This window comes from Pezoporus occidentalis, unplaced genomic scaffold (assembly GCF_034315485.1).
Source record: "Pezoporus occidentalis ecotype Australia unplaced genomic scaffold, CSIRO_AGI_Poc_V1 ctg48, whole genome shotgun sequence".
Lineage (NCBI taxonomy): Eukaryota > Metazoa > Chordata > Aves > Psittaciformes > Psittacidae > Pezoporus > Pezoporus occidentalis.
Window position 1 is genome coordinate 602213 of NW_026915813.1, and position 225092 is coordinate 827304.

Consider the following 225092-nt stretch of genomic DNA (forward strand, 5'->3'; position numbering starts at 1 on the left):
AGCAAATGAAGCATGTTCTTACAAGATTCATGGCTGCCACCTACTGCAAATATACCTGTTTCAGTGGTGTTCTACAACTGGTATGAGAACCTGGTATTACACGTTACCAGTAGAAACTTGTCATTAAGATTTCTGTGTTGATGATGTCTCTCTGGGAAACTGTAAGAGAAATGGGTGGCCCAGCAAAAGATCTGGAAATAACCAAGCTGAATGTGCTTCTGTTGCATATGGTGGGAGAGGGGGGGCTGTGGGATTGTTGTGGGTCAACCTGGCTGTTGCATATTTACCACTGGAAGTTCCAGTTGTAACTGAATGTATGATGGTGCTAAGGCACATAGTGAAGTACATTAGGTGTAAAGTATTTTTTTGTGGTTGCAACTGCCTGTTATCATTGGTAATTTTCCAATAATGCTCACTTCTTTAACTAACCTTGGTGAAATATGCACATGATAGCAATTGTCTCTGTCTTTTAATTGACAAGATAATCCTTCTGGAATTTGCCTTCACATTGTACTCAGTTGCACTATTGTTTGGAGATGTTTCTCAAAACCAATATGCCCACTATTCAGAAGGTACCACTCTGCCATCGTATTTGGACATGTCATGCTGTTATGGTCTCTACAGTGTGAGGCTAACTCATTTGATTTAGCCTTTAAATCCATTATGAATGTCTTAATGGAAGAGATTTAAATAACACTAACTTCCTGTCCTCACTTTACCTTAGCATGAGAAAAGAGCCTGTATTTAACAAATGCTGATAGTTTTTCAAGGCTACTAAAAGCCCTGGGGTATATAAATGAGATGGTACCTGTACAGGAAAATAGAGTCAGCAAAAACAAACAGGGTCCTGTGGAAGACGCTTTGAATACAAGGGTGTTTTCATTGTTTCTTGTTTTAATTGGAATAGAACCACTCTTTAATTAGGACTAGCAGTGGGTGAACACTATGATGAAAAAATAAATATTCCAGTTGGAGTATTAGTGTGTGTTCTCAGCAATCTGTGATCAGACTTTGAGGTTTCCTAGTTTGTCATTTTAAATTGTTGGACTGCTTCATATCAGTGTGTTTCACCCTAAGCTTCTTGGCAAGCTGCCTTGCTTTAGCTGCGTTTTCAAGATTTTGGGTTAGCAATTGATCTCGTAAGCGTGCATGCTCCTTCTGCCTGCTTGCAAAGCTGTGGAATATTTGATGAGCGGGAGGTTAGACATCGGGATTCTTCTTTAAGCATTTGCATCTCAAAGCTGCAATGATTGCAAGGCAATTCTAGAAGACTTTTTGAAAACAAATATATTATTCCTACATAAATTGATAGGCCATTAATGGAAGAAATTAACCTCCAGAATGGTGCTCAGCACAGTAGTGAATTCAATTTTCCATTCACTCTGTCAGATTCACATTTGCAGCTCCTGTTTGCTGTGGCTCCCCAACCCTACTTGCAACTCTTAAACTGTTCTTCTCCAAACAGTGTGAAAAGGAACGTGTGTGTGACATTTTTCTGAAGAGTTCCACGACAGTGAATAGCAGTGCTGCTCATGTGTTGTATATTGGCCACATTCAGCTGTTCAGGAAACTAATGTATTTTGCATAGAATATGATTAAGACAAACCTCATTCAGTGCTGCATGAATTCATTGTACCAGAGTTACACCGTTTCATAAGAAAGACACTGGCATAAAGGCAAAGCGACAATGTTGAATCAGTTCTATAACTGTAACAATATATAGTATTTAATACCTTTATTAAACACAAAAGTATAGAATAATATTACTTAATTTTATAATATAATATAATTTATTTGTGGTTTTCAACATCCATGGGTGGTTAGGTTTTTTGGCTTTTTTTCCCTGGGTTGCAATTGGTGTAGTTTTTCCTTTCCTATGGGATATATCCAAGCTCTTTTGTCCTTTGTTTATAAGTGGGATCAATATGTCTTCATTCAGAGTTTAATGAGATTCACACCTCCAGTGTGAATCCATCAATTAGAAATGAACTGTATAAGCAGCAATTTGTGAATGAGAAGACTACATTGGATACTATTTGATTTTCTTTTTTTTCAAGCACAGCAGTCAAGTGTTTTTACAGAGGTCAGTATGCTCTTTGTCATACAGCATTTATTTACCAAACAGCTGAGGAATCCCATGTATATTATGTCAAAATGCGGCTTTGCAACATATCCTTTCCTGTAATCACTTTTCTTTCTTTGCCAGTTTTTCAGTTTGCAGGTAACCACAACTTTTCTAAATAAAGATGTTCATATTTTAAAATAAGCTATTCTAAAACACACACAAATAATTGATGGTAGATAATTTTCCATTAAAGTGTGTTGTGCGCTACAGACACATTGATTTTCTGCAATGAATAGAAATTATAAAATGACTGACTGCTCATGATTCTATTAGTTAGACCAAGTAAAGTATCTGCAACTTCATTTTCAAATATTAAGGAACAATACAAGCCTCCATGCCTGGCATTTTTGTCATTTGTGCTACCGTAGCTCCAGAATAGTGGTAAAAGCCAGTGGCACTTCAACAAAACTAAAGATAATATGTAACCCTTGCTAAGGGCAGATGACAGAAGTCATCTTTTATATTTTACAACAGAAACTCTTTCCAGGTGTTGCATTGTACTTTCTTCAAATATTTGTTCACAATAGCAAAAATATGGGTTTCCTTGCCTGGCATAAATAAATTTTATGAATTTCTTGAATTTTGAACTTTCTTCATTTTGAATACCTCTACTGATACAAAGCAATGGAAATATGGTGTTGTCCTGGGTTCAGCAGTAGCAGTCATGTTTTTTTTTCCTTTGTGGTAGCTGGTGCAGTGCTGTGTTTTGACTTCCAGCCTGAGAACAGTGTTGGTGAAGTCGATGTTTTCAGTTGTTGCTAAGTGATGTTTACCCTGACCAAGGACTCTGTGATGCTCATGCTCTGCCAGGGAGGAGGGGAAGCTGTGAGGAAGCAGAGACGGGGCGCCTGACCCGGGCTAGCCAGGGAGGTATTCCATACCACAGCACGTCATGCCTGGGGTGGGGGGTGACTGGGAGTTACCCGGAAGGACACGGGCTTCGGGGTGTAACTCGTTCTCTTGGCCGGTGGTATCGTATTCTCTTCCCTTGTTATTTTCTCTTATCATTGTTGTAGTTGATAGTAGCGGTGGTGATCTGTGTTGTACATTGGTTGCTGGACTGTTCTTGTCTCAACCCGTGGGAGTTGCACTTTTTCGATCCTCCTCCCCGTTCCTCCGGGAGTGGGGGAGAACCCCGGTGGGGGGGGACACGGACCTCGATTGTTGTCAGCTCGGCACCACTCACTGGGAGTGAGTGAACAAGTTACCTGACTGGGTTTAAACCACGACAGGTGTACCCACTCTGCATATCAGTGCTGAGGTAGAGAGCACCCACCGTGCACTGGTGACTTCAGATCTTTGATGCTATGTGTTAGATATTGAGGAAACGTTCCCAGTATGCATTGACTGGTATTATTCAGAAGCCAAACTGAAGCAGCTTGAATGGGATGATAGTCCACTACCTACACCTACCTCAAACACTTAGAAAGTTAGCAGTTATTATTTTGATATGGATTTACAGTGGTATCACCATATTTCATGTCTTCTTTCAGGTGATAAGAATAAAATAGCATCATGCTTTTTCTATCTTCTCAACAGAAAGAACTATTTAACTTAAAACCTTGTGCACGCATTCATTATGGTTGGACTCAATGATCTAAAAGGTCTTTTCCAATCTATATAATGCTATGACTAACTAAAACAGAGAACAGGGACTCTCTGAAGATGACATAGAGATTTTAGGAATGTCTGTACAGTCCTGCAGCTGTAGGAAGAGGTGTGGCTGGTCAGCACTAGTTCTGTTCCACTGGTAAGAGCTGAGGTAATGAGCTTGTGCAGAGCAGTCAGCACTATTTTGATCATAGTACTCTTTATATTTACTGTCTTTGAACAAGCCGAACTGGCCAGGGAACAGCAATACCCTTGGCTGGCAGCATTGATGATCTCTGAGCTTCCTTAAAAATGTTAGTTTAGATACCTGAAGGAGTAGACCACTTGCTCTGTGAGGGGAGGCCAAGGGATCAAGGCTGGTTCACCCTGGAGAAGAGCCAGTTTTGGAGGGACCTCACAACAGCCTTCCTGAGCAAGTAATTGAGAAGATGGATCAGGGCTCTTTACAGTGGTGCGTGATGAGAAGATGAGGGCATGAGCTGAAATGAGAGGTTCAGACTGGACACAGGAAAAGCATTTCTCTCATGAGGACAGCCCAACAGTGGGACAGGCTGCCCAGGGAAGTTATCCAAAACTCCATCCTGGGAGTTTTTCAAGCTTTCACTAAGTAAGCCCTGAGCAAAATGGTCTGTCTGACTTCTGCTTTGAGTATGTTGATCTAAATGATATTCTGAGGTCCCTTCCTATGATCTTATGGTTTCCTGACAGTTGCCACATGATGAATAAGGGTAGATGAGGATGACTGGGAGCAGCTAGAACAAATAAATGCTAGCAGCTCACAGAGGTGGTAAAAAATTGGAGAACCTCAAATGAGTACATGAAAATGGATTGTTGATCTTTCTTATGCTGAGAATAATTCAGTCCTGGCTTAGAGAGCAGTGCGCAGTCTCATCACTTCTATGTTGCAAGGTTCCCTTTACGGCTCCAGTGTCATGAAGAAATCAGGTTTTTTTATGACCTTATGCATTTGCAGGTCTTTGTGTTGGTGACTGAAATTGATCTTGCTCGTGATGTGAAGAAACATGAGTTCAGCCTCTGCATCATTGCTCAAGCATGTGCTTTAGCCCTAACAAAGAACAGGAGGCCAGCAAATTTCTGAGCACCAGAAATACCCATCCTGAAACACTTAGGTCCATTATTAATAACAACTCAGCTGGTTTTTAACCACTGTGATGCACAGTTGGAAACTGCATCTTTGTGCTTAAGCAGTAGAAATGCCTGGTTGACAATTTTCTTGGGTAAAGTGACATTATGAAGACCTTTTTCTATTTCCTCAAGCATTTCACCACACAGACTTCCTCCCTGACTGAGTAATTACAAAGCAATTCAGTAGTGGTTTATGTTGCCATAATGCTTAGTTAGATAAGTGGCATGAAGAAAAAGAATAAGAGAAAGGTGAAGGACAAATAGGGAAATAAGACTGGAAGGAGCACAAGGACTTGAAAGGACTTGGAGTGGAGAATAAAAGCGGGAGATAAGTAATGTCACATAGGAAGGAGCAAGGACAAAGGAGGGTGAAAGGAAAGAGGAAGTGAAAAGTCTGACAAAAATAAGAAAATAATTATAATTGGGAGCTAACATTTCAAGAAAAAAAGTAATAAAAATGAAAGTAAATATTATGCAAATAATGACTGTTACATTTGTAAATGCTCCCTAGTCTAGCAGTGTGTATTTGGCAAATATTCTTTATCCCTAAGTTTAGAAAACTGGAGAACTTGGTTTAAATTTAAATTGGTGGATAACAAAAGGTGTGATCGTTTAATTGCTAAAAATATGGTCACTGAATGACTGAGGTTTGAATCAGATTTCCACTATCCTGGCCACACCAGTTTTCACACCTGATAGTTTAGGGACATTTTTCCCTTTGAACAAGTCAGTAAACTGACAACTGGCAACAATGAGTAGCTCCTGTGAAAATTGCAACCTCTCTGTCTTTTAAAATAAGGCTGTTTTAGGAGGACCTAGGGACTCATCCTTCTGATCCTCCTCACCCATTATGTACAGTGATGGGATCACAGAGGAGAGACTTTGTATATGAGTAGAAGGGGAGAGACAGGGATGTATTTCAGACCACCCCAGAATACAAGATCAGCTCTGCTGTTACTAAGTCGTTATTTCTCTCTGTAATATCAATTACAAAGTGCCCACAGTCCCAAAAAATCTTTGGAAGCTGTAGATAGCAAAGACCATGTATTCTGTTGGGTCTTATTTGAATTGCAGTTAGACCACAAAGACATTAATCAAAAAAGAAGATGATCCATGGAGACTCTAGTAGGGTTCCCTTTGTTTGCCTGGAGACATGAGTGGACTGCAATAGACTTTGTGTGTTCGCAGTACAGACTGGAGTTGTGCAGTACAGCCTGGAGCTGTGCAGTACACCTGTGTGTTGGAGTACAGCTCTATTGGACCATGGAAAGAGAAGAAATTCCAAAAATGGTTTTGTTTGGATCTACCTACAGCAGAATCAGAGATAATGTACAAGTTCTTAAGAAGGCTACAGAAAGCTTCTGGTGCTTTTTTGAACCAGAAGCAAGTCTGAACATTTGCCACCTTCTGATCCAAGATGGAAATCTGAAGTAGGAAGTACGCAAGAGCTCTAAATTCCTCTCATCAGCAGGGCTCCTAGATGTGCTCCTGCTGAAGTGGCCTCTCGTGACTCACTTACTGACTTTTGCATACCTCACTGGTTTTGTGTCCTACAATACCCTATTTAGCTACTACAAAAATAATGGCCTCCCCTTTATTACTCTGCTTAAGTTCAGGATGTTTTTTCAGTTCTGTTCTTCCTGCTTGGAAAAACCTTTCCATCCCTTCAGAACAAACCATAAAGACTCTATTATTTCCAGTTTTTGATTTTTTTGGAGGGGGCATGTCAGTGGCTGGGACATGTTTTAGTAATGACAATTCATTACTATCACCAGACCATTATTACTATAATAATTACAATTTTTTTAATTATGTATGTTATTATCATTTCCTATACTCCGGATGTACCAAGATGTAAGCTCCTCCAGCAGACACCAAGTTTTAGCAATCATTAAGTATGCAAGTAGTGTGTCACTGGTGATATTCAACAGTAATAATGACAGCCTCAATGGAAATGGAAAAGCCAGATATAGTATTTTGCAGGCTTTGAAATTTAATATCTGAGGAAGAATTCAAATGGTGAATATTGCTCTCAGAAGAGGCATAGAAGTAGCACTTACTTGGAAGATTGGATTTGTGATGGCTGTTATCCCTGGGATGAAATTTATCCATGAGACTACTTCTGCAGATCCCTGCCAAGGGGATGATGAAATAGTGTTGGGAAGATGGAAGACTGTGTCTATTCCCATATTGATAAATGGATGGCAGTAAATTGTTTACAAGAAGGAGTAAGGTAGTTTCCAAAAGGGAAAAGTGTGGGCTGTGCTTTTAATCTTAAAATCTGTAAATCATGGGAGAATGTCTCCATGTGTTTTGAGTAGTTCAGTTTCTACAATGTGCCCTATTAACACTGTCATTAAGTTGGGTTGGTATGGTAGCAGCTAGGCAGACTGCTTCCCAAATGCTTTATTTTGGCCTTGAATGAATAACAAACAATTCCCTAAATTGTGAAAATCCAAATACTTATGCTTTTGTCTTTTTTATTTTTCTTCCATGTTCCACACCTCCCCCCCCCTTCCTCTTATCCAGGGAAGAATGTATCAGTCACACAGAAGAAGCAGTACTGCTCTGAAGAAATGATGAAAGGTGCTTGGACCTGCTGGTGACTGCAGCTGCTTCATTATGGGAAAAACTGGGAAGTTGCCTTGAGTTACCATCTGTCACATTTTAGCCACCTCCTGTAGTAGAAGCTGGCCATGTGGGCCAACCCAGTGTGTGGTTTGAGTTTTCATTCTGTTTTCTTTTCTTGGGATCTCAGCATTTCAAAGAAATTATCCAGTTAAGCACAGATCTCAGTCTTTATAGGTTTAGATGTGTGGGCATGTAATATCTTCCGCCTCATATGGCTTTGAGCATTCCTGAAAGAGTCTTTGATCTGAGTTAGGATGTTTAGTATTTCTGTGGACGTGGTACTTGAGGGTACAAACTGTTTAGGAAATGAGACAACTGCAATTTTACAAGGGTAAGTAGGAATTAGGAATGCACTTCATGCGCACTGAGAGGCACTTAGAACATCAAAGCGCTGTGTCCCAATAGTCTAGATTGATTGTTTCAATTGCATGAATAGGCCACATTTAATTTAACTTTCAGATTAAGGCATTCATATGCATACACACTTTTCCTGAAATAGGTGGGTTTGTGCACACTGGTTGATAATGGTACACGTGATGCAAACACATTTTGCATCCACACCACACAATATGGATTTATGCACCCCTAAGCCCCACTGTTCATGTCTGAGTACCCATCTGTGAAGGCAGGGAGATGTAAGTGCAGGCACAAGACTTGTGCATAAGGGATCATATGGTACATCCATTCCTTCTTTAACTAAAGTCACATAGTACTGTTGAAGTCAGTGGCAATACTTGTGTTGAACCTGAGCAGGAGCAGCTGTGCGTACTTCTCTCTCAAAATGTCCCTTAGAGTGTAATGCACTTTCAGGTTTTATAATTGTTTTATGACTTGTATTTCCTCTTTTCTTTTTTTTTTCTTTTTTTTAATGTTGACCTAACTGCTAGAATGCACTGTCTTTATGGTCCTTAGTCACCCAGTAATTTCAGATAGCCTTTGAAAGGAGGCAGAAGGATAATAAACTGTGGAATCCCAGATCAGATTAATGTAATGTGCATTTCTAGATTATGATTAGTAACAAGATGACACGTTGGCATGGTAACACTTGAAGCTTAACTACAAGTTCTTAAAATAAAGCAATGACATATGTGTAGGTTTCTATGCATTTGCATACTATCCACCTGAAAATATACATCATTTCCACAACACTCAGGCAATTAAACCCTACTTCTTACGTTTGAATTAAGTGTCAAAATAAAACATCATGCCTCTTTCTTAGTATTTATATATAATCTCCGGCCACAAATTATAAACGTTGATAATGAACCTGTCCATTTTGTAACGTCATAGGCATTCCTCCTTTTGGTTTCATTTTAAAATGATTAGCATAAGGAACGTACAACACGCTTCACTCTTTGTGGTTTGAAGCATATTGATCTCCTTTAAATTCTAGCCTCTCCTAATATGAAAATTGTCTCCCCAATATTGGAAAAGTCTGTTTATTAATTGGTAAGCCAGTGGGTGCATTTCATGTGGCTGAGGATCAAGAATTAAAATCCCAACTTTATCTCAAATCATTATAAGAAAGCAGAAAAATTTTAATGTGAGATTACTAGCTAAGAGAGAGAGCCTAGCTATTATTTTCTAGTTGCCTTATGAAAAGTATTTTCTAAAAGTTGTGTTAACAGAAATTGACTTGTTTAATGTGCTATCTATGATAAACGTGCCAGGGGATGCTTCACGTGTATAGTTGTTCCATGTTAAACTTTCTCAGAACGCGAATTTGGGCACTTTGTTCTGGTTGCTTTATATGCACAATACTGCTTTGACCAAATTCCTTCCAGTCAGAATTAAGAAGCTGTTAAGTCTACATAAGTAAATACAATCTTCTTCTGTCACCCTAAATAGACAAAATGGACAGTGTCACGTGGAAAATATGATTTCTTGACAGTTCCCTTATTTATGTATACTCTATAGAGCATTGCAGGATATGGAGAATATGGTTTACAGTATTCCCACAGTTCCATATGCAACCTTTAAATCCTGAATTCTATTCTTCACACCACTATGGATGGCAGATGCTTGAAGTACAATGATTGACTCTAGTATGATAATCATGTTACATTCAGAATAATACAATTGCTAGGAAGTATTTCACATACACAGCAGAATTCCCAGCATAAACCTCCTGCTAAGGCATGGATGAGGTTTGTCCTTGTGGCCTTTTGTGTTTCATAAATCTACCTGTATTAGCCACTTGCAGATGAAGGATTTTAGGATTTGAATTTCCTGTGGTTGTGGGGTGGAGGGAGGGACATGTGCATGCTGGGTTTTGCCAGTAATCCTTTGGAAATCCTTTAGTGCCTTAAGGAGGCAGAGTGGGAACAGACCTTAGGATTATAGAAACTTGTTCAAACCTCTTTCTTGCTTTAGCAAAATTCCTTTAAAACATATTGTGCCTTTGGCTCGAAACATATTTGCATTAGAAATCAGTAGCCACGGGATTATGGTTAGGAATTTTTGTCCCTGCAATGTTAGGAAAGAGAGTATACTTGTTTCTTGTGTAGGATGTGAACTAAAAACATAGCTAACTTCAGTTCTACCACTGGGATCAGTGCATACAAGGAAAGCTGCAAGTTGTAGGTCAAGCTGAACAAAATTAAAAAGAGAGAAAATTTAAATGTACTGGATGAAATGTTTCTACCACTGAAGTGACTGGCAAATTTCCACTGACATCCCTGGGACCGAGATTTCATGCTTGCTGCAACTTGGCTTGAATGCTCAGTTCTGACAGATGCTTAAGCATCATGCTCTCTTTAATGTTGTCTATGCACATAGGAGAGAAAAAGAGAGATTAGTAGTTGTGGAGACCTGTCTTGATTTGGAGTTGTTGGGATCTTCAGAGGTTTATACCAATCTCTGTTCACTGTTGTTTCTCTGTGTAACATAGGCTCTTGCTATGGGAATATGAATATGCAAATGTAAATTCCAATGTGAGAGGTTACTGTGCAGTGTGCACTAACTGATGCCATTCTCTCATGCATTTCTCTACTCCCTGAATTGTGGTCTTTTTTAAAAAAAGAGGGAAAATGTAGTTCAGAGTTGAAAACAACTCCTGTGGAAAAAATCCTGTATGAGGTAATTCATGTACTCGCTGATGGTCTTAAGCAGATCTTAGAAAAAGTTGAATAAGCTTTTAACTCATGAGTTAATTCTGTCATTTAGGAATTAAGAGCAAATTGTTAGTACAGCTAAAAAAAAAAGAGGGGGGGGAGGAATATTAAGGCCTGGAAATCAAAGCGGTGATGGTGGTCTTCTATTTTGATCCCTGTGATGATAAACAGGTTTTAAAGAATATGTAAATAGTTAAAAGAAAGTCATCACATAGCTCGCAGTATGTAAGACAAAACCCAGCATGGAACAGACTTTTATAGCTTGTTTATAAATTACACTCTTGTCTTTTGTTTGGAACTTGGAAAAAGAAACCATGTAAATTAAATAAGGAGTAAAGACTTGCTGCATACATTTGTCTGACTGAAACAAAGGTATTTCCCCACCCCCTAAGGTATTAATGAGTAATCTGGACTGAATAACATACAGAGATCTTGCCTTCTGAGCTCTGGTGCCGTGCAGTATTTAACTCTTCTGCACAGGCAACAATGGGATGGTAACCCGAAGTCATAAAAAGCAGTTGTTAGGGCCATAGATTGGGATCCATCTAAAGAGGTGCCAAAGAACTCACAAAAAGCCTTGGGGTTATGGTGTGATGTACCAGCTAGACTGCGGAGAGAGGGGTGTTTGTAAATAAATGCAAGAAGTTTAAACTCAACCCATCACCACCCTGTAACCAGGTGTCAAACCGGTCTCAGCTAAGTGAGAAGCTTCAGTTGTATGAGAGAGGCCACTCTTCTTTGAATCTGTTCCATTAAACCCTGCTGGATAACTTTTCAGCAAAGATTTCCACTCTAAAATTTTTGACATAAATATCAACTGTACATATGTATTAATTTTCAGTGTAACTAGGGAGGATACAGAATTGTAATGAAGTCACAAAGTCTACTTGATGATTATCACAGATTTGTAACTCTCACTTAAATGATGTAAGATATGTTGACATTTTATCTTGTTAACAAGATGTATTTTTCTATGTTAGTTAAATGTATAATTTGTATAATTTTGTATATTAAATGTATGCATATTTTAAATTAAAAACTTTATAATTTTAATTATTTTTACCCTCAAATGGTGGAAGAGATTCTGAAATATAGCTGTAAATACAACTGTATCCATGAACAGCAACCCAGGAAGTCTCCATTCTGAGGAAGGGACCATCTGTCTTCTGAAAGGGTAAGGAAACTGTTAAGTCTGAGCTCTTGTTTCTCTTGGTGGAGGAGCTGCCATTCAATTTTGCTGATTTAGCAGAATTATTATGAATTAGCAGAATACTATGGGCTGGATCACTGATGAGGAAGGGGGAAACCTGAGCCTTCCCCGGCTTGTACAGCTTTGGATCCACTGTTCCTGCAGGTAGGGAGAAAGTCCGAATCACTGATCCATGGGATGGGGTTTTGTGGGGGAAGGAGGACACTGCAGCCAGGGTACAACAGACACGTAGAGCAGAGAGAGGGAGACTGACCCAGTGACTTAGTAACTCAAGTCATTCCTTTGAGACAAGAGAAAGGAAGGGAGGGAGGAAGGGAGGGAGAGAAGGAGGGAGGAAGGAAAAGAAACTTGTTTCTCTATCACACACACTACTTCTGGGGTGTTCATGCCTTTTTTTTTTTTGTCTGATTATTCTGCTGTAAAATGCACAACAGCAAAAATAGGTGCAAAATGAATGTTGCATATTCTCTGAGCCCCTGTACCACGGGAGTCCTATTATAGCTCATGATCTTGCTGATGCAAGAAGAGTTCCAGCTACAACTGGAGCCAAGCCAGTGATAGCTTTCTTGTTAGACTTTCGTTCAAGGTTTTTATTGTGTGAAGCAAGCATGTCTTTAGGTTTTCTGCTCTCTCTTATCTAGTATATTTGGAATAAACAGGAAGAGGGTGCACTTTTAATCAAGTTCTGTCCTCTTTTCATGAAGCTGTGTCAAGGCAGGATGAGATCAGTGTCTGCAAGAGAATATACCAAAGCAATACATTTCTCCAAAGTTGCATAAATGTTTTTAGGTAAACTTGAAGGGTAACCAGGGTATCAGGCTGTAACTGGGTCTGCTTCTGCAACTAAAAATTGCAATTTTCTTTCTTAGTGAACAGAAGAACAGTATGCATCTGTTGACTTAAAACACAGTTTTTAATACATTAAGGGCTACACTGTGAAAGGAATCCATTTACAAGCAAAGAAAGAATCTGATACGATTTTATGCTTATTTCTAACTTGAAAGTTTAATGATGTTTTCTAAAGCATTGATTTGACATATTCTCTACGTCTCGTGGTCTCCTTATGTGTTAGCATAAAGATGAATGTCCTGGCTTAATACTGAAAAAAAAATGAATTATTCTTTGCTATTTTTAAAAACTGAGCAGATCTGAAAACCTGAACAGTGTTATGTAACTAGGTCCCAAGTGTAAACAGTGTCCATCTTTCTTAGCTTTATGGATGTTAAATAAAAGATACTCTTCATTTACCTGATGAATGCATTATGTACAACATACTGGGCCTACTATGGCACCATCAGAAGGTTTTTTTTTCTGGAGATTCAAATTAATCTCTTGATTGGAAAGAAATATCTCATAAAATGAATAATTTTTCCAATACTTATGAGGACAGGCAGGTCACACATCACACACCATGAGCCACCTGCGTATTTCACTGTCAGGGTTTGATGCAGAGGAACAAACTGAGGTGGATTTTTTTTCCCCAGCATGATCAATAAATCTTAATGTTACTATCAGGAACAAAAAATAAAAATCAATATTAGCCCACATATACAAGAGAAGAATTTAAAGAAGCAACAAAGCAATGTCCTACAAGTTACACTTATTTTTTCACTCCCCATTGAAACCTCCATATGATATTATGGTGTTGATATAGTAGCACGGTTTGTTAAGTGAACTATGGAATCCTGGACAATGTGTGTTCAGAAATGTCAGTCTTGATGCTGCAACTGCTAAAATTAACGTGTTAGTAACCAATGATCAGGAAACTTTTGACTTAGTTCCTAACTCCCCTCATGCAAACAACACACAGAGTGTTGAATGTGCACACGGGGCATTCAGGAAAACAGGTACCACTGTGTTATGACAAATGCAGAAAAGACTGCTATTTTCTTTTGATGTCCTTTGGCAATGCTCAGGTATGTTACATCACTGCTTTTTCACATGGTTTTGGTCCATGGTTAGCTGCTAATGAGAAAGATGGTTATCTGGACTTGCTTCTGATGAAGTCCCAAGGACCTCTGTTTTTAGCATCCCACTTATCCTGATTCATTCTTAACTTGTGATTTTTCTCATGGTGGGCCACAGACAATAGTGCTCTGTTGCTGGGCTTGTACTCAAATGGCATAACCATGTTGTACATGAGCAGTAAACAGGTCTTGGGACTGATTCGTTGTTTCAAATTTGCTTAGTCATTTAATCAATCTCAGACCAGTTTGTTCCAATGAATTAGTTCAGAGCAACAGAAAATGTCCCTTATGTAACTGCTGGTGTATTCAAAGCCTGGCAGAATTGTCTGAGATTGGATGCGTGTATGGGAGAGGAGGGTCCAAGTTTTGTGGTTTCAGTGGATGATCTCTGCAGGATTAGAAAACAGGTAGAGGTGTAAAGACAGACTTCCTGAAGTGTGCTGTGCAGAGCTGAGGGGAGCACATTCTCCACTCCTCCTGCTTTAAAAAAAAGCCCTTATTGATCGTTGATTTGGGGCACTGGCACCCCTCACAGAGAAAGGAAGCCTCTGCCCCAGGCTCCCTGCGTCGCCTTTCCTTCCCCGACGCGAAACCTCGGCGAGAGCCGCCCGGAGTGCTGAAGGGACAGCTCCGCGGGGCCATGCCGCGGGGGTTCCGCGAGGGCGCGCAGGCTTCCGCGGGGGCCTCGGCGGACCAGGCGCTCCGGGCTGCGGGGGAGACACCGAGGTCCGCGGAGCCGCCGCCCCCCGGCGCCTCATCCCCGCTGGCGGGGCCGGCGGCGCAGGCGATCACTTCCGTGTCAGGGCCGGCTGCTGCCGCCGTGCTGCTGCGGGAGCGGGCGCCCTCCCAGCGCCGCCGCGGCGGGGGGGCGGAGCGGGGCCGCCGCCACCACCACCCCCCTCCCCGGCACCAGCTGCTGCGGCAGGGAGAGCTCTGCGCAGCGCCCCTGCTCCGGGGGCCTGGTCGTGCTTCTTCCCCCCTTCCCTTTCCACCGCTCACCCTGCGGCCAACGACCGGCGACGAGCAGCCCCCACCGGGGCAGCGCCGCAGACCCCTCCTGCTTAGGGAGGCGGAGGGAATGTGAGTGTGCAAAGTGGAGGAAACTCCCCCACCCCCTCCCCCGGGGAGGCTGCGGAGATTTGGGGCTTTTATTTTTTATCTATCTCGTTTTCCATTTTCCCATCCACCCCGAAGCCACGCAGCAGCAGGTGACCGGCGCACCCCTTCCCGCCCGCCGGGAAGGACCCCGTTGGCACCGGCTGTGTGTGCATGTAGAGGGCTCCCTCCGCCCCCTGCCTCCCGCCCCCCCGGATCATTCTTTATACCGGGGGAGCGTGTGCACTGCGGTCCTTGCTCTGGGAATTGCTGCTGCTCTTCCTATTCGTCGGGGGCTTTCCAATCACCTGCCTCTGCTACCCTCTCCTCTCCGCTCTTTGTACTTTTATTTTCACGTGCTCTTTACTAACACGGCTATTTTTAAAACCCGCTTGGATTTATTTCGTTCTCTCTCTTTCGCTCTTTTTTCTTTCTTTTTTTTTTCCTCTTTTTTTTTTTTTTTTTTTTTTTCCCGGGGGGTGGGTGGGGGGAGGGAGGTTAACGTTTGCATCTCCCTAAGGGAAAGATCCCACCAGCCAACCCAGCTCCGCCACTGCTGCATCCATCCATTCATTTTTATGGTCAACAGCAGCCTATCCCGGTAGTGGAAGGTGCAGAGAAGTGGGAGGCAGAGAGAGAGAGAGAGAGAAGGAGGGACGGAGGGAGGGAGAGATCCGGACAGCGAGAATGGCCGAGAGAAAGAGGAACTGGAATAAAGAAGATGACCTGCCCGTGTATCTAGCGAGGCCGGGTACGACCGCCCAGACACCGCGGCAGAAGTACGGGGGGATGTTCGCTTCCGTGGAGGGGGCCTACGAGAACAAAACCATCGACTTCGACGCCTATAGCGTGGGGAAGAAGGGGTCCCGGACCCCGCGGAGCGGCAGCCGGCACGACATGCTGGACGGAGGAGACAACTACAGCGAGACCGCCAGCGACATCAGCGAGGTCTCCGGTTCCGTCATCAGCTCCCCGGGCGACCGGGAGGACAAGACCCCGGGCGTGGAGATCAAATTCCCCATGGGGAAGGAGCTGCTGCAGGGCCAGGACAATGGGCAGGTGAGCAGGGACCGAGCGGGAAGGGGGGGGGGGGGGAGGGCGAGAGCCCTCTCTCTGCGAGCCGTGCCGAGCCGTGCTGTACCGTGCCGAGCCGTGCTGTACCGTGCCGTACCGTGCCGAGCCGTGCCGTACCGTGCCGAGCCGTGCTGTACCGTGCCGAGCCGTGCTGTACCGTGCCGAGCCGTGCTGTACCGTGCCGTACCGTGCCGTACCGTGCCGAGCCGTGCCATACTGTACTGAGCCATGCCGCAGAGCCCTGCTCTCCAGCGCAGGGGTACGGGGGCCGCCTTCACGGAAGGTCGGGGAGGCGGGGACCCTCATCCCCGGCACGGTGATGCTACAGGAGGCGCCCGGCTGGCCCCTAAACTATCTCACTTGCCTGAGCTTGGTAGGGGGTGGGGGGGATGACCTCAGAAATCGTTTTCCTTTGTAAGTGATGGCGATGAGTTTTCTTCGTTTCTCTCCCTGCCGTTAAAACGCCGCCCATGCCGGAGAGCCTGGAGGGCAGCCCGGGCCCCCTTGGTGCCTTCCCGGAACAAAGCAGCCCCCGCTGCACTTCTGGGCTGGCAGGGAAAACTCCGGCCTGTCCCAGGCACAGACCAGGCTCTGTCCCGGCCCCGGCTCCCCCCGCTCTTTTATTGTCTCCCGCAGGGCGGGAGGAGCAGCCGAAACCTTGGCGCGGGGGCTCCCCACCTCTGGGGCTGCAACCTGGTCTCCTATTGCAGACTTCAGGAAGAAGGGAGGCCGGTGGGGCTGGCCAGCCCGGGCCAGCTGTGCTTCTCCATCTTAGTCCTGCCGGTGGCACCCAGGCTGGAGGCAGACCCCGGGGGCTGGCTCTCTGGGGAGCTAGGGACTGTTACAGATTGTCCTTAGGAAGAAATGTGGCCTTGCAGTAGCGGCCTTGGTTAGATGCACCCTTAGCACCCAGCCTGGAGGCTGTATGGCCTGCTCACGGTCTGTTTTGCCATAGGCTAAACGGGGAGTTTCAACTCTTTTCTCTCCCTCCTCAATTTGAGCATGAATGGGGTCCTCTCTGGGCTGGTGGTTGGGTGCAAGGGCCACACAGCCTCCCATGCAGCCTGGTGAGTGCCCCACTGTGGTGGGACACCGGAGTGAGCCCGCAGGGCTTGGTGGGACACTGTGCCTGTGACGGTGCCACTTCACTGCAGCAACCTTCAGAGGCTGCCAGCTGCAGTGCAGTCTTCCCTTTCCCAGCTCACCTGAACCCGTGTCTTTTCTATCAGGACCTTGGGCAGTGGGAGGGCATGATGAACCCTGAAGTCCCCTATCTGCTGGGACATCCCTGATGCCTCCTCTCTGTCTTCCCTGCTGCCTGGTTCAGCCTGGGACTCACGGGTAGTGAGCCCATTGTACGCTACCTCTGGATCTCACTGTGATTCCTGAGCTGTCTGGCTCTGGATTGAAATGGGAAGAGGTGGGGGTGGAGGGGAGTGCGGAGGAGGTTTGGGGTAAACTTGTCAAGATCTGGTCACTGGCTTAGGAAGTTGTGCTGTGAGCAGGAGTCACGTGCCTGACCCCTGCACAGTGGTGGCTGCAGCTTTTTGCAACCTCTGAACAGTGATTTCAGGGGAGATGTGTCGGGGATGTAGCTGGATGGGAAATACCTTCCATCCGTGTGTGTCATAGGGGTGGGTGTGCTGCTTGTCATGGAGGGATTAACCTGGGCGCAGCTTTGCAGTGCCTCTTACCCTTCCTGCAGTTGTTCATGGAGCCTCCACCATGGGTGGAGGGAGGCACTCTGTGAGTCAGAAGAGACAGAAGGGTTTCAACTCACCACTTTTCCTTTCCAGCTGCCACTGGCACAGCATCTATCTGGGCTCGCCAGGCTGCATTGGCCTATGCCATCACCCCCAGCCTCCCTGGGTGCAGGGCAGGGCAGGGAGTGGCACTGGGACAGTAACAAGGGAGAGCAGAGCAGGGCAGTGCTGCTGTGGTCAGAGCCATTGGTGTGGACAGAGCAGGCACTGCCATCTGGGGACAAAACAGCGCAGTGCCATGGGGTCAGAGCAGGCACTGCGATGGGGACAGAACCTGGCAGTGCCGTCAGGGTCAGAGGCACAGGGACAGAGCAGGCAGTGCCGTTACCATGTACTGCGCAGTAGGACCCACAGCCGAGGGTTACTCCCCCGATTCTCACCCGCGGGACCCCGCCGGTGACCTGAGCGTGCGGCGGGGCGGTGGCGGAGCTGGGGGGGCGGTGTTTCCCAGCGCCGGTGCGGGAGGGAGGGAGGCTCCGGCTGGATTGATGGGCTGGGAAGGGGGGCCGAGGCGGTAGGGGTGGGGGACAGGAGGGAAGGAAGTTCTTCCTGGGTTGAGCTGAGCGAATCCTGCTCCGACCTGCAGCCGGGAGGGCGCTGCTGCCGCCGGGGGAGGCAGCGCTCGCCGACTGCCCGCGGGAGCCGCGTCGCTGTTTCATTGCAGCCGGAAAAAAAGGTGCTGGGTTTGCCTGGCTCCCCTTGCTCTGGGCGAGGAAACTTTGCCTCCATTACCCAGCACTGCCGGGTCTCCCCCGCCCCGCCCCATCACCCCATCAGGCTCTCAATTATTATTCCTCTCATTACCTCCGATATTTTCCCGTCGGGCTCGGCTCGCTCCTCGGGGTGTGTGGCGTGCGCCCGGCGCTAGCGAGAGCCGACATGTCTTACCAGGGCAAGAAGAGCATCCCCCACATAACGGTAAGCGGGCCCGGCACGTAGCTGCCGCTGCCCTCGCTCCTTTGTTCGCGGGCAAGGAAGGGCGTGAGGCGGGAGCGCCGCGGCCGCGCAGTGCCCCGCGGGTGGTGGCGGGGACCGGGATGCGGGGCTGGGGCTCCACGGTGTGGACGGGTGCGGGCAACGGTGCCCTCTCCTCCTCCTGCTGGAGCTCCGGGATGGGAGTGATTTTGTGTTTTATTTATATACATATATGTATATATAATTTTATTTTTCTATTTTATTTATCTTTCCCTTCCCTCGCCCTCCGCACAGCCGGGGCTCAGCGCCGTGTGCTGGGGACAGAACCTGGGTCGGGGCTGGGGTCGGGGCCGGGACGGGAAGCAGAGGGGGGAGGCCCGGCCGCGCTGGCGGGGCCAGGGGTGCCGTCCTTCCCCCGAGGAGCAGGGCCCGGGGCGGCTCGGCCGCCGGGCGAGGCAGAACAAAAGAGGGAGGGGACGAGCCGCAGCACAACGTGCCCCCCGCCGCCCCCCGGCAGCCGGGGCGGGCTGGGGATGCGGAGAAATAGGAGGGGGGAAACGGGAGGGGTAGGAGCGTGGAAAATCAAAGAGCGCCATGATGCCAGCACCAACACCTCTGCGCGCTGTTAATACATCAGCCATGGTAGGGATCAGGAGGCAAAGAGTTAAGCATAACCATCCTCTTCCTAGCTGTGCCTGCCTCCCGCTAGATGCTTTTATCCCCGAGCAGTACTACAATAGAGTGTGCTTTCTGTGCCAGGAAGAGAGGATGTGGGTCCTTTGATTCAGTATGATGTTTCCCCTAGATACACGGGTTCCGCAGGGCTGGATAACGATCAGGCAGAACTGGAGAGGAGCGGGGCTTCAGGAAAACCTCCCCTAGAGTTTGGTCACCCAGAGGTTTTCCCTGACACTGGTGGTGGTCTCCAGGCTGGTGCCTACTGTCCTCTTGAGGGGCTGGATCGGTGGATGATGGGGTCACTGCTGCTGTGTGGGCAGAGATGAGTGAGGAAGCGGAGTGAGCCCAGGGAGGCTTGGGTTCAGAGAGGCTTGGGTTACGGAGCTTGCCCAGGAAAAGCTGGCACTGTCAGGTGCCTGGCACAGGGCAAGTTTCAGTAGCTGGAGTGAGGTGATGGGTGGGTGTGGCAGCTTCCGGAGCAAACCTGATGGTTAAAGGCATTATTTGAGCCAGCAGTACAAGGCTTGTACCTTGTTAATCCTCAAGGAAACCTTGAGGTTTCCTCGATATTAAAATCCCAGTCTGTTAGCCAGCATACTTGGTTAGGAGGAAAACTCCTTCCACAAGCAGTTTTATGATACCAAAGTGCTGCATTTATGCAGTTTTCCGCTATCAACAGGCAGCAGTATGTGGTGGTGAGGCTGAGCCTGGGTGATGCAGTGGCTCTTTGGGCGATGTCTCCTCTCGCCTTCATCCTCAGTGCATCGCGTGACTCAAGGTACCCCTGGATGGGGGCAGGCTCTTGCTGCCCTCTGGGTGTCAGGTGCTTTGTGCACAGCTCAGCCTTCATTTGGAGCTGGTGTGTAGCGGGTTCCCACCCATAGCTAGTTGTTTGTTCTCCAATTTGGAGTAAAAGAAGAAACTGGAAGAATTACAAGTGTTTCATTGGAATCAACAGTTCGTTTTAATTTCTTCACTTCTCACAATTTTCCTTCTCTGTGGTGGTGAGAGGGTTGCTGGGAAAAAGAAAGCCCAAACCTCAGCCTGTTCTCTTTGAAAAGGGATGTGTTGAAGCCTCTATAAATGAATATTCATTAACGCTAGTGTTGAGTTTTGTGACCAAATCAAAGGCATAAATTAACATTACTGAAGTTGGCAGGCATCAGGTCTTGGCTGCCTTTTATATTTTAATGTTTTACACTTCTGGCCCTTCTTTCCACCCAGCAAAAGCAAATCAGACACCTTGTGCTATACCTTGTACACACTGCCCATCCCACAAGAGCCCACCAGGTCTCTCTGCATGTATCTTCTGAAGCCCTGTTCCAGTATAATAAATTAGATGTTGCATCCTGTCACTAAAGAAATATATTGGAGCTTCAAGCCTTCTGGGTTCTAAGGAAATGTGATAGCTCTGTAAAGTTATGCAACAACAGCAGTGATGATATCATATACAAATGTCATTTGTTACTGTGTTTAACATACACACTCCTGCTATTTTGAGATACACCAGCTCCTGGATTCATTGAAATAGTGAGAAACTCATTTTGTCAGTGTCCTGTGTGTGGTTACTTTGCTGTGGATTTTCCCATCCCAAGCCTGTGTTCCTCGCGTGGGGCCAGAAGCTATCCTGAGCACACAAGGAGAACAGCACCCAGCATCCTGCCACAGCATCCAGCCCCAGGCACTACCTGCAGTCAGTGCCTGGCCAGAATCACCCTCCAGGGTCAGGTCTGCAGCATCATGAATTTCACGAAGAAAGCGGCAGAGGCTGGTTTCAGCTCTTACTGGTGTAGGAGCTGATACCGCTTTTGGGAAGACAACCCTGTGGTGTCCTTTCTGGGTTACTCCCCATGGTGCACGTGGGGATAACTGCATCCTTGTGCTTTGTCTGACCGTGCCTTGCCTTCTGGCTCCTTCGGACTATTAGCAGTGCCTGACTGATACCCTCTTCACTCTTTTCCTCTGAAGCAGCTTTATTCCTCCCTTCCTTTCTCCCCTTTCTCCTCGAAGTATCTAGGACAGTAGAGACACTGCTGCCGACAGGCCCCCTGAAAATTCATGCTTCTTGCATGATTTATTCTGTTTGTGACTTTCCTGCTTTCCTGCTGCCCTTTGCAGCATCCTATGCATCCTATGCAGCATTCAGGCTTGCTGTTGGTAGCTGAGCACTAACACTGCTCCATTGTAAGGTGCCATTCAGTTGTGAGTTGGATTGGGAAAACTGAGCTCCTTTTGCTGTAACTACTGCACGAAAGACCTCTGTGTTTGAAGCACCAGACCAGTCTTTGAGTAATGTAAAATAGAGGTGCACTGAACCAGTAAGTCTAAGCACTTCAGTCGCATCCTCTGCACTGTGCTGAAGTTCTTGGGGATTCTTACTCCCCTGGTTCAGGATGGAACAGGATTTGCATAATGTAAGGATGGCCAAGAATGCATCTGCAGAAGCACGTTTCTCTGCCTATGTAGTACAGTCAGCCACTACCATCCATTGCTGAGGTGTCTTTCTGCATGAGGTGGCAATCTTTCATGCTTCAGTTGTGTAGGCATGCTCTCACGCAGACCAGATTTTCCAGGTGCATCTCCCACCCATTGCTTTTAACGTGGCTATTCCACTCGTGTGCAGTATGTTACAGGGAATCAATGGAGATGATGACCCTGAAATATCTGTTGCAAATTTTTTTGGCTTCTGTGTTTTGGTAGGGCTCGGCACTTTCCAAGCAAGGCCCGCATGCAGATGAACTCAACATTGCAGTATATACAGAACACAGTTTAAAAAAGGCATGTGGTGTGTGAAATGTCTGGTACAAGATTTGTTTGTTCCAGTAGCGATTGCAACCATTAAAACATGATCAGTGGGAGCTCAGTGAAGGGGAGGTGTGAAGACAACTCTACTGAGCAAAAGGAGAGTAGCTAGTCACCAAAGCAAACGAAGAGAGGAACATGGAAGAGGCATATGGTGTCCAAATCTCTTAGAAAATGGAATAATATTCCTGGGAATGGTCCAAGGGTTGGTGTCTGAATGGGGGAAGGAGCTGCTGGTCCTGAGCTGGCAGACTGTAAGGCAAGGGGAGAAAGAGAGCTTAAGAATGTGGTGTTACAGAGGAAGGATCTCACTACTGAGTTAGCAAGTAAAGAGAAGATCTGGCATGAGATGAGCAAAAGAAACAGATGCAGAGAAATGAAGAGAGGCTGAAGAAATTCAGAGGAGTGGGCACAGAGAATAATTTTAGTTGTAGCCTTTTGAATTGATTGATGTGAAGAGAGCTGAGAAATAAATAGGCTGCGGTTGAAGATGGCAGAATACTTAGAGAAAAAATGCATTTGTCTGGACTTCTGTGCAAGACACTGGTCTTAAGGTAACTATTGAGAGTCAAGACAGAAACTTTCTCTTTGCCCTGGGCAAGTGGGGTAATGTGAGGTGTTCTGGTGTGAGACAGTGGCAGTGCAAGAGCTGCCAGCTAGTTCACTTCGGACACCAGGGGGGCCATGTGCTACAGATGCAAGAACAGGGAACCAAAGTCCTCGTCTAGGTTTGGATCTGTTGCATACCTCCCCTCACCATGTTTTTTTTTCTGCACACCTTTATTTAACAATGTGAAGCTATGCACAGATCGGTGCGTGACTTGCCAGAAGTTTTTCAACATCCTACTGAATGCTGGGCATGGGAACAATGACCCATGTTGTTACTCTGCAACTGGCACAAGATTTGCACTGGTTTGGACAGTACTTTTTGTCCTACTTTAAAACACGAAGGCCTGGGGCTTCTGCATCCCTTTTCTTACTCTTGAGTATTTGCTTAATACTCAGGGTTACATTTTCCCATCTGTAGCTGTGTAATAGGCTTGCCCTCCATCAGTTTATGTGCTTGTCAATGAACATTTGTGAATTCACATTGCATAGTGGACTGGACTTGAACCTGGTAGCTTCTGCATCCCTTTTCTTACTCTTTGAGTATTTGCTTAATAATCAAAGTTACATTTTCCCATCTGTAGCTGTGTAATAGGCTTGCCCCCCCCCCCCCCCCCCTCAGTTTACTTGTTTGTCAATGAACATTTGTGAGTTCATATTGCATAGTGGATTGGACTTGAACCTGACAGCTCCAGATTGCTTTAGCTGCTTCAGTAGAAGTTGCTGGACTTCCAACCACCATTTCTGTGATTCTGTGGTACGTCTTTTCCTTTCCTTTTTGTACAGAGAAAAATTGGTCACTTCCATCTGATGTCTGAAATTGCATTGAGAATAGGGCCTTCTGGGGACATTTCTATGGAGACTGGAACCTTTGGCAGCAGGCCAGAAAGAAGGTTTTGAGGCAGTGATTTCTTTAACTGCCACACCAAGTTCACCAGTCAGTGCCCTCAGCAGCAAGACATCAGAGTGTTCAGTGCCAGAGCTGGTGCCACGATGTGGAGCTGAGCTGTATTTTGCTGGAAGCTGGGCAGGTTTGGAAAGGGGACAGTGTCTGTCTGGGAAGACAGCTGATGTGGTGAGGTGGTTGTCTGAATCTCCTTCTTAAAAGTGCTGAGAGCAACCACTGCCAATGAGCCACTTTCTTGGCAAGATGTCAGGGTCTGTTTTCTGCTTTGCTGCCATTTCTCTTTTAAACAGGCTTATATATGTGGTGAAAGGGAGAATCTTCATTTTTGTTTGCAGGATCCAGGAGGCCCTGCTGGCTTGTGAAGCACTTGGGCACTGTAACAGTTAGTTGGGATAAATTTCCTGCTGCTTTTATACTCACGAGAGAGGTGGAACAGAAGTAGCAGCAGAATGATTTGCAGGTTTCTAATCTTGCTACATGTAAAGATGATGGCATCATCCCTGGGACAGCGATACTCTGGGACTACTTTTGCTTGTTGCTTGATGCACTTGTCACAAGATAAAAGTGTCAATCTGTAGTGCATGTCCTGACGAACTTTAAGGCCTCAGCTCTTGCCCATCTTGCACGTGGCTGGCTGAAAGAGTACACCATGATGAGAGCTAAGAAACTGTGGAAGAGTCACTCACGAGCCAGTCCTGATACCATGTGAGGTGAAGCAGCAAGCATCACAACTAGATATGACTTGCAGGAGAAGTAGGTAAATGAGGCAACATGAGTGCATCTGTATCTACCGCATGTATTTGATCATGAAGTACCATTGCTGGCATCGTATTAAAGGGCATTTTCTACCATTCTGTTTCCCTTGCATCCCTCTCCTCTGTCAGAGAAGGGATTCCATATGGGCTTAGCTGGATTTGACTGTGACTGGTGCCAAGGCTGATGTGTCCCAGTAACCTGATGTGGGTTTCTGACTAGAACTTAAACATATCTTCAGTTCACTGGCACACAGCAGCAGCCATGCTGTCAATTGCTGCTGTTTTTTTCCCAAGTTTAACCTCTCCAATGAATGTCTTGCTGGGATTTTGAGATCAGCTCTAATTGACGTAACCTGTGTGTAACCCAAGAGATGGCTATAACAACATACAATGCAATGGGATCATCCCTCCAGCCCATACTTAGGTGAAACCCCTGCTGATGCCAATGAGCGTTGTCATCAGTAAGATGTTTGTTGTGCTTCCCTTCTAAAAGCAAAGCAAAGATGACATTTACAGTGAGGAAATCCCCATGGAGTTAGTAGCTGTAGGGGTAGCCCTTTTAGACTGTGTGATTAAGGAATGAAATTGCTAGCTGAATAGAAAGTCAGGTCTCCAAAGAGGAAACAAAAGAAGATCAGATCTTTTAAATGAATAAAGATGAATGAATACATTGGCTACAGACCAAGATACAATATTACTGCAATCAACATAATCCTTCCTAAATGAATTGCCATATACTGGAGTGTATTTGTTAAGAAAACGACCATAAAAGCAGGATTCTCCATTAGTGGCATATCGGAAATGATGCCTCAAGGATTGAGTGTTTCCCCTAGCTGATTGAGGGATCACCCTAGCTAAAAATTACTTCATGTGGAGGGTAACCCAGGGATGAAATTCAAAAGGAAGGAATGTGCTGATTAAATCCTGATTTTTTATAAGCAGACAGTACTTCATGAAATACCATTTTCAGCTCTTTGATCCTTATGAAAGGATTTTAAGCAAGCATTCCTCTTGGGAATGATGCCTTTCTTCTTTTGCCATTACGTTTAAAAATGTTTCTTATTTGTAAGTACTTTGCTAAAAGCAAGGTAATTTAACTGTACTGTATCATAACTGGTTCTGAGTCTGACCAGCTCTGACAAGAGACAACCAAATATATATATATAAAATAAATCTCTTGTATATTGTGGGAAATAACTCTGCAGTAAGGAATGCGTGGAAGCACAGAGGAGCTCCAAGTGTCTCCCTCCATTGTTTGCCAGGGGGACTTTTGCCTCTGAGAAACTGCTTCCTTGCAAATAGTCTACTTGTGAAGATTTGGATAATCAAGGAAAGCACAGATATCAGCCTATGTCTTTTGAACCTTCCATCTAAATTGGGGATGCTGTGTCTTTTCTAACTCTCACTGGACATCGTAAAGCCTTAGCAACAAAGGATCCTGCCTCTCAAAAAAGTAAAGATGAATATTTTAGCTGCAAGTATGATAATGTAGTCTTAATGCCTTCTTACGTCTGTTGCGTTTAATCTGATGTCTTTTAAACCAGTGAACTGGAAATATAGGTGGATTTGGAACTTAAACTGTTTTCAAATGGCTATTTTGTATTAAATCCTTAGTGATATTCAGAGGCATTGACAAATCTGGATTTTAAAGAATACAGCCATTGTTGCTCTGGAGATGTAAGGACAATGGTATATTCTAGTAAGTCCTTAGAATTATGCAAAGGGTGAAATCACTGCTGAGTGTTTCCTCCTCCTGTAGGCCTGGAAAATCTGGGTCTAAGAGTGTTGCAAAGACTTTTTCAGTTGGCGACAGCTGCAATGCAGCACTTATAAAAGGCGAAATCTAAGAATGAAGCAGTGCTTAGACCCACATGCTGGTTATGTTATATGAAGTTAATTGCAGATAAATTGTAAAGCAAACTGTTAACAGTTAAAAAGATATGATTTAGCTGATTTGGAGATGAAGATGTAATAGGTAGACATTGCATTTGTGGAAGAAAAATAAGAATGTAATAGCATGTACTGGAATTGCAGTCTGGACAGCTGTTGTTATTTGATGAAAACCCTGCTATTGAAATATCTTTGAATGTTTTTGTATGGTTAGAATACATGATGGCATAATTCTTCTTTTTGTGTTTGTTTTTTTTTTTTCCTAAACTCCATTTTGTATGATAAAGGTGTGGTTTTCTCTGAAAGGTGCCTGCAAGTGCAGTACCATGGGTATAGATACTGTAGAGAAGTGTGTGGTTTGCTATAACTTGTGCTGCGTTGTATTTTGATATGCCGCACCAATTTGAGATAATACTTTCCTGGTAAATCTTATGTCAGAAGATGGCAGTTTTATTTCTTCTGCTACTGTGATTTTTAGTAGTTCCAGAAGCAGACTGAGAACTGCATGTATAAAAGATGTATGTGAATTTTGTAGTGTTTTTAGGTATCTCTAGCTGTGAGTGGAGTAGGTGAATGAGAAAAGGCAAGTTTTACATTTCTTTGCAATTGTTCCTGCTCTCACATTTGGATCATATTCTCGAATAACCCAGAGCAGAGTGAATTACTGTCCAAGAGAATTTGACTTTACTTGTCGTTGGGCAGAGCCCGCTGTAGAACTGAGGACCTCAGCAGGCATAAGGCTTGTTATCCGGCAGGTTGATGCAGACACTGCTTGTCTGTGTTGGCCTCTTACCACTGGGCGTGTGTGAAAATATGGACATGCTTCAAAAGAGCTGAGCCAAGCTCATTTAAAAAAAAAAGCAAAACAGGCAATTTGAACAAATTGTCCCATTCACCAGCTTACAGATGTTCCGTGTTGCTTGTACTGCAACGCAAACAATAGTTGTAAGGGAGCAAAGCCACCGCCTCGTGTCTGAGCAGCCGGCCCCTCCTCCTGCAGCAAATGATACTGAGTTTGTGGCATCTCCTCCTGCTGCCATGAAAATTGCTGTCATGTCACAGACTAAGCTCTGTGGCTTTGCTTCCAGATTAAGCAGGAGAAGCTAGAGTGTGATTAGCAAAAAACCACCAGGAAAGCAGTGCAGAGGGTTTGAAGGTGAAGAGCTGTGGATAATAGGAATAGCTGTATCATACTCAGCAGTGAGCTGAGCTAGGAGGTGCCACAGGGATGATAAAATGGAGCTGCAGGGAGACAGAAGATAAGCATCGTTGATGTACTGATTCTGTGTCACAGCCCGGCACAAAACCTGGAAGCAAACACATTGCACTGAAGCGGTTGCATCATTGCAGCAGTGATGGGTGGAGGAGAATCACCTCGTCTCCCACCCCCCGCCGTGAATGCTGAGCAGTGCTGTGGATCTACAGTGCCTTTCTGCACCTCCCACTTCAATGAGAGCAGTTTTGTCTTTTTTTCTTCCCCTTGAATCTTGGCACTTAATGAATTGCTCAATTTATATGTTCAATATAATACCCCCTCTCTGTTTTGCCATGTTCCTGCTGTCTGTCCTTGGCAGCCTAGAGGGAAGAGTTGGGCTGGCAGATTCTTGTGCCAGGCAATGCGCTGAAAACTTGGTATGGAGCCCTTAAGGCTCAGCAGGCAGGGCACCCGTGCCTGAGACATCTGTTAGCTGGGTAGCAAGGTGGCAGCCATCCTGTAAAGGCTTACACTGTTGTCACCTCCTGAGTAATGAGCACATTGTTTGCATTGTGAGAGCAAATGAAGGTCACCCCAAGTGGCTGAGGATACAGTTGAGAGCTAGGCAAAGAAAGCGTCTTGCCTGGAGGGGTTTGCAGCTGGGAAGGGGAAATATAGGCCAGCACTGTGTGATTAATTCATCAGCTTCAGGCCACTTTTCTCTCCATCCCCCCTATTTTCCCCAGGGTACTACAGAGCATGGCTGTTCCTCAGCCTGGAACATTGTCCAGGTAGAAGAGGACTTTGTTGCCTAGTTTTCCTGGACAATTGGCACTTGGTAAGAAAAACTGCAAGCAACCTGCCTGACATCAGGCCCCTTAAATGGCCCCTGACCATGTTACAGCTGGACTGCATGCGTGGGGAGGCTAACCTACTTCACAGACCCTGTGTGTGCCCGGTTTTCTGTCCTGGATTTCACTGCAGCAGGTACCAGTGACCTAAATCAGTGCAGCAGCACCCAGGCATCCATGGGTGGCAGTGGTGCAGGGTGGTGGCCCCTGTCCCTTTGCCTTCAGGCCAGAGCTGTGCCTGTCCTTGAAGCTTATGCTAAGGCTGTGTCAGGGAATGAATACTCACATGCTGACCAAGGGTTTGTGTGAAAGTTTATTTCATGAAGAATATAGGAAATATCTTGTCAACCTTAACCCACAGCTCCCTGCTCAGCTGTGCTTGTGCAGTTCTTCCAGTGTGTTCATGGAAATGCCTCTGTGTGTTTAGGTGCACACAGGTGTGTGTTATAGTGCTTTGGCTGAGGACAGGCCACTCCTGGTCCAGAGCAGGGTGCAGGAGGTACTGCCTGTGTGCTTGGGCACAGCGTGCTGCTCGGGTGCCCACATGGCTCTGGAACCCTGCGAGGGTTGCCTGTGCCCCTCAGCATCACCTGTGTAAAGGCACTGTGCTTTGTGCTCCTGGCTTGCAGCGATCTGTGATGCATCCTACAGACACACTGGCAGCTTGAGCTGGCTGGGACAAGTTCCAGCAAAACCCTTTTACTTCTGAATTTGCTGATTTCCTGGGATGGAAATGTGTGTCAGAGATGTTTCCACATCTATCAGGTGCTGATGAAAGCTGGGCAAGGCTCCATGTCACCCTCCCTAATGGCTTGGCAGGCTACCCGGGGAGAATGAAAACTGTGGTTTTTTGGTCAGCTTGCCTCCCATGGCTCCCCATTTCTGGCTGGGGGCAGCCTTAGCCACAGGCCAGTTCAAGTGCAGGACATGCTCCCTTTTGCGGCAGTTTTGAATGGGAAGGTCTCAAAAATCAGGTCATTTAAAGTATCCATAAAGCGCAGTTTCTTTCTTCACCAGAATTTCTTAAGACACTGAAATTCTGAAGAAGACAAGAATTTAGCTAAGCATTTATAAGTACTTTATGAAGTGCAACTATGTCTTCATTTAATGGGTGACTCATATATAAGACTGCTTTCTTGAAACTATTTGTATCCTTTTTAGTTTCAGATTATACTACTACTCATTTTGCCACTTACATATGTACAAGTATATAAAAAAAAAATAAAATCCTTATGTCTGCAGTTATTTTTCTGGGGTTGTACTACTGCTTTATTTATTCTCTATGTCTTATTTTCCCAGCCTGTTACTTTTGCTTCTATTTCATGCGTCTTCTGCTGTTTTGAAAGAAATAAAATGTAAAGCATCTTGATGAACGTGCAGATTTTTTGACTCATTAGCAATGACAGATGCAACATTCTGGTGATGTTCCCTGCTTATATCAATAGGCTCTTGCCTATTTAATGTTAATGTTTAGGAAGGCAAATGAACAAGCTCAAAAAGAGCTCACAAGATGGTGGTCTCTGAGGTCAGCTGTGTAGTAAATCAACATGCTGAGGAGATTCAACTGCCAGCATCTGTCAGAATAGCTTATTACTATTGAGGCTGCTGATTCACAAGTCCTGCAATTATAAGTGATAGCAGAGAGGCTGGGGAGAAAGCAGGGAGTCTGCTCTGGCAAATTCCAGACTGAGGGACTGGATGCAAGATAGACTTGCATTCATCTGCATTCTTTAATGAGAGGGTACCAACACCTGAGGCAGGTCATGGGAACATACTTCATTGTGGTTCTGTGTCTTTGGTCCTCTACAGGGTCATCTCCCTGCTGCACCACACGGAGAAAAGCCTTCTGTGCGCATACTCTTTTTTTCAAGCACTATATTTAAGATGTTTTTTACCCCTTCTTTCTCCACTTAAAATCTCTGTTCCTTCCTTTTTGCCTTTCTGGAATGACAGAGGCTTTGAACCTGAAAATCTTTTCAAGGACAAGCTAAAAAGTAAATATGCATCATGGTACTGAGAAGTTACATTGACGGAAGGTTGTTGTAACACCCCTAGCTCTGCCTTAGCACTTTTTAACCAGTACAGTTTTAGAAGGTCTGTATCATTGTCCTGCTTTTGTAGGTGAAGAAGCATACCAACTTGTTTAATTGTTCTCTAAACTGGGAACTTGAGACATGCGTGTGAATCATCCTGTGATTAAATCAGGAACTGAGTCTAGAGTGAGGAGTATAAACATGGACACAGTGGAGATTCTGAGTTATTGTGTGGTGAACCAAGGAAATAATTTACAATAAATGTTTTTTTATGTATATATCTGAATGGGAAAAGAAAGATCTGGTTGTTTTAGGGTTTACCAGCATTCAGAGTCACTTGGCAAAAGTCTTTCCAAAAGTGTTACATACTTCTCACAGTTTAACCCCAGTTGGCAACTACCCTACTTGTTCACTCACCCCTGTGAGGTGGGAGAAGAGATTTGGAAGGGTAAAAGTGAGAAAACTGGGGGGTTGAGATAAAGTTTAACAATTGAAATTTTACAATAGTGATAATGATGATGATAATGTTGTAATTAATAGACAAATAACAGAGAGAGAAATAAAACCAGGAAAGGCAAGTGATGCAAATGAAAACAATTGCTCACCACCAAACAACTGATACCCAGCCAGTCACCCAGCTCCCTCCAACCAGCCCCTTAATTTTATATGCTGAGCATGACACCATATGGTACGGGACATCCCTTGAGTCAGTTGGGATCAGCTGTCCTGGTTGTGTCCCCTCCCAACTCCTTGTGCACCCTCAGCGTGCTCACCGGTAGGGTGGTGTGAGGAGCAGTAAAGGCCTTGGCCCTAAATAATCCCTGAATTATCAACACTGTTTCCAACACAAATCCAAACCAGCCCATGTTAGCTACTATGAAGAAAATAAACTGTATCCCAGGCAAAACCAACCCGGTGGTGAACTTACAGAATTTCCCTGTCTCTAGGTAGGTGGTAGGGTGTTGGCATTTCCAGTATGACTTCTTCAATGAAAGAATTCAAATAGTGGTTCTCAGGAATAAATATATGGTGATAACATTTGCTTTCTATAAAATGTATATTTTGGAAGCAGTGTAACCACTTGAGTAGAGACCAATGAAAACGTGTGGTTGTGTGAACAGTGGCCCAGCGGTCTTGATATTTGAACAGTTCTTCGTGGGAAAAAGTTTGTTTTCTGGCACTTCAGAGGCAGCAGCTGTCTCTGCTCTTTGCATGATATTTCAGGTAATTTTTGAGTCTGCATTCCTGTCCTCCTGACCTGCAGAATCACAGTCAGACAATTCATTCTTCATGCCCACTGCAAACTAGATTCTGTGCTGTTGGTCTGTAGCACAATACAGGAGACACAACCTGTGGGCCATGCCTCTTGGCCACCCCAGTGGAGTGACCAAGTTGAACCTGCTGAGCTGATGTTGCTTAAAAGAGCTTCCCTGGGCAGGAATTTCTGCAGTGCAGGGCTCAGCATCCTCTCCAGACCTTGTTCCTTTCCACTTCAAGCTCAGTTATCTCTCTCAGGGGTACTGAGAGTCCCAGGTGAGCTCAGCATGGCCATTGCAGTGTCGGGCAGTTTATTCTGGGGGCTTCTATTCTCTTTTTGGACTTTATATAATAAGGTGTCAGTAAAAAGGGGATGTAGAGGGATCTCAAGTCTTTTCATGTGCAGCAAGTTCTGCTTTGAGGAAGAAGACTAGGATGATCATGGAGCCTCATGTTCCAAAAGCCAGAAATAAATGCTCAGTGAAACTAAGGTTTTCATCTCCACTGTCCGTGTAGCCACCTGAATCTATGACATAGACCTTTATATAGGGTAAATGCTCTGATTATAATGGCTTTCTGTATAATATAGACCTATTTGATATCACCAATGCATTATTATGTTTATTTATTTCAACAAACCCATTTCTTCTTTTTTTTTCTCCCAGAGTGACCGACTACTCATTAAAGGTGGAAGAATTATCAATGATGACCACTCCTTCTATGCAGACTTATACCTTGAAGATGGACTTATAAAGTTGGTTTTTCAAAATACTGAACCTTTTTTGCATGCCTGTTAGTATAGACTGCTGTGATTTCTTGATGGTGCTGACCTGAAACTTGCAGCCAGCATCTGGGTTAGCTCTAGATGCGGGGCCATAATGGGGGAATGTTTAATTATGAAGTTCTGTCATTTTATCTTCACTAAGATTAGATAAATAGAAAATGTCTTTACTGTAAGAAGGTATTTACTTTGCAAACAGGTTCAATCCTAGTTTCTTCCAAACAGTCAACGCAAGTAAGCTGTCTCAGCATGAGAAGGAATGGTAAGGTCAATAGGTATTTTCTGAGTTCATGTATGACAGAAGGCTCATTAGAGCTTTTTTTCCCCACACCTAATTAAGGCAAATGCAGCCATGCTCTAAAGGATTCTATGGCACAGAAATATGCCTCATGTTACACAGTGCTGATGAGGACCTACTCTTGGTTAATACTAAACCATAGCAAATTCTGTTCCTACAACATTGTTATGCATTGCTTGTATGTCACTTTTCATGCCTAGAAGAAAATATAATCTTAAATATTAACACAATTAGAAAGAAAATCCTAATGATTTATCAGGATATAAAACATGGGAACTGGGAAAGTATTCCTTAAGTGAAAAACATGAAGTGATGTTTTACTGATAGCGTGGGAAATACTAACAGAGATGTCCAGGTACTCTACTGGTCCTGCCTTAGCTTAGTGGAGATGAGAGTGTCTAGGTTTATGAAGTAATGTAGTGTGTACAAGCACTCTGATGCCCATAAGGATGAAAGTCATTTTCTTGATTGCTGAACACTTTCACTAGTGACATAACAAGTTTGGTCTCCAGAGGCTACAATTTAATGCACAGAAACCCAATTATGGTTATCTGGTAAATAATTAAATATCGACTTGTTTTCAGAGCTCCTTTTCTTAAGAACATCTAATCAGGTTAAAAGTCCAATTCTTCATATATATCTGTGGCTACTTACATTATTTATGATTTATTAGAACAGGAAAAATTCTGAACCCTTTTATCTATGTGCCATTTTTGTTTTAATACTTGTCTTTCAAGTTGTAATGTTATTTGCATTGCAGAAGTGGCAAAAGGAGTATACTGTTTTAAGTGCAGAAGGCACATTTTGAACGTGTATCTTTTTTAATGGCAGTAATAAACCAAGTTGTGCTCCCTTTGATACGTATTTTAGTTGAGTTTTCCTGTGCTTTTGTTTGTTCAGATGCAAATTTCCTAGTAACACTTCCAAGCATCAGGACTGATTTAAGTAGGTGCATAAGATGCAGAGAGTCTGAAACTGCTGTGAATTTTTGGTTTTGATTCCAGAAATGCAGTGGTACTGTTGGGCAGGTTAGCAATGCCAGCCTTTCAGCTGCCCTTGTTAAGTGCCTAGGCTCTCTCTGGAGTCCATGTGTGGATCCATACCTCCAAGAAAGTATCTCAGCTGCCCAAGATACCTAGTGTTAATAATGAATACAGAGGCAAGATCTTAATGTTTAAAATGCCTTTATCTTTGCCCAAGGAAGCATATTTCTATTCAATACTCTGAGTAGTGCCTGCTTTCCTGGATTTAGGTGACCCAAGATCTTTCTTTGTAAACTGTGTAAGAAGTCTTGCTCTGAAAAAACATCTCATTTATGAGGGCAGCCTGGTATGGGCTTGGGTCCTACTTGTGTTCAAATGATAAATTCTGCAGTGTAGGATAGTGCTATATTTTCTGGGATTGGTCTCTTTTAGTTTCTTCGGCTGGAACTGCCCATTGTGTCTGAATATATAAAATTGTTATACGTTGCTCAAGATCCTTTGGAGCAGGACCTCAAACCTCCATGTTTCAGCTGATGCCCTAACTCTCCACTGCAGATCTTGCCAATAATATGAATTCTTTCCACAGAATGGAGCAAATACCAAACTACTCAGCCCAGAATAGGCAATAGTGTCCTGGTTTTGCTAGCACATAAAAGATCTGGGTTATTTTCTTACTCTGCAGTGGAAACTGATTGGAAAATAGGGGGTTGGATTTCTCTTGCAGACTAATGAACAAGGCCTTTTAATGCTTATATCCCTGAAGATTGTCCTGCAGAGATGAATGTAGATATAACCTTGAATGTATTTGAAGATTAGCAATAGTTTGGAGGATGGTAGATGCTAATCAATGTTCAAACTGGCTCCCTAGGTACAAGGAACAGTGGTGCATGTGGATTTTTCCTAGCTGAAACTTAAGCCCTGCAGCTGAGAGACAGTTCTCTGGTATCTAAATAGCAATTTAGATATTTAGTAATTTAAATTGCCATTGGCGTGTAAATAATATATTTTGCCTACATCTATCCTTTCTCTGTTATCCACATGAGGAAATGAGCTCTGGTCTCCATAACAAGGGGCAGGTCATGGTCGGGTGCTTGCTGTACTCTGCTCTGTCCCTACCAAGAGGAAATGGGTGCAGGATGGGTGACTGGGGACCTGGTCTCCAGAGTGGGGCAGGCAATGAGCCATTAAAGGGAGCCTCAGGTGCCTAAAAGAGATCTGGGCTTGATAATGACAGAAATAACTCCACAGAGTTCTGTGGGGGGTTTTCAGCTTTCTCAAGTTAAGCTTATGAAGGTTTGAAGCCTGCTGATCCCATTGTGCTCTAACCAGCTCCTGTATGACAGAATTTATCATCTTGTTCCACTGAAGACAGCATACAGCATCAACTTTCTGTGACTCTGAGTTTTTTAGTTGCTGGTGCATCAGAAAGCCAACTCAATCATTTATACAGTGTCTAGAATACGGTTATCTGCGCTATTGTATTTTGTCACCCACAAGTAACTGAACCCCATTCTTATTATCATACACTTTGCATTAACAAGGGAGCAATTCAGGAATCCTGTCACATTACCTCTTACTCTGTGTTCTGGTAAGTCAGAATAAAAATAACCTTCAATGCCAGTGAAGATCAGCCTTCTCCCAGCCTTAATCTTGATGCCAGGGCAAAAGATGAGACAGGCTCCTGACAGGTAATAGTACAGTATCAGCCACAAAGGCCACTTCAGCATGAATGATTTCAGCCACTGCCAAATAAGCTGTTACTACTCACCTGTACAATGAAAATAATAAGCCGTCATTCATAAGAAAACCTAAGTACATACTTGGGACTTTTAAACTTCTTTAGGGAATGTGTCCTCTTGAGTAGGAAACTGGTAGATTCTGATTGTGGAAGAAAATAAAAATGAATTGCTTTTCTGGTTTTGTGGGGGTTTTCTTTAACGTTACCATCAGAAGGTGTGGTTGTCCTTGGAGTGCAATTGCACCTTAGACGTATTTAAAGGAGATTGGTCATAAAAAATATTTTTTCCCCAGTTCAGTTTTTGGCCCCACGGACACTCTACAAAGTGTTTGTACAGTGAAGATTGTTCTGATTAAGATCTTGGGAGTGGATTCAGGTAATGAGGATTAGTGCAACACCATTACTATATGCGGGGCTACCTAACTTTATACAAGTGTTCAGTCTGCTCCTGGGTTGGAGTGCCTTGTGGTATGCCTTTATTAGTCAGATTTTAACAGCAGAGGAGCTGCTTGCAACTTGTTTGCGCAGTTGGATGTGCTGGGCTGCTGCTGGCTTTTGCACTCACATTAATTCCCTGTTTGTCATGGTATCATTAGTGCTCCTCACAGCTGTAAACAGGCTATGACATGCTCCCAGTGCTATATGTGTTGATGACTCTTAGATGCCAGACATGGAGTTGTATAGCTTCAAGCCGCGGTATTATCAGCGCTCATGAGTAAGCCCTTTTGGATTTGAGTGGCTGAGACCCCAGCTCGGGATGCTGGCAGGGGTTTGCTAACCAAATGGCTGTGCTTCCTTCCAGCCAAAACCCAGAGCACTGGGGAGCCCAAGCTGCTGGAGGTGACATTTTTGCATAGCATGTGAAACAAATTCTTGACCTCGTGGGGCTATTTATTAACTCTGGTGGTTTGGCCAAATTCCAATGTGAATAATTATCCCTGATTTTTTCACTGGTTTTAATTAACAGTTATATTCATTTTTGGTTCTAGCTTGCTGCGATCGGCTGTTAATCACTCACTGTGTGTTTTGCTCTGTAGGTGGGAGTTGCATTTTAATGTGGGAGAAACAGATTCAGCAGCTCACATGTCTGGGATATTTGTTTAGCTGCGGATAAATGTTATTTTATCCCAGACAAAAGGAAATTAAGGCAAAGACTGTATGTCTGTAATATGAGATAAACTAAGTGAACTTAAACTACTTTATAGTTATCCCTAAGCCCAAATATATTCTGGTGTAGCAGTGCAGGGACGTAGCTTCCACATGGACCCATAACTTTTCCTGTTTGGCACCATGCAAATTAGGCAATAAAAATGTCATGTGGCTTTAGAAGTTAAAGGTTAATTTACTCATTGTTGTGTTCATGAGCACTAAAAGTATTATGATTGGAAGTATCTGGAATTTGCTTGCTATCAGCGTGGGAGACAGGTTAATATTTTCAATAGTAAAGAAACCCATCCTGTTTTGATGAACTGAAGGGAAAAAGATGGCAACAGTTAATGAACATTTTCCACACAGCTACACAGAATGTTCCACTAAGTTTTAACTTTAAGAGAAGGATGAATATGTGACGTGGTAGATTAAAGGTGTTTGGATCACTTAAGTATGTATTTCTGTATCTTGGGATATTTAGATTTCTTTTTAAAGAGAAATTTGTATTGCTTGGTTACAAAGTCATTATAACTCCTTTCTGATGTGCTTGTGCTTCTGCCATGTATTTACAATTGCAGCTTGCTGTCATATTTGATCGATGTTTTTCAGTTTTCATTTAAGAACTTAATATAGAAACCCAGAGTTCCCAAGAGGGCATTCACTGTACATATTTGTACTTGTTTAAAGCTAGGAATCATTAAAAAATAATCACTTTTTAATGCTGGTGCATTATGGCTTTTTTATTGGCCACTAAAACAAAGCAACCTGAGCAGACAGCCCAGCTAGGCAGGCTTGTAGATGCTTTGTTCTGCCAGTACTATGCAGGGCAGCCAGAGCGGGTATTTGAGCTTCACCTTTCCTTTGGGGTCCCATTTCTTTCTCTGTGTCCCCTAGGTTCCTCTCCCCTACATGCCTCAAATAGCTTCTGTCCCCTGTGATTCTTTAAGTAAAATAATACTGGGTTTCCTTGCTGCCTAGGCAAATAGGAGAGAATCTGATTGTTCCTGGAGGAGTCAAGACCATAGAGGCTAATGGGCGCATGGTTATTCCTGGGGGAATAGATGTCAACACTTACCTACAAAAGCCTTGCCATGGGATGACTGCAGTTGATGACTTCTATCAAGGCACAAAAGCGGCACTAGCAGGGGGCACCACCATGATCAGTGAGTACTAGTAATACTAACTCTTCCTACTCCAGGCTGAAGCTTGTGTAGCACATGTGGGAACAGGTTCAGGATGCTCCACACCATTTTTATGAGGTCTTCTGCAGTGCATCTTCAAATTTCCGGGCTCCGTGTTGGAGATCTGTTCATCATTGTCACCCAGGGTTGGCCTGAAAATGAATCTATACCCTCAGAAAGAAAGAGTGGCATGGGGAATTAGCCCTTGGATTTTCCTCTGAAACACAGAACAAGACTGAGGGATAATACACCTACTCTTGGGACTTTTGCAAAACAATGTAATTAGTGCTGTAAGTATATGGCACAGAAAATCTGACAAAGATCTGCTGTTCTCACCTAGTGAGATTTCAGGGGCTTTAAAAATAACAAGATGCTTACTCATGAACTTGGATTTGGCACCAGGAGTTGAGGGAGTCCTTGCCAGAGATGCTCTGGAACATCTTTCTTAGTGAAAAGGAGAAGTGTTTCTAGTTGTTAAAGATCATTCTTCTGTCTACCAGATGGCAGGACAAGGTTTATCTCTTTCCTACAAGCATTGGCTTGTCCCTTGGTTGTTCAGGTGACATCAGTTGTCTTAGCTTTCTTGTGCAGAGGAGCTTCCCAGTGGGGTTTTACTCCCACCGAATTGGGATATGTCTTTTTTTGCTGAGTAATGTTATCTGTTACCTATGTTCTGCAACAAGTATCAGATGAAAGGATCTCTGGCAATAAGCACAAAATTCATTGCTGTTCATAATTTTTTCAGTGTATGTTCTTCTGTTGAGGTTTCCTGTGCAGCCTTAGGTTTGCAAATGCCACTGGTAAGCCCAACTTGCTTTGTTTGCATACTTAACTTTTGACGAAGCTCTGCAAAGATAAGTATACATGCATAAATAGCCATGTCTTTATGTCAGTAAGTGCTGTGGCATCATCAGATGCAGAAGGGTTTGAGTCAGTGAAGATGCATGGTTGCAGGGCACTCAGTCTGCCACATAGTGTGGCTGAGTGTTTGTGCTCTGCATCATCTCTGTTCAGACTTCTGGCTGTATTCCCAGTATTGCTGATTCAACGTCTGCATTGATGTATTAGTTGGGCAGAGTTGGTCAATTCAGTGACTACAAGGCACTGCTTAATAACAATGCTTTGAGATAACAATACCTTTCTATTAATTTATATTGTTAATAACAATGCATTGAAATGGACACATCAGGCAATAAATACAGGTAAGTCCAGAACTTGTGGGCTTACAAAACAGTAAAGGGAAAAATAAATGTTTCCTAAACTCTGAGATGTTTGGCTCTCCCACTGTGTGTTCACTGATGCTGCACCAAGCAGGTTGCAGACTCAGCTATAGTGTAAGCTGTCCACAAAGTCTGCTGTACGTGAGGCAGCAGGACCTGGCTGATGTCCCAGAGTTACAGTCTGCACACAAACTTCCTCCAAGGCTGCTGTTTTGGCCAAATGCTGAGAAGCTACTTACAGGCACTGAGGAATTCTAACAGTGTGCATGCTGTCCAGGTGATGGACACTGAATCTCTTTTTCAGTTGACCACGTGCTTCCAGAACCTGGATCAAGTTTACTGACCTCCTTTGAGAAGTGGCACGAGGCAGCTGACACCAAATCCTGTTGTGATTACTCTCTCCATGTGGACATCAGCAGCTGGTATGATGGCATTCGAGAAGAGCTGGAAATACTGGTGCAAGACAAAGGTTAGTGAGTGAAAATCAGTAGTATTTTTTGCTTTATTGAAATATCATGTAGTATTTTAATGAATGCATTGTCTGGAACAGAGATGCACAAGTGCTGGTAATGCTGCCCAAGGTTCTGCACTTCCTTGCACTTTGTATTCACTTCTTGGTGTGTAAAATGGACCTAAAACTTTGTGCACTGGTGCTATTCAGCAGCAAGGCCAATGGAGGAAGTAGGTTTACCTCAGTACAGGCATGGAAAATTAAGATGTGTGTGCTGTCAGATACAAATACTTTATTGTTGCTAATATACATGTGGAAATAGGCTCAGACACTGCATACTTAGGTTTTGTTTTAAGGTAAAACTCAGAGATCAGCATTTAGGGTAATCAGGCCAACCGTCTTAGATCCTCTATTTCATGAATGGAGGGGATGAGACATTTAAAGGTAGTGGTTCAGATTTGAACTAGACTTGAATCAACCCGTTTAGCTGCCTTAAATTAAGCCAAATATATAAGGCAGATATATCTGAGAAACTGTCATCACAGGCTGGATCTCATTTCTCAGCAATGGCTTAGGGTAACTGACTTGCCAAGGCTAGATTTTTTCATAGAACATGCCTATATTTTTAAAATAGGTTCATGTTATTAGAAAGAAAGTGATGCTAAAGTTAGGTGCATGGAAAAAATGTCCTGATTTTCTCAAGTGCTGTGTCTCCTGTGGCTTTCCCCGGTGTTACTAGAAGACACTTTATTTCAGGACTTATTAAAAAACAGGCCACTTATATAGGGATCTATTTAAGGCACTTATAGGCTTGATTCAGATAAATTAATAGGTCTGCTATCGTGAGGTACTGTAGGTTACCCTAGCTGGACTCCAGCTACCACTCCAGAATAACACAGATAAAGTGTCTCATAACTCCTTGTTATACATGCCAGCTCAGCATGGCAATCTCATGTATGGAAGGCATCTTGCTGGCACCAGATACCTATGTGTGGACAACTGAATCTAGCCTTCAGAAAATCCTAGTTTGGATCTAGTTCCTTAAAATTTAGCCTAATGGCATGCACTTTCTTTCCAGAAACATATTTTTTCAAGTATTTTTCACTTGATGCTTTCCTTGAAAACATATATTGATAAGTAAGATATTAATTAGGAAATACTTTCTGAAATGGTATTTAGTTGCCATGGGTAAATCAGAATGGCCCTTATTGTTGGAAAGTCTAAGTAATATGTATATGCAGCATCCTTTGTAAGGTGTTGTGCTAGTGATGACTTAGATTTGAAAGTTTCCCTGTATAGAGAAATGTACTAAGTAGAAAAAGAAAGCAAAATCCTATTTTTGAGTGAGCAGTTGTTCACTGAGATACTATGGCGATGCAGTCTCCTAGGGGAGTTTTCCCTGTATTGCAGCATGCTAACAGTGCACGTGCTATATAATTAGATTTCAGGCAACAAAATACTTCAATCAGCAAGATTACACATAATTTAGAGAAACTGCAGCTGGTCTGTATAATGTAGGTGATTTTTACAAGGTAATGACACCTGTCAGCACTGATGGTGACAAATCTGGGCTGTTTCCCTGTTATCAGTGTTAACATGGAGATGCTGCTGTGCATTAGCTGACTTTACTGTCCTACAAGTATGCTGTGCCTTGCTTCAATGGTTAAATACTGTTTTCCAGAGCTCCTGGATCACAGATAGCTCAGTACTCCCAGATTTGCCTGAGGGCTTACATTAAAAGCCTGGTACAGACAGTTAGGTTAATAGTTTTCTTCAACTATGAAAATGTGAGTTTTCAATATAAATCTGACCTGCCTTTCAGTCTTCAGAGGAAGCAGGGCTCTGTCCATTGGTTCCTGAACCAGGATGTGTGATGGGGCCTGTGATGGCCTCCTTGGTGGCAATAGCATTAGGAGGTCACCTTTGTTCTCACAGTGCTGCAGTCAGTGTGAATTACTCTCATGTGTTAGGAGGCACAAGGTACAGGCAAGTATGAAAGCACAATAGGAAATATTTCAGCATGGCAAGGGCTTTCAAATTAATGGATAATATCTACTGATAATTGGAAACATTTGAGCCAGCTGATGCAAATAAAAATGATGTCAATGGAGTGACACTGGTTTTCATCAGCTGGGAATCTGGGTTGAATTTGTTCTTGGCTGATTGTCTGGTGGATGAGTTAGCCGAGTAACAGGGCTCAGCTAATCGCATTTCGGTGCTGCACATGCCTAATACAGTCTAGGCATGAATAACGGGGATTCTCGGAGCTGCTGTTGGGATGCCTTGTCATGAGTTATAATTGAATAATTAATCAGTTTTAAATCAATACAAAGCTAATCTAAGGAGACACAGGCTTTGGAAGGGCCTGGAGATTTTGTAGAACCAAACATTGATCATAAAGACTCAGGCTTGTAGTATTTCAGCAGCTAATTTGGGGCTGGGCTTCTCAGTATATGCAAAGGAACAACAGCCTGAAATGTGCTCACAGATGCCTCACTTGTTCCTTTGTCACAGTTCAAAAAACCCTGTAACACTGTCTGAACTTTGGAAAGGATCATGTCGAGTGCTTCTGGTGCAAGAGCAAGCAGGACATTGACAAGCATGTAGTATGTACAAATGTTAAGCAAAAAGGTCAATAGGCCATGGATCTCATCTTTTGAAAAGCCACATATTTCCAATGAGTAGATCAAGACACCAGACCAAGGCATTAGGCAAAGAGTCTCATCTTGGATACTGTATATGTAAATTGGTGTAATTTTGTCTTGGTATCTCATAACAGTACTGTCTTTGTAAGGCAGGATGGTTCAAACGGTCTCTCCTGTTAGCTGTAAAGGCAGCCTGTGAGATGCCCTTTCACTTCCTACCATCTGATGTGTTAGCTGAGGGCATGGATGGGCATTTAGATGGGAGAACTCCTGCACTGTGGGAACTGTCGGGAAGGGATAGGCTCAAGATCTCCCAGTGGGATCCCTGCTGGATTCCTTCTACTCTCACTGACTTCAGGGAAAACGTTGCCATGAGTGGGAGCAAAACTCAGTCATTTTACCAAGGTCAGAATAGGGTCTAAGAAGATACAAAGGCAATAAAAGAAAAAGGAAGATAATACCTATTGCTTGGTGACCCAAGTATCTCTTCCAGCCACAGTACCCAGAGAAACCTGCCTTATCCTCTGTGGGATTTTGATTAAATCTTTGGCTAGATCCCAGTGGATAAGGGAGAGCAAAATGTAACCCAGCTCTGTTCTTACAGAGAGATAAGTACAAGAGGATTCAGTCCTTTACCATCACTGAGGCTAGGTGAGCATGGGTTGAACCAGCCTTGACACGTCTCTCATTGCTTCACGTGTGCATGGTCACCCATGCAGAAGGGTGGCTCCTGGATGCAGCTGGCATCTGAGACACTGAGTAGGTTTGTGAAGAGAAAACAGAGCTTTCTTCCAAGGCAGGTTGGGCAGATGTGCTGGATGCTGCTGTGAACAGTCAGGCAGGAGACAGAGCTGCAGGCATGAGGCTGTAAGCATTGGCTACAAGGACGATGTAGTCAAAGATTTTAAAACAGGGACATGCTGAGTACTTTGAAACTGTGTAATGAGGGATAGACTGAGGGAATGCAGTTAGTAAAGGCCATGACTGTTTTCTGTGAACTCGAGAAATAAGAAAATAGGAAGAAAGGATGGGCATACAGGCTGACAGGGCTCCATGGTCCAGGCTGGATTTGCTCATCATGGAAGTCAGCAGTGAGCGTCCAGCTCCTGCTTGTCTTTCTTCCTGAGCTGCCTGGACTTTGCAGGAAGACATAATACTGGGGATCATTTCAAGGTTTTATCTGCATGTATCCTGGGGTATTTTAGCCTTGTAATTGTGAATAAACAAATTCTCTGTGTGCATGTGAACAGCCATACTCTCTGCTTGAGGATGCATTTGGTCATTCTAGACTCATGGAGGAGTTATATCTTCATCAGAGAGCCATGTTCATTTTGTATAGATGACATGAATAACATGAACAGATCTCTTTCCTCTTGCCTCAGGAAGCACAGTTTTCATGACAGCTATTTTGAAATGCAGCATACGCAGCTTAGACAGCTCAGAATTTACTTTTCTTTTAAGCTAAAATACTCTGAGATCAGTCCCTGTACCAGACTGGGGATGTTGTCAGTATACTAAAGAGTAAGGCAAATTTATAAACTGATCTGTATTCATATGTACAGAGTATATGAATAGAAGTTGTTTGGAATTTTCATTCTTAGAATAAGAAGCTGTGTAAATAATCAAATCTTTGAAATAAATAGCAAAACTTGTAGGGGTTTAAATACAGTTGGTTCTTGGCAAACAACACTCAACACTGGCATTTCTTACTGCTTTCTGTAACTCGGAGCTGTCATCTTTCATGGTGTTGTATGACTGCCAGTGTAAATCCTTCCATCTTTGGAAGGTGAAAGGAGAGGTGTGGTGAGCTGCCCCTGTAACTGGTTTCAGGCTTTGCTTCCACTCCTTCCCAGTGCCTGCCATCAGCTAAGCTGGGTGCTTTGGGCAGCAGGGTCAAGAAAAAGCAAGTCTGTATGGAAATCCAGATACACAGTTCCGACGGCTTCTCAGCACTTTGGGGAAACTTAACTAGAAGTTTATCTATTAAAAAGCGCAGTTTCAGGTCAAGCTGAAATGTTTTCCTCATTAGCTGAAGAAAGCTAAAAACAAACCCAGTGATTCACAGAACATTATGCAAGTTTTGTTAAACTTTACAAACTTGGCATGCTTGCTTTAGCCACCATTGCTTGGCTGTGATTTAGCTACAAGCAATCTCATTTGTGGTGGTGGCTGGGCTGCCCCAGGGCTGGACACAGGCAATCCAACAAATTCCCCCAGAGAAGAGGGGAGTCGCAGCCATAATGCAGCTGTGGAGCCGTGCTTTATTTCTGGCCATCACTGGTGAAAAGCCTGGTCCATACACATTCCGCGACTTATTTTGCCTGCAGTTTTTGTTCATATACAATGTAAGAACCCACTTACATGGCAACACCTTTGCATTTTGTCTTGGAACAGGTGTGAACTCTTTTCAAGTCTACATGGCCTACAAAGATCTCTACCAAATGTCCGACAGCCAGGTATTGCTCTGGATGCTTTTCACTGCTGTGGTCTGTCCTCTCCGCTGTGACCTCCCAGCGCTTGAGGATTTGCTAAGGTTGAATCCCAGAGGAACGTTCCCACTGGCCTGAGTGGCACTGGGGGAAATGTGCAGTGGGGGATTTCTCCCTGGAGGGTCAGTGGTGAGCAGTGGGGAACATCTTCATGTGTTCCTTCAAGTGTATGACATACACCCTCTGCACAGATTTTCTGGTGTCTCCCAACATTGCAACCGTTCAGCACTGCTCAGGATCTCACCCTCACTGTTTTTCAGTGTTACCTTTCAAGAACTTTGGCCAGAGAGAGAAGAAAAGATTAAACACTCGAGGCAGGGGCAGTTTTGAGGTTTCAAGAGTTTCTCGGTTATAGCAGTCAGCTAAATGGAGTTGCTCTTTGGGGGACATGGCCTTTTCTCATTAGGGCTGGAGATAACAATGAGCTTGTTTGTCCAGAGCTCATTACAGATTCCAGACTCTTCAGCTTTCCTATTCATAAGGATCAGGTCATTGTAAATTGACAATGACATCTGTTAGTAATAATAATGTTTGCTTGTTCAGTTGAGAAAATGTTTCTTTCTTATTCCTAGAGCTATAGCTCTCAGTCTCTTAAATAACTGTTGTTACACCTCTAATACATGTGGTTTTAATTGGAATTTTAGACGTAAGAATATATAAATATTCTCTGAGAGGCAGTGCCTGTTAAATTCAACTCCCTGCTGGAACTGTCAAGAGAAATACATGTGTAATGTGTGGCTAGACTAATGCCTGTTACCTTGTTTAAATGCACATGTTCCAAGCTGTCTATTCAGCTAGCTATTCAATGGTATCTGAAGTGCCTCGTGCAGAAGTAGACACTGAAGAAACCATGTCTTCAGTATTAGATCTGTGTTTGAAAACTGTGCTCCCACTTTACTGAAGCCTGATTTGAACTGGGAACCCATTAGCTGAATACCTTTTGGAAAGGGAACTGAATGTTAGTAGATCTGTGCTCAGAAATTCTCAGTAAAAGCAATAGCATCAACTGTTTCCCTTCTGATTGGCTGGGGTTACATCTTAGAAAGCAATAATTAAAAAAAAAGGATGCTCTAGGGAAAAATACTGGAACGTTTAATTGCAAAATTAAAGATGCTTGTGAAAGCTTGACACTGTCTGCTCTAAGAAGATGTTGCAAAATACCTGCGCTTCAGAAAAGAGGTGTTCTGGCTGTACTCAAAATGTCTGTAGTTCATGGGAATAATTCCATTTTACATTTGCTAAAGTAATGTAAATGAGAGCGTACTCGCTAAACTTAGGCCTGTGTTGAAGGGTGTGAAGAGGTAGCCCTGCAGTACAGGGGGCTGGGGTAGGCACTGTGTCTGGGGGAGATGCAACTCTGCTTGGGATTTTCCACCCTGTGTTGGTGCAGAAGGGCAGAAGTGTGTAAGGGGATGGTGTGTAAGGGGGTGGGTAAGTCAAAACCAAGCAGTGAAGCTCACTGTGTAGAAAGTGGAGAGTGGAAAAGGGAGATGATTTGATATTCACCTACATAATTACCAGCATAGAAGGTGCAAAGCTGCGGTGAGTCTGAGTGCTAAATAATGTGTTTTCCTTATTCAGCAGTGTTTCCTTCTTTGTACTACCTGCAGCTTTATGAAGCCTTTACCTTTCTAAAAAGTCTTGGGGCTGTTATCCTGGTCCATGCTGAGAATGGAGACTTGATAGCTCAGGTGAGTGAACTGTCGTATTTGCTTTGCTTTGTGAGGAGATAGACACAAGAGAAGAGAAGTAAAACTCTCCAGTCAGAGTATGGGTAGAAAGAAAGGAACGACCTGTTAAGAGCCTTAATTGAGCCTGGTTCCCTACGCTGCTGGTGTACAGCCTGGAATGAGAAGGATTGAGGCACTTTTGCATGCTTTGGCAGAGCATCCATGAGGTAGAGCAGTGATCCAGACAGCAGTCTCTTCTGACAAGTGAGCCAGAACAATGTAGATCCTTGCTCAGGGATTTTGGGGCAAAAAGTGTGGCTCAGAAGCTTTATGCTAATGTCTCTTGTTGCAGCTATCAGCATAAGCAGCACAGTGAGGTTAGAGGTGGTAAACCTCTTAGGCCTATTTATTTTTGAGAATATTCTTATAAATCTCTGAAGTTTGAGAATAAGAAACTACCATGATCATCTAAACATTTAAAAAATGTGTGTTATAGTGAGGATGTCTCTTAGAACCAGGAAACTGGGCTCAAATTCAGTATGTTCCATTAAAATGTCCCGGATGCCCAGTGCAGGCTTTGCAGGTCAGGTACCTCACGTAGGTACTGTCCTCACACTGGAGTGTGTCATACCTCTGATCCGTGCTTGGGAAGAGGTGTCCCGAGGACAGCAGTCGATAGTAAAGCTCCCACTGGTCTTTCAGAGGCCAGGATTCCCCTATAAAACAGAATGGGTGGGTTTGGGTGGGTGTGATTATGACTTTATTCATCTTTGGCAGATGAATGTTTTAAGGCTGTTGCAGAGGTGTCTCCCTCCTCTGATTCCTTGTACATACATCAAGCCCCTCTGAGGGCCCTGAGGTGCTGAGTGTTTTATCTGCTGAGCTCTTTATCTGCTGCTGATCTGCTAAGGACTTGGCTGCAGGGCTGACAGGGAAATTACAATAGCTAAAACCAAGCTGTCTTTGAGATCAGGACTTGGGAAACCACCTTATGGTTAAGGGAGAACCTCAAGTGAGTGCTTGAGTGGTTGGCAGTGTTTTAAGGGCTCTTGCCAACATTGGCTTATTTTGTTGTTTGTTGCTCTGTGGGTTTCTGTCCTTTAACTGCCTGATAAGAATTTACCCCTTTTGAGAGCCATCTTTCCCTTTTCCCTTGGAGCTTGGCCAAAATAGCCACTGGGCTCAAAAGTTGCTAGTGAGGAGTCAGCAGACATATACAATGCAGTTGTGTCCTTCCCCCACTGAAATCGGGTGAAAACCCCTCATTTGGATTCAAGAGGGGAAAAAAAGCTGATGTGCCATGAAGTTTAGCATGATTTAAAACTACCAAAATACATAATTTGTAGTTTTAATGCAACATAAAATATCCAGTAGAATGCAAATGAATTCTAGGAAACATAGTAAGTCAATATTACTGTAGGAATGGCAAAATAAATCAAATGGCAACTGTGATGTTTTGATACATTTCCCACTGAAATCAAGGAGCACTCATGGAACTGCTTTTATGATAGAAATCGGTTTAGTTACATTTTTCTTTGATCAGCTTTAACATACAACCATGGAATATGAACATAAAAGAAAAGTTATTAGGAAAGGAGGAGGTAGTAAAGAAATGTAAATTATACTGGTTATACATCAGCATATTTCTTTACCGTTGCCATGCTTCATAAAATCAGTCTTTCCTTATGCTTCTATTTAGAAGGATTGTTTGGATAGTGAAAAGAAAGCTGGCTGCAGGGAGGATTTTCAGGACTATCCTGTGTGAAGATACAGATTTGATCTTATCAAGCAATATTCTAGCTTATTAGCACTATCAGATTCTCTTACAGTGAGTAATTTTATCATATGATCTGATTTTATGACTTCAAGGTGCAAATCTACCCTGCTTTGTGTAGCCATTCTTTGCCCTCTTGCAATTTTTACTTTAATATAGTTGTAACTTCATTTTTTTGTTTTATTTTAATGATCTGAAGAGTTTAATTGTCACTGTTCAGAGCTGTTGCAGCAATGATTTAGAACAGCTATTTTTAAGAATACCTGTGAGACGTTGCGTTTTTCTAACCAAAATATTCTTAATTACGCAGTCAGATTAATACTTTCCTATTAATACCTCTTCAGCCTTGATTGATTGCAACCAAGGCAAAAGTATACGTGGTCAGGGTTTGCCGGAGCGTGTTAATGTGTGAGCTTTTCACCCTCAGGGACTTGGGATCAAATATTTATTAGATGACACAGTAAAGTATGTTCAGTAACTTCATCCTGGTCTCTAGGGGACATTTGTCTGTATCAGAGAGTCATTACATTTGTTGAACTCGGCTCATTAGAGACCTCTTGGGTAGGGCAGGCCAGGGTCAGAGGTACATCAACAGCTCTGGTCCCACTTCTGCTCTGTGGGCAGACCTGGACCAACCTGAGATCAGAAGTGGTTGACCACCATTTTCTGCAAAAAGGGAAAATTATTCTAATACCACTGCTTGACCTTAAATTAAAACATAGCTGAGGATTTTTATCTATTTAGAAAAATAATATCTTGCTGCTGTGAAGCTGGATAGCAGAGATTTTTTTCTGACAGTCCCTTATTGGTCCTGAAATGGTTTTTTTTCTGTGGCCACGATGCCCTCACAACTGGAGGGCACTGTTTTGCTTTCTTGAAAACAATTTTAGTGATTCACTTTATAGGAAAAAGGTGTTACAGAAAACTGGATGCCGAAGGCAAGACTTTATTTGACAAAGTGTCAGCAATGATGAAAGTTTAAGGAAGGTAATGGTGCTTCAGGGATTGCAGCCAGAGAAGAACTTGTGCAAATAAAGAAAGAATCACAGACTGGAAATATCCCTGATTACTGTTTAGTGTATTGATTGATTGAAGTCTGTTCCCTGGGGTGGTGTCTTGGTGTCAAGATTTTCTGGAGGGCAGAGGAGATTTCTGATGGTGCATCCCAGTGGCAGCTTGAGGCACAGATACACCCTATGACACTGCAGAGACAAACCTGCCCCTGAAATCTGTGCTGGCTGTGCAGAGCAGACACCAGGGTGGCACGAGACAAGTTTAGAGCCAGTGTTGTCAGTTCTGCTCCCCCAGCAGCAAGATTATGCAGCTGCATTTACCCAGACAAAAAAAGGGGCAGTCAGACACCGTGGCTGTTAATCGTCAGAGGATTCCTGGTGCAAGAGTCTCATTCTGGAGCAATTGTCAGCATTTATCTCTTATGTTGCAGGAACAAAAGCGTATCCTGGAGATGGGAATCACTGGACCTGAGGGACATGCCCTGAGCAGGCCTGAAGAGGTAAGAGGCTTCACTCATTTTGTCATTCGTGGAAATATTTTGTCAAGCATGTAGTATCAGAGCTTGGCTTCTGTGTGTGTAGATGATAGATGAGTGCTTGGGGGAAGGCAACAGCCTGCTTCTCCCACAGCCTCTTCCAGTATTACTCAAAGCCTTGAAAATTCCAGGTCCCCTTCGGCTTGTTTGTTTGCCCAAAATGCCCTTTCACTGTTGCAGAGAGTGCATTCCTTCAGTCCAGGAATGAGCATGTCCTTGTACCCTCAGGAGTCACAGCTCCTGCTGCCCCAAAGGGGCTTATCAGGGTAAAAAGCAGTGCAGCTTGTGGGTTAGGCGTTGGGATAACTGCATTCATTATAACGCTTTGGCTGAAAACCTACAAGGTGCAAGCGTACACCTATACCATGCATGTAAATGTACCCACATACAAATACGCTTATGCTGGCAGATATATTAGTAGTAGAAGTGCAGGATGTTGAAATGCATATATGTGAGAATGGAAAGATGCTGCGAGGCAGCTTGATTTATGCAACTCTCTTGTAATAAAACCCAGGCTCTGGCATGGATCATCTCAGGCATCTGGAAAGGGTTTCTTTAATGAGAAGGAAAAGGTGGAGCCATGTGGATGTCCCTTAATATACACAGTTCAGACTGTTTATGGGATGGCGGAAAGCAAGTAGTGGGAAGCGACTGCTTTCCCTGGAGACTAAAGAGAAAAGGTCCTGGGGATTTGAGGCTAAACTTGAAGGAATTGTGGTGGTTTGCAGATCTTTATATAACCTCTCCCCAGGGCAAAAGGAATCAGCTTAATTGGTTGCATTCTTCTATTGAACTGTTTATGTACTTTTTCATTTTGTTGTTTAACTTCCGCTTACATTATTCTGAAAGAATGGAGTTGTTTCCTTTTAATAAGAACAAGGGACTAGGACTAAGGAAAGTCTTCATTTGCAGTTTCCAGTAAGGAATTCTGCAGCTTTCTCACCATGCATCTGACCGCCTCAGCCCCAACACTGAGGTACAGAGGTCCTGCCTCCTTCCCTGGTCTTCTGTGGGTGCAACGCTGCAAATGTTGTGATAAGAGTCCTAGGAGAACCTGAAGTGACAGTGGGATTTAAGAAAAACCATGTTACAAAACTGTGAAGAATTAAGCCACTGGAAGGGCTATGTTCTCAACTATTCTAGCACAGCACTTTAGAGAAATTACTGTACCGTGGAGTCAGTATTTTCAGTGACAGCACAGTTTTAGGTATTAAAATGCTAATACTGACAGTGCATCTGGGAAGGAGGCATAAAGCTGATGACTGGGGAAAGGAGTCTCCAGAGCTGCTGGGAAACACTGCTCCTCTGTCTGAAGATGACTGCTTTGTGTGCTTATGTCCTGGATAGCTCCCTGGGTGGAGCTTGCCTTTGTGCTTGCTGACGGAGGGGACTTACTGGGCGATGCTTCAAAGGCTTCTATGGATTATGGACTAAATTCAGTCCATAGTGCTGAAGTTGCTGATTGAGAATACTTTACATTCACTGTCATCTTATCCTTATGTAAAGATTGCATAGGGTAAAGCTGCCAATCATTGTTTAGAGGTTGCCTCCAATCTGGGTCAGTGTTTCCTTGCTTCATTCTCCTTCCAACTGCAGGGTGGAAGTCTGAAGCAGAAAGGTGCAAGGGAGGCAAGGAGCAGCCCTGTCAGCTGCTTGGAAATGACCTTTCCTGTGGTGCAGGGAGCCAGGGAGCTGTATTTGTGCCAGGCAGCTGTACCCTATTAGTGAGTACAGCCTGGCTGTGGTTACTCCTCATGTAAAGTGTCTAAAGTTTGCATTAGCTCCCTGTGTCCCAGCACTGCATCCCTCTCTATGGAAAAAGCAGAATTCACCTCTGTAGAGTTGTTGTTAAACAGTGAGCAGTATGGCTCAGTGCTCCAGTTCATTTTTCCTTTAGTCTGCTTTTGCTGTTAACTTTTCCCTCCTTGCTTTCCTCAGCTTGAAGCAGAAGCAGTTTTCCGTGCCATCACCATTGCCAGCCGAATAAACTGCCCAGTGTACATCACCAAGGTGATGAGCAAGAGTGCAGCTGATATCATTGCACTGGCCAGAAAGAAAGGTGAGAGACATCATTTTCTCGCAAAACTCATTTTTTTGTGGTTGTTGAACAGAAGCTCAGTGGAAAAACCTGTGCATCTTGACCCAAATCACAAGCTAGAGGGAGAGGTCACCAAAGAATGGTAACACCGTCAGAGACCTGAAATATTTACAACTGGGAAAGATGAAGAGAAATCCTTCTACATTTTTCAGTTGACAAACTCTCCCCCCAAACTGTTCCCTTGAAATTGTGTTGTAACTCTTCTTTATCCTTCTTTTCCCTTTTGTTTTTCCCTTAGACTGATGTCTCTCTGTTCATGGGAGGGAGATATTTTATTCCTAACAGGGTCTGGCACATCCTCTGTGCCTTCTGGCAGTATTTCAGGGTGTTACCCTCTGAGGGGTGGCTTGGGCAGTGAACCTGCTGATAGAAATGCCTGGTACTCGCTCCTGGCCTTGCTGCTGGAGGCTGACCCCATCAGATGTGCACCAAGGATGGACACCGCTAGCAAGGGGCAGGGAGGGTTGTAAAGCACCCAAAAGGGACTTGTGAGCCTGGAGGCAGATGCTGTGGAAGCTGCGTTTGCGAGCCAGTTCTGTTGTGCTGGTTGGTGCTAAAAAGCGTGTGAACAATATGGAAAGACCAAAGAGCAAAATATCATCTTGAAATCTGTATTCTTGGGGACTTGGAGGGTGGTGCTGGGAATCACATGCTGGTATCTGCTGGTGCTGTGCCCAACCTGGAAGTAGTAAAAAGGCATCTGTATGCTGGAGCCCATCCTCCACCTAAATGCGCTCCGAATTGAAGCAACAGAGAGAACATGGCTGTGATTAAACCAGTACAAATTAAAACCAGATCTGAACTGTCTCCTTCTGGATTAGAAAGGGAGCTTTGTAAATATGCTGATCAAAAGCATGTGTAGCTCAGAGAGGCTCCTGATTAATATTTTATCATACAGACAAAGCCAGGGCTGCTTAATTTTCTGGGAGCTACACTGGTTGTGTAGCAATGTTTAAATTATACATGGCTGCAGGCAGCAAGCAGTGTAATGTGGTGAAGAGAGAGTGGATTCTAATCAGTTCCTGTATATCCTTGCATTCCCCAAGGTCCCCTTGTTTTTGGAGAGCCGATCACTGCCAGCCTGGGGACAGATGGGACACATTACTGGAGCAAAAACTGGGCCAAGGCTGCAGCTTTCGTGACCTCACCACCTCTGAGCCCTGATCCTACTACTCCAGATTACTTAAATTCACTCTTAGCATGGTAAGACCTCATTTTTTTTTCCAGGCTGATGGACAAGCAAGTGCAAAAGCCATATGGGATGAAGCATCTAGGGATCAGCTCAGTTTCCTTTAGTTGGTCTCATACATGAAATGGCAGAGAAAGGACACAGAAAACCAGGGGTGGTTATAGCCCCATGTTTAGGGTTGTCACTAATGAGATGAAAAGAATGTGCACAGCAGAGGGAGAAGTGTCGTTCTCATATTGAAAAGGTATCAGCAATGCCTTGCCAGCAATCCAGACCATAAACACATCCCTGGAAGTATTTCCTGCCTGTAGCCAACTGTGGGTCTCCTTTAGCTTAAAAAACAGACATCTGCTTTGAAATGATATGGAAATTCACAGCTAAAGTCCCGCCAGGACAGATTACTAGTGCTGGAGTAAGGAACTAAACTTACTGTTTGAAACCTTATTTAATGCCATATGATGGCACCCATCTCACCTGGTGCCTCCCCTTTCTAGGGTTTCTGCTACTCTGGACAGAGCAGTAGAATCTAAGTAGCCTGTTGGTCTTCAGAATGCATTTCCTCCCAAGGTTATTTTTGCACATGACTGCCTGGCAGGCTGTATGGCTGGCAGTGCCAGCGTGGCTGGTAACATAGAGACCCTGCTTGGGCAGAGCTGCCCTTTAGGCAGATGGGCACATCTGTGTGATGGGAAGTTGCCATCACTTCAGGGCCACTGGTGCAGTATGCATGCATCTCTCCTTGCACATGGGTGGGTCAAGAGCCACCAAACCCAGGTTTTAACTCAGCTGCCCCAGTGATCCTGCGTGGATAACACTGCTAATGAAAGCACAGCTGAGCTCCGAGTTAACATGTGATTCTGGTAAGAATATCATAGAATCATAGAATCGTTAGGGTTGGAAAGGACCTTAAGATCAATATGTAGGAATTTGTTCTGTTGTGACAGTCTGATGGGAGAAGAGATTTTCCATAATTGAACTTTCTGTTCCTTAAAATAAGGACAAGGAAGAAAAATTACTTTTCTGGTCTGATCCGTCGCTATCAGCCCTGTCAGGAGTGAAGCTCATTGTGTGAGGGTAAGGCTCTTAGCCAGCACATGTGAACGTGTATTGAAATGTTTGGCCCCGTACTCTCTCAGACTGTGTTTACTAGAGGAGAGTCCCAAAATAATAGTATGTGGGTCAAAACAGATTAGCTAAAATAGCAAGAGAATTTTTAGAACTGGAATCCAAATAATGACTTTTTTAGAATTAACATCAGAAAGACAAACTGAGGGGTCACAGAAGTTTTCATTATCCTCCAAGCATGCAAAAATGGCTTTTTTTTTCCTAGTGGCTTAAAGTCCTAGATCTTAAATGGCAGCAGCTTAGCCTGCTTTCAGTTTTAATACTTTATACAGTGAAACTAAAAAAAGAACTGTATATTTTATCAGTCTGCTGCATTTGTGGGGACTTTTATGCAAGGATGATGCTAAAGACAGTATTTCACTTTTATATTACACTGTTCATTAGGAGACAAGTATTTTACATTCATTAAAAGATCCTTACAACATTCTTGCTGTGCAGGTATGCAGCCTAGTGTTTGTGCTGTTTTGCACAGAAGGTGTATGATTTTTCACTGAAAAGCTGAATGTGTAAAGATTCAGCATGTCTCAAGGGGTTGGTTTGCAGAATGGATTTGTCTCATGAGATTGATGCCCTTGTTTCATCTGTGAATGTTATGGTTTAACCGCAGCTGGCAAGTAAGTGCCACTATACTTGCTCACCCCCTACCCCCAGCCCTGGTGGGATGGGAAGAACTGGAAGAAGGTAAAACCTGTGGGTTGAGATAAGAACAATTTAGTAATTGAAATAGAGAAAAATATAATAATAATGATAACAACAATAATACTAGTAATCCTAGCAGTAATGAAAAGGGGACTAACAAAGAGAGAGAGAGGAATAAACCCCAGGAAACCCAAGGGATGCACAATACAATTGCTCACCACCCGCTGACCGATACCCAGACTGACCCAAGCAATGATGGGTGACTCCCCCTAGTTTCTATACTGGGCATGAGGTGCTGTCGTATAGAATACCTCTTTGGCTAGTTTGGGTCAGGTGTCCTGTCTCTGCTCCCTCCCGGCTTCTTGTGCCCCTCCTCACTGGTGGAACACAAGACTGGAAGGTCCTTGATCAGGGTGAATGCTGCTCAGCGACAACTAAAACATTGGTGTATTATCAGCATTGTTCTCAGACTGAAGGCAAAACACAGCACTGCACCAGCTACAGGGAAGAAAATTAACACTATCTGAGCTGAAACAAGGACAGTGGGCCACGCACCTGCAGTACCTGTCATCTTCCATGCTGTTACTGCTGCATTATTGCCACTGTAATATGCCATCTCTTATGAACAAGAGATGTGAGATCTTGGTGCTTCATGGAAGATGTAACCTGCTATAAAAGCTTTGTTTATGGTGAAGACTAAGATGATGGCATATTGATGTGGCATTTAAACATACAGATCTGTCCATTGTTAATTCCCACCACTCTCTGTTTTGGAAATGTTTTCCGTGGTGATCCCTTTTTCGTTTCTCAGCTTTTTAGTTCTGATCTTATGCTCACCCCGCATTTGACGCTAGAGTATATCTAGGCAGCAGGAGTGCCCATGTGGTTAACCAGGAGGTGTTGGGCAGCTCTTCAATGACATTCTTCAGCTTCAGAAGCCTTCTATTGATTAGACTGGAGAGTACAGTGCTTGGCATTTAATGTCATTAAATGCCAGAGGAGAGGTAAAGTAGAGTTCAGAAAAAGCAACTTTGCATCTTTCAGGTGTAGGAATTAATAGTATGGTATAAGAAGTGCAACATAACTGCAGGGAAGGGATAGAGGGCCTGGCTGTGACATTCATGTTTTCATGGCTGTATTCATCCGAGTGCAGGAAACAGGGAGAGGGTAAGCCACAGAAGCTTAGCTGGCAGATGAGCAGCAAGAAGGAAGAAATGGAACTGGAATCTTCTGACTTGATTGTTGTGTTAGAATAAATGAATGCTTAACTGATGCGTTTGGTTTAATCCTGTGGGGTAACACCAGACAGTCATTAATAATCAGGAATCACTAAAACATAGCTGTGTTTTCACTATTGACTACATGGGTTTGGCATCTGCCAAAAACTGGATGGATGGATGTGAGCATGGTAAAGAACCAGAAAAGAGGCCAAAGGTTCTTCTCTAACTGTCAGCAGTCATTAGGGATGGCAGCCCTGAAAATTGCATTAGAATTGCTGATGTGTGACCCTTTTTTCCTCTGTACTTGGCTGTTTGCTTGCTGGAAACTAAATGTGCAGACCAGAATCATTCAGATGCTTCAGAGCTGGGACTTACATAATTAGTTAAAGAACAGGATGGCAGGCTCTTGGGCCATCACGTTCTGAATTGATAGAAGAGAAATCATAGTGTGTTTTAATGTGCTTGACTCCTGTAAGCTTGATCAAGACCTAAAAGTACCTGTTTGCTGTGGATATTGAAGAACCTATGTGCTTTTTCATCTTTCTATTTTTGCAAGGTTCTGCATGTTGGTTATTTTCTTCCCCTTTGTTGCTGGGAGCAGCTGTGATCCAGTTCTGCTCTCTGCAAAAATTTTTTCTCCAGGCTGAAAAAAAATCACTTCTTAAATAAAACCATTATTATTTGTTAGTTCTTTTTGTGTTTCACTCTATGCCTTTTTCTGTGTAAGACCTTTAAGTTAGATAAATCCAGAGTACATGTTTGACTTGCACTATGCCTTGCTTTATTTAATTGGAAGACTACCTGATAAAAAGCTTTCATGGTTCTGGTTTGGAAGGTCAGACAAGAACCGCAAGAAAAATGTATGTGCAGAGGAGAAATTCAGGGGAACAAGCTCGATCCTTATGAATTTGCCATTATTTTGTCAACATGGTTGTGAGTTAATTTATCTTAAAAGTGGCAGAGATTTCATACAAGCTTCTGATCGTTTCCTTAATCCTAGATTAATCCTCTGTCCTGGTTAGTGGGCTTGTGCCTGATCTCTGTCGATAAGCAGCCTGAAACCAAAGGAGGCTGTAATCTGGGAGTTCAGGGTGCTCCTGGGGGAAAGTGGAGATGCCCAATGCCATTGTCACTATTCAGTGATCTGTAGCCAACATGTAAAGGCTGCTGACATGATTTGCAGCATATGCCTCTGGTGTGTAGGCTTGAAAAGTCCATTCACAGCTAGTCTCAGAGCAAGGTAACCTTGCTGAGGCGTGGTTTAAGCGTCTGTGTGTTACCTCCACAGTGGGGACCTGCAGGTGACGGGAAGTGGACATTGCCCATATAGCACTGCCCAGAAAGCCATTGGAAAGGACAACTTCACTATGATTCCTGAAGGGGTCAATGGAATTGAGGAGAGAATGACTGTTGTCTGGGACAAGGCTGTAGTAAGTAATTGCTTACTTTTGTGGACTAAAAAGAAAATGAGTGTTGGCTGAATAATGAAAGCCAGGAGACTCTTGGCCAGTACTTAAGTGACTTTCTAATGCATTTCCGAGAATTCCCTGAGAGAGCACTACTACAAGGTGAATTGTTTATTTCAAAACCTCAAGTCTTTCTCTACCACAGACACTCAAGGCTGCATCTCACTTCTGACACTGCAACACCATCGTGTTTTATTAGACCTGAGGCTTCACAGACTCCACCGCTCAATTTTCTGGCTGTGTCAGAGTGGATGTTTCTCCGAGATGTTGGATCTGGAGCAGTTTAATGACTTTCAAGTGAACCCCATATAAATGTGATGGAGTGTTTGAGTTCAGGAAGTGTCTCACCATTTTCGAGAAAGTACAAATGGATGGCAGCTGAGCCCGAGGCTAGGTGATAAAGTGCTTTGAAGGAGAGCATTGCATGTAATTCATGCTGGCATATTATGCAGTGGGATGCTGGTATAAGTTAGCAATTTTTTGATGGTTCCATGGATCCTAACATCTAATGATGTTCTCCCTCCATTGTCTGTCTTCACATATACGGCCAGGCACACGCACTCACACATACACATGCACTTACCTTACATTGCATTGCACTCTAGCGCATATTGCAAACTGGTGGTATTTACAATGCTGTCATGAGCACTTCTCCCAGACTGTGTTTAATAACCACTTTCTTTAGCTATTTAGATTCCAACCATAGAAGCAGCTTCAGATAGAGGAGCAAAGCAGGGAAGCAAGCAAAGTGCAGCCAGCTAGTGATATTTCCCCTTTGTTACTCCCACAAAGGGAAGGAGCTGCAGAGCGGGCTTCAACATGGGATTTACAGATGTAACATTCAGTCCTACACCACTAAGTAGCTTATATCTTGCTGAGCTGATGTTCTGCCAGGCAGGAAAGAAACGTTTGTTTAAGATTAAAAAGTTTGGCGCTGTTCTTCTTTATTCTTGCTTATTGCCAGGGAAGACATCCCAAAATACTCTACTGAGAAATCAAAATGCTGTTGTGTACAGCTGCTATTAAACCATCACTGCGTAAAAAGTTCAGTTGTTGGTGGCATTTCTCCAGGAAAGGATTGGATTGCGTTACTTACATGCATGGGTTTGGTAATACTGATAGTAGGATGGACTTAATTTGCAAGAAATGTTTCTAAAAGGGTCTGAATCTTGATCTTTTATTTAATCTTGTAATACCCATATATGTTTCTCTGTTTTAAAATGATTAGAACATTTAAATGTATATTACTAGGACTAGCAACAAAACACACTTGGCCATCAGTGTGTAGAGTAGGGGACCTTAGCTAACTGAGCAACTTGGTGGTATCACCCGCATTAAGGCTTTACTGGCTGTTCCTTGGGATGCCAGGAGTAACACATTCCTTTATTTGAAACTGTCAAGTAATGTGCCTTGTATAAAGCCCCGCTTGATAAAATCCGTTTCATTCGGCATCATCATATATGTGAAATACGTGCTTTCCAGTGTCTCCTTGACTGTTCAAGACTCTGAGTGTTTCACTCATCACATTCTTTTTAGGCCACAGGCAAGATGGACGAGAGCCAGTTTGTAGCTGTCACCAGCACCAATGCTGCCAAAATCTTTAATCTGTATCCAAGAAAAGGCCGGATTGCTGTAGGATCAGATGCTGATGTTGTTATTTGGGACCCTGATAAGGTGAAGACTATAACAGCTAAAAGCCATAAATCGGTAAGGAGGAAGAGAAAACCAGCAAGTAAAAAGAAATGTCACTGTTGTTTTTCAGCTGTTGATCTAACTTATGTGAACAACATATGCATGGGTTATAGAGGAGTGGGGTAACTACCTGCTCCTGTTCTGGAATGGGTAAATATTTCAGGAAATGAAAGCATGGAATTATTGCATTGGAAGCACTGGGATCAGGAAGGTTTTCTTTTACTTTGCATGTAGCATTTCACTGTGTTTTGCATGCTTGTGGCTTGGCACTAGGTGTGAATCAGCTGCTGTGCAGCTGAGGTTAGTAAAACTGTGATGATAAATTTACAACCAGCTCACTTCTTTTTTGCTTACCTGAAAAGAACCTGATGTTATAAATTGCATAATTAAATCATCAGTATTATAAACTATGAGAGATGATTAAATATTTTGATGATACAGCTCTGATCAGCCTGGGGGTTGGGATTTTCTATTTAATCCCCAAGCTTCACTGCATACTGCTCTACCCTTAGCGCAGAGTACCAGAGACTCAACAGTCGCTTCCATTTTAACTGCGACAGCTTTTATCCTATGTGTTGCCTATCTCAAAGTTGTTACCTTACTGTGCAGTGCTTTGGTATTTTATATTGCGGAATTCTTCCAAAAGCTTTACTGGAAATCCAGTGATGTGCTTTATATTAAAAAGGCAAAATCTTTAGAAACCTCTAAAAAGTAAGTTCAGGTGATTCAATTTCTGTTTCTGTGTATGCTCACAAATATATACAAATGAACAGAAATATATATTTGGATAAATATGAAACAGTTCTAGCTATAAGAAATAGTTACAAAGGTGATAGACTCCTATAACCAAGTGGGACCTTTCAGCCCATGATTCCACAGGCTGAAAAGTTGTAAATCTGTTTTCAGATATTGTCTTCTACTATGCTTACAGTTTCTTCTGTTTTGGTGTACATCTGATAAACATTATTCAGCTGTTACCCAGATCATGAGGGCAAAAACTGGGGGAAAAAAAGCCAAAACAACAAAAACCAACAAAGGGAAAACGTATGTGAGACTGTGCTCAAGACAGTTATGTTGGTAGTGTGTTAGTAATGACTACTGGCACTTTGGCATTACCCTGTACTGTTTCTGTCTGGCTTATGCTTCTGTACTTGTTTATAATGTTGTGCCCAACATTGCCAAAAGCTTTTCTAGACAAATCATATACTTGCGATTACTGTTTTCCTTTGCTCAGGAGGCTGTTAACTTGTTAGAGGAAGGAAAAAGACTGTTTTGACATGATTTGGTTTTTGATGGTATTTGTAATTTGTCTTGTTCTCCTCTTGTTTTATTCAAAGAGCTGACATTAATCTCTTTACTTACTTTTTCCCCTTGGCTCCATGGACATTAAACTCAGGGATGTGCATGCACCTTACAGAATCACAGAATGGTTGATCTTGGAAGGCACCTCGGGTACTCATCTGGTCCAAACCTCCTGCTCCAGCAAGGCTACGTACAGCAGCTGTGAAGGGCCATATCCAGACAGTTTTTGAATTGTCTAAGGAGGTAAACTCCACAACCTCCCTGAGAAACCTGTCCCAGTGCTCAGGCATCCTAGGTCCTTCCCCTATACCTGTTATTTTACAGATGGCCATCACTCCTGCTTTCTTCCAGTTCTTATTTGTCATTGCCACTGACCAGGTGTTCCTGATCTTTTCACCTTGAAAAAAGGAGGGACGAAACTGGAATCACACTGAAGGTTCACATTCCTGGTTGCACATGGACTAACAGTGCTCTGTAGTGGCTGTTACTGTACCGTAAGGTAGCAAGACATACCTGCTGGGAAGGAAATGCATTGATGACTACTTAGCCCAGAAATATCATGTGGTTATGCTCAGTTGCAAACCTTGTATTTACCTACTTCAGATCCTTGATGTTTACCTTCTCCTTTGCAATTATTGAGCCTGTTGTAGGAAATATTTACTTGGCAATAATAAATTGAATTAGAATTATCTGCTCCTTTCCTTGCAACAAGGACTGTAGTACAGTGAGGAATGGCTATAAATTGAAAGAGGGTAGAGTTAGATTAGATATCAGGAAGAATTTTTTACTGTGAGAATAGTGAGACACTGGAACAGGTTGCTCAGAGAAGCTGTGGCTGCCCTATCCCTGGAAGTGTTCAAGGCCAGGGGGACAGAGCCTTGGGTAACATGGTTTAGTATGAGGAACCCCATGGCAGGGGGTTGGAACTAGATGATCTTAAGGTCGTTTCCAGGCCAAATCATTCTGTGATTCTGTATTTTCAAGAAAGCAGTAATTACCTGCTCTTTGACAGATCATTCCCATTTAGATTCAGACTTTTCTGGTCCTTTCTGGGCTTTTTCAGGCAGAAATATGTGTGCTGGCTCCTTGAAATTCCCTTACAGAGTCACAGCAGATGCATGGTGAGACCATGTCCTCTGGCTATCTGGCAGCCAAGACACAATTTTCCTCTTATTAAGGCTGTTGTACTTCTAGAGGCTCTAGGTAAATATGGAAAGTCCTTAAAAAAAAAAAGAGATAAGGCCTTGGTAGAAAGTGGGAAATGCAAAGGAAAAGTTGATCCAGGAAAGTCTGATTAGAGAGATTGTTTAAAATAGTTTTATATCTAACTGCACTGTTTTTCCTTCAGACAAAGCAATTTTATGCACACCTTAATGCCAGTTGTCTAAAACTGTGACTACAAATATGGGTTATAAGTTACTAATGAAAGAGATGTTGTACCGAACTTGCAGTGAATATGTTGGTTGATCCTCAGGCTGTTGAGTACAACATCTTTGAAGGAATGGAGTGCCACGGTGCCCCACTTGTGGTCATAAGCCAAGGGAAGATTGTGTTTGAAGATGGAAATTTGCATGTAAATAAGGGAATGGGCCGCTTCATCCCTCGCAAACCTTTCCCTGAATATCTTTACCAGCGCATCAAAATCAGGAATAAGGTAACGTCAGATATTATCTAATCTTCTTTCCTGCCATACCCTCTTGGAACCACAGTAGCACATGTATTTTAATACTATTGTGCTAATATGAGTCCATATCAGATGGAATATATATGAGTTGTTCAAAACACGATCACAAAATTGGTTCCTTTGCAAGTGTGAACTGATGTAACTGAACACTGTGAGCTACAGTGGGTAAAGCATATAATTGCTAGTTAGGCATAATTGCCTTATGTCCAGCTGTGCAGGCTTTTGAGGGGAGGTGGAACAGTGATAGAACTTACTTTTAATTAACATTCAGGAAAAAGATAAAGCTGCTTTGGGAGGAGGGTTAGCCAGAAGAGAAACAGAATTGTACATTTTTGCTAAGCTTTGCATACTCAACTGCCATGCTGCCGAGAAGAAAAGCATGTAAGCCAGAGATGCTTATTATATTTGGCATCTGAGCTGTTGTTAGTGTGTTTGCTGAGTATTAGCAGCATTCGCAGCTCAGAAAATTATTCTCTTGTGCTTAATAAGAAGCTTGGGAAATGATCAAGATTTGGACTGGATCACTTCAGGTTTTGCATTATGTCAGTACTCCTCTGTTGAAAACCAGTTATCTTGGTACTAATTCGGGGTTATTTGGAAACTGCTTCTTGCCACTGAGCAAGCAAGTTACTGTGTGAGTGCAGGTAATAAGACAAGTTGACTAAAACTCCTATTTTCTTCAACCAGGCATGTATTATAGGCTGTGAGGATGGCAGCTGAAATTAAGTCTCCAAGCAGCTTTTATCCTCTGCCATTTCTTACACAAATTTGGTCAAGCTGTGGGGCACAAAAGGTCTGCACTTCTAATGAGACAAAGCACTGTTAAATCAAATGCACCTGCAAAAGTTTTGCAAAATGCCAATCAGTCCTGCACTCGTTTTACATTATCCACTTAGATGTCATGGGCCTTCTTTGCACTCACCTCTCAAGGGTTTAGCACATGGAGTGCTGTATGAATCAGTGACAGTGTCATTCAAATACTGAAAACAGCACTTGAAAAACAAGTATCAGAGAGTGGTGTCTGATAACAGGAGTTTGCACAAAAGTAACCGTGCTAAATAACCTGGGCCTTGCAAGCAGGCCTGGATTTTGGGAGAGACCTTTGATACTTAGGAAAGGTGTGGAAAAGGATGCAGAAAGCAACTGGTATTTTTGCACTTACAGCTCCCTCTGCTGCCTGCCGAGAGGAAGGGAGAGCAGAGTCATGTCCGTGTTTATTTTCCCACTATCAAGTCTTATCGATTGGTAATATTTAGTAATATTTATTTGCAGTGATGGTCATAGCCACCATATGAGTATGTCAGTGCATGACAAAGGAATATAGAAATAACATGTCAAACAAAGGGATGCAAAGCTGCAACCAGAAGTTAGCAGGATAAATTTATCCCTGGAACAGGAATAGCAGCATAAATTCCTGCCTTTGTGGGTCCCTGGAAGATGGATTCATTGCCGTGATTGGCAGCTGCTCTCTTCTGGGCATTAGTTTTGGCTCAGCCTGTGAGATGATGGCTTTTCTAATCCTGATATCCCTGTTCCCGAAAGCAGGGAAAATGCATTGTTTTCTGTAAGAGCTGGATCAAACCCCTGTGCGAAGTGTCTTCTATATGGTATTTTAATTTCACTGTTAACCTGTTGCAGAAATGGCTCTGAAACAATAATCTTACCTAATCTGAATGAAGAACCACCACAGATTTCTGATCTTTTTGATGAGCTTTGGATTCTGTGATTCAATGGCTTCAGGCTCGTCCTGAAAATTGGAACTGTGTTTAATATATTATTTCCTAGATTCCTGTGCTTTTAAGGCCAGTGAGGCTGTTTCAGTTGTTTTATCTCATATTCCATATAAGAACTGTATAGGGATAAAATCTAGAGACCTCAAAGTGAAATCAGAACTCAAATGAGAGGTACTCTATTGACAAACAGTCCCGTGCCACATTCTAGCATATAATTGCTTTTCTAGTTGATGACAAAACCCAGAAACTTTTGACATTTTAATTAAAAAGCTGTCATCACTTTTCCTTGAGTCCTAGTAAAGATAAAGAGGGATCTGGAGGGAAGGAGCAGAGAAAATAGAGGTAGGAGTGAAACTCCTGCCGTCAGTATAGTGAATATCTATCTTGCAACAACCCGAGTGGGATTTAGCAGCTGAACCAACCCTGCTGACAAGCCTCTGAATGGAGAGAGAAGAGGTGATGGTGACTGATCTTAGTTAAAATAAACACCTTGGGTCAGCCCCTGCTGTTCTTTTGAATCCCATTTCTCTCTGTTGACTGTGAAGAGAATCTAATAAGGATCTTCCCCTTATAATTTTTGTATATATATATGTGTAAATGGAGAAAGGAAGGTTTATCATTTCCTTTATATATAAAGCAGACTGTAGCCTTGATAAGAATATATATGTGTTTTTAACTCAGAATGTAGATCTGTGCTCATTAGGGAGCATTATCAGAGCATTCAGGATCTGGGTTTTTTTATCTTCCTCTTGATCTAGGTGGGAGGACTGCAAGGAGTCTCCAGAGGAATGTATGATGGGCCTGTGTATGAAATCCCAGCTACGCCAAAATATGCAACTCCTGCACCTTCAACTAAATGCTCCCCTGCCAAAAACCAGCCCCCACCAATCAGAAACCTCCATCAATCCAATTTTAGCTTATCAGGTAAGTCAGTCTGACTCATCAGAAATGTTCTAAAGCTGTGAATATGGATTATTGGTGATAAATTTCAATTATAATTCCTTAGAATCATAGAATCATAGAATAGTTAGGGTTGGAAAGGACCTTAAGATCATCTAGTTCCAACCCCCCTGCCATGGGCAGGGGCACCTCACACTAAACCATGTCGCCCAAGACTGCATCCAACCTGGCCTTGAACACCGACAGGGATGGAGCATTCACAACTTCCCTGGGCAGCCCATTCCAGTGCCTCACCACCCTCACAGTAAAGAATTTCCTCCTTATATCCAATCTAAACTTCCCCTGTTTCAGTTTTAACCCATTACCCCTTGTCCTGTCACTACAGTCCCTAATGAAGAGTCTCTCCCCAGCATCCTTATAAGCCCCCTTCAGATACTGGAAGGCTGCTATGAGGTCTCCAAGCAGCCTTCTCTTCTCCAGGCTGAACAGCCCCAACTTTCTTAGCTGTCTTCATAGAGGAGGTGCTCCAGTCCCCTGATCATCCTTCTTTAATCAGATATGAAAGTGTTATATATACTCACATACATGCATATACTTGTGTGTGTGTGTGTGTGTGTGTGTGTGTATATGTTTTTATACATTCTTTCCCTAGGAATATTTTACCAATTGCCAAATATTCAAAATGCTTGCAATCTAAATTTTTTCTCTGCATGCAGTCTTTTAATATTATTTACCTGGCCCGTTGCAGTTACCTGAGGTCTCTGGCTGATGTGACTGAGCCCCCTTGGTGTTATGTACAGCTATTGGGACTTCGGTCTGGTGTAATCCATGTGGCTCAGACACCTCATATTTCTTTCTTGCTGCATCACCAGAAGCTGCTGGATATGGAAACCTCAACTGTCCTTGCCCATGGTCAGCAAACCATGTGCAGAAGCTATTCGTATGCAGATTAGAGTATTTCTTGTCCTCTTTGCTCTTGGAGCCCAAAACATTTTCCATGGTACACAAGAAATAGACTGGAAAATCATCCTTTGGGGTTGTTGGAAATAATTCTTGTCATCTGAGGACAATTACAAGTGTGTCAAATGCTGATCCTTCAAAAGTCTAAAGCCCAATTGGTAAATAACTGGCTTATGATGTTATGAAAGTCACTGGATTTTCTCCCCTGTGGGAGCTGATGGTGTTTTTCTCCCTGACACATCCTGTCTTTAGAAACTAAATGGAACTTCTGGAAGAAAGCCCAAGGAGAGCAAATATTTTATCAACCCTTATAGTGAGCTGAAGTGTATTTTTGCCCATACACCTGGGGCCATTGTGAGCATATAGGGAGATGTGAAGATATATAAAGCAAAAAAAAGTGTTTAGAAATTTAACCTCTCATAATAATCACTGATATGTGGGATTTTCATAAACATCTGAAGCTCTGGATTCACAGTCCACTGCTGGCTCTCAGTACTACCAAGGCATCTAGTGGTATGAATTTGATCCAAATTAAATGCACGTTACTGTGTTCTTATGAAATTAAGCAGAACCACAGACTACGATAGCATTTAAAATGATGCTACACTTTTATGGTAGTCTTACATTGCTGAGTGTGATCAGGCAATATTCAGCCTGGCAGAAAGCTTGCTGTCACCTTAAGCTTGACCTTTCAACATTTCAAAATGCAGTTTGAAGTGAGTGTGTGTTTGCAACAGCTCAATGCTCCTTTCCTCCTGGATTTATGATTCCTGACAACAGATTTACTGCACCATGGACTCAGAGGGAACAAGTATTATAAAACAGTGAGGCAGGTTTCAAAACTCCACTCTGCACATGTATGGTTTACGGGGGGGTTGTAGTTACAACAGTGTTTTCTATCAGGGTTTGATCTTGCGAAGGGAACCCAGTCTGTAGGCTGTCACCTTTGCATGGGCTCTTCTTCAAGTTGATGGAAAACAATTCCCCATGTGGGGTGAGCATCAGTCTGATCCTAAACGCTTAATCCTATACTTCTTATCAGAGACAACTGGAGCTAAGAACAGAAATGTGTCTTGGAGGTTTGTGTAGCACTTCAGTCAGGGATCTGGCTCAAGAGATACCTGCTGATGGTGGTGTGAAGGAAGCACAGCTGGAACTAGGTAGGTAAAAACTCACTGCTGATGGTTTGTTCCTTTTCATAGCTTTGTCCTCATTTTCTGTGGTTGCAGGAGCTCAGATAGATGACAACAACCCACGCCGCACTGGCCACCGCATCGTGGCACCTCCTGGTGGTCGCTCTAATATTACCAGTCTTGGCTGAAAAATGATGGACAGAAACACAAGGATGAAGGATCGTGGGAATAATGTCCGTTCCCTTCAATATCTGTGTTATCAAACCCACAGTTTTATTTGGTACTAATGGAAATAAAAATTGAAATGTCTTTCTTTTTTTCTTTTTGTATAGGAAGAGGTGAAAATAGTGTGGTGTGTTTGCTTGGAACTACTTGCCTCACAATTGTGCTTTCATGCCATAGTCACCTTAAAGCATGGTGCTTCCATTGCCCCTTTAGTGACTTACAGGTTTTAGCTTTGTCTCGTAACTGAATGATGGTTTCTTTGCACCCTTTCGCTGTATTAGACTAGTTGATGCATGTTACTGAGTTATTTATGCAAGTTGCATTCTGTGAGTGAGTCCCTTTAGAACACATTGCCAATAATTGACTAGACGCAATGCCAAGACTAATGTCCGTATTTCTGAAACATCACCAAAAACACTTATGAAGGAAGAAAATGGCCATCTTGAAAGTATGCAGTAGAGTAGTACAGGCAGCTTCTGTTTCATCTTTAATTTATTATAAACCCAAGAAGCACTTCTCAGACACAGAAAATCATCAGGACACGTAATGACAAATGGTCTCTGTAGCACTTGTCTGTTCCCACTCGGTACGTTCCAAGTCTGTGTCCTTCTTGTTTCCATTTTAGACAGAGCCATAATTTATACACACCGATGCCATTGCCACCCCTGCAGGGATATCTCCACCTGGGCAGTAGTGCTCTCCTTCTGCATGAGATTTTTGGTACTAACAGATAATCCAAGTTGCCGTCGGATTTTTAAAGTTTTTTGTACAAAGTTTTTCCTTTGTAATCACATGCATTTTTACTTACTCTACCGTATCAAGATCTACTAGTCATGGTTCAATTTCTGAATTCAGAACTTGTGAAATAAAGGAAATGAATTGATGGGTAAGTGTCTTCCTCTGCTTTCCAGTGCGGTTGCTCAGTGATTGAAAACATAGAATGGAGAAACTTAACAGAAATTTCTTTTAAGTTGACATCATGTGAAAGAACAAACCTCCTTTGATCACGGGGGGTGTTAAATATATATATATATATATGTCTGCATAAGCGTACTACAGCATGCCATAATCTGTCCTAATTAAATAGAGCTCATAATAAAAATGTTCTCACTATCGACATTGCAGCTGCCTTAGTTTTGGCCAAATGAGACCTAAATGAGCTTTCTCCCAAGACCTTCAGGCCTGCATCTGATTTGCTTGAAATGGTAGCTGATTGCCATCATCTTCATCTGTAGTACAGAATGCAATCAATTACCATTTAAAGCTTGGAAAGTAGCCTACCTGAAACCTGTCTTCTTATTCTGAAGCCAATACGCTGTCACCTCCAGTTTGCCCAGAAAAGGATCCGCTACCCTGGAAAGCTCCATTTCAGTCAGCTTGGTCTGAAAACCTGGCAGCAGAGCTGGTCTGAACAGCCAGCTTTTGCTTTGGCTGAAGCAGTGAAGGAGCACTGCAATTCAGCCTGCAGTGAACTGGATGGATTGTTCCCAAAAGAAGGGGAAAACTGAAACTTTTCATGAACAATCCCATCTGTTAAGGATTCCAATTGTCTGGAGAGTGCCCTCATCCGTAGGCTTGCTTGCTCACTTGGTGATGCAGGTATTATATATGAAGTAAAATACTGCTAGCAGAGAAGCCTGAAGACAACCTGCCCTGGAATAACCCACAGCCTATCAGGTAAGCCAAGTCTCCATCTCCTGTTCCAACCCATTTGCTATGAGCATTGACAGAGCCAGCAACAGCTCTGGTAAACTGACAATGGAAATAAGGCTGGTTTGTGAAGCTGTGCGGCAAATTAATTTGACACTGTGTGAAAATTCTGGAGCTGTTGGTTACAATTTCCTTAGTGATTTTCTGGTGTGTGTGCAGGTAGCTATGGTTGGTCCAAACAGAACTTCGCCATCTATGAGGCTTATCACACTCGAGGTGGCAGAAATAATCATTTTTACTAGTGTAACTAGTACTGACAGATTCCACTTTTCCAATATACTAAAGTACATCCTAAAGCAAAGACCCTTTGCCTTACAAGCTGGTCAAGATCCACTGTTGTTAACATGTGTTTGTTTTTTCACAGTGAAGAGCCTGTGAAATAAATAGGTGTGGGTGTTTGTGAGGCACTTCATGGTTCAGTGCTTCTGTGCAAACAAAACTCTGCTTGCCAGGTCAGTGTAACTGCTATGATTATTCCAAGGAGAAATACACTGGCATGCCCATGATGTTCATAAGCCCCAGCAGCCTCACTGTTGCTGCCATGCTACTGCTGGGGCACAGCCTGCAGGAAGCCCATGGATCCTGTGGCTTGCCTGGGTCCCTCCACGTGGACATGCAGTTCTACCTGGATATGATTTTCTGGGAGCACAGGTACCTTAGTGCATGGTCGTCAGGTGAGGTGAAGGATTTCTCACTTTGATGGTTACTGTGATATGCTGTCAGAGAGATGGCATGTGCCATGGAGGGGTTAAACAAAGCAAAGTGGTGCTTCTCTTATCACCTGGAGGCCTATTACACAGCAGTGTCACTGCTCCTATATTGCTAACCTGTCCTTAAAGAAATAAAACAGCAACAGTAAATGAAATGTGGATTAGCTGGTGATCCTGAATACATTTGTGGAATAGGAAATTCTGCTTCAGTTTGATCCCTTATAGCAGCATCAAGCTGGGTTCAGTTTGTGCACTTATGGGTTGGGAGATGTTTTCAACCACAAGAAGAAAACAATGCAAAACTTTCATGCTTTTTGAATCGTCAAACTTCTAAACCTTTGCATCATATAAACCTGACATAGCCTTTATGTTGTAACATTGGCTCTTCCCTGTTGCTGTTGCAGACCTCTTAAAATTAGTCCCTATGACCAGTCTGAGGGCTATCTTTGCTAGTCAAGTGATGTGGATGAGAAGGCTGGATCCACGGATTGTTTCACGAGTGATAGTTTGGACCAGTTTGTCTTGTGTTACAGTTTGTCTGCTACCAGAGCAATACAGTTAAAGGTTTGAATTTTAGCATTTGTAGCAAACCCTTTTAATTATGATACTAAGAGTGTACCAGAACTTACTGCTGTCCCAGCCACTAAATGTTTCTCATAGCAACACATTGATCTTCATCCTTAAGAACTAAAAAGGCACAGGTCTGATGACCATCTACTGCAAATTCTACTAGCCAACAACATAAGCTTAGGGGAGGCCGGAAGAAAAGAGCGAACATCTACTGCTAATATTCCTCTGTTTCCCTCATTTCCAGTGCCTTGTGATATCTTAAGAAGCAGCAGCAGCTCTGTACTCTGTAGCTGTCAGTGAATTCTTCTGACATGAATTTGCCAAGGTGCTTTTAAACTCGGGTTAAAATCTTGGCATTTATGGCTTCCTGGATCAAGGAGTTGCACAGCTTAATGCATGATGACAAAATGCTAAGCTAGTCTACTTGGCATCAGATAATTCTTGTCATTTAGACCCGGCAGCATTAAATCTCAGTGATCTAAACAAACTGATTTGAGGATAGTTTTTCATCATAATTGTGGTGGAATTTCTACAAGCCTTCCAGATGTTTTTCAGTGATGACAGAGGGGTATTCAAATGAATATAAATTGTACATGGGAGATGAAAGTAAATTGTATATAGGAGAGGGAATAATGTCTTACAATGCAGTAAAAATGCAGTTTGGGATATTGCTTTGAGTTGTATGTAACTCCTGAAGTATCTGCAGTGATTTGGATAAATCAGTTGGGTCTCAGCCCCCCTCCCTGACTGCCTGTTCTGTAGTTTTCTAGTACAGTGAGCTGTACATGCTATCCTTAAATATAGTCATATATAATGCTTTAAAAAGCTTTAAGCTTAGCTGCTTCTTCCCCACAACTGAAAATAAGCCAACCTATGAATACATCAGTAATCGCAATGCTGTTTCTGAAAATCTTCAGTGGGCAGGGTCCAGACCTTTGTCCCCTCCCCTGATGCTCTACAGAGCAGTAGTGATGAAGAAGCTGATAACCAGGAGCTCTCCCAGTGCAGCAACAGTTCCCAGAGAGCATGTTGAACAGAAGACTTGTAGGTGCCATGATGGAGAGATTGAAGGCGCTTAGGACCCTTATGTGTGACTTAGAAGTGCTTGGTTACATCAGGAATGAAACTACCCATATTGCACAGGAATGTTGCACAGAACTTATGCACAGAGGATTTCTGCATTTTTCTATGGCAAAGCTGGTTTGATTCTTGTATGATGTAACGATACATTCAACAACTCTAACACCGTGCCTAGAATTTGAGATAGATACACTCTTGTCATACAGCTGGGAATGAGACAGAGTACAATCATAAACCGTTGTAGTAACTGTTACCCTTGATGTTAAAAAAATGGAGAAAAAAGACCTGTCATTTTTCACCTGAATTTCTGCAAATGTTTTTGATATGGACCTGATCAAAGCTCGTTAGACTCTCCAGAATAAGCAAAAGATTTGCATTATAAAGCGTTTTGAGCTGTGACAGGCACCTAGATATCCCATTGCTGCCCCATCTGACATCTACTATGCTGCAGACTGCTCTCACCTGGCAAAACTGTGAGCAGTTTCTCTCCCAGGAACCCTCTAGGCACAATCCCTTGCTTGCAGCAATTTCTACCATCCCTTAAAACACAGGGAAGATACAAAGGAGGGGGTGGGAGGGAAGCACCAAACATTCTGGTAACACATTAGTACGAAAGATTTTCGGAATCACGGAAAGATTTAGCTTGGAAGAGGTATCATCTGGAGTGCAGGCTCCTGCTCAAAGCAGGGCTAACGTCAAACTTAGGTCGATCAGGATGTTGTGCACTCTCAAGGATGGATGTTCTGCACTCTGAGTTGCCTGTTCCAGAGATTCATCCATTTCATGGCAACGAATTTTTAATTCCTAATGGAATGTCTTTGCTGAAACTTGTGACTATTACAAGAAGCTGTGCCTATTTGGCTGGTGATGAAGTATTTCACAGCAGCAAGAAGAAATCTTGGTCTCTGTATTGTTCTGTATTGGTTCAGAGATAAGCATTCCCATGGATCTAAAGTAAACTGAGGGCTCTGAGGTAAAACCCCCCACTCTGTAATGACTGTCAGGAGATGGGAGGCACATCAGCATCAGAATACAGAAACTGACTCTTCTTATGGTTAAAGTTGAGCAACATAACATGTAACAACAGAATGATAGGATATGTTTAGGTTGGACATTAGGAAAAACTTCACCGAAAGAGTTGTCAAGCATTGGAAGAGGCTGCCCAGGGAAGTAATACAGTCATCCTCCCTGGAGGAATTTAAAAGATGTGGAGATGTGGCACTTAGGGGCACGGTTTAGGGCAGTGTTAGGTTTACAGCTGGACTCAATCTCAAAAGGTCTTTTCCAGCCTAAATGAATCTGTGTTTCTACAACATCAAAGTTGAACAGTGCTTAAATGAAGAGCAACTGTTGTGAGCTTAGCTTGGCATTTGCTGTGCTTTTTTCTTGTTCTAACGGAATTCTGCCTTGCTCAGTATCTGCTTCACTGATGGGGAGTGATGGCAAGTGCCATGCACGAAATCTGCACAGGACTTTAAACAGGACAGTGAATGCATGGAGGAACTCACGGACGCTAAGAATTCAGTAACGGGGCAAGAGCAGCGGGTGTTTCACCACAAAGCTAGTGAGACTGTGGGAGAAGTGAAGACGTGTCTGCCTGTAGAAGCTCCAGCCCAGGGATGCTGGGCAGCTGGAGCGGCTGAAGCGCTGGGCAGAGGGATGCCTGCACCCACAGCCAGGGGGACTCGCACCCTCCCTGGCTCCTTCCCGGTGTTCCCTGGCTGTCACCTCCACCAGGAAGGGGATGAGAAACCTCGCTAGCTGCCCGGGAGAGGGCACTGCTGCCCTGCTTTTGGGATAATCCGAACCCTTTCCACGTTTTCTAATGGCGAGAAAAAGCCATTTCAGGCCTGCCTAGCCAAAGGCATCACAGTACGTCCGGGAAGACCCCGTGTGATTAGAGACCCGGCTTCTGTAATTAGAGACCCTGCTCGGGTGATTGAAGACTCGGGTTGGGTAATTAGAGACCCCCGTGTGATTAGAGACCCTGTTTGGGTGATTATGCTGCATCCTAACTGTGATAGGAGCCGCTGCTGCCCTATGTGGTTTAAATCATCAACTCTAGTATTCAAAGCTTGCCATCTGTATAGAGCACCCTGCAGAATTAAGATTTTCAAAGGTAATAGCCTGCATCTGTTTCTAAAAAGGCACAAGCAGCAACTAAAATGTCCAGCTCAAGAAGGCAGAGAGACCATAGAGCCCCAGTACAGAAATATCCGAATCAAATGCTTGAAGAGGCACAATTTAGAAAACAAATTTATTTTTTTTATTTAAATGACTGAAGTGAAAATAAACCATTTAACAACTGTGTGTAAAGTAATTCATGTGGTGGCACTTCAGTCTGAGGTACACTGCAGAGCTGATGTAGTGTTTCTGTAGTATTATCCATCATACACCAAAGGACAGCCTTTTCATTAGCAAAATGTATGTTCATCTTAAAAAGGCAGGAAATTTTCATTTGATGAAATCTGTAAGACTGCTGAAGTGAGGCAATTTATTGCACAATATAGGTGCTCTGTACAGCCAGTAAGAACTAGCTGCTTTGCATAAAAGAATTCCCACAGGAAATGTAATGAGCATAACAAAGTATGCTGGAAACAAAGAGTATAGTTAAGGAAGAAGACAAGAAGTGTAAAAAAGAAAACAGCAAACTGGTTTTGTCCCCTTTTTCCTAAAAATAATTTGAAATCTGATACAAATGCAGAAAAATACATTCATAAAAATCTCCGTACAAATTTTAAGAAGTATACATAGCCTTGGAAGCACTGAAACATGACAAAAGAGGGAACAAATGTAATCTTCGGACATACTGATGCCATCTGAAGTCTGTTTACATATTCTCTGCATTTCTATCTACTTTTGTAAGTCCAAAGCAGCAATCGCAAAGTATTAAGACCAAATCTACCACATTTAGGGCTCAAAAGCAAGTGGTACTTCACAACTGTAATGAAACCTTACTGAGATACACCAACTGGGCAACCAGCCTAGTGTGGATATGGTCTCATACAAGCGTACTTTCTTTGGTTATATTCCTAATCTAAAACTAACTCTCCTCCACATTCCCCAAGCTATCTGGAAGAGCTCATATTAAAGACTTCCTTGTTTCCCCGTAACAAAACCAAGTGGGAATGTTTTATTAACATCTAAAGGAAGTTGGTATTGATTCTTGGTCTGTAGCTAAAGGAGATTTCTCGGTTATTATTGATGTTCTTCATTGTTTCTCAGTAAAGCATCTCAGTAAATATTTATAGCTGCTGAGATTCCCCAGAAGAACGCTTCTGTACTCTATGTTCAGGCAGCTCATATAAATGCTTTTTCTACCTGTTGTCTCTCTTTTTTAGCATCTTGGAGTTTTTCCTTGGTTCAGGCTCACTTTCATGTGGACTCTGTAACCTCTCTCTGAAAGAAATACAGAAGAAAAATAAGACTGTAGACAGAGGTTTTAAAATGCTGTAATTCTCTCTCGAATTAAATTAATTTTGATAAGAGAAGCAAGGTGTTTCTTATATAACTTCTGCAGTCAGTTTTCAGCTGCCTCTGCTGAGGCTGCCAAAACAAAGATGCATAAATGTTCCTTTGTTGGGTCCCTGTTCCCTACACACGTATCCCTTTTTGGCTGTGGGAAAGGAGTGTGTGAAAAGGGTTGATGCCATCAGGGAAAGGAGCCATCTCCTGAAGTCAGTCGCAGGCTGAGGTCACTCAGGGGATAAATACTTTTCCCCAAAGGCCTGTGGCTCCTGAGAACCAACTGTTTGCTTTGCCTGTCAACAGGATTTTCTCTGCTCAATATATCAAGCCCCAGCGACCAGCTGGCTGGTTTGATCTGCCCGTAATAATCAGCTGGCATCTTTCAGGTTTGTAGCCGTTTCTTCTCCTCTAGTTAGCACCCCAGCATAAGCCAACTGAAACATCTATCAAGAAAATCATTGTTAGAGCTGCTACCCTCATCAGCCAAAGACTGGCACTTGCCTTTGTTCCTGAAATAAAGGTGGAAGTTGAAAGCCTAAATACCACAGACCATATTTTGGTTGCTACATGTCAGCCTAGTTCCACTGGATTCACTTGTCTCTGATGATGTATGTTGTCTGTGACTCGGGTTTTAAAAAACCTAATTAAAGGAAATTTGGAAACGGTATTTCTCATTTCTTTACCTAAAATCAAAGTTATTTATAGAATACACAGCAGCACAGACAAGCAAACTCAGACGGTTTTCCTAAATTTAGAAAAGAATATTGGGGAAAAAAGGTCAAGTACATGGGAGAAGTAACCACTAAAGAAGCAGCTCAGCTAGTGCAGGCATTATATTTTGGGTTTGCCTGACATACATTCCTGCTTATGAAGCAGATTTTGTACTGCTGTTTTTTTTTTCACATACCGTATTTTTAGCCTCTACTGTACCTGAATAAGCCAGAAGTCAGTCCAGGGGGCTCTTGGATATTTTCATGAGAATCATCTTTTTCTGCTGATTGTGGTGACTGAAAGGTCTTTCTTTTTGTTTTTTCCCCTGAATTACCAAATATACATGGATTTAAACAAACAAACAAAAAAGAATTTATATAGTAGAGCTTGTTTGGTTTTGATTAACCTAAAGCAAAAAAAAAATATATGCTAACACTTCATACAGACATGTTATCATTCCACTTTGCATTAGCCTAGCACATTGGATTTTTACCATTGGTTAGTTCTCACGGGTCAGACCTTGAACTTTCATACTTGCTGAACACTGCATTTCCATGAGGTACAACAGTTGAAAGCTCTACCATGTATTTTCTTAGTAAGTAGTTGCAAATGGCTTTTTACTACCAGCAAACAGATAAAAAGCCAATTCATTATTTTATTTGAATCAGAACAATCTGATGTTAAAAAGTCACTGTTTTTAGGGCCCTGAGCTAAGTTTCCCCGTATCCTGGTGCCTACCAGGGCAAACAGCTCTGCACACCTGAGGAACAACCGACTGGGGAGAAAGCCGCTTTTCCCTTTCTAGCACCCACCTCACCTTTAAGCATCTTTCAAATGTAATGCCAAATGTTTCATTCTGATAATGACAGGAGGACTGCATGACTCAAAGGATGAGAATTTGTGTGCTCCACCCCAAATGTGGACCAGGAAACACAACCGCTATGCTGACAATTTGTTTCTAAGTATCTCTTGAACAATGAATTAGTCTAAATTGTTAAAACTGCAGTGAACTCATATAAATACTTCAAGTTTCCTGATTCAATAAGATTTTACTTTTGAGTATGTGTGTGGGAAGGTGATTCTTCCATTCTACCAGAAGGATGACTCTGGTGAGTTATCCCTCTGGTGGAAAATTCTGCGTGATTAAGCTCTGCTGTCCACCAAAAGACTGTTGTTGAGGTGAACAGAGCTGTTTCTAAAGAACATTATACAGACATAAAAAGTAATTTTGGTTTGAGTAAGGTAAAACCTTATCTCAGTGAACACAAAGTGACTGACTGGTTACAGGAGTAAGGAATGGTGATGCTTATTTGTGGCTGTGCTACTAGCAAGCTGGGTGACCTTGGAGGGCTGGCTTACTTTTCTACACCTGGATTAGGGAACTGGCACTGACAAAAGATCTTTCCTGAAACTCCATTGTGTTTTATTGCAAAATACACACTAACATGTGGAATGATGTGGGGTTTTTTTTTAAACAATTCAGGATTGTACCAACCTACTGCCTTGCTCCTTTTGTAAGGCTTCTTCTTCACAGCCACTGGAACTCGGGCCAGCACAGCCAACTCCCTCACAAAGTCCTGCTCTGCTTCCTGCACACAAGGATAAACCAGAAGTCATTTAACACAACACAGCTTGATTCTGGGTTATGTTATTCTACATGTGGCATGTTAAAAAAAGGCACATGTCATTGCAGAAACACAGGAAACAATATGGCTACCATCAGGGAAGCATTTCCTAAAAGACAGTGGTGAATCTTAGCTCTGATTTCAACTAGGACAGCAAAGAGATCCTTACAACCCCTCTAATGCTTTGCCATGGACGGCTTCAGATCCATAAGTCATTTTACCCTGATTTACCTTTAGCTGATTCTCCAACTCAGTTTCTAGGTGATGCAATCCCAGCAGCTTCTGTCTCAGAGACTCCAGACGAATTTGCTGCTGCAGTTCGAATTGAGCCAAAACCTTCTTTTGCTGTAGCACCATCCTGGTCAAGAGAAATTGAAAAGTACTGATGTTCAGTTCAAATGAGGAATACAGTCCTGGCAAAGTGTATTTAGAAGCTTTTGTAGAGAGAAAGGCTCTTTAACAGTATCAGTCCATCCAGCTTCTGCTTGGACAAAAAGTTCTGCGCTAGATTTTTAGACAGATTTCACTTATTTTAATGACCCGTCTCTCCATAAAATAGAAGCTCCTTTCAGAGGTAGGAACTGAAGCAGGAATTTGGGCTGTCCATTCCTGGACTTTGGGAGCTGAAGTTCACCTCTAATGGTTTTAAAGTCTGCTTTTGAAACTACTGTATGTTTCTAAAGCCAGCTTTACTGTCTGCTTGCCAAAGAGACAAGCTGTTAGAAGATCAGGTGTGAGGATAAGGGATTAAGAATTAGGCATTTCATCTGGGGCTTTTCAGCACCAGATTGAGAATGAGCCAGAAACGTGGTAATTCAAAATTTGGCAATTGAGAACATTAACAGCTATATTCTTTGCTTGTTTTACTTTGCTGGTTAAAGATTAATAACAGTAGAGCCTGAATAGCTGCAACTTCGCTGAACCTGTATTTCTTCTGTTCTCTTGCCTGATCTACCTTGAAGCAATGCTGTCAATCACCCATCACATTCCTCAGGGAAGGAGATAACACAAACGGTTTCTGACATGTACGCATACTGCAGTTGCTATTGTACTGGCCAATGCTCAGAGAAGGTTAGCTTGCAAAATCTGTTTTTTGAGCTCACACTCATAACCCTGCACCAAGAGCAAAAGGAAATAAAACAATGCTGAGTTTAACAAAAGTTAGACAAATTAATGGAAATTTTGTCATTAATTTACACAGGATTGGGATTTGACTGTATGTAAAAGAAATCATAATGACAACAGGAAGATGGGTTTGCTGTTACTTATGGTTATGAGGCCAGCTTAGATACTGAATAGTTACATTCTTCAATACCATACCTCTGCTTGCATGAAGGCAAATTTGATTGTATTTTAAGACACTAGAATGGATTATGGCAGAAAAAACCCGAGACAACCGCTGAAGGTGAATTTCTATGTCAGAATAAATGATAAATTTTATAATGGATAATTAACAGGTCTTTTATAAAGCCCTTTATTACATGAATCCATCTCTATACCAATTCAAACAAGGATGAAAAACAGAAAGTGGTCAATGATTTATTTCAATTTAGAAGTAACAGAATGTCTAAAAAAAGAATTAACCTCTTTACAATGTCAAAACTGCAGTTGGTGTTTTGTTTTGTGTAAGAAACCAAGAGTAAATAAATAAAATTATTACAAAAATATATCATGTGCACACCATGTCATGCAGCTCTTTATGACAACTTACTCCTTTGGAATGGCACTGCTTTTTGTCTGGATTCTATGTTTCATAAAATCAGTAATGAATTAAATGTGATTTTTATTTAATTAACATTTGAGGGATTTTTCTCTAAATTTAGTGCAAGTAATCTTGATTGTCCAAGGCATTTACTGAACTCTTACTTGCCATTTGAAGTATTATTTATGCTTCAAACATTTTCTCTTCATTATGGTGTATGTTTACTCAACAGCAAACTAACAAACACTTTTGATGTTCAAAGCAGAAAGGATGGATCGCAATGAATTAGACAGCATTGGTTCCCATCTTCCATTTATGTTACATTTCTTTTAAAATTTGGCATGTGTTTTGGCACTGGTTTTCATTCTCTCTTTTCAAACTGTCTATGTATAGTTCTTCAGTCTGTAATTAATGAGCATCAAAAAGTTTATTTAATAAGAAAGTAATTCTCAAGATCAAAGGGCAGACACAATTTGGCAACAGATATTTGTTTTCCATCAAAGACAAATATAAAATGCAAACCCAAGACATTTATTCAGCTAGACATTTATGCAGATCTGCAAACACTCACATTTAAATAGTCAGCAGTGCTGCTGCCTGCTCTTACCTTTGATGGACTGCGGATGATACACTCAAGAGGCCTTTGGTCTGCTTTTCTTTCAATGCCAGTTCACTTTCTTGTTTCTTCTTAAGTCTGTTCCTTTCACTTCTTTCTACTGAAATAATGTTTTTGTAAATCTTCTGCTCAAAATTACAAACTCTGACTTGTAGCAAACTTACAATTTACATTTTGCATCAGCACAAACTAATCCCTGTTCTAGGTAGTCTTTCAAAGTTACTGCTCCTTAGAGATATTGAGCACTTTTTACACACTCTTGCTCTGCCACTGCAATTTATTGCACAAAGAGTTTGTGCATCATTTACCTGAGATGTCACTGAATTCCTATTATTATCTACTTCTCCTAATAGGTTAACTTATTAACATGGAATTCAAAGCAGAAATTTTATGAGAAGTCCTTGATACCTTAAGCAAGAACTGTGATACCTAAATGAAAAAATGCAATATAAAGAAAACCTCCACTTGGACGTCTCAGTCCTGGGAATGCCTAACTTCACTAGATGGCCCCTCATTTGATGGTAAAGCATTCAGGGTACTTTGTCATATGCTCATACTCTGCAAGTAACTTGGTGCTTATCTGCTGACCAGGTTCTGGAGTCTTGCTCCTGAAGTTCTGCCTGGCAGCAAGGCTTGGAGCACGTCTGTCAAACAGGACCAGTCTCCTTGTACCACTGCTTTTAAATATAACATAGAAGGAGTGGTGTAGATAGGTACATAACAGACTGGGGGTACACAACATTCACTTAAGGAGTATCCGGCCTTTTCCTAACACTCAGAGAGGCTGACCAGGTGTACCTTTCCTACCAAAGGCACCACAAGGGAGCAGTTACTGAACATGGTCTGGGCTGGGTTGGGCTGGCTGGAGGAGGTGAGGTGTTCTCTACCTTTTTTCCTGTGACTGTGCCAGAAAGACCATAAATTCAGATTTACTAGGTCAAAGGCTGCCCAAAGAAGCAAAATCTTCTAGCCTGACATTAAGCACAGTCACTGGCAGAGTGCTCCTTACTCCCACTTAGCTATCACTGAATGAAGTACATTAGAAATTTCCTATGTGGCCATTCCAATCCCAGGCTATCACATCTACTATGTCATTTATGCAGTACAGTGGCTCTATTGCCAACAGTGCTCTTTCCATCTTGTGTTTCAGAGAGAGAAGTTATGAGAGTATTTTGTGAGGAGGGTCACATTCTCAGTGTGGTAGTCCTACTTGGAGATCACCTAACAGATCAGCCCCTTCTAAAGAGGAAGAAACATGGATGTTATACCTCCTGGTTGAGCTTGGATGGAAAGTATTTGACTGGCTGGCAGGATTTACAGTGTCCTGGCTCTCCCCTGGAGCAGAGCTCCAGGCCGTTAAGAATCACAGAGAGAAATTTAAGTGCTTCTGGTGCCAATACAGAGCTGAAATGAGAAAAGGAGTGGAGCTCTACATCACAAATTTGGACTTGGGTTAAAGAAGGACTTAGATGTACTAAAGCATCAAAGTCCTTTATTAGATAGTATTGCTCACTCCTAATGTAGAAAGCACCAACAAAGCTGAAGCAGTTATCTGTTGATACTGAAAATCTCAGCCATGCTACACTATGTACATGTGGGTTTGCAGTATTTTTTCACTGTGCGGTCTGTTTGATCTGTGAATTTCAGCTGGTTTTCTCTCTGGCCACCCAAATCTAAAACACTCTGGCTTTGATTACCAACATAAGTACTTTCATCCTGTAAGCCTGTAGGCTTACACTGAAGCAGCAGAATTTTCTTTTTCTTCAGTTGAAAAGAGAATATGTTCTTCTTACACATGCTATTTTCTTCCTTGTAGTTCATGGAACACCAATACACTGAAATAATAATATATGCACACAAACTATAGGAGAAAAAATAATCTAAATGAGCAATCATCAGAAAGCCAACTGTGGTTCTAGTGACTGGTATTCTAGTCTCACCACCTAACTGAGAGACCAATTGAGAACAATCTTAAAAAAGAATGATGGAGCAGAACACTGGTGTGTAATGACATCTATCTCAGCTCGGATCAGAGAAGCACTCCGGTCAAAGTTTAATTCCTGTTTAAAGGAACTCAAATCAAGGGGATTTTAGACACTGTAGTCAGGGCCAAATAGTTCTTCAGAGGAACTTTGTGAGAACTCAAGTAACTGACTGCCTTGCTAGCTCCCAATGCTAAAATACAGATTGTCATTAATTCCCCGCACAGATTTTGCTTTACCCTAGAACTTCAGCTTCCAATATTAAAGTCTTCAAGATTCACAACAGTGCAGTACAGAACAGATTGGTTCTATCTTACAACCAGTGAGTATACTAGATACCACTGGGGCTCACAAATCCTCCCACCTCATCTCTGGATCTCATCCTTGAGTGGGTACACCTGTTCCTCTTTAAAAACTTTTCTGTGGTTAAAGAATCTTTTCTATTTAAAATTGCTACCCTAGTTTTAGAAAAAAAAAAAACAAACCCAAGATTCTGTGTGTCTCAGATACTCAGCCTCTGAAACTATTGCCGTTTTGCTAACTCGCTAACTTCATTTAACACCAACAGCCTTTATCCTGGGGAAGGGAAAGTGTCCATACAAAAGAAATAAATAATCACAGCTTGCTTTTGTTCTCCTCTCCTAAAGGGATTGAGCAACTAGAAATGATTCCATGAGAAACTGCCTGTATTTATGTCAGATTGAGCAGTTGATGAATCTCTTCAGCAGTTTCACAACAGTCATGATTGACAGCTAAGAAACAATGAAGTATCTCATAGAGTGTTCCAGGATGGACGTGCTTGGCTTTTTGGTGTCTCCTCTAACACAATTCCTCAGCTTGAGAGACAACAACATTTCACTGAGCCAAAAAAAAGGAATAAATATAAGAATCTGCTCCACAAAGCTGAGGGTGATCGCCTCAGAGAAAGCAGACTGTCTGACAATTATGTTTACGGTTTCTAACATGGAAGCAGGGATTGCAAACCAGATCTCCTCCCTTCTAGGGAATGGATCACAGGTGCCTGTCATATACCCTCTCTCTTCCCCCTATGAATATTAGATTGATTAATTTTACTTGCATATATTAACATGAAAGTTGAACAATGTTTATGGTTGACATTAGCTGTACAACCTGACACTTGTACAAGTGTGCTTTCTAAATTCTTCTGCCCTATGTTGAGGTTTAGACCACCAGAAAATCAACTGCTGGTAGTTGTGATGATGGTGGGATCTCTGACCTTGGCTTGCTGAGCCAGAGTTTGTAGTTAAACTATAACCTCCAACGCTTCCTCATTGTTCTCTGTGTGTCTGTATCAAACTTTGAGTAACAGGGTCCCGAATCTATGACTGTATTTCAAGTAATTATTACTAAAACCAATTCTACCGCTACTCTTTCAAAGATGGAAATGGACCTACATATTCATTTTGCTTTGTTGCTTAAATAACAGATTTCTGTTCTTTCTGTAATGGTAAGAACATTAGTTTATCTGTTTAAAAAAACAGAATTATCTTACAGTTCTCAATATCATACATACCTTGTAAGGATTTCAATAGCTGAAGCTTTTTCTCTTCATAGCCTTCTGTGATTTTTCCTAATTCCTGATAGTAGTTTTGCACCAGTCTATCGATATTATTGCTGGTCCCATACACACTTTCTACAGCAGCTTCCACCAGTCTCTCCTGTATTACACAGTACAAGTCACAATTAATTTTCTAAGTCCAAAACTGAAGTGCTCTGGTATGTCTAAAACTGAAGACCCCATCTAATTTTGCATGTGCACATAAAATTGTGTATTTTGTGCTTTGAAAATGTGGCAGACTGAGATGCTGGAAAACAGCTATTTCTATTGATCCATTGAATATTTCAACATGAAAAAGTATAGTAAAATCCTTATAATGTGCCTCACCTCCACCTGGGAAGGGAACATTCTCTATCTGTTCAATCTTTATATCCGACTTTGCCTGTCAACCTGACTGCCAGCAAAGTAAATCAGTATATGTGAAAGTACTACAACTTTCCATTATACAGAAAATCCAAATATTTACTTTGGAACAATTTTATTAACCTATGAAGCAAGGTTTTTTTTTTATTGATTATTTATCTATGAATTAATATTAAGATGTTAATATACAAATACTATTGATTAAACATAGAACCTTCATCAGTAGATAACTATCTCCACTTCTTCCTCATTTTCGTCATTCTCTGTAAATCAAGAACTCTCTCAATTTTTCTTATGTTCCAGGGCTGTTTTGGCTCCTATAGCAAGTGACTAGAAAAAAAATGTACTTCTAAAGTGTTCGTAAATAATTTGCAAGGTTATCTTCAATTTTAACACAGATTATAATGGCCTCCTACTGATACTTTTAGGCATAGGGCAATGCGTAAATGAAACTGCCTTCCATTTTAGTGAAGTAGCACTTGTTTTGTTTGGAAAACTGCTTTTGAACATTTCCTTACCTTGAAGTCCTGTCCATCATTGGAACTCTTTTTTCTAGCTTCCCGTCGGGCATGCTGCAGCAGTGTCTGCCCAATCACCTGCTCCATGTGCTGCTGAAGAAATTGAAGAGCTTCTTGGATTTCTGTGACCAGCTGCTGTTGAAATTCTAAATGGGTTTCCTGTGTTTCTTCCTCAAGCTTCTCCTCCTCTTCCAGAATGTGGGACTCCTGGTAATCAGACAAGAAGATAGCAGCTCTGTTTAAATATGTTGATAAGTTTAGTCACTTTCATTTTAAAAGAAAGTCCTACCTCAATCCAGAATGCTACTGTTTTAATACTTAGAATAAACTCATTTCCAGCAGAAGTTCATCTACGGTAATTTAAGACATTTGTCTTTGCAATGAAACTCTCCTGTACCGATACATACGATTACAGATGCATCCTGTCCCATTAGTGATTTCCAAGTGATGTATTCCCATCTTTGTAAACTGTACTGTTGAATTTCTACTGAAAATATGAACAATCTATGTCAGATATCCTGAGTCCAGTAAGGATGCCTCAATAAAGTGCACAGGAATAAGGCAAGTATACAATTATGCACCTGGAATACTTGTAGTTTGTATGGTCTAGCTGAAAAAAAGTTGGTCTACAGCCCTTATGTGCTTAATAGCACTTGGAAACCATATGCACTCTTGGCATCTACAGCATCCTGTGGTGATGAGTTCTACAGCTTAACTACGTATTACTTAATTTTGAACCTGTCATCTAATAGCTTTGCTCAGTGCTTTCTTCTTTTATTAGTGACAAGAAATTAGAAAGAAGTGAAAAATTCTTCCCTATTCATATATTTTATGCCAGTTTTAAAACCTATGATATTCCAGAAGACACCTCTTTTTTAGGCTGAAGAGTTCCAGTCTCGAGATCTTTGGACCATGCTCGCCACCATTTATTACACTTCTTTTTAAATACATTTTCCCTCTGAACTCTCTTTAGCAGACAATAGTATATACTCCCCAGCTTGATCTGTTCTGTCTTCCTTACCTGTATTAATCTTCCATAGATTGCCTTCTATTGAATTGCTGATGTCCCTCTTATATTAATATTCTCATTTAAGTACCTCTGATTCCCTCTTGGAAATAAGAAATGAAAGTAGAAAAAGAACCTGCTCTGCCCACTTTCATTTGAGGAAATAATGAGGTCCCTACTAATGCTGGGTTACTCTCACATGGCTTTATTTATACCTCAGATATATGTTTTTGCTGGGGTTTGTTTTTTAGACAGTTGGAATGCCATTGAACCATTTCTCTTCTAAAAGACCCAATGTCATGTTATTATGTCCAAGCTAGGATTCTTTAGTGCTGTTTCATGTTTTAAATGAAATCAATAGATTGACATGACACTGTCTACCAGACTAAAACTGGCGCAAGCTAAAATTAAGTTTAGTTCAGACAATATGGTTTATCTAAATTCTCATTGACTGTTTGTACATTAACCTTTTGCTTAACTCCTTACACATTGCTTCTAGTTTTGGAGGTTGTTCATAAAAGGTTTTTTCTCTCTGACTTTTCACAATTCCATGACTATCCCCTACTTCTTTGGCAGCAAGGATCTTCCAGGTGTACTTTTAGGCACTTCCTTGTGAGATGGGTTTTAGACAGGCTTGGAAAGAGTCTGTAATGGAGAGAGGCCAAAGGAACAGTAATACCTGGGGACATTTCATTTTTGTTAGGGAACACGGTGATTGCATCAATTAACATCCCTGTGGGTACTAAGTGAGAGGGAGTAGTGGAAAGCACTTAACAAGAGGAATGCAGTCATATGCATTTGTATTTTGTTATTTTCTATTGTATTTCTATGGAAGGTTAATGACGTTTTGAGATTTTCACACTTAACACCAACTACTTCAATGTAAGTACCAAATATGAAAATGGTAGCAGAGAGGATTTCCTTATTCCTTTGCCAAGTGGAGAACTAGGGTTTATATTACACAAATCAAAATTAGTCAGCACAAAATATTATCTCTCAGCTAATTACACAGTGTCAGCATGGAGCACGAAGCTGCAAGGTGCTGGATGAGTTAAACTCCTACGTACAGCAGCAGTGGTCTGGACAGGGGCTATTACGGACACCTGCTAGGAAGGTCTTCTGAGGCTGAAATCTGAAATTTGGTGTTGTTTTAAGTAAATCTGCAATACAGTAAGTAAATAACTAATAACAATTAATGGATTAACCTTAAAAAACAGATCTGAAACAAGCAGATTTGAAAGCAACCTGTGGAATACCTGAGATTTTGAGACCTGTGAAGTCTCAAAATCCCTTAAACTTTCTCCCACCTCCTTGATCTACAGGAGCCAAATTATTTTGAAGGATGTCAGGGAATGGAGGCTGAGCAACTCATGGGCAGAGAAGAAAAAAAAAAGGAATGAAAAATCATGACAGTATAGAAATATTTGCTAGGTCTGGTGGAGGGAAGAATTTCTTCTGATGCTCAAGGAAGAACTTGTCAATTGTGTATTATGATCCCTAGCAGAGTAAGTATGAGCTTATCTTACCCTGAAGCAGTAACTTGGGTAGAAGTCCTTTATACACATTGGCATGGCTTCTTTCAATAATGTTTTCATATAACATAAACAGCTAAGTAAGCTTACCAAGATACACATACCACATAGCTAATCAATAGATAAAACTATCAGGGAATTTAAAATGTCTGCCCAAATTAAACCAAGCACACTCGGGTACCTCCTATGCCAGTAGTTGGTTCATTTTTGACAGAGAATATTTTCTTTTACATATATATATATATATATAATATTTATATATATAAACAAATATATATATGCCAGGCATCATCGCATAGAAGAACCTCAGATAAAAAACACCCAGACACTGTGCCTACCAGTGCCTTCTGTAACTGCCACTGGTCCTCATCTTGGCAGGGGGAGGATCCCTTCTGAAGGATATGTTGCTGTCTTAGTTCCTGAAGCAAGCTCTTCTTTCTGGACAGTCTCATACGGGCCAGGGATGCCATTCCAACTCTTCGGAGGGTTAGCCTTCTGAGTACTGAACGCAGCAGAAGTTGGTGTTTTTGCAGTATATAGTTAACAGACCTGTAAAAAGGACCATTAAAAATCAACCAGCTAAGCTGCTTGTGATTTGGCACACCTGTGTGGAGCAAAGCCACTGCTTAAATATCACAGGGATTACTATTCACCCTGAATAAGGTCTTCTCATACAAAGCATGCCTTGGAAAGCTGATCAGGTGTAAAGAATGGGTATTGCTGTGATAGACTTCTAGCTCTGTCACACTGAAGTTAAACTAAATAGAAAGAAAATAGATAAATAATGATCTATAATTACATAATAAAAGTTTTTTTAGTAAGATAATTGACATAAGATGAAAAGAATGTAATCAGAACTACAGGAAAGTTATGTCAAGAAAATGAGGATCAGCATATCTTGGATTAACAAGCAGGCACACTCTGAGGATACATCTAAGAGGCTAATGTTAGCTGGCAGGGCAGACATGGCTGAAGTAAGTTTGTGGTGAATTCTAAACAGGAGAGCAAATTTTGAGGCTGGACCAGCTGACTGAAATCTCTGTGTCAACATCATTTGGGATGGCATTGTACCTGATCTAACTTGCATGTATGTGTAAGTTATAAGGCATTGTGAGCTCTCTAGATATATGTTAGGAAACACAGAAGTCAAAGAATGTGAAAAGGTAAGGTTTAACTGAAAAGTAGATCCAAAATAAAGGAATGCAATGGCAGTAACAACAATATTCCAAAGAGACAAGTCTTCAAATGATTTGATCTTTGATAATGCGAAGACCATGGTATATGAAGATATTTGATCTTAATCAAAGCAAGGGGCATAACACAGAATTGTGTTTTCTTCAGAAATACTTCCATCAAAGAGATGTTTTAGCTGTACAAAGATGAGACAAAACTAACAGTTTCCTTGCTGAATACAGATACCAAGAGAGGAGTTATTATCATGCAAAGCAATGGTCAGTGATACTGTAGTAGCAGAAAGCAAAGGTAGAGCTGAATGGTGCTGGATTGAACATTCTATCTTTAGGAATATCCAACTTAAGGAGGATGACCAGCAGGTCGAAGGAGGTGATCCTGCCACTCTAGTCTGCTCTTGTGAGACCTCACCTGGAGTATTGTGTGCAGTTCTGGTGTCCTCAACATAAAAAGGACATGGAACTGTTGGAACAAGTCCAGAGGAGGCCACGAGGATGATCAGGGAACTGGAGCACCTCCTGTATGAAGACAGGCTGAGGAAGTTGGGGCTGTTCAGCCTGGAGAAGAGAAGGCTGCGTGGAGACCTCATAGCAGCTTTTCCAGTATCTGAAGGGGGCCTATAGGGATGCTGGGGAGGGACTCTTCATTAGGGACTGTAGTGACAGGACAAGGGGTAATGGGTTAAAACTTAAACAGGGGAAGTTTAGATTGGATATAAGAAGGAAATTCTTTCCTGTTAGGGTGGTGAGGCACTGGAATGGGTTGCCCAGGGAGGTTGTGAATGCTCCATCCCTGGCAGTGTTCAAGGCCAGGTTGGACGAGGCCTTGGGTGATATGATTTAGTGTGAGGTGTCCCTGCCCACGGCAGGGGGGTTGGAACTAGATGATCTTAAGGTCCTTTCCAACCCTAATGATTCTATGATTCTATGAACTCCAATGTGAAATACAGAGTGCAAAGAGAGGTTGGCTCAAGATGAGAAATCACTCACACAGGAGGAGATAAAGCACACCACTTCACTTTAGAAATCACAAAAGACTATTTTTTCTACTTACCAGAAGTTGTATCTGTATCTGTATCTATTTGTTTTTCATACTCAGACAAAAAACTACAGTAACTGCCTCTCTGCCTGAAGATGCTCACAATCCTCAAAACTGCTTCCCACAATGTAATGTACAGAAGTGTTTTTTTCTTCTGCAAGTAATAGAGGAGCCAATAAGGAGACGTGCCATGCTTGACCTTGTGCTCACCAACAGGGAAGGGCTCGTTGGAAATGTGATGCTCCAGGACAGCCTTGGATGCAGCGATCACAAGATGGTCAAATTTGAGATCCTCAGGACAGTGAGAAGAGCGTGCACAGTGTGAACTTCAAAAGAGCAGATTTTGGCCTCTTCAGGAGCCTGCTTAGTAAGGTTCCATGGGATATAGCCCTAGAGGGCAGGGGGGCCCAAAAATCTTGGTTGATATTCAAGGATCACCTGCTACAAGCTCAAGAGTGTTGCATCCCAACTAGAAGGAAGTGCAGCAGGAGGGCCAGGAGACCTCCTTGGATGGATAAGGAGATGCTGAGGAAAATTCAAATGAAAAAAGAGGCTTATAAAAAGTGGAAGCAAGGACAGGCAGCCTGGGAAGAGTACAGTGATGTTGTCCGGGAAGCTAGGGACCAGGTTAGGAAAGCTAAGGCCCAGTTAGAATTAAAATTGGCTAGGGATGTTAAGGATAACAGGAAGGGATTCTACAGGTACATAGCAAATAAAAGACTAGGGACAACGTAGGCCCCCTCAGGAAGCTCTCGGGAGAGCTGGCTACACAGGATTTGGAGAAGGCTGAGGTTCTGAATGACTTCTTTGCCTCAGTCTTCACTGGCAAAGGCTCTGACCAAACCACCCAAGTCTTGGAAGGCAGACACAGGGACTGTGAGAATGAAGGCCTTGCGCCCACTGTAGGAGAGGATCTGGTTTGAGACCATCTTAAAAATCTGAATGTCCACAGGTCCATGGGTCCTGATGAGATCCATCCACAGGTCCTGAAGGAGCTGGCGAATGAAGTTGCTAAGCTGCTGGCCATCATATTTGAGAAATCATGGCAGTCAGGTGAAGTTCCCGATGACTGGAAAAAGGGAAATATAACCCCCATTTTCAAGAAGGGGAAAATGGATGACCTGGGGAATTACAGACCAGTCAGTCTCACCTCTGTGCCTGGCAAAATCTTGGAGCAGATTCTCCTGGAAGGCATGCTAAGGCACATCAAAATCAACAAGGTGCTTGGTGACAGCCAGCATGGCTTCACTAACAGGAAATCCTGCCTGACCAATCTGGTGGCCTTCTATGATGGGGCTACAGAACTGATGGAAAGGAGTACAGCAGTTGATGTCATCTACCTGGACTTCTGTAAAGCGTTCGACACTGTCCCACATGACATCCTTGTCTCTAAATTGGAGAGACATCAATTTGATGGATGGACCACTCGGTGGATAAAGAACTGGCTGGATGGCTGCACACAAAGAGTTGTGGTCAATGGCTCAATGTCCAGCTGGAGACCAGTAACGAGTGGTGTCCCTCAGGGATTGGTGTTGGGACCGGTCTTGTTCAACTTCTCTGTCAGTGACATGGACAGTGGGATTGAGTGCGCCCTCAGCAAGTTTGCCGATGACACCAAGCTGTGTGGTTCAGTTGATACCCTGGAGGGAAGGAATGCCATCCAGAGGGACCTTGACACACTTGTGAGGTGGGCTGATGCCAACCTCATGAGGTTTAACCATGACAAGTGCAAGGTCCTACACCTGAGTCAGAGCAATCCCAGGCACAGCTACAGGTTGCGCAAAGAAGAGATTCAGAGCAGCCCTGCAGAGAAGGACTTGGGGGTGTTGGTTGATGAGAAAATGAACATGAGGCGGCTTCAGTGTGTGCTTGCAGCCCAGAAAGCCAACCGTATCCTGGGCTGCATCAAAAGGGGCATGACCAGCAGGTCGAAGGAGGTAATCCTGCCCCTCTACTCTGCTCTTGTGAGACCTCACCTGGAGTACTGTGTGCAGTTCTTTTGTCCTCAACATAAAAAGGACATGGAACTGTTGGAACAAGTCCAGAAGAGGCCACAAGGATGATCAGGGGACTGGAGCACCTCCCGTATGAAGACAGGCTGAGAAAGTTTTGGCTGTTCAGCCTGGAGAAGAGAAGTCTGCCTGGAGACCTCATAGCAACCTTCCAGTATCTGAAGGGGGCCTATAGGGATGCTGGGGAGGGACTCTTCATTAGAGACTGTAGTGACAGGACAAAGGGTAACAGGTTCAAACCCAAACAGGGGAAGTTTAGATTGGATATAAGGAGGAAATTCTTTGCTGTTAGGATGGTGAGGCACTGGAATAGGTTGCCCAGGGAGGCTGTGCATGCTCCATCCTTGGCAGTGCTCAAGACCAGGCTGGACGAGGCCATGGGTGATATGGGTTAGTGTGAGGTGTCCCTGCCCATGGTAGGGGGTTTGGAACTCGATGATCTTAAGGTCCTTTCCAACCCTAACTATTCTATGATTAAGTTTTTATCTGTGCATGCAGTAGTGGAGTTTTACCCCATTGCTTACTGATAAAACCATGCTTACTCATCACTGAGGCATCCTAGTCTGCTTGTGACACCTTGAATAATCTTCTCTTCTTTCTCAGACAGATGCTTTTGCATCACAGCAGACAGAGCATATTCCTTCATCCAGAGCTAAAAGCAGGGGAAAAAAAGTAAAACTGTAAGACACTCTGGCTTTAGTCACATTAAGTGACAGGGGTTTATTTCATGTTATTTTGCTAAAAACAACCACCCCCCTCTTTCAAGAGACAAACTCATGCTGAATGGAAATATTTCTACTGAGAAATACTGTTTTCTCAATGATCATAGTCTTAAACACAGCTCACTAAAAGAAAGGGGGGCTTTGCACTGGTTTGGATTAACCTTGGGCTGTGTCTCCTACAGATTTTACAGTTGCAACAACAGAGGAACAAGAGAAAAAGAACAATAGGGTAAAAATATTGCTTCAACTCATCCTTATCAGCAGGTTGCAGTGTTTTTTTTTTTTCCCTAGTAGAGAATTTAGTTTTTATTTTCACTGAACAAAATAAAGGTATCATCTGCTATCACACTTTTGTGTATAGTACATGGTGCTAATAGTCAGAGATGGACACTGCGTTATTAGGTTTATGGACTGCAAGTTTACAGCTCCTTCAGGATGATATTTAGATCAAGGAATTTAATCTTTAAATATTTTGATGGATTTGCTATTAGACTGTAAATTTTTGGAGATACGGACTTACGATTTTGTTTAGTGTATTGCTAGAATTTAAGGAATAATAAGCCATAAAATGAAATTGTTCTTAAGGAACAATATTACTGTTAGATGAAGTGTGTATTTTAGGCTAGTGGCAGCTGGATAAATGCAGGTTGCCTGTAGATGTATGCAAACCCCTAAATTAAATATAACACTCAGACTCCCTGACAGCTTCAATTTATATTCTAGCCTCATTCAGAACACAAAGGAATAAATTTTATATTTTTGCAGACAGCAACGTCTCACTAATCATTATGTGTAACAAAGAATTCAATGTGTAATTGCACAATTATTAGTGTTAAAAATTAGGAGTGGTACTGGGCCTTCCTACTGGATTTGATAATCTTTTCTTTGGGAAGCAGTTACTGTGCAGGAGGCAATCTTTATCCGTGAGCATGGAATGAACTCCAGTGGGAACTGCAGAACATGAGAAACCACATCACCTTTGGCTTTAAAAGAAAAACATACTTCTTTCCTGGATAGCACCTTCTCTGTAGTATACACAGCAACACATCTAATTGACCCCTCTCTATGAAGAAAACCTTACCAGCACACATGCTCCTCAGCAGGATGCCTGAGAAGGATGGGTATGCAGTCAACACCAGGTGACAGATGGGAAGAGTGCTTCCGAGGACGAGAAGCACAGCCCAAAATCTGTACAGTGGCAGGGAGCCCATCAGGCTGCTCTTGGAAAGAGCTGCAAGATGTACCAGTGTAGCCAGACCTCAACTGATGTGAGAGTGGGTGATCATTAAAATCACAGACCACAGCCGAGCACGGTGCCTTCTCTGACTGCATGCTTCAAGTGTCAAATTAAGGCCTATCAGGTCTCCAGGTATCATAATAACAAGATGGCTAATACTTGCTTGAAGTAATACTAACTGTATCAGTATTTACCTTTAGCAACTCTGTGGATATAGCTTCCTAGTGTTTCATGCCTCACTGCATATGCATTGCAGATCTGCCACATTGCGTATTTTGATGTCTCTTCCAGTAGTTAAAAGAAGGGCTGAAAATGACCTTTTACTTTTTAGAAGTATCTTCATTTCAATGAGACTGGCTGTGGCTCAAACGTGGCTTCCCATAATTTTTTGAGGCCTGGTTATTCACTGAGAAGTTGCTCTTGAAGGGCCTGTCTGCACACTGACTGTCAAACAGCATGAGGATATAGATCACCAAGACACAGAAAACAGGAGATGATTTCTCAATTACAATTAGAATGGTAAATGTCATTGCCGCCAAGAACCCAAAATTTAGCATCTCTGCTGCTCTCAGTATATCCTATTCACAAAGGCACTCAGAGTGATAACAAAAACAGGGACTGTAGTCGTTGTTTACTCGTTTTTTTATGAAAAAATACCCTAGTTCTCTGGTGGTAACCGTAGTTTGTTTTAAAGGAAAAGAATGAGTCACCTTTTCCACTGAGCACATCTAGGGTAAGCTGTATCCAGAATTTATAAAAGGTCTCTTCACCTCCCTGAGACCAATGGAAAGCTGAGAAAACAGCAGAAAATCCTTCCAGCACACAGCTATTAACCTGAACAGTAGAAGTACATCAGCTGTGTAAGTGATAAGAGAGCAAAGAGGAAAGGAGGTGGGTTATTACACATTTAAGATGGGATGATAAATAAGGAAGATTGTGATTTGGACCAAATACTAAACCAGTGTTTTGTCTCAACAAGGCCATTAGGAAAATGATCAAGTAAGGAAGGATCATCTGGAAATAAACAGAATATTGTTTGCTTTATTCAGCAGCTCACTTGGGTGGGCTGGGAGGACTGGGTATTTTCCACCTCTGAAATACTAGAACTCTCATATATACAGGCACAAAAGCAACAGTAAAAACCTAGGAATCTTAATTTAAGGCTGCCGGTGTACGGCTGAAAACCAGCAAAACAGAGACCACTATTTCATCAAGCCAGGTGGAAAGGTCAGACTTTGTGCTGTACTATCTCTCAATGCTGGGTCAAGACACCAGATGCTTCTCCAAGCTTTAAGGTTTTTGGGAATGTCCTTTCTTTGCTCAAAGACAGGTTGTATGCAATGGAGAAAATCACACTGTTGCACAGACTCGGTGTCTGGAACAGAGCTCAGGCTTTCTGTTTCCTGCACTGAACCAGTAATACCAGTAACACCAGTAACAAATGCATGGTAAATGGGGAAGTAAAGCTTCAAGGAATATCTTGCTTCTTGAAGAGTCATTCTAATCACGATGAAAAAATTAATATAAACCAAAGAGAAAGTGATAAAATGCACACCATGTCAAAACTGGTAATCAGATGCTAGTAACGTTTCTGGATGTCAAGCAGTGATGTGGAAATGAACAGAAGTGCCCTCACCCTTTTTTTACTCTCTAAGCTTCTCAGTGCTTTGCTTCCTGACAAGTCCATTACAAGACCTTCTGGAGCACTGCTAACATGAACTATTACTCTCTATCAATAAAGGTGAGAAATATGCCTTTTATAGGTAATGAAACCCATTAAGTATTTTGAGTTAGACCTCAGATGCAACAGCAGACTAAACGCAAGGAAGATCATTCTTTTTTCTGCAGCTCTACTTGACATTTTTAACACAGATTATTCAGGAAATCGAAGGAAAGCAATTTCTGCCTAACAGCCTGTAGATGGGGTGTGATGCATGCCGAATGCCAAGCAAATACCTCACCCTCGTGCAGCAGTCTACTCCCAGTAACCACTGTCCGGGCAGAAGAGATGTCTAAAGAAATCATGAGGTAAGGACTATGTGGAAAAATGCTCAAAACTTATTTTCATTAGTCTTTTATTCCCATTTGCCTCACTTGCATCCTTGAGAGTGTAAGGCAAATTCAAATATGAAACTATTTTTTTCTTTTCAGCTGTGAAACAGATTCTGTTCCCCCAAAGGACATCATATTCCAGGTATATATAAATGCTAGGAAAAATTACCTAAAAAAAAAAGCCACTTTGAAAAGCACACATAAATACTCTGGTGAAAAGCTTTCTGGTGTTAAGACTCCCAAGTCTGTAAAGAAGATGACTATGTAATTCTTTGTATAGTACATATATTAAGAGGGAAATGAAAGACCTATCTACTGCTGGAAAATGCCTGATAAATTAAAAGGGCTGTCAATTTAAATGCTGATTTATGGATCAGCACATTCAGCACTGTACCATCTATGGGATCTCCTAAATGTCACAAGCATCTGATGTCTCTTAAGGTGGAAATCAAATGTTATTTCTGTGTCAGCTTATTGTTTAAATGTACATGCTGCTGTGTTTATACTATGAAAAGGCCAAGAAACGCATTTTACTTTTGAACGTATTATATTTCAGACTCTCATACAGGAAAATCTGCCAGCCAAACTTTGGTGGAATAGCTGTCTCCTTCCATGCTCTCTCTGAAGACGTAGCAGGCTTTTCTTCCAGTCTAGTTCAAACCACTTCCAAGAAGCCACAGGCGTCAAGTTAAAAAAGCTACTTAATCACCCACAAAGAGTATCATCATGAGGAATTACACATTTTCCCACTAAGAGAAACACTTGTCTCTTCTAGGAATTTATCGCACAGAATCACATGTCCTTAGGACAGCTCTGTCTGCTGCTCAGGAAATTATTATATTGAATAAGGCCCAACTGCAGGGCTGGTGACCCAGAGACCAGTGTGATTGCTCTGTCATTGCTAAGTGAATGCCTCTATAGCTCAGTAATTACTGTTAACAGTGCCAGCAAACCCTTTAATTTTTTTTTTCAGGATATGTGCTGTATATTATGAATGCTACAGAACACTGAAAGTGATGGAAAGTCAACTTACTAATTTAAATAACATATGCTTGGGCATGACTGGAACATCTGAATTCACACTACAATGAATCCATCATACAGTGCTGCCCAAAGAGCAACAGAGCGCTGGAGATGAACCAATCCTTTTAATCCCTTGAAATAAAAAAAAAAAACCCAGGGTATGGTTTCTTGACTCAGTGCTGTGCCCAGTGAGAGTAAAAGAGGAATGCATCAACAGCATGTTTGGAACAAAACTTCTAACTTGAGATATCCCCTTCTGTGGACAGTGTCCTAGCCATTAAACTGCATCCTCTCTGGCCCTGAACAACAGCTGAGGCTCAATGGGACAGTGGAAGGACCAGAGCAGAGGTGCCCTAACATGCACTCTGACTTCTAAGACCAACTGTAAATTGCACACCAGAACCCCCTCCTTCTTTGACTGTGATTTTTAGTGACAGCAGATACCACCATGGTGCTTTGGGCTCCATGTGCTATGACACATAGTTCATGTAACAGACCTGGCTGCTAAGGTCATTCAGATACAAGGACAGGCAATTTGTGAATCCTGGGTGAATGTGAAAACAAAAAGCAACCTAGAGGTTTAAGCTCACCAAGTCAGGTATTGAATCTAATCCTTGATAAAAAGGGGCAAAAAAAGTTGAGGTCAGACATTGCTTCTTTAATTACTGATGGTATTCAAACACTAAATGCTATCCAGCACCCCTAGAAAACACAAATGCCTGCCCTTAAGTGAAAGCATGTGAGCAGATTCAGTGGCATCAGCAGTTGATCCTAAGCACTTTTTAGTTTAGTTTGCTAGATATCCCTGTGACACAGAAACAGAAGAGGCAAGCAGAATTGCTTTGTAAAATATTTGAGATAACAGGTGAATTACAATAAAGCAAACATAAAATATTCAGGGATGTGCATGTTGCCTGACTCCAGATTAAGAAAAATAGGGAAGAAAAAAAAAAGGGAAATAGCTAGGAATTTCCAATGAGTAATTTTGCTTTTGTATTCCCATGGGTTTTCTAAAACCCCCAGCAAGCAAACCACTCTACCAGAGTTAGTAGGAAGCCCACAGTTTCCTGGAAACACCTTACATCAGTCTGTAATATTTAGGGACACAATCAGTACCTTATTAACCATGTACTGGATTGTCCAGGCACTGTGAAGAATGACAGTAGGTAAAAGCATGACTTTGCCTGTGTTAAAGAACTCTGCCAACCTTTTATTTAAGAAGCTCCATTCACTCCATACATTGCATCACACACTTAACGTTTAGGAAGGGTTACACCTTTGTGTAGAGAAGGTCTTTCTTTGATTAAGCTGTCTTAGTCTTCAAAGTAGTATTAATAGAGACCTAGCACTGCATGAATAAATTGAAGGTATATTTGAGTTCCAGCTTAATGCTGAAGATACCTGCCTCCACATTTATCATACAATAGAATTCGCTGTTGTTGAATGTACTATTGTAATAGACTAGACTAGACTTGACTAGAACATCTCAAAATAGCATTTGCTTTTGTTGCTTTTCTCCTTCAGTGTCAATGAATGCTGGGCACAAACAGAGCAGGAAAGCAAGATATGTGTTTCTTCACCTTCTCAGAGTAAAGAATAAGTTTTATATAAAGTATGTATGACATGTTTCCAATTAGTGCAGTATTAATACATGAAAATTACTAAGAAATACTTATTATTGTACAGCCTCCTTTCCTCTAAACTGTGCTTATATGTACCCTCTCCAAATAGACCAGATGAAGTTTTGAGCTGTTTCTGGAGATGATGAAGAGTTGAGAACATCATACAGAATCCTTGACAAAAAATGTTTATGTGCTGACAAAAGCATCAAACACTGTGGACAGATGTTCAGTAATTACTCTCTGACTCCTCTATGCAAGTCCACATACAGCATATATGTTCACTCCATACCGCACATTAAACTGCCCATCCCAAGTCTGGACCTGAGCTGTGTATTTATACAAAATATGTTTTACCACAGATAAATATCTTCGTATTTTTGTCTGTACCCAGTTTTTAGCCCTGGGATCCCAGAATATAGTACAGGTCTTACTTGTTTTTCTTGCAGTAGCTGTTCCTGGAAAAGTTTCCAGCGTCTCTGGCAGTAGGTCTCCCATTTTTCCAGCTGAGGGACCAAATTCTCCTGCCATTCCTCTTTCAGAAGCTCACACTCTCTTACAGAGAGGCCAGTCACAAGAGGCAGTGTCTGAAGAAACAGCTCCGTCACCAACTCCACTAAAGCATGGGAAGCTTTAGAGTACAGCTCCTAACAGAGGGACAAAAAAGGGCAGAGAGAAGTGACAAAGTGAACCCCCTGGCCCTTTGGGGCTGTTCCACTGCATGTCTTGAAGAAGGGAACCATGTCCTAGTGAAGACAGTGGGGCAGTGACTGACCCTTAGAGCTAAAATCCAAAGTTTGAGTTAAAAAGACCAGGTTTTGTAGATGGAACAACTTAAATGTTTTGGTTCAAGGCACACAATGTCATTTAAAATGCAATAGGGACATGAGCACATGAGACCTTGAATCTTAACTGCTGCTCACATGCAGCTGCACTGCAAGGAATATTTTACTGGCTATGGCAACGTGTTATAAAGACACTTATTTTGAAAGTTGCTGTGGAAACAACCAGTGTAGCACAACACATTTTCAAAGGTGCAGACATGAAATGAATGAAGGCAAGAAAGAAGGAAGAGTAAAAAGGGACAGTATGGCTTTCAGTTAGGCAAAACTGACATTATTAATGCTAATAGTTGGTGCTCCAAAATATGACACTCTTCAATGCTTGAAGGACAGAATTATTCAAATTTCTTCTGCTGTACAAGAGGTTCAAGCCAAGAAAAAAACAAACATCCTCTGGTGGTTTTATTAAAACTGGTCTCATATGAGCAGTTTTCAATCGTGGGTGATTTAGTCAGTCGTCATCCAAGCTAAGAAGTCTGTTCAGAACATATAATTTCACTGTCAAATACACAGTGATGATATGAGTTGTGTTTGCAAACTTGCTACAACTTGATATAATCCCTGAGGAGAAGGAGTGAGGGCAGGCAGCTTTCCCCAGTGGAAGAAAGAAAACAAAAACACATTGGAAAGGTCACATGGACACTGCAGTACATCAACAGTAGGAAATGCTATTTTTGTATGAGCGCCACATGATCTTATCAGTCCAAAAAGCTTTGCTGCCTACTTGGTTTTCTTTTCATTGTATATCAGTGTTAGCCCTCCTGAAAATGCTTGTATTTCTTTTTTTTTCTTAAAATTCAGCGTTCCTGTTGCAAGAACAAGTCAACGCTTCTAGCTGTTGACTTCTTTTAAACGCAGGTTTAATTCCAATCTCACTAGTGATCAAAATCTAGAACCTCTCAGAGATATTTATCTGGATGTCAAAAAACATCTGTCTGCAGCTCACAGACATGAAAAGTTGTAGTGGACTTGTTTTCTGGGGAGATACACTGGTATAATATGCTATTGTGTAAGAGCCCATTCCAACTGCTAGATGTTGTATCATAAAAAAGAAAGACCAAGCCGCTCTCTCCCCCCCCGCCCCCCCCCCCAATAAAATAAAGAAACCCAAAACAACAAAAGAAGAGGTTTAATTGCGCAGTCAAGAACTCAGCAATAATGACCAGATCTTAGGCTGTATGTGAAAACTAGTTTTGTGCCTCCATAATGATAAATGATACTGTTTCCACAGAACCTTTATCTATTTTGTGTTTAGATTTATCTATACCCATTGAATAGACAGATTTAAAAAAAAATCTTTATTTTGTATTTCTTATTTATTGTAAAATATCCAAACTCTGCACTGAATATGAAATTATTATTTTCCTCCCAGGATCCCTCTAGGATGCTAATCACCATATTAATTAGCCGTTTCACAAACAATAGCTTAGCTTAATTGCTTCCTGCAGCAACCTCTTCTTATGGATAAAATCAAGGCACGCTACTATCAAAAGTGTTCACTACACCTTCAAGATTGGGTGTCTTGATTTTCTCCACTCTCTTCCCTGTTTAAAGCACACAGGATTTTCAGAATCTGGCTCCCACTGGCTTTGTTTAATCTCAAAGTGTTCTGAATTCTTGTAAACTACACTACAGGTTTCTGAAACTGGGTACTAAGTATGAGAATTAGACAAAGACCCAACAATTGGATACCTCATTTCTGGGAACACTTCTCCAATTTCTAGCAATTGCTGGCAATCTGGACATGACAGTACCATTGGGGTAATGTTTTCTACACAGTTCCATCCTATGCTGAAGGACGGATCTCCCTTAATCCTTTATTATTACAGATACCAGTTACTGTTGCAACAAGAGGCAGGGTTTTTACTATCTTTATTTATTTACAATTATATATATATATTTATATATATACAATTTGTGTAGTTGTGGGTCTGGCTTAGCTTACCAATACTCATGCAAACCCACTAACGCACTGTTTGAATTCTCCCTTCTGCTGCTCTTTAAAAATTCACACCTCCAGATTCTGGGATTTAACACAACATCAGGATCCTTGCTACAAGAAAGACATTGAGGTGCCGGAGTGGGTCCAGAAAAGGGCAAAGAAGCTGGTGAAAAGTCTGGAGGAACAGTCTGATGAGGAACAGCTGAGGGAACTGGGGTTGTTTAGTGGAAAAGAGAAGGCTCAGGGGAGACCTTATTGCTTTCTACAACTACCTGAAAGGAGGCTAGAGCCAGGAGGTGGCTGGTCTCTTCTCCCAAGTGACAAGTGATAGGGTCTCACACTGCATCAGGCTAGGTTTAGATTGGATATCTGGAAAAATTTCTTCGCTGAGAGGATGATCAGGCACTGGAACAGGCAGCCCAGGGCAGTGGTGGAGTCACCATTCCTGGAAGTGTTCAAAACCTGTGTAGATGAGCCCCTCAGTGATAGCTTTAGTGCTGGTCTTGGTGGTCCTGAGGTAATGGTTGGACTTGATGATGTTAAAGGTCTTTTCGAACTTAGCTGAGTCTATGATTCTATGATCAAAGATCCTATTTTCTAATCTCTGTATCCTATACAACACTTAAAGAACAATCACTGTATCTCTGTAAACCATCTCTTCTCTGAGCTTTACTAGCCTTTCAGAACAAGGTAATTCTCCTGCATTTACTGGGTGTTCAGGGATATAAAAATTTGTCTTGGGTCTGAAATAGTTCAGAAGCAGTCTAGAGGAGTCTGTGGCATTTCTATTGCAATCTTAAAAGATCTCAGGCAGGGTGTTAAGGAACTCTACGCTTACACGGAGTTCCACTTATGGCAGCTAAATCACTTTGCAACGTATTTTGCTGCAGAACTGATAGCATTTCCATGGCATGCTGACAGCTTGGTATTATTTACCAGTAAGCCTTTTGCACAGAACACAGAAACCGTATTTTCTTACTTGCCTTTATGCCATTTTGTCTAAAGACCAAGTGAATAGCTCTGCTTGCACTCCCTCCAGCTTCAAATTATACTGCGTGCCCACCTTTGGCACTATCAGAGTGGAAAAATTTACCCAGGAAAAACGTAACTAGGTCTTGTTCTCACAAAATTACTCACCTACATTGCCTCATTAATGTGATGGCCAAGTTATCTTTAGATCAAAGCTGCTTAACTATTTGTTAGCAAAATACTTCATGTCCCTCTGCTGAAACTGGTGTATGAAAGGACAAAAAAGTGGGATTAAGATTTCAAGGGCAGTTTTTCACATCAGCAGTCCCATTAAAAATGAAAATGGGTGAATACATGGAGCGGAAGCAGGACTAAGCAATGGGCTCTCTACATCTTATGAATGTTGCAAACTGGCAGGGAAAGCAACAGGAAGCCTGGTCAGGTGTTTTAAGTCCCGGGAATGGTGATTTTAAACACTCTCCCTTTATGTTCTGTTAAAAAGTCTTCTCTGTGCAGGACAAATCCTCCACTTACTGGCCTCATCTATGGTCCAGCATCAAAAATAAACCACTGTCAGTGATGATTATCAAAACACTAACTTCTCAAGTGTTCAAGGAACTACTGGCTGCTGGCTTCTTTAATGTGAACACATAATCATATGGACATTAGACCTCAGGTAGTTCTTGCACCACAGACTCTAACACGACACCACGCTCGACCCAGAGGATCACAGGTCTGGTATGATGGCCACACTGTTTAACCCAGCACTTGAAAAAAAAACAGAGTGGAATGGGCTTTTACAATTTGGTAGGGGAAGTGGTAAATCTACATTTAGGAAAGATTACAGATGTGACCGAATTCTACCAAAGCAACGCAAGCTAACAGCATAGCTCAAAACTACTTCTAGTCTCAGGAACATACTTGAAATGAAACAGCAATAAAGTCTGTCTGTGAACAGGGATGGTGCACTACACATTATAAAGCTTATTTTCCACAGGCAAAGAAGAAAACCATTAAGAAACCCTGCTGCTTCCAGGATGTTATTTTTGGACTAGAACCCTTACAAAACATTTCTTACAAGCTTCCTGATACGCCATCTCTTGGTTTTAGAACTTTTATTTAACGAAATTTATTCAAATTGATTCCATTAATAGAATAGCTGATTGCAGTGTTGCATGAACCTGCTTGTAGTACCTGGCAGTCAATCTCAAAGCTTTTCAAAAAATCTCCAGAGGAATTCATCAAGCATAAAGAAATATGACGGGGTATACGCAGAAATAAAATGGGCTTAGATTAAAATGCTGAGTGCATCTGAATTTCAAACAAGGCAATAGATACATAATTTTGTCAAAAACCAGGGGAAATACACAGCTTATCTGATTTCACTACAAAACCAAAGAACAAGATTAATGCTCTCCCTCAAACCCAAATGATTAAAATGTTCTTACACGCAGATGAGATTACAGTGAATAGTAAAATCGTGATAGCTATTTGTTAACTTGTCATACATTAGTATTTCATTAAAATATTTAAGATTTCTGCTTAAAGCTACAGAACACTCTTGCCTGTACCTCCAGAAGCTCAGCGGGCTAGGACACTTGTTTAGGAAGCAAGAGATTCATCTCCCAACCCATATTGTATCTTATTATGAACAGAGATTCAATACTCGGATCATACATCCCATAAATACTCCAAATATTCTTGGATGCCACTGGTCACTGGAAGATACTTCACATTATAAACTCACATGAAATAAAGCTGATTGCATGTACTTCTTCCTCTCTTCCATGTGAAGAATTATGGAATGCTAACTGGAAATGAAAACAGGAGACTACTTTTAAGAATCCTAGCACCAGTAAGATACAATGACATCGAAGTAATCCATAGGACAAACTAATTATAGAATCATAGAATAGTTAAGAGTTGAAAAGGACCTTTAGATCATCTAGTCTCACCCCCTTGCCATGGGCAGGGACACCTCACACTAAAACATGTCACTCAAGACTCCAACCTATCCTTGAACACTGCCAGGGATGGAACATTCACAAATTTCTTGGGCAACCCATTCCAGTGCCTCACCACCCTCACAGTTGAAGAACTTATTCCTTATATCTAACCTAAACTTCCCCTGTTTTAAGTTTTAACCCATTACCCCTTGTCCTATCACTATACAGTGCCTAATGAAGAGTCCCTCCCCAACATCCTTATAGGCCCCCAATACTGGAAAAAAAAACAAAGAAAGTTGTATTTCCATGCATTTAAAATAGAGGTTCATTGGAATTTCAGTCCTGATTTATTCAGAAAGCAGTTTCAAACTTCTCTTTCTGTACTTCCTTCTTAGAAACTTGCCTTTGTAGAAAAGGTTACGTCCTTTACTAGGTCTAACTATTAAATTGTGAATCCACACACAGGTAAAATACATTTTCTTATCAGTAAGGAAAGAAGCAAACTTCAGAATGAAGACCATCCATATCAGGAATCTTGTATCAGCTTTGACTGAAATACCAGATCAAACTTAACTGGTGGCCAAAACTAGGACCAGACCCAGTTTGTATGGAAGGAGGTCACAAACTTGATCACTCAGGTCTCTTGATACAGATTTCCACCTGAGGCAAGCTGCGGGGGATTTACCTGGAAAAGAAGCTAGCACTCGGTACCCAAAAATACAGTCCACTCTACTTAAAAGTATCCCTAACCATATCTCATTTTAATGAAATTACATAAGGAAAGTAATGAAAGAGTAAGTCTCTGAGAATCTGTACTTTTTCTTTTGACAGATGTTAATTTTCCCCTTTTCTTAACAAAGGAAAAAATCAAATACTTTGCTTCAACCTCGCATTTAAGTTTACCCATTCATAAAATGTTTATTGCCTTATGTGTTGACAATAATTATTTAATACCTTTTAGTCTAAATTTCTGTGCATTTCTGTGTTCTGTCAGGTCAAATGAAATAACATTCTGGGTGACTGCTATCAGCAAAGGGGAATTACAAATGACAGTAAATTGTGTGGTTTTTATGGTTTTGATGTTAAAGCTGAGGAGAAATAATTATCTTACCATGGACAATGTAGTTCCCAACTGTTAACTGATTTACTTTGTGAATCTGCATGTCTGTTTTCTTAATAATGAACTGTTGATCACTAACCTCATTTCCCTTCTCCTTTCCCTGCTAAGTAGGAAATTCGCAAAAAGAAAAAAAAGAAAATGAAATATTAAATATTGATGAACATCTCATTTGCTAAACTTGTGACAGACCTGGAGAGCTAGATATTAATGTTTTCAAAGGATCGTAAGAAATGAGAAACAAAACAGGCTACATTATGGGGGTGCTTTTGCTGTCACCTAAAATAATACTACAGTAAAAACTTTACAATTGAAAAGCTTCCCAAGCTAGCACAGAACTGTTACTGCAGCACAATATCCCTTGTGTACAGGATAAATCTGCAGACTGTGTTTATGAAAATATTTGGCTGAGCCATTCAATTACCTCTGACAAAAGTCCTCTTTTGAGTTATGATACACTGTGATAGTCAAAATCACTTCTCCACTTTCCTGAACTTGCACTTCAAAAATTGGTTATGAAGCCTGTGTCTGAACTCAGCCTATTCACCTACAGTGGACTATTTTACTCCACTAATGTGCCTGAAAAGTCCTATGCTATCACCCAAACAAAACTCATTCATCCACTTCAGGTATCCACAGATTCCATTCCAAATAATTTAATTGATTTATTCATGTGTACACAAAACAAACCTACTCAATTATTCTGTGCAAACACAGTCAGCTTCCAGATCATTGCATTTTTACGTATTTATTCACCAATTTGGACAATTTTTTTTATGTACTGTAGCTTGCAGGGTTAGAGGGTTATATAAATCTATATTGATGAACTCACAAACTATGTAAGTGAGGAAAAAATAAAAAATAACAAAGGCCTAAAAATTTGAGAAGGGCTCAGAAGAACCTTACCAGGTGAGAACAAGGTAAAGATCTTCTCCCACAAGTGAGAGGCACTTACAGGTAAGTGGCATCTTTTTTTCTGTCCCCAGGATATTGATTCCCTATTTGGTTGCATGGTGACCTTCTCCTTATATTTTAATATCACCTCTTGCATTAAAATTATCTTTGTACTTATTCATGAAACTAAGTCTGTCAGGCTTGCTTCCCTGCTTGCTTATGCTAGGACAAACCAAGATAACTATTGAAGTAAGTTGTCATTCTAGTGCACAACCGACGGAGGAATGGAGAGTCTAAACTTGTTATCGCATACAAGCCTTTATCACATATAAGACATTGACAGGTCCTTTTCTCCTGAAAAAAAAAAAAGAAATAGAAAGGTTTAGTGGCTTTCAACTACAGCAGATAAGGACCATGAGCTTAGGGCAATGGCTGAGCACTTTGGCTTCTGTGCTTGGTTCAGTGAGTTTGTCAAGAGTGCAATCCAAAAATGCAAGCAATTCTAGCTTGTCATCTACAGTATGAGTTTTGCTACAGTACTTAAAGGGGGGTGGATGGTTTAGAAAGTTGATATAGGATGGAGGCACCTGTATGCTCTAAGAGAGTGGCTTTGAAAGCTGCTAGTAACTGCTGTTAGCTGAAGGTATGCCTGAGGATAGGACCTAACTAGGTAAGTTGGCATTACACATCTCTCCAACACCGGTGCTGTTACAGTACATGAACTTACAGGATATTACTCCAAATGGTCATTTGTTTGAACCAACATGGCTGTTCTTTACTAGGATACTGGTGCTTATAAATTGCAATATTGATGATGCCCAAACAACTTAAGAGAGAGCTTGGATGTGGAAAAAAAAAACCAAAAAATCCTACCATGGTTTGGGTTCTGTTGCCATTAACATAAGAAGCATGGTGTGATTCATTCCAGTTCTAGGGGTTTCCAACCAAAGTCAAGATGGCAATGGGTACACAAGCATGAAATTGTCTGGAATCCTAAATCTTGTGAGTACAGGACAACACAAGATTGTTCAGCCCGGAATAGGTGGTATTTCTTTAATCCTGGACCAGTAGAGAGTATGAGATGCTTGGGAGAGAAGGCATATAGGATGCTATCGCTAAATTTTCATTATGGAAGCATTGTGATAACACTTTTCCTCCTCTTGGATTTAGGTAATTAGCTCCTAGTAAGACATCTCAGTTTTATTTCCCTTAAATGCAACAGCTATTTAATTCTCTGTGGCGGAAATCTTAACTACTTTGTGCAGTTTTCAAAGGCCAATTTTCATTTACAACAACATAAAAACTGGGCTGAATATTTAATTACTTCTAATTCTTTCCACTCTGCGTTTACAAATATATTAATGCATTTTTTTAAAATGTCTTGCAATCTGTCTATAGATGTCTTGTGGACCACAAGCTGTGGAATACTCATCTAAGTATCTGTGGAGCATGCCAGGGTGAGTTCAGAGAATTTCACTCAGTTTTTTCAGTAATATTGCTAAGCTTCTGTTTCTACTAGAATGGTATAAAAGAACAGAATACAACTCTCCACTTGTGAACTTATTTTCCTGCCTTCTAACTTACACTTAGTAACACATGCTTTCAGTGATAGAAATATGGAGATTAAGTAAACAACAGAATGTTTAACCAAACATTTAATTGAACCTTTTCTTTGCTCACAGTACAGAAACAGCAGAGTCCAAACCTTCCAACAAAGTGCAACGCAAATGACTATCAGCTAAGCTTTAGGAGTACAGGCCTCCCGGAATGACACCAGGGAGATTTGCAGTGTTTGCAGATGTTCCCAAACTAGCTGGCTAGTTTGTTAGCATCTAACATTCGTAGATGTTCTACACATTAGCTAGCCCAAACCTGACCGGGACACAGATCTTGCAGCACAGTGTTGACTTTTGCCATGTAAGGGTTGCTGGTACCCAGCTGGTGAGTCTAATGTTTGCTTGCCTCGGTCTACCTGAGCTGCAGTAACACCACTGCACCATGGAGTACTTCAAATCACTGCTGCCTTCACATAGGTATCTTGCCTTCCCCACTGGTAGGAGTAAAGTTATCTCCCTAGCAGAAACACAGAGAAACTAAGTGAAGAGGCAAAGCCCTGCTGCCCAGGAAAAGGTTTCTGCTTGTCCAAATGCACTTCTCTGAAAGTGTGGTAGAGCAGGGAGAGAAGCAAAGGCATTGCAGTTGTGAGATGCAACCCCCTACCTTAATGGCAAATCTATTTTTGCTTTTATGCCCCAGGTAATGGGCAACATATGTATAACTACTGCACTTACCTCAGCTGTAGAAGTCAGAACAACTCCATCTACTGACAGCAGGGCTATGCTTATTTGCATTTCCTCTTCTTTCTAACTTATGCTGCTTACAAGGTATATTCAGAGGCAGTCTGCTCTCCTAAAACAGTCTCTAGTAACTGTATTTAGGGTTAAACGGAGGAAGTGCAGTTGCTCTTTATGTTAAATGTCACAATAAAAATGTTTTGTAAAAGAAAAAAAAGGTGTAAATTAGGATTTGTGGGCCCCTATTCAACATATGCCAGCTGGATCACAGTACTTGCAGTTTTTCATGTCTGGCAGTGTTTGTTTGGATCTAGGAATAAGAGAGCAGCTGTAATATGGCATATAATGGCTTAGACCTGGGTGAATTGGCAAGGTTCAAGTTTATGCAGCTCTCCTGGCAACTTGGCAATTCTATAAAGACTTAATTCACCCAAACCAATTTTTCATTAATGGAAAAGAAAACTTAGCTAACAGTGCTGAAACAAATAAGATTTTCAGTCTGATCTTAACATCACTAAAGCAAAGTACACAATGAAGGAAAGCAATATAATTTCACAAATGAGGTGGAACTGCACAGGGTAAAAAAGAATTGTTTGGTCTCCAGAATCTTCCTGTGAATTGAGGAAGGAGATGGATAAATTAGTAACTCTGGAGAATGGATTGCACATAGCAGTATCAGAAGACATGATGATTCTACTTAAATTATACAGCTTTGTACAATTAATCTACTCTAATTCACTGGCACAGCCATCCAAGCAAACTTTTCCTTTCTCCAATCCTTTCTCCAAAGTAGTGCTTATCAAATATCCTGTTGCTTGCACTATTACATAAAACCATGGCAAAACTACTTGTTCTAAATACAGTTGCTTTGATTTTTTTTATCAATTGAATTTGAAAAAGTGCATTTGGACTAGTGCTAATTAAGACTGTGTGGGTATCTTATCCTAATATAATAAGAACTACAAGTTTCCATAATACCCTGATCTGGTCATAATTAATCATGACAAGGATCCTGTTGAGCTGAAAGTGATTTGTTCCAGCCTAATTAAAGGTCACTGCTAGCTGGTTTTAGGCTTCATGAGATAGACCACATTATCTCACATTTTCAGTGCAGACAGGAAATAACATGGTGCAAAAGTATGAAGCATTTACATATTTTCCAAATCAGGAATATAAAGAAATATAAAATATTACTTACACCAAAGATCTGAACTTATTTCAGTGAACTAACTAGTGTCAAAAACAACTTCTCTGAGAGGAAGATAAATGAGAGAACTATTTTTGGAGATAAAGTGAAGTTAACTAAGAATAGTATCATCCTACCATGGTGCAGAGGAGATAATTATGTTACATAAATGAAATGTATCTCCTGGTAATGTAATGCCAGACATATATGCTCTCAGCATTATTGCAGCCTTGTCAGCCACCACGAGGTTAGGAAATGTAGTGTGCTGGGAAGATCATGGAAAAGGCAAGCTAATGTGGACATCTGTGCTGTTTTGAGGTTTGCCAGAGCCACCATGGTATCTCCTGCAATTTCTCAATCCTTCCCAAGGCTTGACATTGCATAATGGGGTTAGAGGATCTTCAGAATTTATATTAGTAAATGACATATATCATTAGAGATGGCACCTTGTAGAGATCTGCAATAGCCTCTGTGCTCCCGCAGTCATCCTCCTCCTCCAGTTCCCACTGTGCTTGCCGATGCTTCTCTAGCAATTCATGGTAAGCCTAAAAGAAACACAACAGCTGTATTTAAATAGCTGAAAAAATTTTGATAGCTTCTTGTGATTCTCTCTTTCCTTTCTCTGATCCCTTTGCCATGTGCCATCACAATAGTTAAGTGCTCAGCTGGAATTGTAAGTCAGAGGGACATTGCCTTACCGCCTTAATTTGAGCACACCCACTCTTAGATATGAAACTCCATAGCCTAAGCAATTTGGGTTAAATAATATGTACCCAATATTGTAACTGACACTTTCTGGCTTGTGTGCTTCATTTGATCATTCGTGTATTTTCTGAAAGTAAAAAAAAAAAAAAAACAAAAAACAACCAAGAAGAAAAAAAAAACGAAGCAAAAAAAAGTGCTCCTTTTCCAGTGGAAAGAGAAGGAGACACATGTTAAAATTCAGAGCTGCAGCAGCTAAATCATTACCATCCAACTTGTGTTCAAAACAAACTGATGTGAAGAAAGTTCATTACAAACCCCACCTTCATAACCGGCAAGCACTCTATATTCAGCAGAAAGGTCAGTTACTGCTGAGACTGCTACCATGGTGGTGCGAGCCTTTTGATTAGGTGCAGGGGGGAAGGCAAAGAAGAAAGGTGCATTTGATGGGTGCAACTCTGGGCTCATGGTGAGGATTCAGAACCAATTCCTTCACTGGGCTGGCTGTGAAACCATGAAACAGGTTTAAAATACCTCCTCAGTTCTGAGGGGACTGTTTATACAAAATAATTACTGGACTATTTAAGTCAAAGCATGGAAGTTAAATGGGAAATACATACCATTTTTTTTACTCTTCAAAGAGTCTCCGGACTCAAGACCCCATTTGTTCTGGGGAGAAAAAAGGCTCTCTCCACTGTGGCAGCAGAAAGGCTTAAATTTCTGACTTTTATTATTTGCACACAGACATTTGAAAATACTGACTCAGTTGTATTCTGTCTTGCAACATGAAGAGTAAGTTGCCCATTTCTACTTGCCTGTCAGAAGCAGATCATCAGTGTACGGTTTAAGTGTATTTGTTAGCATTCCTAAAATGTACAGAACACAGCATTTCTTGCACAAAGCTGTGTGGCTTTAACTTAATAGGGGAGAGGTCTTAAAACAAAATTTCTTAAGCTTTTTGGATGCATCCAAGAGATTTCAGTGATGTATATAAAGGAAGTACACTCACAAGTGCTCAATGGCTACAAAAATGTGTGACAGAATTATCTGTCTCAAGTTATGAAAAGCCAAAGATGTAAAATGTGCTCTACTCTTTAAAAGTGTCTGAAACCTTTGGTTTTGAAGCGAGGTGTTGCTGCACAGGTGTTGCATACAAGAATATTTGAGAAATCATGGCAGTCAGGTGAAGTTCCCAATGACTGGAAAAAGGGAAATATAACCCCCATTTTCAAGAAGGGAAAAATGGATGACCTGGGGAATTACAGAGCAGTCAGTCTCACCTCTGTGCCTGGCAAAATCCTGGAGCAGATTCTCCTGGATGGCATGCTAAGGCACATGACAATCAATAAGCTGCTTGGTGACAGTCAGCATGGCTTCACTAACAGGAAATCCTGCCTGACCAATTTGGTGGCCTTCTATGATGGGGCTACAGAACTGATGGACAGGGGTAGAGCAGTTGATGTCATCTACCTGGACTTCTGTAAAGCGTTCGACACTGTCCCACATGACATCCTTGTCTCTAAATTGCAGCGACATCAATTTGATGGATGGACCGCTCAGTGGATAAAGAACTGGCTGGATGGCCACACACAAAGAGTTGTGGTCAATGGCTCAATGTCCGGCTGGAAACCAGTAATGAGTGGTGTCCCTCAGGGATCGGTGTTGGGACCGGTCTTGTTCAACATCTTTGTCAGTGACATGGACAGTGGGATTGAGTGCGCCCTCAGCAAGTTTGCTGATAACACCAAGCTGTGTGGTTCAGTTGATACCATGGAGGGAAGGAATGCCACCCAGAGGGACCTCGACACACTTGTGAGGTGGGCTGATGCCAACCTCATGAGGTTTAACCATGCCAAGTGCAAGGTCCTACACCTGGGTTGGAGCAATCCCAGGCACAGCTACAGGTTGGGCAGAGAAGAGATTCAGAGCAGCCCTGCAGAAAAGGACTTGGGGGTGTTGGATGATGAGAAAATGAACATGGGACGGCTTCAGTGTGCGCTTGCAGCCCAGAAAGCCAACCGTATCCTGGGCTGCATCAAAAGGAGCGTGACCAGCAGGTCGAAGGAGGTGATCCTGCCCCTCTACTCTGCTCTTGTGAGACCTCACCTGGAGTATTGTGTGCAGTTCTGGTGTCCTCAACATAAAAAGGACATGGAACTGTTGGGACAAGTCCAGAGAAGGGCCACGAGGATGATCAGGGGACTGGAGCACCTCCCGTATGAAGACAGGCTGAGGAAGTTGGCGCTGTTCAGCCTGGAGAAGAGAAGGCTGCGTGGAGACCTCATAGCAGCCTTCCAGTATCTGAAGGGGGCCTACAGGGATGCTGGGGAGGGACTCTTCATTAGGGACTGTAGTGACAGGACAAGGGGTAATGGGTTAAAACTTAAACAGGGGAAGTTTAGATTGGATATAAGAAGGAAATTCTTTCCTGTTAGGGTGGTGAGGCACTGGAATAGGTTGCCCAGGGAGGTTGTGAATGCTCCATCCCTGGCAGTGTTCAAGGTCAGGTTGGACGAGGCCTTGGGTGATATCATTTAGCATAAGGTGTCCCTGCCCACGGCAGAGGGGCTTGGAACTCGATGATCTTAAGGTTCTTTCCAACCCTAACGATTCTACGATTCTATGATTATCCAATTCATACAATATAATTGAAGAACTTGGCCCTGCAGTACAAAATTGCACTGTTGAGATCAATAAATTTTGACAGTTTATTACAGCTGGAATCTGAGTCTTCTCATAGATAAATTTATCTAAGTTATTAGATTTCATCAAAAGTTTAATGGTGCTGGATGTAACCACTTTAACCTTAAACTATTTCTTTTAATGAAAATTGAGGATTGATTTTTTTTATTATTATTTCCTAATAACTTGGGTCTGTAGTTCTCAGCACTTATAGGAGTTTTGCAGCTCCCAGCATTTACAGCCAAGAACACTGATCTCCTATATGTATTCTGAACTATAACAATGGAGCTTCATAGAAAATATGGCCAAGAAAACACTACACTGGCCATTACATACCATATTAAATTATCTATGGCAAACCTTCTCTAATATATCCTGCCAGCAATCATAATGAATTTTCCCTCAGCTTACGTGAAATTTGATAGTCTTTTGAACTCAGTAACCTCACTCATAGAAAAGCAATTACATCAGTGCAGCCTGCTTTCTTCTGTCAGGCAGGACAGATACATTCTTTCAGAGATATCCTATGTTGAACCAAACACATAGTATCTCAGTAAAAAATGTTTTCTACAAAACATGTAATCTAGCATTAATACCCTTCAGCATTTTGTTCCAATGCAACAAGATCAATACTGGAGAAAAAGTCTCCAAGCAAACCTAGGCAATAAGGGTCTGACACTATCCTCCTGGTGCTACTATGCTTGACTCTCAGGGAGACTCAAAAATCACAACTTTATTGAACAGGGAAGAATCTGTAATATATTTAAAAAATAACAGAACAGTGAAAATAAGCTTTTATGTGCTCACCTTAAGAAAATCATGAACATCTTCATTATGAAAAGTTTTACTGAGGAGACTGCCTTGTTCAGCTTTCTGTCTGTGTTCGAACTCTTCTTTCTTCTTTGCACAGCTCTCAAGTCGTTTCAAGATCAGGTCTTTGCTTTGCTGGATACATTCTGAAGCGTAAAACACTCATGATTAGACACCACAACTCCACAGGGAGAAATTAGCATCTGCTATTGTCACACAACATAAGCTCACAGAAATCTGTTAGTGAGTGAAAGAGGCAAGTAATCACCATGGAGAACTTTAAATTTAAGTCCTACTCTGACAGTCTTTTTAGATGTGAACTTCTGGGTTGTTATATGGCACTTAACTTACCAGGTTTTTGGATCACTACCATCCTGCACCCTCCCTGTCACTGGTGCTGCTGCTCATGCAAAGGCAGTGTGTCAGCTCAAGAAACAGATTCCCACCTACAGGACCCCAAAAGAAGCGGCTCATTACCTAATTGCAGATATGCAGATGCTGCTGCAAGGACAGAGGCAGCAACATGTGGCATGGAGAAAAGATCCAGAGCAGTGCTAGTTCAGATTTGCCATACCAGCCTCCCAAAGTAACTCATCCAGAAACCTGCAGCAAAAGTTGTTAAAAGTCCCTCTGATCTTGTGCTTGTACCATGAAATATTTGGGACGAAGTTCCTCCCCTCTTCACCTCCCCTATAGGTCCAAGTGATTTACAAATTCCTGAGTCTATCTGGACCCTGTGCTGAAGAGTGGAATTGGTGCTTTCAATGTTCTGCAACTACATCCTGTCTCACTGCCTGTCCACCTAAGAAGAACTTTGTTCATTTCCCTCCCCTTGTCCTTCCCTAGACCAGTATTTCACCCCAACTCAGGCAGCTAAAGGGGAATGTGAAAGAATAGTCTTCTGTGGCTGCTGTTCTGCCACATCATGCTGTTGCAACTATGAGAAATTACTTTGTGGAGAAATAAAGGAGTTTATTAGTACAGCACCAAGCAGTTTACTTATTCTCCACGCTAATTTATTGTGCTTATCCACAGGCTGATGATACACTAACAAAACACTTGAAAGTGCACTGAAAGCACAAGAAAGCCTGTAATAAAAATGTCACCTGAACAAACAGCAACTGTTGTTTTTAAACACTACTTGATTCTTTACTACTTCCTTGTTTGTTTCCTAGGAGCACAGTCTTGCTGGCTTTGTGTTCTGCTTACAAATTATAGGTACAGTTCAATTTATGTAGTTAGGAGCTCATAAGCAAGGTCAACACAGTCATATGTGAAAATGTTGCACTCCAGATTATTTTTGGTTTTACTTTTTTAAGCACGTTCCATTTCCTGGGCAACCAACCAGCTATAGCTGACCCTGCCTGAGTAAGGGGGAGATGGACCAAATGACCTCACGAGGTTCTTTCCAACCTCAACTGTTCTGGGATTCTGTGAACTCCTGATTGAGACATGGCACAATTTATCAGCATGAAGCCTGAAAGTGAATGAGCAGCACTGCAACTAGAATATACTGCAACAAGACTACATTCATTTTGACTATCTAGTTCACTGAACTCTAACCCTAATGACATTTTGTTAGGACAATTTTCTTTAAATATGCCCACTAGTAACAGAAATGGTTCTGGAAAATGTTTGAGAGTAAAAAACTCCTCATTTTTGCTGAACGTGTACTATAATTTTCCATGAGTCCTGAACCACTGAGCCTTTGGTACAGCACCTATCAGAAAAGTTGGGGGTATGTTTCTCAATATGCTGGGCATTAGGTAACATGCCAAGTGACATAGGGAGAACCTTGTCAGTCAGTCAGCTTAGACTGTTATAATTGTGTATTTAACAGGCGACATGAAGGCGCGCAACAGGAAGAGGAAAAGACTTCATTTTTAAAGTATTTTTAGTCTCATATAGTAAAAATCAGGTTTATATGAAGATTATTTGCCTTAAAATTATGTTTTCACAAGAGTGATAGCACAACTATGTTTTGTGTATCTTCTGGCTCCACATGCTAGCAGGAGATCATAAGACAAGTCTTCTGCACATACACAGCCATTACTGTCCTTCATGTTAGCCAGTATCATCAACAATGTCAAGTATCTGGGCAGTAAATGGAGAAATCTCACAGATACTTGTAACAAATGTGACTGCTCTTCAATCTTCAAATTAATGAAATAAGGTATAGATCATGTGAACTGTAATTTCACAGTAATGCCTGGAACAAGACTTAAAAGGCTTAAAGCCGAAGTTTCCATTCTAAGCATCCATCCATCACAGTAACAGTGTTTGCCAATTCATTAATACATTTTTAAAACAGAGGAGAATAGCGCTGAAGCTATAATACACTAATGAGAATTTATACCCATATTTGTTAAGTCATGATCTCTGCTCTATGTACTCACCATTACTGAAATGTGCCAACTGTTCCCAAAAGGCCTTGTGCAGATCTGTTAAAAGTTCTTCCTTTTGTCGGACTGAGAGATTATTCTTTACAGTTAAATGGTCCAGAATATTTGATACAATATTTAATCTACATTTGCACTCTTCTGGTATATAGGACTTCAGTGAATCAATCATTTTCACCATAAGCTCCCTGTTGAATAACCTTTCCTGAATGTCCTAAAACAAACATTAAAAAGCCCTGTTTAGAAACCAAGAATAAGCCTTCAGTTGTGCTTGTCATTTCACTGCAATTTTCATTCACAAACTATACAGAAAACTAAGGAGGCTTCCCAAGACCGTGTGAACAACAATCTCCTGTACTTAAATTGTGACTGGTGTAGGATAGCAGTGGGTTTATTGCATGCTCAGTTGCTATTTTCATACCAGGACAGCTTAGTTTACTTAGCTGCTCCAATGCAAAACTAACAAGCTAATAATTACTGCACCTTTTTATTGGTAAACCAAATAAAACTAGCTATCCTTTTAGTCTCCACATTACTAATAAATGCAGTGGGCCAGACTGATTGTAATGTTAATCTACAAATTAACTCTTCCAGTAAGTCCTGTGCAAAATGAATAAAGGATGTTAAGATTTAAAATAACATAAAGCACAGTGCTGATGCATTTGTAAACACATCCTTCCCTCTTAAGACTGTATCACTAAGAGATGCTAAGGCTTTTCGATTCCAGTTAAAGTCACTGGACACAGAGTCACACAGAGATTTATCGGTGAAAGTGGAATAAACACTTTGAAACAAAAAGAAATGTCCTAATGCTGAGGACAACAATTCTCCTTCATGATTAGATCTAGTGCTCTTGCTCGAGCATGCTGGCTGCATTAGTATTGCTTTTTCCTAACATGACTGCCTCAACACTATTTTGAGCAAGAGAACTCAAGTGCAGAGTTCATCTTTGTGTGAGTCTTCATAAATTGCAATGGAAGCTGAGCTCTTTACAACAAAACTGAAAAAGGCAACTGAAATAAGGAGGCTACATCATTCCTGAGGCAGGACTGACAGAATCTGTACAATTGAATCATTCTTTGTGTTCAGATTGACTAAATCTCTCTCAACTTTTATTTCTTTTTGTACTTTACCATTGCCTGCAAATCTTGAGATTCACATAATAAGCTTTCTACTGCAATCATCTTCTCGGTCAGATCCATCATTATCTTTGTTGCTTTGGCACTTGAGCATTTTGATTCGTCCAAAAAAGCCTGCTGGGCTTTGTCAGTCTGCTTCCAGAAAGTTTCCATCTGTAGAATATGAATAAAAAAAACAATCCATGCTTCCTTATCAATCTCTAGTATTTTATTACAGTAAGAGGCATGTAAGTCTACTGAGATAGAAGTCACTGAGACTACAGACAGCTTTCAGAATTAATTATAGAGAACATTTTGTAAAGCTAAAGAGCCCATTTTACTATATGATGATAAACATATGGGTGGCACATAACCAGTAGGTCAACTCTTTTTTTAAATGTAGTCATTTGGTATAACTTGCTACGAATTTGTGGCTAGTTCTCCGCATATTGCACCTCTAAAAGCCAATCATGTCGTTAGTATTAATGGTTAAATGAAAAGGAGGTAACAAACTGCTGCCCTTTTTCTGGTAAGTCTGTTTAGCTATAGGAGCAGCCATTCCAGTCAAACAAGATTTCTGCTAAAAAAGGAAAATTGAAAATTGACAGTTTTTCACAAAGTCTTTCATAGACACATGCTACACAAGCACTTTATTACCTGTACTGGAATTAAGTACTTATGCAGTATCAGTGCAGTAGATATGCTAATTCTGATACATTATCATATGGGCATCTCCGGTTTTAAGCTTCAATCCAACAAACAGGACTGAGCACAACTGTGAATATTCTGTGGTATTCAGTGGGATTACCAGTATACATAAAGACAAGAGAATGTATTCATGACCAAGATTTGTATGAAGTATCTGTGAGTGTGACTACGGCATCTGTGAGTATGGCAAAAAAAATCTTTACATTATGCAGGTTCTGACTATATGAATCTGCATACAGGGAAATAATCTTCAATATGGATGAAAAGCATCTGCTGGCTTAAGAGTGCCAGGCCCACTGAAGGATGACTGCTACTGGTGAATAACTGCCTCATGTTGCTCAGCAAAGCTGCCAGTGTTTTTTTTATGAAACTAACTCTGGAGGACTCTAAACAATCAATCTTTCACAGAGCAAAGTTAAATTGCAAAAGAAACTTGACACAGGTGTACCATCATTACCAGGACTTCCACTAAAAAGTGAAAGGTACAGAGAATCAAGAGGAAGCTGAGAAAATTCCCAGTGAAGCACTGAACCACTAGATATGAAAAAAATATTCGCTCCTTTATAAAAAAAAGCCCAAGGCTGAGATGATGGCCTGTTTACTTCATGGCTGAAGTGCCACAATCAATCAGCATAGGCAGCTCACAGAGCCATCAGTCTGACTAGTCAGTCTTCCATTTTCATCAGCCATAAATTTGCTCAAAACTCAAAAACAGGACTGGGAACTAGAATACCTGCCAGATGACTCAAGTTTACTGGAAAAAATATACAGAATATTTTTAACCGCCAGTTTTCTAGCCTTCAAGCTATTGGATGTAGTGACACTAGTGATGAGAAAGAAATTAATCTTTGAGAATCAAATGCTTGCTATCAAACTGTACTTTACATCAACGACGTAAATGTACATAAATGTGCAAAACATACTAAAAGGTTATACATTAATTATTTTCTTAGTATTTATTTGAGATGAAAGAGTTTTATAGTCTCTTATTACTCTCTTAGTTATGGAGGAATGAAGAAACCAAGGTGCTAGGATAAAAGTCCTAAAAGGATATACGCAGGCTTAAAATAAATCTTTACCATCTGGCAATCAATAGACATTTCTCAGCTCTAAAATCAGTGTGATAAAACAGCTTTTGTATAAAAAACATACTGGTTCCCAAAGAGAGTTGGAAATACTTTGCTGGAGCAATGCAAAAATGCTTTCAGGACTCATGCACATCTAAACTGCAGTGGGCCAGCCAACAGTTGAAAAAAAATAAATAAACATTCCCCATTAAAGAATTAGATTAAATTTTAGAAAAAAAATAGGAAGTTACATTATCTATTACGTGCTCAGAATATTCCCTTTCTTTCCTTTCTAAATCTGCTAAAGTCTGGTACTCTGAATTATGGGCTCCTGACATCTCAGTATGCTGGAGTCGAGACTCAAGTTGTCGCTGTAATTCTTCAAAATCCTGGAAAAAAAAACACAAGTAGTATTTTAAAAAGAAAGAACAGACATAACTTCTAAATTCAGGAGTGAATTTGTATGTCCACTCTGGCTCGTGCCTAGGGAAGCTGAACAAGAGCATTCAGAAAGTTTTGTCTCTGGATAATGAACCTTCTGCAACAAGCAAAATAAAATCAAGGTATATGGAACTGCACTTAAACTTATGGTATACAGCAAGGAACTGCACTTAAAACATATACTATATGGCAAGAAACTGCACTTAATACAAATACATACATTTCCACTCCTATGTGAGTACAATCAAGACTGTTGTCCATTTCCACTGAATTCAAGTTTTAGTAAACACTGCTCCACAGCCTTCATACTAATAATCCTTTGAAAGTATTCACAAATGTTTTATTGTAATGCACATGCCCCATCTTAAATGGCAGCTATGAGTGCCATTCATAGCTGTACACACTGTGTACACTGTTGAAAACCACAGACAGCATCCAGATATGATCATCAGATAGTGTTTTCTGCAGTGCTAGCACACAGGGATGAATACACCTGTAATGCTCATAAGGGACAAATTACAGGCTACCTGATTATACAGGTTTGTAAAATTCTTTGAAATCAGGATGACTTGTTCTGAAAGCTAATGATACTGACATATAGTAGTCTTCTGCATTATCTAGTAGGTTAGTACTCAAATGGATAATTCTTCAGTTGCTGAAACATGCCTTACATAACAAATATTTACTTTTAATACCACCCAATTTTGGGTGTCAATGCATTAACTTGATAACCTTATACCTTAAAGAAATGTGACCAGATTTTGACAAGCTTCACAAACAATTTCATCAAAATCTCATGATTTTTTCTTAACAATGCAGAATAAAAAGAGGAAAATGCTCTCTGCAATAGATTATAAAACCTTTCAAGTTTCCAGTGTAGTATTACATTAAATAATTTCCAGTGTCACTGTGTTTGCTTATTACCAATGTCTCTTTTACACAGTATTTTTATAACCAGCCTTGCTGCTTATATGATATCCCAGCTCAAAGGCTGTCATGTTTCCAAGACCTTTCTCTTCATAGTATAGGACACAGGAATCCCATATTGACACTTAAACAACTGGACTACTCGATAAATTACTGCATCTAACAAACATGACAAAAAACCTAAAAAACTAAAACTAAAAAAAAACTAAAAAAATTTAGTTTTTGCCTTGCAGCAGCTCAGTCAGATGTATGAAGATACTGGTGCCATCCACGCCAACTGAGGGTTAGGCTATACTGGAAAACATGTCTGATCTGTATTACCTCTGTTTACAAGTCATTACCAGAAGGAAAAGGGATTTGCACACCAAACCTCATTTTTCATTTAGTAAATACAATCAACTTTAATACTAAAACTGAGGATTTAAGTCAGAAGACTGGTTTTTAGGCAAAATGCATTCTGAGATAAGATACAACTACAGAGATTCCTGATATTAACTCACAGATTATGAGACTGCACAAGCAAAATAAATCTCAACAACTAGAGTTGACAAGCTGATAGGCTCATGCCTAAATGTGGAATTCTATCCCTATGTAAGAAAAAAAATTGTCATTACTGTGAAAAAATTGAGTATTAGACTAGGCCCTTAGAAATGGTGGAGTCTCCTTCAACACAAACTTTCCTCTGCCTCTAATTTGGAAAATAGAAAGTGGAACCAATAACTCTCCTATTTTGTTTAGTTTTGTAAAAGTTGTTTTTTTTTCTTTGTAATAATCTTCAAAATAGTACTGTCACTCCACTTCAAATGCAGTTTGACTGTCAATGTATGTCTTCTAGTTCAGAAGTAGCATATGGATTTTAATACAAGTATGTGGAAGGAAAAAGGACAATAAGGAAAAAAAATACATTTTTGCTTGATGAAAGCCTTGAGTTTCTTTCTGGTACTTCTATTTCCTGCTATTTTATTATCAGTAATGACACATAGGACCAGACAAAGACTTGATAATTAGAGATTATTAAATCTGAGTGAATAAGGTTCATAATGTTCTGTTTGCTTGAATGGATTCAACTACAAAATACTTCTATCCTTAACAGATTACACACATCACCATCCTGATGACCTCATACAATAACAAAGAGGAAATGCATACAAAGTAATGGAGAGAATCGACCAACAAGGGAGCTTCTTTGCATTTCTTCTGAAAAAGATTACAAATTACATTGCTGTTAAAAAGGAGCAGGTGAGACAGCCTGCTGTGGCAGCTTGCACCAAATGGTGGGATTAACTCTTATTTTCTGTGTTCCTAAGTCATAACCAACAAAATCACTTACTTTTTCTTGAATTAAAAGGATCTTCTGGAAAAAATCATCAGTAATCTTCTTTTTATGATAAAAGTCTGTAACGTGTATTTTGAGAATCTGAATAACCATCTAATTAAAAGGAAGGAAACAAAACTCAGGGTAAGAGCCTGTTCAACATCATAAGGACATTTTTGTGATAACTCTTGTTCATTTCATAGAATCATAGAATAACTAGGGTTGGAAAGGACCTTAAGATCATCAAGTTCCAAACCCCCTGCCGTGGGCAGGGACACCTTACGCTAAATCATATCACCCAAGGCCTCGTCCAGCCTGGTCTTGAACACTGCCAGGGATGGAGCATTCACAACTTCCTTGGGCAACCCATTCCAGTGCCTCACCACCCTAACAGGAAAGAATTTCCTTCTTATATCCAATCTAAACTTCCCCTGTTTAAGTTTTAACCCGTTACCCCTTGTCCTATCACTACATTCTCTAATGAAGAGTCGCTCCCCAGCATCCCTATAGGCCCCCTTCAGATCCTGGAAGGCTGCTATGAGGTCTCCACGCAGCCTTCTCTTCTCTAGGCTGAACAGCGCCAACTTCCTCAGCCTGTCTTCATACGGGAGGTGCTCCAGTCCCCTGATCATCCTCGTGGCCCTTCTCTGGACTTGTCCCAACAGTTCCATGCCCTTTTTATGTTGAGGATGCCAGAACTGCACACAATACTCCAGGTGAGGTCTCACAAGAGCAGAGTAGAGGGGCAGGATCACCTCCTTCGACCTGCTGGTCACGCTCCTTTTGATGCAGCCCAGGATACGGTTGGCTTTCTGGGCTGCAAGCGCACACTGAAGCCGTCCCATGTTCATTTTCTCATCATCCAACACCCCCAAGTCCTTCTCCACAGGGCTGCTCTGAATCTCTTCTCTGCCCAACCTGTAGCTGTGCCTGGGATTGCTCTGACCCAGGTGTAGGACCTTGCACTTGTCATGGTTGAACTTCATGAGGTTCATCAGCCTCATCACAAGCATTTCAAGGTCCCTCTGGATGGCATTCCTTCCCTCCAGGGTATCAACTGAACCACACAGCTTGATGTCATCGGCAAACTTGCTGAGAGCACACTCAATCCCACTGTCCATGTCAGCGACGAAGGTGTTAAACAAGACTGGTCCCAACACCAATCCCTGAGGGACGCCACTTGTTACTGGTCTCCAGCCGAACACTGAGCCGGCTTACTGATTGATGTAAATCAATCAGTAAGACTATAGTGAATCATAAGCAAAATAACAGAAGCATTATCAGCAACTCTGCTGTACTTCCATTGTGAAAAATTCTTTGGCTCTGGCTTCAGTAAAATAGAGGAAGATGGTGTTACATTCTAACAAGGACAAGGACATAATCTCATATAAACTTTTAGCCAAACTGACACATTTGAAACAATCCTTTCTTGGAGAAAATGGAGATCACTTGAATATATAATGTCCATTTTTCTAAACTGGAAGATACTAACATGTTCATTATAGAATCACAGAATAGTTAAGGTTACCATGATTTCAACTGTAGTTGGCCAAAAGTATCAACATTTTTATGTACCACCCAAAAGTAACCATCTCAAGTTCTAGCTACATTCTCTTACAAAAATATACATCCATTTTCCAGCTGTGATCCTTATATATATATATATTAAAAGACTGTAATACTAGTATCTTCAAAAAGATATTTTTGAATGCTGGGATAATTTCTGTATAACCTCTTCTCTCCAGCCTCAGTTAAGAGTGTCAGTGTAAAGACAACTCACTTCATAACTAACTGCTGCAGGAATTTCCAATGTGAAGATAAAAATACGTGAAATTCAACAGCCACCTGCCTGTTATTCATGTACTTGAAAACAGATGATACAGAAGTTGCCCATTTTAACCATATAAAAACATAAATAAAATCATATTTACATATAAAACCAGTTATCAAAGCCAGTATTTCAGCTGAGCAAAAGCTGGAAAATATGTTATCATTTGAGCTCAGTAGAAGAGAAAACCATAAAGCAGCTGTGTTTTGGATCACATTTGCCAATGTTTTGGATAGGAGTTTGACAAGTCTGAGCATACACAACCAAGATAGCACACACTATAAAAAAGACAAATACAAAACCAAAAAAGGATTCAGGAAAAGACTGGAGGACAAATTTCTTTTTTCTAGACATGATGCTAAGAAAGACTGACTGAAATCAGAGAAAGGAAAGTGGGAAAGGAAGAAACTATTCTCTGGACTGAAATTTTTTTGCCCTTTTCCATGCTAGCAAAAACATAAAGCTATTCAAAGCTTCAGCTACAGGTCAAAGTCATCTGCCTTTTGTTGCAATTTCTGGTGGGCTATGAGTGTGTTAAATGCTCGTTTTCTCAGTGTTTCTGCGATTACATCACCATGTTGTGACTTCACCTTTGTTTACAAATTGATGATTAACTTCCAGATCAAGTTCAACCTTCCCTAGTAAAGCTAAACTTCCTTCTGGAATCTGATCTCAAGTTCACTTTCTCATTTACTTAGTTGGGAATAACTCACCAGAAGAGAAGCTGTGTTCCAAGTTTACTTTCATGCTGCTTCTTTCGGATTGTGTTGAAAATCCCACCCTTTGAAATACTCTTAGTACATTTAATAAATTATGTCAGAAATGATCAATCTGTTCAAACAGAGATTGTGAAAGAAGGGGAGGAGAAAGCTATATACTTTATGTCAAGATTTATATTAACTAGGCTAAAACTCAGTAGTGGTAATGATTCTGTCCTTGTCCATAACTAGTCACCATAAACAATTCTAACAGTATTCTGTGGCTTTAATTGCATACATCCATTTTTGGTTTGTTTTGTGGGTTTGGTTTTTTTTTTTGCTTTGAATGCTGTGACTTGATGTAGGTAGCTATCTATGGTTTAAATGGGTACTTTAATTCTTCAGTCCTACAAAATAATGACTATTGTACTTATCACAATGATATTGTTTCAGCTGAACCAGATTTTCAATTTACTCAAAGACTTTGGAGTCCTTGGAATCGCAGTGTCAGAATGTCAAAAGCATTGTCCTTGAGACATAAACTCATCTATTAAGTAATTTTCCCCCTCTTTTCATGAACCTCAAGTGCTGTATGTTAATTCTCTGGCATAAAGTTTACAACCGATTTTTTATATTATCCAGTCTGACCCTCTGTATTTCACAGCCCAGTATATTTAATTATATTTTATTCTTTTAGGAAGCTCACATTATATGCAGAACAGGAGAAAAAATAAAGACAATACTGTAGAAATGCAACTTCGCTACACTACTTCCCAGCTAGCCAGTTGTTTATGTTATTTCCTTAAACTGATATTCAACTAAGATGTTCAAAACAAACAGCTATAAGAAATGAGTACCTACCACATGCTTTTCTTTTCTTAGTTCAGTATCAAGAAGCATGAGGTCTTTTAAAGTAAGACTGCAAAGGCAGAGCTTAACATCAAAACTAAAACAAAGATTAAAAAAGTGTTAATACCAATCTAAATGAAGGTTACACAGAAGGACAACGCCATATAATAGTTTCATTTAACCACTAAAGTCTCCTAAAAGCATTGCCCGAAAACAGCAGTCAAGTCACTTCCACATTGCCTTCTCTTTCACGTAATGTATCTCTATATAAAAGTAAGCAAAACAAAGCAGAGCTTTTAACAAAGTTGGAGTTGCAGTTCCCTTTAGAAAAAGGCAGGGTAAATATAGGCATGAGTGGCTACACCAAGGCTTTAAATTAAAACAGCTATAATGAGTATAAATTTTGAAAATACTCTTCATCACTAGTGCCTTCCCCAGTCCCCACAGTGACACAAATATGATTTTCTTTGTTCTTGCTAATGAGAATGCAGACACTTACGTATTCATCTAGGGATATTTTGTCATAGGGTAGCTGAAAGAAAATCAGAGCTGACAGTCCATTTTGACTAGCTCTACCCACTCGTCAGTGGCATGCCTGAGAAAGGAACTCTTTTCCCACAATAAAACACGAGTAGCTCCTATTAAGACAGGGGACAGACCCTTGCCACTTGCTGTTTTCAACACACCTCTGCTGTACTGTGCAGAGGACTCCATCGTCAGTCTAGCATGCCACCGCACTTGTGAACTGAGCATATGAGCCAAAACAAAGGGATCTCCTTATCCTACAGTGATACACCTTTTACAAGACAGCTTTTGCCAAAGTTCCAATTCCCAGAATTCTGTAAAGAACAAACTGACTTTCTATGTGCAGCATGATCTATTACTTTAATCTTCTCAACCACTTTTAGGCTTATAAGCAGGTAATCCTCTCTTGATATGGTGAATACACCAGCCTTTGGTTTACACCAGGCCTTTAATGATTGTTGGGGAACACTAGGAAATGACCAAACAAGAGGGCACGTTTACTGCTTACCTCTCACATGTTAGCACTTCAGGGAAGCTGGTCACCTTGAGGAAGGCTCGAGCCTGAAATCTGTCATCGCTTGTTGTGGAATGTATTGTTGTGGAGGAACTGCAGTCCTCTTTGTCTCCCTGGCTCAGGGATCCCAGGCTGCCTGATGTAGATGTCTCCACAACCTGATTAGGTAGAACCGCTTGCTTTGGATTCTCATGCAAAGATGGATTGGATGAGCCATCTGCCAAAGGCTACAGTCAAAGAAAATTCACAAGGTCAATTAATATAACACAATAAGGAAATCAATTTTGCAGTGTTTGCCTTCACGGGAAAAATTAAACAATATACACAGCAAAAGTGTTTCCACATAAATTAAGATTCATCATACTGACAGGTTTCTGCATTGCCCAGAAAAGCACTCTTCTGCTGTGATTATTGGCTTGGTGCATGCTTTCTTACTAAAGAACAAATCCTTGTGAGGTTTTCCTGTGGTTTCTTGAACAGACCCAACTTCCAAGGGAAGACATGGTTAATGTTAGTGAGAAGAAAAGGGCTCTTGACTACAGTGAAAATTGACCAGACATCATGTGAAGCACTGCATGTGTCGGGGAGCTGAAAAGATATACCTTACAGAATAAGCCCTCAGTCAATGGACTCTAAACAGAGAAAGATCTCTGTTATGCAGACTGGCAGTAAGTTTTCTTCCATTACTTGACTCCGCAATTTACTCTGAAACGGAATGACTGTCATCAATTTTTACAAGTAAAATCTAAAACCTTACCCTAAATTTCTGATTGATGGGATAGATCACTTTTGCCTTTAATGCAAATGCCGTGACATTACTGCTCAGAGGAGACTCACTTTCCTGTATGGAAAAGAACAGAAAACCATTGGGAACAGCAGCAGATCTGATGGTTGTTTACCGCAAGCATTGCATGCCCCTTTTGGATACACAACTTCTAAATTCCTATTGCTAACTATTTATTGACTGTTTCTGCTTTGGCTCAAGAAGCCTCCTCATAAGACTCATTCTGCATATGAAACCAAGAAAAGGGAACTCTTGTCATTACCACTGCTCCAAAACTCCTGCAACGGATAATATGCAATAGCTGTTATTTACAAGTTATTTTCATTTTGCTCCCCCTTCCCCTATTTAGCAGCAACTAAAGATTTCACAAGAGGCTGATATTATCTTAATAGAAACTACTAAACGATAAGCTCCACAGATATCACCATGGCTATAAATCCTGTCTTTCAATTTAAATAAAGAAGCAATAGATTAAATAAAACTAGTCATCATTTTTCCTGGAAGAACTTTTATAGTACAACCCTTACCTATAAACTACAGAAAATACCAAAGAACTTTTTACAGATAATGCATTCTTTTCATACAATCTGCTATATTATGTAATCTGACTTTCTGCTTCTCCTCTTTCCTAGCTAGTGCTTTATGCACTGGAACAATGGGATAATCAGCACTGTTTTGCAAGGTTATCCATGGCTTAATAAAAGGTTGGCTGTAAGTAACAGACTGAATGTTTAAATCCAAGCTTTAGGAGATTTCCTATTCCAACTTCTCTGGGTTTGTCACATTAAATGAAAGAATCTGATTCATCAAAACACAATTTACTTTATATAGATTTTTTCCAGGAAATATCAAAGCACTAACAGAGTTTACAAAATAGGAATGGGAAGAGAAGAACAAATTGCATCATTCATTGGACTTCCATCATTGCACCTTTTTCATCTTTATTTCATTTATTTCCAGAAGTAATGTTTGGATTTACTGATAAAGTTAGAAGCATGGGGTCAGCATGTAAAACATCAACTTATTCTGAGTAGTCCCACGGCCATGGTACATATTCAGGGACAGAAGCCAACAAAGCTATTGCTCTGCAATGGCTGGAGGCAGAGCAGCTTCAGTCCAAAGCCCCAAAGCTGCACTGAAATGTGCTAGAACTAATACAACCTGCTTCTCAGTAGGCATAGGTAATACCCATGTATTATTAATATGGTAATTATGGTATTATTGCAATGTGAAAGGTCTCAGAATGAAAATACCTGTTTTTCTGATCCTAACTAAAAGCGTTTTCCATCTATGCTTCTTCATGAATTGTCAACGTGATGCTAGAAACAGCAAAAGTCTCTGGGAATTGGAACAAATTAATAGAGAAAAAAAAAACCCAAACTTCAGTAGTTAGACAAATAGGTCGGATTAAGTCCCTTCAAAATAACAAAGTTCCTTCTTAATGTGTTATAAATGAAGTAACGGTTTTGGGAAATGGATATAGTTGTCATTTAAAAGACCATGATCCCATTTCAAAAAGACACAAAGTTCTATCACTGCACAAGTTCTCCCACAGGATTTACACTCCAAAAGAGGATTTAATTCATGCTCGCTTGTTATGCCTTACTTTGACTCAAGTAAAATGACCAACCATGGTTTTGTCACCATTCCCAATCACAAAACTGAAATGAAGATTAATTACATATCAGGATTTAAAACAACAGTAAAATGTTTACAATAGTGGCTATTTTCTCTTTGTCTTGAAAACAGTTCTCGCTACAAGCTAAGCACCAGACTGGCTGGCTTTAGTTGACACTTTCTGCATGCATTTAAAGTATATATAACAGACTTCAGCTTCACAAAGAGAAATCAAATCAGATTTGGGTGAAAGGCAGTGATCTAACAGCTACACAGTAGAACTGGTTCTCAAGGTATTTTGCAATTATATAAAAAAAATAAATTTGAATTTTTGATTGAGGACGGGTTAAGTATATACCTTCTACTTTTCTTTCCAAATGGTTTCTCTAATTGTCTTTGAATCCCAGCTCACCACAGTGGTGTTTCAGTAGTTGTGGTCATTTGAACTCTGCACTGTATCTCCAGCTGGTACCTGACAAGGGAACTTCCTCTCTAAGAAAGCCACTGAAGATGTTGCTGCTTGCAAACACACTCATTTTACTTCATTTATTCTTTCTTCCTCCATTGGTCTACTCAGTCCAACTGAAAGTTGAAGACTCTAAGAAGGCTCTAGAAAAAATGTATTTGTTCCAAATTGAACCTGACGGGCGAACTTCATTAATGTCAAAATTCTGTAATAAATCTACTTCCCCAGGGAAGAATCCAGGATCAACTATCAGCACTGATTTCAGTACTTAAGAACCTTTTCTTACGTTGACAGTGTTCTTTTCCCATCAGCCTTTTGAAATTAAGGACAACGCAGAGACAAAACCAAACAAGCCTCCATCCAAAAAGAATTCCAGAACTCAATTAAAATATAGAATGTCAAAAGTCCCCTTAGAGAAAAGGCATTAATAACGGGAATGAATACCTGAAATGGTTGCATTCATAAGCAGCCATCAGCTCCCACCCCTTCTGACACTTTTTCTAAACACTTTTTAAAAGCACAATTCCAAACACAACAAAATTAAGATAGCTTGAACCAGGCTCTGAAAGTGATCACTGCTACATGCAGCAAAATGGACAGTCACCAAGAAAAACAGAGCTTTACCTCCAGCACCATTTCCTCCTCTGATATACAGGGTTCTGCTTTACTTTTCGTGAGTGTGTGCTCTCTTTCATTAGAGCTGAAGCTTTCCAGAAGTCTCTGGGAATCATCCCTCTGAAATTTTGAGAGAAAACAGATAAAATATAATACTGAAATCATACCAATTCAGTGGAAATATCTTTGACAGCAGTCTGAACATATCCATGTCTCTATCCTGAAAATTATTTCAGTATCAGTTGGAAATTTTGGAAAAACAAAATCTGAAAATGAGCAAGAATTTTACATATTCAGGAAGGAATAATTAAAATTAATGAACTTCATGAATTTTTCAGTCCAGAAGCAGAATTTTAATCTGAAAAGGTGCAAAAGGCTGTGCAAGTGTCAAATCAATCCATCTGCTCTCAAAGCATCTTACTACAGACTATGGCAGTGGGCTCACAGTCCAAGTTCAAACTTCTCAAGTCAAACGTGTTAACTAAAATTGCCTATAATTGCCTCCAATGAAGAGAACATTGAGATTTTTTGCTCTGCTGCTATGAGAAAAACTTCCTAAATGAAGTTTTATTTGTGGGAAAATTTCTGTCAGGGACAATTAACTATCAGAAATGTTCACCATCTTCCTTCTCCAACACCAGCCTGTAACATTGGCCTTTACTTCCCTAACAAACACACAGAGCTGCTAGTACAGACACAGACTGTGCAAGAACAAAACCTCCTGCTGCACATGCTCTTCCCTGTGCACTACTTAGACCCAAAAATAGTGCTCACGTTAGTCAATGCATCCAAATACAACATTGCAAGGAATTATTTAGTGAAGGAAAAGATGGCAGCCACCCTACCTCAACTACTTTTAAAATTATTTTTCAGTCTTTCAACCCACTGTCTGATTTTTGATACAGACTAATGATATGGCTGCGGCCACTATGCATGTAACTGTCTTGTGGAAAGATTCTCCTTGAATTATTTGGCCATTTGGCCATAAAAAGTAGTCAATTTTCTCAGAATATAGAGAGGTCCACAACCTTAAATACACCTCTTGGAACTTAGGATTCTCAACAATACAGATCATATTCTTGAGTTAGCCTGTACAATATGCTGAAATGCAGATGCTGGTTACTAAAAATCTACTTATGACAAAAGAACAGCTACAGGTCTCCCCCAGCAATCTTGTCACTCATTTTTCTCAAACCAGAAGTTCACCAAATCTAGGTTAAGAGATCAGGACTTGAGGACGTAGCCACGTTGAGTTCATCAAAGAATCATAGAATAGTTTGGGTTGGAAAGGACCTTAAGATCATCTAGTTCCACCTCCCCTGCCGTGGGCAGGGACATGTGAGGGACACCTCACACTAAACCATGTCACCCAAGGAAGGCTCTGTCCAACCTGGCCTTGAACACTGCCAGGGATGGAGCATTCACAGCTTCCTTGGGCAACTCATTCCAGTGCCTCACCACTCTCACAGGAAAGAATTTCTTCCTTATACCCAATCTAAACTTCCCCTGTTTAAGTTTGAACCCGTTACCCCTTGTCCTGTCACTACTAATGAAGAGTCCCTCCCCAGTGGGGGAAGCCCCACTTCAGATACTGAAAGGCTGCTATGAGGTCTCCACGCAGCCTTCTCTTCTCCAGGCTGAACAGCCCCAACTTTCTCAGCCTATATTCATATGGGAGGTGCTCCAGTCCCCTGATCATCCTTGTGGCCCTCTTCAATGCATCTCACACTACAGCCACTCCAAAAGAAGAGTTTGCTTTTCTCAGCCTGTTTCTTCAACAGTTCATATTCATCTAGCATTCATTTTCACTCCTTTATCTCCAACAGTATAATTTAAAAAATATTTGACGTTTTCCAGGATTAATTTCTTTTTAACATATCTCATCACCTTCCTCTCCATTTGTTTTTGTCCTGTTATTTTTGCAACTGAAGTGCTACTGAGCATTAAGAAACTGAAGAAAAATAAGTCTAATTGTAATTACTGCAACAAGCAGTTGCAAGCTAACCTACTACAAAGAACCTTCAGGCAATGGCATACTCTAAATGGAGAATATTGATAGAAATGTAGTGCCATCCACTACGCAGTCTGAAGTTTCTTAAAACTACCCCAGTACATCCTATGCACAGATGAAGAAACCCGTAAGGCACTTACCTGCAAGCATCCAAGTCCCACAGATTCAGGCTGAGATTGACAGAACAGTGATTAACTGGGGCTGAGTGACAAATGCTGGCAGTTTATCACAGTACATATGGCTGCTTCAGATTCCAGGTACTTGCCCTGATCCTATTGCAAGGACAACTCAGCTGCCTGGGAAGCTACATGGCAAACTTAGGTATCTCTGCTTTTACTGTGGATACAGAAGGCTGTAATATGTGCAGTTCAGTACTTGCTATTCATACAACACACCTGCCCCATTGGTGGGGCAGGCACTACAAAGAAGGAACAGGCACAGACAGCCTATAGGATACAACCTGTCCACTGCTCCATGTGCCCCAGCCAACAGTTTATTTTTTCTTTCAAAATAAACAACTCTTTCACAGCTGCAGCATTGATTTTAATGGCATTTAAGTACCTAAATCCATCTGAAGATCTGGGCCAGAGAGAACTGTCAGTTTCTATTCCCTATTGACATAAATGACATAAAGGGTAAAATTGCACATAGCTATATTTGAGTTGGTAGTGACAGTACAATAAAGATACCACCTATTAAGGCAGGGAAGCTGAGCAATTGAATCAGAGAGGCTTGCACTCGCACAGGGTGCATTGATCCAGCATTTGAAGTGCCTCCATTACTAGGCTAAATCATGGCTTCAAACGGAGTTTCGAACCTCCTACTTAAAAGCAGTTGGGAGCAAAGGATTTTTCTCTTATGTCACGTTTAATGACAACCAACACTAGCAGATATGCACACACAGCAGAGATGTTACAGCTAAAAAATAAATGTGGTTAAAACCCAAGTCAAACCAGGCACCCCACCGCAGGCTGGCAGAATGTTTCACAGGGCTCCAAATTTCCCAGCTGCACCACTGTCAACCACTGCTACCACATCCGGCCAATGATACAGTAGCATGACCTGGGACTAAATGCGATGGGGGAAAGAAGCGTAAGTCAGTAACAATTCTCAGAAAATATATCTGCCTGGTAGTGTTCTGCAGGTATGTGCTGCCACTGCAATCTTCAAGTCCAAACACTCAGTTCTTGTAATAGAGAGATACGAACTATTCACCACAGTCCTTAAAACACGAAGGCAGCTATGTTATTAACAAAACCAGACACTTTAAAAACCCTGTTAGTACTGTCAGATGTGTTCTGCCTCTTTTATCTCTCAGGTATTTATGTGTGTTCCCTCAGTGCAAAGGTACTGCTGTGAGCTAGTACTAATTCTCTGGTTGTGATGTCTGTAAAAGGAACTTTGGACAAGTTTGTTAACTACTTTGGGAATCGGATTGTTCTTACTGGTTTAGGGCAGAAATTTCTGGTTATTTTCAGTTACCTCACCAAGTTTCTACAAGCCAGGCACATCTTCCATTATCCCCTCACAGCAGCACAGTACAAGTGATGAGAGACGCGGTTAGTGGGCCACCCACGTTAAAGATACAGGCCAGCAGGGCAACATTCAGGACACATATACTTCACCAGCCTCTCTTTTGAGTTAGCCCGTTTGTTCCAGTAAATTGATGCAGAAAGTAGTAACACCCTTGCCAGCAGAAGTGTCAGGTCAGGAATTACCTCCCGCCGAGCTCACCCCAACGCCGCCCTGGAGGCCTGACCCGGCCGCGCCTCTCGCCCAGCGCCCCAGGGCTCCCCGGGACCTGCGGCCCAGCCCCGGCTGTTCCGAGCGGCGGGACGGGCCGAGCCAGCAGTACCCCCGGGCCTCGCGGAAAATACGGAGGGGTCGTCTCCCCTCACAAAACCGACCCCTCCGAGCTGTTCACCCTGGTACAGGTCGAGCCCCCCCCCCCCGCGGCGGAGGGCAGCGGCGTGGGACGGCTGCAAGCCCACCGCCCGCCGGCCCCGCGTACCTCTCTCCGCCGGCGCTGCCCGAGCGCGTAGCGGCAGAGCAGGGCGGCAGCGGTGGCGCCCAGCAATAGCCCCAGCAGGACGGCGGGGGCCAGCAGGGCGGACAGCGTCTGTAGCGAGTGAGCCCAGAACTGCAGCCCCACCGCTCGTACGCAGCCCCCGGCCGCCGCCATAGGGCCCGGCCCGGCCCGGCCCGGCCCGGCCCGCAAACAGCAGAGGGAGGTCCTGCTGCTTAGGGCCCCTCCGCCGCCCGCCCCCCGTCCTCGCCGCGGTGGGAGGAGACCGATGGCGGGTGATTGCGGAGGCTGAGGCCAGGCCTGGCTCGGGGGCAGCGCCTGCAAAGCGCTGGAGCGACCTACGTGCCCGCGGAGGAGCTGCCCGCTGCCATGCGAAGGCTGCTGGCCAGCCTGCTGCTGGCGGTGCTCCCCGTCGGGCCCTCCGTGCCCGCCCAGCCCCTCGCAGCGGCCACCGAGCGCGCCCGGGCCTCGCCGAGCCCCGAGGAAGGGGCCGGGGTGCTGGGCCCGCCCCGGGACCCCTGCGCTCAGACGGCGGCTGCGGTAAGGCGGTGTGGCCGCGGGGCGCTGCGCGGTGGTGGGTCAGCCCTCAGCGGGGCGGATCCGCGGGCCCAGGGCGGATGGTGGCGGGCGGAGGAGAGGCCCGATCTGAGGACGCAGGGGCAGCGGTGTGTGGCAGAGCCGTGGCCAGGGCTCGGCTTGCCGGGGCCCGCTGTGATGTGCCGCATGCTGGCAATGGCCTCGCTTCGTTACCTCGTCACAGCACCTTTACCCGCTGATCCCAGCCCGCTGGTAGGAGTGCCACCAGCCGTTTAAAATACTGCTTTTGGTTTTCATCCTTTCTCCTTACTTAGCTAGGTATCTGTCAAGCCGCCTCAGAATGTGTCAACACGGTTTCTTCTACCCAACGTGGAGAGTACCCGAGGTGGCGGTGGGGAATGGAGGGAGTCACAAACAATAGTTTGTGGTGTGGTTACAAAAAGTCTAATCAGCAGGAAATAGGTTTGCAGGAAAGTGAAAAAAACAAAACCAACCAAAACAAACAAACCACCTTTCCACCAAACAGATCCTTCCACCAGAAAAAACAAATTCATTTAAAACTTCATTTAAATTGTCCGCTGGCAATATTACTGCATTGAAGTAACTACTTTTGAAGCATGGCATGAGTGCTGGCCTGTAGAATTGGCTCTACTTGCCAATGCAGAGCCCCTTGTAATGCCCTCTGCTGTTACCGATACACTGCAGCAGAGTCGAAGAATCGTGCTGAACATCCAGACAATATTTTGCAGTGCAGACTACGGAGAACTGAATGTCTGATAAGGCAGAAGAAAAAAACAAGGAATGCTGTAATGCCATTTCTAGTTGACTGACATGGATACACAAACACACTAAATCTTGTGCATGAGCAGTTGTAAAACCACAGATGAATGAATGCCTGGACTCTATCAGGAGCCATTTGTACACTGATAACCTAGGAAGTAAGAAGTAAAGCTTGTTAGATAGCAGTTCACATTTTCTGTAAGCCTTTATGCATGCTTAGGCCACTCTCTTGTTAGGATCATTTACAAAGGGGCTGTTGACGTTTAACATTCACATTCATGTATATGCTGATGTGCATGAGGGTAATATTTGAGATTTGTATTTATAAACAAGATTTATTTCAACATTTAACATAATAGACCGTTGTATTGGTGCTTTATATTTTCACCAGTGTTTTAAACTTGTGTCATGACATCCATTTAGTGTACTAGTACACATTTTCTTGATGGAGCTGGGGCTCTAGACTGCTCTAGAAATACCTGGCAAAGCTGAATTGCCTTTTAACGTGATTTCTATTGCTGCATATCCATATCATAAATGGAAATATGTATATATGTATATGTATATGTATCCAATAGCCAATTTTTTGTGAAAGTTTGCCACTGAGTTTCCTGTTCTTATCTTTCTGTGTTCTTGAGGTGCTTGGCTACTCAAAATTACGGGTCATACAGATTGTTTAACTAATGAGAAGAAATTTCTAATAGCATTGGAGAACTTCGGCGTACAACTAGGTATTTGGAAATAGCTCCTGGGGTCTCCCAGAGCTGTGTCTTCTGGCTGCTCAGGGTGTGCTGCATGTTCCCACCTGTGTTTGTTCCTCTGTCCTTCGTTTCTCCTCCGCGAGAGCTGCCTCAAATCCCCATGTACTTGTATTCCAGAGTGCTCAAAACTCAGGGCTCCTGGTGCATCCAAATTTGTGAGATGTCTTGCATTTTCTGTTATTTTGAGGCAAAGTCCCCTCTCTGAAGTGAGAACTATTTTCACATAAGGTTAACTAAACATATAGCTCTAGCAGTAATCAAACTGACGGCTTCCCTTCCCTGAGCAGGCAAAGAAGAAAATTGCCCCTAACTTGCTGTACTGTAACAGTGGTGTTGACATAAGTCAGTACTTAACATTACTCACATGTAGTGCTTGGGAGTAAACAGAAAGAGCAAGTGCAGGTCATGTCATTCAGCGAATTTACAAGATTGCTGTTAATCAGCTGACATTCCTAACTCTGTATTATTTCCTACTAGGAAGTATTTTTGTTAAATGAAAACTTGCTTGCATGATTACTAGCTCTTGATCAAAACACTGGGCATTAACAATCCTTAAAAATGCAGGTTTCTCCTACTGATTTTTTAAAGCTGTGATTTCTGTAGCAATCTCTTGGCTGTGCAGGCGGGAGGCTATCGCATATTGCCTCATAAGCTGCAGTTTTTCGCCCATTGTATTTTTGAAAGGCTCTGTGTAATACTCCAAAGGAAAAATGCGCATAACATCAGTAGACTTGTGATGGACACATTCCTGCTGACTGCGAGTGATGGCATTTTCCCCTGTCCTCAAATCTGTCTTTGGAAAGGTTATTTTACAAGTACAAACTAAGAGCAAACCCTTCTGCTCAGCCTGATAATATGAAATGTAAGTACGGTTTGAGCCCCCAGTGTGTATAGCCATAGTGGGAGACAACTGAGCCTTAGACTGCTTAACGTAGCTGTGTGAGACCTCTAAAGCCATGCTGTATCTCTCTTCTCATAGTTAATTTTGTGAAACTCAAGGCTTTGTGGAATAAAGTTCTGTCTAGTAGTGATGCATAAATTCAGTGTAAGAGTTCAATATTATACATTTATCAAAACATTTTTTTTCTTATAATTCTTCTCTTCTGTATTTAGGTAATTAAAGATAATCTTTGGCTTCAAAAAGAGATGGGATGTCTGGGAATGACAGGTATGTAATTGTTTTGTCTTTTCAGCACTGTGGATGTCCTGGGACTCCAAAGGCATGGTTGTGGGTGTGGGCAGGAGACTGGAGTTGTGCCCTGGTGGTCTGCTTTCATCAGTGGGACTCTTAATCCTGGGTCACAGTTGAGTATTTGCATAGAAGTTAAGAATAAGAGTGCACTACACTACCTAAACAGCTCATCTGGAATAAAGCACCTGTGAGAAAACCTTAGTTCATACCCTGCTCTGAATCATTTTCAGAAACAGTCCTTTTTCCTCAGTAAACATAATGACATAGGGGAGTACCCTTTGATGACCAGTGTTCCCAGTATTATGAAAAAAAAACCTATATTGTTTAAAGCTGATCAAGATATTGTTCCTTTTCAGAAGCTATCTTAACCTCTATGCATTTACTAGTGCTGTTGCAATACCTACTCTTGAAGGCATTTTCAGAGACCTCTGCAATTACAATAACTAGTATGCTTTGTCCTGGACCAAGTTGGTAAAGACTTACAGATGTAGGGTGTCTGGAATTGTTGCTGGGATACTAATACTCTTCACAGCAGGTACCAAGTACACTTGTCACTGATTTCAGATGCACCAAGGAAGTGGTAGTTGCCTGATCTGATACTTAGAAAAGTACTTTTAGCCTGGAGGAGCTGTGTCTGGGGGCTGACTGACACAGGCTCTTTGTGTACATTTGAACAAATCACAGTTTCTCTTAGTCTCTGGTCTTTATTTTCTTTATATGTGTATAATAAATAGTGTGCTGCTTCACCCAAGCATAGTGGAGGTGAGTACCCTGAAAGATTATGACATCCTCATACAGTGCATTGACTCCTGTTGTGTCTGAAGTGTCTGAAGTAACCCCCCCATGGCTGTGGTTCCCCAAGAGGTGATTTCTTGACATGCATTTGCCAAGAAATTACACGCTCTGATGCAGTCATCTAATGAGATGCCTCTAATTTCTTTGCCTGGTGCCATGGCTAATTAACAAATGAATTTATTAATTTAAATATGAGATATATTAAATAATTCAGATTTGCTGAGCTTCCTTGTTTTTTTTTCTGTATTTATTCGATGTCATCTTTGCTGCTCACATCTTGCTTTCTGACTGGTTGCAGATTATTACTGTACCATCATTTAAGAGGAAACACATGCAGTTTTGTAGTTCAGAAGAACCTTCATGGTGCTAAAGAAGTGGGGTGATTGGACGCGCAGTTAGTGGTTGAAAATGGTGTGGCCAGCTAGAACTAAGGAGGTGATCATCCCTTTGAACTCTGCACTCATGAGACTACACCTCAAATACTGTATTCAGTTTTGGGACCCTCACAACAAGAAAGACATGGAGGTGCTGGAGCATGTCCGAAGAAGAGCAATGAAGCTCGTGCAGGGTCTGGAGCACAAGTATTATGAGGAGCAGCTAAGGGACTTGGAATTGTTTAGCCTAGAGAAGAGGAGGTTCAGGGGAGACATCACTCTCTGCAAGTACCTGAAAGGAGGTTGTAGTGAGATGGGGGTTGGTCTCTTCTCCCAAGTAACAAGTGACAGGACAAGAGGACACAGCCTCAGTCTGTGCTAGGGGAGGTTTGAATTGGATATTATGAAAAAATTCTTCACTTAAATGGTTATCAAGCACTGGAACAGGCTGCCCAGGGAAGTGGTGGAGTCACCATCCCTGGAGATATTAAAAGGTGTGTAGATGAGGCCCTTAGGGACATGGTTTAGAAGTGGACTTGGCCCTTCTAAAAGTTAGGTTGGACTTTATTAAGGCTCTTTTCCAAGCTAAATGATTCTAGGAAATTCTGCCGTTTTGTTAGTAGGTGAATGCACATGTTAAATGAGGGGCTGATGGAAGCACTGAATTGTATGCTTGATTTTATAACTGAGAATTGTCCCATTCTAATAAACAGGAATTTTTAACGTATTTAAAGCTTATCTTTTATTGGTTTGCTTAATCAGTGTACTAGACTCTTTAGGTCTTACTGGAGATGTTCTCAGTGAAAGCAGCAAGATCAGAACTTCTGCATAAAACCTTTGTCATTGAAAGTGGCAGTGTGTTGAAGTGAAATGGTTTATGGTAGCACACTGGTCTCACTGTTGGAAGCTTTTTTGATTTATTTCTGGATAAGATGACAAGCAATCCCAGAATAGCCCCGTGATTGGGGAACACAATAGATTTTTTGAGAGTTATGTTTGAATCTGCTCTGACATACTCAAAACAGGCCTGGAAAGATCTGGTTTGTCTTGCTGATGCCCATAGTTTCTTTGACTTTGTAACAAGAAAAGCTAATGGCAACATTCAGAACTGAAATACAGTAAATTGCTACCTTTGCCTGCTCATTGTTGTGTGTAATTGAAAGGACTTCAAATTGGATTGTGTATTCTGGATGGTTTACAGGCCAGGGAATAATACAGAACAACAACAAAGAAAAATATAGTAAGCAAGTATATTTAACTCTTTTCTTCCCCGCTGAAATAAAGCAAGATTATTCAAAGCTTTCCTGATAAATTCTAGGGTAAAGCAAATCAGACTGCAGATGTGGGACTTGAAATATGCAGCCCTTGGGATTTAAGAATTAGATCACAGTGTCAGGTAATTTTTAATTCTGAACTTGACATTTCACAAAGTTGTCAGTCTTCACTTTCTACTATAATCTGGCAGGTTAGGATGTGTTGTAAAGGTAGGGAAGCCTTAAGGACATACTGAAGTCCTGTAATAAGACTATTTTAATTTTGTGTCATCCTGCTCAATTACCATGGTTAAGAATAACTTTCCCCTGAGCTTCTATGAAGGACAGGTAAGGCACTATGGTGTTATACCTGCCCTTGGAATGGCAGTCCATCTGTCCCGCTGCCATGTTCAGGACTCAGCCTGTTTAGTCCAGTGGTAAAGGCTTGTGCGTTAGCTCTGAGGGTCTCTGCTGTTACACAAAACTAGTTTCTTAGCAAAGGACAGTATGCTGATCACAAAAATAGGACAGTTGCTTTTGTTTAGAAAGTTACCTATCCTTCCACACCCAGGCCATAGCAACACAGACCCACTGTTGCCACAGTCTACACGTAGTAGTTGCATTTTGTGCCAGGTCAGATCCTCTCTGTATTTGCATGCCCTGAACAGCAAGTGAACTCAGCTAGGGCTTGAAGTGAAGAGCTCTCCTTCCTAAGTGTATTGCATGCCTTATATATGGTGGTTGGAGTTCCAAGAGAGCAAAAGATCACCACCCAAAGCAATAGTGCATAAAATTCTCTGCCTAGGTTAACAGCAAAGAAACTTGAACAGCATTAAATAGCAGAGACTGTTCTGATCAATTGTGCATTTGTCATTCGTATTGTAGCACTGTGCTTATGTGGGACTGAGTGAATGCTATAGTAATATATAGTAATATGAGTTATGCTAATCTAGCTGTCTCAGCTACATTAATATCTATTTTCATGTTTTCATTTTGTAATTCAATACTTAGTTGACTACCAGCCCTGGTAATTAGCTAGGAATATGCAGTTTAAGACAGGGTTCTGGCGTATCTGTTTATATTTGGTTTAATGGAGGATTAAGTCATGGGAAAACATTGTAGTAACATGCTAATTAAAAGATGAAATATTAACAACTCAGTAGTAACATTATAAAAATGCGGAACGTTTAATTAAGGAAAACAAAGCAAAGAAAATTTCATCTTCTAGATGGTGATGCTGTATCACATCTCAAAAGAAAGTGAAATTGCTGCCTTTCTTTGATGAACTCTTTCACTCAGCATCTTTGGAGATGTTTGCAGGCAAGCCGCAGATTAAATCTCACACCTGCTGGTTTGCTCACTGGGAAATGTTTTGTCCTGGAGCGTTGTACTCCAGGACTGCCTGGTGGCAGCCTGGCAAGCCCAGCTGAGGTTGGGGCTGTTGGGGCTGTGTGTAAAGCTTCAAACTTTTCCCCTGCTTTGCAAAGTTTCCCTTTTGAAAAGGTGTGGGAATAGTTTCTATTTAGAAACTAATGGAAGTGAAGACCATGCAGCTCTGATAATGGCTTTTCTGAAAACAGCCAGAAAAACAGCAAATATTGAAGCTTTGAGAAGAGAGTGGAAAGAACAAGGAGACTGATGAGAATTGGGATGCACCTCTGAAGGCGCGCTGACAATGGTGCACTTGCACTTCTGAGCAGCAGGGTATCCAAAAGAAAGCTCAGTGCTTGTTCATGAAAGTCAAGGGGTCAAATATTAGTATGTTCTAACCTCAGATGAATCTACTTGTTAAAGAAAAAAACCCAAGCAATTTCAGTAGGTGTGAAAACTGCAGAATGTGTTATGCCTGCACTGTCCTTTCTCAGATATTCAGCATCCGGCTTTTCAAGCAATCATCAGCCATCTACAATCCATCTAGGACTTTAATCTGAAAAGAGAAAGCAGCTGAATGCATAAATACAGTTATGTTGTCTTGATGTTAAGGGTATACAGCAAGTTATGTGGAAAAGCAGTGATGTTCTTGTAGGTCAGTGGCACTGAGCTGTATAATGTTCTAGTGACAGTTGTAGTGACAGTTAAATATATGTGGATCAGGAAAAAGTTATTTAACTGACAGTAAATACTACAAAATATAATGAGATAGAAGAGTGCTGCTTTACTCTCCAGGGAAACCGGTATATTATAAAACAGTCTATATCATTAAAGATTAATGAAAAGGATGAAAAAAGTCTGGAGGAAGGCACATGTTGCTATATAGACACGTGTCACACTGATTGAATCTATTTAAGCAAAACCTTCCACTAAGTTCTGGGAAGATACAAGTAAATTTGCAGAAGTATCCTTGTAATCGTTGCCAGTGTTGGGGCTGCTTAACATAACATCGGGAACCTGCAAAATCCCCAACCTCCAATTACCAGTGGTGGAGCAGCCAGATAACATGCCTGGAGACTTCTGCTGAGATCTGGGCATTGTTATCTTGGGATTGTAAAGCATAACTTGAAAACAGACTTATCTGTGTAATTACTAGCACAGAGATTTATTCAGAATCAAAGCATATGATCAGTTAATTCAGTTGGCTACTGTGGACTTAATGCTCTTCGAAGGGGAGTATCAGGATTTGCTGTCATGTGAAAAGTGCAGTTGGGTGCGCTGATGCAGATGTCATGCTGCACAGGGCACAAGAACAAAAGATATTTTATGAAGCAATTATCTCCTTCTTGTTGACTGACCTCCCTCATCCAAAATACAGAAGGAAATGGTCAGCTAAATGAGGTACTTTCAAGGCAGCAGGTGCTCAATGCAGCCCATACATTTTGCCGTTGTGAGCTGAAACTTATGAAGCCCCACAGAGAAGCTCCATTCCTCAGTCAGTGTTTCTGTCTGCTATAAGTGAATGTGCATCTCCAATAGTCTGGCAAGAAAACAAGGAGAATTGGTGCTCCATCTCCATAGGAATGGGATGATAATTGCATTAATGTACGAGAGACACAGCAAATATAAAATTAATCTTTTTCAGTGTTTAGATATATCTATACAGAACTGTGAAGAGGCTTTCATCAGTAGCCACAACATAGGTTTAGAGCCATTGGAGGTGGGATATGGAATGATACTTGGATCTGCTGGGGAGTGCCACGGCCAGGTGGGCTGATTTACTGTGCAGCACTTACAGTTCAGCACTGGTATCATAATGAGTGATTTGGGCTGTTGTTTGTCTTGAAAGAGAAATATGCCATACGTGACTACCCTGAAAGGATTCCAACTCCAAAGATACGTAGACATTTGGTATTGTAACTATACATATTACTGTTCTCAACAAGTTTATCCTGTTATTTTTACAGTCCCTAAATTAGTCTGTGTCTGTTTCATTGCTTAGCAGTGGTTTAAGTATTTCAGTAGAACTTAGATAAGTAAATTAAAGCTGATTGCAAAATATAAACAACTAGCTTTTCCTGGCCCATATATCCACAACTTTGTCCAATGTACTCCCTCCCAAATAAAAGCATGCTATTCCAGCATGGGGTGATAGTGAAGCTCCTCAAGGTGCACATTGCATCTGGGTGCTGTAAGCAGCAGGACTGCATCTCATTCATGTTAACAAAAATCTTCTCATCATTCATGTGCATAAATACTTCAAGGTCCTTTATAGGACCTCCTTTTAAAAATCCAATTCTGAATGCTCTTTGCATGTCTTTCCTGTTTACCGGAAACAGAATTTCTCTGTATTGGTTTTCCAACAGAGCAGTGTCTTTTCAAAAATATGCTGCTTCTCAAATTAATGAGATTTTAGTATCTTCAGCTTTTTATATTTCGTGAACATATAATAGGTTTTAAAAATGAAAACTTCATAGAAAAATGTCATTTGCCAAAAATGAGGTTTTCTTCATATGAATAGATATTGCTAATGATTAAAATATGGGACTTAAAAATAAGTAATAAATGAGAACTCTAACGCAAAGAATGAAAAAAAATCTCTTTTAAACATAGGCAGCCAAATATAATTTTGAATTTTCATTACATTTTTTTCTCTTCATTCAGCAGCTTTACCTTTTGACAATTTAGTATATTAAACCACTGATTTTTAGTATAAGCTCGTTTTATTAATGTCATAGGTGCATTTAATTTAGTAGATGAAAGTGATATGATTTCAAAACAGTTTTTATAATTTTGTGTGATATCATGGACTAATAGTTCATGAAAATAAAACAGTATAAACAGCATTTATATTGGTAATTACCAAATTGAGGAGTATTTGATTTGTTGGCACTCCAATTCAGCTGAAATGTAACTGAGACCCTTACTCAACTGAGAAATATATTTGTTCTGAATATTGACACAGTTAATGGTTAATTGGCAGATGGTATCTTTGAAGCAGAGCTCCCTTAACACTGAGGCCTCTCACACTGTTAAGTGCTTCAATTATTTATGCTTTGCTGAAAATTTCTTTGTGTTGAAATACTAACAGTTGATTTAAGGCTGGAACCTTTTAATTTATGAATTAGACACTTTACATTTAAATGGCAATAACTTTTCTGTGGGGTATGTGTGTGTTCCCTACGTAGGAAACACTTTTGTTCTAAGTCCTGCTGGGTTTTGGGGGGCAAATCCCATCTCTGTTTCCTGTATGGCCTCATATCTGTGTTATCTGTATTGATTTTAAGTGCTTTGAGGGAGAGCATGCTGGTTGCAGTGTCCACACAGAGTACCAGGTACCACAAGCCCCATCCATGCCTGGACTCTGCACCCAGTGTCTGCCGCACAGGAGCCAGCTTTAGCTGTAATGCATACTTTTGTCTTGGTTTGCAGCAATGCCATTACTTCTGGCCACTCAAGAAAGTGAAGCCCCTCACCAGTTCTTGACCTCTGCAGCCTCGGACAATCAGTGGAGCCATTCGCTGTTTACATTGGTACCCTCATGGACAAATAAGATTTTGTTCAAACGAGAGTCTTCTGTTAACCTCCACCAGGTCAGTAATAGATGGTTTGCAACTTTTACTCTCAGGATTGTAGCAATTATATCACAAGCTGGGAATTTACTACCCAATTAGTACATTTCTAGTTCTGTCTCAGGTGGTTATGATCACTTGAAATGGCTTTAGCAGCAAAAACTCATGAGATGCACAAAGAGTTATTGTGACAGATAAACTACGTGATTGCTGTGTAAATTTTGGTAGACACTTAGTAATGAGATGGATCTGTGAAGTCTGATAATGTTATGCAGAGAATATTTTGTTAGAGAATTGTGATGGCCAAAGATGAATATATCAATTAAGATACTAGTAATTACTTGTGGGAATAAGTAGTTCATACAAATTTAGATTAGAAAAAAAGATTAGCTATTGGAATAAAAAAGCTGTTAAATTTGAAGACAATACCACTACTTTTTTCTCATCTCATTATTTACCTTTCTAACTTGTGCTGCAGTTTGTGAATTATATTTTCATACACTATGTAGACTTTTCCCCTTCTTCCAGATTAAAGATGTGTCCAATGTGTCAGTTTCTTCTGGGTTTGGAATAACCCTTCAGAAATGTGGTGTGGTAAGTTTTCTTATATTTGTCTTGTTAATTTGGTAGGAAGTTTGTTCCTTAATGTCCTTTAAAAAGTGGGAACAGAATTGTGCAAATGCTGAGTATTTGGGAGAACATCCTTTTTGATGTTAAGATGGTTACACCCTCTGTAAAAGGCACAGTTTTGCATTGTTGAGTCAAAACTGAAGTCAGTGAAATGTTCTCTTGACTTCAGGGGATTTTGGATTGTCGTAAAACTAAATGCTTCCGTGTGAATCTGTAAAATTATAAATGAACAAAGCCCAGTGAACTCTAGAAATCAGCCACAAGGCTGGGTAGAGATAGAGACAAACTTCTTTAGAGGATGAGATAAGCCTTCTGAGATATTCTTCTGTCTCAGTCATGGGTGCTCTACCTGGGTCACCTGTAGACTCCTTTTGAAGAGTAGGGCACTGGGCCTTGTGATGCCCACTGCATCTTTGGCCATCCTATCACACATCCATTGAAGAACCAACATGTCGTAGTCTGCATATTCAGTGAGACACAGCTACTGCACAGTATATAATGAAAAAAGCTTTAATTTGACGTGTGTGAAATGCTTATGAGGAGCAAAGACTTCCCTAATATAAGGAAATTTTAAACCTTCCTTTTTATTTTTACTTCATGTGGCATAGGTTGATAGATTTACCGACACTGTTATTACTCCTTTCTGTTTTTTTCCCTGTTTTTGTTGATTAGTTGGTTGATTTTTACACTGGATGGAGCAAGTCTGAATTTTTCTGTTTAGAGACAGTTTTTCTTACCTGTCCCTTGGAGAGAGAAAGCACATCCAATTTTAAGACAAGCATGAATTCAGTAAATGCTGCATATGAGAGTAGTTTCAGAAACCAGGACAGAAGAGGTGGTGTTATAAATTGCACCAGATCATTTGCGTAGAGAAGAATGAATATGCATCTCATCTCATGGCATAAATTACCTGTAATATTCTTATTGAAATGGCAGCATATCATAATTAATAAGGCTGAATAGTCAGCATTTCAGACATAAGAAGCAGTAACACAGATCCTTCTGTTTTTCCAACTGTAGATTCCCAATTTTTATATCAGAGCCTCTCAAAGAGTTTGAGGTAGTTACGTGTTGGGTTTTTCCTGCTGTTTATAGCACAACCTCACACAGGCTCATTAAAAATTGTGAAATCCTGCTGTACATCGAGGTTAATCTGCTATAGATGCAAGGATTATCAGAAAATAATTTTGCAGACCTCTGGGTGTGAATTACAGAAAACTATGCAATTGTATATGATTGTTTTCCACATTTAAATGTAGTTCATATTTTATTTTCCTTTGCTTACCTTGTCATCTAGTTCAGTCCTAATTCATCTGAACAGATGCTTTCCTGCTAAGAGAGACACTGGCCATATGGTGGTCTTTAGCTGTTTTAGATGGAAAAAAGTATATTCTGCACATTTTCCATTTAAAACATGAGTGATTCCTCGAAGCATGGAGATGACATATGTATACCTCTCAGAGACAGGATTTTTCCAACACCTCATCACAGAAATAACCTTATTGAAATTTTACCTGTGCTTCCAGCACCCCGTCCTTTCCTTCTTTCTAGAAGTGTACTCCTTTAAGAGCCTCATTCCATATTATGACATGAACTTTTTTGTAACAGTACTTCATCATGACAATAATCCTGAACAAAACTGAAGTAAATCTTTAAATTTGACTATTTGGCTTTTAATACATTTACGCGTTTTTTGTCTCAATCTTCTAAGTATTCTTGCATTACAGATTATCTTTGATTCTATGGTGCTTCATTTTTTTTTTAATCCTTTCCCATTTCTAGTTGTTCTAACTTACTGCCAACATTATTCCTACATTGCTTGTGGTAGGTGATAGGCAGTATGGTTGGGATACCTCTGAAGGGATGTTATGTTTAGTCACTGAATTAAGAACTTTATTAAATGAAAGAAACTGAAGAGAAAGTGCAAAATTGGTTGAAGAAAGAGAATGAATGGTGTGTTGGAGCATGCATTAAACCTTCTGCCCAGGGGAAGGAAAGGACTAATGCTGCCATATTCCCCCTCCTGCCTGTGAATATACACATGCAACTTTCTCTGCCTATCTTATTGTAGGAATTTATCTAAATTACTGTTTACATCCCTTCACCGCAAATGTAAAGGAATATATTTGTGCCTAATTAGAAGCAGAGAAAGAGGCCCTGAAATCCTCATTTTTTTTGCTTCATCTCACAGAAAGGCAAGGGAAAGGTGTGGTAAAATGAAGGGAGGAAAAAGTTTTTCTGTTTCTTCCTTTTTCCCCAGCGTCCTCTATTGCTGGTGCATACTTGTTTGTCTGCACAAGCCAATCCACACTTACTGTGGAGCATAAGGTAGTGCTAACAACTTGTGTAGTTTGAACCTCGAATCTTTCAAGGTGTGTTGTTTTTGTGATTGGGTCAGGTTCTCTGCTCTGTGGCTTTGGATTTTCTTTATGTGGCTTTGAGGCTTTTTTCCCTGTTTCATGTTGTTTGTGCTTTTTTTAAAGGAAGTTTAAAGCCTTTGTGACTGCACAGGAGAGTTTGAAAGGCATATTGACTGCATCATGCCAGTTCAGAAACCAGGAGAGAGAAAGTCTGCCCCAAATATATCACATTTTTAATATATAGTGGAGTTATGTCTCATAAGTGTTGGGGTATAATTAATGATGTACAAACATATGAAATTGCTAATATTTTCCTCACAAACATGATTAAGCCTATTTTTATATGTGCTGACAATTATTTGCAGAATCTAGTACAATAAATAGTTGGGTTTTTTCTTCCATAAAATCTGTTTCTTCTGTACAGTTGAGGGTTGAACTTGCTGTGTGTAGAACACTTAAGTTAAACAGGTTTATTAAATGTACTTTTATTAGTAGTACATTATTAGATATTTAATTACATAGGAAAATGCAAACAAAGCAATGTCAATAAAGTTTTTTTTTCTCCTTGATGCATAAGATATCCTAAAACTGTAATCTGATTCTCTACTCAATTAGTATGAAATGCAGAGATGAATGGTGTTACAATGAAATCATAACTACATATGACAGGCCCTGTGGCTGCCACAAACTCTGGTGTGATTTCTGAAGTCTGTCGCACAATTCATGTTTTTAGAACTTATTTCTCTGGGGGCTGCTTTATTTCCATTTGTGTGTGTCGTGATACAGACTAGAAAGGAAGAGGAAAAAAGAGAAAGGTTCAGCCTGAAACGTACTTTGGTCAGTAAAATAAGTGTTAATTTAGTGTCATTATTAGAAGCCTGATACGACATTAAGGATGTACTATAGGCCAGCATATTATAGACCTGATAAAGCTTTAGGCAATTCTGGTTTAATATGAGTTATATCAGGAGACAATTTGGAAGGTGAGAGGTCAGTAAGCAACTCTGTGCTCAAAGTAATTTTATTGAGAGGGTATAATTATTCAATGACAGTTAATGGCCTAGTGGAATAAGTAAATAAAATAATGTTGATGCATGTTGCTAGAGGTTGGTGATTAGTTTCTGAACTTCACCACTAACTGGAAGTAGGGATGGGACTTCCAAGCCCACCTGTGGCTCCATCAAGCCCTCTCATGGGAGGGGCGAATCAAGGCAGCAGCACCCTTCAGAGAGTGTGGTTCCTGAGAGCAAAGGGAAATACAGACCAAAACTGCTTAGAGAGAATGAATCTGCAGCAAGGGCAGCTTGCTAAAGAAACATCTTCATGGTACAGAAGTTCAAGTTTAAGGATTTTCCAGACTCTGCTTTTAAGGTTCTGATACAGTTTTGTGTTGTATGAGGTATCACAGGGACGCTCAAGGTCTTATTTTCACTTTTGGTTCTGCATGAGCTGGGTTTCTAGCTCGTGGGTTTCTGTCCCTTTGTCTCCAAGCAACAGCCTGACATACCAAAGATTAAAATCTTGGGAGCTGGAGATCAAAGAGAGTGGAGTGGCACTTGCAGGCCTCTCAGAATGCATTCAGAAAATAAGTTTACACATATACTGAACTTTTATTAGTAATCAAGACTATGAATTCTGATGTTAGAGATGCACGTACAGCCATTTTGCACCATTAATGTTAATATTTCTGTTTTCAGGTGGATGTTGAACATGACCCTCAAATCGCACACATCACACTTCTGATTAATAACACCAACACACTGCTCTCAACAAACATTACAGATCTTATCCTCCTGGACAATATCACTGGTCTTCACGTTCAAAAAAACAGTGGCAATAAGACCACAGATGGCATACAGATTTATAGCAAAGGAGTCTTGCAAGGTAACAAAATCTACAGGGATCTACCCTGGATTACAGATGTGGAAGAGCATCTGTTCAAATCACAGTAGTTACTTACTTTTGCTGGTGTAAATTTTCTGATTATGAGTTAATACAGGTGAAAAACTTCGGAAGAGGTTTTGTGCTGCAGTTTACAATTGTATTAGCTCATAATTTGACTCCCACCTTTGAACTGCTTCTGATCTCCCAGGCACAGAATTGAGGCCCTGTATTCTGTAAAAGTCGCTACCATCAAAATTAATTAGAACCTTTCATGATAGTATTTGTTCATTTTGGGTATTTTTAAAAGCTGCTGCACAAGCCATTTTAATCATACCTGACAAAGCTTCCTTCTTTAGCCAAGCGTGGCAGATTGGCTTGCTGAAGTATTGAGAAAATGAACATGAGCTGGCAGTGTGCACTTGCAGCCCAGAAATCCAGCTGTATCCTGGGCTGCATCAAAAGGAGCGTGACCAGCAGGTCGAAGGAGGTGATCCTGCCCCTCTGCTCTCGTGAGACCTCACTTGGAGTAAAGTGTGCAGTTCTGGTGTCCTCAACATGAAAAGGACATGGAACTGTTGGAACAAGTTGGGCTCATGTGGCCATTACTCTGGATGCGGGGCATCTGCTGTTTCAGAAGGAAAAAGCTCCAGTACAGTCTCAAGCCTTTGCCAGGGATCTTCAAATAATTCTCCTGGGACAAAGCAAATCTATCCAAATCTCTCCTCTCTGAGTTATGCTGTTAGGCTCTGGCTGCCTCCTCTGCTGAATTCCCTTGAATTCAGTGTTGTAAGTTTACTGCAGCTGGGTTCCTAGGAGGGCACTTTTGCTGTTGAGGAAGCGTAAGTCTAAAGGGGCACCCAGAAAGCTCCTCAGATGTTTTATTCATATTGAACTTACTTTTCAAATTTTGCAAACATCTGTAGCTGCAGCTGAGCTCAGCTGGGTGCTCCACTCTTCAGAGATTCACTCCCATTCTTGTTTGAAAAATGATGTACAACTGTACTGGGTTGTTTTCATGTCGGTATAGCTACTGTTCAAAAAAATGCAGACACAATACTTAGAGGCCACTAATGCACTGTCAGGTGTACCTCACCTGCTTAATCTACACAGCTGTTTTTTTTTTCTCCTTTAAAAGGTGGAGAATACTTTGCAGTCAACTACTCTGCACTTCTTGACGCAAAAGAAACATGGGATGGCAGGGTCTTGATGCTGCCTGCAAAGCTAACTTTCAAGAGTTCATCACAGGTATTTCCTTTACAATTTTGTTTTGCTCTTCACCGTTTTTGTAAAAACATAAATTAAAAAGAATCTCCAAGGCGGTGCTTGTTTGCCTAAGCAATGAGGCCTGCATGTAATGAAATTAAGTTCTTAGGCTGTCTGATTGCTTACCATAAATTTATAAATACATGAGTTACCCTTTATGGCTTAGGAAGTCCTAGACGTCCTTAAATAGGGGGAGTATGTTTGTGTGTTGTCCTGTAGCTTTTCTTCCTGCTTTTTGTATTTCTTTCCAGTTTAGTCTGTGAGAGATTGAAAGTTTTACCATTTTTTATCAGAAAAAGAATTTATTTTAACTAAAAAACAAGCTGAAGTAAACTAAAACCTCTTTGCTTGTAAGGAGAACACTTTTTTAGTGTGTGAGTTGTAAATCTCTGAAACAGATTGTCCAGAGAAGCTGAGAAATCTTCATCCTTGCTGATTTTTGAGAACTCAGTTGCACCAGGCTCTGAGACAGCTGATCTAATGAATGCTGGAGTTAGCCTGTCTCTTTGCTTTCTTCCAAAGTAAAATTTTCCAATTCTAAAATATGGCTTGATACTTTTTTTATGTGGCTTTCATTGTTGCATGTAAAGAACCTGCACATGTCTTTTCATTTCAACTGTTGTATCTCCTTTGCTTTAGAGGAAAAAATGTTCAGCATGCATGAGAGTGTTACTAGCATAGAGGAGAGCGAGACTTCAAAAAAACAGCGAGTTGTAAGAGTAGAGACGTGCACTGCCTGTGGCTCCTGTTCTGTGCATTTTAAGTCAACCAGCCTTTATAGGCATGTGATTCTGTGAGCACCGGAATATGCTTCTGTGTGATTAGCGGGAGAGTGTATCCCACAGAGTAGCTGCTTCCATGTCTGTTAGTGTTACTCCTAAGTACACTGCATTTTCCTGACAGATTTATTTCAGCTTTAAGCTTAATGAGAAATATAGCTTATCTTCTAAACACAGGGTTTTCTAGGGACTCTGGGCTGTTTGCTGCATGTTTGTTTTCATGCATGTAATATTTTTGTATCTCAGAATGCAACACATCTCGTATCACTGACAGCATCATTCACCATAACTGAAGAAGAAAAGACCAAGGTAAATTCTATGATTTCCTATTATGGTTTCTAAAAGGCCAGATAAGCCTTCAAAATTACATTGAATGCAGTGAACAGCACTATTCTAGATAATTTTTATTTAAGATGGATCACTGCATCCATCCCTGTTATTGCTTGAGTAATGAGTAATGTGTTCACCAAACTTGGTTTTCTTCCCCTACCCTTATTACCTTGACAGGCTGTGTTGCAAGGGGTCTTTTCTTAAGGAGCTGTGACTTGGTTGGCAAGATCACTGTGATTATTTGTGTTCAGGCAGAAAAAAATTGGTTTACCCTGGAACATTTTTTGCACGATTATATAATTTGAAATGTAAAGTTCATATGGATGGGGCATGCCTGACAAGGCCTTGAGGACTAGGCTGCTCATTCCTTCCATGGGCCTGTCCCATGAGTTTCTCTCTACCTTTAAAATCAGTAGTCTATTTGGAGATTGGGCACAGGGACCTCTTGTTCCAGTATTCTCTATTGCTGGGAATCTCTTGCCCTCTGAGCTTCTGTTAGTATAATTTTAAGTATCAGTATAATAAGTCCAGACTTGGCTTTCTCATAATTGAAGGTCAGGTGTTCACTCTATTAAAATGGAAGCCAGAATTAAACATGATATAAAGTAAAACTATACATGGGCTAGAGAGCTTACTGTTCTAGTAAGATTTAAAGGGATTGGACATTTGTATAGCTAAGAATTATGCTTGGAATTACCATAAAGGTATTTTTTGGAAACTCATATTATTAAAGGTGTAAGCCATGCAGACTGGGTTAGAAAAATAGCTTTGTGAATAGTTTTCTGTAGAGTTCAGTGTGAATTGATCTACAGCCACTGGTGATGTCTAAGCTAAGACTATAAGCTACATTGGTCTCTGCTATTACTATACTTAAAACCTCTATAGTGTGGGGGTTTCCAACTTGAATTTGATATTTAGACCTCAACAGGTTCTTGGGGACTGTTCCATAGTTAGGTAAAATTGGCTCAGCTGCATCTGGACTTACTAAATGAACAGATTTTGTAATTAAAATGTGTGGTAAAGGTGTGTGGAGAATGCTGTTAATTTTTAAAAACTAAAGCCTAGAAATTACAGAACACTTCATGTTTCACATTCATAGTGTTTGCCTTTGGACTGTGGCCAAGCATAAGGCATTTCAGAATGAAATCAGTTTGTGCAAGGAAATTATGATTAGCTGAAAAAGGTGCGATGTATTGTATTTCATCCATACCTTCAGCTGTCATAAATACTCTAAATCTCAGATTATATTTACTAAAAATCATTATTTAAACCTGTTAATGAGTGTGGTAAAGCCAACATACTTGTGATTACGTGAATAATAAATGTTGACTTAGGGGGCAGAAAAGAGAGTTAATTGTGTAGACATGGCAGTGCCATGCTAAGTTGGTTCTGTCAGCTTTCACATGGTTTGCTTGCACACTTGGCTACTGTGTGGTTCTTGAAAGTTTTACAAACCCTGTGGATTTTTCTTCTGTGCCACTGGAAGAAAGTGCTTGGTTGCCTGTGACTAGGTAATTTTGTGGGTTATGAAAAAAATATGTGTTGCTCATGTGAGTGTCCATGCCAGATGTCTTCCCGCAATGCTTCAGGGGCTGTGAGTACTGAGTGCCTCTGCCCTTAGCTGTGTGGTTTTGATGCTGTAGTGAAAAGGACAAAAGAAAGTTCTCCCATCTGAGCATGTTGCACGGCACAGATATTACTTTGATCTGACTTTTTCCAGGCTTGCTTCTGTCAGCATCCTTCAAATTAGCAGAAGTGCAGCAGTTTGTGAAAGAAACGTGGGCCTGTAATGCCTCTCTCCAGTTTGGGAATGGCTTAAGAAGTTAGCTCCAGATGTGGGTCTTGAGGCTTCCTGGTGTGTCAGTGGTTTGAAGGTTGACCTGCAGTGCCAGCAGTGCTCCTGCACCGTGGCTTGTGCAGGGGCTCTTCTAGCACCTGCCCGCACCATCCACAGTGATGCTTTTAGATGTCATTAGGCGCCTACTGTGTCCTGCTTGCAGGTACAGCCCCCCAGTGACATTGACTTTCTTTCCAGAACCCATTTACTTTAAATGTAAAAGCACAGATGATTTTCTTTCCATTTTTCTCCATTGGAGCTTAACTTTTGACAGAGCTGCCTGCCCTGGTGCAGACTGACTGTGCTGCTGTAGGTCTCGACTTTACTTAGAAAGTACAGGTAATTCTCTAGTCAGTGCTTATTCTCTATCAAAAGCTAACAAGCTCCATTTCAGCTTCACCAGGTTCCTGCTTTCCCCAGAAGCCTGGAGAGATCCCTAAATTTCACAGAGTGCTTGGAGATAAATGAGTGTGAGTTCAGGCAAAATGAAGTAGTTCCAAAGCAGCATTTTTTCTTCCTAAGTATTATGTACAGCATCTCCTGTTTATCGAAAGTGGTTAGACCACAGGCAGATCCTTGGTATGGCATAGCTAAAGAACCCTTCTATGATTCCCTCTTGGCCACCTAGTGTGACTGGAGAAGCTGGGGACAGCAGATGGTCTTCAGAATTGCAGTTTTTCCAAGTCCCACACAGATGTTTGTTGTCTCAGTTCAAGGGATATGAGCTAAACCTTTTTGAACTGTGTAGGGCTAAACACTGTTTAGGAAGGGGAGTTACTTAATATTTACAGAAACATCTTTCAGATGAATTAACAAATGAAGATATTTTGATACAAAGTGATGCAGCTTTAATTGAGCTCATGGCAAGGAACTGGTGGGCACTGCAGAGTGAGGTGAGGACAGAGCTGGTACTCAGCCACCCAGTGGTACAGAGGACTGTAATGGGAGCAATTGGCCAAAGCTACATCAAGAAAAAACATTCAGACAATGTGATGGTAGTTACACATGGAACTGGGAAATTATTGTGTTGCTCCTCATTTTCTTTTCTTTCTTGTTTCCATTAAAAACTTAAAAGATATTGAAATGTATTAGAAGGAATTCAGCACATGGGTGGCTTACTCAGATAAATACTTAGTCCCAGAACTTTTTAGTGAACCTCAAGGTGCTTCAAGGGTTTACTTATTTTAGACTAAGCACATTAAAAATAACCAAAACAAAAAAAAACAAGCCAGTCGCACCCCTGTCTGTCAGAGCAATTGTTGATTGTACATGTACAATTCTGTGAAGTAAATCTTGGATCTTCTTGGAGCTGTGCAAGTGCCAAATAGTAGCCTGTATTAATGCCTTGATGATTCCGTTGATACTGACATCATTGCCTAATTCATAGAATCATAGGATAGTTAGGGTTGGAAAGAACCTTAAGATCATCAACTTCCAAGTGCCCTGACGTGGACATGGACACCTCACGCTAAACCATGTCACCCAGGGCTGGCTCTGTCCAGTCTGGACTTGAACACCGCCAGGGATGGAGCGAGCATTCACAGCTTCCTTGAGCAACCCATTCCAGTGCCTCACCACCCTAACAGTAAAGAATTTCTTCCTTATATCCAATCTAAACTCCCCCTGTTTAAGTTTTAACCCGTTACCCCTTGTCCTATCACTATAGTCCCTAATGAAGGGTCCCTCCCCAGCATCCTTAAAGGCCTCCTTCAGATACTGGAAGGCCGCTATGAGGTCTCCACAACTGAAATTATTTTTAAATCAGTGAGTGCTGAGCATCTCCAGCAGCTTTGAGGAGGTGAACCTGTGCAACAACAGAGTCTGACATGAGGCAGTTCCTTTCAGTTAGATACGACAGGTTTTCAGTGTACAAAACCAGAGAAAAACTAGGCAGTAAAAGCATAAAATTCTAGTGTTAAATTGGAATAAATCCTTTTCAAATTGTGAACCATGTTTGAGTATTGCTTCCTATGCAGAATTACTGTTGACTGCATGGTTTCTGCTTTCAGGTTTCTGTTCCAAGAGATGACCAAACCCAGCCTGCAAGAAGCATGTTAATTATTTACACTTTCTAACCCCAGCAGAGTGATTAGTTTGTGGTGAAATATTATACTAATAGCTGTGCTTTGTTTTTCATTCAGAGATCTCAATGAACTAAACAAACACTGAATTAACTCTTGCTACATGGAGCATGAAGTAGAGATTAATTTTTAATGCAATTCAATTTAAAGATTAAGTTAAACTGAAAGGAAAGGTCTACAGAGTTGTTAGTTGGCTTGCTGTTCCAGTGCTCCGGCTATTCTTTTCCGACTCCGGCTCATGCAGAAACTGCAAGGGTGTACACACACTGGATGGTTTTGTCAGCTGTCAGTTATATATTTATGCTGAAGTCATACTGGTGCTTTTTCCCTGTGGTAGTTACTCAGTTTTATTAAATCGAGATATATCCATTAAATAAAGGTAGGCAACATCAGAGCAAATTTTCAGAGCCTCTGAGCAAGACCAAATGCCGTCAGTTTCAACTAGACTTAGGAGAGTTTGTCAACAGTGGAAAACCAACTGTTAAGTACAGGACACCCAAAAGTCATAGCGCCTAAATTCAATCTGTGGGAGTTCTGTTGCTTGAAGTTACACAAGAATTTGGAGTAGGCGAATGTAACAAACCATGCTGTCTTGAAAACCTCGGAAAATAGACACGTGTTTGAAAATTCTAATAGAAATATAGAAATTCTAACTTAATGCTGAGGAACCCTGAAGTTGCGTGAAGCCATTTAAAAATAATTTGCTACTTTTCTTACAGCTATAATCTTTGAGTCTGATCTTTATATATAGTCAAAACGTAATTTTAATAACGTGGTCTTTTAATTTCAGATTTTGTACAGCCATGCCATCCATGCTTCAGGGTTCTTCATTGCTTTTTTTATTTCACTCGTACTGACATGTGCTGTCTTTTTCATCATTTACCGAACCCAAATATTAAAATGGAGTTTCCGCAGTAAAAACCAGGTAAGTCATACTGTCCATAATTCTCTTTAAACTTTTTGTTGATTATATCTGATGGTATAATTTGCCAACTAATACAGATAGTCTAAAGACTTTTTAAAGATAAATAAAAAGCCACCAAGTGATGGATTGCATGTGCAGGTAATACAATCTCTACAACCTCTAATGTTTAGCACAATCAGATTTAGAGGGAGTGTAAGAATGATAATCTGATCAAAAGAACTGCTGTCAGTACCTGGATGTTAGCTTCAGACTGGAGGGCAATTAGCCTTTGTCTGTTAGTTTCCTTTCATATTCCTCTCTTCGTCCTCTCTATCCCTCAAAGTGAGAAGCGGGATGTCTGTAAGTTATAAGCATTTGCTGAGGGAGCAGACCACTTACCTTGAACACAGGAGACTTGTTCCAGATTGTATTTCTGATTATCAGGAATAGGGATTTGAATTTAGGTTCTTTGGATGTGCTTTAATTTCATGGAGTGACTGGACAAAACAGTTGGATTCTGGGGATGAAGCATTTTCAGTGCTCTTTATCCAGGCTGTGCCAGATTGTACATACTGAGACAGAGAGAGAAAATAAAAATCTGATAAATATTCATCAAGTTGATCCAAGTTCCACCCTATGCTTCTATTAATTGTTTATGTATTTATGTAAAGTGCAGCAGCTTCAATGGGAGAGAGCTAGAGCCGTCAGTCAGAATATCACAGTGATTAGAGCAGACCTCTAAGAGACACGTATTCAGATGTTTGAGTCCCTTCTCTGCACGGACCATGCTGGATCTCCCATCCCCCTGGACTGACCAGAGGAGCTCATAAATCACTTCCAGCCTTATTTTCTGTGATTGAAAATTACTCCCTGAACAACTTTTAGGTCTGGAAAAAATATTCCTTTAAATGAAAAGGTCATGCCTTGTTTCTTTTTACAGAAAAAGCTGTGATAATGAAATAATGAAAAAGGGTCAGTTTGGTCCAAGAATCAAATATTTATAGTGGGGTTTTGTATGGTAATTTTATTAGCCTTTAGTCTCAGTGGAGTCTCCGAACCACAAACTTGAGTCACTTCCATCATTCATAGGATTAATTTACCATAGTTTACCTCATGATGCTGTAATCTTGCCATATATAATTTGTGTAAGTTTAAAACAATTGGCCTAGAAAGTTTATAGTAGAAGATAACCTCCTAGAAGGCTTTCACAAGTCTACTGAAGTCAGTGCAGAGTCTTCTGTCTTCTCCGTTCATGTCTTCATATGTACTCCAGTTATATACAAAAAGTTCAGCTTGAAACAAAGTAGTATATTTGATTTCAGATACGTATCTGAATTGTGTATCTCTCTGTAGCCTCTACAGCCGTACAGTTTGTACAGATAAGTAGGAACCTTCTCACCCAGAGTTAACTGCAATAAAATCAGATGAGATATTCAGTGTAAATTGTTAATTTTTATTTTTTAGGAGATGCAGCATGAACTCATCCAGAATCACAAACTGGAGCATTCTCAGTTTAATTCAGGTGATCTCTTTAGTGAAGATATAATTATGAACGACCAAATCATCAATATTCTGTCCTTTGAAGAACCTGGAAACATGCTTCAGGCTTTAGAAGAGTAAGAATTTACTGCTTTTACATCACATTTGTTATCAACCAAACCTTTGAATGTGTTTTCAGTATCTGCCGTTTAATTTTTTATGCGTAAAAACCTTAGGGTTTTGTACTGTATTAAATAGCCATCTGTGGGAACTGAAAATCATATTTCATACTGCTTCCACTGTAGAGGTCACAACTCCATCTAGGCCCTAGGCATGCAAGTTTTCCAGTCCAAATTAACGTCTAGGTTTGCCTCTTTATGGTTCACTAAGGGAAACTTTTCGTTGTACAAGAAAATGTTGGAAGGGTGCATTATGCTATTGTTGAACACATTCTGCTTTCAAAAGCCTGGCTTTTGTCCTGAAAAAGAGAGCCCCTGCTGGGTGCCAGCATAGCTGTTTAGCAGCGTATTCTCTCAACACTTGGATCAGAGTCTAAGGAATGACAGTTTATAGAGCTGCCAGAAAGAAACCACATAGCTGCAATTGGAGTGATTACTGGGTAGAGCAGGGAAACTCTCCTGATGTTGTTGAAAGGCCAGTCAGGGCTGTTTGACAGAAACGTGCCGCTGTTAAAGGTCATCTGTTTGTCAGCTGAATTTGATTAAAAGGTCTGATGTGAGGACAGAGATTGTTTGTTCAGTCTCACCATTAGCTCCTGCCAAGACAGGTTACAGGCAGTATTATGCAACTATAAATTCCATAGAAGCTGAAAAGGAGAGGTTACAGGAACCATGGAAGTAATCTTTCTTGAAGAGTAACAGCATTATCATTATTTCATAATTGGGATACTTATCTCCGTAAATTGCATATTGGTCTTTGCTTTTGTAACTATATAGCAGCTCAGGCTTTGAGAAGATTTATCCTGAAAATCATTATGTGAATATGAAGAAGAGGTTTAGATATTTTTTAAAGTAACTTTATTATTAATTTATTTTAGGGATAGCAAATGTCTAGCTAGTTCAAGGGGAAAGAAAAGTCAAAAAAGCTGTACTTTTCAGATACGATTTACAAAGGTAAATATTCTTGCAAACCTTTGGATTGGATTATTTTCGTAACTGGATTATTTCCAAACCATAAACCAGGATTCATTTGTTAGTTTGAGTATGTATCCAGAGGCTAAATATTTTTAATATTCTTATGCAGTTAGCACAAATATCTTCTGCTTCTTTCCCTATGGTTTCTGTTTTCTCTACCTCTAAGTAGATAGAGCATTGCAGTGAATAACATAAAAGCCCATTAGCAGTCACTAACCTCCTTCATCTTCAGAGTTAGCTTTTCCCTCTTGCAGGATGAGGATAGTAGACGGTCCACAAAGGTAGCCGGAGTTACAGTCATTCCTGCTATGAGAGGTGATTGAAAGGGTGATAGACATTACTGTGAAGGGCTCAAATCAGTCTCTAACTGTTAGCAATGGGTGCTTCCCAATCCCTATTTAGATTATCCCAATTCTTCACATTTCTTGTAGTTTTAAAATGGACCTTCTGATTCATTTTATACTAGGTGAAACACAGATGTGGTTACCATGTTTTCTTCTATTCTTTCCCTCTTTTTGTTTGTGCTTATTGAATATGTGTTTTCAATTACTACAAACCTGTTTCTCTCCTCTCTTACTGGTGGTGCAGTTTGACTGAGTGAGGATCTCTGCAATGTGAACTTCTTGCCGTGAGTTCCCTTTTTTATTCGGAGGTGAAAAAGGGCACTTCTAGGGTATGATTATTCTCATCCCAAAGTAGACTTCCAAAAATTGCTCATATGGCTTGTGTGCCCACTGACCCTAAAGCCTGGTGCCTGCGCTGATTAGCTCAGCTGTAGGGATCTGGAGGTGGGTGAGATGCATCCCGTTCTTGTGGGCTGGTTGGTCAAAAAGGCGGCACAGCATTACTTTAATGCTTGTAGATACATGCAGCATTGTTTCTGCTTTCTTCAGTAGCTGTAATACAACCCTTTTTTTATCTCTCATTGTTAACACTTTGATATTTAACTTAGGACACTTTCTGATACTGTAATGTTGGTTCCTTATTCATTCTGCAAGTTAGGACAAAGCGGTGCCGATCTGTATTCCTTAAAGGTTTCATTTTAGTCTTGTACTTCATAAACTGTTGTACATTATCCTGGTTTTTAGTTGATTCCAAAGACAAAGATCAAATACTGTACCACTGCCTTAGGAGCATTTATGAGCAATCTAGGCTGAAACCAGAATAGGATGATTCTTCTTTGAATTACCTGCTTTAGAGATAGTGATTTGTAAAACATAAGAAAGATGCTGCATTTGTAATTTATTAATGGATAATTGCAGTAAATTTGAATGGATTCTGTGCTTCAATTAAATGTTGTAATTTTACTAATTGTGGACACACTCAGTTTTTCAACAATGTTGCATTTTGTTTTGTTACATTTAGTTTCACTCAATAGAATAGTTGGGTTTTCTGTAAGGAGCTGTGAAATGAGGTTTGTATTGTCTCACAGGAGTGGTAGTTATACTGAGGATGAGAACCAGGCTTTTACTTTGAGCATTATTTTTATAAGTATACCAATATAAATTCTAGCATCATAATCATGGTTCTTATTATTTGGGGAGGCAAAAGTATAGGAGCTTTTGTCAGAGAGCTTTGAATACTTCGGCATTTTCAACCAACATCTTGCTTGTACACTAGTTTGGTAATTCCTTCTGCATGTATTGGTGCAGCTGTGTGTCATTTTCTGTACATGGCATACTTATAAGCCTGCAAACATAATATAATATATCCTTTTTAAATTTCACTGTGATAGTAAACATGTTTGGGATCATTCTGGTGCTTTGTTCTTTGGTCCAGACACAAATGAGAAAATTACTCAGAAAAGTATGAGCCACAGGATTTTTTTGTGCTCTTTACAACATAAAGCTATGTTAATAGTTAATGTCTTTTACAAAGTGACAGTGCCAAATTGTTTAGCAAATACATTAGGAGCATGTGTTCAATATTTATGGACAGGGACATCTTTGTAGTGTAGACAGTTTGCAACATCAGGAGGATTGGCTAAAGAACAAAACATACTTTTAATATTTCATAAGGAAGCTTCTTAGTTACTCATTTTGTGAGTTTAGTCTTAATAAGTCATATCTTTGATGTACATTATGCAGCAAAATAGCTTGGCTTTTATTCTCAGTAGGTTCCTTAATGTGTATATTCCTGAATGTTCTTCATTGGCAATGAATCCTAATGAGGAGAAGCTATATGGTTTGAATTTTGACATGCGCCCTAGATGATGTTCCAAAATGTTGTGGGTCCCTTTTTCTATATGTCTAGAACAGAATATGAAGAGAGATGAGCAGCTGGGATTTATGTCCAATGTGATGAAGTCTGATCATGCTCGTAGTCTCAGAAGATAGTTGTTAAATGCAACTTAATTTCTTTAAACAACTTTCCATTACAACTTTTATTTTTAATCTTCATTTTTTATATAGCTATGCTTCCTTGAGTTTGTCAAAGCTCTAGGTGAACTTGAAATTGCTTGCTGATACACAGTACATACTGCCAATTATATTAGGAAATCACTGAGTAATATGTATGCATCACAGCTGATTTATAGTAGAGGACATTGAGGCCAATGTACTAGAGAACAGGATCAAACTGTCTCCAGAGAGCCTTGACAGAAAAGTCAAAAACAATTTACTACCATATTAGAAGGTCACTTTTTACTTCTAAATGTAAATTTCTTCCTCTACATCTCAATTTAATTTTCTAAGAGCAAATGTGTTGTTTTTTTTTTTTAACCCTGAATTTAGATTAGAAGTATGAATAAAAGATCACATTGTTACAGCAGCTAGACTTGACTGTTCCTACATAGAAAATGGTGAGAAATAGTTACATTGTTAGTACAAGAAAGCGGTTGAGGTGATAAATTTCTGTATGTCATAACTTCTAAAAAGTATGATCAAAATTCTAGAATTTCTGAAGGGAGGGTATATTCATTTCTCTGTTTTCATGCAATGTGTGCAATGCAGAAATACGATAATCACATGGATATGACAGTAAGATGCAGTGAATACACATGGAATAAACACAACATTTGTAGGTCTGTATTATGAGTGCTCTTATAAGAATTATAAGTGGCAAGTGCATAAACTGTGTATTTTTTTTCCCATCATAGAAGCTCAAATGCTTAATAGGTAATAGGAGTTCATAATAGGGGAACTGAAGAAAACAAGTCCTTTGAAATTAATGAATACATAACTTTTTTTCATCCCCCCAAAATAGCGTGTTTCTTTGACATTGGCAAAGCGAAGAAATAGTGTTCAGCGTTATATGGGTCATTACTTCTGTCCACCCAGAACAATTTATCGCATTCAGAAAACAGTCTGCTTTTGAGAGTAGTGCTGTTATTGATGTTTTACTCCATATCAGTTTGAAAGAAGATTGATAGGTCCTACCGTTTCTGTCATATGAATACTCACCCTGTCTGAACAGATCAGAAGGATCTCAGTAGATCACAGCAAAGATGGAACCTGCTCAGGCATTAATGCATGATGCATATAGCCATATTTATTTATGCTTTTGTTATTATGCAGGCTGAAGTTGGTGCTTTTTAAAACAATGGTAAAATGTGTTATGACTTCACTGAAGGCAGGACTGGAGTATGTTTACCTCTTTTTGCATACTATTTTTTCAGTGAAATAATATTTTCTGAGCTCTGTGGCAACAGCTCTGTTGTAGCTACCTGTGGTTTTTAAATTGATTTGCTGAAGATCACTGATTTATCAGGTTTCAAACTTTCTGCAATCAAAGCAGAGATTCTCAGTCTCTTAAATACAGGATTTTTCAAATGTTTTTTAAACAGATTAATTTAGGAATTGAGATAACTTTACTCTCTTTATGTTGCTGTGGAGAGTTTAAGGAATTTGATGTGAAACTGCTGCCAAATCAAGTGCTTACATATTTTTTCTGAAGAGTTACTGGTCTCTTAGGTCAATTTTTTTCCAGTTTGTTTTTTTTTTCTCTTTTTTGGCTATATATCATAAGAATCCTATTTCTGGTTTTGTCATCATTCTGAGTTTTTCTGGAAGTCTTAAATTAACCTGTGACTCATTCATGTGAAAGCATCCTTAGAGAATTGTCATTTACCTTTCTTAGCAATTTTATTTACTGACAAGATTTCTTGTAGTATCTGTAGGTTCATGTTGGAGTTACACTGAGTTTATGCTCAGCTGTGTAAGCGTCACAGGACAGATGAATGAACTCCCCCAGTTGAGAGCTGGCTGCAGGCTGGTCCAGCTACTGGTGTAGCACAGAGAATCTTTAGACCTCTTCTAACACAGGGTCATGCACCCAGCCTGGCAGGGCAGAGAGCAGGGGAAAACAACGCGCCCTGCTCCAGCTCAGGAAAGCTGAAGAACTAGGTTTTGGGCAGTTGGTGGCCGTTCAGACTTCATGCCATAATCTCTGCTTCTGCTTTAGCACAGTTTGTCTCCTGCAAATGTTTGTGTCTGGTTGTAATGCAACCTATGTAAATCCCTGCCTTGAAGTGTTTCCAGTCTCTATTGTCACGGGACCCAGTGGGAGAGAGGATGGAAAGTGGAGGAGAGAAAAAAGGAGGGAGAAGCTGAAGGGAGGAAACCACAGCACTGCACACAGGGTCCACATTGTCATGGTACTTCAAACCAAACCCAACCCAACCAAAACCAAAAATAATCAAAAAACCTAAACCAAAAACAACATCAAAACAACCCAAAAAAAACAGGAAAAAAACCCCAAACATAAAACACAAAACACAGCCTAAGTTACTGATACTGTATTACTAATCCCTCAGTAAATGGATGATTTAGGAAACAAACCACATCTGCAGCTGAAGACCCTTGATGCCCATTGTACTTCAGTTGGCTTTCATTGCTTATCCCTGCCTGACCGTCTCACCAGCTTCACTTCTCTGAAGTATGACAAGGCGACATGGACCTTAACACTTCTTTCCTCATTGCAGCTGTCCCACTGCCACTGTGCCCATGGGTGCAGGAGATGTGCTACTTTGGCTCAGGTGGTAGCAGTGGCTGCCACCGACTGGGGGTGGTTGTAATGTTTGTCTCTCCTTCCCTGTCTGCCTTCCTCTCTGCAGCAGGAGTTGGTGCAGCTGCTGTGCCAGGGTGCTCTGAGTCACTGCTGCAGCAAGGCATCCAGGACACTGGAGAGAAACCATCCACAAATGACCCTAAGCTACATGCTTTTTGGAAGTGTTGTGTATCATGAAGGGATGCTTTGGCAGAAACTGCTACCACTGGGCTCCAGTCTCCTCTGGATGCTGTTGTAATATGTATGCTACTAATTGGCTACCGTTTGAAGATGAGAGCTAAGTCTTCTGAAACACAGGTTTTCCTGTTTTGGTGAGGAAATGTCACTGAAGGGGAGTTTGCTTGATGTTTCTCTCCTCTGTAGACTTCACAGAGTTGTTTCACAGTAGTTTATTATCTCTGTGAACTCTTGAGTTTGTTTGTGTCTCTGTGTCTGAAAGCTTAGTTCATTTTAGGACTGTTAAATTCAGGAGCTATTAATTTTCCTATTCAAAAATTCTCTCTGCAAGCCTCTAATTTGAATAATAGAACTTAAAGACACAATTATTTTGTAGTTCATGAGAGGTTTCCTTTTTTGTGGTGTTTTTTTTTTTTTTTAATTAACTATAGCTGTATCTTTCCTGACCTTAGCTGCTTTCCTGTATTCTTTTATTAGGTCTGTGAAGGACATCAGATGCTCAGGCATTCTCTCTGCTTCTGTTTTTGGCATCTGGGATTCTCCCCTCCCAGATCTTCTCTGACAGATCTGTAAATCCTTTTCCTCTTCAAGTGAGTGAAATATCTTTACAGTTGCTGTTTGCAGTTTCATTTTCTACATGTCTGTTCACCTTTCCTCTCCCCATACTTTTGTACCACATAACTTCTGTACTGTCCTCAGCCTTTCTCTGTCTGCTTTGCCCAACAGAAGCTTTCATCTTTTTCATCAATAGTTTGCCATCTGCTGCCTGTACTTCATTGACTTATATTTCTATTGTGCTGAATTTGCTCAGGGAGAGATGCAAGACCTTTTAAACATGAATTGCTGTAACAAGCAGAGTGCAGAGCATTTAAAGCAACTTATTAGATCTACTGTGGTTTGAGGAGGCACAGTGTCAGGTTAGGATTTTTTTTTCCAGGTGTCACAAAACATTGCACGTTTAATCTAGATGATTGTAAGCATTGTTCTTCTGGTGAATTTATGTCTGAAAGCATTTGGTTTATTATATGTCCAGGGTTGCAGTTTGTACTGACTGTTGGTGCTCCAAGACTGTATTGATGCAGCTTGTTAAGGCTGCCCTCAACCCCTCATTTGGAGTAAAAACCTGAAGCAAGGCTCCTGGAGGATGTGATGAGCTTGTCTCACTCCACTGGCTGCTGGGTGGAGAAGGCAGAACAGAAGCAAAGCACATCATGTGGAAGGCAGATTTATAATTTTTGCAGACACAACCTTTCTTCAGCTGAGAAAAGGTAATGGTCTGGCTGCTGTCTTCCAGGATGTGACCTGGGAGAGCTGTAATTATTTTTTCTCCTTGCTACAACCCTTGGATTGGTGGAACAGTTCACATGCTGCTTCTGCTTCATTGCCTTCTTCACAGATGTGCTGAGCGTGGGATTTGCAGATTGAATACACCTCAGATCTTAACAGCCTCATCACTCACTTGCTGACACATCAGCATCAGTTGAACTGCACCTATTGCTCCTTCTGTATTTGGCATCATGATCTTGGGGAGTGGAGTTAATTTGGTACCATATTTCTCTCTATGGGTGAGAAAGAACATGGCAATCTTGTTCAAAATGAAATCAGGTCTAGTCTGTAATGACTTGCAGGGAATAGCAAGATGGTGTGGGAAGCCTGAGGTAAAGATAACAATAGGAAATGTGATGGTGTTTGGTTTTGGCTTTCATTCTTGGGATCACTACTGAAGAAGACTGGAAAAGTAACAAGCAGGGGAGTGGGTAAGGAATGGCTTAATCTCTTTTCAAAGCATGCTGAAAAATACCCTGCATGTGTGATAAGAAATAAATGTTGTGTTACAAGCTATGTATCAACGTGGTGGAACTGGAGACTGGAGAAAGATGAGGAATTCAGCCTTTCACACCTCAGTAAGAAAAGGTTTGTAGTTGCTGTGACCACCATCAATCAGTGCACGCATGAAGAACAGAAAAATAATGACTGAAGAGCTTGTTATTCTAGCAAAGAGAGCTAGAAGTTGGAACTATTCAAATTCAAGCTGAGGATAAGGTGATCATTTTTAGGTCTTAAAGGAATTACCAAGTGGAACAATTAATTAAAGTGTTGTTTAGTTCTCTATTAGGGGATGCTTGAAAACCAAGATGAGATGTTTCTCACAAAAGATATGCTTCAATTAAATCAGAGCTACTAGACTTGAAGCAGGAATTTAAATAGTAAACCCAGAGGCTTGGTTTTTACAGGCTAATAATGAATTAGTGAATCTATGAAAGGGAGCCTGCTACCACTGCCTGACAGTTGTTAGAGGAACATTCATAAAGCATAAAAGCTCCTTTTTCCAGATCCCTGTTTTTATTTAAGTGCATTTGCACAGAACTGAAACACTTTTTTGAAGTTAGTTGTAACAAGTAAACAGCTTAGTACTAACTGGCTGTGCCAGCAAAAGGCCTAGAACTTCTGTAAACAAAAAGACTTAAAAGAAAATACACATCTGCACCACCCATTTGAAGTGGTTGTTGTGCTGTTTCAGCACCCTGTTCCCTTGATCCTGCCATCATCACCTGTCTTATGGGGCTGCCCCACTGTCCTGGAGTAAGAGGGACTCTCCCAAAGAAGAGATCAGCGCTCTGGGGGACTTGGCCATGAATATAGTTGAAGGCCACCCAAGAAGGCTGTGTACCTGCAGGTGCACAGAGGAGCTGGAGTGTTTTGTTGTCTTGGGATATTACAGAAAATAATAACTCTCAGAAGATCTTCAAATTACTGCAAAGAATGCTTCAGGCACACAGTATTTCAAACGCAGGGATCTGGCCTCATGCAGCAATGATTCCTGCATCTGTATGGGATGAAAAGCCAGGGGAAATGGGGAAGGATTTGCAGCTGCAACCAGACAGCCCTGCAGCAGATCACCAAGACAAGTGTGGCCTTTGCCAGTGCATTTCAAGGGTTTTGAGAGACTGCAACAGAAAAAGCTAATGTCTCCTAGATACTTCAGGTATTTGAGTCAGTGTAAAAAAAAGAAGTTAATTCTATCCTATTGATTTTTAAATGGAGACAATAGATTTCTTGTGCTTGACTGAGAGGCAGTGATGGTAATATATCACTGATTTACTTTAACTTTATTTGCTTCATAGGGAGAGTTTGACTAAAAGGTGAGGTTTTTATAGATTTGCATGCTTCAAGATAATCCATTCTGAATGTACTATCATTCTGCTGCCTTGCAAATCTTGCCAACATCTTTGCTATGGAGTTGAAATTTATTCTAAGATTTGACTGTGTAACAGAACAAACCAATAATTTAGCTTAACTGAAAAAGAATGGATTTAAGCTCTTAAAAGTGTACTTTGTAGGACACAAATTTATTCCTGTATACTTAATCCACACAGAAGCATACAGTGCTGTGTGTTCATGTAAATAGTGATGCCAGGGTAAAATCCACCTAGTTTTCCAGTGCTGAATTGAGTGCAGAATAGGCACAGCTATAAAATTTACAGTAGTTACATTGTATAAGAAATAAGAATAATTATGATTACGATTTAATTAAAGATAAATGAGAATGTATTCATATGGAACATGCTGTTTATTGCATTTTGTAAAAAACCTTGTATTTCTGTCCGGATTTAATCTCTTCTAGAACTCTGTTAATGAGAGAAAGAGATCACCTATTTTAATTTATTTGTATCAGCACATAATCAAAACACTCCTCTTCCAAGCAGACAAGGGAATACACCAGTGCAGAACACAAGGCATTGCTGCATCAATGTAGATGGGTCAGTGAGTTTAGAACTTTTTTACATAGTCAGTGAAATCTGTAGTCTATTCAGATACTTACTTCCTCTACTTCCCAGCAGGGGTGTGGTGGTTTTAAGTTTGTTTGGTTTCATTTGGTTTCTTTCTGGGAGGTTATTGTTTGCTTTTTGCTGAGGGAATGTTTTGAATTTAAAGAAAACAGAAATGCAGGAATGGACATATTTCCTTAAAGTTGCTGTAGTAGAAATTGGCTCACTGTGCTTTTTAATGAATCATTACCATCATGATTAGTAAGCTCATATGCTGTGGGTGATATTCCCGCACTTCTGTGACTGTCACTCGATTACCCAGTATTGAATGAATCTAGATATGCTTGTTTTCTGAAAGAAATCTCCTATAATCTGCAATTTCAAACAGTTCTGATTACCTTTCTACAGCTTGGAGGTTGCCAGCCTGACACGGGCAGATGCCGATCTGGAGGCATATCGAACGCAGATATGCAAAGAAGTGATTGCTATGATGATGAAGAACATGGTCTTAAGTCACAGCCTCTTTCCTCATGTGGAGAAGAAGATGAGTTCAATTTTCAAAAAGCAGTTTCTTGCAATGGAGAAGGAGATTCAAGAGGAATATGAAAGGAAGATGGTGGCTTTAACGGCTGAGTGTAACCTAGAAACCAGAAAGAAAATGGAGGCTCAGTGCCAAAAAGCTAGAGCTGTAAATGAAGAGGCTGAGGAATTAATGAAGAAAATGAATGAAAAGGTGAACCTGCTACAAAATCAAACGTTTTGCATGATGCATAGTTTTATATAGATGGTTTCTCTTTTAGACTAGAGTGGCTGAGTTGTCCTCTTCTAAGAAAAAAGAGGAAAACTGTTCAATTTAAATGTGTTCAAACATTCAGATGCCATAATTAGGGTAGTTGTTATTGAGAAACTGTTTTTTACTTAACCAGAAAACGAATGTATCTCAAGAGCATCTGTGACACCTGAAAACAAAAGACTGTAATTACCATGATCTTTCTATAGTCACTTGAACCCTTGCAAAGTGGTGTATTTTTATTTACTGTATTTTACTGCAATGGTTCCTAAGAACTCCAGCCAGACACTGTATATAGTATTTTGCACATTCGGAGCAGAACTCTCTGCATCATAAACCTTCCAATCTAGATAAAAAGCCTCCAATATTTATATTCTTATTTTGAAGAAAATGAGAATGTAAGTGCAACCAAAGGTTGATTTCCTTCAAGCTGAAGGCAAGCAAAACCATTTGTATTTTAGGCAGAGCAAGAAGTGGAGTTCTGTTGGAAATAGCTTCTAGATAACAGTGAGATAAATATTTAAGGCAGAGTATGATTCCTAGCAAGATTAGAGTCTCTCTTTAAGTAAAAGCTTAGTGCTTTTATGTGTCACTTTGTCCTGGGTTCAGCAGTAGCAGTCATTTTTCCCCTTCTTGGTAGCTGGTGCAGTGCAATGTTTTGACTTTCAGCTCGGGAACAGAGCTGATAACAAGCGATGTTTTGGTTTGGCCAAGGACTTTGTGAGCCTCATGCTCTGCCAGGGAGGAGGGGAAGCCGGGAGGAAGCAGAGACAGGACACCTGACCCAAACTGACCAAAGAGGTATTCCATACCACAGCACGTCATGCCCAGGATGTAACTGGGAGTTAGCCGGAAGGGCTGGGAGACTGCAGGGTTGGAGGAGGTATCGGTCGGTGCTTGGTCGGGCTGGGGGGGGCGAGTGATCGGTCAGTGGTGGTGAGATGATGTATTCTCTTCCCTTGTTATTTCCTTTATCATTATTATCATTGGTGGTAGCAGTAGTGATCTGTGTTATACCTTAGTTACTAAACTGTTCTTATCTCAACCTGTGGGAGTTGCATTCTTTTTGATTTTCCTCTCCGTCCCTCCGAGAGCAGGGGGAGGGCAAGAAAAGGGGGGGAAGTGAGCGAACGAATTACCTGACTGGGTTTAAACCACGACAGTTACTTTTTGGCGCCCAACGTGGGGCGCCAAAAAGAACTGTCGTGGTTTAAACCCAGTCAGGTAGCTTGTTCACTCACTCCCAGTGAGTGGTTTCGAGGTCCGTGTCCGTCTCCCCCCCCTGCTTCCCCGCACCGGGGCTCTCCCCTTCCCCGCACTCGAGATTTCTCTCTGAAGGGGTAAGTGTCATTGCTCAGAGTTGTAGGTAGTCTGTGTGGAAACAGAGCTGTACGGATACATGAGTATATGAGTATAATCCCTTAGATCAGTATATTGCTTACTTCCGTGTGCTCTGTTTGCAGACAGTACTTAAATTTTTGGCCTTCTGTTTTGATTTAGTTTCTTTTAAACAGTGGTTTTATTTGCATATCATAATTGTTAAGACCTCTATGACAATTCATGATTGAAGTTTTGACAAAAGATTTTTGCCGAGTATGTTGAAGCTCTCAGGAAGTACTTTGCTTTATAAGGCTGCTGCGTGGACAACGTTGATGGTGCAAGGCTAGTGACCCAGTTGAATTTCTTTGACATTTCCAGGTGAATTTTAACTTCTGACTGTAGAGAGCTTTCAAGTAGGATATGAGCATAGAAAAGTCAAAGGAGACAGCAAGGAAAGGATAGTCATGTACATCTTTTTAAGGATGAGGTAAATTGTATTGTGCAGAAGTCCTTTTCCTTCTGTTGATTGTAGAAGGAACTTAGACTAGATGTCTAACACCTTGCAGAGATTATAGAATCCTAGAATAGCTTCAGTTGGAAGGGACTTTAATTATCAAGTTCCAGTCCCTCTGCCATGGGCAGGGACAACTTCTACTAGACCAGGTTGCTTAAAACTGCGTCCAGCCTGGCTTTGAACACTTCCTGATAAATCCTTTGAACACTACCTGATAAAGTCTGCAGAGAAGGGACTGACTATGGAAACTCACAATAAATACTTTCTCAGCAAAGTGGCTTTTGTTTTGCACAAAATACACTGGTATTGGTTCAGTCCCAATTCAGTTCCAGTGTTTTATATTGGAAATCCTGTATGGTAGGAATTAAAGAATTGACGCCAGTCCAGTACTTTTCCTGATGTATTTATCTTATACTGTTCTCTTGCTGTTCACTTTCCTGTCTGTGAAAGGACCTGGGATTGTACTTGCCAGGGAAAGCTGTCCAAAAGGACATACCAGAGCACTAGGCTTGGCCCAGCGGTCATGGCAGTGGGTGTATTATCATCCAAGAGATAGCAGTGAAAAACAGCTGGAGCAATAACCTCCTCCCCTCTCAGCCAGAACACAGAGTGTATATTCCCTGCCTTTTTGATTAATTATTTGCTGTCTCCAGTGTGTTTCTTGGGAATGAGGGGTGAGGTGCAGAGGACAGTTGTCCCCAGATAAATAGCATTAAATTTAGAGCAAGACTAACACAGCTACCATTAGGTAGCTCTGCTGGCATAAGCAGCATTCTTTGCTCTGTGGAACATGTGCATTTTGATTCTGTAATGAGTTTATACCATCTGAGATTAAAACTATGAATGTGTAAGTATTACTGGAGAGTTGCAAGAAAGTATTTATTGCAAAAAAGCTTTTAAATTAATTGCCATTTAATTATACTCCATTGTTGTAACTCTAACATGATGCTCTTGCATTAATCTGTAGAAATCAATAGATAAAGTAGGTCATCAATAGGAAGAACTTTTAGAGATTTGTCATAGAATATTTTTTTCTAATTTGTACTGTTTTTAAATTGTATGCTTATTCTTGCATCATTGTTCTGACTTATTTGAGTCTATTCAGTTTTAATAGGATTTCAGGATTGATGAAACCTAAGAAATTGATTTCATGTATATAGTCTTTGTGTTGAATTTCATGCCATTTTGTATAATTTATTTTAAATAATGCTTCCAAATTTTAAAAATACTTCGTTATGCCTTTCAGCCATTATCTGGATTAGAGATTGACAGCTGTACAACCTCTGTCATTCCAAACAGATGAAAACCATGTATTAGTATAGCCTTCATTTATAATAATTAGCATTAGCCTTCATTTAAGCCTGAAGTTATGGTAATCAGGGTATGAGTAAAATATGTATTAGCTGGTAGCGCTAATAATTTAAAATATGTTGAATGCTGAAAATCACTTTGGATCTATTTATTTCTCTCTTCTCTGCAGCCTGCTGTAGAATACAGAAGTCTTCTGGATAGACTTCACACACTGGAGCAGGACCATGTGAAGAGGCTCCTTCTGGTAAAGCAGGAGGAATATTTTGCAAAGGCTTATAGAGAGCTGGCTGTTTGCCAGAGAAAGGAGCTCCATAATATCTTTTTTACACAGATAACAAATGCTACTTTCAAGGGAGAACTGAAGTTGGAAGCAGCTAAAACGTTAGTGGAAGGTTACTCTAAAATACAGGTAATAGGATAATTCCATTCCTAACCTAATGACAGAATACAAACACACAGTAATTTTTGAGAAGTGTTTCAGAAAATATATTTCAGGGTGAATTTTATCACTTTTATAGCTGATTTTTTTTAGGAAGAATATTAAAATGTATAATGCAATTATTATACACATCTAGAAATCTATATAACTGTACATTGATGCATGTGAACAACATTTTTCTAAACCAGTGAGTTATACATGTTTGCCACAACAGTATGTGCTTGGTGCTGACTTCTGTTTTCATGGGTAATATTTCCTAAGCATGTGGGCCACTGTCAGAGGTGGAGCACTTGTGCAAAAGACACTTGAGCAGCCAGCAGAAGACAGAGCAAGTAAAAGAAGTTTTCACAGTGTTTCAGCTGCTCAGGCATAGGTCACCTAAGTGTCAGACTTTTTCTTGGCTAGCTGATGCTGGAAGAATACCTGCTGTAGAGCATTGTGTGCGTACCGCTGGTATCTGCCAGACTCATCTGTATGTATCTAAACCTTTGCTGTTCCCATCTGTTGGAAGGAGGAAATTTCTAAGCCAGCCTGTGTTCAGCAGGCTTGGCTTTTGCTGCTCTTATACTAGACACACGTGAAAAGCTTTTTCTTGGCTTTGAAGTCAGTTTAAACACCTTTGAAAATGTTACCCTTTATTTAGTCATAAAATGCATTGTAAAGAAAAAAAGGAATTTAAAAAAAAGAGGCATGGTGCCACTTACTGCTGTTACTGAACACATGCTCTCTTCACGTCTCAGTTGAAGACTGTTTAGCCTGTGGATAACTTTAAGCAGGAGCAGTTCTACTAACACTGGTAGGGCTGCATGTGTATTTAATTGTGGGTACCTGATCAAATGACCTGTTAAATCAGGGCTCTTGGGAGGTGCACTGACTATTCAAGAGAGTACACAGTACTGAGGTATTCAGGCCAGAAGCTCAGCACATTATTATTTATTTTGTTTTGTTAAAATCACTGTAGTAATTTGACGTGTTCATTAGAGACAAGCTGATATAAGTTTATTGCTTTTCGCTTCTAAGAGCTTTTTAACTTTACCCTGTTAACGAATAAATCTGGTCTGTTACCCACAGGTATTGGCTGAAATTTACATCTAATTGAATACATTTGTTCACAATCTTTCCTGTAGGGAGACATTGAAGAGCTAATGGATTTTTTGCAAGCTAGCAAGAAATATCATCTGAATAGAAGATTTGCTTACAGAGAGTATCTCATAAGTAAGATACAGTTAAGGGATTCTCAAGCCTCTGCTCTTATAAATGCAGCAGCAGCCCAGATACCAAGTCTCATTAATAAGATGGAAAGGTAAATATCTCAATTGTTTTCTTGGCAGCCATTTGGCTATATTATGTCACGGGCAATAAAATACTCTTCAAAAGTCTTTTTGTTTGTGTTACCTAGCAGGAAAGGTGCATAAAACTGTTATCCTTTAAGTTAATTCTAAGAAAATATTTTGTAACTGATGACTTAGTTAATATCCCAGCAGACATTAAGGTGAAAGGTGAGGCTTTCTTGTTGGTGTCTACTTCATACAACACAGAGATGAATTGCTGGGAACCATGTAATTCTAAATTCAGCAGGAGGCAGACTCGTGTGAGATTCTCAGTATCTTTGTACATCCATTATTCATGTAAACGGTCCACAGTCATTTTAGATGTCCTACCAGAGAACACTGCAACATGTACTAGTTAAGAGCAGTTGTCTGGTTTGTTTACATATGAGTATATGAATTTAAAGAGTAAAGAACAATTCTGGTTCACTTACGATTGAATATGTTTGAGGAACTGGATATGTGGTCTCAAACTGGACAGCATGAATATTTTCTAAAGTAAGTTGGCTACACTTACGAATAGCATAACTGGGGAGGATCTTGAGTAGCAAAAACTGCACATGGCAGTGTGGATTACTGAGAGAGATCTCTTGCTGCTGCCCAGTGAACTGTGGTGTATCTTAAGTCTGGCATAAGGAGAGATTACTGAGAAGCATGCCAGTGCAGTAAAATACATTAGTGGGCAGGAAAACAATTTATCACTGCTGCTGTTAATCCTGTGTATGCAGCTTTATTTGTATATTTTAGATGTTTATATTGGTGTCAGTCACTAACAACATATGGAACATGCAGTAAGAGGACATGTGTAAATATCAGTCTTTACATTGTGTTTCTTTTCTCATAGTGTTGACTTACTTGAAAGGAATTTAATATTAGGGAGCAGGAAGACTGTTAAAAGCTACCAAAGACTGCATCTGTTAATACAATAAAGTCATTTAACTGGGTTTTTTCTAACTTTTCCTTGCTGATCTTTTTGCTTGTCCAGTGTGCTGCCTCTTTGGAATCACACCCTAAGATTAGCCTCAAGATTCATTGATCAGAGAGAGGTTCTTCCAGTATGCTTGCTCTGCTCTGCCTGTTTTGCTGACATCGGCAGCTGTATGGGTCAAAGACAAAAATAAGTCTTGTCATAGGAAATGTAATTGAGACACGTCTTTCACATAGAGTTCTGTTTCACCAGTTCATGCCTCTCTTTGGAATCGATGAAGAGAAATGGTCCGAGACATTTTCTCAAACGTTACAGTTATGTGAAAAGCCTTCATTAGAAACTGTCACGTGTATGACCACTGGATCCATGGATTAAATCATTGCAGTGAACACCAAGAATTTCTTAAGCTGGAAAAGCAGGTTTCACTTATTGTTTGGTACTTGCTATTGCACCTAACAGTCACAAAACAGATCAACTACAAAACAGAGAGGAAACATGTAGTATTAGTAATGCAAGACTTCATAGATCCCATCAAAAAAAATATACTAAGGCCCCCCTGCCCCCAAATCGTGCTATCCAAAAACTTTCAAAACCACCAATGTCATTACCAAAATGAAAAAATAATTCTTCCCTATTAAACTTCTCAGAGTATGCAATGGTCGTAATACTCTGCGGACAAAGGAAATGTGCCCATACTTGGAGACAGCATTTGGAGAGAAGTGATCTTATCTGGCTTTCTGGGACTAGAATTAGTTATTTTCATGTAACTTCTCACACCTGTTGTTGCAGGAATTCCTTTCAGGCAAATATTTGCCATAATGTTATGTTATTACTCATTCTTTAGATGTTGAGACTATAAAACTCCAAAATGTAGTATTTCAGATTATTTTCTAGGTTTTTGGTTTGTTTGTTTGTTTGTTTTTTCTACAGGTATACTGAAATATCCAAGTATAAACCCCAAGAAAGGCTTGCATTTCAGTTTCTAATTATAAAAGATTGAGAGAATATTTACAAATAAGAGCATTAAAATTTGGGCAGTAACAGCATAATATCCTCTTACTTTAGCATTGAATCCGCTTGTCTAAATATAGATACTGGTCTGTCTTAATCTGTTGCATCCAGCTTTAATAGTGTGCTTTAAACTCACTGTTATAAATGGGATTTTGAAATGCAGAACTGTGTGTATGGAGAAGAGACACTAAGAAGAGATGTAGATTACATATACCACAGATAAATAGTTTCAGGGATACATAAACCAGCAGATAAATGATGAGGGGAGAGGTCTTTTAAAAATGGAACTTAATAGGATATTTAAGATTTATCAGAGAGCAAGGCAATTTCAGGTTAAGAAGATTCTGTGTGGTCAGAAATAAGTGTTATAAAAAGTAAAATAAACCCAAACCAATTCTAGGGAGAGTTTTTAAATGAAATAGAGCAGCCAGAATTTTCAAGCTGGGCTTTTAAATATAGTATTTAAATAAAATGACCCATTAGTCAGGACTGCTTGTGGGTATTCAGTGTCTTTTAAAAATCAAGTTTGTAGACTGCAGTGCCAAAAAGCAGGAAAGCAAGTTTTAAAATGTAATCCGTAATGATAGATTTCAGGGATGTCTACCTAGGTTCTTCATGGGCAATACCTGGGGCAGGATTCATCCTGGGTTGTTCCGGCAATCAAGAGAGGTTGAAATGCTCAATGTTTTTGAACTACAGCAGCTGTAACTGTTGCATTATTCTTTTGCCAGTACCTGCTTGTTCACAGGAACTTTCCTTCCTTCTTTGGTGCCTTAAAAACTGAATCTAGTTCTTGTGACTCACTAGGTACAAACAGCTCAAACTCCTGTGTAAATGTCTCCAAACATTTTAGTTTTTATAAGACCTCAAGAATATCTTGTGTATTGTATTTTTAAAGTGGTCAGTCGACTTCCTTAAAAGGTCAAAGCAAAATGTCTCATATTGGGCTTGTTCTTCTGGATAATCTCCCTTTATATGGACCTTGCTATAAGCAAAGAAGTTTTCTGAACAGTGTCCTGCTGCACTTTTCAGGAAGCTGGTGTTGGGAAAGTTAATTCCTCCAGCAGTAATGCATCAGTATAAAGTTACCTAATAAACTTTGAATTCATTTTCTGCTCATAGTGCTTGCTGTGTAGGGCATTTGTTGCTCTGAAGTATTTGCATGAATTCTGATCTAGCAAGATACCAGTTCAGCAGGTGAAATTCTGAAGTAGCTGAAGTGGAGTAGCATGGGCACTCCTACAGGTTCTCTCTCTACAGTTTCTGTATAGTATTGTGATTGAACCTCCACATATATCCAGTTTGGTACAGCTTTTCTGCTTCACATCTATTTCCCTTTTGCTTTAGTGATACTCCCATGCCTTCTCTTACCTTTCACAAAACAATTTTCCTTTGCTGGGGTCCACCATCCCTTACATAGTTCTCTTGTGGCATCAGCTACAAACTACTACTGCTTTTAGTGCCATCACTCCATATTTTCTCCTAAATTTGTTAGCATCTGTTTTGTATAGTGAAGTGAAGGTCTGCCTCTGATTGACCTACAGCTGCTGTTGGGCACTCACTTCATCTCTGTGCCTTCCTTGGTGCTCACTGCATTTGGGAGCATCTCCCTGTAAATATCCCTGTCATTGCTGCAGTATTCTCCTTGATTAAAATTCTCCTTGTTCAAAGACATTAAACATTTGCCTACACATCTCCTCAATGGTTAGATGTCTGGTATGCTGAGACCAAGCAGTTTATCATACAGTCCATACTGTCTCGTTATCTGTCTCCTTTTATTTTGTGTTTCAGTTCAGAGTCCTTTGGGAACAGGATGTCTTTTACTTGTAATACTGCAATTGTTTTTATACTGTGTTTATATGAAACCAAAAATTAAGATCTTTTGCCAGGATTGATCCTTCTAGTAATTTCCGTAATACTGATTAATACAAGTTGCCACATAAACTCACATAGACTTCTGTGGTGGAAGGCATTTTGCCCATTATTTTTGTTATCTGGGATTCCAAATAAATAGGTAGCTGGGTTTTACAATACTGTGTCGCCTACAGTTTGAGCTGTGGACATACTGGATCTCTAAATAAATCAACAGCCTGAAACTGAAGTAATGTAGATTCCTGTTTTTCCTAAAAATAGGTAGGTATATATCATTTCCCAGTCATTCTGTGTTGCATGGTTTTTCTTAAAACTCTCATTTGCTAGGTAGTTCCAGCACATCTATGTTTTTCTATGAAGACCCTTTTCACTACTTTGGATAGGGATTTTAATTTGATTAGGCAAGACTAGGTTTATTTCCTCAGTACAAGACAGGATGAAGGTGTTAAAAAGATCTTGGTTATTACTTGACTCACTTTGTCACTGCAATAAATCTTCATTTTATTCATTGTTTTGCCTTGGGTTTGATCAAAAAGGGGGGCAAGACTTAGCAAATGTGAACTGGAATCTTGGTGCTGTTGGGTTTTTTTTTGACATAACACTGAAATTTAGTATTGACTGCTTCAAGGAAACAATTACTTTGCCGAAAGGTCCAGGAATGATGCCTGTTGCATTGCTTTCAAGGTATGGAGAGGTACTTTAATCCTCTTTGCAGAAGATTAAAGAAATATGATAGCTAAGCAGCAGAAAAGCTCTGCAAAGGGAAGCCACCTCTGTCGATACAACTGTGTGATACAGCAGACCTGAGTTTCTGTCTAGTGCATTCCTTATGTAGGGGATGACGCTTTGTGGCTCATCAGATACTTGTGGATACTTAAGCAGTAGGTGGAGAGATGTGAATTCATCTGAATCCAGGCGCTGTGTGTAATGTTCGTATCTTCTGAAAAAAAGGGGATTTAAAAAAATAAACCAGAAGTTGTTTGGATAACATTCAAAGTTTAGGTCCAGAACTGATGCTTTCTTCTCAGAGTTCCATGTTGACAATTTTCAGCCCCACATTTTAGAAGTCCAATGTGCTCAATTTTATAAATTAGAACTCACAAATGTCCAACAGTCTGGTCTGAATTAAGATGTCTGAGGAATTTATGGTGTAAGTAGCAGGTAATTCTTGAAATTCAATTTGAGTTTGTGGAGATTGAAACTTTTGTAACCTAATCTTGCTTACTCTTTGAAATTAAATACTGTAGCAACTGGAGGTAGACCAGAGATTATTTTATTTCACTATTATTTTGAAATCTTTATAATTATGATGATGATGTATTAATAGGAAATCTGAATATAAATCTTTTGATGGATATGATTGCTTTGATATCTTTAAAATAATTTTTAATTGTTTTTCCCTGATTAGATTACATCCTTTAAAGAAAAATTGTTCCTAATGAGGAGAAGGAGTTATAAAAAACATCTGGAATTGCATTCCAGGGGCATTAAATGAAAAATGTAAATATTATGAATAATAGATAAGGTTTAAAATGTCTCATTTGAATATTGCTTATATTACTGACTGGTAATGATTTTGCATTTGCCTTCCCTTCCTTCCTTTTCCCTGTTCCTTCTTCATACACTTTCATTCTACCTTCAAAAACTGTCTCAAACCTACGCTAATCATTGAGATTATCTTTCTATTATCCACTTGCTTCTTTGATTCCCCCCAGGTATCACTGCTGAAAGAACAAGGATCATTCTGTGTAGCTACTGTGTTGAACCTTATTATGGTACTAATTGCCTCAAATATCCTTTTCCTCTTAAGAATTTGGGATAACAGGCTTCAAACACTGTTATTACAGGGCAGGTCATCTACCTGAATGTCATTTGGGGATGCTGCTGGACCGAGCTGAGGCTGAAATTAATTCTGTTAAACAGAAATTCGATCATGATTTAAAACAAGAAAAGCAAAAGCTTCGCCAGAAACTCGTTACAAGGCGAAGGCGGGAAGTTCTGCAAAAGGTAATTTCAGTATATTTATTTTGACAGGACTTGCCATGAATTAAAAATGGAATGAATTGCAAAATAAAGTGTAATTCTTATAACAGGGGTCAGCGCTGCCAGGAGCATGGATGAAAATAAGTGTCCATTGGTTTTAGCTCTGTACCACCATATGCTGTTGTAATCATGTAGTAATTAATGGCTGTTCTTTTAGAAAAATATACAAGAAAGTAATAGAACTGGAGAAACTTGTGAAGCCCCTGTACTTAGTCTAACCTGTCCAGGGGGGTTGTGACAAGCCTCTGGCATGTGCAGACAGGCAAAAGCCAGATGAGGTTCTGGAGCTGGTGAGAGAGATGACACAGATCTGTGACAGTAGTAATTTTCTGTGGTTTTCCTGGTTATGTGTGTCTTAAATGTCTTCTACAGCACAGTTAAAATTCAGCTACAAAACTATTTAAAATATGTTGTACCTGTGGTTGCTTGTGTAGGACTCATGTCACCTCACCTCAGATATCTAGAAATCAAGGCTAACTCCAAGAGCTCCAAACCACCTCTTAATGGCAGAGGTCTTGCAAATGATCTGAGATAAATGAAAGGGAGTTTGCTATCCAAAAGTCCCTATATTTCTCTGCCTAAAAGGTGAAGAAAAATTTTTCTTGGATTAGGTGATACTTCTTTAGATGACCAAAGTTAGGTGAGACTGATTTTATCTTTTGCAGGGTATGTGTTTCAGTGTTTTCTGCTCTTTAACGGTTACCAGTGCAAAGACAGCAGGTATAAAGATGGGCACTTCATTTGTTATATTTTTACTGAGTATAGGTAGCTTTGGTTTAGCTTTCCAATTAATATTTGGGTTTTTTCCCTGCTCCTTCTTTTTCTTCCTTGGTATTTGATGCAGATTCACTTCTGGAATGCTGCCAGATTGTTGCAGTTCAGCCAGTTTGAATTATATCAGATAAATATAGATCCATGTATTTATTTAGGTGTCAGCCCTTTTATTGAGCAGCCATCCAGATTATCACAGGTCTGTGTTAGCCTTTCTGTCTAGCAGTCTGACATCACAGGCCTGCTAGATGCACGCAAAGCCATCATGTTGAGCGCTGGGTAAGTCTCTGAACACTGAAAAGTAGTTTCAAGAACACTGAAAGACCAAAGTACAAGATTTTGCGTTGCTATGAATACATGCTTAAAGAGGTAGAAATTGAGATGTTCCTTCTCTTAACCTTGTTCTTCCTTTTTGCAAATGAATTAGCAGAAAGAGCATCGGAAGGAGCAGCTGTCCCTTGGAGAGACCTTCAAAACTACTAAGGAGGTCACTCACTACCTGGGCCACTGGAAAAATCTTTTGAGTGATCACACCATTGAATTTGAAGAGCTTACTGAAAAACTTGACAATGAGGCCAGTGAAGAGCTGAAAGAGCTTGTGTTTGGTTTAACAGAGAAAGCCATTGAAGAGCTTAAACGTGTTCAGTGTGGAGTATTTGTGCAAGAACTGGTAAAGCTCAGTGTGCCAAAGGTGTTCCTGCTAGAAGCTGTAGAGGAGCATAAAAAAGAGATGGCTGATAAACATGAGCAGCTTGAAAGGGAAGAGCATGAAAAGAGCACAGCCACTGAAGAGCTGCTTCAGCTCACCAGGCAGAAGCTAAGCCAAGAGCTAGAAACAAGCATTTTGGAACAAAAAAAAATAAGGAGCTGGGAACAATCAGTATTCATGCAAGTATCTCTCTGCATCTTTTCTTAGTTATTATTTCAAACAGAGATGAACTAGGACTTTTCAGATGTGTCCAGGTATGATTCCTAGTGGTCAGTTCTGTCGGGCACTTGAGAATTGATTTGTTTGCAAGCGCTCAGCCCCTGTGGCACTTGTGGGTGAGCCCTGCAATGGAAATCCTGGGAAACAGCTGTTCTAAAACCAAAATCATGGAATGGTATTTTTGTACTCATGTTCACTCTGTGATGGGTTTCACTTGCACATCTTTCATTATTATTCTTAGTCTGTTCTCAAAGGTCCAGCACTTTGGAAATGTCATTTAGTATGTCAGGCCTACTTAGCCCCATGTCCAGTTTTGATATATTCCTTGCAGACACAAGTCAAGCCTTACTCATCAGGTTCATTTTGAGCTCTGCCACAGTATTTCCACATATTCCATAAATACACAGTGCAGCAGTCTCACCTTTCCAGCTCATGGGCACCATGCATCAGACTTGGCCAGTCTGGCCTGCTGCTAAAGTGCCCTTGGCACTGAACCCCAAGTCAGAGAGGCATCATGACACAGGCCGTGTTGTAGAGAGATTTGTTGGCCCCAGCTGTACTTTATGGCTGTTGCTACCTGCTCTGATATGACCCCAGGGATTTGGGAAGATGGGCAGTGACTTTGCCACCCTTGGGAGACCTTGTGCAGAGAGAGACGATGGCTGCAGCCAAGAGTCATCGTCCATGGTGCCTCTCAGACTGGGTAGCAAGGCCCTGAGAGATTGACACTGCTCAGCAGCATTTCTCCTTAGTTTTAGAATATATTTATGACTAGTTGTTTTGTTGCCTGAATATTTACAGTACTACAGTTCCTATACAGTGGCTGTTTAAACAGGCATTGCTTGAGACATAGGAACATGAAAAAATAGTCTGCTGGCAAAATTGCAGCTTTGGGGGAAGCAACTGGAACAGGGAAAACTGTATTAGCCTGTCTGCCCTTAATACAATGCAAACTGAGCATGAGAGATTGAACCAGGGTTAGAGGGGAGAGAAGCATTAGCAGAAGTTTCTCCTTCATACCTTTTCTTTAAAGCAGAGCAGATCTGCATGGGCAGTTTTGTCCAGACAACATCTTTATGTTTGCCTGCTACAAAATTTAAAACCTTATAATGGAAAGATAAAAAGAAATCTTGCCCATTACATTTGCTTTGCTAAAGAAGAAAAATCCATTTGTGTTTTCTCCTGGTTCTAATTTGAAGCACTTTATGTTTTGTTCAGCATTTAAAATACTTTTCTGTAAGCCATTTCAATGTATTTTCTAGCTATCTTATCTCTTTATTTGCATTGCTGAAAGAAGACCTGCAGGACCAGGGAAGTAGATTGTATGACCCAGTAGGTATTTCCTGTTACTAACTTACAATTAAAGATAATTGTGTTCCAGCCTGCAGTGTCACCACTTGTATGCTATCTTTATTACAGCTACGGTAAGATGTTTGGGGTATTTTTCCCAGTAAAATACTGGGAAATAGATCCAAAAAATGCACAACTGTCCTACCAAAAGCCCCTTAAAATCTGTCACTGTCTTTATGTTCAGTCTGTCAGTTTTGGTATTTTGATGACAGATGCCAGCTGTCATGTTCATGTTCTCATCTGATATCTGGTTTTCACAAAAAATTACTTTGAATGATAGCGTTTCATTTCTATTGCTTATCAAAGGACCGTGAGTTAGTCCAAAATATGTATATGAAGATCATTAATGTTTAAAGTCCTTTTTAAACGTAGACATGACAAAACTGATTTTCTGTGTTAGCTTTGAATCTCAGTCTATATATCTGTCTGTACATATGGATACATAGTGTGGATTTTCTTCTGAAAGCCTAAGACAGCTTGAGAAGTAGTTAACCATGAGAAATGGTTAAGTATGCTGTAAATACTTTTGCTTGGACTAATATTGCCTTAAAGGGAGTAATCTTTCGAAGATACAAACTTCATGTAGTAAAAATGTTTTAATTTAGGATGTTGCTGTTCTTTGCTGAATCAGTAAACAGAAATAAGGATTTCTAAACTTTTAATATATTGAAATATTTAACTTTCAATGTATTTCATTATTATTGAAATATGTCAATGAAATAATGAGGTGGTATAGGCCTGTGATACACTGAATAAAAGCATTAGTCCTAATGGAACGTATTGTATAATACATTTTTAAAAGAAAACTACTTTTTTAAATACCTATTCATGCGTTAAATTCAAATATATTTTTGGAGAAATAGAGAAAATTTCCAAATAAAAAAGTATTCTATTTTTTATTAAATATTTCAAGGAAATATTTCAATCACAAGATAAGAAGATGTATATAGTCTAAGACTGTTTACAACTAGAAGGTGAATTTAGGCTTTAGCATGCTCAGTCAACTTCAGCTTGACCTGAGAATCAGTTCCCCAGACTCTTATGTTGGTAACCTTCCTTACCCAAAATGGGAACTTTGAGTGATTCAAATTACTGCTAAAATATACTCAGTGTTGTTCAGACTGCTAAAAGCTTTTTTACAAAAAGGAGCTGGAACCTTGTGGTGGGTGATGGGAGCGATAGTGGGTATAAGTTTGTAATAAGGAGAGACTTTTTCATTTTATATTTTACCCCTGTCAGTAGCTGTGAGTGCTGAGTTCTGGGAAGCAGCACAGGGAGGCTTTATGGGAAGCTTTTATCTCGATTTCATCCCTAGGTTCAGGCACTGTATTGTCTGTGGAAGTGGAAAGATTCTGTGCATAGGAAATGTGCTAAAAAGTCTTTATTTACTTTTTGAATACTCAAAAACTGTGTCCCCTTGAAAATGAAGTTTTACAATCCAGGAAGTTCTTTATGCAGAATTTAAAGTATCCTCAAGGATATTTTGAACATACTAAGCAGCTCAGAATTGGCTCATTAACTGTTACATGAATAAGACAAAAAAAAGGATTATTATTGTCATGTAAAGTATCTGTGTGTATTCTCTTACATTTTATGCTTATATCACTGAACAGCAAAAGGCTATGGTTTTTGTTTTGTTTGTTTTTCAACAGGCAGCTTCTGAGTTTACCCCTCTCACTATCAGAAGAAGAATTGCGTAGAATGAGGCAAGAGTTGCATTGCTGCTTCTCTCAGGTGGACAGCAGCTTGGCTTGGCCCAAAATAAGAGCGAGAACCTTGCTTCAGGCTTTCGAGGTCGAGCAGAGGGATGCGGAGGTGCTGAAAGTTGACCAGAATTTAGCAGTGACCAGTAAACAGGTGGGAATGATGTAGGATCAGTGTGGGGATATAGAAGGGTTCTCTGGTATGTCTGCAGGTTGTTGGCCTTGCCTGCATATACAGGTCCAGACCTTCTTCATAGGTGTGACAGCAGTGCACATTTCTTCTGTTTGCGTGGACCAGTGGACCTTAAAGATAATTGGGCATCAATTAGACACATTTTTTTCACATACATCTGCATATTATTTCTGCTGATTGCATGTCCTCCAGCTTTCCCAAGAAGGTGGCATAGTTACAAGGAAGCAGACAGGTGGCAAAAAGGGGCTGCATCTTGCAGGGGAGTCCACTAAAATGCCAAAAATCTGAGCGGTGCTGAGGCTGGCTCTGAATACTAGGGACAAGTTGGGTCCTTTACAGCATAGATTGAAGATTTTCCTGGCAGCCCCTACAGTGCTAAATTTGACACTAAATCAAGGAGTTTCTGTAAGGGAATGTCATGCATTGTCTTGTCAGTTTGCGAAACTAAAGTTCCTGAATTAGTTGGACTTGTTTAGCAAGAATTTGGGCTTCATTTCCATTTTTAGTTTCCAAAAGAGTTGGGCATATACAGTGGGTTGGGTTTTGTGGCTTAGGGTGTGTTTTCTTTGTTGTTCTTTATGTTTGTTTATTTCAAATCTAAATATGTAGAAGATAAGGCATACTCAGAGTTGGAAAGATATTCCCAACAAGGAATCTGTCTATAAATCCTAGCTGTTTTTTAAATAACTCTGTGAAGGATGTTTAATTCCTTCAGTAAAATGTAAAACCTAAAATCATAAATTATATTCAATTCTTTAAATAGGAGGAGGGGGGAAGTGTTTCCTTTATGAATTGTATCTGATAACATCATAAAAAGGAGAACATTCCCTTGCTTTGATTTGGTTCAGTTATGTTTTCTAAACATGTAAGCTAACTTGGGTTAATTATAGTAGGAATTAGCCTAGTTCAAGACCTTAATAATTTCTAAAGTACTGAAGAAAGGAGATGACTTGGTAAAGCCTTATAGTTGAACAGATGTTATCATTTCCCCAAGAGTACATTATACTTAGTTGATATTCTTGTAAAGAAATATAAAGGTCACGAATAATTTGATTACATGGAGTGTTGCCCCTTAATACTATCATGGTTCAGTTGTGATTCATATACTGTGTCTTGAAAAACAATGTAGTTCTTAAATTAATATTCTTTGTTCATTTTAACCATGCTGAGGGGACTGTTTCAGTTAAAAGCTCTTATTATCACTGCTAAACCTTGTTAAAATCAAATCTGTGTGCTAGCAGATTTCATGGAAAGGATGAATATATAATTTTACTTTGAAAGAAATTAGAAAAGGTAATTAGCAACTTTGTCTGAAAGGAGTCTTCTGAATGAATAGGGCAGCATCTTCATTTCAGAAACATTTTCTCAGTGAATGTCATCCTTGACGTGTATCATTAATAGGTGGATCTGTCAATAATAGCAAGTAATAATGTTAGCGTCCTCATATACTTCTTACAAATAAAGCATTTCGTACTCATCTACTTACAGCCGCATTCTAAAGTGAAAAAAAATGGATCCAGGAATAGAAATAAGATGGATATTTTGAAGAAATCTTTACAGGACAAAATTTTCATTTATGAAGACTCTGTGAAAGATGAAAATTTGAATAAGGTAAGTGTCTTCTACATTACTAAAATGATCTCTAGTAATTAATGACTGTCAGTTTTCTATCAGTGTGAATAAGAACCAGATAAAAAGGCATATGGTGTGGTGGCATGATGCATGCTTCTACTCTTCCCTGCTTTTATAAAGGTGTTGAATTTCAAGTTTAAGAGATTCGACGTTGTTTTAACTTTTCCACCTTAGTTACAGAACTGATTTAATGTGTCACCTTTTTTTTCTTCCAGTGGTTCTGGGACTTGGCACATGCATGATTGCATAATTCCCAGAGATCCTGTGGCTTTCCTAGTTAGGCTTTCAAAACATGGAAGGTGCTTCACTGCATACTTCACTGAGCAAGATTTAGTTCTTTAATGTCTCCTAATGCTACTGAAAAGCCTGGAATGGGTTCTTAGATCAAAGACTTCTTGCGTAAGGGCTGAGTTTATTTGTACAGATCTTATTGAAAGAGAGCTTGATTCTGGTGGGTATCTATCTTTTAAAAGGCTCACCAGCCCCAGTATATAGTTAATCCTTAAGGAATGAGTGGGACCAATGCCAATATGGAATTTTGGAAGATTATTCCTTCTCTGCCAGCAGATGTTCCATGAGGTCTTGTTTGCGTTCTTTAACCTTTCTCTCCTTCTCTTTTCCACTTGTAAAATATGGGTAATACTACTTTTGTATATTGGGGGAGTGTTGCAATGGTAACTGTGGTAGACATAGGTGGTGCACAGCTGTAAGAGCTATGCAGAATAAGCAGGTGACGCTGGTAGATAAAAAGTAGTTTCGCAGATGATTGCAGTATCTATTTTAGTACCAAATTGGACAAAAATCTGGTTTTGCACCTCTTTCCTATGCTTTTTATGCCTTAACCTCCAAAATTTAGATATTTTTAATTTTTTTTACAAGTACTGAATACTTATTTGGTATGAATATTGCCTTACATTTTTGTTAGAATCTTGTTTTAAAATTGGAAATTTAGCTTCCCTAGGCCTCATTGTTTAAGTTTTATATGTACCACCTGGCATACCCGTTGTTTGCATTGTATGGCTGCACATTAGTTACAAAAAGCCAGTTGCTTTGGGCTTTTCCTAGTAAGGAGGCTAAACTACTAAGGAAGATCGTTACTTCACACTTTATCATTAGAATCATAGAATCATAGAATAATTAGGGTTGGAAAGGACCTTAAGATCATCTAGTTCCAATTGCCTTGCCATGGGCAGGGACACCTCCCACTATATAGTGGGACTATATGGAATATGTGTCCCACATTAGGACACAGAAGTATTGCAGTTGACCTCATGTTGATCACAGAATCAGAGTTTCTTTCTTTTGCCGCTAGAGTTTCTTACCTCATTCCTCATTTAAAATCTTAACACTTCTAAGTTTTGCATTAATATGAACACTTCTGTCGTCTTCCTCAAAATTAACCATCTGAAGTTGCACAGCCAGTTCAAGCAGGGAAGAAGAACAATGGAGCAGTACAACTCTGCTATATTTCACCTGCTTTCACTGCTGCAGACTTCATATGGTATCATGAGTTCTATCTCTCTACAGGATGGCTGTAAAATGGTTTCCAGCTAATGCTTATGAAAGCAGCAGCAGTGTGTGTTTTGTGACACGGTAAAACAGGCACAGCAGAGACCAACTCATAGGAGATGATGAGCTGGGAAGCCACGGCAGGAAGTTTGATGCCTTATCTTGGAGCATCTGAGAGAATCATTGACCTCACTGTGAAAATCTTCAAAACCAGACGTTATCTATTTTTGTGTTTTGTAGCTGGTTTGAGTTGTCTTATTTAGTGATAGGACAAGGGGTAACGGGTTAAAACTTAAAACGGGGGAAGTTTAGATTGCATATAAGGAGGAAGTTCTTTACTGTGAGGGTGGTGAGGCACTGGAATGGTTTGCCTGGGTAAGCTGTGAATGCTTCATCCCTGGCGGTGTTCAAGCCAGGTTGGATCCTTGGGTGGCATGGTTTAGTGGGAGGTGTCCCTGCCCGTGGCAGGGGGGTTTGAACCGGATGATCTTAAGGTCAAGGTCCTTTCCAACCCTAACTATTCTATGATTCTATGATTCTGTTTCTGGTTATGCATGAGGAAGTAGCTCTTCCTTTCTGAAATAGAAGTTAATTTATGTCAGAAGAAACAGAATAGTAAAAATGCCAACATTCATGGAATCACAGAATCCTAGAATGGTTTGGGTTGGAAGTGACCTTAAAGCTCATCTAGTTGCACTCCTCAACTCCTCATTCTTTAGTCTATTTTCCCTGCTGGGCTTATAAAACCCAATAATAATATTTGCTTGAGAAATGACTTAAGGTTGCAGGTAAATAAGTATATTTTCAGATTATTCCCTTTATTTGTAATATATAGGACTGAGACAGAACTAGTTAGCAATTAGTCTGAACTAAATATGGAATTTAAAAGTCAGTGTTTTAAAGCAATGGACTAACCATAGTGCATTTACAGCACTGGCAATTTTTTTATGTAGTTTGAATGTTTCAGGTGGAATCAAGAGCAAATGTTCAGACCTATGAGAGTGGATTCACTATCACCAAAGTAGTCTGACACTATATGTCAAATAATATGATATCAAGCAGTGTACTGCAGTACTCTGATATAATAAAAGGCTTCAAGAATGGCCAGGGGATATTAGTTTATAACTAGTTTATAATTTAGTTTGTAATTAATATTTGATCCAGCTTCTACTGAAATTGCTTTCTGTGTCACACTGAAGTCAGATGTACTTGCAAGCTTTGGTTTTCACAAATGTATTTCTGTTTGCAGAGCTGTGATTTCAAAGCTGACAAGAGGCAGAAGAAACTCAGGTGACTAGGGACAGTAGTACCAGTTGAATAATGCAACATTTTATTTGGTTACAAGTAGTTACTTTACTGTATAATGTTGAATAGATGCTGAATGAAAAAGCTGAACATCATTCCCGTAGAATCATAAAATACTTTGTGCTGGAAGGGACCTTCAAAGGTCATCTAGTCCAACCCCCCCTGCAATGAGCAGGGACATCATCAGATCAGGTTGTTCAGAGCCCTGCCCAACCTGACCTTGAATATTTCCAGGGATGGGTCATCTGCCACCTCTCTAGGAAACCTGTTTCAGTGCTCCAACATCCTTATCATAAACTAATGTCTTCCTTATATCCTCTTTCTTTTTAAAACCATTACGCCTTGTCCTGTCACAACAAAACAGTTTGACTGCATTTTTCTTATAAGCCCACTTTATGTCCTGAAAGGCTTCAGTAAGGATGCCCTGGAGCCTTCTCTTCTGCAGGCTGAACAATCCCAGCTGTCTGAGCCTTTCTTCAAATCCCTTGTATTTGGGCATGCTTAACACATGGCTTCATACATAGTAATATGCAAATAGTACCTAGTTTCGCAGTTTGGACCATAAATCTTATGATTTATGGAATATACTGAACATATATAAAATCCCTGTTATTTAAGTGGTTGACAAAAGTATAAGTGTTTCTTTCATCAGTGGCATCTCTTGCCTTTTAATTTAGATGCAATTATAATACACATTTTGTGTCTCCTTATAAGTGAACTTGAGTTGTCATACTGCATTACCATCCTTATTCATTATTCATTTTAATGGGTTCAGACTTACGCTAAAGGTGATCACTCATTTACCCATTCATGTATTCATTCATCTATCCCCAGATTTCAAATATGTATAATTCATTTAAAATCCTTGTGTCTGAAACTGAGCCTCCTGTGAAGAAGCTTAAACTGAAGCTGAACTTTAAATTCAGTGGTGTGCACACACCTGTCAAAACATTTCTGTGTAATTTTCCACATTTCTAGAGGTTTGGAGCACTTCCTGTCCCTAAACCACAAAGGCAGCCTTCAGATATTACTTACTAATTTTCTGTCTTATAAAACAAATCATACCTCAAGCATATATTTTCCCCTTTCTGGAGATCTTGTAAGAATTTGTGTATTTTGGTAGGCAGTATCTTAGACATATAACTAAAAGCTGGAAGAAAAGAAAGATGAGCTCTTGGTGTGTGCATGTTGTCACAACTCATTCAAGCTGGTAGTGTTGCAATATTCTTATTAGTTAAGAGGCTGCCATAATACATTGAATAGTGAGCATCACATAGACTCTAAAGCATTAGTCTTTTTGGAAACTTCTAGTGAGGAAGGTCTGCTTGAATTTCCTCTCCCCTTCCTGCCCCCTGTTCCTTGAATAGATGCTATTGTGATAAAAATCATAATACAAATCATTTAGTCTCTTGCAACAAAAAATTGGTGGTTCTCATCCATCTTCATTTTCCTGCTTTTAAGTCAAATCAAAACTCAACATTGCCAAAGTTTTGAAAGGTGGCTTATGGCATTAGTTGTCCAGCCTGGTTCATTTCTAACATATATTGCCCCTTAAAGTGATGTCTGCTGTAGTGATGAATCTCCCTGAGCATCTTACTAGACAGCAACTGTTGTTAGCTAAGTGTTGAGTGAATGGCTGAATCAGATACAAATTCCTTGCCTTCCTTTAGAAGCTATTTCTCCTGGTATTCTCTTTAAGAATCACCTAAAAGTGGAACAACTTTCACTGATGAAAAGAGGGATGGAGGCAAGTAAATGGAAACTTCACAACTGAGACCTTAAAAAATTAAGAGTCTGGCAATACAGCTCTGAAAATTGACAGTTGCTTTTGAGAACATTGTGTTGTGTCACAGTGATCAGTAGTACAACAATAAATTCAACATGCCTTTCAGAACAAAAATGTGAATCTTATTTGTGCACAGGCTTTTCAAGAAAGGTTATTTTTTTTTCTGAAGAAAGATGTAATTTTTTTAATTATTTTTTTTTGTTTTAAATATTTACCTTGGCTCTGAGGTATGGAATCGGCTTAGTTCTAGGTCTTAGTCTTACATCACTGGTTTATAAGAATATGTTGAAGTAACACTTTGGATTTTTAAAATCATAGAATTATAGAATAGTTAGGGTTGGAAAGGACCTTAAGATCATCAAGTTCCAACCCCCATGCCATGAGCAGGGGCACCTCACAGTAGACCATAAACCAGAACAAACTGAGTTAGAATGGGCTTGGCAGTCTTGTGCAATCTATATCAGTCATGACCTGTAGCATGTTCTGCAGAAGTTTCTATCTTTGATTTCCTGTCAGTGCTGCCAGAGTACAGCCTACACCTTTGAATGCTTCTCAACTACTGAAATGGAAGTTTAAATGAGATGCTAAAGTTACTTGCTCTTTGCTAAAAAACAAGTTTTGTTTTTGGAAAACAAAAGGCCCAAAATTCTGTTTAATAGGTTTCTTGCCTACCTGCAAAGAATGTAGAAAATATGTATAAAAATATAGTCATCATAATCATTTATTATTGACTTTTTTCCTACTGATAAGTGAAACATAGAAACAAGCAATAGGTATTTCTGGGTTCTTTTTGAACAAGTACTGGAAGGCATCTCGGCTCTTTTCCCATGAACTCCCATTTTTGGCCATCTCTTCTGCTCTTCAGTCACTGCCTAGCATGTTCAGAAATAACAGCTTAGTGTTCAGGATTTTAGTTACTGTATTTCCAGTACAATCCTGAGGTTGAATTCTCCTCTTAACTCAAAAATCACAGGTGTTTATTTGTAACACATATGCTTACTTATTATTCAGTGTCACACACCTGCATTATTCAAGATCAATTTGTTAGATCAACAGTAATGTTGAAAGGCAGTGACTGTCTTTTATGATGGAGGTTTGTTAAAAATATCAAGAAAATGAATCTTGCCTCCACTTTGTGTCTGTACAATGATTTCTTACTGTCTTGTAATTGGTTTAATTCACATTAGGGGGAAACATTTCCTGAAGGTTACCTTTCATCCATTGCATTCAAGGACATTCCAGGTGATATAATGGAGACTTTGGAGAATATTACATGGGCATGAGACTATCACAAGTATATTTGGTTCCAAATCACATTTTAAATTTCGCTCTATCTACTGGATAATAGAATTGGTATGATACGTAATAGCATTTAGCAGATCTCTTACCAAAATTTCCAGAGAAAAATCATGAACATCATGTTACATATTTATCATCTTATGGGTCTAAAAACTTGGTGGAAGTCTCCTTAAATGCTCCTTTAAGGTTCATTGTTGATGGAGTCAATAATGTGTAATTCTGATTAGCATGAACAGAAAGCTAATAAGGTTTTAATGTTTTGAGTACATACTGTCTCTATTTATGCAGAGATAGTCTGAGAGGCAAAATCAGGTCTTGTGCCAATGGGAAGAAGATACAATATATAAAGACTCTGGTTGACCTGTTACAGTGTTGTAGTTCATGCTTGCAGGTCTTTATTGTTCTTATTTTATTGACTTGCAAAACCATAGACAGGTGGATTCTGCGTATAAAGGTATACCACAGGATGCCTGCCATGCTAAGGTATTAACTGTGTAGGTATCTCAATTACATACAGATGTTCTGTGTTCAAAGAACAGACCTCTTCCTGTTCTTTAAGACAGGGCCCAAACTTCATGAGATAAATACTTTTCCATAGAATGCAAATGTGAATGTCTGTGCTCAGATGCCACAGTGACAGTAAACTTGTTGCTTGAGCACTGCTGTTAAAATAATACTGTAAAATCTAATTTCTGAGAATTCTATTATTTTTTTTGTATGCTGTGAAACCTATCAGATTAGATTTATCAGGACCAAAAGATAATTTAGAGGTAGTGAGGAAAAACCCTGCACTCTGATACCCAGCAGTGTATAGATGGCTTTTTCTTTGCTTAACTTTATTCTTAAAGTCCCCTGTGAAAAGCTGTAGTTGATACCAACACCAAATAATGGAGTTGGAGCTCTCTTAGAACCATAAAATGGTTTGTGTTGGAAGAAACTTCAAAGTTCATTCAGTTCCAACCCACTGCCATGGTCAGGGACACTCTACACTAGACCAGGTTGCTTAAAGGACAATCCGACTTGGCCTTGGACACTTCCAGCTATGGGGCAGCCACAGCTTCTCTAGGCAACTTGTGCCAGTGGTTGGATGTGCTTTCTCTCTCTGTGTCTTCTCTGTCTCACAGTCCCAACTTTTGGAGCCATGTGGATAATAAAGGGAGAGAGAATGAAATTAAACATAATTATTTCCTGACTTTGAGGATTCATCTACCCAAGTGTTAGATATGCAGCAGTGCCTAACTTAGACATCCATACCTATATGACACTGGAAACACATTTTGTAGGATACAAAACATACAGATAAGTACCTTTTCCTTGGCTTTGACTTAAAATGTCAAGCTTAAATGGAAGCATGTAAAAGAGGGTAATTGCAGTTGGGTGCAGTCCACCCTGTGCTGCAGAAAAATGGTTACAGTGGCAATATCGCTGACTATGAATATCAGTGCTATAGCGTCAAAAGCTCATCAATCACATTGCATTTGAGTGTGTGCTTGCACATGCTGTATTTGCCTTTCACCCTTGGATAGTTTCCGTGGATGTCCCATCAAATGTGTGGCAGCGACATAGATACTGAGTTAAATCATGTTGATTTAATCCTGTTTAATGTCAATTCTATCCAGTTTTAATCTTGTTTGAAATCCATTACTTTTGATTTACAGTTTAACTTTTGTTTTACATAAGATTTTTGGTTATTTGTTTAAAGAATAGTAGGTTGAATTTCATTGGTCAGTATTTATTATGAGTTTGATAGTAATTACAGTCTTTCTAGAAAGTTTGTATTTTTGCTAAAACAGGGATGTATTTTATCTTCCCATTTAACCAACCACATAGGTAAGCATAGGTTTATTTGTATTTTTAATTTTTACTTATATTAAAAATTATATAGACACTCTATTTTAGGTTTGTATTTAGTATTAAAGTTGTGACTACCCTAAAACAAAGCCTGATCTCTTTGAAATGTCTGACCATACTGTAATATTTTTTTTTATCACTTAAACACGGTAAAATCTTGGGATTTAATGTCAAAAACACTTTTTAAAACAATGTATTATATTGTAAGATAACAGAATTGATTTCTTCAGTGCTTTAACCTGCTTGTTAATTACAGAGTAATAAAACCATGGGCATGCATGATGATGTTTTCATGAGGTTTTCTGTTAACCTTTTTATCTTTTGTGGTTTGGTATTTTTTAGGTTAAGCACGAGTTGCTGCTTGAGAAAGAGTGTCAGCTGCGCGACCTGGAAAATAAACTCGGAGAGTATATTGCTGCTTTAGCCTTTCAGAAGACTGTTAAAAAATCCAAAATGTTGGAGCTGTATACTGCTATCATAAGTGTGCAAGCTTTGCTCTTTGAACAGCTGAGCACGTCAAAAGCCCTGTCAAAACTGGAATGTATTCAGATTTTAGAAGCACACAACCCTGTAAGTAATGAAGTTGTGAAAAGGAAAAATTTCTCTTAGGAGACAGCAACTATCACAGTAGCTTAGTTGACTTTGATTTAGCTGTGCTGATTTGTAGCTCCTGATTGTCCAGTATTTAATTTCTGTGATTATGAGCTTTAATGCACTCAGTTAAAGGAATAAAGTGAAAAACAGTAGTAGAGCCAGGAATGACTGTGCATCATTATGATTTATTTTTATTATAATGGCATCCAGAAATTTACGGTGTATTTTGATGGCTAATTATTATTAGTGACTTATCGATTGCAAGGAAGATAACTGGGAAGTGATTGTGAGTCATGACTGAGATAGTGTGTAAATTGTCATGACTTTGTTACAAAGTTGACCATGTTATATTGCTATCCTTATGGTAAAATCCATAACCACATGATATGCTTAAGTCATTGAGCTTTTAAAGATTATATATACAGCCTCCTACCTGTCTCTGTCTCCCTCCAAGCGCATTTACACCATTTAAATAGCAGAAACTTTGGAAAGGCCGCCTCCCTTCATCGTATTTATTATATACTTGGTGTGTGCCAGTTTTCTGAACCTTTTTTAATAATTCAGTGCTTTGTATTCATAAGGATTTTTTTTTTTTTTACATCTGCTTTTTGCAGTCATCCAAGTGAGGCTTGCGAGAGCACTGGAGTCGAACCGACAAAATGGGTTTTTAAGAGCAAAACCTCTTTGCTAGAGGGCATCATTAGATAGCTATTGCTGTGAAAACTCCTGGTTAAATTTTAATGCTTTCATCTCTACAGCGTTTCTCTTTGCATGGCAGCTAGAATGCTTATATGATTCCAGCTTTGCTTAAATTTGTAGAAAATCTGTAGAAAATAGTGAAATTCTATGTAGACAGAGTATTATAAAAATAATTTAATCTGAAGTTACTGCCTTTTATGCAGTAAGGCAGCTCTTGGAAGAGGTTGCTTTTAGGTTGTCTGTCCTTGAACAGATGAAGAAAAAGCATTGAAGGAGGGATGGAAGAGAGACCTGGAGTAGCTAACGCTGGATTTTTTTATCCAGTGTGCATGAACTGATTTAAGACCTATTTTGGAGGAAAAAATATTTTAGGCATTGTTTAAAGAACCTGTTAGGCTTGGATTGCAGGGGCTGTTTCCTGGTGATGAAACCTCTTTCTCTTGCTGTGGTTTTGTCTAACTCCTTTGTCCAACTATCTGGCAAATTTTAACACCTGTTGCTTTAAAACAAATACATCAGATTACAGGGGATGCCCTAATGCTGACAACATCAGTGATCGTTTTGCCAATCAGTGAAGCAAACATGTGGCTGTATGTGAGTTTGCTTCGTCCCCTTAGAGATAACAAGTTACACAGTTTCACAGTTTCACAGTATTCTAGAGATTGGAAGGGACCTCAAAAGATCATCTAGTGCAATCCCCCTGCAGGAGCGCCTAGATAATGTTACACAGGAATGTGCCCAGGTGGGTTTTGAATGTCTCCAGGGAAGGAGACTCCACAACCTCCCTGGGCAGCCTGTTCCAGTGTTCCGTCACCCTCACTGAGAAGAAGTTTCTTCTCAAGTTTAAGTGGAACCTCTTGTGTTCCAGTTTGTACCCATTACCCCTTGTCTTTTCATTGTGTGCCACTGAGTAGAGCCTGGCTCCATCCTCGTGACACTCCCCCTTTATATATTTATATACACTAATAAGGTCACCCCTCAGTCTCCTCTTCTCTAAACTATAGAGACCCAGCTCCCTCAGTCTTTCCTCATAAGGGAGATGCTCCACTCCCTTAATCATCTTAGTTAATAACCAATTTTGGTGTTGGATCTAAGCACTAATGTCAAATCTTGCTGACCAAGAAGCAGACACTTACTTAAAGATGCTGTGCTCCAGTGAATCTGTAGTCTGAATAGAGCTGATGGGATGGAGGAATAGATCAAAATTCAGCATTTTCTCCAAGATACAAGTTGAGAAATAGGGCACTGAAATACTAAGAAACTTAAAAGGTTCAGGTCAGACAATGACGTTGGAAAAGTGGACTGTGGAACTTCCCTTCTGATGTCTAGTTTGACTCTGACCAAAGAAAGATCTTCGTCATGAGGGATAAAGTTCACTTATTAAGACTTTGGCGTTTAACCCAAAGAGCATAGTATTTTAACCCTAATTTTATCACACTAAATGTGAACTATTGTTTTTTCACATAACTCATTGATATTAGCTGTTTATTCAGTAGAACTAAATCTGCTTAAGATTTAACTCAGTCTGAGTTTCTCAAGCTCTTTTCAGAGGCTTTATGCAGCTTATAGATGAATCCTAATGGTGCCATTCTTTTGTTTGAATCTGAGCCATGCTGATAGTGTACTTTGTAGATGTCCTCTACAGTGGAAGGTTTCAGAGGGCACTGACCTTTAACACAGTGAAAATTGACTCATATCTTTTGGCATTGTTCTGATATTCCTGGTCTGCAAGTCATGTTTGGCGAAGCCATGCAATGAATTTGAAAGTGTAATGACTGCAAGTGGCTGGGTAGAATGAGAAATGAATAATATCAGAAATTTTGGTACCATCTTTTTTCTTGTCTCCAAATGAAATTCACTCTTCCAAGTTAAATTCTGACTTTTTATCCTTATGTCTTTTCACCCTGTAGGAGATTGAAGAACTTGACAGGAAGCTGGAGTATGAGATGTTGCATAAGGAGTCAGCTCAGCAGCAGCACCATCTAATGAGCAGACAGAGGTGGAGTCTGGATGGCTTGGGACTTTCAAGTGAAGCTGTAGAAACAAATGCAGACAGACAGGTGACAGTTCTGCTAAGACAGGCTATGAATAAATGTGGGCAATTTATAAATCTGCATCAGCAAAGGTAAGTCCTTTGGTCTCAGGTTCTATAAGCAGTCCTTATAAACCATAAGATAATTACGAACAGCAGGCTAAATATTCTGCTGTTGGGGAGGAACTATGCATGTGTTTGAAGAGTGCATTTTTGTGATGTAGCCCAGAGCATAACTGAGGAATCTTGGGAATATTGAAATAAGAAACATGAAATAATAATAACCTAGTTGTGTATAGATTATGCTGTGTTTCATGGCAATCACCATTTCTTGATGGCGATAGTGGAAAAATAATAATACTCCTTAGCAGCAAGGAGGAGAAGAATTTCAGTCCTGTTCCTTTGACTCCAAAGAAGATAGGTAGCAACGTGATCTGCAGGGGTCAGGGGAACTAACTGAGATGATTTAAATTAAATTTCCATCTCAACTGTCACAGTGTAGACTGAATTCCCTGTCACACAGTCATTTTTGATAGGATATATAAACTCTGCCTTAGAGACAGGCTCAGTTTTCACTTTTCCCTGGCCTATTTTTATGTAAAGGTATCAGTGACCAAAAAAAAGATATATAGAAATATCTGTCTGCTCATGAAGGTTGCCTAACAAAAATAGGTGGTAATGTGCAAAATTGCAAAGTATTGTATTACCTTCAATAGGGTTACAGGAGTTAGGTATTACATTTCTATGTATATTGTACAGTATTAAAAGCCTACCACATTTCAAGATACATGTATGATCCTGAGAGGATGTTTTTCATTACAAAGAGGAATTCCTGTGAAACAATTGATATATTTAAAATGGCTTTGAGAGGCTTTGAGTGGAGTTACAGCACTCTTAAAGCTGTTTCAATTCTGAACATGCTGGAGCTCTACTCAATGTAGATTAATGACTCTTATCTTGCAGAAGTGAAGAGTCACTAGAAAAGCAAGTAAGTTACTGATTTGTGGATGCTACTGTAGAGATCGCTCAGTGATGCCTTCAAAGAAACAGCAACTAGCCTTTACTGTTTACCTGAAAACTTAATGGAAGAAACAAATTTTGTACTTTTACCAAGTGACACAAGGATGGCTTCATGGTTCGGTCCAGAAACAAAAAAAAACCACCACTAGTGAGGGAATTAGCTCTTTACTATTATATTCCAGCAATAAAGATCCACAACTTGCCATAAACTGTGGTGATGAAATTTAAAGAGGATGGGGACAGGTTGAATCGTGTCACATTGGAGCAACTCTGGATATGAATTGCATGCAAGAGCATAGCTTTAGATTCTGCTGTCATGTTTGTTTGGTGGTTCAGGGAAGAAGGGAAAAGAATTTGGCTTATTTTAGAAGTTACACTGTTCACCCAGCTTTGCTGACAGGAAGGCACGCTTCCTGAATGGATGACTTTCAGATATTGTTTTCTGTAATACAGTTGTTGCGCCTGGGAAGACTTCAATATTAATTCTGTCTTTCACTTCAGCTTGAGAGATGAGCAATGGAATTGCGTGGTGCTTGAAGATCTCCTGGAAAATATAGAAATGGATGCATTATTGGCACTTTATAGTCAGGTAAGCATGAAATTGAGCAAAGCTGCCAAGTTTAAATTAAGGCTGTATCTGAAAATAAGCTTTTCTTCTTTTTTGGGAAGTGTTATAAGTGTATTTGGAGTGACTATCTGCTAATAGTGGCTCCCAATTCTGCTGTTAGGTGTCTATATTATCATTTATTTAATTCTGACCTGCTTTCGGCCTTTTGAATTTTACTGAGTTATATTTTTTTTATTCGCTTAAAAATCCTTTCAGGGTGTTCTCCTGTTGCATTTCATTCTGTAGAGAACTAAATTGCCCGAGTTTCTGGTTTACAGGTAGATTTACAGTCTGATTTTCATGTAACAGGACAAGGGATTTGTTTAGGTTTTAATCAGGAATGGTTGCATTGATTGTGTTACAAAACTAGAAGATAGACAGACTGCTAGTTAAGTTTTCTAGTATCATTACTCATAGCGTTTTTTAGAAGAGTGTCACCTCTTCAGGTATTGGCTGCCTGTCAGTCCCACAAAAGGCGTTAAAAATGAATCACTGCTGTCCTCAAGTGCTATCTGCAGGCCTTGGTTGAGATATGTAACTGGTGTTAGAAAAGTGACTCAGCATTGGAGCTTTTTGCATACAAACATCTTTCCTCTCAGGAACAAGTGTGGTTGCAGTCACATGAATCATAAATTCAGAGCTTCAGAAGTCAGCAAGCAAAGGGAAGAATCATTTTGACTAAGGGTCTTTCAGCTTTCCCTGTGCCTTAGCTTGTTTCTGCTCAGTTTTGTGAACTCTGTTGTCTCCCGAGTTAGATGTCTATTTTAAGTCAGCTGCTCTCATGAAGAATTGGAGTGAGACTCTTGTATACTTTTTTCTGTGTTAGGATATTCACCCGGAAGGTAGCACATGTTTTCAGACCCGTACTCTGATTTAGGTAAGGAATTTGCATCACAGTCTCTTAAAGTTCACTGGAGGGTGGTAATCCCTTCAGTCTCTGCCTCTCATGGGGACACTCAGGCTCCATTCAGAGTCAAGTCCTTTTGCAAGTCCTTCCTTACCTCTGAATATCTGGCAGCCTTATGGCTAAAGCTCTGTCCTGGAATAGAAGATCTCAGAGTGGGAATTCAGACTTTGTCTTAACACTTTCCAGAGCATCCTATCCTCTGGGCATAATAATAGAAACATCAAAAGCACATTCTGGTGTGTTGCAGTGTTACAGTTGGAGGTGTTTGCTGAAGAGGTCATGACCAGCGTTACCAGCCTTCCAGTTCTAAATCCAAGCTATATATTGCTGTAGAGTTTGGGGGCAGGGGGTGTGTGTGTTTAGTATTATTAGTATTATTATTTTCCTCTTTGATTTCCCCCCATCTCCTGTTGCAGCTGGTTTTTTTCAAACTGGCTTGCTATCCTGTCAGCCTTGACAGTTTTGGATATTTTAAGCAGATATGGCTCTCAGGAGCTACTGAATTCTGTTCCAGCCTTTAGTTCCTTCCCACTGTTTTCTGCCCCCAATGACCTACTGTGCATAAAGCTCCTAATATGTTATTGGGATTTCAGTGCATCCTACTGACACTGCAAAAAATTTCTGCTGCAGGCCTTTGATAAGGTGATATTTATCATAACCTTGATAAGGTTATATGGTATTTATGATGTAAATATTCATATGATGGTGAGCTTTAATCTTTATTTCTTTGTAACTTTAAACTTTATGTGTATTCATTTATGCTTCTTTAAAATAACTTGCGTAAAATGATCACCCACTATTTTCATTATTCATTCAGTTTTGGAATGGTGATGTGGGCAGTGACAGCTATAACACTTTTTAGAGGCACTATGAAATCAGAGGCTTTATTTTGCCCATTTTTAGTTGCATTTGTCTAATACTTCAAGATTCAGAGTTTTTTTTCTGGGAGAAAGATGATCTTTTGGCCTGTTCAGTGATCCTTTTTTTTTTCTGTGTGAAACAGGGAGGCTTCTGTGAATATTTTGCTGAAACATACAGTGCTTCAAGTACATCCCAAATATGGTAAATAGAAGTTAAGTCTTAGATAAAATAAATTCCATTCCACATCTGTGGAAAATAAGCGTTATAGCAGATAGAAAAATTGAAAATGCTTTGAAAGGTCCTTTGGCCTTTGCTGATCTTTCTCTGTACTAGTGTGGGTTAAATCAAAGGTCTTGGTTGGCCGCAGTCCTTTGAATTCTTCTTATACTGTTTGCTGGGATTTGTTTTTTTTTTCCCTAGTTCACTGTATGTTTATCTGACAAAATATGCTTCATCCCTGGCCATTATAAAGGCTTTAACAGCCCAGACCAACTCCTCCAGATTAGCACTACTGAGACCATTATCATAGTTTAATTTCAGTACTTTTAAATCTGCTGTTGCCTTGCAATCTTGGACTAATTGGAGAGACCATGTACAGTGTTTATTTAGCAATTTCATCGGCTGGCAAAACCAGTCAGCACTAAGTGGGAATTCTTAAAAGAGAGCATGAAGACTGCATTAATCTCATACTGTGGTTCTTATCTTGCCATACTCTTGGCATAGAAGCTTTGGAAGAAGATGCATGTAACAAGCCAGATGCTCAGCAGAAGAGTTCTTATCTTGCAAAGGATGTTGTGAAATGTTTTTCTGCTGATCTTGAGCTTGGTTGTCTCTGCTAGAGCCTCAGCATCTACCTCCCTCATAAAGGCATGAATTCAAGATTTGTGCCATGTTAAGATGAATGCCAACCTCCAGTCAATTGTGATGTCCCCAGCAGCCAGGACTGCTGATAACTGATTGGAAGTGGCTCAGGGAGCACTTCCACCAGTTCCTCAGTACCTTTGGATGGATCCCATCTAGCCCCATAGACATGTGTGTGTCTAAGTGGTGTACCAGATTGCTGACTATTTCCTCTTGGGTTACGGCAATTTAATTGTCTTCTGTGATGGTTGTTAAGTTTCTTGGGCATAGATGCACTGTGAAAGAGCTGCTGAACAGCATGGCATGTATTCTGCAAATTGAGAGGTTAAAATCATTGCTTTGCAGACATAAACTGAAAATGTCATAATTTTCACAGTATCCACTCCTCTTACCACCCTAGCAGGTAAACAGTGACCTTTGATAATTATAAATCTTGGTATCTTGAAGACAGAGATTTAAAAACATCACTGTCACTTCACTGCAGTTGAAAAACTGCACTCGCTGTTCAGTGTATACTTGGGGGACTGCTTTGTGTTTTGTTCATAAGGTTCCCTGAAGAAATAATTAATTTGTGTAAAAACGCATTCGATATCATTATGTATACCATTGGGGTTTCTGTGTTTATTCACATAAAGTGTAGCCCAGAGATATTCTGGGACATAATTTATTGAAATTCCATAAAACACATACTTATTTACCCTGCAGATATACAAAACATCTGTTCTCTGCAAGTATAAGTCCAACTATAACTCTGAACTTCAATATTCTTAACTGTAAAGAAGTATGTGCTTAGAGAAGACTAATTTATTATGGCTTAGAGTGCAACTTGTTCCTGCTTTTGGATGTGCTTATCGTGTGTATGATATGGGAATCAATTTTTAACTCTTCCCTCCTCCCTCATTTTCATATAAATTATGGAACACAGTACATTGGCAAGTATTCGGAAGCTATAGCCATTGTACCTCTGTATCTTGCACTCATTTGTTTCTTTTAAGAGGACTTTCCTCTTTAGGCTGGTTTTCAGAACTGTGCATGCAGCCCTCTCTGGAAAACCAGGTAATTTTTGCTTTCCTACATTGCATGTTTCAGCTTATCCTTATCAAGGCAGATCTAGGTGAATAACAGATTTGCTTGAATGATAGTCAGTTCAGGATCATAAGCCTCTGTCTGAGAAGTTTCTTTTAAATAAGCTCATAATATAGTCCCAGGTACACCAGTTGCATTCTGGGGACAGCAGATGATGCAGGCAGAGTGCCATGCGGAAACAGCACAGTAAGCTTGAAACACAGCACAGGTCGAGTTCACTGATTCTGCCATTAGTTGTTGAAATTCACATTGCTCAGTCCATATACTTAAAAGTAATTCTGCTGTGTGTAAACTACAATTCTTTCCTGGTTTTATTTTGACCATATAATATACCTGAAGAATCAGTCACCCCAAACTGGAGCGCTTTTGGTCTGACTGGTTAACCATTCCTGTATTTGCATGCACGTTCACTTCTTCCCGGTTCTGCAAGCCGCTCTGAATAGCTGTGAGCATCTGGAAATGCTGCTCACTGCTGGTGCATGTTCACACATCTGCACTCTCTTGGCCATACATATGTTAGATGCCAGTGGGCCCCTCTGCCACTTCGGTACTGGTGACAGCATTGTGGCACCTGGCAGGATTACTTAATTGTGAATTCTGCTGTGTTAGAAAAGCATTAAGGATTCCCTTTCAGTTCCCAAATCATAGTTGATGTGGAAAGGTAAGGGTCAGAGCGGAGAAAACGTTCTAAAGAGGAAATTATTTCAGAGGAAAGCAGTACTGATGTCATCTGTGTAGGAATTACTGACTTATAGGTCCTGAGACTATTCAGCCAAAAAGGGCAGAATACATCACAGAGATGTGTAATTTTTATTCTCACTTAATGTGTTTTTTGTAAGTTTCTGACAGAACAGTTTTAAAGACTAAAAGTACAACACAGTCTGTCTACAACTGTAGAATTTAAAATTAGGTGTCTGTATTAAGATTAAAGCTCTTATTTACATTCTTCTCCAGAGAAGAATCAGACCGTTTCCTGGCCTAAGCCAAAACAGACATCTCTTTTACCTCATTTTAGTTCCTGTTTAGGGTGAAGACATTGGATATTTTAGATACTGCATTAATTTCCTAATTTCTCCTCAAACTTAGGATTTTGTCTTGTTCATTTTAGTATCTCAGAGTTTCCATGGAAAACTTATAACAAGAACACTGTAAAACCCAGGAAGCTTTGGGGACATGGCTATTTTTCCTCCTTTCTGAGAGGAGTTATCTGCTTGGAGAATAGTCATGGGTTTTTATTTTTTGGCCATCAAAATTTGGGTTAGGACTTCATTGGGAGTGATTGCTTTGTTTGTTTTTACGTGGATTTAGCAGAAAGATTTGTCCTTTACAGGACATCCTTTTGGTAAAATGCCTTCTTGCAAAAGAAAAGAGTGATTTGATAATGGGTGTGTTTGCTGCTCTGGAAATTGGTCATGCAAAGCAAGAGGCAGAGTTCAAATATTTACTGTGACACATTGAATCCATTGTGGACAAAGAAATTGACTGTCTTCAAGCATGGTGGGACCTTGTAGGTTTTTTATGTGACATGGGCTTTGTAGTCATCTCCTCATCAAGTTTATAGGAGAGTCTGCAGAGCAGAGGTGACTCGGCTGTCATGAGTCATCTCGAACATTTGGCACATCTTACTTAACTTCACCTACCTGAGAAGCACGGATGGTTTGAATAGACTACAACAGTTTTTTTCTGGCATCCTTTGAGGAATTTAACTTGCTTTATTTTGCTCAGCTCTTTTCTTTCCATGTAGTTCTCAATACATTGGAGACTTTTCATATTTGTTACACAGACACGGGGTGTCTGCAGAAACAGCCCTGGAGACACAGTAGTTTTGAAAGCAGAGCAGAAAACAACAGGATTTTGGGGTTTGGAGGGGGAAATGGGGCTGGTTGATTGTCTAGGGAGCAACTACATTTGAACTTAGTCTATTTGAGCACTATGTTAATATGGTCTACTACTGACCTTTGGGCAAAAAAAGAGAGGACATTTGGAAAAAAAATAAACCCCAAACACCAAAACAAAACCAGATTTTTCCTTCACCTCTTAACAAATGTTATTACAAGCTGCTCTCTGAGTTTATCACAGAATCTTGTGGTAAGAGAGGCTGCACAATGAAGTGCTCAGCCCTGGCAACATATAAATGTTGTCATTAGGTTTCAGAGGCTATTTTTTCTCCCTTAATTTTGCAGAGCCCGGAATGTTATATAGCTTCATTACTATCTTGAAAGCATTTCTTCGTAATAGTACAAGCCATAAATTAACTAAACCTTACATGCTAGATTACGGTTGCATTGTGTTTTTTCAGACCGAAGGGCATCAAGTATATGCTCTAAGCACATACACTAAGATCAGCTGTTTTTTTAACACTGACATTTACTTTATCCAGAACGAAATGGGCAATCAAAATATATATGGGTAGAAACAGTGGCCATGGGACTGTGACCGTGACCGCTTGACACCAAAATTGTTGCCACTAACATGATTTTCAGTAATATTTTTTGTTTCTATAATGAATAATTCTTTTATTTTCAATGCAAAATTTATGCACTGATCCTCTAGGAGCTTCGGCTGGCAGGCTATTTGGCTAAACTGACACGGGTACCAATGAGGATGTTGCACAGGGTCCTGAATTTGTTGCTGCCCTCCAGCTCACAAAGTGAGATTCTTTCTGTCCTTGATTCAATCAGTAAATACTCAGATGGTGTTGCTGAAAGTGACAGTAATGCAGATGAGTCTGGCAGCTGTAAGAAAAGGTAAGCATGATATTTTTTGGTAGACCATTGCAAGAGAAGATTATTGCTTTGCATATGTGTATGTTTGCTGGACAAGCAGATTGACAGCAATATTAAAAATCACAGGTGCATAAGTTTCCTTTTGAAATATTTTTGTGGGGTAAAAATACTTTGAAAGTGTTACCTTATTTTATGAAATATTTAAACTATAATAAATTGACAAAAAGATAATACATTGTATAACTTTTGGAGTTAAGTGGTTGTTTTATAGATGTATAAATCTAGTTCTGATCATTTTCTTTCTCTTTAATTGGAGTTTATGAAAATATTTTGCTTCCAGCATTTGTATTTATAATATTCTAGCACACTTGATTTCAGGAGTATAGAACTCCTAATGATATAAAGGAGGTCCTTCTTTCTAATAATAAAAGTTTCAACCTTGCGCCTTTGTAGTTCAGTATAGAAGTCCCAAGTGGCCACTGGTTTACCCTCTACTCACGGAGAAGGTTCATCTCCCAAAGCCTTTATCCCTTCATTTTATCTCCATTAGCTGTGCAGCTAACATGGAGGTGCTCCCAGATGCTCTCTCCCAACTCCCTGCCATGACATGGGAAGGAAAGAAAAGCAGATGTTGTGGCATTGGTCCCTCTAGTTGTCAAACATGAGTTGTCAAGGAACAGATAAGGGTCCTTGGGACCATGCCCTGAGGTGTGATCTTAGCTGATTTAAATGATTTGTGGCAGGGCAGTAAGCAAATACTTGAATGCTCTTACTGACTGTACTCATGGTATTACTGTCATGGGTTTGGTAGCTAAAATTAGAAAGGGGAGGAAAGTGTGTTTATTTGGAGATTTGCTGCTGGGAATTTTTTCCTTTCCTACTCCTTCAGGAAGAACCAAGAGTTGTGGCAAGCACTGGAGAACAAATTAAGGCAAGATCTGATAAACAAAAGTCTGGAAAAATTCCCTTCTCTAAACAAGAGAAAAGACAGGTAAGGAGAAAACAGGAATAAACACACATATTTGTTTTTAATACTTTATTTAGTCTCCAAGGTTTCTCTTTTATCTGTTAGAAATCAGAATATAAGTTCATAAATGCACGTAATAAGCAGTAATAGTAAATGCCTAAAAAGATTTTTCTGTACATATGTACAAAGCTCACATATTTTTCATATGCACTGCCTGTCTTCTGTATGCTTATTTATTATAAGGCTAACTTTCCTTACGCAATTTTGTATCTCATAAAACAATATATGAATTATTTGGGATTGGAATGGAAATTACAATTCTGTCGGTTGAAATTCTGTTTTCTTTAGCTTCTGAAGTTGCCACTTCCATGTGAGGATATGACACAGGAAATTGTGCTTATTTTTGACCAAATTTTCTTTTTTTTTTCAATTTTTTTTTTTTTTGATTACTGTAGCTTGATAAAGAAGAAACAACTTGCCCTCTTGGAAAAAGCACCATTCATTCATCTTGGATGTTCACCTACACAGCCTGCTATGGAACGGACTGATCCACCTGGTTCTTTGAACACTACAACTGCTGAATCCATAGAGCTATTAGACACAGGGGAGAAGGTATTTTTGTTCCGTGGACCCAGTGATCCAATTCTTCCTTTGCACAATTCTCCAAGGAAAAAGAAAAAGAACTTTCTTAATTCCAAAAAGGCTTCTCATGCAAATACGGACCCATAGGACAACTTCCCTTCATAGTGTCAATGGGGAAAGAGTTATTAAGAGTTACTTAAATTCCATAAAATAATGAGGAAGAAAGAGTGCAGTTTAAATAACACATGCATTGCTTTAGTCTCATGTGTCTGACATTGTAAATAGCTGCAGTGTAGAATGGCGCAGTTAGCAGTGTACATTGTGCATTTTTTATTCTTGTCAGTATATGATGCAGTAGGTGTAATATGGGTGGTTTATGACACACATGCAGGCAGGCAGCGCTCTGTGTTCCTTCGGTACATTTTGACCATTTTTGCACTGATTTTACTGTAGTTGTACTTTTACAAGTTATATAGAAAAGTTATTTATTATGCAAAGTAAGTACTGATTCACTATTTTTGTATTTATATATTCTTGTAATAAGCTGTGGTATAGCAGGCGACATGAGGAGATGAAGTGGATGACCCACAAGTCCTCTGTTCACTGACTTTCTGCTATTCTAGCTAATGTACTGTTTAATGTGTTCTTAATAGGCTTTGAATGTTACTTCTGCAGTCTCTGTTCTTTAGTGTTAGCTGGTAGTCCAGCTCTTCAGCATATACATATGTACTTGGCCTTGCATCCTGGAGTAACTTCAGTTTTTCACTGTTGTTTCTGAACTTACTACAGTTGAGCTGTGAATGTGGCTACAGTTCAAAACTGTGTTAAATATTTGCAGCCTGTTGCAGTCTCTTTTTTTTTTGGTGAAATAGCATCACACTTGCTTAGTAGAAAAGGGAAAAATGTAAATGGGCACGGAAAACTTTCACAAGCTTTTTTGATTGCAGTGCTGCCAACTGTCACAATTTTAGGTGGGTATTTTTTGAAGTTTTTATTCCTGGATTTCTCTAAATCAATGAGGATATCATTTTGCATTTCAAAAAGTGTTCACTTTAAAATCTGTTGACAGAAAGAAGCCTGTACATATAAACCCTAAATACAGGAAAAGGCTAATTAAAAGAAACATGTATAATACCTCATTTTGATCAAGTCTGCTTGGAGGGATTTTTTGACTCTCTTTGAATCTCTCTGAGGGTGCTATGATTATATATTTTGCAATTTTTCATGTATGGTATTTCTGTGTCTTTGTATTAATAGTGTGCCAATTTCATTTTAAAAATTAAAATGTTGCAGTATATGTGTGTGTGCAGTTGGCATCTATCCCAAGTGGGAAAAACATGTATTTTTACCCCACTTCTTTTGACAAGTTTAAATATTCATCCCACAGTAAACAGCAAGCAGCGTTTCATATTGCTATTAGCAGTAGAAAATGTATGCAGTAATTAGCCTAATAATCCCAATTATTTTTTGATTGCATTCTTCAGTCTTTTCATAGAAGTCATTGCTCTCACAGAAAGGAGTCTGTCAGCATTGTAGGAGTTCAGAATCACTATGTTTTAATGTGTCTTATATGTTGTCCCCAAGCATGGGTGGGTAAAAGTAGAATCTGTCCTACCGTGGTGCTAGGTCAGAGCTGAATAGGAGGAGATTGGGGTGTTTCAGAAAGGGGTTTGGCCCTATGCAAGAAAACCCAGTAGGAAAACCTGAGCTGTGGTCAGGGCTGCAAGGAGTAATTAAATGCTGAAGAACCCTCTCTTGAATGTGAGTCTCCTGAGATTTCTTTGCAAGCCTGAACTCTAGGCTGTTATAATAGGAAAGGGAAATGACAGTACTGATCGAAGATAAAACACTGGTGCCAGTACCTTTAATCAGTTATAATAATACAATGCAAAAGCTGAATACTGGTTGCAATTTCAGTTTATTATCCTTAACAGATAATCTGTATGTCTAATACTAGAAGACTGATCTGTAACTCACACGCACCTCATCACAAATTTGAAGCAGCTCAGGTTGTAACTACTCTAGTAGGGAAAGGCATGCCCTGCTGTGAGTCAGTTTCATATAATTCAATACATATTCAAAGAAATGTCCAGATCTTAAAATGTCTTGTGCCTCATAAAAGAAGTACTACCTAGGTAATAGGCCACTTCAGTACAGAGTTGACTTACGTTTTGTTTTGAGTCATTCAGAGGACATAGGAGGGCCAGCTGTTGTGTGCAGTTCTGGATTCTGAATGTTATCCATATGGGACAAACTGTTCTTCATTCTCATTAAATCAACATCAGAAAGGGACACCTTGCAGTCTGGTTAAACCTCTTATTTTAAAAAGATACAGTGAAATTAAATGGATAAAAGAATCTGGTAAGGGTGCTAATATCGTGCTCATTATAGACTTGGGATTTCAAAGAAATACCTCACTTGTTTAGCCTTTTTTCTTACTGATCTCTATCTGGCTATATAATGCATTTTACTGAGATTGAAAGTACTGGAAATGAAGGACCCTCTAATGGCACAATTAATTGTGTTCCCCTGTAAATTCATTACTTCTCATCTTGTCCCTGACTGTTGACAGTGAACTCCCATCTCCATTACAGCTGTTGTCTCCCCTCAACCTGAAGCTGTTGACCAAGAAGCCAAAGCATACAAAGAACAAGCAAACATAACTATCCTTGGGCCATGATGCTTTAATCCACACAATAAAAACTGTCTTACTGGCAATGGTATAATTTATTGAAGAAATTACTCTCCACACTGGAGAATAAACTGTAGCTTTTTGTTATCATTTTTTCAACAATAGCTTAAGTAATGTTGCAGTCTGCACCCCGTGGACAGCATATCCCTTGTGCCCAGGGCACTGCGCGGGCACAACCTGGGCTTCTGGTTCAGGATTTTCAGGAGGCTTATTAGTAGTGCACAGGGTCCTTGACATTACCATTGGCCCAGCTTTCTGCTCATGGTGTGATCCCTTCTGCAGGACCATGTAGCGTTTGTCAAAGCTAGAAATGCTTTGGCAGGAGACAAAATGCTAGTGCCATATAAAGGCTCAGAAAATTATTTTAAGATACTTCAGCCCTTTTAAGATTAAATGGGCACTTACTGGAATGTTTAGTATTTTCAAGGTCCTCACTGTCCGTAGATTTAAACAGAATTAGTATCCATATGCTTTTGGGCCTGTGCAACTAATTGCAATGGGGTAAGTAATTATTCACCAGATTTTCTCCTGTGTCGTAACTAGGATCCTGTTGTTCACATTGTATGCTGTAGTTTCCTCATGAATGCATTTAGTGACGCCTAATCAATCTGAGTAATGAAGTTTTTTGCTACATCTCTTAGTAGAGTTGAAACAAAAATCACAGTGTCATAGACAATAATAGTGTGAAGCCTGCATAGTTCCCTTTAGAAAGAGCAGATTTTAAAAGATTATTTATTCTCCTTGCCATATTTCTGGCTTTGCATATCAGAGATACAGATGCTGGATTAGCATGCAAAATGATACTCGCTCAGTTGTTTAGTTTAACTCTAAGATCAAGCTTTTATTTAAAAGATTCAAAGTGGACCCGCCACTTCGCTACCGAAAAATGTAAAAATGGAAGAAAAGGGGTTGACATTTTTGTGGGATTGTTATGCTTAATGGGTAACTTCATGTTCACTGATTGCTGCAATGGTTTTGAATTAACTTTTCAAGTGACAATGTCTCTTTAATAAGGTCAATTCTACAAAATACTTGTCTGCTTTATTTGAACCTGGGGAAATCATGCTGATTTCTTTCATTATCTTGTATATGCTCAGCTGCTATTTTAACACCTTTATTTCTTCTGGGGAATGTTAATTTTTTTATGTTGTTATCTTAATACAATCCCTGGCCAATAATTACACTGCCTTTCATCAACAGCTCTCACTTCCCAAGAGATTGACAGCAGGATTTTTGAAGCAGCAAGCACCAAGTTCCCTCACTCAGCTGACCCAGTTCCCCTCTGCCTTGTGACGCGTTTTGCTGCTGTGCTGATGTAACTGGTGCAGATATAGGTGTACCAGCATAAAGTTTATTTCCCTTACTGAATTACCAAAGCTATATTGTCGTAGGCTGTCGAGAGCTGTATGAGAGTTCATCTGAACACTTGTACCCACCAAGCAGTATCATGCAGGTGATGAACATTACCCTCCTAGTCAAGTGCTCCAGGTAGGATCCAGCCTTTCCTGCTTTCTGCTTCTCCACTTGAGTCCTATTCTGCAAAATGGCTGGTGAAGGCCACCAGTTCAGGTCTTCAGTGCTCTGTATCCACTTGTTTTCTTGTCATTCACAGGGAGTAAAGCAAGAAAACAAATGAGGCTCAACACTTGTGAAAGACTATACAGTGTGCTCACTGTTTGCCTTTGTGTTGCAGACAAGCTGTGATATAAATGGTCCATTTAATGAGAACTGATAATGCCTTTGTATTTGAGCAGTCTGTGCCTCTTGGCATATAAAACCCCTAGTTATGTTTTCTCACCTTACCTGTATCAAAAGCTAGAGAGTCATGCTGACAGAAAGCAATTTGTTTTCCTCAAGGTTCAGGCGTTCCTCTGGGGAGCAGGAGACAGACGTTTGGTTATATATTCTGGGAAGGGAATTATAGTTTGAAAAAGTCTCCTTTAGAACGTCTTCTTCAATTGTGCCAGAGAAGCTACCTGCAAAAGAGAAGCTGTGTATTTTCAGCTACTTCTGTTTGAAATGGCAGGTATTGTTCCCAGACAAAACAGCATTCAGAATCTGAGGGCAGAACTTGCTATGTTTGCGAAATTGGTCCTTGCATTTGAGTAGCTGAGAATGACATCAGGTTATAATACGTGCATGATTTTGTAGTTACTCAACAAAAATATCTCTATGGAGGGTGTTCAAGAAGGAGTAAAATATTACTTTCAGAGCATAAATTGAAAGGCCATTAGGAAGTATTTTTAGTGGACAGATGTACAAAGTCTGTATTAGCTGAAATTAGTCTGTATTAGTGCTTGTCAGGTTTTTCCAGTATATTTTTGTTCTGCTTACAGCTTGACCATCACTAGTGATTAAATCTGGTCATGTCTGCCTGCAGATTCTTATTCATTTGCTGTTGATCACTGGGATTTCATCACTCTGAAATCACCATCTCTGCTGTATTTGCAAATTGGCCTTTGCGCGTATTGCATACACAGGAGTATGTTTGTCTCTGCTCTTTGTATACTGCAGAAACTGGGTAATTCAGGGTTGCGTTATCGAAAGCGATCTCTTTCAAAGGGATCTCTGCTTTTCACCATCCTTACATCTTGGAGGGTATTGAGGAGGTGTCAGGAATTAGAACCTCCTGTGAATGTTTACTGGTTTAGGTCTTCAGACCATCTGAAATAACATAAATGCTTCATATTCTTTCTTGTAGTATTTTGAACCAGTTATTTGTTCTGCTAATGAGCAAACATTCTCAAAATATTTTTTTACAGCTCTATAATGACTAAATGTGTCCATGCTCTCAGTTTCTCAGGCAAGAAGGATCAGAGTAATTCAGTGACAGTTTTAATAAAAACATTCTTTTCACAGTAGTTTTTTTCCAAAACTGTGATACATTTTTCTCACAGAAAAAGTTACTTGTTTCCATCTGAAAAGATTTGTCTCTTTGATGTCTGCTTTTCACCAAGGAACAGAGAAAAAGCTGTATTTCTATCCTGAAAGCTGGGAGATTGGGCTCAAGTCCTTGCTTTATCCCAGGTTTCCTTCTTAAACCTCCCTTTCTTTTCCAGGAGAATGAAGAGAGATTGTGATGCTCCCTGACTGGGTCAAACCCAGTAAGTTATTACTATTATTAAATTATTATTGGATTAATAAATTATCATTAAGTAATAATAAGTAGTAGTAGTATTGCCAGTAGTAGAAGTAGTAGTATAGTCCTTTAGTTGTATGGCTAAATGGTGGTTTGATTAATACCGAGTAGCTTTGTGGTTATAGCTGGTGAGCTGCCACTGGCAAAATCTGTCTTGGTAGGGTACTGCACACTGCTTTTCAAGAACAGTACCACTCAGAGCCCCCTTACCCTCCTGCAGCTAACATGCAGTCCCACCATCCCACCAGCTGTAGAGTGGTACAGCAGATTTGAGGTGTTCAGAAGAGTCTTTCCTATACTGATAAATTTCATCAAATTCATATAAATCCTGTTCAGTGTTCCCCCCACTGACCATAGTTTTTTACAGGAGAGTAGCATAGCTAACCAGGTTTCTGATTCATCATCTGTGCCATTCTCAGCACCATACTCTCCATGTATCTTTAATGGCATTATCCTCTGTTGTCTTCAGACCATTCATTTGGCAGGTTTAAACACCTTTAAATTTTGATCTTGGCCTTTGGTGTGCTTGTTGCCTTTCCCAGTATTGTTTACAAATTTAGTTAGAATACAGATTTAGTAAGAATTTCATCTTCCAGGTCATTAGTAAAAAGAAATGGAAAAATGGAACGTCTTCCAAGTTTCAGTAAAAGGATCCATAGTTGTTAGCATTTATAATAAAGTAGAAGGAAAATCAGAAGTAATCCAAGACCTGAACCCACTACTCCTGTCACTGCTTGCTCTTATAAAAAGTCCCTCTCCAGATTTCTTTTAGGCCCCTTCAGCTACTGCCAGGCTGCTCTGAGGTCTCCCTTGAGCCTTCTCTTCCCCAGGGTGAATGAGGTGAGACAAATTGCCACATGCACTGAGAGCCAAACACCTAAAGAAGGCTCCAGGCTTCTTTATCAACTGCTTTGGTTTCAGCTCATCCAGATCATCATTTGGTCCTTTCATCCAAATTTGGTTTTCTATCACGAGTGAGTTAAACCAAGAAGCCTGTGTGAATCCCAGTGGTGTATGAATAAAGATCTGGGAACTGAGGCCCCAGTGCACTGCAAATAAAATAAGAAGTGAAAAATCACACCAGCATTGGAATAAGGCAGTTTCAGCCAACTGTTGAATATGTAACACAGTCTCTTGAGGAATTTAGCTCCTGAGTAGCACAGCAGTGGAGGAGAGGGAGGGTTTATGACCTGACTGCCTCCTCCAACCCAGGCACAGAAAAGCCATGTATTCAGCAAATTTCCTGCAGGCTTTTGATGCAAAGCAGGAAGCTGTACATTAACAGAGCATGCACTGATCTCTAAAAGCATCTTGCATGTTGCTGTCAAGAGTGAAGTTAATTTCTGATACCAAGCCTAGACTGCGAGTGAATAAAATGAGATTACAAAGTGACTTTATTCTGAGAATAATTGTATTGCTGCCTTTGTGTGTGCATTCGAGAGGTTTTCTTCCTAATTGAAGTGTATGGAGAGAGCACTTCTAGCATTTGGAAATAATATTTGCCAAGGACATGTGATAAGAAAATTGTGATAAGACAAGCTGTATACGTCCTGGGGAGAAAAACCCCTGCAGAAATGACCAAGCATCTTCCCAGCTCCTCTAATTTTTAAGCATATGAATAGTTCCCTAAGTGCAATAATACTATTTACATGAATAAAGATGTCAGGGTTTCATTAATACAGTACTGTGATTCAGTGTTGTATCAGACTGGAGAGTAATTTAGGATGGCATAAAATCCTACTAGCATGTTCTGGCTGTCAAAGCGTGCTCTGTGTACACGGTACGCACTGCAATTTGTTTTGCTTTATTTTGACCATCTAAATGTCACAGCATCTAATTGAAGTTAAATGTCATGGCTTTAGCCAGAAGTGGAAGATGGGTACAGGCACTACTCCGGGATGGTTCAACTGATACCTACAACAGGTAGTGTAGATTAAAATAACTCTCTTTTACTGTTTCATTACTAAATGAAAGTAGAGAACAGGAACTGGGAAAATTTACTCAATGCTACTGAGTAGGAAAAAGGTATTCAGATAATCATCTGTTTCTTCTCTTGAGCTTTTCTGTTACGTATGACTTCTGCAAAGCAGAGGTATATTTTCATTTTGGGTCTCAGAACATCTATATACAAGATACTGAATGCTAGACATCATGGTTAGGAGGGAGAAGAGCTGTATATTATTAGACTAATGAGTATACTTGGGCATAGCAGAGGAGCTTTCCAGCATTCAAGTCTTTCTTCAAACAAAAACAGAAGAACCTTTCAGCTCCTGGCTGCAGTTGCCATGGGAGCAATTTTGAACAAATATGTAATTAGAGCTGGTCAATATTTTTAATGAAGGAATGGCTTTCATTTCAGAAACAAACTTGTTTAGCACATAATAACCAAAATTGGAATTGAAAACATTTAGTCTGGTTTGTTTCCGCTTTCCTTTTTCTTATTCTGCTTAATTCCTTTAAGTGGCTGAAAATCTTTATTTTTCCATTTTCCTTGAAAATGAGCCTTTTTTTAATAGAGGCAAAACATGTTGCAAAATATGTGGATGAAAGAGTTGGTCATTTAAAACCAGTCCTTCAGGGCTAAATTCACAATCTTGGAACCTTCTGTTAGTGTTAATAATAGGGTAGATATTTAAGTATCCAATATCCAAATTATGATCTTCAATGAGTTCTTCACTACCACAGTTTTAACTTTAAAGGCACCTACATTTCAGAAGCCTTGAACCTGTATTTTCCACAGTTACCAGAATTTTTGTTAGTAATTGTATGCCAATGGTCCAAAGTAGTCCTGTCTCAATGGGGGTGCATGGCTTGGTGTCTCATTTATCCTGAAACATGTTTGTCATCTATAAATCAGATGGGATGGCTCAGTTGAGCAGCTGTGGGCTGCTCCCAGATCAGTGTATCCTCTGTGTTCAGTTGTGGGGCTGGGCTGACATGGGGTTTGCCAGCAGACATGAATCACACTTGCTAGAGGGAGGAGTCAAGACACAGGTACTTTCTTATTTAAAAGTTCTTCTGTTTTTTTAACTTTCTGAAGCCCTCCTAATGAGTCAGCAGGGTATTATAACATAAAAGTGGTTTCTTTAAAGAAGGTGTTTTAGTGTTTCATCCTCAGTAAACACTCAAATGTATAAGAAAAAAAAAGCCCTAGAAATCATGCAAAGGTTTCTTGAACTGGAAGCCCTTCCCATCTATATGAATATATATATATTAAATATATATTTTTTATATATATATATGAATGGAGGCACTGTAAGCTTTGAAGCAGAGGTATTCTGTTGAACAGGCTGAGTTATGACGCTGTCACTGCCATAGAGGTAGCCTTTATACTGTCTGAATTCTCCAGGATCTGTTATGTAGTTGCCTGAAGTCCAAAACTCCACAGTCATTCAGCTGTATGAATTTCAAATTAAGATGGCACCACAAATTAGTGGATGGAGAAATGTGAGACAACAAAGCCATCTGGTCCCAGTGTTTGACCTGTTCAGGACCCTTGGTACAGTCAGCCTGAATGGACGCTGATTAACCTCTTTGCTCTTTACCCATTGATGTTAAGCAGTACCACAGACTATCACATTCTAAGATTTCTGAATGAATTAAAGATACCTGGTGAGCAGTGAGATTATGGCACTGTTACACTGGGTCTTTGCTGAAAGCAATTCATTTACTGCGTTAAGCAATTGCTGCCAGCTTGCGTGCCCAAAGCACCTGTAAATGCCTCCACACCAGACGGGCATATGCTCTTCCTATGGGTCCTTCGAGGACAAAATTGAACATTCCCTCCCTCCCCGCCCTCCCTCACCCCCCAGGTATTCCATTCCTGTAAAATTGAACTCTATACTTCTCAGCTCTCCAAGACTGGTAAACTCATGCAACTCACTAGAATATTACATTTCACAAAAATCTGAGCAAGTTTCAGGTTGTTGAGATTGAATTTTTTTGTTGGTTTGTTTCCAGTTATGGAAGAATGTTCATTCATTATATGCCTATGTATTTCTTTTCTTACCCTATCCCGATTATGCAGGGTATGCAGATCAAAGCTTTGTTTATCAGCTGGTTATATTAAAGATGAAAACTGTAATATTCCCGTGATCCCATACGGGCATTCAATAAAGCAAAAGATGAGTTCCCCTCATAAAAAAAGAAACCAACAGAGAAAAGAAAAAGGATGATTTTCCAAGGGCACCTATTGAAAGGACAACAATACTAATAAAAAAAAATTGTATTTACTTAGAAGCATTCAGAATGTCAACAAAACAGCTGCAACTTTTGTTTCTCCTTTTCGCAATTACAGAGTGGTATTCAGTTAACAGAACAACAATTATTTTTTCTGATGCAGAGACAACTGAAGATGAAAAAGGAACTACATCCCCATGTAGAACTAATTTGTGCTGTGCACCAACAGGAACCTGCTTTAAAACTCCCATGCCAATTTACAACCCCCACACTGTACCAGGCAAGGTTAGTGGCCGTTGAAATACCACTAAGGACAGGGCTATCTAAAGACACATTTGGTAGTGTGTTAACTATACAAAAAAAGAGACACTGTACAGTTTAAAAACAAATCTTACACAGCCTTACATTTCAATTTTGTTTTTTTTTTTCTTTTTTTTTTTCTTTAAAAGGAGTGAGTTGTGTACAGGGGGGTTAAATGCTTTATAGACAAGAAAGAAATTGCTCTAAAAGAGACTTATTCATCATCATCATCTTCATCCTCCTCCTCTTCTTCATCATCTTCCTCCTCTTCGTCCTCATCCTCATCTTCCTCCTCCTCCTTCTTCTTGCTCTTCTCAGCCTTGGCAACTACTTTTTTGCCTGCATCAACCTTCCCTTTGGCCTGGTATGCAGCAATATCCTTTTCATACTTCTCCTTCAGTTTGGCAGCCTTTTTTTCATAAGGCTGTTTATCATCTGCAGCAGTGTTGTTCCACATCTCTCCCAGTTTCTTTGCAACATCCCCAATGGACAGACCAGGATGTTCTCCTTTGATTTTTGGACGAAACTCAGAGCAAAACAAGAAAAAAGCCGAAGGAGGCCTCTTCGGTGCATTTGGATCCTTGAACTTCTTTTTTGTTTCCCCCTTAGGTGGTACATAGTTTTTCATTTCTTTTTCATAAAGAAGCTTGTCGGCCTTTACCATATCTTCAAACTTCCCTTTCTCCTTAGAAGACATAGTCTTCCACCGTTCTGAGCACTTTTTTGAGAACTCTGAAGAGTTCACTGAAGCATCTGGATGTTTTTTCTTGTGCTCCTCCCGGCAGGTTTGCACAAAGAAGGCATATGAAGACATTTTACCTCTCGGCTTCTTAGGATTGCCTTTGCCCATTTTGGATGATTTTCGGTGTCACAGTCGGCACGCAGCCCTAGCTCGGTCCTGAGCCCCAGAGACGCTACCCTGGCCGCCCGCCCAGCCCCAGCGCTGCCTGGGTCCCTGTGTAGCCCGGTGCACCACGATGGCTGTGAGAGCGGGATCGATACGCAGCCTCCTCACACTCTCAATACTGGTGAGTGTAACCTAAAAGGCTATCTTGGAGATATATTTGCCTGGGTGTGCGTGGCTGTATTGCTGACATAAGAAATCTGCTAATTCTTGTTAAAGATGATGCTGTTCTGCCCAGGAACTGCTGCTGTGGTGGGCTGAAGTGCAAGTAGTTACTTGTGCCATGCAATTGCGTTACAGAAATTAAACGTGTTGAGCATATCTTTCCAGCAGTCCTCAGAGGAAATTGTATTTGTTTTTTTTCTTAGCTCTTCCTAAGGCTTGAATTAAATAGCCAGCAAGCTAAGTATGCCTATGAAACAGTGGTGTTATAGTACACATCTGTGAAAATTTCACTTGGAGACAGATCTTGAGCACAGATCCATTGATGTTAACAGATGTATCCTAATTGATACCCCGGAAGCTCTGTTGATGATTCATATGTTTTTTACTCTGTTGGTTTGGGACTTTTAAATTTCTCTCTTTGCTTTAGCATAAACATACAAACACAAGAAATAAATGCATCTGTGCATAATTTCTATATTGTAACTGGAAACATCCTCAGACTTGAAATCCATTTCTGCTTTATTCATCTTTGTACACAATCCCACTGACTAGGAAATTTTCATTTCATTTGATTCCCACAGCAGTTAAACTGAATAAAGGTCCTTTCCAACACTAACTATTCTATAGTTCTGACTGCTCCTTTGGGTTCAGACTGTCTGGTGATGCTGATCAGCCTTGCAGAGTATAGAGAATTGCAGGTGGAATGGCAGTTACCAGTCTGGTACTGCACCCTGGGCATGTACGTCAAAGCGCAATTTGCATTTCTTCCTTTACTCGCTTTGAGTGATTTTTATTCTGTTGAATAGCAGTTTGCTGTGTTTCAGTAATATGGGATTTGCATTATTTCCTTTGGTGTGGTTTTGGAATTAACATGCCTACTACCACTTAACAGAGGGGGAAATGAAGCACAGAATAAATGGATTCAAGGAGAGAGTGGTATTTCCAGCAAGTGCTATCATGCAGCATTTATCCCATGAACCTCAGTTATGAGTAGATGATGCCTTCGCTTCCCAACAAGGGGTGAAGAACAGCTGATGCTGCTTCACAAGTGTCCTTTACATGAAGGCCTGTGAGAGCAGTTGAAGGAAAAAGAAGGCAATAATAAAAGTACTTCTTGAGAATGCAGCAATTTGAATGAAGGACTGAAATTCTTTCAGATAACACAGACTGGTCATTAAAAAGAACATCTTTATTACTGACATCATTTAAGTTATTCCTTGAGAACATTTCAGAAGTGCTTTAGTTTTTATGGCATTTTGAAGCTAATCACTTAAAAATAAGGCAATTGCAAAGAAGTTAGTGTGGAATTAAGGAGTACCAAGCCAATTCTGCTGTTCTATTTCAGTGAAATGTGTGTGGGAAATGGGAGAGGGGTAGGATAAGAGTTTCTTTTCACTGAACAGAAACTTGTTCAAATGAATATAATGTTAGATCTAAAATTCAGGAGTATGGATAGACTCATCAGGAAGGGTTGCAGTGAGCATGCAGAGAGTATAAAAGCTTTAAAAAGCTGTGTCTGGATACAGCCCTCCTGAAGCTCTGTTTCAGGTGGCAGTTCTCAAATACCAATGAATTTCCGGGTCTAGCAGAGTGAACACTGAGTCAGAAGTAAGCACTGGGTTCAGAGTTACTGCTTACATTGTCTTGGATTAGTCATTTCATGTTTTGTCTGAAGTGCTGATGTTATTAATAGTATGAAATAATGATATTTAAATTACTCTTGTTGATTGTAGTTGATTGGAAAAATAGCTATTCTGGTTGCTTTTTCTTGAATAAAATCTTTATTTGTTTCCACAAAGACCACAGAAGTAGCATTTTGCTCAAACTTCAAGTGTTTTGACTAGGTATCCTTGCTTCCCATGGGGTTGCCGTTTGGAGCTGTATACCTTGTCGTGTGCTATGGCCAGGGCTCACTTATGGGGCAACAGGGGAAGGCACATACATACTTTACATATTCCCATTGCATTTCAGACCATGACTACCGGTCTGTGCATAACACCAAAATGTAGCTTTGATTTAGGTTCAACTGCTAGAAAAATAAGTTGTTTTCTGTTTCAATTCCTTCCCTTGGTCCATAGTTTTTCATGTGGGGTGCAGAAGGCAGGTGAACCCACAAGAGAGAGCCTGTTTTGGGGGCTGTCTGGGATTCCCACTGTGCTACATCCCCATATCATCATTCTGCTCCTCTGTGAAGACTGAAATAGGAAAGGGGCATTTGAGGCTGTGCCCCCAGGACTCTGCTCACCTCTAACATCCCTCTTTCAAATCCTGTTCTTTCCCTGCCCCATTCACTGGGTGCAGCATCCATCTCCATTTGATTTTTTTCTAGGGAAAGAGGGGAAGAGGAAAAAGAGAAAAAGAGAAGGAAAGGGAAACAAAAAGGAAAAGAAAAAAGGGAAGGAGGAAGGAAGGAACAAAGGAAAGAAGAAAGGAAGGAGAAGTAAAAATAGGAGATTAAGAACTGAAAAGAAGGAAAACAGAAGATGAAGGAGAAAGAGAAGTAAAAAGCCCAGGTGTCTTTAGCAACAGTGCAACAAGAGAGGCAGCAAATGCAGCTCCTCTTTATGTAGTGCTCACCTAGTCTGTGATTTCCAAGGTCTGGACAAGAAATGAGCATCTCTCTTATTGTCTTCTCCCATTTTGCCTTTCAAGAAGCCAAAAGAGCCTTCAATAACAGCAATTCTGGTTCCTCTGTGTTTCCCAAAGAGATAGATACAGACTTTAATGCCATTAGAAAGACTGACAAATAAATGTATTTTACATTTAAGAGAATTCCTCTCTACAGGTGAAGGGAAAGAGGTAAACAGCATTATTAAATTGAATTTCACTTCGTCTTTTACGTTTCAAATGCTGTAACAATTTTCCTCTCCTTCTTTGCATCTTTAAGATAGGGTTAAAAAGATTTAATGGAGGTTGTTGCTATGGTGTTCATACCAAGGTGTCTGCATTCATTCCACTGAACATGGTTAGTGCTTGAATGTATTTACACCTTTGTCTGTCTGGATCTATTTGCTCTCTCAAAATTAACACGGCACACCCCAGCTGGGAGAGAACATGTGCTTGTTTTTGCCTTGAGAAGATGCAAAGTAAATGCAATGTGAAATAAAGGTCTGCAGGCCTTTTTTTTAACACTTCTCAAATGTTTTCATAGACTCAAAATGTGCAGAGACAGACATGAGAGATGCTGCACTCGGCAATGTCTGCACATCAGGGCACAAATTATTTAGGTTTTTTAATAGCTTTATGAATCATTACAACTGATAGGACAGTCCTTTCCAGCTGACATCACAAAGAGTTATTCCTGAATGACATCATCATTGGAACTTTTAGAGGAGGAAAAAGAAGAAAACTACAGAGCAAAGGGGAAAGCCTAAGGAATTCACAGCCCTTCAGACACCTTGCCCCTCATCCCTGAGCAGAGGCAAGAGGCTGAGCTCCAAGTCCAGCCTTTGTGCTAAGGAGCTGGCAGTGCTGCTGAGCCTCATTGGTGACACAGGTGGCCTTTCCCTCTGGAGATGCTGCCCCATCAAACTCCTCCCCTTGCACACACCAGTGCCTGCACACACACACACACAATGGCACTCAGGTCCTCCTAAAGACGCAGCATAAGACTGAGCTTTTCCAAACACACCATCAGGTCCAGGCTGGAATTAGCATTATTGTATTTTAGAGGAATTAAAAGAGAGAAGTACACTATGAAATATTGCATAATAAAACTGCAGTCTGTATCATCTGCAACAAATACCTTATATTAAAATATTAATTTTGGAGCTGAATCACATTTTAATCCAAAGGTGCTGCTATTTCTAATTGAAAGGTGCTATTTTTTCTATAGAACATGCGGAACTACACTAATATATGAGTGAAAACACACAGAGTGAACTGCAAGAGCTTGTGTTTCTGATGGCTATACATCTTTTTCCTTGTAATTCTCTGCTACTCCTCCATTTGTGACCTGATGACAATATCTGTCATCTTTTTCAGTAAGTACTAGCACTGGTTTTAGTTTGTATGTTTGTTATCCTCCCTCCTGAGGTAAATCAGATGCCGTGGAGAAATACAGGCATGGTGTGAGATGGGCGGTTGTTCTGATTTAACATAGCAGCATTTTTCTCCGTGACAAGGAAATTTGCATCACTGGATGACCTTATTTGTTCCAAAATAAAGGTTGTTTCCTACTGACCAAAAAAGCCACAAAGTGTCCTTATTTCTGCAGAGAGGATGATGTCAGGAATGGGGGCTGCCTCTATTACAGGAGAAGGAACACCCATCAATGGGAACGAAAGTCTCTGCTGGAGCTCTTGCCCTTGGTGGTGCAGCCTAAGCAGATCACCTTGAATGCTCTCCTTGGAGCCATGTGTGATTTAGGTCTTGGCAACAAGAAATTGGGTATCCTGGAAACTTTATTCTGAAATGCTTTAAGAAAGGCTTTAACTGGTCCATTCAAAAACCTTTTGAAGCTGGTGCCATGTCCCCAGTGACAACATAAGTTAGTGCCAAGGGAAAAAAAAAGAACTGGGCAAGCAGGTATCATCTTTTCCCAGATGGCAACTATTTTAGCTCTCCCACATTTGGATGTGTTTTCATGTTTTCGGTAAGTTTCTCTTTCATCTCCACCCATCTACCCATGTAACTTCAGCATTCACAGCATCCTTTGGCAATGAGTTCCACAGGTCTATTTGCTAAGCCACACATAATTATTTTTGGTTTGTGTACATTGGAGTTGACGTAGGACATAAATAACAGTGTGGCAAGTCCATTCAAAGTGAGTCCTTCCTGCAGTCTGAGCATCTTCGTCTCCAGCTCTGGCAAGTACTGCTCTCCTGAAGCCACATTCTTCCTCAGGGCGTGTGGGAGCCAAAGGAAGAGATCTGAATATGAATCTTAGCACCACATGGCATCACTCAGAGTTTACACATTTACTCTTAGTTGTCTTATTTCTAAGCTGCCTATTCTTACTATGCTTACTGTGCTACAGCTGTCTATGCTAACTGGAAAGAGAAGTAAAAATTCACTTTCTTTGTAATAAATAATATGGAAATGTCACTCTGAAAAACACCTCCCTGCAGCTGGGTGACTGACAGTACAAGTTTTATCTCACCATGGTTTGGTTTTGCACCGTGCTTATCACCACAGTGTCTAAACCTCTCACAATGCATCATCACAATTGCTTTCTAGGGACAGATAATCTTTCTTCTATGGAATGAGAGCTGAGGCATTCAAGGTCTGGGAAAGCTGCTCACAAACCTGTTTGCTGAAGGTTGGACCAGGAGTCTGTAGCATAGCTGAGAACAGAGTAACAGCTCAGTACCTGAACCTCTGGATCATTTCCTCCTCCTTTTTCATTTTCTTTCCTTTTTTTTTTGAAAGTGTTTTCACTCGTCAGAATTCACTGATTCATCTCTAAGATAATGGATTATTAAAATATTTTGGCACCTGTCATTTATTTTCTGCTTAATGTTTACAAGCAGAAAGTGCAGTTTCCAAAATGATTGGGTGAAAGAACCTTGGTAAGATTTCATTTTCTCTGGGGATCTAAAGCACTGGCGTCATCAGACTGTAATTTTCTTTTCTTGAAGCAGATCTAGTAGGGTAAGCTACTATGTTTTGCTATGATTTATGTATCCAATATTTGTTAAAGGTTTTCTCCAGTGATAAATAATCCTCTGATAATTTTTTTCTGTGGCAACAGACCAGGTAAAATTGGGTTTTATATGGGACCAAGAAATGACAGATAGTAGTTGTCGTTTCACTCTTGCATGCTTATTTTGGTTTTGCAAACAGAGGAAGGTATATTCTCAGAGCTTTTATTTTGGTTTATTTTCTCTGTAGGGCAATCAGCTTACTTTGTCTAAGATACAGAATGAGATGTCATTTTTTAAGTGATATTCCCTCCACAACAGCCCACAACATCGCTGTGAATGTATTTATTTATTTCCCCAGATTCAATTGGATAACTCCATTACTGTATTCATACTCGGTGAAACAAATTGTAGTAGCACAGATGTTTTTCCAAATCCTTTCTCAAAACTGGATATAGTTCCAAAGGGCTGCAAATGATGTGGGATATGAGCAAGGATGATGGATTCCTGGATGAATATTGTTTAAACAAGTCTTGAGAAATACTTAGAAATGGCTAGCACCAACAGCAACCATAGAAAGAGAGATCATAACTCAGTAGAGCAGTTCTTGCTGTTAAATGGTACTGTGGATTTAGATGATACTACCCATGTATTTGCAAACAAATAGAAGAGTAGGACAGAACTAATTTAACCAAAAGTGTATTTTTGGCTGACTATTAGTTGGTTGTGCTAAAATCTAGGCAGAGTGAACCCTGAACAAAAGTGGTCCTAGTGGAAAAACACAGTGTTCACTAAGAATTATTGCCTTCTGAAATGAGACAGACCATAATCACTGCCTGAAGTTTAATAGTGAAACAAAGGCCCTGATTCAGGATTTCCTAATGGCATTGGGAGGCTTTTCTTTCAATTCAGAGAATTTTGGGTCTGGTCATTTGTTATCTTTTCAAAACACATTTTCTCAGCCAGTCTGAAGTGCCTGGCATGGCTGGGTCTCCTGACTGCTGCCACTGTTCTTGCAGAGATGCCAGCCTATAACTCAGCCATAGCGACTGCCAGCAATTGAAACACAATGGTTTTCTGTCTTGTTTGGTCTCATAGTAAATTAACACTGAATTCTTTGGCCATTAAATCATGCAGGCCACTTACTATTAAACTGCAAAACTGTTCACTAATCACTCATAAAAGCCTGAAACAGAGAAAATAAATTGTTCAGATGAAACATGAAGCTATTACAAAATCTATTACAGCAGGAAGTTCATTTCAGTGTTTCAATTCACTTAATTAAGTGACTAATGCAGTGAGATTAGGCTTATTTTAAAACACTGATCTCAGGACTGAATCTCTGGGCCCATGTATTTTATTTCTGTCATTCTTTACTTCTTCCGGGTCTCCAAATCCCAAACTTCTCTTAGCTGTGTCACTTAGTTTTGACACAGACTAATAAGTGCACGTCTTGCATACATTATTTTCTTGTTTATTCCATATAGGCTTAAATATCATAGAATCATAGAATAGTTAGGGTTGTTGATAACAGGAGTTCCATTCTCTATCAGGTCAGCTTGGGATGAGGCTGCGATCATCTAAGGTCAACAGTTCAGCAGATTTGGATTGCATTTCTGGCAGATACTGTACAGAATACTAAACACAATACAAATACCAGCTTTTGGTGTATAAATAACTGGTAAGGCTTGAGGGGATAAGAATGCTATTTCTAAACTTCCTTTTATAACATTCTAATTTTCTTCCACAGATTAGGAAAATAAAGGAAGAAATGTGCACCTAAAATACTTTAAATGCTGTTGATCTACTCCCATGCACACTCTAAGTAAATTGTTTAGCTGATGACTGGATTTAATACTAGACCTTTTCCCCATGTTTGTTGTAGGGTCTACTGTAACACAGCTCCCGAAATTGTAATTTAATAGGACTAGCCTGAGGGAAAACTTGCCATAACATGGGGGTACATTATTACAGTAATCATCTGAGAAGGAGCTTGAAGGAGTGAAATGCAGAACATGAACCTATTTTATTCAGAAGTGCAGGTGCTCATGGAACCTGTGGACCATTGCTAACTCTGCTAAGCAATAACCAAGCAAATTAATCTCAGCATGATAAATGCACAGAATAATTTTAAAAGAGTTAGAGTTTTGTAACTACCGAGATTACATAGTGAAATTAGTTAGTAAATTTTCTAACCATAATTTACATTCTTTCGGATATTCTTCTATTTCAATTACTTTTTGTATTGAATTTTGAAATGCCCTGCAAAAAATATTAAACATTGTCTCAGTTTGATTTTTCATGTTCCCAAAAAAGAAAACCCAAAGTTTTCCTGTCAAAAAGAATTAGGAATTATGAAAAATCTTTTCTAAAAAAATATAATCTAACTTGTTTTACACACCCCGGTCAGATCTGTCATTATCTCAATCCTTTGTGCCACACGTTGGGCACCACAAAGAACTGTTATGGTTTAAGCTCAGCCGGTAACTCAGAACCACGCAGCCGCTTGCTCACTCCCCCCATTTCTCCCCCACTCCCAGAGGGATGAGGAGGAGAATAGAAAGAATGTGACTCCCACGGCTGAGATAACGGTCCAGTAACTAAGGTATAACAGAAATCACTACTGCTACCACCAACAATAATAATGATAGGGGAAATAATAAGGGAAGAGAATACAAACACTCACCACCTGCCAACAGATACCCAGCCTGACCGAGCAGTGATCTAATCCTTCCGGGTA

The 225092-nt window shown here is 40.5% G+C and overlaps 4 protein-coding genes across 17 annotated transcripts; 2 read left to right on the forward strand and 2 right to left on the reverse strand.

Annotated features, from left to right (window-relative positions):
* The first annotated feature begins 15421 nt into the window (after window positions 1-15421).
* CRMP1 (collapsin response mediator protein 1) lies at window positions 15422-67801 on the forward strand. 2 transcript variants are annotated; one of them, XM_062636318.1, is made up of 14 exons: window positions 15422-15957; window positions 32290-32378; window positions 37552-37736; window positions 39279-39443; window positions 44465-44526; window positions 46170-46250; window positions 49448-49516; window positions 51491-51611; window positions 52697-52853; window positions 57112-57253; window positions 58826-58996; window positions 61758-61937; window positions 64459-64624; window positions 66790-67801. In XM_062636318.1, the coding sequence occupies exons 1-14, from the start codon at window positions 15586-15588 to the stop codon at window positions 66879-66881; spliced, it is 2052 nt and encodes a 683-aa protein (XP_062492302.1). In that variant the 5' UTR covers window positions 15422-15585; the 3' UTR covers window positions 66882-67801. The 2 variants fall into 2 exon arrangements, with proteins under 2 accessions (XP_062492302.1, XP_062492303.1); XM_062636319.1 differs by lacking the exon at window positions 15422-15957 and adding an exon at window positions 18269-18653.
* Window positions 67802-73681: 5880 nt separating this feature from the next.
* Window positions 73682-132524, reverse strand: EVC (EvC ciliary complex subunit 1). 6 transcript variants are annotated; one of them, XM_062636327.1, is made up of 21 exons: window positions 132262-132524; window positions 128249-128359; window positions 125515-125598; window positions 124752-124984; window positions 123731-123815; window positions 120359-120457; window positions 117912-118049; window positions 115901-116059; window positions 114765-114981; window positions 112366-112514; window positions 108621-108719; window positions 97419-97631; window positions 90874-90983; window positions 86429-86639; window positions 83553-83759; window positions 82627-82771; window positions 79102-79207; window positions 77024-77150; window positions 76663-76756; window positions 75387-75492; window positions 73682-74387 (listed from the first exon to the last, which is right to left on the reverse strand). In XM_062636327.1, the coding sequence occupies exons 1-21, from the start codon at window positions 132430-132432 to the stop codon at window positions 74306-74308; spliced, it is 2946 nt and encodes a 981-aa protein (XP_062492311.1). In that variant the 5' UTR covers window positions 132433-132524; the 3' UTR covers window positions 73682-74305. The 6 variants fall into 6 exon arrangements, 5 of the variants coding, with proteins under 5 accessions (XP_062492311.1, XP_062492314.1, XP_062492312.1 ...); XM_062636330.1 differs by having other exon boundaries at window positions 79102-79210; XM_062636328.1 differs by lacking the exon at window positions 120359-120457 and having other exon boundaries at window positions 79102-79210.
* A 121-nt stretch (window positions 132525-132645) lies between these two features.
* Window positions 132646-205567, forward strand: EVC2 (EvC ciliary complex subunit 2). Of its 8 annotated transcripts, XM_062636322.1 has the most exons (23): window positions 132646-132816; window positions 135468-135522; window positions 142772-142932; window positions 143440-143505; window positions 147599-147785; window positions 148921-149030; window positions 150074-150136; window positions 154866-155000; window positions 156444-156595; window positions 166975-167299; window positions 170671-170745; window positions 170833-170910; window positions 172068-172243; window positions 177927-178086; window positions 179321-179785; window positions 182828-183028; window positions 184556-184678; window positions 192792-193019; window positions 195653-195867; window positions 197296-197383; window positions 203670-203863; window positions 204732-204833; window positions 205265-205567. In XM_062636322.1, exons 1-23 carry the CDS (start codon window positions 132646-132648, stop codon window positions 205536-205538), a joined length of 3804 nt encoding a protein of 1267 aa, XP_062492306.1. In that variant the 3' UTR covers window positions 205539-205567. The 8 variants fall into 8 exon arrangements, 7 of the variants coding, with proteins under 7 accessions (XP_062492306.1, XP_062492304.1, XP_062492305.1 ...); XM_062636320.1 differs by having other exon boundaries at window positions 170671-170910; XM_062636321.1 differs by having other exon boundaries at window positions 170671-170910; window positions 179324-179785.
* Window positions 205568-215813: 10246 nt separating this feature from the next.
* LOC134172850 (high mobility group protein B1-like) lies at window positions 215814-216725 on the reverse strand. The gene has a single exon (XM_062636333.1). It carries the CDS (start codon window positions 216549-216551, stop codon window positions 215916-215918), a length of 636 nt encoding a protein of 211 aa, XP_062492317.1. The 5' UTR covers window positions 216552-216725; the 3' UTR covers window positions 215814-215915.
* Window positions 216726-225092: the final 8367 nt, after the last annotated feature.

What these genes read in the sequence shown, in the direction of transcription:
- CRMP1 (XM_062636318.1), top strand. Translation starts at nt 15,586, where the DNA reads ATGGCCGAGAGAAAGAGGAACTGGAATAAAGAAGATGACCTGCCCGTG. An exon ending in ATGGAGACTTGATAGCTCAG is followed by an intron (nt 46,251 to 49,447) that starts GTGAGTGAACTG and finishes CTTATGTTGCAG; the next exon opens with GAACAAAAGCGTATCCTGGA. An exon ending in ATCCAATTTTAGCTTATCAG is followed by an intron (nt 64,625 to 66,789) that starts GTAAGTCAGTCT and finishes CTGTGGTTGCAG; the next exon opens with GAGCTCAGATAGATGACAAC.
- EVC (XM_062636330.1), bottom strand. Translation starts at nt 132,432, where the DNA reads ATGGCGGCGGCCGGGGGCTGCGTACGAGCGGTGGGGCTGCAGTTCTGG. An exon ending in GAAGTGCTAACATGTGAGAG is followed by an intron (nt 123,816 to 124,751) that starts GTAAGCAGTAAA and finishes TCTTTGTTTTAG; the next exon opens with TTTTGATGTTAAGCTCTGCC. An exon ending in TCCTTTTAATTCAAGAAAAA is followed by an intron (nt 118,050 to 120,358) that starts GTAAGTGATTTT and finishes TTTTTTTTCCAG; the next exon opens with GATTTTGAAGAATTACAGCG.
- EVC2 (XM_062636320.1), top strand. Translation starts at nt 132,646, where the DNA reads ATGCGAAGGCTGCTGGCCAGCCTGCTGCTGGCGGTGCTCCCCGTCGGG. An exon ending in TAGCAAAGGAGTCTTGCAAG is followed by an intron (nt 147,786 to 148,920) that starts GTAACAAAATCT and finishes CTCCTTTAAAAG; the next exon opens with GTGGAGAATACTTTGCAGTC. An exon ending in CTGAAGAAGAAAAGACCAAG is followed by an intron (nt 150,137 to 154,865) that starts GTAAATTCTATG and finishes TTTTAATTTCAG; the next exon opens with ATTTTGTACAGCCATGCCAT.
- LOC134172850 (XM_062636333.1), bottom strand. Translation starts at nt 216,551, where the DNA reads ATGGGCAAAGGCAATCCTAAGAAGCCGAGAGGTAAAATGTCTTCATAT.